General features: G+C 36.6%; 8 protein-coding genes and 1 pseudogene across 16 annotated transcripts; 3 read left to right on the top strand and 6 right to left on the bottom strand.

Annotated features, from left to right (window-relative positions):
- Positions 1-892: 892 nt before the first annotated feature.
- On the bottom strand, positions 893-9441 carry c15h3orf52 (chromosome 15 C3orf52 homolog). Its single transcript, XM_026282794.1, has 8 exons — positions 9019-9441; positions 7442-7522; positions 7001-7075; positions 6738-6873; positions 4440-4582; positions 2002-2072; positions 1645-1814; positions 893-1418 (listed from the first exon to the last, which is right to left on the bottom strand). Exons 1-8 carry the CDS (start codon positions 9091-9093, stop codon positions 1411-1413), a joined length of 759 nt encoding a protein of 252 aa, XP_026138579.1. The 5' UTR covers positions 9094-9441; the 3' UTR covers positions 893-1410.
- Positions 9442-11501: 2060 nt separating this feature from the next.
- Positions 11502-29606, bottom strand: LOC113115314 (capZ-interacting protein). The gene is made up of 6 exons (XM_026282795.1): positions 29256-29606; positions 21684-21767; positions 21313-21381; positions 21112-21180; positions 16881-17075; positions 11502-13039 (listed from the first exon to the last, which is right to left on the bottom strand). The coding sequence occupies exons 1-6, from the start codon at positions 29259-29261 to the stop codon at positions 12611-12613; spliced, it is 852 nt and encodes a 283-aa protein (XP_026138580.1). The 5' UTR covers positions 29262-29606; the 3' UTR covers positions 11502-12610.
- Positions 29607-37751: 8145 nt separating this feature from the next.
- On the bottom strand, positions 37752-41438 carry LOC113115568 (growth hormone secretagogue receptor type 1-like). Its single transcript, XM_026283143.1, has 2 exons — positions 40675-41438; positions 37752-38289 (listed from the first exon to the last, which is right to left on the bottom strand). Exons 1-2 carry the CDS (start codon positions 41402-41404, stop codon positions 38009-38011), a joined length of 1011 nt encoding a protein of 336 aa, XP_026138928.1. The 5' UTR covers positions 41405-41438; the 3' UTR covers positions 37752-38008.
- A 1713-nt stretch (positions 41439-43151) lies between these two features.
- LOC113115315 (fibronectin type-III domain-containing protein 3a-like) lies at positions 43152-124283 on the bottom strand. 4 transcript variants are annotated; one of them, XM_026282797.1, is made up of 26 exons: positions 123915-124283; positions 100879-101041; positions 86547-86622; positions 70293-70369; positions 69682-69934; positions 68221-68523; positions 66207-66265; positions 61363-61532; positions 61039-61098; positions 60107-60245; positions 59494-59547; positions 59259-59383; positions 58834-59008; positions 58336-58422; positions 57035-57173; positions 56530-56598; positions 56331-56449; positions 55176-55281; positions 51985-52160; positions 51761-51874; positions 51153-51302; positions 50100-50449; positions 49704-49916; positions 48652-48818; positions 48096-48217; positions 43152-45458 (listed from the first exon to the last, which is right to left on the bottom strand). In XM_026282797.1, the coding sequence occupies exons 2-26, from the start codon at positions 100999-101001 to the stop codon at positions 45144-45146; spliced, it is 3741 nt and encodes a 1246-aa protein (XP_026138582.1). In that variant the 5' UTR covers positions 101002-101041; positions 123915-124283; the 3' UTR covers positions 43152-45143. The 4 variants fall into 4 exon arrangements, with proteins under 4 accessions (XP_026138582.1, XP_026138584.1, XP_026138585.1 ...); XM_026282799.1 differs by lacking the exons at positions 100879-101041; positions 123915-124283 and adding an exon at positions 91268-91664; XM_026282798.1 differs by lacking the exons at positions 100879-101041; positions 123915-124283 and adding an exon at positions 90721-90953 and having other exon boundaries at positions 45144-45458.
- Positions 124284-132095: 7812 nt separating this feature from the next.
- Positions 132096-137390, bottom strand: LOC113115317 (cysteinyl leukotriene receptor 2-like; annotated as a pseudogene).
- A 368-nt stretch (positions 137391-137758) lies between these two features.
- Positions 137759-178895, top strand: LOC113115316 (RCC1 and BTB domain-containing protein 2-like). 3 transcript variants are annotated; one of them, XM_026282802.1, is made up of 13 exons: positions 137759-138162; positions 138847-138929; positions 139832-139963; positions 140947-141097; positions 147446-147612; positions 151019-151177; positions 151710-151817; positions 152748-152890; positions 154479-154669; positions 167194-167320; positions 171351-171490; positions 173331-173461; positions 177146-177286. In XM_026282802.1, the coding sequence occupies exons 3-13, from the start codon at positions 139838-139840 to the stop codon at positions 177284-177286; spliced, it is 1584 nt and encodes a 527-aa protein (XP_026138587.1). In that variant the 5' UTR covers positions 137759-138162; positions 138847-138929; positions 139832-139837. The 3 variants fall into 3 exon arrangements, with proteins under 3 accessions (XP_026138587.1, XP_026138588.1, XP_026138586.1); XM_026282803.1 differs by lacking the exon at positions 137759-138162 and having other exon boundaries at positions 138702-138929; positions 177094-177288; XM_026282801.1 differs by lacking the exon at positions 137759-138162 and having other exon boundaries at positions 138704-138929; positions 177146-178895.
- Positions 178896-179552: 657 nt separating this feature from the next.
- LOC113115318 (microtubule-associated tumor suppressor candidate 2) lies at positions 179553-220826 on the top strand. Its single transcript, XM_026282804.1, has 15 exons — positions 179553-179955; positions 187848-189955; positions 190129-190339; positions 192001-192204; positions 194767-194913; positions 196300-196398; positions 198365-198564; positions 210723-210789; positions 211489-211703; positions 213180-213285; positions 213545-213618; positions 213717-213815; positions 217870-217989; positions 218567-218664; positions 219010-220826. Exons 2-15 carry the CDS (start codon positions 188072-188074, stop codon positions 219215-219217), a joined length of 3732 nt encoding a protein of 1243 aa, XP_026138589.1. The 5' UTR covers positions 179553-179955; positions 187848-188071; the 3' UTR covers positions 219218-220826.
- A 4483-nt stretch (positions 220827-225309) lies between these two features.
- Positions 225310-233423, bottom strand: slc25a15a (solute carrier family 25 member 15a). 2 transcript variants are annotated; one of them, XM_026282810.1, is made up of 7 exons: positions 232979-233423; positions 232387-232470; positions 231909-232167; positions 228077-228217; positions 227262-227437; positions 226919-227077; positions 225310-225648 (listed from the first exon to the last, which is right to left on the bottom strand). In XM_026282810.1, exons 2-7 carry the CDS (start codon positions 232439-232441, stop codon positions 225527-225529), a joined length of 912 nt encoding a protein of 303 aa, XP_026138595.1. In that variant the 5' UTR covers positions 232442-232470; positions 232979-233423; the 3' UTR covers positions 225310-225526. The 2 variants fall into 2 exon arrangements, with proteins under 2 accessions (XP_026138595.1, XP_026138594.1); XM_026282809.1 differs by having other exon boundaries at positions 232858-233421.
- A 527-nt stretch (positions 233424-233950) lies between these two features.
- foxo1a (forkhead box O1 a) lies at positions 233951-270544 on the top strand. 3 transcript variants are annotated; one of them, XM_026282807.1, is made up of 4 exons: positions 233951-234799; positions 265368-265559; positions 265673-266889; positions 267067-270544. In XM_026282807.1, coding segments are annotated over exons 1-4 (1962 nt in total). In that variant the 5' UTR covers positions 233951-234247; the 3' UTR covers positions 267068-270544. The 3 variants fall into 3 exon arrangements, with proteins under 3 accessions (XP_026138592.1, XP_026138593.1, XP_026138591.1); XM_026282806.1 differs by having other exon boundaries at positions 233953-234799; positions 265673-266886; positions 267065-270544; XM_026282808.1 differs by lacking the exon at positions 267067-270544 and having other exon boundaries at positions 265673-266890.
- The last annotated feature ends 17814 nt before the right edge of the window (positions 270545-288358 follow it).

Consider the following 288358-nt stretch of genomic DNA (forward strand, 5'->3'; position numbering starts at 1 on the left):
CATAATTTTAAAGATTAAAAAAGATAACCCCATACTCATTCTGGTTTATTACCTTTCTCTCATAAATATATAAAAAATATATATATATTTTGCCTTTGCTTTTTTATTTTTTATATAATCATTTTTATTAGCATATATGTTTAGCTCCTCAGTTGTTTTACATTTATGGGGACATAGAATTATATAAATTAACTAGCATGGTTTTAAAAGTGTAATGTCCCTTATCCAGAGATAGACACAATCCAAGTGTACTTGAAGTGTAAATGTACTTGATAGATTTGAACTCTTAACCAATTTTAAATAAAAAGATTCCATGATTAATTATGTGAGCTGTTGTCCACATTCATGTTTATACACTACCAGTCAAAAGTTTTTGAACAATAAGACATTGTGACATTTTAGCATAAGTGACATTTTAAAAATATATTCAAATAGAAAGCAGTTATTTTAAATCGTAAAATATTTCACAATATTACAGCTTTTGCTTTTAGGAGCCACCAGTTTTTATAATTCATTAAACAACAAATGTTTGGTAATGGAATTGATTGGCAAGTAGTTGCCTATTTCAGGTAGCAGTACTGCCACCTGAAGGTGGGGGAATAGGAGTACAATTGGCATTCACAGTCATTTTATTTAATGTTTTTAAAACTGTTTTTAATGTCTATGTATCATCCAATAAATAGATCACATATTCAAAAAAATACTAAATAAAATCAATTAATAATAAAAAAAAACAAAAAAGGTACAAAAGCTGTAACTAAGGTGGTGCCCTCTAAAAAGGTTAACTTTGTACCTTATTTATCGGGGGGGGAAAGTTCAGATCATCTGGATTACAATACAAATTATTTATATTTTTAATGCAGAAATACAGTAAATACTTCCATTATAGCACTTTTTTTAAAGTAAAATTTTTTATTTAAAAAAAGCATAAAAAAAAATCTCCACACACATACAAACAACTGCTCCACAGTGATTAAAAAAATGGTCCAATGGTCATGGTTCAAGCAATGGAAATTCATAAATGTAAAGTACACATATAGTATTATTATAGAAATTCATCCTGGAGCCATAGGCTCCATCTATCTATTCTAAAATATTATTATTATTAATGCAAATTATTTTTTTTATGTGTTTTGAACCTGTTAAATATCTGAAGTTATTTTTATATAAAGTGTGTAAAACATACTGTATGAACACTGAATGATGAACACATTTTTTTTAAGTGAACCCAAAAAGACTTATTATTATTATCATCATCATCATCATTATTCTTCTTAATATTTAGAGATCTATTAAAGAGCACAGAAGGCAGTTAAATGAAATAATGTGATGTTTGGAATGTTTTGTTTTCTGATGAAGGGACCAGTCGTTCAATTTAGAAAATCCATCTTGTAATTCAAGGTTGCTTATTTATCCAGCTAAGAAAAAAAAGCAAACAAAAAAACAAGAAAATCATAATCAGTTCTATTAGTAAAACAAAAACAAATGTTTTTATATTTGGCTGTTCTGCATGCAAATTGTACAGTATGTACCATTTCATATATTATTTCCATACTTGTACTTTTTATTATTATCAATATTTTTTTTGTGAGTGTATTATTTATAATTTATTATTCTTTTTTTGTTTTAAAAGTATCTCCTCACCTTCCATGTGGAGTGATGTTGGTATGATATAGAAAGGGTCTCCAGTGTCTCGATCATACAAGTGTTGGAGCAGCACATGTTTAACCATCTTTAGACTCAAAGTGTAGAGTATCAACTTGTCGTGTTCTAAAGGCATCATGAACTGGAGCTTAAACTGGCCTGTAGTGTTCCTGTATGGAAAAACAGCATTAAAAGATAATTTTAGTCAACTTTAACTTGATATAAATGAGATGTATTTTTCTGGGTTGCACCAAAAATGTGTGTAAAAGGCATAAAAGGCACAAATTATGGTATGCACAAGCAAATAAACTGAAAAGAAGGCGTGAAATATGACAGTGGAGTGTGAAATTGACTCACTGGAGATTGTTTATGGTGACACTGTGGAAGTACCGCTCCAATGCAGGAGAAGAATTGTAGACTCCTGTCAGCTGAGGGTTCATCATGGTGTATGGAAGAGACAGACAGAGATTGACTAATTCATTAAACATGGAACTAGCAAACAAAACAAAACAAAACAAAAAACAAAAAAACTTCCATTCTGCTCCTAGATGTCTAGTTTGTCTAACACACCTATTTGAGTCAGCCTACGGGGCTCTGTTAAATCTCTGATAAACAAAACATCTCAAATATGCGGTCCTGTGAGAGAGAGGGAGAGAGAGAGAGAGAGAGAGAGAGAGCACTACCACTGGGAAAGCAGAAGTGCAAGTTGTGGCACATCCCACTTAGGCGGTTTAGTTCACCCACACAATGAACATTTTTTTCATTATTTACTCATCTTTACCAAGAAGTACCAAACCTTTCTGACTTACTTTATTCTGTGAATCAAAAAAAAATTTCTTCTTTTTTTTTACAGAAACTTTTTCTTTTTTGAACTTGATTTATCCAATAGCTCTAAACAATGATGATCTCCAGTGAAAGCAAGTTGTTAGTTGTTATTAGTTCTAACAGTCTGTTGTGCAATAAAAAAAATATAATTTCAAACAGATACAATTTTCAAACGATACAGTTCATTAAAATCCACATCAGGTTCACTGTATGCTTCCTAGGACTAGATATTAAAATCCCTTGATAATCAGCATAATTCATGTCATTATTTTCACAGTAATGTATGCACTTTCAACAAAAGTCTAGGGGCAAGTCATTTCATGTTTAAATGTGAACCATTCAGAAATACAGCAAAAACGAAATCTTTGTCTGAAAAACATGCTTAGCCCAGCCTGTATAAAGTTACCAGACAGTACAATGTTTATTTTAATAGGATCTTATTGCTTTTCTAAGGACTGCAATATATATATATATATATATATATATATATATATATATATATATATATATATATATATATATATATATATATATATATTATTTTTTTTACTCCTTCAACATTCTGGTTTGGCTGTAGGGAGGCAAAGTTATAGTGCCACCAACTGTCAGCAGGAAGCGTGTCATTTTCAAAAAACTTTAAAGGGAACCTATTATGGTGTTTTATAAGGCATCACCCACTCATTTTCTTTTATTTATTTATTTTTTATAATCCCAATAAATTGTCTCTCCAAATAACTGTAATCATTTTAGGAAAAAAGTTTGTACGTCACATTTGTGACGTTCTCTGCACTATTTAAATAAATAGCATAAACACAGCCCTGAGTGAAAAGTAGTGATGGGAGAAGCTATCCTTTACAAAGCTTCGAATCAATTGAACTAATGAACCTGTTTGCCAAAACTGTGTAAATGCAACAAAAAGTTGGGCTAAAGCGTGCATTAAACGGTGCAATGCAAATTCTTTCTTAAAGTACAATATATTGAATGCAATCAAAATAATGAAATACCAAAATGGTTTTAAGTCAGTTATTTCTATCTTTTGGTGTAGCGACCTACCTGCAAAGCTGCCTGAAAAACTATGCACAAAGGCACAGAGGGACTGCTTCAAACGCAAAGGATGGTCACACCAAATGTTGATTTAACTTAGTTAATAGAAGTAATTTGATGAAGAAAATCTATTTGATTATTTTTTGACAGCATCCTCATTTTAGAGCATTTTACACAAGTGCCTAAAACTTTTAACAGTACTGTAGCTTTGCAGGCAGGTCTCTTGAAGCATCTTGAAGACATGTATTTAGTACTGACATACTGGATTTAGTATGTCTCAGTTTATTCTGTTTCTTCATGTCATTCCAGACAGACTGATGATGATGATGATGAGATCAGAACTCTGTGTCAGACTTCTTGTGCAAAAATATCACTGAATTATTACAGTTGAAGGCAAAATAAATGTTTGGAAAAGTAAACTAATATTTCCTACTGAAAAACTACTACAAAAAAATAGAAACAACTGTTTTAAAACCATTTTTTAGCCGGAGAAATAATAGTGTTCTAATAATTTTGACCACCATTGTGTGTGTGTATACACACACACATACACACACACACACGCACACACACACATACATATATATATATATATATATATATATATATATATATATATATATATATATATATACACACACATGTTGTAGGAGTCTAGTTTGTACTAAATGTGGAACATTCATTTAGTTTCAGATTCAGGACTAGTCAGTGAAATCATGTGATACAATTGAAAAAAGAAAAAAAAAACATGGTGGATATTTATTCTTTAAATCACTAGACATCTTAATTTGAAAATAAATTAATGTCTCGGACTTCTTCGAACTTCGGAGTATGATATGTGTGTGGTTATGTGAAGATTATCAATGGGTTTCTCAAACCTACTTCACAGGTATCTTGAATAACAGTCAAATCATTCTTGTTATTACCTGCTCTTTCAGCTCTATCATAGTGTCTTCCTCCTTAGTTTCTGAATCGAAACTTTCAGCGTCCAGAGTGAAATTCCCTCTGAAGAAGCGCGGCACCACAAATGATGATTTGTCATATTTTTCATCCTCATCATCATCAACAACTTTAAAAGAAAAGGGTAGCAAAGCAACAATAAAAGACAATCAGTATCTTACACAAGAATTACTAAAGAAACATATGTTGTGGTTTAGTCATCTTGGAAACAGCTGACTTTTTGGGGATGTATAGAGGAACGCTTCCCTGATCTCATAACTTAAAACATCAGTGTCAGAAGAGAGACCAAGACAGATATAGACTTGTGTCAGCTAAGAATTCAGGAACCACTTAAATAAATGTTATTTAATAATCAATTAATCAAATGTTTTTAATAAATCAACACTCACAACAAAATGTGACTAAAATGTGTTTTTAATGTGTAAAATAAAAATGTATATTTTGTGATTAAATTGACAGAATGTGAAAGTTTAGACTTTGTTTCCTATTCACCTTGCATAAAAACAGCAGAATATTAGGGGTTTGCATGGATAGTCGAACATTCTTTCCGCTCTACTTATTCGATAAATAAAAATGATATTCGAATTTCGCAAAAAAAAAAAAAAAAAGTTCACAATAAAACCTAATTGGTCACTTTCTTTGATTCTCTACGGCATATTTGAAGATGTATGCAAGCAAAAAATAATTAATTAATGAATAAGGGGCCGTTCACATATCCTGCCTAAAAACGCGTGGAAAACGCTAGGCGCGCCGCTTTCTCTTTCAAAGCGCTCGGGCAGAAGCGCTCCTGAGGCGTCTGCCGTTGCTAAAGCAACAATGACGCGCTCTCTCCATGCAGACGCGGAAAGGATAAAAGGATAAATGGATTTGCAGCACAAAAGATCGCTTTCAGTAGCTCTGCTACTAAATTTATTTCAAAATGGCAATCCATATACAGCTATGATCAGCTGTTCCTTCATCTTGGCTGAGTTTTCAACGTTGTTATAGAAATGATGAACCTGAATGTTTAGTTCTTGTCACATGACCCGCGGTGCGCTTGTGTCATTCTGAAAAGTTTAGATGTTTTTAACTCGATGCGGTGCGGACGTGCCTGGAAAAAACTGGTGCATCGCTTCCAATATGAGCGCTCATACCACGTGCCTACACTGGAAATAAAGAACTTGAGCACGCAAAAGACGCGATATGTGAACTGTGAATATGTGAACTAAGAACTGTGGTCTTCTACAGTACTTCAAATATGCCGTGGAGAATCACAGAATGTGACCGGATTCAAGAACATTGTTGCGGCATCTCTCAAGCAACGAATAAACACCGCTAACTTGGAGAATGCAGTGAAAACTCCTCTTCTCGCGTCTGCCCTAGACCCTCGGCACAAACATCTCAGGTTTCTCGATGAAAACATGAGACAAGTAAGAATAAAAACTATTTTGAACATTATCAGAACATTTTCCTTTATGCGAGTGGTGCGGATGCAGCCGCCGTCACCAACGATGAAGAGGATGCAATGCCCACTTGTCGGAAAAGGCTGAGACAGTTCTTCAGCGATGATTACAGAGAGTCCAGCCGAGACGGGTGGGAACAGTTATTGCTGGAGCCATGTATTCCACCAGATGAGGATCCCATTCAGTGGTGAAACGAAAACACAAAGCACTTCTCAAAACTTATTCGCTTAGCACACCATTATTTGTGAGTTCCGCCAACGTCTGTGCCGTCAGAGCGCGTTTTCTCCGCGGCCGGCCTTATTGTTAACAGACTAAGGAGCCGACTTTCCCCCGAACCTGTTTATATGCCCGTATTTTTTAACAAGAACATGTAAAACAATAAAAAAAAAGCAAACAAGATTTGCTAACAGTTTCAAAGTTAAGTGTAGGCTACATTCTACAATAGCCTAATTGCTGCAGGCTGCTTGACGTTTTTTCTGTTCCCTTTTTTTTTTTTTTTTTGCTTTTAATCTGTACTTTTATTTGATTGCACACATTGTTAAAAGTGTTCAGCTACAAAACACGATGTGTAATGTTCAAGCTTATTGTGTGTAAGCTTGTTCAAAATGACGGAAACAATAAATGTTGCTGAAAAATAACATCCGTCTCATTAAACTTAATTTAAATAAACGAATATTCGAATATTTGTTTTTTGTGAGCTCAAATATTCGAATGTGATATTTGCAGAAAACGCCCATCCCTACAGAATATATAGCAAATTGCAATAGTAACATTATCAATAGCATTCACACAAGACAAAGAATCTGAATGGGGCATTGGTACCTGCGCACACAATGATTGAGATCCCAATAACCAGAGCAATGGCAGTAAAGACGATAAGTATCAATGTCCATAGTTTGAGTTTCCACACCACCACTTCATTCAGTTCTTTCTTTACCCTCCGCAGCTCCCTCTGCAACTGCAAACAAACAGAGGAACAAGGCTTTCTTACTCTACTTTAGTAATATTCAAAGCCAAGTCTGGATACTGAGAGATGTAACTATTAAAGTAAACATCTTTGTTGGACTGTTGCTTTTCAGATTTACATTGTGTTGACTTAGAGAGTCAGTATCGACGCCTTCATCCACATGGATGTGCTGTTCCCTGTTGTTCTCAGTGTCCTGAAAACACACAAATCAAGACTGACTGGTCAAACTAAACTAAAGGATCAGTTTGCTGCTTAAAATTCTACACAAAGTACAAGGTGTCAGGGCACACATATAAAGTGAAGCTTACTTGAATAACAATGAGTGAAAACAAAGTATTTTATGTCGGTTATTTAAACCGTTTCTGTATTTCTCAACTAGGTTTGTATATTTATTATTTGAGTCATTACATATCAGGTTTCAGAGTAAGACAAAATGGAAGGAGCAGCTTATGTAGTTGAATGTGTCAAAATGGTTTTGCTTCGGCTCCAAACCATCATAGTTTCATTCAATAAGTTAATTTCTTCCACCAATCAAAAGTTAGGAGTAAGGCATATATACCTGTGTTGTTGATAGCAAAGGGGACACTTCATTTCTCTCTGAACTGTCGTGGCCTGAGTAAGCACCATTCCCCGGAACCTCCTTTATGACAATTTATGCAATACACATAAACATTACAAGAAAAACATTGATCTGTACAGTAGCTTTATGGAAAGTATATTTTTAGACAATCAGCCACTAACTACAGTAAAAACATTGCAGTGGTACTGGACAGGGGCAATGGAGAGGGCCCATAATAAAGTAGAGAGTAAATCTTTGAAACGTGCCAAGAGTGTATTTAAAAGTACTTAAGGTACCATTTTTGTCTTGTTTTGAAAAACATGGTTTAACCATTATGTAAAAAAAATATGTTAATACACACACACACACACACACACACACACACATTAATGCTCACTAGTTTACACACCCCATTCAGAATGTGCAAAATGTTATTAATAGAAACATAAGAGGGATCATGAACATTTTTTATTTAGTACTGTCCTGAATAAGCTATTTCACATAAAAGATGTTTACATATACTCCACAAGACAGTGACGACTGAATTTATAAAAAAAAAATTACCCCATTCAAAAGTTTACATACCTTTTATGAATCTTAATACTGTGTGTAATTTCCTGGATGACACACAACGTTTTTCTATTTTGTGATAGTTGTTCATGAGTCCCTTTTATATCCTGAGCAGTTCAAGACCGAACTGCCTGCTGTTCTTCAGGAAACTCCTTCAGCTTCTGCACATTCTTTGGTTTTCTAGCCCTTTCTGCATATTTTAACCCCTTCACACATTGTATGATTTTGAAATCTATCTTTTGACTTTGTGGACAATTGAGGGACTGAAGGTGAAAGGTGAAAACATGTAGGCTACTGATGCTCAAGGCGGCAACACAATCCACTAAGAGACAGGGGGTGTAAACTTTTTTAATTGGATAATCAGGGTAAGTTTTAATTATTTTGTCTTCTGGGAAACATGTAAGTATTTATGTAGCTTCTGAAGTCCAGTACTAAATGAAAAAAAATATTGCTAAATAAAATTAAGATAATTAAATGAAGAGTACACACACACATGCACACACACAACTTCATCAATAAATAAATAAAAATATTATTATAATAATTATTATTATTATATAAACAAACACATCTCAAACCAGCCTAAGATAGTTTCATAGTCATTTGGTCTCAAAACCTGCAGGTGTGCGTCCATCGTTAGCTAACTAGGAATTTCAAAAGAAGCACTTAAATGAAGTACAGGGTTAAAAAAAAAAAAAAAAAAAAAAAAAAACACTTGGTCTGTACAGTTGCCGTGTAGCCTAGAAAGCATATTTGTATGGCATTTAAGCATTAAGGTAGCCTACCACCACAGCACCTATTGTAGAGTTTAAAAGGTAAAAATAACAAATGTTTTTCCATAGATCTTACGATCAGACCGAAGCAACAACTTTAAGTGCCTGAGGGCAAAACAGTATTGTTCTCTTAGTAGAGCTTGACACTTGGCGTTTGAGTACTTGCACAAACATCACGAGTAACCAAACCTGTTAATGACCCGAAGACTAGATTGGAATGAATTGAAAACTTACCACAGTCGTTTGCTCTGTCGAGTTATTGTTGTCACGGACAACTTGTATGGTTTTCAACTCCAGCTCTTCGCTCATACTTCCATAGTCTCTTTCCCAACCTTGAAAAAAGACCCGGAACTGCGACGTGTTTTGAAAAGGTCTCACCGTGGTTTTTTTGTTGTGGTGAGATAACAATGCTTTGTTCCCAACTGTTACGTTTAGTAAGTAAAGGATAAATAAGTTGATTCCAGGTTTTTTCTCAATGTGGATGCGGCTGATAAGGTCTACAGGTGAAATGCAAGTGTTAAAAAGCGTCTCGTATTTCTGTGAGGAGGAGTGTACATCAAAGCGAAACTGAAGTCAAGCTGACAGGAACTGCGAGTTACTTGCTGTCTGAAATCCAATAAAATGAAGAGGCAGTCTATATCAGTGTAATCCAGTGTAGTGGTTTCAGGGGATTTGGGAAGACGTGCTTTTACTGTGAGGTGGAGGTCGTACATTAAAAGGTCTTTCACTGTTGTAGTTCATATTGATTTGAAATGCGTTGGCAGTAATTAACAGTGATTCCAAATAAACACAGGTTGCTTCCAGTAAGAATTGCACATTTTCTCCACATTTTATCTTACAGCCTTATTCCAAAATTAATTATTTTCCTCAAAATTCTACAAACAATAGCCCATTTATGACAACGGTATAGAAGATGTCTGAAATCTTTGCAAATTTATCATAAAATAAAAAACGAAGAAAAAAAAAACATTTATTATTTGCTCAATGTTTTATTGAAGCATCTTTGGCACCAGTTACAGCCTCAAATCTTTTGGGGCATGATGCAATAAGCTTTGGTCATCATCATTTGGCAATATCTGCCATTCTTCTCCTCGCCTTTTTCACCTCTCAAGCTCTGACTGGTTGGATGGGGGGCAAATGCACATCTTCAGGATTCTCCAGAAATATTTGATTGGGTTCAGGTTCTGGCTTGGCCACTCAAGAACATCCACAGAGTTGTCTATAATTCAGAGTTCTCTTTAATTTTGGAATAGGGCTGGAACATTGATTGAAGCGCTGTGAATAATTTCCAGATGCACTGTGAAAGCACCGACTTTTCTCTGCAATTGAGTGTTGTTATATGACTAATACTGAGGCTTCGAGGATTGTGTCAAGAATATCAGGTACTTTCAAGGAGCTTGTATCATTTTAGTAAAGTGACATCAGTGAAGTCCAAAGCTTCGTTCAAGGATTAAATAAATATTGTTTTAAGATCCTGTTTAGGTTACATTAATAATTTTAACCCTCTTTTATCCAGTGTAAATAACAGGATAATTTTCCTCTTTTGAACAAAAGCAGTTACACAATTATGAAACCTCATGAAACAACCAACTAGCATAAAAACTTGAAATAATTTATTTATTTTACGTGTGTTTACTATCCACCTGATTCTTCAACATGGACGCAAACCGTTTTGCACTGAAACCCAGACACATTAAATTTACAAATGGCTGCGACCACTCTTACAGGAAAAATAATGTGTATACAGAATGTTACATTTATCAAGCCTCTTTTAACCACGTAGCACACATTTTGGCGCACTACTATTAGTCTTTTCTGCACACTAATAGGATGGACCAGCAGGTGTCCAAATAGCATGCATTCAAAGCCTCGAGAAATTTACCACTTTTCAGCACCTCTAGCTGTGGAAAGCGTCAAAGCTTCATAAAGCTTCATCTTGGCACCTCTAATGAAAATTTATTCACCTTGTCACCACGTGTCTGGATGAAATCCATATTTTTAGCCACTTAACACAAAAGGGGAGGTTTTACATTTTCAGAGTGCATTGACAGCCCTGGTTCGCATTACAAAGAGAATGAGGACTGAGCCTGTCAAGCTCCATATGTGTTAAGAAGAAGAAGAAAAGACTGATATTTAAGTAAAAAATAAATTGACAGTAACCAATAACTCTGTCTCTTCCATTGCTTTCAAACTTCATTCGAACTAATTCAAACAAGTTACAGCAAGGCAGCACATTGTGCCGAAGACTTACATTACTGGGGCAGCAATGGGGGTTTCCAGATCAGTGGGCGAGGCCAGACCAGAGGGGATTTCCAACTGTTACCTGGTTTGCTCACATTACTGTGATGGATGTGTTTATGGGTCTGGTCAGTCAGTGAGGTCTCGCCATTGTGTTTTTACATGATCACGTGATCAATCATAATTGACATTCTGATAGGATAGATAATAACATTTTAATGGAAACTCAATTCATAATTAGGGGTTTGCATATTTTCACTTTCATTTTCAGCAGCTTTAGCATTCTGCAGAATAACTCTTTCTGAGTACCAGAGAGGAAAAGACAGCTGGTTGAGTAAATGATGATTTTCCTTTTCGACTTATCTATCCTATTAATGTTGATCAAAGAAAACTATGAGAAAAGGCCAGATATCATTGTTCAAGGTTAACCATTAAAAAGGCTTAACCCTTAATTACTGTAATAAAGGAAAGCATCTGGTAAGTGTAAATAAAGCTGTTTATTCAGTCTTATATGGGAAGTAAAAGGTCATTGATGCAGTACAGTAGCTTTGCAGTCACAGTGATACATTCCAGGCATTTCAAAGTATCTTTGCATAGCAGCAGTGGAAGAGACTGCTGGCGAATTTGGCTTTTGCAATATCTGCCACTAGTTCTTTGTATTATTTATCTTGTTATTTATCATTTTTCTGCAAGATGTCAAAAACAAACCTGTGCATTTCATTACCCATCAGTGATAAAGTGCAGTTAGTGACTCATGATTTTACAACCACACAACCTCTCCACAAGACTCTCAACTAACTTAATGTCAGAAAACCTAAACACTCATAATGAATGAAAGATAAAGCATTTCTGAAGTGTTTACGGATCATTTCTAGCCAACTTTTGCAGTTAACAGAGCCTAGGACAGTCACAGAGGCATGTCAGATATTTTTTAATTAACTGACAGTCAATAAACATATCACCTATTTTCAGTGATATTTGTCATTTTGTAAATTGAATCAAATAAAATATTCAGATCGAGTGAAGGTTGGAACTTTTAAGATAGAGAATGCTCTCCAAAGGTGACAGCTTTCTCACTCTCTGAGCAGCATATAAGAATTCAACATACGTTTATTTAAAAGCAAAAGCAAGCAAAATAGAGGCATATGAATTACTCAGACATACCCTAAAGAGTTTGAATAGAAACTCAGGGTTTGATTTAATGGTTTCTAAACTTAACCAGCAGTGGTGTGCAAGGAGAGTGTACAAAAACATACCAATTAGATTGTACAAATTCACCACCAAATCTCCAAAACATAAAAGAGTTACAAATGAGTGTGTTGATAACATATAACCCTTTGTGTAATATTTGCTCTAGCAATATTAAGTCCATAAATCCACAGTTTTAAAAGAGGTTCAATTCTGGCTTTCAGACATTGTCCCTCTTTATCTATAATGGAGTCTGTTTTCAATTAGTTGACCTGAACGTTTGTTAGAAACTCCAATAATTCAACTGTTGTCTGCAATAATCTTCTCACTATTCTAGGTTGCTAAATCAATGCTTATTGGCAAAAAAACAAAACATTTGATGACCATTACCCTTTTACTTCTATTCTGGGTTGTTCTCTGCTTCCAGCACTTCCTTGTCCTCTTTCACTTCTGTCCTGTCCTCTTCTGTCTCCTCCTTCCCTTCTTTTTGGGCCTGTTTACAGTCAGAAGGTTCATTTCCTCCTTCAGTTCCTTCATCTTTATTTTCTATATGGACTACTTGGGCCGGCTCATTTTCTTGGGTTACATCTCTGTGCTCTGTCCTGTCTTTATCCTGTTGTGGGCCATTGGTGGGTTGAGCAGAGTCTATTTTATCTTCTGTATCCTTCTGCGAAGGCCCACCAATCAATTCCCCTTCCTCTCCATTCTGCTGTTGACTATCTGGTTCACACGGAGATTCGTTTCCATCATTCCATTTTGTCTCCTCACATGCTGACTTCCTGTGTTGTCGTGTGGGCAGCCGTCTCTTAAAAGACAGCCTAGCTCGACTCTGTGAAGTGAATGCACAAAATGGTGGAGTTTGTACAAGGTGAATTCATACATTGATAAGCTACAGTAAGACTACAAATGACATATTTACTTTTTTTCAAAACTTACTTAGCTGCAATGCTACATAAACAACATGTTAACTTGTCAGAATCTCATAAATAAAACACTCTATATTAGCTGTAACGCCACACGCCAGACAAATAGCCCTCGTCATATTTACCACACAGAACATTCAACTCAAAGCTGATTCCAGCAGAGTTTGGCATTAGCATGTTGCTAAGCTAACAACACAATACTAATTTATTGAATGATTCATTTTAAAAAACAAAAAACAGTAATCTTCAATTAAGGTGGTGATGCTGGCTGTTTCTGTCAATATGGTAATATGGCATTTTAATTATTGTTAATTACATTATATTGCTACTTTTTAGTACTAAGTGAAAAAAAAGCAAAATTTTAAACAACATTCTTCTTGACTACTCAACCTGAGTTTGTCACAGTTCAATCTATGACTGGTTCCTGCAGTGGATATTTCCTTCCTGTGATGGTTTTTGCCTAGTTTTTTTTTTTAATATAGCCATATAATGATGCCCTAAAATGATGTTTAGGTGGAAAGATAACCATCAACAACCCACAGCTATTTACAAAATGCAATATTAGTGTAATGCCGACAGCAGTATAGGATCTAGTCTTTCATCTTGACTTCATCTTGAAAAAAAAAAACATGTGCAATATGTTGAAAAAGTTTTTCAACAATAAGATTTTTTATGTTTTTTAAAGAAGTCTCTCCTGCTCACCAAGCCTGTATTTATTTGATCCAAAATACAGCCAAGCCACAAAAAAATTTTCCAATAAAAATAAATATGTTAAAATGTAATTTATTCCTGTGATTTACCAATTAGATTTTTCTATTTATCAAAGCATCCTGAAAAAAAATGTACTCAACTGTTTTAAATACTGATAATAATAATAATAATAATAATAGTAATAATAAATGTTTCTTGAACAGCAAATCAGCCTGTTAGAATGATGGAATAAAGGATGGTGTGACGCTGAAGACTGGAGTAATGGATACAATGATACAGCATAATCGTGGTTTATCCACTTAACACAAAAGGCGAGGTTTTACATTTTCACAGTGCATCGACAGCCCTGGTTTGCATTAGAAAGAGAATGAGGACTGAGGCTGTCAAGCTCCATATGTGTTATGAAGAAGAAAAAGACTGATATTTAAGTACAAATTAATTGTGGGGTTCCTCAAGGGTCCATTCTGGGGCCATTATTTATTTAAGTGTACATGCTTCCACTTAGTAATATAATTAGGAAATATAAAATCTCTTTTAATTACTATGTTTCTGAGTTATATGTTCCATTAAAATCCAAATATTCTCTGCAGCCTCTTATGGACTGTCTGAAGGACATTAAAATCTGTATGGTGAACAATTCCTCCAGCTAAATAATGAAAAACAATTTTTTTTTTTTGGGTCCCTTTAAAAACAGAAACTCTATAGTTAGTTAAACAATCTCATTCCATATGTTGTCACAAGCAAAAAATGTAGGTGTTATTTTTTACCCTGAGCTTTGCCTTGAAAAGCTAATTATCTCAGTTGTTAAAAATAGCTGTTATCAATTGAGAATAATTTCTAGACATAAATCAACACTTTCCTTTCAAGACTTGTAAAAAGTTATTCATGCATTTATCACATTACGATTGGACTACTGTAATTCCTTATACCTAGGTCTTCCCCAATATTGACTGGCTCATTTGCTGAGGGTCCAGAATGCAGTAGCCACATTTGTTAACTGGTGCAAAAAAAAACGTGATCATATCAATTTTAGCATCGCTCCACTGGCTTCCTGTCTCCTTTAGATTCAATTCAAAATTTAGTTGATTGTTTTTAAAGCACTTAATCATTCATTCATTTCTGATCGTATCTCATTTAATTCTGCTCCTAAGTGCCTCAGATCTTTTATTAAAACTCTTGTATTCATCCCTGGGTCACAAGTTTAAAGGTGACAGATCCGTTGCAGTAGCTGCTCCACAGTTATGGAATCAGTTGCCACCCGACATTAAGACTGCTCTTTCTATTTCGGTTTTTAAGTCTACATTTTAAATGCATTTTTATTCTGTGGCCTTTCCTGGTTTTTAATTTATGGATTAGTATTGTTATCTTGGCTTTTTATTTGTATTTTATTGTACTGTATTTTATACTTTACTGTATTTTATGATTGTTTTGTACAGCACATTGGTCAGTGTTAGCTTAAATGTGCTCTATAAATAAAATGTACTTACTAATGATGGTTAAAATTTAGCTTTGATCAAAGGAATAAATTACATTTTAAAAAAACATTCAAATAGAAAACAGTTATTTTAAGTAGTAAAACTATTTCAGAATATTACGTTTTTTTTTTTTTTGTTTGTTTGTTTGTTTTTTATGATCAAATAAATGGTGGTCTTGGTGAGCAGAAGAGAGTTCTTCAAAAAACATTAAAACAACTTACTGTCCAAAAACTGGTGGTGTATATTTATAGAAATGGTCTTAGCAGTACATAATCAAGTTGCGTCTTTGCTGATAAATAATAAAATACTAGTTTTGTTTCTACAGTGAATTAAACATCTCATCTAAACATCTCATTATTTTGTTTCCTGTCTCATAAAACATCCCGTTATTATTTCTGTTTAAGAAATCACAAAAAAAAAAATGATTCAGTTAGTGAGTGAACCTTACAAATTAATCAAACCGAACTGCAAACAGATTCAGACCTTTTTGTGAATCCATTTATCAGACTATATAAAAAACAGTGATTTATTTGCAAATTTCACAACATAAATTTTAATTCTAAAAAGCAGCAATGTAGTGCATTCGACCCAGCACTAAATACTGCCTATTTACTTAATGCTATAACATATATTTAAGAATGTTTTATGTAAGAGAAAATTTAACATTTACAGCTGGTATTACTACCAATTCATTCTTCAAAATGAAACTGTAAGGTTGAGTTGAGACAAATGCATTGTGGCATATACATTCAATGTATATACATGCTCTGTATGTACAGTATACTGCATAATTTGTCAAATGTACAGTAGTAGATTATATTTGCTTTCTAGATTTAAAGGACATAGTTCAGCAGCTACATGCGAAAAATAAACAATCATGTGTTATGGCTGCATTCTCTTGTGAATGCTATTTGAAAAGGTGCATAGGCTGTGATGCAGAAGTGGCCTGATTGGATTAGAGTTTGCAAACCCTGTTATTATGTCCTCAGGCAGTGCATGGACAGTCTCTATAGGCTTACACAGAGCTTAAGCCAACAATACTGGCTGCACGCAAAGAGATGTGCACCTAGATGCTGATATCATTCTGCACACATCAGGTTCTCTGAGAAACAGCAAGCCTGTAAAAGGTTACTGCTAAAATTAGAGATCCTGTTTTGCTCTTCACATTGGTCTACAACAAAAATCCCCAAAGTAATTTTATGCCATTTTTAATGCAGATTTTATATTTATATTTTTATATACATTCAAAACACATTAAGACAATGTAATGAAAATAATTATGAAATGGGGAGAAAAATCTTATTTCTCTTGCTAAATTTATTGCATTACCTAGAGCAATCTACTATTTACACTCTTTCACACACACAATATTTGCAAGCTGTTGAATAAATAAGGCTTGAAAAAAGGCAATTTTTTACCCTCTAGATTTGTTTTACCATTATCATGTCCCAGACATCTCCACTCTTCTGAAGTACAGGATTTTGTGTCAGCCCAGTTTATTTAGTGTATTTTGGAAAGTGAGATCCTTTGTATTGCTATTGATATTGACAGACTAACTGACCTTGTTGATGCTGAGCAGTGGAGTGCCCTCGACCGGCTGCTCGAAGCTAACTGGCGCCTCATCTTCACAGGACAGCTGAGGGGGCTGCAGGGAGGAGCTGCAGGGGCTGATGGGACTGAAGGCAGTGGGCGGCTGTTTGGACTCTGGACTTTTGGGTGGGGAGAGCAGGACAGTTGGAGAGAGGGCAAGATTGGCCTTAATGAGAGGAGGAAAGAATCTGTTATGTTCTTGAATGAAGACAAAACTAGTGTTCAAACGAAATTTTTTCATGAAAAGTGGACGGAAGAATGCACATTACCATAATGCATCTCACTGATGATGAAAAACTTATAAGAGTTAAATAAACAATTATTTTACCTTTTATAAAATATGAATTTAGTGGCACACAGGGCTGTTCATTGTTCAAGATATATAACTGTTGCACTCAATGCTGGGTAAACTGAATATATATATATATATATATATATATATATATATATATATATATATACACACACACACACACACACACACACACACATATATATATATATATATATATATATATATATACACACACACACACACACACACACATATATATATATATATATATACACACACACACACACACACACACACACACACACACACACACATATATATATATATATATATATATATATACACACACACACACACACACATATATATATATATATATATATATATATATATATATATATATATATATATATATATATATATATATATATATATATATATATATATATATATATATATATATATTAAATATATACACACACACACACACACACACACACATATATACCTTGTATATATCAGCTAGTTTATTTGGTTTAAGTTATTCTAAAATAACTTTAAAATTAACTAAAATTAATAAATCAAAAATGAACAAATGCTAATTAAAAAATTTACAAACTAACAAAAATTATTTTGCCATATATAAGACTAAAGTAAAAACATAAAAACTAAAATGTAATTTAGAATAACAAAATCTATAATAGTATATCAATGATAATAAAATAAACCAGTTTGGCCTGGGTCATGTCTTTTTCTCTCCCTCCTCTTTCCTGTCAAAATCACCACTTTCTATTTACTAAAGGCAAAAAGCCAATTAATAAAATAATAATAAGTAATGAATCAAACTTATTTGACAAAATTATGAAAAGAAACATAATATTTTAATATGGAAAAATAAAATATAATGGTATGCATGCAAATATTATTTAAAAAAGTAAATACAATTAAAAAACATAAACAATTATTACATTTAATAAACTTATAACATAATGGCAAGCTAATATTTTTGTAAAAATAGAAAATGCAATATATTTAATACATTTTGAAATATTTTAATGAATAAAAATACATTAATTAGTTAAAATTCTAATTTAAAATAATAAAAAGAAAATGATAAGTGATTCATATTTGTAGAACGCTGTCAGAATAAAAAATAAATAAAAATAAAACGTAAAAAAAAAAATGCAAATTAAAAGACATGTTGGTAACACTTTAGAATAAGGTTCCATTAGTTAATGTTACTTAATGTATTAATTAACATGAACAAACAATGAATAATACATTTATTACTGTATTTATTCATCTTCGTTCATGTTAGTTAATGAAAATACAGTTATTCATTGTTAGTTCATGGTAATTCACAGTGCATTAACTAATGTTAACAAGCACAACTTTTGATTTAAATAATGCATTAGTAAATGTTGAAATTAACATGAACTAAGACTTATAAATGCTGTAGAAGGATTGTTCTTGCTTAGTTCATGTTAATGAAAGTAGTTAACTAACATTAACTAATGGAACCTTATTCTAAAGTGTTACCGACATGTTTGTCAAACCAATCACAGAAATATCTTTGTTCTTAAAATTCTCTTTACCTTGGCTACCTGTGTGTTACCCATGGTTAACCTCTGGCATTGGCTGTTGGACATAGATCAGGCTTAGTTTATATCCCACTGGTTCTGGCTAAGATGAATCTCAACAAACTAAAAAGGCAGCAAATCATCTAAATCTCATAAGCAGATATTACGATCAGTATGACAGAAATGTATGAAAGGTATATATACCTTTAAGAAATAAACAGCATGTTAGAACAAATAAAAATGTATTAAGTTCCTCTTGATTAATATCTCCTACCTGTACAGGAGAGAACAAGAGGAGAGAGAAACGGCAACCCTTTTGTCCCATGACTGCCGGATAGCTGCTAAGTTGAGTCTAGTACAGCTCAGCACTCAGCTACTGTGGCTAAGCCATTATCTCATTAGAGTCCTTGCCTGAACCAATCGGAGGAGACAGTGCTGTCCTTTTTATAAGGAGACATATCCCACAGACCAATGACAGTTCAAACTTAACTAGACACCTTCTCATGAGAGATGCCATGTGGGGTTTAGTTGCAGGTTTTGGCTTTGCAGTAGTACCACTTACACTCTAGGTGGCAGAAAAGTTGCATACAAACAAACAAACAAACAAAAAAGCATTGCTTTGTTTGCAGATGAATATTGTTTACTGCAAACTGCATGTAACACATTTTGTCAGTTTGATAAAATAATGACTAAAAGTGATAAAATGAAAATGATAAAAAAAAAAATCTTGGTGGATATTATTATATTGAATTCATTGGTTAAAAAAGAAGAACTGCATTTACTACTGTATGTAAACCATACATTCTGTATAAACAATCACATAAATACTAAGACTATCGCCGTGGCATGCCATTCTGAACATCTTAAGCCAGTGGTTCTCAAACCTCTCCATGAAGTACCCCAGCACTGCACATTTTGTATGCCTCCTTATAGCACATATACACACCTCTTGCAGTCTCCACTAATGAGCTGATGAGTTGAATCAGGTGTGATAGATGAGTGAGACATACAAAATGTTCAGGACTTGGGGAACTCCAAGGACAGGTTTGAAAACCACTGTCTTTAAGGCATCGGGTCTTGTTTTTGATATGCCCTTGCAGTAGCACATTTTTAACACTAGGTGACAGGAGTGTCTTATAAAAGTAGCAGCAGGTACAACAGGTATACTGGCAAAATTCTGTAATATGACTAATATTTTAATGTTCAAAAGAAACAATAAGTTGGCCTTTACAAAAAATAAAAAAGAGGGGATTCCTATTAATGCTGCAAGAAGCGTACGCGTTTAAAATATATTTGAAAACTCAAACAATTCGCTGGATGTTACTAGCCGAGTTTCCATCCAAAGCTGCGAATTTAACTTATGCGCCAAATTGGAATATCACACAAAACATTTTCAAACAAGCACTGTTTCCATCCAAGAGAACAAAATCGTCACTTCCTGATAAGCTGGCACTATACATCATCGAGAAAAGTAGGAGAAGCTACTGAATATAATAATTTGCCTATATAATAAACTACTTGCACCTCAGAACGAGCAGACGAAACACAATGAATGTGGTTATTGCTTTTTTTGCACAATTCTCCAAACGAATTAATCAGTGCCTTACACTAACCCCTCACGTGTGCAAACACTCATTGCTTTGGTTGATGTGTTCGCTTTATTTTGTGCTGTGTAATAGTGTATTCACAACCACAAATGCTTACAGTAAGAAAAGTTTGGTTTCAATCTTGCTTTCGTGTTTACCGTGAATTTTTTAACATCTCTCTGACAATTACTTTCTACAGAAATGTGCATAGGAGCTCATCAAAGAAGAGCTTTAGGTTTTGAATAACTAACTGTTTGTAAATGAAATATCCCAAAATATAATATTATGGCAAAGGTGTTTACAACATAAGACAAATGTTTGCTTTTGAAATGTGTTTGTGATCTTTTGAACGCAGTTTAAAAAATGTAAGCAGTTTTTAAAAACTGTAATTAACTCATTAGTGCCCTTTGTTTATTTGCTTCATGCAGTATTGAATGTTACCACACCTTGGTTGTAAACTCTTTTTAATTTAATTAAAGTTTATTTGGACTCATCATTGTCTTCTTCATGTTTAGCAATGTGTCAGTTACAGTACATGCAAGTTACTTCTTAATTACATATTTCAGCAAATAGTTTGACGAGGCAACTTTTCCCTTTTTCCTGAATAAAAGTTCACTTCGGAAATGACACGTGAACTTGATAAGCAACCGAACAAACCAGCGAGGTCAGCATCTTTCATCGGTGAAAACAGCTGGCTGAAACTAAGATCTCGTGTGAACCAGATAATCAAGGAAATCTCACCTGTAGTTTTTCAATGAGGGGTGAACTCTTTATCTTCATCTTAGGAGGATGAGGACAGACAGACGACTTCTGCAACAGAAAAAAATAAGTTTCTGCAAAGACATTTAAGATGAGACCATTTTACATGGATTCATGAAGGTGTTTTAACATTAATCACCTATTGATATCTAGAACTCAATGTGTCAATGATAGCATCCTCACCTCGTCATGTTCTTCATCTTTTTGGTCATTTATCACGATTGAACATGGGGGTCTTCTCATAGATATCACCTGCAATTCAGAACCGTACTGTAAGCTAAAATACATGAACACAAGTGGGTCTGAAAACAGAAAATGTTCATTATTCACTAACAAGATTGTCAGTAGACTTTGTGAATGACTCTAGGTGGGATCCCCACTTTTTTAACTCCTAAGTTCATTTGCAGACCTACATTGACACACATTGCTTCAGAACCATTCCTCAAGGATTTTTTAAACCGTATGTAATCAATATACTGTATGAATAAAAGCAAATGCAATTTTAAATAGGAACAACCAAGAGACGAACAGAAAGACGTCAGACGTTCCACTACCTCCATGTTTCCTGGCATTGGCAGCGCATAACCTTTGAGTTTTCCAGCCAGCTGAGCTACTGACGACTTGACTGGCGCTTCCTCCTGCAAACAGAGAAACAGAAACTGTTTGTTTCACTCAAACTGTTGGATATTCTTTGCTGGTGGACCACAGTATCCTGATCTCACTTTATTGACACAGAGGGGCCTGTAGTGAAGCTCAGACCACTAAACACAAGCGAGGAAGCTTGCAGGGAAAAGTATACACCCTACTGCTCATTTTACACATGGGCGTCTTTTTCGGGCCCATTACATAAGACAAGCATGATGTAATAATGGAATCAAAATTCAGCATGTGCTTGTTTTTACTAGACATGTTTTCTTACTTAAGAAAAACTGGAAAATGAAAGGCCTTTCAAAACTAAGAAATGGTGACATCAGAACCACAGAGAGGCTGGAAGAGCTCATTACCGCTCTATATTTGCAGTACGCATACTGTGTGTATCTGAAAGTACAATTAGCTGTGATTTCTATAACGTCATCTGATATTTACATGTTTTAATCAGACTGGCAAGAGACCAGAGTTTGAATACAGCATTTCATTTAGATTTCCATTTCCACCCTTCCTCTCTCCTCCTGCTCCTTCCTTTGAGTTCTCCTATGTATGACATAATCAAATATATGTGTCAGTTTTACATAAATGAAATTTTATTGGCATATATAATTTTTTATCAGTTTTCTATCATTCATCAACTACACTGCTCTCTGGTATTGAAGCTCAAAAAAATAAAAAAGAAGATTGTGACAAATTTCACAAATTAATTTGCATTAAAAAATTGTTTGTTATCAACTGTTGATAACGAATTCATATTTATGAGAATAAAGTTGCAATTGTGAGATATGAAGTCACTATTTTGATATATATAGTTGTGAATGAGTGATATAACTTTGCATTTATGAGAAAAAAGGTTGAATTTGAGAGATATTCATTTGTTTTTGAAAGTTATAAAGTCACAAATGTGCACCATAAAACCATAATTATATGAAAGAAGTTGCAATTGTGTTGAATTTGTGATATATACATTTGTTATTGAAAGTCAGAGTGTTGCAAATGCGAGAAGAAAAAATGCAATTGCTAAATATACTTTTAGAATTATTAAATATTGAATTCAAATCTAAATTATAATATTTGTGATTGAGAAAATGACTTTGTAACTGAGAGATATAAAGTCACAGTTATTTAAAAGAAATTGTTGTCAGATATGTCCGATTTGTCAGAATGTGTTAATAAGAAATAAAACATCACAATTGTGAGAGAAACTTTGTAGCATGCAGCCCACTGGTTTTACATTCTGGACACAGCAGCTGTTTTCCATTGAAGAACAAACATGGGTGTGTTTGAGTTTATCATCAACACAGCTGACCAGCATCACACTTACTGCCTCCGGGGAGTCTATCTCTCGCTCATCACCAGGAATGTATCAGTGTTTCACATTTTATAGATGCATTTGCCACGGCTGAATCTGTGCTGAACATTATCCTAAAGTATATTTGAACGCCTCAAATGCAAGAGTAAGCACTTGTTCTTGGCAAGAACTTATCTTACACTTGCCTTTTTCTCTCTATGTGGCTCTGCCAGACTTAGCAAACTGAAATACATCTCTCCAAAAACATTCTTCGCAAATCTCCCAAATATACACACTTTCCACACTTTATTTAACTAGATTTCCACACACATGTTGACCCCACTCGCCTTGCTTCCTCCAGCCACAAAAGCACAGACTCTCACTAAATAATATCACACACTTTCTGAATAGCGCTGCACACATTTGTGCTTACAAGCACAGAAAGAAGACGCGTTTCCCCCAATCCACTTCCCTCCATTTCCTGCTGTTCCTTTGCTTCACCCATGATAAGCAGAATTCCCCTGAGACCACCCAACCCTTGACTCATTATTTTGGCGCCCATGATTGTTAACTCTTTCCTGTCCCTCAAAAAAACCCAAACCCCCTTAAACAGGGTAAACTTCACAACAAGGACAATAGGGTCAGGAATTTGTCTAATGTTTCTTTAAACCGACCCTTGTAGATATTTTTGGGAAAGAAGACTTGAGAATGAATCCCTAAAACAAAACAAAAAAGCATCACAATGGAGATCTTTGGAATATGTCCCTACATCAGTAAGCCAGAGATCGTTTTAACCCTATGTTTGGATGAATCTGTAAGGCGGGTGGGAATTACGGGCTCGCTTTGGGAGTGGGAGTACAGAAAGCTCTATTTAAGGGTGCTGTGGCCTGAGAAATAAACCACAGACCGGCCCGTGAGGGTCTGGGTCAGCTATAGTTGAGCAAAACCATGTCAGAGGAGAAAGCTCATTTGCAGTTTGTGGTACAGTATGAGAAACACTGGTTCAAATGATGTTGAAGTGTATACAAAAACTGCAAAATGGAATTTCTAATGGAAACATATTCACTTTTGAGACTGTTTCACAACAGCAGGTTTAATGTTGTGTTTCCACGCTGACAGGTTTTCAGCTGAGTAACAAAACTCAAAGAAAATAAAGTGATTTCTTTTGGGGTGAACGATTTCAGTACAACGTTAATGTAATTTCTATTGAAACTTAATGTATTTAAATATATTTGTAATAATTACAATATTTGTAACGATGAATTTGCAATTTAGTACATAACTTAAAATGTAACATTGACTGGTTTAAATTATAATCAAGCACTTCACATGTGCTTTAGTGTGTTAGTCAATTCATCAAAATAAGTAAAAAAGAAAAAAGAATTAAAATGTATTTTAAAGTTAAACTTCTAATCGCAACGTGGCCTTATATAAATATGTTAAGAAAAATTGTCATGATATTGTTTTCTGTTCAAGTGCACTTAAGTGGCCTTTTATTTCCTCAGTACTGTATTTTCTGCATGTATAGGTTTTTAACCTTTAAGATTTGTAGTAAACAACAAGGGCAGATTTAAAGCACCGGTACATATATGGTTTACTAAAGAACCAGCAAAGTTCTTAATGAAGGTATCAGACTGTAAATCCATTTTTAGTTCTAACCAGACCTTTATTTCTGAGGGAAAACCACAAAGTTTCCCACAGGGCTGTCTTGAGCAGATGGTTCTCTGACTGGCAAAACTAGCAACTAAATTACAGTCACGAGAGGATCCAACAGCAAAACTGTTCCAGATACAGCTGAATTTATGGCTCCAGAGCACCAGACACAACATGTGTCATATTTCAGATTATCTCCTTCCTTTGGAAGGGCGTAAATTAGTGCGAGAGGATAGCACAGAAAAAACAAAATTGCCTATGTTTTTGTCAAATCTGCAGACAGTGTATTACAGTTTATACTGTAAGCAGTGAATTATCATGACAGCATGACTCCAGTCATCACAATGATTTTACCACTGTTTAGCTAAGGGTTTTGCTTATTAGCATGTTCTATGCCCTATAACCGAGTAACTTCCACTGATATAAATGGAAATGCTAATGGACTTTTTCTCCAGTTATTATAAACCAGTTTTAAAAGTCTTATTGTAATTCTTTGACAAATCTAATACTACCATACTCATCATCGCACACCACTGTACCACCACCATAGTACTTTTTGTTGCACTTCTAATCCTTGGTACATCTTTGATGCTTCTCTTAAAGAGCCTTTGTCATAGAAGTGAACACTATCAGTAGACACATGATGCACATGATGCAATGTACATGAATTCATGCTTTCTGGACACTCACCTCTGAGAGATCAGCCAAAGATATTTGGGGTCAAGAGGATATACACTATATATAAGGTAAAAGGAAAAATATTGAACATAAAAAAAAGAAGAAAAAAAAAAGAAGAGATAATGGTGATGTGGACATATTCTTTCTAGATGAAGCAAAGAAATAATATGGTCATTCCACATCTCGTTAATATGAGAACAGGAGAGTAAGCCAGTCCAGGAAAACATGATGTGTTTGAATTTTACATCATCAGAAGATCACACTTTTCCACTGCCTTCACCGGCCTTTCAGACACACAGCTTGTGTTTTTACAAAGGTTCTCTGTGTGCTGCATCACTCAAAGCAATGGGAGAAACAGCTACCATGTCATGAGGCCTGACAGGAGGGAACATGACATAGACTCGGTGTGCACAGGGAATTAATACCAATGTTTGACAGTAAAGCAAAATGCAGTAAGACAAGCTGTATAATAAAAAAGATAAGCTCGGCAGGATGTTTATTCTTTATTTCTTACATATCTACAGCTTCAAAAAGGATTTTATACAACGTTTTTTGATTTAAGGTTAGTGTTAAAGACTAACCTTAGTGCATGTGTGTTGTCCTAACATATATTGACATATATAAAAAGGCAGTTCAATGCATTAGTTCCGTTTCAAATCCTAGCCACAAATCTGTTTCCTTCCTTTAGGTGTGTGCGGTGACATTAACGACATTTCAAAAAATGTTTAATGAATGAAGCACCGCTTGTGCAAAAGTCACCATCAAACCAACGATGCAACAAATTCACAAGACCAACTTGACAAGGAGCAAAACTGTGTCTTGAACTTTTTTTTTCACCCTCACTCAAAACTCACAATCGTGTAGATTCCTATAACTGACTTGATTTCGCCCACAAAATTTTGCAGAAAAAGTATGCATGAATGCAGCTGTAGGCAGCAGTCCAACTGTCATGGAACCTCAAAGGTGATTAGTGGTGAACTCTCTAAAAATAGCAGATTTGATTTGCAGCTGATTTTAGTGTTTGATATTAGCATGTAGTTAAGCTAAGGCACAATACTCTATTTTTAAGTTTTGTACTTTTATGCTTGTTAAATATGTGAATATCACTGACATTTTTTTAAAGGTACAATTTTTAATAAAGATCTAAATTGTAATTTAAAAACAGCTGTCCAATTTTTCATATTATTCACAATTTTGGTCTGAGCTAGTGCACTTGAGATCGGTCTTAGATCATTTTTTGAAGGCTGACGTTACCTTAATAATGCAAACTTGTTATTGTAACATATAGACATATAGAAGGTTGCTCATGGTCCTTATGCCATCCCCTTGTCACCGTATAAATCATTTTCTAGATATGTCCCTTGATGTAAGAGCTAGGACACATTATATTTTCAACAAAATTACAACTTCAATTTCAGTTCATGTCTCTAACAAAGATATTGTAAAACATTAAAAGACTCTAAAGTAAAGGGCATCATACACTTCCATCAAAAGAGCAGCATCAACATTCTTCGAAACATCTGCTTTTGTGTTCCACCGAAGAAAGAAATATACATGGGTTTAGAATGACATGAGGGCGAAGGAGAATAAATATTTCCAAATTTAAAATTTTTGGATAAACTGTTCCTTTAAACTTCTATGTTTTTTAATTAAACTAGGAAATCTAGTAATAATTGCATTTGTGGCAGTGTACACTACTTACTGTGACAGCATCCAATAGCACTTGAAATATTGTTGGCTTACTACAATATTACATAAAATTTGTGGCCCAAATATTTGGCAAGTCCAGTTATAATGTGTTCTCTTTCCTTTTTCCACAACATGCTCAAGCAGAGGGGACTCCCAGTTTTCTAAGTGTGATGGTATGTGGGATCTTCCTTATGACTTTCTCACATGGTGTTGCTTTCTGCAGTGATGTGCCTTTAAGGAGTTCTTCTTTTCTCTTTACATTATTACTAGGTTGAAGTCATGCCACAAAGAAGAGCTTTCTCTCATGAGAATGACCCTCCCTGTGTTTCCTCTTTCAGTCATCCTCCACTCTCTCTCTTCCTCTCACTCATCTATGTAAACTTTCCATTAAAAATGAACACACTGGTGCTTTCCATGTACTGCACACTGTTACAAATCAAAAGTTTGGAAACACCTTCTCATTCTTTTTGACTATTTTCTACATAACAGGAACAATGGAAGCACATATAGAAGTATAGGAATTCTGTAACCGGACATACTGTACATCTATACTATTAAAATTAAAGGTTCATAATTGCCATTGACGGATCCACGAAGACCCTATAACATCATTTAACATGTCTCTCGTGTGACAGTGTCACACACTGAATGTTTCCACTCCACAAAAGGTCTTTTATAGTAGAAAAAAAGGTATCATTAGATTATTAAAATGTTCTTTACACTAAGAATATAATCTGTTCACTGAAAGGTTCTTTGGTGAACCAAAAATGCATCAGTGTGGAAATCTTTATTTTGGAAACTTTATTATTTTTAGGAGTGTATGATGCATGACTACAGAGGACAGATGTAGGCTATTGTGTTGTATGCATTTTTTTTAATGCCTAATTCACACTTGCTTAATTTTTCTGTCCAGTAACTGTTATAAAAAGTGAAGGTTCTGGGGTGAGATGAGTTCTACACACAAGAGCATTTTAAGGACAAAAACGATGTCTTGAAATAAAACATCTGAACAATATCTTGAGGAGTGTTAACCATGGTATAATCAGAATAATTTACTTTAATCTCTCGGATTATTGAAAAATAATGCACAATGGCCTTTCATTAATTATTCCTTTACATATATGTAATTTTCACACATAGAGGTTTTATATATATATATATATATATACTTTACACCGGTGGTAATGTACAGTGCATTGTACATTCTGACATGTAGATCCTGTGGAAAAGCATACCTCCTGCTTTCACATCCCTTTTAATGACCTTAAGATGAACACCAAGGAAAGAGTTGAATGCTCTTTGATTACACTTGCAGAAGTAACAACCCAACCGCCACACGCCACGTGAGGAACTTTATGCTTGTGGTTAAGAGAAAAAAAAATCAATGCTCTTACTTTTCGAACAGAGGAAGATATTCTGCAGACGGCCCTTCCTGCCTCATTTTGTGGTGATTTGGGGTTAAAACAGTCTGAGTAGTGTTTCTGCAGCAGCTCACTTCAGCCACCATGGACTGACTCAAATTTATGGTAACGGATATATTGCCAGATATATGGGTCACAATTTAATGATTATGCTAACGAGCTAACCAAAAACTTTAATTACTCTCCTATTTAAAAAAATAAAAATCTTTAATTTACTAACAAGCTTTCTAATTTTAAATACCAGAGGGTGTCATCAGAAGAAGTCTCATATGTTTCTCAAAAAGCAACAACCCTTACATTTTCCATAACTAAAGAGCAAAGGTGAGACTGTATAAAAAACAAAAACTAAAAACTAAATGACAAATATTGAAACAAGACTTTACAGGTCATTAGTTTAAAGTGTCATAGCCTAATAATAAATGTTACATTCAAGCTACTACTCTTCTCCAAACATTTACATTGTTGTTATTAATACTATTCATAAAAGTCTAGTCATTTGTGTTACTAAGTTGTTATAAACTAGTATCTTAATGTCAATATAAACACATGTAAGTCAGTGGATTCCAGTTTACATTTACATTTAGTCATTTAGCAGACGCTTTTATCCAAAGCGACTCACAAGTGACTTTTCTCACTGTTAACAAGTCCACAAGTGTCCCACATACCGTGATTCATTTAGGTATTTTTTATTTTTTATTGCAGGGCATAGAGGCAAAAAGTAATAGATACATAAACAGAGATCATACCTCCATCCTCAAACAGGTTTATCCGCGTTGATCTTCTGTATCCAAGCGCAGCTCCGAGATGCGTCTCTCTGCTCTCAGTCTGACAGCAGTCTTACTCCACTCTCGGTTTGTTTAGTCAGCAACACCCAGATCTGCGAACACTTCAAAACCCAGACGACGAAGGAAGAGAAACTGTGTGGTGTGGAGAAGACAAGTGAGCTGCGCAAGACACTGTGTCCATCTGCGTCTGATCCCGATCACCTCCTCTCAGTAAACTCGAAGCCCGGACAGTTAAGAGCCATAAACAATTATGACAATTATGACAAACAGACTGGCTGTGTCACAAAACCTAGCATACTGCCTCGTTTGACCAGTGGGCTAGCCTACTATGCCCCATTTGAACTTTCGGTTTGAAAATTGATGCCAATCATGTGAGTATCAGATGCAAGCGTTTTATGCGTCATATTATCGCATCACAAAGGACTAGAATGAAGATGCACGTCTAGTACAAATACTGCATGTGGTCTTGTTTCATTAATACAGTGCACATGTTTTTCTTTATTACCTGGAGAGTATGCAAGTGAAAAGTGACAACATACCCCACAGAGAGGGGCACGTGGTAACATGACCGTAACAGCTTAAAATGCTGATTTAACACACACAAGCACACACGCAATCGATATGAAACGCAAGTTCGATTCTCTGTATGTATGTACTGTACATGTGGAAGAATTGACAATAAAGCAGACTTGAACTTGAACACACACACACACACACACACACACACACACACACACACACACACACATACAGTATATATACTGTACTGAAATGTATATTTGAATAATTAAAAATAAACAAATTCTGGAGTTTGAAAATGAACAAGCAAAGCCTTATAAAACATGTACACATATACATGTACATAGAAAACACATAACACATGTTCAGGTTTGACTGTAATATTATCACATAATTGCAAAAAAAAAAAAAAAAAGTTTACTTCAGTTAAAAAAACTAAACTTTCAATTGATAAAATAATGGCTTAGTGATGTCTAAACATAAATCTAATGGCAAATGAGCCATTAAATAATCCTCTACTGCCATCTAGTGGCTGTAGTTCAAGTTTCATGTTATTTTCATTTTAAAAGTGTTTGTTTTACAGTAGATGGCAGCATGTCTTCATGTATTACCGTCACTGAAATTGGAAAATGTAGATCTTCCTTAAAATAGATTTTTATATAAATATAAACATTTCATTTATTACATATTGAAAATTATATTTTAAAAATACCGTAAATCCCACAATACTGCACAATTTTTGTGATGTTAGGAAAAAATACAAAATAATTATCCTTATATCATAACCACACAACATTAAGTTGTGGCCTTGAGATAATAGGCTTGTTCAAGAAGAATCTGTTCTTTGATGTCATATGCCGATCGGTTTATGCCGCACCGATGTATCTCAAACAAGCTTATTATGTTAAGAGAACCATAGATAGCCTACGTAGATGCCACATTGGATTCCTCAAAACTTGTCAACACATCTGCCATCTTGAAATGTCGTTGTGTCGACAGTCAAAGTTTTTTAAGATTGCATAACATTGTGTAAAAGGCGGTGTGTTTTGGGGTGTGTTCAGTGTTAGACTAGATTATTATTTCTGCAGCATAGTGAAGGTGCGTTTTATTTCCTTGTTCCCAAACACCGTAGCTTGCTTTCTTACCACCTTCTATTCTGACATTCAGTCAACACTATAACCTGCCTGCTTTAAAATGTGGGATAGCTATAACTGTCAAGATGGAACAAGGAACTTTAGATTTAAGATGATGGCTTACATCATGATATTTCCTGCACAATACTTCATCAGATGGAGGAAGCATTTCACATAACACAATGAGCAAAAAACATACACCCTGAATGCAGTTTATGTGACAGAGGAATATGAAGAGCTGCGTTTACAAGAGAGAGAACCAACAAAGCAAAGCATGAAATAGAAAATTGCAGATAAATAATCTACTTGACTTGTAGTGACAGTCTTTTGCATGAAACGATTAAATGAATATTATTATTATTAATTAATTAATTAATTAATGCAACTTTAACCTTTGAGATGTTTATTCCAGATGACAGGCTTGTAGACTAGTTTACTGTACTTAGGGCATTCTGTGGAGTTTGGCCTGAGCTTATTTGCTTTTGTTTTTGACCTATTGTATAAGACCTGAGGTCTTGTTGAACAAAATGTTTAAAACTTGTAAAACAATAAACAGTATTTTAATTTAATCGTTATAAATAACTTGTATGCATGTGTACCAAAAAATTAAATAAAAAAGTAAAAAAAACGAAATTCATGTTTCAAATGTTGGAAATGCTGTTTGTTGCCTTTAAAATAGTTATTTAAAAATAAATAAATGAATACGTGACTTTTGGCTAAAAAAGTTGATTGAAAAATAAAATATATTTATATATTTTTTAAAGTTTTATTTAAAAGATATTATTCAAAAATATATTTTTTGACATTTTTAATGTCAAATTTGAATGTTATTTATAAATTTATTTCTACATTTACTATGAACTGACTTCTCAACCATTTGGTAAAGGTAAAAAAAATGTGAATAAATAAATAAAAAGTAAGTGAGATCTGCTGACAAAACTTTTTTTTTTTTTTTTCAATTCCCCTAACTAAATAAAATAATAAAAAAATAAATGAAAAAGAAAATATTTTTTTCCATTTATTTTCCTTTTGGTAAGTATATTAAAAGGCTAAGGAAAGAACAGCAGAAGATTGACGTTTAGGATTTTTTTTTAAAAATATAAATACTATATATAAAATCTATGTCCAGTACAAATGCAAAAAGTACCCGGATGACCTACTGCTTCTGCCTGGATTCCACGGTTGATGCACTTTACAATCCCATGAGGCCAAGGGAGTGAAGCAATGCAAAACTGATGCTAGTAAGTCACATGATAATAACATCATGGCAGATGGAGTACTGCTGAACAATATTCATACTATCCATATTTATAGTATATAGAACATGCTTTTTTAACAATCATGAAGTTACTCCGACAGTACGCAATTTCAGACTCACTGCTCGTCTTTGTCTGGTTTTGTCCTTTATTGGATGTTAGGTGTGATTTACTTAGTCATGTTTGAAATCTCCTTTTTGTAACGGATTTACTTTTGTTGTTTTATTTAAATAAACAAATCACTGCATTTGGATGCTTCACCATGTCATTTTCATTTTATCAGAATCAGAAAGAGCTTTATTGCCAAGTATGCTTACGCATACAAGGAATTTGTTTTAGTGACATAAGCTTCCAGTACACAGAGACAACAACACACAGAAAAAAACAACAAAAAAAGAGATTTACGAATTGACAAATAAATAAGTGTATAAACAATTGTGCTATAAATGATAATGGAATAGGATTGAGTGAGATGCGGGAATGTTCTAGGATGGAGGATTAACAAATAAATATAAGGATATTGCACGTTTATAAGCATAAGTAGGGAACATTTAACTGTTCATGAGGTAGATTGCCTGGGGGAAGAAACTGTTCTTGTGCCTTGCTGTTCTGGTGTTTGCGGCTCTGAGGCGCCGGCCAGATGGCAAAAGGTCAAAGATGGGGTGACTTGGATGTGAGGGATCCAGAGTGATTTTCTGAGCCCTTTTCCTCACTCTGGATGTATACAGTTCTTGAAGGGTGGGCAGGGGAGCACCAATAATCCTTTCAGCAGTCCGAACAGTTCTCTGTAGTCTTCTGATGTCTGATTTTGTAGCTGAACCAAACCAGACAGTTATTGAAGTACAGAGGACAGACTCAATGACGGCCGAGTAGAACTGTTTTTGCAGCTCCTGTGGCAGGTTAAACTTTCTCAGCTGGCGAAGGAAATACAACCTTTGCTGGGCCTTTTTTACAATGGAGTCAATGTGATTGTCCCACTTCAGGTCCTGAGAGATGGTGGTTCCCAGGAATCTGAATGACTCCACTGCAGTCACAGTGCTGTTCATGATGGTGAGTGGGGGGAGTGCAGGTGGGTTTCTCCTAAAGTCCACGATCATCTCCACTGTTTTGAGCGTGTTCAGCTCCAGGTTGTTAAGACTGCACCAGACAGCCAGCTGCTCAACCTCTTGTCTGTAAGCAGACTCATCACCGTCCTGGATGAGGCCGATGACTGTAGTGTCGTCTGCAAACTTTAGGAGCTTGACAGAGGGGTCTTTAGAGGTGCAGTCGTTGGTGTACAGGGAGAAGAGCAGAGGGGAGAGAACACATCCCTGAGGGGCACCAGTGTTGGTGGAGCAGCTGTTTGATGTGAATTTCCCCAGTCTCACTAACTGTTGCCTATCTGTCAGAAAGCTGGTGATCCACTGACAGATAGATCTAGGAACAGAGAGCTGGGTCAGTTTGGTCTGAAGGGCTGTTGGGATGATGGTGTTGAATGCAGAACTAAAGTCCACAAATAGGATCCTCACATAAGTCCCTGTTTTGTCCAGATGTTGCAGGATGAAGTGCAATCCCATGTTGATTGCATCATCCACGGACCTGTTTGCTCGGTAAGCAAACTGGAGGGGGTCCAGTAAGGGTCCAGTGATGTCCTTCAGATAAGCCAGAACCAGTTTTTCAAATGACTTCATGACGACAGACGTTAGAGCCACAGGTCTGTAGTCGTTAAGTTCTGCTATTTTGGGTTTCTTTGGGATGGGGATGATGGTGGAGCGTTTGAAGCAGGAAGGCACTTCACACAACTCCAGGGATCTGTTGAATATCTGTGAAAAGATGGGGGCCAGCTGGTTAGCACAGGTTTTCAGACAGGCTGGTGTAACACCATCTGGGCCTGGTGCTTTTCTTGTTTTGTTCTTCTTGAAGACCTGGCGCACATCATCTTCACAGATTTGAAGAGCAGGAGGTGTGGAGGGTGGGAATGCAGGATGTGTTAATGGTTGTGTAGGGAGATGGTCAGAATGGGTGATGGGGGTTTCAAATCTGCAATAAAACTCATTCAGGTCGTTAGCAAGTCGTTGATTAGCCTCAGTGCAAGGGGATGGTGTCTTGTAGTTTGTGATGGCTCTTAGACCTCTCCACACTAAAGTTGAGTCGTTGGAAGTAAACTGGTCTTCCAACTTTTTAGCGTAGGTATTTTTAGCCGCTTTGATCTCTTTGTTCAGTGTGTTCCTGGCCTGATTGTACAAGACCCTGTCCCCATTTCTGTAGGCATCCTCTTTGGCCTGACGAAGATGTCTGAGTTTTACTGTAAACCATGGCTTATCATTGTTGAATGTTAAATAAGTCCTGGTAGGAATGCATATATCCTCACAGAAACTAATATAGGATGTTACGGTCTCTGTGAGTTCGTCCAGATCGGTGGTAGCAGCTTCAAAAACACTCCAATCAGTGAGGTCAAAACAAGATTGTAAATCCTGCTCTGTTTCGCTGGTCCATCTCTTCACAGTCCTTACTACAGGTTTAGCAGATTTAAGTTTTTGCTTGTAGGACGGTATAAGATTAACCAGACACTGATCAGAACGTCCCAAAGCTGCTCGTGGAACAGAGTGATATGCATCCTTTATTGTGGTGTAACAGTGATCCAATATATTACTGTCTCTGGTGGGACAAGTAACATGCTGTCTGTATTTTGGCAGTTCACGGGAGAGATTGGCTTTGTTAAAGTCCCCAAGAATGATTAAAACAGAGTCCGGGTGTTGTTGTTCTGTGTCTGTGATCTAATCAGCAAGTTTCTGTAAAGCTGAGCTCACATGCGCTTGCGGAGGGATATAAACACTGAACAGAATGAACGAATGAAACTCCCGCGGCGAATAGAACGGCTTGCAGTTGACAAACTGCATTTCTAAATCAGGACATTAAACTATTCTAAAATAGTTTAATGGTTTTACACACACACACACACACACACAACTGTATCACAATAAATTGTATTTTATGTCAAAAAAGAATGTAAATATGAGCAAATGTATAAACTACACTGCTCAAAATAGTTTTGACTAATTTTAATATTTATATTTAACCTTTATATCAAAGTGAAGTTTAATATGTAATATGTAACACATGTAAACAAATATATTAATTGGACTACAACTGGAAAACAGATGTAAAAAAAAATCTGAAATCAGATTGAAGGAAAACTGGTGCATGTAAAAAAAATGAAAAAATAAAACTTATGTGAAAGCACTCCTCAGTACTAAGACAATATGTCAACAAGCTGTGGTTTACAGTGATTATATATATATATATATATATATATATATATATATATATATATATATATAATTATTTTACAAATATAGATTTTTATATATATAATTTTATTGTATTTATTTTTTATTATTTTTTTATTATTTTTTTATTTCATTTTATAATATTATTATTTTGTATTATTATTATTTATTACTATTTAAAATAGTTGTTGGACATGACATTAAACAGAGATCAATAACAGCTTCAGACGCTGCTCAATCAATCATAATCAAAGACCGGAATGTGAACAAGTAGTCCATTCTAGAATCTGTTCTTCAAGAATTGCAATGAATGGACTGTTCAATTACAAGGTGACCCAGATCCCGATTCCTTTTCTTTTGAGGCTATGATGTGATTAAGACCCCTTCCTCCTCTTTCTATAAACATGGCCACAGCTGAGTGAGCTCATGTCCTGTGGCGTTTGAGATTAGCTCAGAGCAAACAATCTCTCTGTCAAGAGGCTGGCCGAAGGGGAACACATCAGGCCGAGTCCTTATAATAGTGCTTTGAAGGTCTTTGGAAGGAAGCCACGAGGAACGTTCCAAACATGTGGCTGTCTGACGGAGGAAATAATGTCTCAATGCTTTCTGTGACCCTTCCTGACACTTCACCAGATAGTTCAGTCATGTGGGAACAAACCTGTATTAATCATCTCACACCACTTTACACAAAATACATGCATTCAGTAAAACAGCTGGATTATTTAAACACTGTTCTCCCAGAATATATCACAGTTAGATATATTAATGATAAATAGATATACACTGTTAAATATATTGAACAATGTTTAAATACTGATCAATTCTAGAAACAACAATATAAATAAAGGTATCACAGAAAAACTAAACTACAATTAAGGGTTCAGAGTTACTGGGATTTTAATGTGTAATAAAAATTTGTAAATCATCATATTGTATACTAACTTCAAGCAGATCTTGTCTGGTATGTATGTCTTTTTAATTTAATTAATAAGCTGATAATAAGCTGACAATAAAACATTTTTTATTAAATATATTTGATTGAATGTTTTATTTATTCAGATGTATTCAATTCGATATTTGTTATTCTATGAATAAAAAATATTTTTTCACCTCCCAAAAGTTGTATACTGTAGTTATGCTGTATAAATGTATTAGTCAAGCATATAATGATATGTAAAAACTGATAGCCTGAATGCACTGTAAGTCGCTTTGGATAAAAGCATCTGCTAAATGCATAAATTTAATTTAATATAAGACAGCGGTTCCCCCTATTGGAAATGGACTGCTATTGTAGAGTAGGTTATGCACTTTATACAAAAACAACTTCAAGTCATCTTTTGAATACTAACTTTACATTTCTGAATGAAAATGAAATGTGATGTTTTGTGGGGCTTAATACAGCAAAGGGTATGTGGCTCTAACTTTTTGAGCAACACTTCATATGAAAATTGTTAAATTAAGGGTAAATTAGATTTTTTTTAAAAAAAGATATTATATATTCACATATAACTTTTTTTAATAATATCTAACTTTTTTTGTATTTTGATTACTGCTGAACAAACATCATTTAGTCTCTTAAGTTTAAATGTTGTTTCAAAAGCCACAGAAAATAAATTACTTTCCATCTATAAAAAAATAATGTAAATGATTACAATAAACGAAGTTATAATATAATACAGTATATTGTAATCATTAAATAACATTCTTATGATTTGTCATGATTTCATTATATATAAACACACACACACACACACACACACACACACACACACAGAGAGAGAGAGAGAGAATTTTATAATGATTAAAATATTATTATAATAATATTGTAAAGTTTTTAAAATGATTCCAATACAACATACATATTAATACTATAATAGATATGAATATGTGCAAAGGACATTTACTCCAACAGAGTAAAATAGAATAATTTATGGACACAAACACATTAAAATAGAAATAACACATCACTGCAACAAGACAATGCTTGGTCAATTAGAAGATTAAATTAGGAAAGAAGCACACAAAGGCTCTCTAAAGCATGACACATCAAATGTTTTGAGCTCAGGTGTAGCATTCATTTAAAGAGAGAAACATCGAGCTGATTTCCACACCGCATTAATGTGTCTGCAATGGTTTACAGTTTCTTCCACCACAACTGGTTTGGCAACAACAAAATATGCTCTTGCAAGTCACAATATTTACATTAATCAAGTAGTTCTATACAAAACCTATTTTACATTATTGATCTAGACTACATGATTGCTATCAGTGTGTAATAACTGTGATATTATGCATTTGTGTGAAACCCTTCATTTATGAGTCATTTCCCCCGAGCACAGTCACTGACACAAGCTTTTTCCACTCATTGTGAATCAGTTCCAAACTCATTTTTGATTTCCATCACACCAATTATTTCAGCTCTTATCCAAGAAGCTCACACTTTCTTTACTTCTCCCAGGTGCCTACGCTCCTCTTCAGCCGGGTTGATGTTCCCGTAAGCCTTCCTCTGTCTCCTTCACTGCATTGCATGTCTCTGTTCACATGGAGAAGTCATCACGGGTCGAGGTATGCCTCTGGTTGGGCCCGTGATGGCGCCTGTGGGGCAACAGGAAGAGGCGTTTGACAGCGGAGCGGTACTTGTTGGACATAAGGTTGTAGAGGACGGGGTTAATTGAGGCGCTCAGATAGAAGAGCACCATGGAAGCCACATTGAAGTCCTGACTGAGCCGGGCAGAGTGGTAGTCATCCACGTGTGTGAAGAGGAACCGACCGATGTGGTAAGGAAGCCAGCAGATGGCAAAGACCGACACAACAACAGCTAGGAGAAGAGAGGGGTAGGGTTAGTAGAAAAATGAGATTTGTCCATGTTCTGGGTGGTTGCATACTAATTTATGAAGACAAAACATCTGCTAATCAGACATAAATGTACATAAATTGACAAGATACGTAAGTTACATATTTGCAATCTGTTAGACATTTTCTCACTCAAGTTGACATCATTCCATTACATTGGAAAGACTTTGCTACTGCTAATTAAGACTAGGCAATACTCATGTCTCACCCAAGTCACTTTAAATGGAGAAGAATGGAGAATCTTGTAATAAATGAATTTACAAACATCCACAACCTCCTGATAGATAGAAAGTGGTTGGTCTACACTAGGCACTGTATTACTGTATCAAATTTTTATGTTGCGAAAATTGTTGAAGCTTTTATCATGGTGTACAATATTATTACGATTTTGAACAAAAAAATGCAGCAGAGTTGTGCGTTTTAACCAGATAATGGGATATTCTAAAAATGCATTCTAAAATCTGAATAATAAATAATTTTTTCACAATATTTTGAAAGGCCCTTGATAAGAATATAATAATAATTTTATTGTGATGTTCTGTTATTGTATATCGGCACATCTAGTCTTCAACTATAAAGAATTTAAAGAGATCCAAACTTTTTTTTGTGGAAATTAAAATCAAGATTGATTTAATCTATTTTATTTTATGCCTTTATTCAATAGTCAAAGTGTTACATAGTGATAATAGCTCACATTGGTAGTGTTGGTAAATCATAATATGACACTCTTTATACTTAAAATTATTTTGGTCAAGTTAGGACAAAGTTGTACATTTCAAAACAACTTTAATTTGCAACATATGGACATTGTAAAATATCAATGTTTGAGATGAACAGTGCAAATATTCACAGATTTACAAACATTTAAAGTGGTACGACTACAGGCCTACCCTTGCTGGCCACCGTGAGGCTAGGATGAAGTGTTGGACATTGTATCTCACCTATCTCGAATCCAAGACCATATTTACATATCTTTCTGTGCCGATTGACGAAATCTGATCTGCTCTGTGCTTTTCCGTCTCTAGACTGAACACACTGGTGTGCACTGGTCTGCAGAGTTTTAAGTGAGTATGACAAAAACTAGCCTTCATTCGTGCCAAAGGAAAGAATAGTCATACTTTAAAAATGATATAGACCTTCTTCTGGTCTTGGTCTTAACTCAGACTCAACAAACTCAGGTCTTGACTGCTAAGGTTTCTGAGTACTACACAAGGGGTTTTGGGATGGTCACTTAATGACAAAAGTCAAGAGTCTAACTAACTCTATGTCTTATGACATTCTGATCTCTAAATATGGCTCCTTCAGTTTTCGTGTGACCATTTACACTACAAGATTTGATACTTGTTATTGTCCAGGTCCCTAAAACTGTAAGAATGAACTATGGCAAACGTAAATATCCATGACTGTTACCTTAAAGTTGGAATACACTGCGCGACTTTTGCTTAGATTTTTTATGCTGATTTTCATTTTGAGTCAAGGATTTCAAACATGTCTGATATTTTGAGCTTATTTTAGAAGACTGAATCGGTGGATTCTGGAAACTTCTGTGAGCGTAGGTCACAAAGGTCATTAGGGCCTCTCATCTACTGTACATGACCATTTTATACGTTTTTAAAGCATTTGCAGGTGCATCCCAAATTAGAATATCATGGAAAAGTTCATTTATTTCAGTAATTCAACTCAAATGGTGAAACCTGTGTATTAAATAAATTTAGTTTAGATGTTTAAGCCTTTGGTTCTTTTAATTGTGATGATTTTGTCTCTCATTTAACAAAAACCCACCAATTCACTATCTCGACAAATTGGAGCAACACATTAGGCGTGAACTCTAATCGCTTGTCACCTAAATAACCTTCGGAGATGTGCTGTGAACCGATCTGTTAAGATTTTGCATGTTTTTCTAAGATTTAACCAATTAGAATTATTTAAACCTAAATGAATGTCTTATTTAGTGACTTCTGTTAGAGTATGATTATACACTCCCCACACAAATTGAAGCTAACTACTGCTATTGAAACTTTCAACGGTTTACTTCAGTAAATTGTTCTTCAATTGTTTGCATCTCTGACTCCTGATCTTGTCTTCATTTACGTACCTGATCCTTGGGAATTAACCGTAAATCCCCTACGCCACTGTGTTTTCATTTGTCATCCATTCTCTGGCATGAGTTTGAGGAGTTTAGAATGATTTGAAATTCCAACGTGATAATTCTAATGGAATAATCCTCAGTCGTGCCCAGATTTCCTCTGTAACCATTGCAAATGAATGATGCGTATTGTTTCTAAACCTGTTCAGATGTTTCAAGTCGTGTAGTGTATTCCAGCCTCAACACTTCCCAAGACCCACTCACCCAGAATCTTGACGGTCTGCCTGTTGACCTTCTGTCTGGCTGCCGCATTGGGGCCATGAAGCTCATGACGACTCTTCCACAACTTTCGACCGATGGATCCATACAGAAAGAGCAAGCAAAACATAGGGCAGAAGAAGTAGGCGGTCGACACCCAAATGGTGGTGTGCAGCAGCCCTGATTCAATGGCATAGCGTGTGTGCTTGCACTGCCGCGTGTCCGGGTCAGGTATCGTCTCGTTCTCGTACTCCACCCCCATCAGGAAGAACACTGGAGCAGCAGAAAGCAAGGCAAAACCCCACAGAGCCAGAATAACATACTTGACCTTCCTCTTGGTGATGGCAGCTTTGGCTTTGAAAGGGAAACAGATGGCCAGGTATCGCTCCATGCTGAGCACTGTGATGTGGAGGATGGTGGCGTTGGTGCATCCTTCATTGATGTAGTGTGATAGACGGCACACCAGCTCCCCAAAGACCCAGGGTACGTACTTCCAGAGGCGGTAGAGGTCGAAGGGGAGGCTAAGGAAGATGACCAGATCTGAGATGGCCATGCTGGAGAGATACAGGTTGGTGGTGGTCTTCATGTCCTTGAAGCGCTGGATAATGAGGATGGTCATGGTGTTGCCAGTTATGCCGACGGCGAAGAGCAGGATGCAAATGGTGGTGACAGGGATTAGGGTGGAGGTTGGGAAGAGAGAGTCTCCACAGTGGTGGTCCTCCATGAACTCATCCATGTTGATGCAAATCTGCAGATGCCCCTTGATTCGATCTAAGAGATCATGGTAAATGTACAAAAGAACTTTAAAAGAGGTTGAGCATGAAGAACTCTGATGAGACTTCTTCACTGAAAGTCTGTTTCAGCATCAGGGAAGGAGGAACCAAAGAGGTGGCGAGTTTTAACAGGAGATGAGACGAGACTTGTAGGGTGTAGTATCTGGTGCTCTGCTACAGGAGATGAGAGCGTCACCTCTCCTCTCCTGTGTGCGTGCAGAATATCACTTAGTCCAGTATTTAATTAAATAGTGACATCACAAGAGGTGGAGACAGCAGACAGATAGGGATGGAGGTGAGAGGTGGGGCTTTGGCTTTCAAAATATGTTTAAATGAACAGCTCTTGATGCATGTATAAGTCAGTGTTGCCAGGTTTACAGAAGAAAACCCACCGCCCAGTCGTTAATCAAATCTAGGCCAGTAGCATTTCAAGGGGATTTCCAGTTAAAAATCGCATTCCGGGAGAGTAAAATAAAAACTTTTTTTGGTGGGTTCCCCTGCTAAAATTCACATTCCAGGGGATAAATATCATGTTATCAGAGTCTCTACATTGGAGTCGGACATGAAAAACGACCTGCGGGAACAGTGTTAAATTAGCCCACTTCCGCGGGAAGACTGGGACTTGGCAACACTGATATAAGTGCAAACTCTCTACTAATATGGTCTTCATGGTCTTGAAGCGCTGGGTAATGATAATTATTTGCATATCAGTATTTATCAAGTTTTATCCAATTAAACAATTTGGAAAATTTTGGACTTGTAATCTTTACATCAACATTTTTTGGCGATATCTTCTTAAAATTACAATTTAGTGAGCATAAAAGAGGGTTATTATATTTAACAAAAAAAAAAAAAAAAAAAAAAAAATCTAGCCACTGTTGCTTGCAATAAAGAAAAATATTAGAACACTTAAACCTATTTCAGCTAGCTTATATATATATATATATATATATATATATATATATATATATATATATATATATATATATATATATATATATATATATATATATATATATTAGTTGAAAAGATGTACTGAATTAGAAATATGAACAGTTAATTAGTATTAACACTGGCAATGTCTAACACAATCTTTATTCATGTTGATGCACAAACAAGCTCCTGGTGTGCCAGGTGGTGCATTGTGTTCACTTCAAATCTGTTTTGAAACATTACAGAAAAATACATTTAGATAATCTTAATGGCTTTATAATATGCTTTAACACTTTATCCAGGTGCTGAAGAATAATCTTATTTAACAGACAATCTGTCTGGAGTGAACACACCAACCCAATGAACCTGGTGGCTCTTACTTTGTGGACAAAATGTAACCATATGCAGGAAGAATGAACTTTCTTTGTACACAGTCTGGTCAGAAAGTCTAAGACTAAACACAAAATCTGAAAACATATATTTACCAGTTTCCCAGAAAAATTAAGATGCAAAATATTATATATACTACTCATAATTAATATAGTAAAAGTCATTACTATAATAGTGTTTAATAGAAGTGTTCATATTTAGATTATGTAGATGCAATTGTGAAATTAGATTTATTAAAATGTGTGATGCATGAAATCTGAAATTTTGAAAACGTAATGTTGAATAAATACAATTAAATCAAATAAAGCAAACATTTTTTTAGATACAAAAACATTATCATAGTGATATGAATCTACATATATGGCAACATGCAGTAAAAGAAGACAATTAAGAATTATAAATCTTTTATTGTGCATGGATCGGTCTGTAGATATCATGACTTTACAGACACACTTTAGTTACACACACACATATATACACATATGTGTATATATATATGATTATACATTTTCTATCTGATAACGAACATTTTAAAGTGATATGTCTGGTAGTATGTATACTATAACAAATCTTTGTTTTGGAATGTACGGTGTATGAGGTAACTGCAAACATTAAAATTACATAAAAATGGTCTCATTTTTTTGTGCATATTTTATTGATTTTTTTATGTTTTTCTGTCTCCCAAGACCCAAATGCCTACCATGGTGGGGAGATGTTAAAATGGCACAATTACATTTTATCACTATCAAAAATAGGAGTTTGAGTTTTTGTTTCTTTTCATTGAATGACAAACAGAAGAAATCTGCAGAATATCTATAAGACCAAATCATGTAATTAATTTTCATCCAAGGCTTCTTTTGCAAGGTACCTTCAGTTGTTAACAGTTGTTGACAGCACTCATATGCCCATAACTAAAGCACGACACATAACCATACGACCGGACCATCATGCTGCTGTGACACAGCGTTGACAGTCACAAGACTTTAACACACAGAGAAAAAGGCAAAAATTATCGATTCACAGGAAGTACAAGTAGGATTAACACAATTCATCACAGCGGTTTGCATTTAATTTCTTGCGCTTTTCGCTTTTCTTAATTTCTCTGCTGGACAGAATAAACGTAATGGTTTTATTTCCATATAAAAATAAAGTTCAAATGCGTGATAAGAAAAAAGATATCTGAAAATTAATATCTAGTCCTATATTCAATACTCTTGAGATTACATCAAAAAGTAATATTGCTAAAAGTAGAGTATAACACAACGCGATAATCTGGTTTCTAAAACTAAAAAAAAAAAAAAAAAAATCAACAATAGAGAAATTAAGAAAATACTATATGTCTTTCCAAATCATGATTTCTGGCTGAATAAACCATTTCAAGAATTTTTTGTGGTACTACATTTTTAAAAACAGCCAAAACACATTGAGGGCTTGCGCAACTGGAGAACATGTTCTATAAAACGCATCACAAGATCAAGATGCATTCGATAAGTATTTTTTTCTCTTCTCACTAAGGTGCAAAGGTAACGACTTAAGGAAAGGTTTCCGAGAAGCATACATTGTTTGTGCTGACCCACAATATTCTGAAGCAAAGCAGCTGCTTGATTGTGAAAACAAGCTACAGTATACGTACATGATAGTAAAAATAACTATAAAGCTGAGTTAGTTTGGTATTCATAGTCATAGTCTTACTCCCCATGCTAAGCCAGAATCTCAGGTCCTCGTATCATACTGTACAAAAATATACTTACATTTCTCTAGTTATTTTTGCATCCTTTACACATTCTGAACATCAAAAAAGTTCTGAGCAAAGTGCTAAATCAACGTTCGCTAATTTGAGCGGTATCGGTCTTGGATCCCCCTTTTTAAATCGTAGACCTGTAGACTTCGCTCTGGACCCCCGGTGGGCCTTCTGTTCGCCTGTACCCCCTCGCCGACAGCGTATTCACTGGCCCTCGAGTCCCAGGCCCAAGATAGCAAACCGGTGAGTGGCGCGACCACCGAGCTAGCTGTGGGACACTGAACGAAACTGACACTAAACATTTTACAATTGAAATTATACGTATAAATAACTTAAAGACTACAGCTACACAAATAAATGAAGTTGTACGATGATATGCTATGAGCGGTGAGCTTCACTGCTGATCCTTCATTAATTCGCCCTCCGAGTCCCACGGAGGGAACGGCGTTCTTTCGACAGCATGCGCAGAAGGGACAGAGGAAAGATAGATCAAACGATTGGGTGAAGTGATTCTGCAACTTCCTTTTCTCAATCCTTCACGCGGCTCCTCGATGCTGGTGGCGGAACGAAAAATAACGAAAGAAAAACAAAACATCAACAAACAAACTCGTTTTGACGATGTAACGCAGGGCCGAGTCTCATTCGATCACGAAGTACTGGATGGCGACCGCGATGAGGATGGATGTCACGGCCAAGAGGGCAATGATGAGGAAGGAAAACTGTTCGTCCGTCATGCTGCGTTTTGGCTTCTGGGCCTCGGCTGCTTTGGATCCTGTGGTGCCGGAGCCCCCGGGGCTGTCGACGCGAGGTGGGAGCAGGATGACGGTGGAGCTGTAGGGCCCGATGATTTCGGGGGCGTCTTGGCATTGCCGGATGGCACAGACGCGAAATCGGTACTCCGTGGACGAGCTCAGGTTAGGGAGCTGGTAGAAAGTGGCTGAGCCCTTGTAGATCTGAAAGAATTCAAGACAACCATTAAATATTTGATTAAAAACTAAACAAATATATTATGAAATACTGCATAAAGTATTATTATTATAAATACAATATAAACAGTAATCTTGGAATTTAAAAGAAGTGTTATTATTTTAATATACTTTAAAACATATCCAAAGTGAAATTCCACTCCAGTCTTCAGTGTCACATGATCCTTCAGAAATCTTTCTAATATGCTGATTTGGTGCATTTATTCTTATTATCAATGTTGAAAACAGTTGTGCCATTTAATGATTTTGTGGAAACCATGAAACCTTTTTTTTTTTAAGATTGTCCGATAAATATAACGTTAAAAAAGAACAGCATTTACTTAAAATAGTCTTTTAACATCATAAAATATCTATTTCACTGTTATACCGTTACTTTATCAATTTAATAGTGTATATTATAATGTAGTGAATTATAATAGAAGACCAAAAATGTACTCATTTTTGAATATATCAGTAATCAGTTTAATTTATACAGAACAATATTCAGCATTTCATTAATTTAATTATTTTTCACAACAAAAAGTAAAGAGCTGATCAAGTCTATTTTAAGGATGCAGATGTGTAGGCAGAAAAATAATATTCTCAAAGAACATGAGAATATGAAGATGAAGTTGTGCACGTGTGTGTGGGCTGCATCAACACAAACACAAGCCTCCCATCATGCCTACAGTCTCCTACAGTGTCTCTCAGCAGGGGGTGGTGAGTCAGAGCCAGTGAGGCTGCTTTACCCTTCCATTACCCTCAATCTTCAGTCACTCAGAGGCAGCCCGCACAGGTGCTCACGGTAGAGTGGTTTTAAGTTAAATCAAACGTTCTATTAGGAATTAAACACCGCAACTACAGACAACTGGGTGATGTTTTTACCCGACTCTCCAGGGGGCCCCTTAGGACCCACGTTTAAAGGGACATGTACAAGGAGTTTGTATACTTTGTGAGAAAAATTAAAGGGTTAGTTCACCCAAAATTGAAAAGTATGTCTCTAATTACTCACCCTCATGTCATTCCAAACCTATAAGACCTCTGTTCATCTTCGGAAAACAAATGAAGATATTTTTGATGAATTCCGAGAGCTCTCTGACCCTCCTATAGACAGCAATGTAATTAACATGACCAATGTCCAGAAACATATCAAGGAGATCACTAAAATAATCCTTGTGACATCAGGGGTTCAACCGCAATTTTATGAAGCTACGAGAATACTTTTTAGACACAAAGAAGCTAATTACATTGCTGTCTATGGAGGGGTCAGAGAGCTCTCAGATTCCATCAAAAATATCTTCATTTGAGTTCCAAAGATGAACACAGGTCTTACGTGTTTGGAACGACATGAGGGCTAGTAATTAATGACAGAATTAAATTTTTTGGGTGAACTAACCCTTTAAGTCATCAAATCACATCTGTTTTTTGTAATTTAAATATGGTGCCACAAGTTTGGGTTAGACTTTAGTTTAAGGTAACCTTGTTACAGTATAGTTACACAATTAAAGCTGCAGTAGGTAACTTTTGTAAAAATATATTTTTTACATATTTGTTAAACCTGTCATTATGTCCTGACAGTTTAATATGAGAAAGATAATCTGTGGAAAAAAAATCAAGCTCCTCTGGCTCCTCCCAGTGGTCCTATTGCCATTTGCAGTTACGGTCCCGGTAAGAAACAACCAATCAGAGCTGGGGTCCGTAATTTTGTTTGTGTTCAAAATTTAGAAAAATGTATATAATAAGGGAATACACCATGAATCCATTTTCCAAACCGTGTTTTTGGCTTGTCCTGAATCACTAGGGTGCACCTATAATAAGTGTTTATATTCGGACTATTTTAGATTGCTTCGGGGATACCGCGGCGGAGTAACCCAGTACCTTTGTGATTCTTCATAGACATAAACAGAGAGAAGTAGTTCCGGCTACGATGTTCTTCCGCAAGATGCAAGCAGTTCTGTTTATTAACTGCTAGAGCGTCAAAAGTTCCCTACCGCTGCTTTAAGTACTAAGTAGTATTAATTTACTACATACACTTACTACAGGGTTAGGAATAGGTTTTGGTCTAGGGTTAGTTGCATATAACTATGCATTATTTACTGTACATACAGTCATTATAGTTTGGAACAACACAAAGGTATGAATATATAATGAGCTTTTGAGTTTTTCATTTTAACCATCAACACTTCTATATTTTGTACTTTGTTGCATCTTAACATTTATGGAGTCCTTGCCAAAGAAAGGTAATGAAAGCCATAGTCACACCATGATGTCAGAATAAAGAGCATGCACAATAACGTAACAAATGTGTGTGGATAGATTTGATTTAGATATAACATTAAGTGCAATAACTGTCACTAAGCCATGAGCATTAGATCGTCATTATGCTTTAATAATTATCCAAACTGCTGAACCCAACACCTGCTGTCTGCTGAGCGCACCTGCTGAGTGCCCTGACCTCTGTGCTTACTAGTGCGAACCTACATTTGAGACACTGCTGCCTCACAGTGAATCAAAATATTTAATTGAGATGCTTCATTGAGGTTAAAATGGATAGTTTTTAAGTGTTCGATGAGCTGTTTTCTACTGAAACACGTACATTCACCTGATATAGTGTGATATAGGTACCTGTTTGAACTCCGAATTTCCCTGCATGCTTTGCAAACAGTAGATGACTGGATCTCCCTTCATAGGTGGCAGTGTCTCCCAGCTCACCTCACACGACTCGTCCACACGCTCCACACGAGGAGCTGAAGTCAGACACAGACAGATGTAGAGATGATGAGAACAAACCAAACTTGCATGCAAAAATACTTCAGGTCAAACCGCAGAACATTAATTATGTTTTAGGATGTTGTTGTCAAAGTGCATCAATTTAAAATAATTAATTTGAGTGAGAGACTGATCATTTTAAATATAACACTGGCTGCAACATGCCAATAAACAAAGCTGTGCAATTATTGTTATTTATGCACATAAATTAGCTCCCGTATGAGAAGCCAGGCATAATATTCGGTGTAAAATACAAGTGAAGCTTTATTGAACACATCTATATTTAAAATAAATAAATACCACAAAATATTTTCATAATTGATACTAATAAGAAGAAAAGTTTCTTCAGAAGCAAATCATGAAAATGAAGTTTTGTAATCAGTAAATGAAATTCTGGCAGCAGATTCTGTACCTTTTAGGGGTGCAGGTGGGGAGCGGGGGGTGGTGAAGGTGTAAACAGTGGAGAAGGGCCCCTCGCCCGCCTCGTTAAAGGCCTGGATGCGGAACGCGTAAGAGGTAGACTCATTTAGCCTCTGCACTTTGTGAGTGTGACAGGGTCCTTTATACAAGGATATAAACCTTTAGGAAGAGACAAAAACAGAGATAGAGGAAACGTTATAGAGTTAACCTCTATAAAGTCAGAAAATACACAATATTTTAAAATTATAACAAACCTGAAGGAAGACCCACACAAAATATGAGTTCTGAATGAATTAATAATAACAAATAAATACATGTAATAATAACTAATGATTTATGAATTGAATGATTTATAAGGTGGAACACATCCCTTCCATATCGCATGTTTGTACTATACAACCTTTCAAAAGTTTGCAGTTGTTAAATTTATTAAATGGTTTTGAAAAAAGTATCTTATGCTCACCAAGACTGAATTTAATGAAAACATAAATAAATAAAAATAACACGGTAATTTTATTACAATTTTAAATAATAACATTTCTGTTTTAATGCATTTAAAATGTAATTTATTCCAATTATTACAAAACTTCTCAGCAGAAAAAAAGCTAATAATAGCTAATCAAAAGCTATTACAGTCTTCAGTGTCACATGATCTTTCAGAAATCATTCCAATATGCTGCTCAAAAAACATTCATCATTATTATAAATGTTTAAAATAGTTGTGATGCTTACAATTTTTCTAGTAACCAAGATTGAGCTTTCTTTAAGTAAATAAAAAATACTACATTTAATTAAAATATAAATCTTTCTTAATATCATAAAAAAACAACTTTACTTAAGTCACTTCTGGTCAAACTAATGTATCCTTGCAAGATATAAGTATTAATTTCTTAAAAAAAAACAAAACAACAACAACAACTCTGACTGCATATTTAGCTAATCTTAGTATTTGGCTTTCAGGGAAATTTACTTGAAACTTTTCTTGTGTCTGGTCAGGACACATTGTAAAATATATTGTAATGAACCAACAGTGCATCTACTAACCTTCCACTTTTATCCTCCATTTGGAGATGGTACTGTAGGGAATCAGTGGGTTGGGCCTTGGCCGGGCCCTCGCCCCACTTGAGCCTGAGGGTCTGGTGACTGGAAGCGGTGCACTCCAGACGAGGAGGGAGGGGTGGCAGTGGCTTGGTCTTCAGTTTAAAGGTGTGGCTACAGGGTCCTGCTCCCAGACTATTCAGAGCCTGGATCCTTATCCTTCAAACACACAAGCACATGCCTCAATTTTCATTCATATACATTCATGAATTCATTCCGATTCATGTTCATTTTTGGAAAGGCTGTGGAGTTTAATTTATAAGATTCATAAGGTCCTACATTCATGAAATGGACAACACCGGTTTATTTTGCTACTGTTTAATAACAAAGATTTCATTGTACCTGTAGGTGGTGTCTGGCTGCAGGTTCTGGATGATGTATTTGGTTACGGGCCCAGTAAGGATGGGTTGTCTTTCTCCCAGATCGATCAGGTATGACGTGATCTCTGATCCGTGATCACACGGCGCATCCCAGCATAGCCCCAGGCAGGTGGATGGGGAGTAAAGGACAGGTCTGGCCTCTTCGTCCTCCTCGTCCTCCTCATCCTCGCCCGTCTCTGTGGCCCTGCTGCCCTCCGCTCTCATCTCTGACTCGCAGAGAGCGTGGATGTTGCCGACTGGCGCTGGCACAGAGCAGGGCGTCTGGCAGAGCAAGCCATCACTAAAGGGCCCCACACCAGCTACATTCACTGCCTGAGGCACGAAAAACACACAGTCAGTGAGCGACTAAAATGTTATACAGACCTGACATTAACAACAAATACAACTTTAATCTTTGACTTGTTTTTAGTTGAGCAGGCTGAGAAATCATCAAGATGAGCAATAACAACTACACGACCAACTATGATGATAGTTTAAAAAACACTGCACAATGAAAGATTTAAAGCATCTATTACAGAATTAACCGTTACAACATTAGCTTATTTTAGTTCAAATGCAACTCCTAAGAAAATTGATATTTAACTGTTTTTGCTTTTGTAAATCTGCTAACTGTCCCAGTAGAAACATTTAGGGAATGAGCATATTTTGTAATATAATTACAAATGGTTGCAAAATAATTTAATTTAACAAAACTTCAGCCGATAATCAATATACAGAATAACCGTCCCCAATTTAGTAATAAACCACATTATTAAAAAGCACACAGGACAAGAAAAAAACAACAACAACTTTATCCGTCTCTCATCCACTGGGTGGCACTGAGAATGTAAAGTTGGCACCAGCCCCATCATCTTATTTGTATGAATCAAGCGAATTTATTTGCCATCACAGGAAATAAAAGTATAACCTGTCATCAAGACTGCTACTTCCTGTTTAGTTTCGCATGCCCGATCACATCTCACCAATAGCTTCAACACTGAGATGAAATAAGTGTGAGAATGATAGCGTTTCTCACTTGTACTCTGCAGAAGTAGTTGGTGGCAGGCAGTAGACCCCTCATCTCATGGGACAGTGCAGCACCGGTGTAACACAACTGCATACTGCCCTCTGCCGCCCCCCACTCCAGACGATACTCTGACACTGCTGCTCCATTACAGGGAGGGGTCTGTATGGGGGCAAAACACAGCCAATGTGTTAGACAAAACAAATACAAAAGAGGAAAACAAAGCAAAAACAAAAAACTACAAATATGATAAATAAAAACTTAAAAAATAAATCAAATCAAATCAAACAAAACAGAAACAAGCTTTTTGTTTTTTTTCTGATTATGTTTTTAGGTAAAAACAATCATAAAAACATGCAAAACATTACATTGTTATGTCCTTTTATTTTAGATAAAGCTTTTGTAATTTTTCTTTAGTTTCTTTAGTTTTGAGGGTTTTTTATGTTTATTTCTTTGTTTCTAAGTTGTTTTTTATAAATATTTATTTTTTATACAGTTAATAATAATGATAATAATAATAACCCTGATTCAGTCACAATGAAGTAATTGACTAAAATAATCCTACCCTCAAAGCTACTTGCTTGACACAAAGAATACTTTGCATCATGGGATATTCTCACCTCCCAGCTGATCACAGCACATGTCGGTGATTTACAGATGACATGAGGGGGCCGACACGCCTCAGGGGCCCCTGGACCTGTCGTGACCTCAGACCGCTCAGAAAAAGGGCCATACTGTTGAATACCAATAAAATATTCTTATTAGCTGAAGCTAAACTATATGTGGCACATTGTATAAAACGCAAACTATTAGCAACTATAAAAACAAGTAATATCTTGCTCACTCCAGCTTTGTTGGCAGCTCTGAGCCGGAAGCTGTAGGTCCTGCCGGGCAGTAAACTTCCCACTGTGCAGTCCACTTCAGAGCCCTGGTACACTTCCCTGCCCTCGTCCATCTGGGGAGCGAACATCTCCACGCTGTACGAAGACACTGCACTACCTCCATCCACCAGAGGGGGCGCTAACAGATGCAATGAGAGAAAATATTCAGATTTCGTAAAAAAAAAAAGTTATTCAGCAAGGACTAATTTAAATTAATCAAAAGTAACAGTTAATAATTCAACATCTACAAAAAATAAAATAAAATAAACGCTGCTTTTTAAACTTTCAAAAAAATAACTATATTGATAAATAATGTGTTACAGGTATCATAAATGGGTTCTTGTTTCGCACCGGATTTAGCAATATTAACGATGGGATTTTTAGAGGAAGGTCTGTGTTTAATAAATTCCTTCTCCTAAAAACTTACATTTTTTGGAGATGTATCGAAGACATTTTTATACTTTTTAAGGGCGCAGGAATTACAGTCTTTTTTATGAATATATGAATGGCTTTTATGATTAGATAACATTTAATATGGAAATGTATTGAGCAAGAGCTTCCATTTCTAGAAACTAAAGTTTGAAAGTGGATTAAACCTTATCTACAATGGTATACTGTAAACCGTTGGCATTGTTAAGAAGAAGACTGTTAGACAGACTTTGAGTATAACAAGTCAAGAAAACTGTATGATACATTTTTAGTACAGTACAATGATCAGTCCCTCCGGGATTTCACAATTATTTTTTGAGATTTTTGCGATCGAAATGACAGATTTTGTTGCGTTTTTTTTTTGTTTTACTTGGATGAAATTTGCTATATTTTTTATTTATTGTTTTGCAGTGAAAATATACCACAGCCAACATTCTTCGAACACTGTTATGACTTTTCTTACTTCGAAAACCACTGTAGGTCTCTAGATTCACGTTCGACATAGGGCTGCACGATGTGCCGTTTAAGAAACGATATCGCGATGTACGAATCTATCCAGCTGCCAGCTGCTCTCCAGCCATGTGATTCGCGGATTAATTGCACAGCTTAACCATCATAGAGTGAAAGTTTATCATTTGCATGTGTTTTTAAGTCCTGTCATTTTAACAGGGCACATATAAGAACGATATTACACAACACGTCTGATTCGTGAACTAATGATTCCTTTGAACCGATTCAATTTAATGAATGGTTTAAACAACTGACCTGTCCAACACTGAACTCACGAGACGTCTGAATTGGTATATTAAAAAAATCTGTAACACTTTACAATAATGTTCTATTAATTAAACTATTTAACTACATTATTTAACATTTACTATTACTAAACTGCACTTCTACAACATTGTTAATTTCAACATTTAGGCTATAGCCTTTATTATTGAAATCAAAAGTTGTACAGTATTTGTTAACATAGTTAATGCACTGTGAAGTAACAATGAACAGCTGTGCTTTCTATAAACTAAGATAAACAAAGATTAATACATATAGTAACAAAAGTATTGCTCGTGGTAAGTTCATGTTAGTTAATATGTTAACAATTCAAACCATATCCTAAAGTTACTAACAAATCATTTACTCTAATTTAAATAATACTCTGATGTTTAAATCATTTAAAATGAGAATGTACGTGTGCTCACCGCATTTTTGTTTGTAAGAAAAAATTTGATAAGATTTAATATCGCAATATATATCGCAGAAAAATAAAATATCGCAATGTATTTTTTCCCAATATCGTGCAGCCCTAGTTTGACGCCACCAGCACTGGTGCCATTAAGTTCTACAAAAGGTGGCACCAGCACCTTAGAGTAAAACACTCACACTAATCTCGTTTAGTCTGACGTTTATCAGAGTACACAGCAGATGATTCCCAGATCTTTAGCAGATGTCTTACAGAGGTAATAAATATATTACATCTGATAAAATTTACTTTTATTACTGTTATTCATAATGTCTAAATCTAATTTAATGAATACAAAAATATATAGGCTATATTAGTGGCGTTTGTTCTGATGTCAGCTTTAACAGAATTCTTCGCTGAATATGAATGCTTCTCACAAGATTTCACAGAGATGTTATTGATTCTGGGGTGAATTCAACTACTTTCTTCACTGTATCTCCCAGCGCTGTGTCACATGATCCAGATCAGCGTGCGGCTCGAGCAGATAAACGTTCTGCGCAGATTTGTTTCGCTTTGTTTATCTAATGTAGCTCTTGTAAATTGGTCCTGATGAGAACACAAGGACTTTCTTTGACTTGAATGCGCATTGCGGTGACGTCACGGGATGCTTCTAAGCCCAAATTATGTGGAAAATGTGTGGCAATTACGAAAATTTGGGCTCTTTTGCGAAAATTTCAGAGTTTGCTTGTTTTTGCGATAAATTCAGCGATCGCAAAATCCTGGGGGAAATGAATGATATAAAAGACAATGGCTGGATTTGGCCTTAAAAAAATAAATTTAGATGACCTGATTACTCAATTGACAATGAAGTAATTGATTGACTGGATACATGCTCTTGATATGTGAGGAATTGAATATGAAATTGAACCATTTCAATAGAATGTGAACACTAAGGAAAGTCCTGCATGTCTGAAACATTTGTTGATATTAATATAATATAATTTAATATAATATGCACTGAGCACTTTTTTTTTTTGCACTTTCTAAGAATAAAGAAGACTTCTAGTATCTCCTCATGTAATCCTTTCATTTGCATACATAACATAGCAAATGCATTTCTTTTTATTTCTTTTTTCAAAGTTTTTTTTTGCTCTGGTGGATTCTATTATAGACTTGAAATCGTGTTACATGTGAATGGAACCAAATGCAAGATCCTTCTCTTTTCTTCATATACAAATTAAGCAGCAAATCCATTTGATAAACTGATTAAATAAAGACATCTTAAAAAAAAAAGAATAGAAAATTCAGCATATTACAATGGCTTTGCCATCACAGGAATAAATTACATTTTAAAATATATTAAAATGGAATACAGTTATTTCAAGCTATAATAATATTGAATGAATGACCCCAAACTTTTAAAAGACTGTGTATATACACCTCTCAACCCCCAATTAACCCTAAATACATACTAAATATAGCATGATTTTAAGAAACACTTAATTTGTTATACACAATAAGCACAGACACAAAGTCAAAGCTTACCCCAGCGTAGTTGCACCTCTCTTGCTTTGGGTTTGCCTACGACCCTGGGCGGATGACAAGGACCAGGAGGAACAGGTGGTGTTTGGACCTGCAAGGCCTCCGTCAACTAAAAACAACAAGGATGAGAAATGAAAAAAAAAAACCCTACAAAATCTTGATACACTTTAATCACGCACACCACGTTCCACCTTCTCAATGAGAATAGTGTGCAGGCACCGGCTGAAACAGTGACAGCAGACCACAGCTATGTGAGCATTCTCTCACATTCACGGCTGTGAAAACCAGCGCCAAAATGAGTCATAGCTGCGTCCTGGCAAGTCCTGAATGCAGATATGCATCTGCGATGTGCCAACAATGCCTTTACAGCTGGGATCAGGAGACGGAAGAGAGAAATTATTACCAGCCGCTTGCCAAAAGTGCTCCATTGATAAAAGCGTGTTACGATTTTGAAGGGCGTGGAGATGATGGAAGAGAGGTAAAATGTAAGCGATTCATGTGGAAACAAACCGATAAAAAGGGGGATGAATTGGTGGTCTCACTTCTTTTTTTTTTCTTTTTTTTACTTTACCACCAAAGAGAGAATAGTGAAGATTGTTAGTAGTTTTACATTGTTTGTTGAAAAAACATCCATTTATGATCCAGAAACTCTTTTTCTAACATGAATTCTTGAAGATGCATTGTGACAGTCTATTGTATATAACAAAAATATATATATATTGTATTGAAATTACATTTATAGTGTAATTCGAATCCAAATACTATACTTGCAGATAATAGAATTTTAATGAAAAGGCCACTGAAGTGTATTTAAAGAAAGTGCAGTTTCTTAACCCACTTAAATTCACTTTTAAAATGTGTGCTTTGTAATGATGTAATTTTCACATCTTTAAATCGTAGTTCAAATTATCTTTAAAAAATCTGAATAATTGCTCAAATCTCAAAATTGCTAATAATCTGTTCTTAAAAAAAGCACTTATTTAGATTTAAAAAATAAAATAAAATAATATATAAATAAATAAATAAATAAATATATATATATATATTTTTTTTTATACAGCAAAATGAGCATCAATATTTACAATAAAAGATTATCTTGGCCCTACAGCAATAAAGTATAAAGTAATAAATAAAGTGCATAATTTTTGTGTGACATACTGGGCTCTCGCCTCCCGCACTGATGCAGTGGACTCTAGCCTGGTATGAACATCCTGGGCTCAGACCATCACAAACACACTCCACAGCCGAACCAGTGTACACCTGATTCCAAGAACAACCTGAAACACACACACAAGCATTCAATGAATAATCAAAATGAGCATGAGTAGATACACCAGAAAACCTAATTGGAACGTACCACTTGAGCCTTCAGACAGCTCCGCAACATACTGTGTCACTTCTGATCCGCCGTTGTCTTTGGGAGGATCTGAGGTGATGAAAAAAAAAAAACAACAACAAAAAAACACTTACTATTTGTGTCCAGTTCAAATGCTATTTTAGTATCATTGAGATACAGTTATAATATTTTACATTTGATTTTATTTTTACACTTTCTGTTCTGACTTTAGTTTTGTTTTTTAATTATTTTGAGGTGTTTTGTTTCTACATTTCTATTCTAATTTTAATATCATCAACCAAAATATCACTCCATTTTGGATAGACATTTCTTACTGTGAAAAATTAAAAATGTGTACACAAAAATAATTAATTCTTAAAAACCTTTCTTGGAACGGTAGCTCACCAAGTTCCATGACTGGGCCATAAAAAGTATATGAGGACTAAATCAAAGGTGATTTCTGTTTAGTTTTAGTTGTATTGAGTAAAAGCTCAATCTTCATGTGTTTTTAACATGCTGAACTGACCCCAGGTCAGACGGAAACTGGTCGGGTGAGGTTTTCCCTTCACTGTGAGTCTGCAGGGGCAGCCCGGTCTGTCAGGGGCCGTGGTGAACTCAGACACACCGCTGGGGTTACTTTTCCCTTCTGCATTATAGGCGACAACCTGCAATGATTTAAAATATATATATAATAATAATAATTATTATTATAATAATAGTCAGTATGTTATTCATTATAGTAATGAGAGTGTGTGTGTGTGGGGGGGGGGGGTGGATGTGGTTGTGAATGATTCAAAATGACAATGCAAAAAAAATGGATTGGTCCTTAAAATAGCCTTCATTATGACTCAGCTATGCACTGGGTGCAGAAGCAATGCAAATCTCTAGTGCCTTTCAAAACCCTTAATATTTACCACCAAATGTTTCTCACCGAGAAACAGTTTGCCCTGATAAAAGCACAGGATGAGGAAGCGTTTCACGGTTCAGAAATAAACTGTGGTGTAGTGATGTCATCTGTCATAGCAATTGGCAGTAATTGGGGATGGGAGCTCTCGGCAGGTAATCAGCTCCTCTCATCAGGATACTTGCAGCCGTTCTGATCGCATTAATACACTTGTGTTTTTGGAAACATGATTATGATCAACCCGCCCCAACCACACCAGAGAACAGTGACGGATCGCATCACTACACCACCTTCATTCCTCACAGCCGCTGACAACAGGTGAGTCTCAATCAGGCCCGGGATGGGGTGAGGAGGGTAAACAAAAAAAAGAGGAACAAAGAATGGACTTGTTGGAAATGAACAAATGAAAGAGAAGAACAATTTAAACAACAAACAAACAAACAAAATTATTAAATAAAGGAATTAAAAAAGCACAAACAAAAAGAAAGAAACAAAAGAAGCTGATAACGGTAGAAAGAGAACAAAAAAGAGAAAATAAGAGAATATATACTAAATAAAGGGAATGGCGAAGAATGAACAAAGGCAAAAAAAAATGAATGAAACAAAAAAATGGACAGATTCAGAAAAATCTAATTCAAAAATAAGAAAAGACTAAGATGAAAAATAAATGATAGAAACAAAAGGAATGACAACATTGAAAAAACAACAAAAACAGATAGCATTGAAATAACATTAGACATGGCAATATGAATTAACAAAATGTACAAACGGAAAAGCAACAAAAAAAAAAAAAAGTAAAAAAAAACTTAAACAAATAGACAAACAACCTAAACTAACAAAAGGAAATAAAGAAACGGAGACAAACACAAGAAGTGGCAAACATACATCCCTCTCTGTGTATGTGTGTGTGTGTGTGTTCTCACCCTGAACCTGTACGTGGTGCTCCTGTGGAGGTTTCTGACAGTGTGTGACAGATCTTCACCATCATAACTGGCCTGGAACCCATAACCCTGTGAAACACATCACATATTCATGTAAACACACACTCAAAACCTGGCCTACTTCAGGAAAAACAGAATCTTTATGGCCCAGTTTACATCAAAATTAACATTTGCCTTAAGCCATTCACAAGTATGAGACAGATCACGGTTTACTACACACTTAAAGTCTGAATAAATCACTGTGACATGTAACATGTAACATTCTCAACCTCAGTCCAGGATGCAACAGGACAAATTAATGTTTACTCTGAAAAAAATGTCTAACTTATCTCTGACTAACTATAAAATCAGAGATAGATCTTCATAACAGATATATGCAGGCCTTACATGTCATTTATTTGTCAGATTTATCAGAAGTGTTCGATGCATTTCTGTGAAAGTGTGTGTGTGTGTGTGTGTGTGCGTGCGTCTCCCACTCACTGAGCCCTCCTCTTCCATCTCCAGCACGTAGCTGATTTCGTCTTCTTTGGGCGAGCCGGCTGGCCTGTACCATCGCACACAGAGCCATGTGACCCCGGACTGAATCAGCTCGGGGCTTAAGGGGGGTGCAGGCACACTGCATGATGTCATGATGTGGACCACTTCACTGAACTCACTACGGAAACAGGAAATGATCGTAGGACAATATATATACACTGTCATTTGTCACAAATTTGATTCAAAACCATAATGCACACACAACATGCCTTTCAACGGCCAAAATTTTTTTAATAATAAATGCTACTATGTTTATACTGTTTATGATGTTAGTAAGCATTTCATTCATCGATGTGTTACATTATTTCTGAATGTTTTAGTTTCTTTAGGAGCTGGATTTAGGAACATTTTGACACATTGGTACATACCTCACCCCCAGGTCATTTTTGGCTGCCAGCCGAAAAGAATATCTGGAAGCTGTGGAGAGTTTGGTGAGCCTGTACTGCTTCTGAGGGCCGTAGTAGCACTGTTCGAACGCAGACGTCCCCTTCCCCTGTTCACAGATCACAGCCAGGATTAGCACTACATGCTGAAACATTCACTTCTCAGAACCGAGGTTTACTTTTTGAGAAATATAAAAACAGCAATAACAAAATGACGCACCTCATCCCATTGAAGGATATAGTTTTGGATTTTGGAACCGTTGTCACATGGAGCCTAGGCAAAAAAGTATTTTTGTTGTTGTTATGCACTTAAATGTGTCAGTTTAAATATGCAATATAACATTTATGTCAAGTCAAGTCACCTTTATTTATATAGTGCTTTAAACAAAATGCATTGCGTCAGAGCAACTGAACAACATTCATTAGGAAAACAGTGTCTCAATAGTGCAAAATGATAGTTAAGGCAGTTCATCATTGAATTCAGTGATGTCATCTCAGTTCAGTTTAAATAGTGTCTGTACAATCATTTGCAATCAAGTCAATGATATCGCTGCAGATGAAGTGACCCCAACTAAGCAAGCCAGAGGTGACAGCGGCAAGGAACCGAAACTCCATCGGTGACAGAATGGAGAAAAAAACCTCGGGAGAAACCAGGCTCAGTTGGGGGCCAGTTCTCCTCTGACCAGACAAAAAACCAGCAGTTCAATTCCAGGCTGCAGCAAAGTCCGATTGTGCAGAAGAATCATCCGTTTCCTGTGGTCATGTCTTGGTGGTCGTCTGAGACGAGTTATGTGGGACAGTTGATGTGCCAGTGTGTTAAGGTGTGCACATACCTTCCATTGCAGGACAAGGCTGCTCTTGGTGACGCCGGTTTTGCGTGGCGGGCTGGGCCTGTCTGGCTCACAGCTCAGGGTGGTGAAGCTCACAGGCTCTGAAGGGACGCCTTGTAAACAGTTACACATGGCCTGGACCCTAAATACACACAAACACACACTTGTATTAGCATATAGAAACAATACCAACAGTAAAGAAAGGAACAGTTTTAGATCTTAGAAATAGTTTTTATAAACAATGATTATTTTTGTAATATGACTAAATGTATTATTCTTATTATACATGGATACCATGGTGAGGAAATTTAATCCAGAACACGGCAGCAAAATAAATTTTTAATGAGCCGATGAGAATACACGTCACTGGCTACCAATAGATGCTCGCATAAAATTCACTAATATATATTAAAATCAATATAATAATAATAATAAAAAAAACATTTACTATGTTAAGCTAACTGATACTTGTTATAGCATTTGTATATCATTGTTCTTTTGTTGTTTTTGATTGCTTCCATTGTCCTTATTTGTAAATCGCTTTGGATAAAAGCATCTGCAAAATTACTAAATGTAAATGACAATGTAATCTTCACATCTTTCCCTTTCTTTGAACAAAACAAATGCTTAAAAATTAAAGATTCATTATTACTCTTATTGAAAAACAATAAAACAGTACAATGGACATACATTAAACACATAAAAATAACTTATTAACAAAATTGAGAAAAGCATAACAATAGTATAAAAAAAAAAAATTGCAATTAAAAGTATTAAACAGAAATATTGCTAAATAGGCACTATCGCTGATTACTGTGGCAAGCCTCTTAATATATCAATATATTTCTAAACAATTTTATTCATAAAGGAGTGTTATTATTAACGGAGCTATGCTATAAAATCTAGTGCATTTAAAAGTCAAAACAGACACAAACCTGACATGGTAGTCGGTTGCTGGTCTCAAGTCTTGTAAGGTTGCACTTAGTTCAACACCACTGACAAAAGCAAAAGAAAGAGAATATTAGTAACATTTTTCACAAAAAGTAAACAACAACTCTTCAGTATTCATCTACTATTGTGAACTTGCATGTCAATTGCTACTTGTCAATTGAACTGCTGTTGAACTTCAGCCATCAGTTACTTTAGAAAACCCACAGCAAACCACAAAAAAAATAAGAGCGAGTTCCTCAACTGCACCCACACCTTCTCCACATCCTGCCCAGACCTCCTCCACATTGGGACAAGGAGCGTGATCTCACCTGTAGGCGCTCTTGTACTTCTCATCCTTGCCACTGTATGAGACGGAGACCTCATATGTGAAGCTGGGCTCCGCAGGGCCTTCATCTCCCTCTTTGGGCTCATCTTCGCCTTCTGTTCTTGATGGGGGCAACCAACTCAAACTGACCCCTTTGGCCTGGATGTCTGTCACCTGATGATGCAAGATGATAGAACAGTTTTTACATGAAGCACTAAATCTAGTACAAATCTTTTATTGGGGGAAAAAATAATATTATACTGAGCTAGTTTAAAATTAAACTTCTACTGGATCCAGAGTTGTCAGAGATTTTAAATGATCAGTTGATTAGAAAAACGACTCGCACAACAAGTTTAGGGGTACACCGATAATAAAATTCCTGCTGATACTATTTGTATCATTTTATATAGAACTCAATAACATTATCTGGATTTGAGGTTACAATTAAATTAGGAAATTTCTAGTGTTTTAAAGATAAGATTTTCTATTGCAAATTTAAACACAGTGAATCTAAATGTAAAAAACAGAGGAAACATTTGAAGTCCGACACTGACCCATAACTTAAATTGTTTGAAAATCTCTAATATCATCCAAAAAATAATATAGCAACATTTACTGTGCCTCACTTAAGCAATGCCTGAATCCTATTTTAGGCACATTTGTAAACGCAAATGCCCGAAGTTTTTATCGCAAAGGAAACATCGGTAGAATTCTTTACATTTGTATCGGCAAACTTGCATAGAGTTTTGTTCAATTTGATTTGTAGTGCTAATGATTTGTGAATACTTCATGGACTACAGATTTTTTAAGTTAAACAACAAATATCAGAAAAGACGGAATATCTATTTTTCCACATTTATCAAATTTGGTTCACCAGTCTCATAATCTGTCATTTAAAGTTATTGGCAGGATTTTTGGTGTACGTCACCATTACACTTAAATTCAAGAGGTGGATAAAAGATGGAAGTTAGGATCCATCTTAGCGAATTAAAGAAAATATCAGTAGCATTTCCTGCAAATGTGTCTGCAAACTTGCATAGATTGGCTTTCTGGTCTCGTCTTGTAAATAGAGCAATAAGGAATAGCAAAACAACAATTATTTTCTCAATTGAGTTGTCAATGGATTGTCTGTCTTCTCAAAGAAGACCTTTATAATTCGGCTGATTTCAGGTCATGTTCCCAGACAGACTGAGGAAAATCTGTGTTTGTATATTGAGTGAATGTGATGCACAAGGACAGCTAAGGGACTTTTTATGCAGACGAAAAAGGAAAGGTTTTACATTAGTGAAAACTGATGTAACAAGATGCATGAATGATTCAAACTCAATTTGTCTGATTCAGTGAAATCCATTTTCTTGTGTTCAACTACTTTCAGAGGTTAATTGTTCCCAGGGGCTAATTGGCTATATATTTAGCTACATGCACATGTTTGGGAAATACAAAGTCTGCTTGTTTTGCCTGGAAACAGTCACTTTAGTTTATTTTAATCACATGCGGCACTACCCCTCCAGAAAAAAGAGAACTCGTGTTACGCAAGAAGGAATATTTTTAGCTTTATTCCAGTCGAGAAACAAGTGTCTCCTTAAGTTATGGATGCATGACTATGTACCTTTCAGGTTTTCAGAATAGCTCAAGATTGCGCAGATTACTAGGCCAAAACTGACTTAAAAAGAACCTATATGTGGCTATATGTGGGGGATGATTCTCTCCCTCTAAACTTTTCACAACAACTTTTCTCACTGCTTGAGTTGTGGAAATAATCTTTCAGTTACTGATGCAACCGAACTACATAAATCTGACCAATAAGTTTGACATCATTCTGAGCAGGCAAATTATGTGACAATAAATATAGTAGGTTATGTTTTTTTGAGCTGCAAGGTCAGCTTCCTTTGCAAAAATTAACATGAAATGCATTTGCTTAATAATAAATTCAGGAAAAAATGGCCATTATGCAAAACAAACTCTTGTAGACCTTTTAAATGGATTTGTGGTGGCCTTGATTTATTAATTCTTCACAGAGTTACACTTTTTCCACTTTTACTCCCCCTCATTTTATTTCATATCCACCTAATTTGTCTTATAATCTTCAGACTAAGCTTAACTAAAGTTATTGGCTAGATTGGCTAGATATTTGGTTTTTGCCATTGTTTCTCCCAAAAGACGTCAACAGAATGATTGATGGAAGTCGTAAAACTTTATGCACCAAAGTCAAAAGACATTAATTTTACAATTTCAGTCAGACTGTTTTTCTATTTTTTATTTTATTATTTTAAATAATAATAATAAAAATCAGGCTACTAAAATATATATTTATATATATAGGGTTGGGCGATATATCTAACGATATGATCATGCGCATCTAATCAGTAAAGCCGCTTCCGTGATTACCGCTAAATCGCCATCATCTGCTTATAATTGGAGTGGCATTTAATAAACAGAGCCGTAGATCGCTGACAAGATACGCAATATCGCGTTCATTATCCCAGATGATGAAGGTGTAATATGTGCACATTAACAGCATAAACATGAATTGACCATGCAACCATATAACTTGATTCAATCGAGATAGAGGGGGTGGAGTTATGACGTTTTACAGACAGTTTGAGCAGATCCAACAAGATTTTAGTTTCATTCATAAAAAAATATTTGTAAAACAGACAGATGTAAAGGGTGATTAATACCATTGATTTATTTAGAGAGAAAAAATAAATACCCCAAAATACCCCACAAAAAAGGGATACAGTGATCTGTATTTCACAAAAAGTGTGAAAAACACACATTATTGCAATATATTGTTTGTAGCTATAAAACTGACAGATTTTGAAAGATGAGATTTAGGAATATCTCCCGGTGCTCCCAATCCGGGCCATTTGCAAATGCAAAAGGCCACTATATACTCTCAAAATATATTAACTTTAATCTTTATTCTCGTAATATTTTGACTTTATTCTTTTAATATTTTGATTTTATTCTCATAATGGTTTGACTTTATTCTCGTTAATTTTACATTATTCTTGTAATATTATGACTTTTTAATGTTGTAATCTAGGATTCTTTTATTTAACATGGCACTAAAAAGAAAACGTACATGTCCACAATAAATCTTTTTTAAATAATTACCCTTCAATAAATATTAATGTATTTATTTTCCCATTTAAATAAAACAGATGAAATTAAATTAAATAAAATGAAATTAAATAAATCTCTTTTCTATATTCTTGCATGCCAATGGTGGTAAAGAGCTTGCATACTGTGCAGTATTTTGCTATAATTATTTAGAATAGCATGCTTAACTGGCCTTTTTAAAACTTATTTGTAGTACCCCTATAATTTATTCATATCTCATGGACCACTGAAAAAAAAAAAAAAATTCAAAAAAGGTTAGAATGTGTAATGAAAAAGAATCAGTAATCATTATTATAGTGAAATGGACAGGGCTGTTTCGCCAAAGCTGAAGTCACTGTTTCATGAAAACACCAATAAACCAGATCCCAGCACGCCAGAAAAGACAGCCATTTAGCTTCCTCCATGAATCAAATCAAATGCAGCATTAATGACCCATTACGGAGAGCCATTTCTGTCTTCTTGTGGGGACTGTAATCATGCATGGATGTAGAGTTTCTAAGACCGTGGAAATGACTGTCATTAAGAAAACTGTTGACGCAGCAAGAAGTCATACAGTTCTTCAGAAGGTGGTTTCTCAGAGAGAGGAGTATCAAATGTAGCATAAAGGCCTCCCAAATAGCCCACTAAGAAGAACAGTATGCCATATAAGTACGATTATGCCAGTGATAGACTAATGCATTATCCAGGCAGGCTGATTAATATACTGATATTTGGCCAGTGTGAGATTGTCCACCCTTTCAAAATGTCAAGCTTCGACAATGGATCCAATTTCAAACATTTTGAGGGAATGGTTTTGAATAAATAGTGTAAAATAAGTGCTCCCAATAAACAAAAATGTGTATTTTGCTTTTCCACCACAAAGTTTGCAAGTCAAGCAATTAGCCATTACCTCTTTCAAACTTATCTCAAGCCATGATTAGACTATAAGCAAGCAGAAAAATGCATTTAAATGTCATCAGGCTTAAAAGGTAACGTGGTCTGGTTCATCTCTGGATAAATCTGTCAATCGTCTGTGGTTCGCCTGCTCATCAAAGATTTTTTCTGAACATCTGGTTCATGTTGCAGTCAGAACATTCACTGAATGGATAATACTTTTCTTTAATGTAGGAATAATGCTACTATGGCACAGATTACTATATTCCAAAAATATAGTTCCTAATATTTAACACAGGTAAGAATCCTTTTATTTCATAAAAAATAAAAATCGTAGTACTATGAAATATTATTGAAATGTGTTCATTTATAATGAGATCTCCTGTTTTAATATTTAGAATAAATTGTAGAGTAAATAAACCATTGATAATTGTAATTTACACCTTTGATGGCAAATGTGAATTTTCAGTATCATTACTCCAGTCTTTAGTGTCACATGATTCTCACATGATGCTCAAGAAGCACCTCTTACTATCATGAAAGTTAAAAACAAGTCTGTTTTCGAAATATTTAAACTGTAATCGATTTTTTGGAGGACCTTTAATGAAGTAAACTGACACAAAGCATTGGTTTGAAACAGAAATATTGAAATTAAACATGCCTTTACGGTCACTTTTAATCCTTTTAACTCTTCCTTTCTGAATAAGAGTAAATTACCTAAATTCTTAAAATACTAGGCAACTGCTAAACATGCTTAAGAAAACTACAAGTTAATATTAAAGGAAAATCAAAAGACAAAATATGCACATCAATATTAATAAAGGAACATTAAAATAAAGTTCTACTTACCACTGGCTTGCAGATGGAGTTCAATCGTTCCTGAAGAGCTTTCGCTTCTTCATCCAGTTCTACATAAAATAAAACAAATATATATCTAGATAAGATGACTTTTTTTATCAACTGTTTCATAAAAAGGACAAGGCTTCACACTCAACCTCTTTAATCACATAAAAGGCATTTATTTTCCATGAATGGATTAATAGATACATCAGCTAAGTTTAGCCGGCATACAGTTGCTGCAGGCTGGAGTTAGTTAGAACTGATAAATGACTGAGTCAGTGCAGGGGTAATTACAGCTAATGTTATCTGCACCAGCCTAAAGCTGAAGGAGCTAATGAGACCAGAGACGAGCTGCTCGGGCCTGTTTACAGCGGGGCCGGAGAGAGGGCCCATCCCTGGAGCCCCGTTAAAACTTCCAGTGGGCTCCTGGATGGACTTCTACCTGGAACCTGAGATATAATCATCCTAGGAAAAAGAAGACTTAATGGGACATTGATGTCTGTTAATACTACTAGCTATTTCCTAATATATCACCATTAGCGACTGCATGTGAAAGATTATTTGTTTTTAATTAACTTTGGTTGAATGTATTTGGAATCAACTGTAGGCAACTGTACTCTGTTCACAATAGTGTGAAACAACTGGCCCATATAATCAGCCTCTTAGGTCAACATCAGGTCAATGAATGGGCTCTCCATGGGAGATCCTTTCAAGTCATCAAAAGGTTTCACTATCATTGTCTCTCCATGGGGTGTTATGGTATTGTTTATAGCACATTTGTTAACAGGTATAAAGGTCTGTTCTCACAGACAGTACTTTGGGTTAAGACTGTTTGAAGGATGACATGCTAAAATCACTGCTGAAGAACTGCTACACTGCTACCTTCAATAAATTCTTCTCCCCACAAGAACTTTGGTCAAGCTTACTTATTTTATGTATTAGAGAAATCTAGTACATTGGCGAGCCACCCAAACTACTGCTCAGCCAAATACGGCAAAATCTAACATGCATAACTCTGGTTGGTAATTAATTGAGAGAGAGATAAATAGTAAAAAAAAAAAGCAAGTTTATCTTTTAATTAGATCTGTTAGAAGATTATCATTAATCTAATTTGTAAAGCTGTTTTCATGCTAAAATGTGATACTGCTTGATACTAAATAGCTGATTTATGCAAACCTATTAACGCAACCAGACTATACATCTATAAATTATACCTCACAAACAGTCTAATAGACTGTAGTGGGTTTGAAAGTTATGAGACTTAAAAACTTCTTCATTTAATTCCTAAAATACAGTAGTCTTGGATTTAAACCGATAAAAAAGTAAAAGAAAGTAGCAGGATTTGATTAGTATTATCTAATAAAATTCAAGCAAATAAGTGGACAACGATTATCACAACTTTCATTATGTCATTGTTTTTATGCAAATTATTTTATTGATTATATCATTTCTAACAAAAAGGTAAAATAAAACATGTAAAGTAAAAATAAAAAAATAAACGAAAAAATAAATGAAACGAAAAACATTTACATCATGCTGTCAAAAGATTAATCGCGATTAATCGCATGCAAATAAACAATTTTGTTTGCATATATGTATATATAAATACACACAAATTCAGTATATATTTTGAAAATATTTACATGTACTTACATGTCTATATATTAATTTATATTTAATATTTTTCTGAAATATATACATGCATGTGTGTGTATTTATATATACATAATATACCCAGCAGACATACATATATTATGTAAACAAAAACATTTTGTAAGCGATTAATCGTGATTAGCACTTAAAACAAAACAAAACTCTTATTAGATTATGTAAATGTAATTATTTATTTACCACTGGTCTCATATTGCTGATTCTACTATTCTAAAAAAGCATAAGACACATGAGGCAGCGTGTTACATCTTCGCACTCTGCTTCTTAACTGTGGTAAAAACACTAACACAGCATCCTGTGGCTTAATACTTAACTCTAATGGTTCTAGGAACCCTAATGTATTCTACTGTACCTCCAGATTCTGTCTCTTTCCCTCTCCCTGGACTTTTGCCCAGGGCGGTGACAGCAGTGCAGGGCTGTGCTTGCTCCTCTGCACCCTTACCCCCCAGCCCGTTCTGGAGATCTCCTGACGGCGGCGTCCCGCGACTCTTCTGTGGGGATGGAGGGGGACTGTCTTTGGAGAGGGCCAGGCCTCCACCTCCCCCTCCCCCCACCCCATGCCTCTCCTTCAATTTCTTCTGCAGGCGCTCATAGGTTTTGCTAGCCCTTTCATCTCTGTGAGAAAATGCCGCACGTCCATGTGGAGGGTGAGTATCTGAAATTGGAAATTGGAAAACCGAGAAAATGCAAGGAATAATGTGAAACGGGTAGTTTAATTAATGAAAATGTATATATATATATATATATATATATATATACATACATATACATATATACATATACATATATACATATATACATATACATATATACATATATATATATATATACACATATACATATACATACTGTAGATAGTATAATTAAGTAAAAATTATAGCCATTTATGATTATTGTGTTGTTATTTATACGCTGTTGTAGCATTTATAATTCTTTTTATTTAATTTTATTTTTACATTTTTAGCAAATGTAAAAAATAAAAAATAAAGTTAATTTTGTGCTTTTGCCTTTTTAAATTATTTTCATATTTTATTTATTGTTATTTACCTTTCATTTATTTTTATTTCAGTTTAGGTTTTAATAATTTTAGTGCTTGAAAATTATTTAGTTTACAAGGGAACTAATTTTAGTTTTTCATCTAATATTTAAATATCATTTCAGCTATAGTAGTTTTAGTTTCAATCAACACTAACACCACCAATTATGCCATTAATATTAATAAAAACAATATTTTCATTGTTCTTATTTTTATTTTCCCTTTATTATGTATTATTTATGTGAAAGCTTATTAAATACATAATAATAATAATATTAGTTAAATAGTTAATATTTAACTCAAAAACTTAATTTCAATATTGAATAAAAACAAACTATATGCCATTGACTTAATTATGTATTCATATTAACATGAACAGTATTATTAATATTCATACACCAATTAAATAACTGATATTAACTTCTAATATTAAATAAATTACTGTTGATAATCCAATTTAAACATGAATTACTATATATTTATTAGTTAATCTTTAAGTAAAATTTGTGTTTTTAATAACACTTTGCATAACATCAAAATATTATTTAAGTGAGTCATGCCAATGTAAAAGTGTTCCCTACAGGAATTTGTTCTTGTTGTGTTCAGTATTTACTGGCAACATATTTCACAGCTTTCAGTCTTTCTCTCTCTGACAGTCCATGAATCAGCTAAAATATAGGCCTATATCTTTTCCTTGAAGAGTCAGCTGGGCCGCAGCATGCCACCCTCACTCTTAATGAGGCAGAAGTGTGTGTGTGTGTGTGTGTGTAAACTGACCCTGCTCTGGGTAGATGGTCGTGTGAGCCGGATGGTACTGGGAGATGTACTGTGGGTTCATATCTCCGGTTCCTCCAGCCATGCCTGAGTACATGTGAGGGTGAGGGTGCATGATGTGTGGGTGGGGGATGAAGGCCTGCAGGTGGGCGTGGGGTGGCGGAGGGGGCGGGTGGTGAAGCGGGGAATGGCCCCCCGGATGAAACTCCGTCTGAGGTAAGACCAACACCCGCCTTACACCGTTCTCCTCAATGATCTATAGGACAAGATAGAGAGTTATTACACCATACCATTCCTTTTGCCTGATTTGAGTTAAAGATTTTGATATCTTGTTGAAATGTACAGCATGTTGGAAATTATATTGTTTGATCTGTTCCAGTTCTAGCTCTTTTAAAGGCAGGAATGTGTCCTAAGGCAGCATCATTTTGCAGACTAATATCAGCACAGCTTTCACTTTGACAGTGCCTATGATCCCAGAAAACGCTGCTAGATGCTTAAATGGTTTGGAAAGGGACCACAGAGACATAAATTAGACTGAAAATTGCATCCTTTTCACCAAACCAAAATAACAACCCCCATGAAAACAATATAAAACTAGTTCCATAATGCCTCACCTGTTGAACGTATCCAGGAGGCACATAGATTTGAGGCACTGAACCGTTTGGGGACATCATGGGAACCTGAGCAGGACCTGTAGAGGAAACATTATGAACAATAAATATAAAAAAGTCAAACACACACCATGTCATGATGCATTTATTTGTATTGTGTAACGCACTATACAAATAAATGCATCATGACATGGTGATTGAAAGCATCACACGTGATCTAAAGTACATTGCTCCCATTATGTTTTTAGTTTCGTAATGTGATGCATTTTCAGAATGAAACAGAACTTGTTTTATGTACATACATTATACATTTTATATATAGTTGGACTGGAGTTGGATTAACTGATTCATTCAGAAAATCCTACTCAAAAGATTGATTATTTCACTAAGATCATAAAAAGATTCACTCATCTTAAAGAGCAGGGAGAAAAAAATAATTTGAAATTATTATTATTAAAATAAGCAAAGCAGCATAGAAAAAATAACTTTTGGTGAAATCAGGTCATGGAGTGTGACATTTTTTCCACTTCCAAAAAAATAATTAATTTTTTCATAAAATGTTTTTTTTTTTTTTTTTTTTTTATATTATACATGTACACTCTTGTAATCAGAGTATAAGGAAAATGTTAGCAGTTTAAACAAAAAATGTCATGTGGTATAACCTTCATGTGAACACTGAAAATGTGATTTTTCAAAACTAGACTGAACCAACATTAATACAAAGGTTGTATTTCTGAAAGAAAAAAAAAAAAAAAGAAGTTTCTTTTCATTTTCTTGGACACTCATTGACCAGCGTGAGTAAATAACAGTGATGATGAAAGAAAATGTTTGAGTGAACTTATTTTTGGGTCATATTTACTGCTGTGTGCAGTTCACGTTTACATCAAAGGAGTTTTAGTTTTTGCCCCAACATTGATAAGCATATTTAGCACGTCAGTGCGAATAATTCCTGACATTTACTTAGCTGTGTAAAGAAACACTGAGCTGAATGTGTCTGCATAGCAGTTGATAAGACGCCAGAGTCTGTGGAAGTTTTAGTACTGGAGTGTCTGTACAGGAAAAAACTGCGATTTAGCAAAGCCTGTTACAGATCAGCTCTTTCATGCATTGCTTTGCAATCTGACACTTTCGCTTTCAGAAAAAAACTTGCAGAACTTGTTAGAGCTGGATGATGCAAAAGGACAGCAAACACACACACAAACGCAAAAGGACACAAGTAAACACAGACCTCCGTCCTGCTGTGCAGGTGTAGTCCCTTCACTCATGATAAAAGGGCAAAGCAACAGAGAAAATAACAGTCCTTCATGAAGAATAGGAATGTGTGTGTGGGCTTTTATTTGTTTGTCGTCCTCTTCCCTCTCTTTAGTGCAAAGGTTTCTAGCTCCACCTTTCCAAACTAGATCCTCCAGTCAAAGGTAAAAGGTAAAAGTCCTCCGCAGTACAACTACAGAATAAGGTTTGGCTGACATGATCAAGTTAACTATTGCTAATTTATAAACCATAACTACACTGTTCTGTGAGCGAAAAATACATTAACAATTAATAAATAAAAGTATTATTATTTATTTAAAATAAACAAAATTAATAATTGTACATTTTTTTAATAATACAAATATAGAACTTTAGACATTTTACAGGTTTGAAACAAGTGAAGCGTGAGCAAATGACAGAATTAAAATAATAATATAAAATAATGTATCTATTATCAGTGGATAAATAATCTGACATGGCCAATATATTACAAAAAATAAAATAAAAAAAATAAAAAGTAAACACTGACATTTGTCAACAACCAAAATGCCATTGATATACTGATGACAATGTTTTACTTATTTTAAATAAATAAAATATCCATAATATTTAAAACATTTTTGACATGTCAAGTCACCTTTATTCATATAGCGCTTTTAACAATACAGACTGTCAAAGCAGCTTTACAGTATTCAGTAGAAAAAAAAAAAGTGTAATAATGCACAAACAGTAAACACTGAAGTTTCAGTAAAAAAAAATAAAAAAAATGTATACTTTATTATAACAAAGACAACAATGCGTTTTATTTAGTGGGATATTATGTTCTCTGCTATTTTTTTTTAAATATGTGTTAACTGATCATGGCAAAGTCATGGATTTGTATTTGTTAATGTAAGGGTTTTACAAATTTATAATATAGTATTTTTCCCTCTGTGTTTTTTGACAGTCAGCGGCAGCAGATTTACAAATGACCATTCTGTCTCCTAACCATCCTAAATGTAACATTTAGATCACTGTTCAAGTCACATTTTCCACAAATTTCTCTCAAGTTGTCTTTCAAGTAAAATTGCAGCACTATTATTTGTACAAGCTATGCCAGAGAAACAATGAAAAGATAATATTGGGCCTTAGCACCTGGATGTAGCATAATGAGGGAACACACTGACCTGCTCAACCTGACCATAAACAAACCTTATTAATCTAGCCAGGGCCAGGAGAGTCCTGTCCCAAAATTTCCAATCAGATTATTTTTAAACATCATATCTCCAACATACAGCAAGGATGTCAGATAAACATACAAACATTGGGTGGTTTAGTGATTCTTGTTTTGACATCATGTGTCACTCTTTTTAGCTCTCAGTTCACATCTTCCTCGACTTGATCGCGGCTGTTTTCATTCCATGAACAGACTAACTCACATAATCAGCAAGTGCTTGCTGGAAGTAATTACCACACGCGCGAGCCGTCGCTGCACTATAATCAGCATCAAAGTGGGTCTCTGACAGTGTGTATGTGGTTAGTGACAGGTTCAAAACAGAAATGTCTGATCTTTTGATTGGAGTAACTTTTGAATTTTATACTGGACATTGGGCGTTATGCAAATCAGTTCCATATAGGAATTTTATTGGGTTTTGGAAATAAGAGTTTAATGCAACGTAGCAATAAGCTAACTTTAAGGTAACGCCAACACAATGACATGCACAACAAAAAGGGACAGAAATCATAAAATGTAATTATTATATGCAATGGAACTGACAGCAATTCTTTCAGTATTTTAAGGTAAATATTTGTAATAAATTACACTGCCAAAAAAATGAGAATTTTGATAAACTAAAATTATTGCAAACCAAGTCTTTGCTCACACCTTTTTAATTATTTTTTTTTTAAAGTCTTTAAGAGGCGGTATGAATGGAAATAAATTAATAGACCCTTTACACAGACTATGATGATGCATTTCCACAGTTAACATACTGCAGTAAATATAGTCTCGATGTAGATAAGAGAGAACCGGTCCTGGCCAAACCTCCACAGACAGCACGCATCCCAAGCGAGATCGAATTCATGGAACAAAAGTGTGTGTATAAACTTTGATATATCAACCAGTAATTTAATTTAATTTAATTTAATTTAATTTCCAGTAAGGGATGATAGAAAGTTAAGCAATGAATGGTATATGACTTATGACAGAATACAGTCCCACAACTGATAGCTTATTTTTCCCTTGCGGTTTCTCGCCATTGGTAACAATTCAAAAGGGACGCATTTCAAGTGACATGGGAAGAAGACACGGTTTGCAAAATTATGGTTAAAAATGAAAGGGCATCAACTGACAAACGGCCATCGCCATTCAAGTCAGCAGCAAGAGTCAAAGCTCCACAGTTTACTAAGGCCCCGTCCACACGGAGACGCGTTTCTGTGAATACGCACAAATTTTTTATCGGATAGGCGTTTCGTACACACGCATCCGGCGTTTTCGTAAGGTGAACCCGCTATTTTTTGAAACCGGGTCCCAGGGTGGATAAATTTGAAAACGCTGTCTTTGCGTTTTCGTCTGGACGGCTAATCCGTATATTTTCAGAAACGTTGACGTCATCAGCCCACGTCTCCCCCCTAGTCAGACACCTCTATGTCACGTAACAGCAACAAAAACATGAACAAACACTGAACGATTGTCTTTTTATTAACTAACATTAACACAGATTAATACATGTATTGTTCCATGTTCGTTTGTGTACCACGCGCAAGGTTTATGAGCATAGTCCAAGTCTTCTTCTCTGTTTTTAGTGTATCTCTGTGTCAGAATTACAGCACCACAAACTGGTCTGGCATGTATACTACATCATTTTGCAGTTTCGTGTGGACGCAGATATTTCTTGAGACAAGGAAAAAAAAGAACGGATTGGGGTAAGCTCCGTCTCCGTGTGGACGGGGCCTAAATGGTGGCAACACACACATATATTGAAGGGTCAATTGGGAACTCATTTATATTTGTTGTTGTTGCTGCTCACCACTATTGAAGTTTACCCAACTATGACAATTGGGCCTTTCACACCAGAACTAAATTAGTTCCAGAACTAAATGTACAGTACTAAAGTACTGGTACGATTTTGCACAAACTATTTCCCAGTACCACTTAAAGGGTTGCATTCAAACTGACCATGACGTGACGTAGGCCGGTCGACAGCGATGTCATTTGTGTGCAGCGTTCAACAATGTTAACAAAGAAGAATAACATTAACAACAGGAGGATGGAGGACGCTGTGATCGGATCTGGGTTTTTGTCATGCGTTTGTCTTAATTTGGTTCTCGGAAAAGGCAGTCTGGTCCTAAAATCGCACCAAGTTCCTGCTGTGCGAAAACACCCAAAAGTGGGTAGTTCCACAATTAGTTCTGGTACTATGATAAGGTTCCTGCGTAGCGAAAGGCCCTAATGTCTGCATTTGTAAACACCACAAATTTGAAAAGGGTCTATGTACCTTAACTGTATGCTTAACTCTGTACAATAAATCCAGGATGTGGAGACACTATCAAGCGTGCGTCACTGGTTGGGCTATACAAACACCCTGCTCTCTAGATACTGGCATCAGCTTTTAAAACACCATTTCACTCAACCACTAATGCTAATATATATATATATATATATATATAAAAAGAATAAAAAAAATATACAACATTAATCAATAATGCATCCTATTAAAATCATTAGCCCTACTTAAAATAAGCCTTGTAGTACTACAAAGAGCATAGAGGACTATTAGTTCTTCACTTTGATGTGGAGTGCTGTGCTGGCTTTGAACCCCGTTTTAGGAGACGACTCAAGTGGACTAATTGATGACTAATGACTCAGACTAACGGCTCTGCGTCAGGTCACCTCAGAGCCAAAATACCCAGAGCGTGGGAGGAAACTGATCCAATTCTACATGAGAGAACCTCCTGAGTAAGACGATCGATTCCTGATTTACGATATGGTTTGGCGGGGCGTGGAAAGATGCTAATGTCGCATTCGTTTGTGGCTGCATTTTCTACCAAGGGTGATACAGAGTCGTAGATCCAATGATTCCAGCCATGTGCATGACAGGGTTTCCCAGTCACACACACACACACATTTTTTTGTGTAATCCACCCTCTCTCTCTCACACACATTATATATAATGTAAAAACACAAACAACTGAAAGAAGGAATGAATCAATGGATGAATCAATGAATGAAGTGCAAAAATATAAAAGACAGCTAGGAAGGTAAAAGGGTGTATCGGCTACGAAGGAAAATGAAGGACGGGCTAGATGTGGAAAAAAGTGGGATGGGCTTGAAAAAAAAAAAAAAAATGACACCCACACTTTTACATCAGACTGACGCACAAGCACAGACAGAGATCAGACACAAAAGGCCACATCCCCCTCCCTCTTTTGGTTTCTTTCGCTCTCATTTCAGACCGCCCCACCAGAAGAGCATGAGTGGTCTGCTGTTCTGCTGACGTGGACCCTCAGTGCCAGCCTTCCAGAGGAAACATCAACAAACACGTAGAGGACAAGAAAAACACACACGCACTGAGCCAACAATAACTCCAAACAGGCAGTTCTGTTCTGAGAATAAACAGCTGTTAAATCTTTTGTATCTCTCTCAGACACAAACAAATCTGAGAACCGACAAGTCTAAACATAAAGTATCACTCAGCAACTCTGAACCACATTTTGAGGACTGGCTAGGAAAGCCAACATCATTGAGATCTGCTCACTAGAGCTGACGGCAAACACAAACTTGATGAACCTTTGCAGCTCTCTCTCAACCTTCAGGATGTTCAGTAAATGCTCCAAATGCTCTAGTGAAATCCAATAAGATGAAAAGGAAAACTAGGCTACAGCCTGACGGAAGTCACTTGAGATCTTCAACATCTCGACAATCTCATCCTCAGCTCATATTCTGACTGAAAGTGCCACTTCTGGTCTTCATTTCTCAGTTGTAGTTTCTTAATAGATCATATGTAGAATGCAGACAAGTTAGTGGTCTTCCATCTTTAACGGTAATTAAAGAGTACATTCCTCCTTGTTATCTTCCGGTAAAGGTGTTCCAGGCATGTCCAACTGGGAAGAGAGCCCTGTGGAAGACCCAGGACACGCTGGAGGGGTTATATCTCTTGGCTTAGGATCCCACAGGATCAGAGATGTATAGTAACGAAGTAGAACTACTTCACTACTGTACTTAAGTACTAAAAGGCGGTATCTGTACTTTACTAGAGTATTATTTTTTTCTCCTACTTCCACTTTTACTTCGGTACATATTTTCGCTGAGTTTAATACTTTTACTCCGATATTTTTTTTTTATGTAAGCAGCTTTAAGTGCTCAGATAAACAGGTAGTCCTGGCCCCAACTTATGCCACTGGTGATGTTAAAAGATGGATAGTCAAACAAACTTTGTTGATTGTAGTTCCAGTTTGTGCCACTAGTGTTGCACAAATTGCGTTTATTCCATGATGTAATTCCTAGATGACAATTTGGGATGTTCTTCCGACACGGAATTGTGAATTTCTTTGGCAACACTATAAAAAAGCCAAAATGAATGTAATTTAAGTAATCAAAAGACAAAACACAATACAACAAGTAACATTTGTTAAGCAAATACCTTATTAATAAGCTTACTGTTTATTTAGCAGAACATTTTATTAAACTCCGTGTTAGCTACATTAAACTATTGTATATCTATAATTATGTTACTTTATTATTGCATTATTAAGACATTAGCAATAGTCATTTATTTAAAAAAAATAATTTTAAATATTTCTACATGACATTGCAGTGGTCAAGCAGTACAAGTTAGAGCTCTCAAAAGATTGAGTTTACTAGATGTAATGAGTTCTAGTAGGAAATGTAGCAATGATGTTATTGTGGTTATGGCAGTACACACTGGATATTTAAGCATCAATACCTGATTATATTGTGATTTTGTGACTTTGTAAAGCATTATTTAACATTGGAAATTTGCATCAAACTTTGACTGCCTTCCTGGATCCAGTCTGGGTCTTGGCCCTTCGTTTCAGGTAATCCAACCTAAAACACTGGGAATGTGTCCACATTGTCTGGGTCTAATTACAACAACCTCAGAAATAATCAAATCAAACACAATTCCACCAACACCTCGTCTATGCTTATTGCTAATTACAAGACATTAACCCACCTCTAAACTGCAATTACTGATAATCTATTGTCGGATTAGTTTTAACTACTTTCTTCTTCTCTCTAGGTGTAATGGAGGCACTATTCTCTTAACACTTGCCACTGCTTGAGAGGGTCCTACAATGTTCCATTAGACTAGTGGATTAGAGAGTTGCCAACAGATTTAAAGGCAGGTGAGACACAGTTCAGGTAAATGGATAGAAGGATTACCAAATCACTGGTTATGATAAGACAATACTAATTTAATTCTCCTTTGCAGTATGGAGCAATACAACAAAGGGCCTTTTCCTTTTTTTGGATGCTAAATATTTTATTTGCATCCTTCACATGGTATTACAAGCTCTCCTTCATGCCCCGATGAACTGAGTGACGTCCTCTATATGCACGGAAGGAGAAAAAGACAACAGCGATGTTTATGGAACACAAGAAACTAAATTTGGCGAACATCCCACTGTCTCCTCTCATGATGCTTCAAAGAATAACACGAAGTCAAGCTTACTGGAATTGCATGCTTTTCTTCCTCATTCCTTGGAATATATTCAATGGTGTATGAAAATTCCCTTGTCTAATTTCAATAGCCCACACAGATTTATAAGTACACACTGCCCCAAGATTTGCAAAAGGACAACATGGCATGCAGAGGTGTACATGCACGAAGCACACAACATAAGCGTACTGATTAATCCTGTTGAACCCTGCAACCATCTAATTGTTGAAGGATTATCATCTCTCAAACAAAAATGCTCTTGGATCTTTCTCCAAACAATCTCTCATCTTATTTCTCTCTCTCCACTCATCCCTAAAGGCTTCAGCAAAGTGGGATGAGTCATCGACTCATTCATTGCGAAAGCTATGGACTGCAGATGCAGTGAATGAAGCGTGTGCGGGAGAAACTGAGAGTGAATTCATAAACAAATATTACAATATCTTTCTGCAGAGACCCCAAACAGAATCATCAGGTTCATTCATAAACCCAGAACAGAATAATATTTCTTTTTTTTTTTCAGAAAACCATTGTTACATTAATTGTCAAGTTCAATCTACTAAATTAATGATTTTACGAACATATTGCGCAAATTTCTTGCTTTTCATGAATGAGGAGCACTGAAAACCTTAGTTTAGTCTAGTGTTGTCAAAAGACCCGGTACTTTGGTACCAAGTCGGTACAAAAAAAATGAAAATGTCACGGTACCAGGTTTCTTTAAGTACTGGTGGTACCGAGGACCCGGTCAACCTGGTTCTTGACGCATACAGCGCTATGATTTCCGCGAAGCAGAAAACGCGGACGGAATCTCAAAATCCAGTCATGAAAATTAAACTTACATTTTAATATGGACAGTCACGGAATTTGTCAAAGTTAGCATAAATTAATCAAATCAAATCTCCATATGTAGCAGTATCTGTAAATGTTAAGCCACAAAAGTTGGTTGAAATATGAATCCTGCATGTTCTGCGCGTCTCTGTGAATTAATAAATGGCAGAGACGTGCGGGTTTGTTTACTACAATAGACTGAAGCGCGTGACGCTTGCAGTAATTTCAGCAACTGCCGTCTCAATGAGGACATAAATACATAAACATCACCAGAACTGTTCTGAGTCACTTCACAAGCATTTTACCGTTTTGAGTAAAACCAGTGTCAAAATAAAAGTAGCCCATCAAAATAAACGTTCATTCTTACATTAAGGCATTGTGCTAGATATATTACTATTATTTAGTAGAATGTATGTGATACTGCTAGTACTGTTGAAAATTTATAAAACAAAATTTTTTAAAGAAATAAATCATACAATATTTCTTCCATGTTTTAATTTTAAGAGCAAATCCCCTTCATTTACCAAAAAAATTTAATGTGTTTAAATTTGATTAATTAAAAGACAAATTAAATTAGGGTGAAACTTGTTTACTTGTTTTTCATAATTATATTACTCTTAGAAAAACGTTAAACACAATTGTAAATAAGTATAAAGAAAGGCATTGGTTTTATTTTTTGTGATAAAAAGTTTTTTTTTTTTTTAGCATATTTTTGTGTTTTGCTTTAGTACCGAAATTGGTACAGAGATCCATGGATTTTCACTGGTATCGGTACCGAATACTGAAATTTTGGTACCATGACAACACTAGTTTTGTCTCGTTTTTTTCTTCAGTAAATCTGAAGTTTTGGTCTGTCGCTACTTTGGTTCATCACACTTTTAATGACATGATTTAGTTAGTTCTATTAGCCTGATATTGGAAGCAGGGTACATGAATATTTTGCTGTCTGATTTAAGTCTGACATGTAGTGTATCACATGTCTAAAGCACGTGAAACACTATATTACAGCGTCCATTGCAAACAACCATAGTCAGCTCTCTGAGATACTTCATTCTGACTGGTCAATTTCAACCTCCTCTGCGGTCAAATATTTATATATAATGGCCATTTAACTATAATTGGCTGCCATTCTAGGCTCCTCATTTTCTGCTGTGGTAGATTCAGGTGTTATATCACTCCAAGGTCCTTTTTATTTCATAAAATATTCAACTCAAATGAATTCAATTTCAGTCAATTTACATTTGGGTGCATCCCTAGTGCATCACTGTGTCTGTGCTCAGACTGTCATGCTCTTTAATATCAACCCGAAGGTAAACTATAATTTAGTCTCAAATGAGCGTAAAACAAAGACTAATGTTTTTGATGTTAACCTATAGGCAAACAATAGTTTGGTTTAGTCTCAAATGAGTAATTTTTCCTTTTTATGCTTTGTGGGAGAGAGAAGAGCTCTACACACAGTTCAATGCTGATGGAATAAAGCCGCACTGTGTATCTGAGCATGGTGACATTAATAAGGGCTTCTCTGGATGGATGAATAGATCGGGTCAAAGTACTCAAAGCTCACCACTGGCTTCAGTCGCAATCCAAGTTGCCCTGAGTAACTCCTTATAAATACGCCCACACATAAATGCACTACAATGCCTTCTAAAAAACATAACACAGTGGATGTCTGTGCCAACGCACACATTAAACAGCAGACACAACCATAAACACAACTTCTCTACCATATAGTCAGTTCGAAGTATTTCATTTTGAGTTGCTAAAAATATCGTCCTACTTGCCTCAAAACCCTTACATAAATACTGCAGCTGTACCATGGTACACTATTGAAGCCTATTTATGCTACATTATGCTTTGGTAAATCATTATTGTGTCATAAAAATTCATAATTCTGAAGTTAATTATGAGATAAAAATAATCACAATCATAATTATGAAATAAAAAAGTCATTATTGCAACATTACAATTACACAAAAGTCAGTTATGACCAGTTAAATTACAAGTTACTAGTCATAATTATGAGGCAAGTCATAATTATGACATACAAAAATCCCAATGACAAAATTTTCTATTTTTACAAGTTTTACGAGTTTTAAGTCAAAACTGACATAAGTTGAAATTTACAAAAATTTGACAACTCAAAATATGAGACAAAATCAAATGCTAAAAAATAATAATAAATCATAATTATGCTTTTTTTTACCCACATAATTTGGTCTTTTGTCAAATTCACCTTTTTATCTTTATAACGTCGAAATTTTGTCTCATGTCATGAATATCATTTACCAACGCATGACTGGGATGACTGGACTGATGATACCTGATGGTAATATCATGTTAATCTATATTGGTTAATAGTACAATTAGCACTATACCACTCATACTTGATTATTAAAGTTCCATCTGAAATATATACTTCAATCAGACGCTACTTTACTGTTTAAGAAGTGCTGCAGGCTGCCCACATTTGATGCTTAGAAAACATTAATAAAAAGAAAAGTGGTTGTGAAGAACTAAGATTTATTATAAGACTGTTGTCTGTAAGTCCAGTTAGTCAGACAGTGAAGGAACGTCTGTAACTGGAAACTCATTGCTAACATCCTACATGAGTAATCAAGAGACAAAAACATAAGTGCGCACAAACTAGTGGGATGGCATTCACAGGCTGAACAACCAATATCCATATCTAGGGTGGCCAACGTTGAAGGAAACGTTAAGTCTGGGATGTTAAAGGGCTGTGTTAATAAGGTTCAGCCCTTATTCTCAACCACAGCCCACTCCCGGCAATCTGGGATATCTTAAATTAAGTTCACTCTTAACACTGCTTCTTCATATTAAACAGAAAGTTCTGAAGGTCTGTAGTGTGTGTGAGCGTGTATGTGTGTGTGTGAGTCTGTGGCGTTTATGTACTTCCAGCTACTGAAAACACATTAATAAATTCAGAAATAGAACAAAGACCCATCTGGACTGAAACAGAAATCAGGAATACAGGGACAAACCTGTTCCCTCTGGTTTATCCTGCGGATTTTAACATTACCTCCGGCTCACTCTAAGGTTAGGGGTTAAACACACACACACACAAACACACACTCTTCCCTCAGATCCCGCAACGGTGAGTCATCACTCCATTCACATCACTGACAGACAGCTTCCAGTGATAGACCAGTGCAGAGCAGCCCCACTTGCTCTAACGCTACTCTTCCTCATCAACTCCTTCCTCTCAGACAGTGATGAAGCTTGCATCTAAATTTAGTGACTCCGGCCCTTTTTCTGAAAGGGAATGGCTTCTTTGTCCCACAGAGACCTTGGCATATGTCAACAGGAAGCACATTCAAAATGGCATATAATGGCTGCGATAGCTTTTCAATTACATTTGATAAGCACATTTTCAAAAACATGTTTAGTTCTATAAACCAAAAAGACTGTGCATTACAGTGACAACATTTAGTGATTCACTCACAGATAAAATATAAAATGTAAAAATATTTTTCACACCTTTCTGTGCCATTACACTGAATGAGAACACAAATATAAAGCAATTTCCTTATTCAGGAACAAGATCAGTCTGATTCAATGATGAATCATTCAGTATGGTTCAATAAATAAAAATAAAAAAATAAAATAAAAAGAGACACATCTGGCTCATAAGAATATTTTGTTAATGAACTGGATATAGGCGATGCCTCAGTGCCAATTCACAGTAATTTCTTGGAAAAAAAAGTGATCAGTACATTCTTCTTTTGCGTTCAACAACAACAACAAAAATTCGCAATAACATGAGTTTGAGTAAATGATGACAGAACTATTCCTACTGCCGCCATGTAATCATAAAATCATGCATTTTATAGATCGTAACATGAGCGATTCTTACAAGTATAGATTTTTATTATTTATCAAAATGTCATATATTAAAAAAATGAAAAATACAGGCATCTCACTGGTGATGTAGTGTGGCAGACTTCATTTAGTCTGCTAAAACCCCAACCTCCAAAATTGACTGCAAACTCACAATAATTTTTGGTGCACTGCACTTACACTCCCCAACAGGGATCAAGATCCACCCTTCATAGATTCCCCAAATCCTGTGGTGTGTAGTGCGGCACGTCTATTTTAACCTTAATACAGCATTTGGATGGATGATCACCTGAGTGTCACTCATTGATAAGAGACAAGCAAACAAAGTGCTAGTCATAAATGCAAAATAAATTATGCCCTTAGGTTTTCAGAGCAAATTGACTACCATTTCCACTTGGGTTTTCAGTTAAATGCTAAAGCATCGATCTCATTTCAATGCCGCCGACTGCTTACTTTGACAAGTTCAAATACTTGCCAAACTAATCAGGCCAGATAGGAGCAAAACAATCTGGCTTACCGCATACAATGCGCTGGATGCTATTGTTTTTCAAATCAATAGCTTCCCAAGGCACAGTAATCTTTCAATTACAGTCACACTCCACTTCTTCCTATTGCAGCAACCGCCAATCAGGGAGGTTGGCAGTTCGTAGAGAGTTTCACACCGTCCCACACAATGGCTGCAGACAAAAAGTGCTCTTCGCAAGCTGAGAGGGGGTGTAAGACATCTCATTGCAACCCTGCCGAGACCCACAAAACACTAGCTGACTGTTGTGACGGAGCTTCCAGCACATATGGCAATTAGACCCAACACTGGAGGGCTATCTTAGAAAATGAGGATGTGCTGATTCAGACTGGGGGATCTGCTAGGAGTCATGATGTAGTCATGTGAAGTAAGTTCAGAATCAGAATGAGATTTATTGCCAAGTATGCTTCTGCAGGATGAAGTGCAATCCCATGTTGATTGCATCATCCACAGACCTGTTTGCTCTGTTAACAAACTGCAGGAGGTTCAGTAAGGGTCCAGTGATGTCCTTCGGATAAGCCAGAACCAGTTTTTCAAATGACTTCATGATGACAGATGTTAGAGCCACGGGTCTGTAGTCATTAAGTCCTGTTATCTTGGGTTTCTTTGGAACAGGGATGTTGGTGGAGCATTTGAAGCAGGAAGGCGCTTCACACAACTCCAGAGATCTATTGAAGATCTGTGAAAAGATGTGGGGCAGCTGGTCAGCACAGGTTTTTTTCAGACAGGCTGGCTTTTGTTCTTCCTGAAGACCTGGCACACATCATCCTCACAGATTTGAAGTGCAGGGTTGGGGGGATTGCAGGAGATGTTAAGGGTTGTGTAGGGAGATGGTCAGAATGGGTGCGGGGGTTTCAAATCTATAATAAAACTCTTTCAGGTCATTGATTTTCCTCAGTGTAGGAGGATGGTGTCTTGTAGTTTGTGATGGCTCTCAGCCCTTTCCACACTGAAGTTGAGTCATTGGAAGTAAACTGGTCTTCCAACATTTTAGCGTAGGTCCTTTTAACCACTCTAATCTCTTTGTTCAGCGTGTTCCTGGCCTTATTGTACAAGACTCCGTCCCCATGTCTGTAGGCATCCTCTTTGGCCTGACGAAGATGTCTAAGTTTTACTGTAAACCATGGCTTATCACTGTTGAATGTTAAATATCGGTCTCTGGTGGGACATGAAACATGCTGTCTGTATTTTGGCAGTTCAAGGGAGGGATTGGCTTTATTAAAGTCTCCAAGAATGATTAAAACCGAGTTCGGGTGTTGTTGTTCTGTCTCTGTGATCTGATCAGTGAGTTTCTGTAAAACCAGGCTCACGTGCGTTTGTGAAGGAATGTAAACCCTCATCAGAATAAACGAGTGAAACTCACGTGGCAAATAAAACGGCTTGCAGTTAACAAAGAGCACTTCTAGATCTGAACAGCACATCTTCTTTAACACGGTTACATCTGTACACTACCGTTAATTGATGTAAAAGCAAGTCGCGATCTGCTCTAAACATCTGAATGTCCGGCAATTGTAATTGTAGTTTAAATTAATGATTAATTAATCGATTCATCGTTAATCATAATGCTGCAAAATGCATCTATTGCAGGCAGCAGTCACTGGCATGACAGGATGCGCAAAAGCCACACAGACACACAAAACGCTTTCTCACTTGAATTAATGGGGTTTTAGTCTGAATAAAATGCTAGTAGCCAGATTATAAAATGAATAGATGTGATTTAGATTTGCCACAATAGACAGTGTTGACAGTGATACCGGTTTTAAGGCAACACTGCCTTCCCACCGTGACACTGTACCCACCGTCATTTTGATTTCTAAAAATTATTCGTTTTTTTTCTTAAATATTTATTTGAATTACGTTAAATAATTATAAATAAATTCAGTTTAAAAGAAAGCATACACCATAATTAAAAACTGAACGCAGCTACAATGCTGTGTGCCAAGAGAGTCACATAACATATCAGCAGAATCGCGTCATCCCTTCTCCCTGTGCTGCGTCTCATTGAAGACGACACACATTAGCCCCATCGGAAGAGGACGGACAACTGACAGCCAACCTGAAAAAACTCTGCAAGCACTGCACTGTAAAAAATTATATTTTAGTTAACTGGACAATTAAATACAAAAATGTTGGCTGAACTAGTGAAAAGACGTTGGTTCAACAATCGTTGGACCAACCTAGTATTAATTGTAAATTCGATTTGTAAATGCAAGTTAACAAGCATACAAGTTGGGTTGGAGGTTGGAGCATGCGCACTGTAATGACCATGAAATTGGCGCATGTGCAATGAAGCGCGCCAACACCGAACAGACAAAGGAGCCTCACCTGTGGTGGATACGGTGACTAAGCTAAAGCCCCAAAAAGTCAGCGTTTATTTAACTTTAACTCGATCAATCTCTTATCGACAATTAACCGATAATCAATTCATTGTTTGCATCCCTAAATGGCTACAATAAAAAAATACATTAACTACAATAAAAAAACATATATAATAATAAAAATGACAATACGGCACTTTGTTATTTATCTAGTTCGTGGCTAACAAATTGTTATTTTCACACATTTTACAGAAAATAGCTTACTTCCGCATTGAAAAACAAGGTCGATAGAGCAGTGTATCATCACTGGTTGCAATCAGTGTCATTGTGCTTGTGAATAAAATTAAACTCAGCCTCGTTACATTTGTCTCGGTCACTCATGTTGCCTCAAATAAACAAATCCTACTGAAAATGAAGGACTTCTAGATGTTTGGATGCTCCAAATCACTCTTACTCTTTTTATAAGGGCACACCCATTTTTACTTTACCAAAATCTTTTAATTATAGTTGTATTTCATGAAAATCTAAATACTAGCTTAAAGATAACAACAGGATAGCCTACATTTTAGAGAAGGCATTTATGGACAGTGGGTGTTATGAAAAGAAAAAAAAAATGTTACCCTGAAGTATCGGGGGAACAAAGAGACTCAAATCTCTCTAATCAACAGCTAGAATTTACAGGTATTAATCAGCAATTTAACTCCAGTCAATTACGGGGTTAGTCTCACTCTGAGAGTTACATCATCTGAACTTGTGATTTGGCAAAATGAAATGCACTTGTTCGTAGACTAACGTAATTATGGGTTAAATTACAAGAGGAACGTACCTGTGATACACTGAAACTGACCATCATCTCGCTGTATCGTGAAGGACTCTCCTGGGTTTACTTGCACCAAGATTACCTGAAGAGAGCAAGAAAGATGTTGTTAGAGGAAACCAGCCTATTCAGATCACCTCAAAACTCTTAGCTCAACACATTCCCTTATTTCATAAAAAATGCATAAACTGCTTTGATGAAAGGTAACACTGCAATGAATAAAGATAAACTGTCATGATTTGAATAGCCCAACCTGTAAGGGCTCCATGAATAAAGTCTAACAGGACTAAACTTCCTTCTGCCCTTATCTTGACCTCATCTAATGTCAGCACAGTGCTCCACGTGGCTCAATTTTATTCCAGGCTAATATATCTAGTGTAAAAGCAGCCATCATTCAGCCAGGCACAAACATGCTTCTATTACCCTCATTTTCTCATGGCTATACATAACCGACACAGATGAAAACACATGCACTTCTGAGGGCAGCACAAAATGGAAACATTGTTTACTGCTATGATGAAAATTCTCTGATTCCAAGAAAAAGAAAGGGAAAATAAGGAATATACAGAACACACATACATACCAGCCATGGGATGGCGACAATGTGCTGCATATTCAAAGTTTTCTTTTCTTTTTTAAGCAAGAACAAAAAAGGATGTTTGTGTTTCTTTTGAGATCTGAGAATCAGTATAAATGTCATCAAAACGGATTTGTTATTGCCTTTGTGGCACTATAAACTCCTCCAGTTTTCTGATCAATGACTGCGGCTCAGGGGAATCACGTGTGAATCTTACACGGCTGAATCGTGAAACAGCACAACCTATTTCAGTCATAGTTTTAGCAATATCATCCTTTCATAAAAGGCGCAAAAGAAAAGTAAAGATGTAAATAACACACAAAAACTAATTCACAATCTTTTGAACTCTCCCGTAACACTGTATAAATGACAGTAAAATAATAAAAACAGGAATAGCAAGACCTGAGCTCTTTGCACTTAAGCAACTAGACTGTTCCCTCAAATATCCTTACATTTAACCAACACACCAGCAACCACTTAGAACACCTTAAAGTGTGTTTAAACCATATACCAGGGGTAGGCAACGTTGGTCCTGGAGTGCTGCTGTCTTGCAGAGTTTAGCTCTAACCCTAATCAAACACACCTGAACAAGCTAATTAAGGTCTTCAGGATTACTAAGGCTACAGACAAGTGAGGTTTTTTTCAGGGTTGGAGCCTGCCATAGACTGTATGAAAACATGGATGTAGTGTCCGTGACGTCACCCTCAGGTTTCCGAAGAGCGTTTTTGAAGACAAAAGTGGGCGGAGGCTTCACCGCATGTCACTCCCGGATAATTGAAAATGGGAAAGCAAGTGAAACCACGCCCACCTAGTTCAACGGCTGTGACAGCAGTGGCAATCCACCTGTCACTCAAGTGGCTGCGCCCTTAATAATGCAGAACTTTAAGGCTTAATATAATTTAAACGTATGAGTTTTAACATGGGGAGTCTATGGGATTGACTCCCTTTTGCAGACAGTCCCTATCGGCTAGTTGATGAATTACAGTTTAAATCACTTCCATATGGGCTTCATGAGAGACAGCGGGAGGCTGCCGCTTGGTTTATTCACACAGCGTCTTTATTGTTTGTTGTCGCTAGTCTCTGTACTGTGAGCATCACTCATTACCAGTGCCGAGCTTATAGTGTTATTGGTAGACGACACGTCTGGATATAACTTTAGATGATGAGATCACACATGATATAATTTACTGGTAAAAGATACTGACCTAATTTGCTAGGAATTAGCTTTCACCAACAACAAAAATTTTGCGGTTGAAGAGTGTTGTCACTACTTGCTCATTAAAACATTAACCACATGATCTCCCAATCTACAAAAATAAACTCACACAAACTGGCAAAAATTTCTAAAACCTCAATTCGAGTTTGATAATCAGTCTTCTTGTCCCTCATATTGAACATGCATATTTCTAAAATATATTTAATAGTAGCTTGTCAATGGTGATGGTCAAATTGATGTACATATGGCAGAAATGTATTGTACAATTCAGTTAATGGCATAATCAAACAGACGATGAACGCTTCGAACAGTAGGGCTGGGTAAAAAAAAAAAAAAAAAAAATCGATATCTCAACATTATTCTCTTTTTTTACAGAACGATATAGATTCTTAAATCCCAAGAATCATTTAGTCTAGCCTGTTTTCATTTAATTGACAGAACATTGAAGGGCACTTCCCATCCAGTATATTGCAATAAGCATTGTGCTTTGGTGCTTTAAATATGAAACAAAGTCTCAAGTTTCAATTTATGTCCATTGTACTGCAGTATTCAAACAATAAATGCCGTTTTGGCACTGTTTAATGTGGTGACAGGTCGCTGTAGCACCTCAATTCAACAGATGCCGCAGCACGAGGTGCAAATGAACTTGTCATCCACATTGATACCAGTTTCAACACAAAATAATCATGATTAAACATCCGAAGGTAAATTAAAACAGAGTACAACTTTACAATCTGTAAGTCTCATCTTAGCGCTCAATCAGTGTTTCAGCCGCGCAAAGACGTTAATATAAAATAAACTGTAGTGAGGGACATTTTGCTAAATAATGCACCAAATAACACATTCGTTTGTTTGAATAAATCCATTAATTTTTATGACAGCCACCATTTAAATTTTTATATTTAAAAAAATACAAATTGAAGTAGAAATAGTGTGTAATCGTAATTTTATTATCTAAAAAAAAAATGTGTAATTTTTACAGTTGTATGCTATAGCTTATAAATCAGTTATTTTTAACCTTCAGCGTTATAGTAATGTATTACCAAATGACCCATGTATCTTTTACAGCATCAAAAAAAATGTCCTTGAAAAATTTGGCAAGTACTGTACCTGCTATATATCCAAAAATAAATAATACTGAATTGAATTGCTAATCGAATCAAAAGCTTGTGAATGAGAATCGAATCGTGAAATTTGTGTCAAAACCCAGCCCTAATTAACAGCAATGGTTATATGTTGCAATCAATCTTTTGCACAAAAATGCGCTATTTATACACCACCAAAATCATTCTCTAAATGATAAACATCTACAAATTCAAAAAACAAAGAAGGGAAATGGAGGACTCCACCGTTCAATAGACAGATGCAAATCTCTGACATTAGATTACAAGGATGAATGATGATGAAGTGGAGGGGACAACATCATTGGATGTGACGTCCAAACCCACGTCACTCGCATGGGTCTGAAATGAGATAGAGAAGCAGGTTCAGCACTCATCAGAGTACCACTTGTTCCATGAAATCACTCTGAGTCAGTCTTCCATTGAGCTTTTGTTAAGGCACTATTGATGACACATCTGTCTCGGAGCCGAGCGGGAGCGCTGATCTATTTCAGTAGAGCAGGGGTCTTGATCTGAAAGCCTCCAGCAGGAAATCATCTGACTGGCTGATTTTAAAACATATGCCACCTCTTTCAGCTCTCTCTAGTCTTTGGCTAAAGGTCTCAATGTTTGGGCCTTCCTCATAAGAGGATATGGAATGGGGTGAGTCACATTAAATGCGTCCATGACAAATGTCATACCGAGACTGAGAAATGCACTCTGATATCAGTCAACAGGTATAGAATAAACAAGGAAAGTGTAGAGTCCTAAAAAATGTCACAGTCAAATATTCAAAAACAGTCAAAAACAAAGAAAGATATCCCTTTCGATAAAATCAGGTAATCTAGCATACAGATTATTAAAAAGTTTCAGCATTTTTTTTTAACCCGTGTCTTTTTTAAGCCATGAAAATGTGTTCTCAAAAGATTTCAACTCATAAAAACTTGGAGCCAAAATAGCACAAATAACATGGCATGCCAAGAACAACAGGAAAGCGTGGCTCTCGCTTCATCTGAGGGTTAAAAACTGACAGTCCTTCCGGAGGTTAAAAACAACTGAATGAAAGGACCTCAACCCCAGCCACAAATCAACAGGGACCAGCTTTCGTACATCTCATTCTCATCTAAAAGCCAACAGCAGCAGTCTTCAAAACAATGATAAGTCTATCAGAAAAGAATATTTCTCTTCTCAATAGAGACAAACACAAATTAATTTCAGCCACTAAGCCGAACCTAAAAAATAATAAGCACAGTGTGCATGTCAAAGAAAATAAATTTGCTATTTATTTACCTCGGACTTGTGGTTGAAGTCACAATTATAGCGCCTGAACTGCCACGGCTTGGGGCTCCAACTGCGGGTCTCCCCTAACACAGCCATCCTCAGTACTTCCGTCTCACTCTCTGTTCCCATTCATGAGTGCCACTGAGACACAGCAGCTATCCCTTGACCGCAGCACACACAAACACACGCACTCATACGAGTGTGTTCTCGCTTGGTTACAAGCGCAGCGGCAAAGAGCGAAGCATGAGCAACAGCAAACGCAACGATGGGGGTGGCTGAGGGAGGTCTTATTGGATTAGGTTCAAGCAGCTACATGCTGTTGCATTCACGTGTGTGTGTGTGTCTCGCAATTACTCGTTCTGCTCTGCCTTGCTCACTCCTTTGTTCTGCAACACAGCTGGTTATCCTCGTTCCCCTCTTTCTGATACAACTCTCATGTAGGTACTGCATTAGACACATTCTCCAGGTCCCTTTCCTATGCCAGCATGCAGATTTTAGACAAAGAAATGCGTTTACACACGTATGTGTGTGGAAAAAATACTGAATCTTCACTTACTGTAGCACGCATCTCCCTCTCATCCAGCCACAGCTGCTTCAACAGGCTGGCCGATATTTTAAGGTATCTGGTATCTGGTACCCTCCCTGTGCTCCGGGGGTCCGAGCCACCCTTCTCCGGCTTCACCCGGTGCTCATGAGATTGGAAGGGCTGTGCGGCGTGTTCGACACATGCGGGCCTGTGTGAACTCTTCACCCTCCTGAGCAAAGCCCTGGCGAGAGGAAGGGATAGAGGTCTCGCCTAAGTGCACTAGCTGGAAGCCGTTCACAAGATAACAGGAGCGAAGCCCATGTTTGTGCTCTCCCTTTCTCTTTTTTAAATCTCTCCTCCTGCTCTCTCTGCAGTACATGGACAACTCTCTCTCCCTCTTCTCTCTCTTTCTGGCTCCAACTCTGCCTCACCACCACCGCCAGTCTCCACGGCAACCCCTTCAACAAATAAGCCCTGGCGATGTCCGCAGCATGCCACCAATGAGGAGGACAGCTAATCGCCCGTGTTCTGCTCACAGGGGGAGGAGGAGAACGAAAAGGAGTGAGGGAGGAAGGCCACGGACGAGTGGATGCAATTGCTCTTTCCTTCGAGGGTTTGTAAGTCTCACCTCACCCTCTGTGCCACACTGGCATTGACTCGTGACTGTTCTGTGGCGAGCGTATGTGTGTAAAAGCGAGTGCATATGGATGGCGTCCAGACTTTGCAACACCTTCAGGTAGCGCCAAGTACTGGATTGGCATGGATTCAGCAATTAAAAACATGGATAGGGGTCTCAAGTTATCCTCGACTCCTTTGTTCTACATTTTGCTTTGGTGACGACAATAGTGAGGGGGCACAGAGTGACACACGATCATTCACTGACAGACACACACACACACACATCCTCCCTCCCCCTCAAGAAAGAATCAGTCGTCCTTTCTATTCTCCATTCACAGAGAGCCGCTGCTTCTATTAATACCATGATCGATGTACAAGGAGATGAAGTTGGGGTAGTGCAACAGCTTCTTTGGTGTGGAGGAGCGCCTCACCTCTATTAAAAGCACTGTGTTTTGGTCTTCCCACTAGAGAAGACAACATTGTAAGAGAGGTGTGAAACAGACAGATGAATAGGGGTGATATCCCTGGATAATATGAAAAAGATCAATTAAGTTTGTCCTTCATAATATTAAAAACAAAACGGAGGTAAAAGGCGGCTTAAATTTCTTTGACATTTCTCAAACTGCAAAAAAAAGTGCTTCTTATACTATAAACAGTCATTCATCCTGATTTATCCTAATACAATACCTTTTAAGTTTTTCCATCTATTTAGTTTGTATCTGAACATATTCTGAAAGCCATTTTTTATATATATATATATGTGCAGACTATAAATTGGGGCAGTAAAATGTCAGAGATAAGAGATTTAGTATCCAGGTGGTAGAGTGACAATGATTTGCACGAGCAAAGATTAGCAATGGGAACATTGTTTCTTTAATGCGTCATGGCCAGGCTGAACTTGGCAGGTTTAGGCACAAGGCCATCAGGAGGTGGGGGGGGGGGGGGGGGGTTGCGAGATTGATTAGCAAACACAGCTACAGTGGTTAGCGCTGGCTTTATTACCCTGGAGATGGTCCAGTGGTGCCTTTTGCGTTCACGGCTGTTAGCAACTGACGTCTGTGCTACTCCGATGAGTCAGGGCTCAGGTTCCTCACTATCTGTTCATCTTTAATTGTTTATCATGTGGCAACGTGGCACTGCAGCGGAGCTGACACGAAACAGAAATATGTGACGTTGAAGAGGAGCCTCCGGATGTCAGAGCCATGCAGAAAAGAGCAAGAACCATAAAGACATGGTCTCAAACAGCCTCAGGTATATGACTTCATGGTGGAGGCATAATCTAAAATCTCTATTGCTACTGAATTCAACTCTTCTCTGGTTCAGATGGCACAGATTATCAGCCTAAAACTACTTTATTTCCTCTAGCATCAGCTAATGCCATACTAACTGAATTGTCAAGCACAGACATACCCAGGCCTCTGGCACTTTGTGTGCATCTGGCTACTATTGAAAAGCAAGAGACCTCTGCAAGCTCTGGCAGAAGAGCCTTACAGTGACACTATACTGTAGGAAGTATTGATTTACATAGCAAAGAACTTCAAAACACTGATTTGACTGATGGTTACTGAGGATGACGGTTCTCTTGACAGTGCCTTTGGTAAGAGTGGGTGATGCTGTTGGTCCTTATAAGGCCTTTTGACAAATGACAAATAAGGCCTTTTGCAATTAGTCATTTCCTTCTTCCTTGATTTGCTCTCGTAAAGCCTTATGTGGTAAACCGAGGCTCCCACTAAACATTGTCAGCTTGAACAAAGGTGTCAGTGAGGAATTTGATGGTAACCAGCTTAATTTGTTATTCAGTGCATTTGACAAGTAATTACAGGTGATTATCTATAGAAAAAGCTATTCGAAGAGAAAGCTTTATAAATATAAGATTTGGATGCTAAAACAATTAATGTAAATGTACAGCAGGGAAGCTCTCATAAAAGAAGCTCTTTTGAGTAGTAAACGATCAATGTAAAACTCTTAACCCCTTTTCACACTGCACATCGGACCCGGCATATTGCCGGAACATTGCCGGGTCGCCTTTTGTGTGAAAGCAACCACGTCCCGGGATTGATTCCGGCATTGAACCCAGGTCTGGGACCTGGTAACATTGCCGGGTTTGACCCGGGACGAGCAGTGTGTGAACAAAAGTCAGATCTAATGCCGTGTCGAAGTGATGATGCGCGTTATTGTGCGACTATTTTACCGGCTGTTTTGAAGAAAAATCAACGTTCACGACAAAAAAATGTGCAAACCGTAATGAAGCAGAGATCAGTTAGTTCCTCACTTTCCGCGCTGACGCCGAGATCGTTTGCTTGCTTCAGTGGAAGTATAACGTGCCTAACGATTTCGACTCGTACATTACACGTCACGCCCTGATGTCACGTGTCGTTACGGGATCTTTATGGGTTGTGTGTGAAAGCAAGCACATATTCCGGGTCATCACTGGCAGTGTGAAAGTGGAAAATCTAGCAACCCGGGAACAATTGCCGGAACACTATACCCGTGTATTTGCCGGAATGCCAGTGTGAAAGGGGCTTTAGAAGCAACTGTTCTCTGACGGTCAACTTTCTGCAAGGTATGACCTTAACCTTTGAAGGACTACATAGAATATATTTCCCCCAAACCAAAACCTGCTTGCATCAAAGCTGGACTGCTATCTGCAATTTGTATTTCATGTCACTCAGTACAGGTAAAGCTGAACTAAAGGTGAATGGGAGAGAAGCAGCATTGTACGAAGTCATTGTGTGAAAGCAACCACACTCTATTGATCAAACTCCTTTAACATGATGGTGCTGACAAGAGTGAGAATTCTGCTCCACAACAGTGAATGGGAGATGGTTATGTGAGATGACTTTGTCAGCTCTACAAAGAATTGTCCATTTTTTTTTCTCCTATTAGGTGATAAGTGAGACACCCACTAGAGAGAGGGAAAGAGAAAGACAGAAACTCATTGCTATGGAAACATTGCTTAGTTCACCAATGAGCACAGGGAGGAGTAACGTGGGGACAAAGGGAAAGATTAATGTTTGGTTCAGCCATTTTATGGTTTCAGAGGGCATGGCTCGATGAATGTCCGTAATTCAGACTCTGTGTGGTATCACGGCCACTACACATGAATCCACCCACAGCTCTGGCCTTAGGCCCAGCTACGTGTCTTCTGTCCACCTCCTCACGGCAGGATGGCGTTAAGTGAAGCGGTGGGGGTTATTCACTTTCATATCACCCCACTGACGCACTCAATATAAAAGAGTCTCATTATCCACATCACAGTGGGGGTCATTTCTTTGTGTGCTAAAAAGCCATTTAATTAGGCAGACTAATGAAAAAAAAAAAAATTACAGTTGGAACTATGATACACATTGTGATGCACAGTGATTTTGTAATTGGATCAAGAATAAAACTGTGAAGAAAGGCCCAGAGTTTCAGTGAAAAAAAAGACTGAACTGTTATAATCAGTTTCGTATAATCAGTATAATCAGTTTCATGATTCATTTTTGTCCAGAATGGTGATTCGTACAATTAACGCTTACTGGGAAATGTCAGTTTCAGAGATTTCCCCTTCTTTATTTCTTTACAAACTGAACTGGAGAGTAAATGATAGAAATGTACGATGTGTGAGAACAAATAACATACTTAACCAATTGTATTGGAACAGCACTAACTGCATTTATGAATCAATAAAAGTAAACGTTTTGTCAACTTTATGCAAAACAAGCTTTCGCTTCACCTTCTTGGTTAGTTTTCCTCTGCGGCAAGTACCATGTTTACCAAGGAAGAGTGTACAAGATCAAAAGGAAAGTGAATCACAAACACATCAGTGCTTTCTGGTCGATTTAAAGCCATTCATACAAGGGGCTTTTTGGCACAACTAACACAACTCCGTTCTTATCCAGAACAGACTTCCTGCAGAGTGGTCTATTCTACCCTGCTTAGTGTCTTTGCTCTTAAGGTAAGCCTGACTGCTGCTTCAAAAAGCCTTGTGCACATAAAACCAAAGGTTTGAAGACCACATAAAAACCTGAAATGACCTGAAGCATAGGAAGGAAAAGGCAAATAAATAAAAGCGTAAAAGGCCAGACGTCAGTGTTAGACAGCTGCAAGGAGGACGAGGAAGTAGGGTTCCACCAAATCTTTACAATAAAGAGAACAGCTGGGCACCTGGGCTATTAGTAAGTATATTGATTAACAACAGCCTGATTCATCTTGCCCTGGTTCTAGCACAGACAAACAAGCAGGCAGGACTGCAGGGAGTAGATACGAGAGACATAGGTGGTGTAGTCTGAGCGGCGAGGCAGGAGGGAGAAATTAATAGGAACTGTGAATAATTGTGCACATACTCCACTTTACTTTCATGAAGGAGCAGCAACGGTGTTGCCAGGAGGATGCCACACTGATATTTAGCTTACCTCATTTCAACTGCGATTGTCAAATGCACAAGTGCTACGGGGCACAGAGAAGAGGGAGGAGGGAACCCGGTTGCTGAGTGAAAGGTCAAGTCAGAGGCATAAGTCAACATGGCACATTGTCACTACTGTTTTCGCCAGGATGTGTCACGGACACTCAGGACTCAGAGAGAAAACTCCTGCCATTGGTTTCGTATCCTCACGTTTACCCAGTCTCACTTACACTAGCACTTTTCCTCTGACACGCAGACCAGCTAACACCAGGAGTCACTTAGTTAGACTTACTTTACCTTGAGCCCTCCCTGTTGCGAACATCAAACGCACACCTGGAGAGGCGCCACGGTCGTGATTAGTTGTAGGCGTAAAAGGCCACATATTAAGAAAAATGCCAAGGGCACAAACAAACACGAAGACGGGCAGACGCTTGCGTGGTAATTAACACTGAGCTAGTGCTAGTCCTGGCTTTTCGCACCAATAAAGATTCATTTGTATTCTGGCACTGCAGTAGAGGCGTGACATGAAACCCATCATGCTATCACTTGCATATCTTGATCTTGACAGACGACATCTATCGGTTCCCTCATGGAAGAAAGCGTCTGCATCCTAATCTTGCTTTCCTCAGCCTACAAAACTAAGAAAAGTAGGATAAGGCTTAAAAAAAAAGCAAAAGGCATCATACAGATTCCACACTCTATGGAAGCCATTTCTACAAATGAGTTTGCTTGGCAATGCACTTCCATAACCTGTGGTTTCATGAATGAGGCGAGCAAGAGGTGATAAAAATGAACGGGAATGAAAAGGGTCATAGGAATGGAAGATTGGAGCAGGGGACGGTGCGTATGCATTTTCTGCCTCTTTAAGTGCTCAGCCGACCATAAGGATGATTGGAAAGGGCTTGTCAGGTGATCGCCGCAGGGAGTTGAAAAGTCAATAACACACTAATAACAACACGGCCTTGCCGAGCCTGAACAGATTTCCAGTACGTACAGTGGATGAGTAAAACCTCCTTATCTTCCAGGATTCTTCAGACTTGATGGTTTATACCTTTAAGATATCGGAAACAGTGGTTTACACTCATGAGTGCACTATAATTTGCCAAACCACAAGTGTAAATAAGAGTGCAATTACTCATTGCAATTTAATGGTAATTACCAATAAGACAGACTGAAATTCAGCTTCTAAAAACAAAACAAAAAAAATATATGGCATTCGAACAAAGTGAAAATGCATCACTTTCTTGGGAATGACAGTGACGGTCACTTAAAAGAAATCAGCCTGACGTCCATGAAAGTGACAGCAGTGGCACCCAGCCTAGTCACGGCCAATAACTCTCACCATGACAGCCTTAGGGAGCAGCGACGGATGGACAGCTCCTCTCCATGGCCTTTACTCCCACTATCACACGTCTCTGTGCTGGGGCAGGGTCAGTGACGTAAGGACTGGCCAGAGCCACAAGAGCTGAGACCGACCCTTTGGAAGCTATGCCACTCCTCATGTACGATGGCAGTATAGTAACACTTTAAGCATGCTAATATCACAAGAACAATTGCACTGCAGCAACTGAAAAAAAAGCCAAACAATCCATATCGAAGATATTTTTTATTTATTTTTTAAAAAGAAAATGGGCACCGTCATGAATAACACAATTATCTTAAATGCATTTTTCTATTGCCCTCTTGTTTCACACACCATCCATGACGTAGATACAACATCAATTTTGCCACCCTATTTATTTATTTATTTGAATTTTTAAGGTTTTTAGGCTGGACCCCAATGGTGAATAACTTTCCGGATTTAATTTTAAGATTTTCACTAAATACTCTGCAGTTCCCTCTAACTATATGGTGTTATTAGTTTTGTTTTTTTATTCTTTTGCCATTTTTGTTATTATTATTATTAGTAATAGTAGTAGTAACATTTTTAATTTTGTTATCTAGTGCTGGGCAAAGATAAATAATATTTTTCTCTTGTACATAGTATATATGTGTGCGTGTGTCTATATATATATATATATATATATATATATATATATATATATATATATATATATATATATATATATATATATATATATATATATATATATTTATTTATTAGGGGTGTAACGGTTCACAAAATTCACGGTTCGGTTCGATACGATACACTGATGTCACGGTTCGGTTCGGTACGTATTAGATACAGCAAAATGTAAAAACATCTCAACTTTTCAGAATGCCGCAAGCGCACCGCGGGTCATGTGACAAGAACTAACCAATCAGCTTCATCCTTTCCCATAACAACGTTGAAAGCTCAGCCAAGATGAAGGAACAGCTGATCATAGTTGTATATGGATTGCAATTTTGAAGTAAATTTAGTAGCAGAGCTACTGCAAGCGATTTTTAGAGCTGCAAATCTATTTATCCTTTGCTGAAATTTCCGCGTCTCATGGAGAGAGTATGTCATTGTTGCTTAGCAAAGACAGACGCCTCAGGGGTGCTTCTGCCCGAGCGCTTCGGAAAGGAGGAGAAAGCGGCGTGACTAGCGTTTTCCACGCGTTTTTAGGCACGATATGTGAATGGCCCCTAAGGCGCTCGCTCACTCAGCATGCGCTGAAGGCTCGTTGCAAAATGTCTAATGCATTTAACAGACCAGAAATAGAAGATCCTCCAATAACCAACAGGTCTGGTGTTTGGGTGCACTTTGGATTCCCTGTAAGCTATAATGGTGTACCGGTGTCTAAATACTGCGAGGATAGTTTGTTGTGTGCATGTTTCTCCTTTTTTTCGTCTTTTCCCAGATACTGACACAATAAGGTGATGTCAGCGTAAATGAGTTGACGTTTCAAGTATTCCTGCTGGTGTTTTTTTTTTTTTTTGTATTCCCGCTGGTGTACCCTGTTGTCATGAAGCAGATGCGACATACCGTTGTTTTTTTATCCACCACTCTCTTGCCATCACCATTATAGCTTAAAGGGAATCCAAAGTGCCCCCAAACACCAGACCTGTTGGTTATTGGAGGATCTTCTATTTCTGGTCTGTTAAATGCATTGGCTATTTTGCAACTAGCCTTCAGCCCGTACTGAGTGAGCGAGCGCCTGACTGAGTAGCCTAACATAAACATATAACTATAAGTTGGTGTTTTTTTCTTCTTCGGGGGTGTCAGGGGCGTTGCCTGTTACGTCGTTTGGGTTATTGGGCTACCTTGTTGAACACATATCAATATATTTCTCTTTTTTTTTTTTTTCAAATATAATTAATTAGTCCAACGAACCGTTCGGTACATAATGCGTACCGTGTTCCGAACCGAAAGCCTCGTACCGAACGGTTCAATACGAATACGCGTATCGTTATACCCCTAATATATATGATAGACACATGCATGCTTTACATATATAAAAATATGCGTTTAAAAATATATATGTATCTGTCTGTGTGTGTGTGAAAAATATATTATATATGTTAAATATATTTATATAATATAAAAATTAAATGAATATAAATATATATATATATATACACACACGTGAATATTTTCTAAATATATATACTGTATGTGTGTTTCTTTAAATACACACATATAAATACATACATTACACAGTACACTCACATATATTATATATATAAAAACTTAATTCGGATGTGATTAATCACAATCAATAGTTTCCCAGCACCATTTTATTCATGAATTGATCATAAAAATTAAAAAATGCATATATAGATATCTTATTTAAATTACATTCCTTGCCTTTTTATTTTGTTGGATGTTGGTTATATTACTTATTAGCTGATAATTTTAGGAAATAATAGATCATAATGAGAAGAACACATGTAATATTAGGTAACAGCAGAAGCTAATGACAGGAGAACTGATAAGAGTGTAGAAAAAGCAAGGTTGTATTAAACTGATGCTGTGCTGTTTGGTCGGGAGTCGTTTAATAAATCTCTTTGAATTACACTCCACCTTGTAATCTGCTTTATTATTATTTGACTCCCATCCACTGGAGACTAAAATGCTGTGGATACCAAAAATAATATTTTCATTATTTGTCTCTCAAGTCTTTCTGAACTGCCAAATCTATTTTTCCCGATACTGGTCTATTTATTTAGAAATTAATTTTGATTAAAACTGTATTTGAATAATAAATAAGTTTCTTGACTCTTAAAGATTAAGCTACTGCAAAAGTAACTCTGTGGTTTTAAAAGTATTTTTATGTATCTGTTGCCATCAAAATGTGACCACCGATCAAGCCATTGGACGTGATTGACTGGACATCCCTAGAGAAAGTGTTTCTGAGCTCTGCAGCATATAAGGCAAATAAAGCTGAAAAGTTTTTTTAGAGTAAATTGTGGAAGTGTCACAGCTCCATAGTTATCAGGGCACAAAGTACAAGCATGCCATTTTATGCATTTTTTTATGTTTTACTACAAAGTCTAAAATAGATTAATTTAGAAACACACTCTTTCTCGTATATTATCATTATTATCAACAGGCAGACCTATCTCAGCTTGCTCTCCTGGGTTCAACAGAACCATATAAGTGAAATTATTTCAGCAGTCTGCTGGGTAGAAAATTGCTTTTTCTGCGGAACATAGCTTAAGGACTTAATAGAGAACACACAAGTGAGCATGAAGAAACGATGTGGATTTATCTTACCTGTTGTGGTCCATCTCCGTTGACGATGTTGGGGGGGTGCTGCGGTGGAGGCGGGGAGGTGAGCATTGGGATGTCTGGGCTGAGCAACTGGTCGGACTCCAGTGGGGGGGTGTGGTCAGCCATGACTCCCTCATCCACACTTCAGGAGAGGCACTGCTTGCTCCTGCAACCACAAAGGATACTGTCTTGATTCAATTCCTCTATTAACAAGCACGTGTTCAGAATAGTGTTGGGCGATATGGTTATTTTTCAAATCGTCATATCGTCAGACCTTGAGATCGAAGATACACAATATTATCGTGCCCGGGTGGAGCAAAAGAGAGACTCTTTTGTTCCTATCATAGCATAACTATTTGGTGTTTTAAACCTCGCAGGTGCACGAGAGAGAGCCTATGGAATCATCAATAATAAAAATAAAATACTTTCAAACATACTGATAAACTAACATTAAATATAAAAATACTGTATTTAAAACAGCTAGTTCATATATAGTCGGACGCAACTGTCATATCACGCGTCCTGTGACAAATTTGTCGCATCTGCGCACGGAAGTTATCAGTCTAAATGTTCTGTAAAGAGGTCTGATGCTGTGTTTCGAGATTAAAAATACAATCTATTTGATTAAAAAGACCGTAAAAACACTAATATTGTAAAATATTATTATACTTTAACTGTTTTCTATTTTAATATATTTTAAAATGTAATTTATTTCTGGCAAAGCTTAATTTTGATGGCAAGCTTAATTTTAACATCCATTACTTCAGAAAACATTCTAATGTGCTGATTATTATGTTGAAAAGAGTTGTGCTGTTTAATGTTTTTGTGGAAACCATGATACAAGTTTATGGTTTCTTTGATTAGAATGTATATTAAAAAATGTAAAAACAAAAATTGCATTTATTTGAAAATCTTTACTCTCACCTTTTATCAATTTTTAACAATCCTAAAGTGTTGGTAAAGTAATTCTAAAGTCTTAACATCTTTCAGAAATTAAATCTTACCGAACCCAAACATTTGAACAGCAGTGTTTCCTATAAACAACTCTGTAAAAAAAAAGTGAAATATAAAAGTGCTATATAAAGTTCATTGTGGAGATAATATATAATCTAAATTATGTTTCCAAACATGATCCTCTCATTAGCCTGTGAGAATCATTTTTTCCTTTGCTCATGAGGTCATTTTTAACCTTACAAACACAGTGGTATGGACACCCTTTAGGCTTGACTTTTAATTTCACTATTGAGTTTACACATAAGTTTATGGGGGAAGAACAATAAAAATACAGTGTTTCCATTGACTAATTTGTGCTCTATTTGGCTTTTATAGCCAGGAACTCCGCAAACTCAGGGTTAGTTGTGGTTTCAAGCATAGAGTGGGACGTCAAACGCAAGAGGGCAGAGAGGCTTTTCGTCACTTCTTTCTTATTTTAGAATTGTGCAAAAGAAAAAAACATAACTTATTTTAAGCTCCATTCATTGTATTAAGGGACTGTTTGACCTGTCTGGGTGCCATACAGCAGAGGAATGAAAATGTGCCATTTGTTCCCTGCCACGTCCACATAAATGCACTCTGAAATGAATTCAAATGAACTAATCAACTCATAGTATGGGGTACAGCCCATGTTAGCACTCTCTCTCTCTCTCTCTCTCTCTCTCTTCTATGCATCAGGCTTGCAATGAGTCACAAGCAGAAGGTAATAAGGAGGAAATGACACGTGTCCTTGAAGCTCATTAGTATCTAGCGCATGCGTTCTCACCGGCCGCAATGATCAGCCTAATCCATTAGATAGTCCCCTACTTAAACCCACACACAAAGTCAGGTTATATAGGTGATGCTCAGTAAGATGAATCCTGCTAAGACTTGACAAACCTCTTTTCAGCAGACACAGGCTTTATGAAAATGAGCAAATGCAGCACCTGCACTGTCAGTAAGGTATTAACAGCGTTACAGGTTTAATTCAGGTTGTTTACTCAACAACAATGTAGTCAGAAACGGAACAGGGTTTTCCTTGCGGTTTAAAAAAGTTTCACGTATACACTACAATGTTTTCAAAATGATTAGTGTTTACACATATCAACAAAAACTGCCAAAGACTGTGTATTGTGTATGCCAGGCCAGTAGTTGGCGCTGTCACGTTGTTAGTAAACAGTACCTGTAGGGTAGTGACGATTATATGTTGTATATATAATCGATTATATGTTGTATATATACATAATATATGATGCCCCTCCACTGTTGGTTGGAATATTGAAGTAAATCCACACTTTGCTGAAGAAGCATTAACAAAATCTTGAGCAGCAAAAACTATTATTGTGTATGTTTGTTTGTGCTTGCCTTTAAAATCGACACGTACTGTTCATGTCTACATACCTTACTCGAATTACGCATGCGCATGACGTCACCATTATCAAAGATTCCCGTTTTGGGAGTTTACACGGAAACGATAATATGGTATTTTCTAAATATATTTTCAAAAATACACATTTTCAGTCCCCAAAATATTTATTCAAATGACACTGTTGTGTAAGCGAACAGGGAAAACAAATTAAAAGTTTCCTTCTTTTGGCTAAAAACTTTGTTTTGTAAAAGGCCGTCAGTCAGACTTTTTGTACTTTCATTCAAAGTCAATATAAAATAAGGTATTGAAGCCATTTCACAAAATTTATATCCTCAAAATATCAGGAGACTACCATACTCTGTTGTTAATCGTAACCTTTAATACTACACTAATGTGCAAGTAACAGGGCTCCCTATATAGTTTATACCATTAGATTATAGATTTTTTTATTCTTAAGAAAATTTTAATTATATTTAACTTAAAGAGATCATATAATGCGATTAAAATTTTCCTTTCTCTTTGGAGTGTTACATGCTTTTCTTGCATAAAGAAGATCTGCAAAGTTGCAAAGACCAAAGAGATATTTTTATCAAAGTTAATACTCTGCCACACACCCCAAAAATTGTTATTAGTATAAGTATTTGCTATTTACTGTTCAAATGCCATTCGTCTCTCGACTCTGTTCCCCTTTCGGGCTTAAACTGATGGTAAAACTAAGGAAATAATTATTATTTTTATCATAATTATAATTTATTTAGAAAGATGGCCAATCACAATTCACTGGATCAGTTGGCCAATCAAAGGCCAAGGAGGGACTTTGTAGAAAACTACATGTTTGAGTGAGGTGGGGCATAGAGTACCTACAATAGTACAGTATTTGAAAAATGATGTGTTTTTTTTTTTTAACATTAAAGCATGTCAACATATTCTTTTACACTGAATACACAAAATAATGATCTTAAAAAAAGCATCATATAAACCCCTTTAAAGACAGGCAGAGTAAATACACACACACACACAGACAGTATACAGTATATGTTAGGCATGTAATAGTTAAAAAAAATTGGACGGCTTGGTACATACAATATTCAGTAAGTATGCAGGACGATTGAATTAAATTACACGCCCCTAAAATTGAAAACATGAGTTTTCAAACATTTGACATAGTTCAGTAATATCACACAAGCAAAAGTTTTCACACGAATATTTGCAATTGTGTTATTGATTTTATACAACAGTTCAATCAACAAGAAGTTCATGATGTTTTAGACAAAATGAGTATTGTCTGTGTTTGCTCAATTTCACCAATGAAAACAGTTTCAAACAAAGTCACAGCAGAACTGATTGGCCTTTCGTAGCAACACACACCAATGTTTCATTATTAAAGGGGGGGTGAAATGCTCGTTTTCACTCAATATCCTGTTAATCTTGAGTACCTATAGAGTAGTACTGCATCCTTCATAACTCTAAAAAGTCTTTAGTTTTATTATATTTATAAGACAAAGATAGTCTGTACCGAGCGCCTGGAGGTGTGACGTGTGGGCGGAGCTAAAGAATCACGAGCGCGAGTAGGCTTTAGCGTTGAGAGCGTTTGGAAGCTGTGACATTACCGTGAGGACAAAACCAACCAAAACAAACCATGGCTAACAGTCAGATTCAGCGTATATTTATGATCCAGAATCAGATCCAGAGGCTGAAATTTAACAAGAGCAGCATCAGCAACGACGTCTCTATGTGGTATGTATTGAAACTGTATATATTTGCTTAGCGGTTTTGGAAAATGACTAAGTTCCACTTTATGTCGTCTTTTTTTTTTTTTTTTAAGCTGTACATGTGGAAAGTGCAGTTTGATGAAAACATTGCATGTTGTTTACTTGATGTGCTTACGCGGCGATACCTAAGTTAACAACACAGAGATATTTGAAGCAGTTTTACTCACCGCCTGCGGCTCCAACACACGATCGTGGCCCTTTTTCGTTGGGACTGCATTATCCTTAAGAAATAAACGATACACAAATCCGGCGTCAAAATGGACCTTGTTTGTAAAACAAGCATCTGGTCCCTTAATGCTGTTTTTTTTTTTTTTGGTAATCTGTGCAGGGTTGTCTTGCCCTGGCAACCAAAACCACACTTCTTTTGTGACAATTCGGTCTCTCGCTCTGATCAGTGAATGTCTCTGCTCTGCTATACGGGAGCGCGCTCTGCTCTTTCACCATTTACCATTTTCACAGTACCAGTTTGAGTGATTGTGTGTGTGAATTAACGTAGACTAACCATGTTCCGTACAAAACGATGTTCCGTACAGGTGATGTTTTAGCGCCGATTGCAGAATAATTACAGTTCGTACATAAACTATATATCTGTGTCATCCTTATGTTTCTCTCTTTCACTCCCGATCTAAACAGAGCCCCATCCGCCGTTTGTTTCAGTAATATTTGAGTAAGTTTGCTCGTTGCGCCCACCGCGCTTGAAAATGGACAGTGGGGAAGATTTACTTCAAAACTTCAGCTTGGGAGGAAGACAACTAGAGCAGCGAAAATGTACATTTCTATTCCACTTATGTTTCTCAAAGTACTACAGCCTTTATTAAATGAATATTATGTTATCACAAATTGTTAAATATATTACTTTTTGTTGAATAAATGCTTTGAAATGAGTGTTTAAGCATCGATTGCGGGCGATAACCACTTAGCGTCACCCTCACCTGAGACTGGCGGCAGAGATCTCTTACTTTATGAAGTTTTCACACTGGTTAACCTTTTTTTTTTTTTTTTAATTAATCAGTGCCCTTCTCGTTTTCTGCATCTTCAGAAAGATAAGGAAATTATGTTCTCTAACCTTTCACATAGTTCATGCTTAACTCACATGTCATAATTAATATCACGACACAATCATGCCTAACTCGCATGCGGCCTTTATTAAAGCAGCCATTAACTTGTATTTTGATCAAATAAAAAGGTAATAATCTTTGATATTTATTGGAATTATGTTTTCTTGCAGTTAAAATAAATAAACAGCTCTCTTTTGATAAGTTAAATGTCCATTTTCGCCGATAAAATCAAGTAATAAGCGCTGTACGGAACATCATTATAAGCCTGTACGGAACACCGTTAACCCCATCATCTTCCGTACACTGGCGGAGGTGGTACTTTTCCCCAGTTTTCTCAAAAACTATTGGTCCTAAAGACATCAATCAAAGTGTAGACTGTGTAATAGGTATTCCCCCGGAGAATGAGCACACAAGCATGCTTGTATGTCTTTTTACAACGGAGGAGTGGTCACTGGCATGCGGTGAATAGCGAAAAGTGTACGGAACATGGTTAGTCTACGTTAGTCATACCGTCTCTATATTATTGTGAAGCTGTGGGTTGTATAATAATTGCTATAATAAGTTTTGAGATTCTAAGCTACTTTAGTGATAAATCACAGGACAGCGCTGACAACTGCGTTCCTCTGTGCGCGCGATCTTCACAGCTGTTTATATTAGTGTTCGTGCACAATGCAGTTGCGCGAACATGGGAGCTCGATATAATAATACACATCCGATCGTCTAATCGCTTGAATGTCCAAACCATAGAACAAATACAACTGACAAAGTTTAGCAAGGCTCACCGCTCACGCGCCATCACTATGTGTTGAACCGGCGTTCACCTCCATGTTTTGCTTTTATGCCACTGACTGGAAGGGGCAGAGTCATGTGGCTACACACGCGGTAGTATGTTTTTTAAGGGGGAAGTATTAACAGGATTAAAAAACCGACATGGGAAAATTAAGTCTGTTAAAGGCTCTGAATTTCGGTTTCGATTACTTTTCGATTAATCATCCAGCCCTACTTCATAGCCTTATTTATGCAATTATCTAATTGCAGTGTAAATGCATTCATGCCACCACTGAAAAGTTGGTGTAAATATACCTAAAAGCCACTTCAGATGCAGCTTCCGAAAACAATGTTACAGCCACATTGTTGCCTTTAAAATTTGTGTAAAATATTGAAAATGTCCAAAATTTTTCTGAAGCTACATTTCTGTACTGTATATGCTTTTCTCATTTAACCAAATAATTACTTTAAACTTTAAATTGGCCCAAACCGATACATCATGTAATTAATTCGATTAGAAACTAACTGCTTGACAGCCCTTATTATACTTTTAACATTGAAAACCGCATCTGCAATCTAGTGAAATTCTGTGACCTGCTACACTGCCACACTGATTTAACAGGCAGGTAATTCCAGTGCACAAGCATTGAGTAACGAAGAAAAGGAGAAACAACATACTATGTTGCTATTCAGTTGTAAACCTGCTATTTTGAAACTTGCAACACCATAAGAGGCAGTCTACAGCAGTGGGGTAAAAAAAAAAAAAAAAAACAGCAAGCAGGTAGAAGTTAGCGCTTACTCTCTCTGAGCACTACAGCTGAGTGCTTTCTGTGGTCTAATTCCTCCTCTCAGCAAGAGAGCGGATGACGCTAACAGTGGAGCGTGGCCTAAGGGTGCAAATCTGTTCTCGGAAGGGCAAAAGGTCAGACACTAGAGGTGACAGCTTCCCATGAAGAAGCGTAATGAGAAGGTGGGTGGGGGGGAGGGTGTTGCTAAATAACAGTCCTGCATTCAGTCAAACTGTAATTGTTTCAAGTGATTACGTGGCAAACTCCTCTAACCCATCTAAGAGCACAAGGGAGAGCTCTTACTGCAACTTGGTAGTAACCTGAAAATGGCGGTGAAAATTATGGCGTTTCATCAGCAGGAAGTGTGGGGGAGGAGTGGATGACTTCAGAGATTAGACTACAGCACTTGTTTTATTCAGACACCATTACATAAAAAAAATAAAAAACAAATTAAAAAAATAAAAAAGTTCTGCGCATGGCACTGTTTGTCATCGATGCCTACAGGGGAAACCGCTGGAAATTTCTAGGGGAAATAACAATGACAAACCAGATTTTTACATTTCCAAAGAAAATGTAAGTGCTGCTTATCTGCAAAAATTTCCACCTTGATGCTAGGGCCATTGCCTGAATGTTGCTATGTGAACTACAAGAAATATTAAAAGCTTAAATGCAATATGTATGTATTTGAACTGCATATAAAATTACCATTCATTTGGAATGCATGGTGACCAACTGTAGTGGGCTCCAAAGTTGAAAAAAAAAAGACATTCAGTTGCTTTAAAATGCATTCAGTTCATTAGTTCTAATAAAGAAATCTGACCTATTCATTTTTGTATGACTCAAATATGAGTCATATTGTATTACTATATATTAAAACTGTGTAAACGGATGGAAATTTAATATGTACTTAAAACACATAAACCTTATGCTTAATAAAAAGTAAGAGCTGTGTGTGTATGTTGGATGAGTTTCTTTAAAATGTTCAATAGGGTTATATGGGTTGTAAATTATTTCAGCTCAATTATGCTTATCACACTACTAATAATTTACTAATCAATATGTAAATATTATTTTTAACAGGCAAAAAACGTGGTTGTGAGGCTCAGAAGGGAAAATCCCATTTAGTCTATGAGAGAACAAGAAACTTTTAAAGTTTCTGTGGCCTTTCTGATTTAGCTTCAAACGAGAGTTGATGTTTCATGATGAGGGATAAAAAACCAAACTGCCTGCTAAGAATGCCATCATCAGAAATCTTTCTTATTAAATGCTTATTAAATCTTTCTTATTAAGTGGCATATAGTAAGTCAAAACTTCCATGACATTAGCTCTGTTTACACCCAAACATGAGAATTTAACTTATACACAAAACTTGAATATCACATAAAACATTTGTGAATAAATCACTGTTTTCATTCAACAAGTCAAAGAGAACACAATTATCAGGGATTACTGACTTTATATATTTGAATGTTTGATAGACGTGACGCCGTTACGTCATCGCCAATGATGTCATTACGTCGTTGGGTAAAAGAACCGCTATACTGTTTTTTTCAACCGGTTTATTGAATCAAACATCTGAAAGAACCGGTTCGTGGAAAAGAATCGAACTTCCCATCACTAACAGCGAGTGAGGAGGTGGGTTAATAACGAGATAAGCGATTATGATTGGCTAAGACAGAGTCATGTGTTTCATGGTAGCCAATCAGAGACTGGCAATCAGTGTTTTTACACACATGCCAGCACACGTGTCAGCAGTAGGGCTGGGATAAACGATTATTTTTTAAACGATTAATCTAACGATTAATTTTTTCAGACCGATTCGATTTCGATTATCTCAACATTAATTGACTACTAACAATTTATACATGTTGATTTACATATCTGAATGAAAAAAACATGAATTCCTTAACATTGCAATAGGTTTATTGCTCTTAAAATTACAAAATAAGAGACTGTGTAAAAATGCATTACTTTGCACTTGTATAGAGATAGCATTCAATAAAACCTTGAAGCCTTGAAAACACATAGCTTACTGAAACAAGCTTCCTGAACACATAGGGCCTAGCTTAGCTTACTGAAAAAAGTTCTCCTTTCTGATGAAAATAACAACTTGATGTCTAGCATTCAATAAAAAAGGTCACCCAAAATACTTGTTTAGAGCAATTGAAAGAATACAGTAACCAATGTAAACTTGAGGGCTTTAAGCTAATACAGAGAGTGCTTTTTTCAAAAATAAAAAATAAATAAAAATTAACAATGGGAGCCAGCAGCCTGTCAAAAAGCTCTGAATGCTCCACGTGAAACTTTGGCCTTCTGCCCTTTGTCTAATGATTTTGGTTAATATGCACGAGGGAGAGAGAGAGAGAGAGAGAGAGAGAGAGAGAGAGAGAGAGAGGGCAAGACAGCGATCGTGTAGATTAAAGATTGTGAGCGCGTGAGCGCGCGTGAAACTTTGGTGTTTCGCCCTTTTTCTATTGTGTTTAATGATTTTGATTAATATGCACAAGGGAGAGAGAGAGCAAGAAACGCTCGTGTTGTTTGAAGACTGTGAGTGTGCGCTCATTGGTTATATAACGTTGGACAGAATGTTGATCCGGCCATCGCGTATAATCAGCGCACATAAGGTAAACACTTTGCAAACGTTTTTTAGAGAAATAAAAACAGATCGACGGATCGATCTGCATATTTTGCGTCAACGTATTTTTTCCGTCGACGTCATCGATGACCTCGACGAGTTGTCCCAGCCCTAGTCAGCAGCGGCAAACACACACACACAAACGACGAAAAAAAAAAAAAAAAAAAACGCGCGCGACGCAACAGCTAAACAGAGATTCTCTGCAGCAGCAGAAATGGCGAGCGAGAAGCAATCCGATGAAAAGTTGGCATTTTCAAGATGGAGATATAAGCACTACTTCAAATTCATTGTGGTCAAAGACAAGAACGTGCATGTAATGTGTACATGTAATGTGTGACACACGCATCTACAAAGCTAGTGGCCAAAAACACTTTTCTTACAAAGATAATACTTTAAGTGCAGGATAAAACTCTTGCTGTCTGTTGACGGGCAATAAATATCAAAAGTTATGTACGAACACCTGTCTGTTCTACTCATTTCAACGGACTTGTGAAAACTACTCAAAAAAATTAATAAAATAAAAATACAAATTCTTTGACATAGCAACTTTTTTATAGTTTTTACAGTAACGCAAATAGTGTAACACCCTGGCAACGAGTTACTTTTATTATGGAGAAATTCAGTTACTAACTCAGTTACTTTTTGAACAAGTAGTGAGTAACTATAACTAATTACTTTTTTAAAGTAACGTTCCCAACAGTGGTTGTCAGAGCGTGCAGTGAGCAGGCGGCAAGGAAGTCGACCGGAAGTTGAAGTCGGGCGCGTGCCGCCATCTTGTAGCAGAACTTCACTTGCGTTAGCATTCCCATTGACTCCCATTCATTTTGGCGTCACTTTGACAGCGAATAACTTTACATCTGAGGCATTTAAAGACTCCGTTTGTCCATTATTTATTTCTAAAGATACACGACAATGTATAAAGGGCTCCATTACCTTCTATGTTACATTATGGCCCCGTAGAAACAGTTTTTGTAAAAAAAATAGGCTAATGATTGCGTCATAACCACTCAACTCTCTGTCACATTACCGTACAGACAGGAGGAGAAGCTCACAGGCAATTAACTTAATATGGCATACTGGCGTTACATTTTAAAATACTATACAAAATAATTAATCAGAATACTTACTCCTGCTCACTCACGCCAAAGAACTCCCCGCTAAAGCTCGCTGTCTCTGCAAGATTAACGATGGCAGTTTGCACGCACAGCTACTAAAAGATTTACATCTGTCAGACAGGTTGCTGACTCTTTATTCAACCAAATTGTAGTAACGCGACACTTTACATTCTCAGTAAAGATAACGGCGTTGCAACGATGGGAAAAGTAATTAATTAGATTACTCCGTTACTAAAAATTTAACTCCGTTAGTAACGCCATTATACTTAAACGCGGTTACTCCCAACACTGACAGTGAAAAGAGTTTTTGGATGTACATGGTAGAATTTATTTGGTAAATGTGTTTCCATTATAGTTTATATACTGTTGTTCTTACCAGATGAAAAAAAAACCGCATTCCAGGTATGAATTTTGTTTGGCAGGGATTCTCAGCTAAAATTTGCATTCCAAGGGTATAAATTTCATGTTACTGGGGTCACTTCAACCCACGGACATGAAAACAACCCATGGCAACAATGTTAAAGTAGCTGAATTCCACAGGAAAACCACGGACTTCTAGCTACACACTTAAATTCATGAAATATCATTATATTACATATAGTCTTTTCAAAATGCAGATCACAAAATGTCCTGATGTTTTATGCACCAATCTTTTTTCTTTTGTGCCAACTAACATTTTGAAATGCAAACATTTTCTTGAATCCGGAAATTTATATCAGAACGGATGTAAGAATGATTTATCATTCTACCCATGTTTCACGAATGAGGCACATGGACCATAATGTAAAAAGTGAAAAAGTGAAAGTGACGTGACATTCAGCCAAGTATGGTGACCCATACTCAGAATTCGTGCTCTGCATTTACAAATCAGAAGTGCACACACACAGAGCAGTGAACACACACACACTGTGAACACACGACCGGAGCAGTGGGCAGCCATTTATGCTGCGCCGCCCGGGGAGCAGTTAGGGGTTCGATGCCTTGCTCAAGGGCACCTAAGTCATGGTATTGAAGGGCATGTTAGGGCATTATATGTTAGCTCCCACCGGGCTGGTGGGAGCTACTAAGGTTTACAATCTCAGTAGAGCGCAGTCTCGGAAGTACCCCGACCTTGCAAGGGGCGATGGGGGTATGTGAAGAGTGCGGTGGGGCTGAGAGACGTGGGAACAAAAGCGAGGGCGGTGGAGTGATTGGGAAATGAGCGATCCACTGGTCTCGAGTCCCACGGAGGAGATGGAAGGATATAAACCCAGAGCGACAAAAGTGACGGACGAGAGAGGACCAGGCCTGGACTTTATTTTGTGTTTGCTTTTTATTTGTGTGCGTCAGTCGTCTGCGAAGGGCTGACGCGCTGATTTGTGTTTATTTTGTCATTAAAGAGCCACACAGATGGGAAATCAAAAATTACCTGTATTACAGTGTATGATGTAGCTGTCCATCAGTATAAACAATGTGCAAAGTAATTAAACCAAAAAGTACACGATTTATAAAGCTATTGACTTCTAAAGTAAGGAGTCTACTCGGAATCGCTGAAACGAGTCGTTATAGATTTCAAATCTTTTGCCCATCTCGTACGTCACTAGGAACAGTTTGCATAATAATCTCCGCCTACCGTCTTGGGAGTAACGGAACTCTGAACTGCCCCACCCCCCACACAGACGCTCTGGTTGGTGTGAGAGCATCATGTCGAGGAGACAGTGTGTTTTTAATTGTAAAGGCAAGTTTGTTTTATTTTCACTGCCAAAAAATGAAGATCAGAAGAACCAATGGGTAAAATTCATTTTTACCACAATACCAGAGCAGTACAACAAATCCCTTTTGTTGTGTTCACAACATTTCACTGATGACTGCTTTTCTAATCAGGCGGGATTTTCAAAGCGTTTGGCCATAAAACATGGTGTTAGCTTTCACTGTTATGCTGATGATACTAAGCTCTATATTTCCTCGCAGCCCGGTGAAACACACCAATTTGAAAAACTAATGGAATGCATAGTCGATATAAAAAATTGGATGACGAGTAATTTCTTACTGCTAAATTCAGAAAAAACAGAGGTGTTAATCATAGGGCCTAAAAACTCTGCTTGTAATAACCTAGAACACTGTCTAAAACTTGATGGTTGCTCTGTCAGTTCTTCGTCATCAGTTAGGAACCTAGGTGTGCTACTTGATCGCAATCTTTCCTTAGAAAGCCACGTTTCTAGCATTTGTAAAACTGCATTTTTCCATCTCAAAAATATATCTAAATTACGGCCTATGCTCTCAATGTCAAATGCAGAAATGTTAATCCATGCATTTATGACTTCAAGGTTAGACTATTGTAATGCTTTATTGGGTGGTTGTTCTGCATGTTTAGTAAACAAACTACAGCTAGTCCAAAATGCAGCAGCAAGAGTTCTTACTAGAACCAGGAAGTATGACCATATTAGCCCGGTCCTGTCCACACTGCACTGGCTCCCTATCAAACATCGTATAGATTTTAAAATATTGCTTACTACTTCCAAAGCCCTGAATGGTTTAGCACCTCAGTATTTGAATGAGCTCCTTTTACATTATACTCCTCTACATCCGCTACGTTCTCAAAACTCAGGCAATTTGATAATACCTAGAATATCAAAATCAACTGCGGGCGGCAGATCCTTTTCCTATTTGGCGCCTAAACTCTGGAATAACCTACCTAACATTGTTTGGGAGGCAGACACACTCTTGCAGTTTAAATCTAGATTAAAGACCCATCTCTTTAACCTGGCATACACATAACATACTAATATGCTTTTAATATCCAAATCCGTTAAAGGATTTTTAGGCTGCAGTAATTAGGTAAACTGGAACCGGAACTTCACATAACACCATACTTTCTACATCATTAGAAGAATGGCATCTACGCTAATATTTGTCTGTTTCTCTCTTGTTCCGAGGTCACCGTAGCCACCAGATCCAGTCTGTGTCCAGATCAGAGGGTCACTGCAGTCCCCGGATCCAGTACGTATCCAGACCAGATGGTGGATCAGCACCTAGAAAGGACCTCTACATCCCTGAAAGACAGCGGAGACCAGGACAACTAGAGCCCCAGATACAGATCCTCTGTAAAGACCTTGTCTCAGAGGAGCACCAGGACAAGACCACAGGAAACAGATGATTCTTCTGCACAATCTGACTTTGCTGCAGCCTGGAATTAAACTACTGGTTTCGTCTGGTCAGAGGAGAACTGGCCCTCCAACTGAGCCTGGTTTCTCCCAAGGTTTTTTTTCTCCATTCTGTCACCGATGGAGTTTCGGTTCCTTGCCGCTGTTGCCTCTGGCTTGCTTAGTTGGGGTCACTTCATCTACAGCGATATCATTGACTTGATTGCAAATAAATGCACAGACACTATTTAAACTGAACAGAGATGACATAACTGAATTCAATGATGAACTGCCTTTAACTATCATTTTGAATTATTGAGACACTGTTTTCCAAATGAATGTTTTTCAGTGCTTTGACGCAATGTATTTTGTTTAAAGCACTATATAAATAATGGTGATTGATTGATTGATAAAAGAGGGTTCATTGCCAACTTTATTTAGACCAACAAGCATCTCCGAATCACAACGCGAAGTATGATTATGAAGTTATGTATTTGTTTTCTCCCGAGCATCTTATCAGTATGTGTGCTGTCTGCAGCCTTTGTTTGCGCTGATCTTCATTTACAAACACGTCATTAAAATGAAGTGTAACAAGTGCTGCTAAAAGATATTCTGTGATAAAGTAATCCATATGAAAACAACGCGATGTCCGTTTTTCACGTCTCCCTTCATTATATCTAATGTGACCACGCCCCTGTGCTGAACGCACTATTCAGATTCAAACTGAAGCGCGCGGCTTGAATACAACCACACAGAAGTAAAAGCAGCGAGACTGTTCGAGATTTTTATTTTACTGTTTGCTTCGCGGTGAGAGGAATAAGACATGATTCACCCCAAAAAGATGCTAACGCATTGTTTACCGTGAAGTTGTGTGCGGAACAACCAATCAAAACTGAAAATGTCAGTTGACCAATCAAAACACAGTATGCTATCGAAAGGTGGAGTTTAAGGAAACTGAATCTTTTGAACAGCTTTGCGCGAACCGTTTGAGGATCTCTGAGAATTGAGGTAATTTTAAAATGATATTTTGACAAGATGACAATGTTTTTTAACCTTGGATGGATTTAAACCTATTGTACAGGACTTATAAACAGTGATAGGAAGCTTAGAATTTTCATCTTACTGGCTCTTTAAAGTTTCATTTGGTTGTCCGCTGATTCCCGCCTCCTCCTTCCCGATGATTATGAAGGTTTAATCCGTTACGAGCGCTATATAAATAAAGGTGATTTGACTTAGCTGGTTTACAAGGAGACATACTATATATCCCATAGTTCTCTAAAAAAAAAAAAAGGTTCACAGGAATGATAAAAGACAGATTAAGTATCATTTACACACCTAATATGAACCATTTGCACTTTTTTGTGTCTTAGTGCAAAAATGTTTCCTGTTTTAGTTGGGAAGTGAAAAAAAGCGAAAATAGAATATTGTTTAGCATGTCTGTTTTTTATGGGCCTAAATCACTTAATGTCATAGTTATGATTTTTGATCATGTAAGCAAGAATATGAGAATAAACAAAGAAGAAGCACTCAGAAAGTGTACCATATTTATCTTCAGATGCATACATACTGTAGCTATTGAAATCCTCAAACCAATATTATGACTAAACGTGAAACAAAAAAAAGAAAAAATCAGAGGCTAAGAGAGAAGCATCAAGGATGACATCTGCAGTAAAAAATAAAATAAAAAATAAATAAATAAAAATCTTCTGGGGTGTGACCAGAAAGTCCCTAATGCAGATGCCAAAATGAAATGTAAATGATCCTACCACAAATAAATACACACACACACACACACACACACAGATACATTTATATATATAAATAAAATAAAAATACAGTAGGATGACAAAACATCCCAGTCAGGGAGGCAAAAGAGGTGATAGACTTAAAAAATTTAGTAGTAATAAAATGTCTTATTTTACAATTAATTTAATAAAATTAATAGTAATAAAAAATGAAAGAAATCCTTTTAGCTCGTTTTTTTTGTTTTTGTTTCTTTGTTTCTTTACAATACAAAATAGAATTTATATTTTAAAAAATATATAATTATTTCAAAATATGATTTTTAGCCTTCTAAAAGAACATCCTCAGGTAAAAATGCAACAATGCAAATAGTTTTCAAAAAAAGACACTTTCCAATATATCAGCCTATCAGATGTTTTTGTAAACGAACTTTCTGATTGTGAGTCAGCGTTTCCGTTTCAGTGGTAAGAACATGAGTTTTTAGATTGTCCAAACTGTGTGGTTTCAGTCGCAGTTTAGCCTGCGCAGCTGTTGAGCTGCAGCAGATCATTTTTTTGGTTCATTTTTCCACCTCAAACCACTATGCAAACACTGACCAGGTCAATTACAAACTTCTGATTAAATGGAATATAAACTGTTTAGAGTCATTGAGAGTCTCCATAGACATTTTCATAAGTTAACAGTTTCATAAGCTTGTGCAACTAACTATAGTGTACAGTGGTGATGTAACCAAAACTCTCATCACAATCTAAATTAACTGTATTCCCTTGAATACTGATTTTCTACACAAGTTTGCTCCACATTGTGATGGATCACAAATCAATATCAAAGCACTGATGCATGATATATGCTGTGAATGACAGCTGAAAAAGAAGAATGTGTGCCCTAAAGCGGATTGGAATTATATGAATAACATGATTTTAAAGTTGAAAATAAATGAGATTCCGCTACAAAGTCAAACATGTTCCTAATAAATAAACAACAACATTTGGAACAGATATGTAATGAAATAACCATGCTGTTGTACATAAAGAGGCTATAATATTATAGAGAAAAGTGCACACTTATTCACAGGAAAACAGATAGGTGTCTGAGATTCAAAACAAGATGAGTAAATGTAGCACAGCATGAAGATCTAAAACAAGCAATGATGTTTGCATAGTTATTAGCCATGGCTCTATTAATAAATAACCAAATGTCCTGCAGCGCAGTGATGGAAAACTCTAGCAGTAAAACAGCCTCAGTTTTAGACAGTTATTTTGAGAAAAGAAAACAGAAAAAATCTAATCATTATCATTCACTAAATGAAAACTGCAAGTAAAGAAAAAAAAAAAGAATAAAAACTTGTGTCAAATCCATTTGTCTCTTCGATATTAAAATATCATGAACTTATTCATTAAGATCAAAGGGTCATGAGAAATTATGTTTTGCTTTTCATTTTGATATTTAACAGATATTCGTATCATTAATGGAACAGTTGTAAATTTGTAAAATGTAAATTTACTTACAATACACATTTTATTAGGATAGGAAAGGAAAGAAAGTAACGTGACCAAGTAAGGTGTCCCATACCTGGAATTTGTGTTCTGCATTTCACCCATCCAAGTGTGCACGCACACACACAGCAGTAACAAACACTTACACACACTGTGTGTGAACACACAACCAGAGCAGTGGGCAACCATTTTTACTGTGGTGCCTTGCTCAAGCGTCTCACCTCAGTCGTGGTAAGAGAGCGCTCTTCATTCATTCCTCCATTTACAATCCCTGTTGGTACCCGCAACTCAAACCTTTGGTTCCTCAACCTTTGGGTTACAAGTCTAACTCTACGGTAGTTTACAACGACGCAAAGAATTCTGGGTTATCTGCAGCAGCAAAGGACGAATGTCACATTCGGAGTGTCCTACTTGCTATTCTGAAATGAGACAGCCTCGATTACATATGCAGCCTTCAAATGCAACCTCCATAGAGTGCAGCCTTCTAAATGAGACACAGCATATTAAATATTCTGTACCTTATTCTGTGTAAAAAGCCACGTCATCTTACAGAGGGATTTATTTTGAACATTAGAATGATGTTATGAAGTGAGTTTGGCGTAAAAACATGTTATTATTGCTGCATTCCAGGCAGGTTTTTAAGCCTGTAAGTCACAACTTCAAACCACGACTCACGACTTTGTATCATTCCAGGAAAGTCACGCCAAACTGCCTGACACAAGGAATTGTGGTAGCTAGATTATTAATTTGATTGCAACCTTATATTGTCCTAAAGTCTATTTCTCACCCTGTACCACTTGCATAAAGCATCCTGTCACGGGAGGAGCACAAGACAGACACAGTGGGCGTGGTGTCAGGCCTCGGAGAAGCTTTTATTAACACAAAATCAAATAAAACAGGGGATAAAGGTGGCAAAAGGGGGAGAGTGTCAAAATAAACAGGGGATTTGGTGTCCTCATCGTGCTGCAGGGTTCGTGTGGGTCGGGCAGTGTTCATGGAGGAAGGGTCCAGGTAAGGGGCGGAGGCCGCATCTCTCTCGTTGGCCGCGGCGCTGGTAGGGGATGGACGGCCCGGCATCCTGGCCCATCGGCCATGTAAACGGGTGCGGTTCTCCTCCGGATCGCGGGTCCGGCAGCTCACGTCTCTTGTGGCGCAGGAGTCCCTCAACGCACCCTTCCTGGACCCACGAGGACACCAGTGTGCATGCACGGGGAAGAGACCGGTCTCTCGAGGAGAGGCGCGTTGGGCTTTTAAACAGCAGCGGTGATGAGGCTCGATTTCCTTCAGGTGTGCCCCATCACACGCCGCCAGCCCTGACTCATCCAGCGCCCCTCCTCTCACACACCCACTACAGTCGGGAGCCTGGTGAAGGGCGGCGATTTAGGACGGGGTGCCGGTGACAATCAGGGAGGAGGCAGCTGACTCGTCACAATCCGTAGGGGCTGCCATTGTTGTTTCCCGGGCTGTGTGATGTCAGAGCGCGGAACTGGGAGTACATTGATCTAGTACAAGTTCACGGGTGAGAAGTCACGGGGTTCTAGCCATTCCAGTGCCCTTTCATGGGTAGAAGGTTGGAAAAACATTGTTTACAGGTTGACTGGAACGCGAATAGAGGTAAATCTCAATAGATTGGAATGTCATGGAAAAGTTCATATATTTCTCTAATTCAACTCAAATTGTGAAACTTGTGTATTAAATAAATTTAATGCACACAGACTGAAGTAGTTTAAGTCTTTGGTTATATTAATTGTGATGATTTTGGCTCACATTTAACAAAACCCACCAATTAGAATATGGTGATATGCCAATCAGCTAATCGACTCAAAACAAAGGTTTCCTAAGCCTTTAAAATTGTCCCTTAGTTTGGTTCACTAGGCAACTCAATCATGGGGAAGACTGCTGATCTGACAGTTGTCCAGAAGACAATCATTGACATCCTTCATAAGGAGGTTAAGACACAAACATTAATTGCCAAAGAAGCTGGCTGTTCACAGAGTGCTGTATCCAAGCATGTTAACAGAAAGTTGAGTGGAAGGAAAAACTGTGAAAGAAAAAGATGCAAAACCAACCGAGAGAACCGTAGCTTTATGAGGATTGTCAAGCAAAATCGATTCAAGAATTTGAGTGAACTTCACAAGGAATGGACTGAGGCTGGGGTCAAGGCATACAGATGTGTCAAGGAATTTGGCTACAGTTGTTGTATTCCTCTTGTTAAGCCACTCCTGAACAACAGACAACATCAGAGGCATCTTACCTGGGCTAAGGAGAAGAACTGGTCTGTTGCCCAGTGGTTTAAAGTCCTCTTTTCAGATGAGAGCTAGTTTTGTATTTCATTTGGAAACCAAGGTCCTAGAGTCTGGAGGAAGGATGGAGAAGCTCATCGTCCAAGTTGCTTGAAATCCAGTGTTAAGTTTCCACAGTCTGTGATGATTTGGGGTGCCATGTTATCTGCTGGTTATGGTCCATTGTGTTTTTTGAAAACTGCCAATTTTGGAGCACTTCATGCTTGCTTCTGCTGATCAGCTTTTTGAAGATGCTGATTTAATATTCAATCAGGATTTGGCACCTGCCTACACTGCCAAAAGCACCAAAAGTTGTTTAAATGACCATGGTGTTGGTGTGCTTGACTGGCCAGCAAACTCACCAGACCTGAACCCCACAGAGAATCTATGAGGTATTGTCAAGAGGAAAATGAGAAACAAGAGACCAAAAAAGAAACCTGGGCTTTCATACCACCTCAGCAGTGCCACAAACTAGGGCTGTGCAAAAAATCGAATGCGATTTTCATGCACATCTCATCAGTAAAGACGCTCCTGTAATTAGAAGTATATCTCCAGCACGTGTGTTCAGATCAGGGTTGCCAGGTTTCCACAACAAATCCTGAGCAGTTGCTTCTCAAAACTAGTCCAAAACTAGCCCAATCGCGTTTCCAGGAGGTTCCCCGATAAAAAAAATTCCTTTCCGGGATTAAAATTTAAGTTTTATGGCATGGGTGCCTGGTAAAGTTCGCATTTTAGGGGCTAAATATCACGTTATTTGTATTGGGGTTGCTTCGACCCGCGGACCTGAAAAACAACCACAGACTTGGCAACACCGGTTGGCATTTACTACACAGAGCCGTAATTCACTGACTATCTACACAAAATCGATGTTAAAATCGCAGGCGATTCTTTGTCGATTTTGAAAGCGATTTTGTGTTAGTTGTCAGTAGACTATGGCTCTGTGTAGTAACTGCCGCTCCACCTGAACCAGTGTTGCCAAGTCTGCGATTGTTTTTCATGTCCGCGGTTTGAAGCAATCCCAATACCAATAACGTGATATTTAGCCCCTAAAATGCAAATTTTACCAAGACAACCATGCCAAAAAACAAAACGTATATTTTAACCAGGGAAGCATTTTTTTTTTTTTATCTGGGAACCTCCTGGAATCGCGATTAGTTTTGGACTAGTTTTGAGAAGCAACAGGGCAGGATTTGTTGTGAAAACCTGGCAACCCTGATCTGAACACACGTGCTGGAGATAATACTTCCAATTAAAGGAGCGTCTTTACTGATGAGATGTGCATGAAAATCGCATTCGATTTTTTGCACAGCCCTACCACAAACTGATCACCTCAATGCCACACTGAAATGAGGCAGTAATTAAAGCAAAAGGAGCCCCTACCAAGTATTGAGTACATGTACAGTAAATTAACATACTTTCCAGAAGGCCAACAAGTCACACTTTTTTTTAATAGGTCTTACGAAGTATTCTAATTTGTTGAGATAATGAATTGGCAGGTTTTTGTTAAATGTGAGACAAAATCATCACAATTAAAAGTAAACTAAAAACTTCAACTACTTCAGTCTGTCTGCATTGAATTTAATACATGAGTTTCAAAATTTGAGTTGAATTACTGAAATGAATTAACTTTACCACGACATTCTAATTTATTGAGATGCACCTGTAAATGTCATATTTTCACATGCTTTCAGATTGAGCAGCATTTACTATACAGAGCTTTAGTTCACTGACAAGCTACGCAAACAGCTTCATAATCAGAATGATCTCTTTGATTTCATAATCACATGATTGAATCATATGCGATTTTTAACGCAAGTTTGCGTAGCTTGTCAATGAACTAGGGCTCTCTCTGCATTCCATTTGAAAAGGCTCATCCCTATGCCATAATCCCGTCAAAGGGTTTACCCTCCGGAGTGAAAGCTTCAATAGGTGTAGTGGACCAAACAACTGTTTCTTGAAATGCCCTTCTGCATCATCCTCCCATGCCCATATAGATGCGCTGTCACCATGCAAAGAATCTGCGCAAAGGAACATGGGGGCCCGAAAGTGTCCATCAGTTGTATCCTTCATTCCAAAGGGCCCTTTAAAGTGGCTAGTTTTGTAACGACCTTTCAATATAGCAGCCATGATTGTTTTCACTCCAAAGAACCCTTCGGAGGCTGATATATCCCGTATGGAACGCACCGTCTATGTAGTAAATGCGGCACCATCTAAAAGCATGTAATGGAGATATGCGCGAGAGATGATGCGCAAGACTATCGCATTCGATGAATCGTCCAGCACTAATAGTAATAATAATGTGTTAACTCTGCAATTTCATTTAGTGACACTAGAAGTCCAAAAATTACACACTTAAGCTTTAATATGAGAATCTGAATCTACACATAAAACACATAAGCAGAAGCCACTGCCAGTAGTAGACAAAACTAATGAACAAGCGGATATTCCATTGGCTATTGCTCACCTATTATGAACAGTTTGAGAAAACGCAAGTTAGTAGGGATGGGCGATATATTGCATGCGATCGTCACACGCATTTCGTCAGTAAAGCCGGTTCCCCAATTAGCGGTAAATCGTCATCACCTGCTTTCAAATGGAGCGCCATTTAATAGACAGAGCCGTAGATCACTGACAAACTACGCAACATCGCGTTCATTATCAAAGGCGATTCATCGAGTGACAATTGCATGCGATATATCGCCCATCCCTACAAGTTAGGTTGCATATTTTAACTTTAATGCTGCATTGGTTACAAAGTAAGAAAATTGAATATTGGAGCAGAAATACTACTACCAATTTCCTTGAGTTTCAGTTCATCACACCACAAGATTGCGCCATGACTCAACAAAAACATTTTATGTTCTGCTAATTATGGCAAAAACATGAAATAAAGTAATTTATTTGGCTCTCCCAAAATCTGTTTATAGGCATTTGTTATTAAAAACTTATAAACTGTCTAATGTCAGATATAATGCCATGAAGTTCTAGTGGAACTTGGAGCAGTTTATATATATATATATATATATATATATATATATATATATATATATATATATATATATATATATAAAAGTATAAGTGAGAGGTGGAAAAAAGTTCCAAGTTAAGTTGTCTGGAACATGGCTTATTTAATAAAGCTTCTATCAGATCCACTAACATTTTGTTAAAAGTGTAGTTGCTTTAACTGTGTTGATAAGCTTTCTGATCATATCACAGGATATCTTTAAAACAAGCTGTGGCATTTTACAAATGTAAGCTGACTTATTTGGAATGTGTGGGCATGTGTCTGTGTATAGACAAGACAGATCAAAGAAACCACAAAAGAAGCATGCCAACATTTAAATCGCACCTTTCTTTCATTACAGAAGTCTCTGAAGTTTTGAACATTTTTGAGATATCAGAGGTGCTAAGTGAACCTTTATGATTTGCCATCACAGGCGCCCTCCAATGTTCGCATCGAACACTTGTGTACGTCAAGCTTTTGAACGTTCGAATTTAACAGTATCAATGCATGCATCTAAACGCCGGAATCAAACTTTTATTTTTTTATTTTTATTTTTTTAGAACGCTACTATGAAGACCAAAGCTGCTGCACGCGCCTATGATGCCCCCAAAATGCAGCCTAGCTAGAAAGCTCAGTAGATTTTGAGCCACAGCCAGAGAGAGTATAGTGATTGCAGCAGTATTTAATCTGCAGCTCTGTGATCAGATGACGTTGACGTGTGCACTTCAGGCCCTACTCTTATTTCTTTTAAACTATATACCGATTATGCCTATCATTGCACACAAAGTGACTAAAAAGAGCAACTAACCAAACACGTCTACATGCAGAGAGAAAATAAACGCACATTCACTTACGTATGCAGAGCAAATGCATATTTAGTAAGTCGAAATATTTTGCAAACGTGTATCCACTCACCAACAGCTCGTTCCGCTTTTTAGATCTTATTTTCTCGCTCACTTCTCTTCTTCAGGTTGATGTGTATGTCTGTGGAGGCTTTAAAAGAACTAGGCCAGTGTGTGTGTGATCTGGATCTCTAGCTACGTGGCTCTTTCACACTTGAATATTAACGTTACACCAGTTTACAGTCTCAACCTTTATCCACTATCTTTTTTTTCTACGTCAGAAAAGGTCCGGGGCCGAGACAGGTCGCGATCGTCCAAAGCAAACAACTTTTCCCCGCGAGTGTTGTTAGTTTACACGGCCACCTCCATCCATAGCGAGCACAGGCTCTTCAAGCGTCTGGATAATCGCCATCATTTTCCGCTCAAGAATGTACACACTCGTCACTGCGCATGCGTAGCCGTCGCGTCAACTTTCATTCCTCTCTACTCTTCAGTCTGTTGTGCAGCAGCATTTGTTTTGCATACCTGTTGTTGACAGGGACAATAGTGCAAACGAAGAAAAAAACTGTACGAAAAGCTGCCGTGTTTAAAATGGATATCTGATTATATTAAGTAGAATATCCTGTTACAGGCCTAAATCTAAAAATATATAGCCTATATATTTTTTAAATATATAGGCTATAAAAAATATATAGCCTATATATTTTTTACATGGCATTAGAAAATGACTCGAAATTCAATTTTCTAGCGTCCGACTACCTGGAAATGTCTGAAGTGTTGGAGGTTTCGGTGTTCCTCATTGGTTCCGACAGATGGCGCCACAAGTCTTGTAGTCCCCTGTATAAAAGGTCCCTCCAACAGGGAGGATCACAAGGTCATGGTTTGTAAACAAGTTGCCAATCCACATATTTCTGCTTGCCATTAGAAATGAACTCTGGATGTGAGCTAAATTTTGAGTTTGCTTTCAAGAATAACAGTTGTATAAGAGAAGTCGCGGTCACTTTTGCCACCTAAAAGTTTCGTTTTATTTTAGGGTATCATCTATTCATTCACAAGAGAGAGAAATGATACTGTACAAACGAATAAGATTTCATATGTAACAAAGAAAAGCAAACACACGCACGCACGCACACAAAGGCAAAGCAAATTAGCAAAATAAACAAATGCATAAACTAAAGTAAATGAAAGTAATATATATATAGAGAGAGAGAGAGAGAGAGAGAGAGAGAGTTATAAATGTGATTTCAAAATAATAATACAAATAAAAACAAGGAGAGAACGTTCAATTAGTATTTTTTGTCATTACAGTTTTGCTTTAATTTGGATAAAATGTTTTAAAAGTCTAGTGTTTTATTGTTTTTGTTTTTTCTTTTTGTTGTTTTTCTTGTTGTTGTTGTTGTTGTTGCCTTTACATCGCCCTCCAATGTTCGAATTATACCACACATGCCTTGAACGTTCGAAATCAGACGAAAGGATAAACACACAAAAATGGCAAACAGCGAAATAAACAAATAAATTTAATAAATAAAAGTAAAATAAGTATAAGTAATAAACAAATATATAAAAACAAAATTAAAACATTGACAAGAAGGGGAAAGCAAACTAAACCTCATCAATTGAATTGTCAAAAAAACTCTCGTTGTTTCTACTGAATTGGAACATCTTTAAATATCTTTAAATAGCCTATTAAATTGCTTTACAATTTGCTGCAATTGTCACTGTTATGTAGTGAGTGAAATGGCAATGTGACGTTTTTATTGTTGTTGTTATATAAAAAATTATTAACTACAGCACATTTATAGCTTTACCGGCAGAGGGCGTAATGTCGTTATGAAAACTCGTCACTAACTAACCCAATGCCCACACTTGTGGTCTTAAATGTACAAAAATAAAGCTTTATATAAACTTTACTTACATTTTTACAACACTTGTAGTACGTGTTCCATTGTATAATCAAAAGTTCAACACATACTTGCAGTCTTCATGCCCACTTGAACATTTTGGCCAAATACAGGAAATAGGTCATGTAAGTAAACAAGTGCAAGACTGTGTGGGTAATGAGACAGGCCCTGAATATTTCACTGAGACTATGACCTGAAACTGCTCTCCCGAAACATCTGCATTTTGGTTGTTATTGTTCGGATATTTGACTTACTGAAACACTACAGAAATAGAGCAGTTTTCTTGCGAGGGTTTATTATTATTATTATTATTATTATTATTATTATTATTATTATTATTATTATTATTATTATTATTATTATTATTATTATTATAGCATTTTATAGATAGACACACATACACACACACTTTTTTATATACGGAAGGGGTCCACAGTGATGATTAAAAAAAAACAAGACCGGCAGGTGGCGCTGCAGCCAATATTTTGGGAATTCAAGCTTTGCTAGGTGGCAAGATGGTACAAGGTGAAAAGGTAGCTTAGAAATTTCTGGAAAAGTATCTTAGTGATATTGTGAAATATTACAATTTAAATTACTCCGGCTTCAGTGTCACATCATCTTCAGAAATAATTCTAATATGCTTATTTGCTGTTCAGTCATTTTCAATTATTATTGGTGCTAAGTAATTAATAGTGTTCTTTTATTATGTCGCTGCTTAATATTCTTATAGGAGCCATACATTTTATTCAATTCAATTCAGTTAAAGTTTATTTGTTTAGCGCTTTTCACAATAAAAAATAACCCCTAAGCAACTTTACAGAAAATTAAGTTTCTACAATATTTAGTAATAGCTTATAATTGAGTATCAGTTTATTTTCAGAAAAATGTACGTAGACAACCAGATGATGAACACTATTAACAGCAATCATTATATGATGCAATGACACTTGTAGCAATATTTGTTCTGTATGTTAGCATCAGGGTTAGCATCATCTGAGGTCTTCTGAGGGGTCAGCATCATCTCTTCTCATGTTTTCTGTTTTCTGGATCCAGACTGGAGCTTGTGTAAATCCTAGTTACAACAGAGAAACAAATAGAGACATAATTAGCGTAGCTGCTGTTCCAACAAAGGAAAATGAATTAGTTTAACCCAAGCTAAAGAATAAGAATGCACATTTGATCACATACAACTGCAGTCAAAAATTATGAGAAGCATTATTTGAATGCTTGGCAAAAGAAATGTGTTTTTAATCTAGATTTAAACAGAGAGAGTTTCTTGGGAAACCAGAACATTATCAGGAAGGCTTTTCCAGAGAAATTGGGAGTTTAATCTCTTTTAGTGGACTTTGCTATCCTGGGAACTACCAAAAGTTTTTATAAGTTCATAACATTTATTTGAAATGGAAATATTTTCTTATAAATGCTTTTACTGTTATATATGTATATATTAGAGATGCACGATATTATCAGACCAATATCTGAATCGGCCGATAATGGCTTTAAATGTAAATATCAGCATCATCGTGATATGAAAAATTATGCCGATATGTCTTACCGATAAGACGAATATATTAACTCACATGTGCTCAGGGTGTGCTAGCAATTCGATTATGTCAGCATTTGTTGTTTCACCTGCGGCGGAGCCGGTGAAGTACCTCAAGCTTAGCCAAGACCGAGGCAAGGTAAACTGGTTTGCTGCCTCCTTAGTTACTGGATTAAAACTTTAAATGCAGGCATTGACTCATTGAACTTACTTGAATACTGTAATCATACATTTGAAAAGCAATGAAATACACACACAGCAGTTCAAAGGCTGACTGATATCTTACAAAGGTGCAATTTTATATACTTTATTGTCTTGACCATGGTGATCATATGTAGGCAGGTTTGCAAAAATAAAACTTATTTAAAAAAAATGCATTGTACAGCTCAGTCTTCAGTGGCAGCTGTCACAGTTGAACAGTGCTCTGTTTGACCGGTCCGAGTCCTTTGCAGCCTTTGATATACTGTAGTTAGCAAAAATTTGTTAATATTCTGACATAAATGTTGTTAATTACATTTTCAAAATAATCAGTAGTGGACTATAAGGAAGTAAACTCATTAAGTATTCTTGTACAAATGTAAAGTACTGAGTTTTCTTTTTTTCCTCACAGGACAGCAACATTACAAATCTGTGACCCTGGACCACAAAACCAGTCTCAAGTCGCTGGGGTATATTTTTAGCAATAGCCAAAAAAAACATTGTAGGGGTCAACATTTGAATTTTTCTTTAATGCCACAAATCATTAGAATATTGAGTAAAGATCATGTTCCATGAAGATATTTTGTAAATTTTTCTACCATAAATATATCAAAACTTTTTTTATTTGTAACACTGTATGTATTACTATGAACTTCGTTTGGAAAAATTTAAAGGCAGTTTTCTCAATATTTTGATTCTTTGCACCATCAGATTCCAGATTTTCAAATAGTTGTGTATCTAGATGTGTATCTTGGCCAAATATTCTCCGATCCTAACAAACCATACATCAATTGAAAGCTTATTTCAGCTTCCAGATGATATACAAAACTCAGTTTTGAAAAATGTACACTTTTGTGGTCCAGTGTCACAAATATTTTATTTTACAGCATGATGCATTGCTGTAGATTAAACTACCCAGCTTTATATAAAGTAGGCAACTTTACATTTAATAACCTTGAACATATTCAGAAGTAAAATGCTAAATAAACAGTAGTGCAGCAGTAATATTAATGTAAAACCACTCTGACAAATTATTTTTCAGAACAATACTGTACATACCTTTACTTTTAATACCTTAAGTATATTAGAGTATGCAAGATAGTTTTACTTAAAAAATAGTTCAGCCAAAAATGAAATTGAGTATCCCTCAAGTTGCTCCAGATTTCGAATTTTCATTTTTGGAAGAACTATCCTTTTAGCTAGGGCTATAAATATGACTAGTGGTTTTTCCCCAATGTGTATTAAAAGTAGTTTACTAAAGTATCTCAGTATTTCTTCTACTGATTACTTCATCATAGTTCTAAACTGTTTCTCTTTTCCTTCTTTCCCTAAATCAGACCAGACCCCTGCACTGCAGGATCAAGCTGAATGTGCCAGTTCTGTACAGGTATTTTAATGGTTTTCAGCTGAGCAGGGAGGCCCTGACAGTGCTGCTGGATCTTTTGAGAAGTGAACAACAACCGTGATGCTGTGCCACAATCCAGACCCTGGCGTTTCTCTTCTGTCTGGCAGTGGTACATCATACAGAGTGTTTGACACATGCCTCATTCCACTGTCCACCGCATTCATTGTCCTCCGAGTCGCTGAGGACATGCCAAGAGTATTACCTCCCGAAGAGCCCAGAACACATGGAGGCAGGACTGGGCACAAAACTGATGCTGTTTTTCTGATGTTAAACCTAAGCTTTGTTGTAAACAGTTGTAAAAAGTAAAGTAACACTTTAGAATAAGGTTCCATTAGTTAATGTTAGTTAACTAGTTAACATGAACTAAGCAAGAACAGCATTAATTAATCTTAGTTAATGTTAATTTCAACATTTACTAATGCATTGTTCAAATCAAAAGTCGTGCTTGTTAACATTAGTTGATGCACTGAACTAGCATGAACTAACAATGAATAACTGCATTTTCATTAACTAACATTAACAAATATGAATAAATACATTAATAAATGTATTGTTCATTGTTTGCTCATGAGCTGCATTAAAAGATAGCAATGTAAACAAATACTTCTCTTTTATTTACATATGTGAATATCCAAAACAAAAATACAAAATGTACAGAAAGTACTCAGGTTCAATTACAAATAAATGATACTTTAAAATGAATAATGTATAAAACTTATTCATTTCATTTTTAACTTATATCACAAAAAATAAACATAAAAAACAGGTTGTTTCACTGAAAATATGACATTTAAAAAAAAGATATTGAAAAACTGTAATGTACCCATTTTTTCTACCGCTTTGTCTAGAATGGCTAATACATTATGTGTTTGTAAAGCATTCTCTCAAAAAGAGAAATCAGTCTCTCCATTCTCCCCCTGCTCTTCTCTCTTCTGTCTCTCTCTCTGGAGTTTGATGTCCTCCCTGAGCAGCTCCACCAGCTTCCACTCACCCCCTCAGATGTCCCGGGACACTTGCAGTCCTGAGGCAGTGCAAATAAAACATGCCTGGTAGCAACAACAGCACAATGAATTTCAGCAAAAATGTGAGTTTTAACTTACTTGCTTTGTATTTTTTAATTTCTTTCACCAGCAGGCTCATTTTCTCCATAGTACTAAGGAATAGTACTAAAACAAGAGTAAATGGAAACACTTATGGAAGATATAAAGACCTGCATACAAAATACTGAAGTGCTAAAGTTTGTTTGAAACATTTATCTTGCGGGGCAGCACTACAAAAACACAACAAAGGCAAAGACTTATATAGCGGTTGTCTTATTCTGTGCTTTGTGTGTAAAAAAAAAAAAAACTGTATTTTAACACTTTCATTTTAACTTATGTATTTGAGTAAATGAAAACCCAATACTAACATTTGAACTTGAATTCCCCCACAGAACTTTCACCCATGATGCATTCTTTGAATATAAACACTGTCGTTATCTGCACGCATGGTAGGGTGCAAAGTGTCCATCAGATGTGACACTTCCGGAGAGAGGAAGTAGAACACAATTTGGGTTCGGACGTGCCTTGATGCCTTCCTGCCTCCCAATGCAGTATTTTAGAACTTTCGGATGCAACATTCCAAGGAAGGAAAGCATCAAGGCACGTCCGAACCCAAATTCTGTTTTACTTCCTATCTCCAGAAGTACCTTCTTTTGATGGAATTTTGAAGGCAGCTAAATTGTATCCTAAGCTGACTTTGATCTCCCACAATCCTGTGCGTTCCATTCAATGACTGTTGAGCTAAAAAATAAAGATGGTGTCTGAAAGTTGCTTTTGGTGGTCAGTTTGTTTGTCAATGTATATTTCTGACTTTTTGCACTTTTGACGTTATTTCTAGCAAGAAATCAGTATTATAGTATTTAAATATTTGTTTAGTATCACCAAAACTCTATTTTTTATTTTTCTATTTGGTTGTAGATCATTAAGTGTTATGCTGCTTCAGAAGCCTGTCCGAAATCACTTTCATGAAGTGCCTTCGTGCAAACATACTGCCTGTAAAGTCATTGCCTCATAAGGCAGCAAGTCAGCTGCCTAAGCTTTTGGACACATTCTTCATTTTCCTGGGAAAAAAGAGGGCGCATCTGATGTCGTTTTGGAATTACGTCAGTCTTCGTCGCGCCGCGGTGATGCAATCAGCCTTGGGATACGACCTTTGGAGGGTGCACATTTCAGTCTTGGACAGCCTTCGTCGGGCAATGGCAATTTAAATGCACACTCCGGAGTCCACGCACTTCAGTTTGGGACACAGCTAGAGTAAACACAGCTAGGCTCATCCCTATGCCCTAATCCCTTCAAAGGGATTACCCTTCAGAGTGAGGTTCGAAGGGTTGAAGGGTGTAGCAGAGTTATATTAATATATAGTTTATTTAAAGTTATTTTCAAATCTTCAATGTATGTTCATTATAAAATAACTTTATTATTTTTTATTTCATTCTAACAAATAAGTTCTTGTTAAAAAATGAACCAAAAAGAAAAATAATCATATATCGGTATCACCAGTGGCTATCGGCCAAAATGAGATTAAAATTATCGACATTTCGGATATCGGCAAAAATCCAATATTGTGAATCCTTAATGTATATATATATATATATATATATATATATATATATATATATATATATATATATATATATAGAATAATAATAATTATATATAGAATTGAATGCATTCTTGATAAACAAAAGTTGTTTTCTTGATGATCATCATGTGACAGTAAATACTGAAGTAATGTGATGAAAATTCAGCTTTGCTATCACAGGAAGCAATGTAATTTGAAAATATATAAAATACAATTAAAAACATTTATTTTAAATTGTAATAATATTTCACAATATTTTTATCTTTACTGTATTTTTGATCCAATAAATGCAGCCTTAGTAAGAATAAGAAATTTCTTTCAAACATAAATGTATAAATATACAGAATTTAACAATGAATAATTAGAAATAAGTAATAAAGAAATCCATAGATAGATTATCAGGTCAGTTTTGGCAGTTCTGTATTATTTACAATTATGGTAAATTGGAGACAGAGGGACAGACAGACAGACAGACAGACAGACAGACAGACAGAAGATGGATGGATGGATGGATGGATGGATAGACAGACAGACAGACAGATAGATAGATAGATAGATAGATAGATAGATAGATAGATAGATAGATAGATAGATAGATAGATAGATAGATAGATAGATAGATAGATAGATAGATAGATAGATAGATAGATAGATAGATAGATAGATAGATGCTTATGTATAATACTCTAACAAAAAAATGAAATCATTTACAACATTACATCATGAACAAAAACTTCAAACTTGGTGAAATCAGTTGTATAATCTTAAAACAAGTTTAAAATATATCATTAACACTAATGTACTTGTACTTCAAAAGAATCCTTTTGAACTGCACACATGTAAGCACTTACTGCCATGTAGGTCCTTACAAAAAATACATAATAAACATATGTTTCCAATCAAGGCAGATAATTATTATCTGATAAGAAGGCATGCACATAAACTAAACTGGAAACATGTGTACCAAATAAATTCCTCTATGCACAACATGAAATCTCAAGTAACTTTGATTCCACAGATGGACCAATTGACCAACATCATAGCATACCATCATGTTGTTTTAGTAAAAGTGAAATGCGTGCACAAAAGACTTAATATAATGATCTGTTTTGTTCTCCTGAACAAATGGGATGGAAACAGTGCTTTCCTGCTGGAGGTTAATCGAGTTCTTCCTGCATGGGACAACAGATCCACCAGATATAAATGATGGTCTTTTTCAGGAATTTCCTCCTCAAGTCCCAACAGCTCCCAAGCACTCTAAACTAGTCTTAAACGCTTATCTAAATCATTGTTGTTAATCTTCTCTAACACTTTCACATTCTGCTCAATTATGCAACTCTGTCTTCTCGGTGTGTGTTGTCGCCAAAAGCTAATGAAGTTTTCCCCAACGAAAAAGAAAAGCAGTGGATCCAGACAACTGTTTCCCGAGGCCAGGCAGTGTGTGATGACCGCTGCCTTTCTCACAGTTTCAATATAATGGCAGGACTCGTCATAACCTTTGTTATGAATGTCCATCTCAGCCTCCAAAAACAGAGTTCGGACGACATGATATGGCATAAAGCATGCAAGAAAAATCAGCAGAACAATAATGACGAGAGAGCAGGACTTCTTGTGGTTGACCTGAGATCTTCGATTCTGCCTGGTCTTCCTTAGCTTTAGCAAATAGAAGGCTGCAAAAATGTAACACACTGAGATGACCACGAAGGGCATAACGAAGCCTATAAACAAAACCCCTCGATTCAACATGATGATGGTCCCCACCTGGGTCGGCCTCAGATCCAGGCATTTGGTCTGATTAGACTCCACATAAGTTCCTGCTTTCAGAAGCGGGAGGGACGCCACAGACACGATCAGCCAGATGACTATGCATAACACCCAGGCTCTCCTAGAGTTTTGCCAGCGCACATATGTGAAGGGCTTTACAATGGCCACGAAGCGAACCATGCTCAGAACCGCCAGGAAGTAGATGCCTCCATACATGTTGATGTAAAAGACGTAGGACATGATCCGGCAGGTGATGTCTCCGAAGGCCCAGTAGTCCATGAGATAGTAGGCGGCTCGAAACGGCAGCGAGCATACCATCATCAGATCAGATAGAAGGAGATTTAGCATGAGGATGTTGACTGGAGAAAAAGAGGCTTTTCTTCTGAACGATGAGGAAATGAAGAAGAACAGAGATACGAGGTTGCCAACAAGCCCAAGGGAAAAGATGAAGAGATAGGCAATTGGGTAGACAGTGCGCTTGAAATCACTGATGGAGCACTTCGTGAAATTCGATGAATAATGATCCATTGTTGGGTTGGGGAATTCTGGGAACAAAATCAAAGAGATGGCATTTAAAATTAATAAGGAATCAAATTAGACAGCTTCATATATATATGGGTGTTTCAAGCACTTTTATTTCCCAAGGGTTGATTTTGGTAAAAGGGGTCATATGATGCGATTTCAATTTTTCCTGTCTATTCCGAGTGTTACAAGCTCTTGGTGCATAAAGAAGATCTCTAGAGTTGCGAAGAGTAAAGTCTCAAATCCAAAGAGATATTCTTTATAAAAGTTAAGAGTCAACCATGCCTACCTAAAACGGATCATTCTAACACACCTATTAACATGTCTATGTCATGATGTGGGAAGATTTGCAAGGTGTAACTTTTATTTTCGCTGTTCCCGGCGCCATGTTGTGGAGACACTGTGTTTTGCTGTGAAAGAGAAACTACCTTTTTGGCCTTCCAAAAGAGGACACAACTAGAAGTGGTTAAGTTTAATTTACAACACTGTTCTGAAACAATTAAGCCCAAATATTCGGATGTGTGTAGCGTATTTTGCGGAGGATGAGGACTGTTTCCTGTGAGAGTAGCTTACAGTGCCGGTGTCTTTTTCTATAATCTGGGGCAATTATAACTTTGCAAGGACAGTCTGGCACTTCTGACGCACAGACTGTAAGTAGGTTTTCATATGTAAAGGATTTGCTGCTGATGATTCAAATGCAAGTTTTAAGCAGTGTAGAGTAGCGATTCATTGTTTGCCGTTTCTCTGATCACAAATGCAGACAAGGTTTTATGCGATACGCAACGTAGAAAAAGATACTATGTAATTATAATCAGTATATTTGTTCCCACCGGATGCAACACATGCCTTGTTGGTAATGGGTTATATTGTTTTTGTCTTGTCGTGCCGGGACACATGGCATCACGGTATGGTAACGGGCGTTACATTTCTGTCACATGCTTGAGGTATTCGGCCAATCACAACACAGTGGATAGCTGGCCAATCAGAGCATATCTCGCTTTTCAGAAAGATGTGCTTTGTAAAAATATACATGTTTCAGATAGGCAGAGAATCAATAATGTACAGTATGTGAAAAAAAAAAAAAATATATATATATATATATATATATATATAAAATTTTCTAAAAATACAAATACAAATACTCACCCATAGGCCATTCAAGATGTAGTTGAGTTTGTTTCTTCATCAGAACAGATTTGGAGAAATTTAGCATTACGTCACTTGCTCACCAACTGATCCTATGCAGTGAATGGGTGCCATTAGAATGAGAGTCCAACCATCTCATAAAACATCACAATAATCACAATTAAGTAATCCACAAAACTCCAGTTCCTTCACTTAAAGGCAGGACAGGCGATTTGGTTCAAAAACATTTTTATTTTCTTATTTTTCTGTTGGCTGAAAGTCCAGACTTGGTCCAAGGACTATGATAGGCTGTCCTACCTGCCTGTCAATGTATGTATTTGCATACCTCTGTGCACCCTGTTAGCGCAGACATATTCATCATCAACTCGTTCCATTATGCTATTGCAAACTGAGAATAGATGTTACTGTAATATTGAACGCTTTGTATTGTTGTGCTTTGTACTACAGCCTTTTCAAATCTGCTACCCTTTGACATCTCAAGTGAAAAGCTGCATGTTTATCAAATCTATCATTACGATAAGTTTAACTTGAAACTGTTGCTTCTGTTCAAAATAACAAGTGAATAAACCATAATATCTCTACATTCAGTCAATAATTTCTTCCCTTGTTGACATCTCACATCGAAATCCACCAGTTTATTTGATTAGAGCTGTTCTGGATTATTTTTGCTCGTAAACTGTTCTTGATCTCTGCATATTTCATTCCCCTTATTCAGATGAAATGATTTTTCACTGGAGAAGCAGTTTTATTAAAACTCGAAGCTATGGTTTGAATTTAAAATGCCTTGATGGATTTGTTTGTACAATCACATAGCTTTTTTGCTTAACAAGTAATTTATCGATGAACTGGAGTTGTGTCGAAATTTTTTAATTCTGTAGTAATTCTGTCACATCTGGGCAGATTGGTGCTCTGGATGTTTTAAACCGCGCTTAGGTTTACTGCATGCTGCTTTAACGGCGCGCGCTCCGGAGTCTCCGTCGCTATGGAAAAAAGACGCCAAATTACAATCACTCGCAAATGAGCTCCACTAATACTTTACATTAAATTGTTTTCATTATAATTGTTATTAGTATTATAAACAGTGAGAAATACTTATTTGTTGATTCAACTTTGTGCTGGCCTCTGTAAAATGCGGGACAAATCGCGTCCCGTCTGCCTATGCTTAGGCTAACTGCCAAAGGCAAAAGCAGGTTTGAGTGTGAATATCATCTTTCAGCACAACAGCCTAAAGCAGTCAACCTTGACTGATCATAAACTGTATGGGCCTTTACTGACATATAAGAAAAATGAGAAAAATGAGCAAATTTATGCAAGCATAGTAAAGTTTTAATAGCTCAGATACGTTTTTTTCCCTCTCTTTTTTTCAGTTATAGCTGCTGCTGTTATTGATAACATAAATCTTGTAACAGACTGTACAATTAGTCCTGATTATCTAAATGCTGCATTAAAACAAAACAAAAGAAAAAATTGGAACATGCATGTTGTTGAGCAATTATATATATATATATATATATATATATATATATATATATATATATATATATATATATATATATATATATATATATATATATATATATGGACTGGTCTGTTTGTCTCTGGAAAGAGATAAATCCATATTATCTTACATTTGTAGAAACTGAAGCATTAATACAATCTGCAAATATATATTTTTAACACCATTATCATTAGAATAAACTTATTTTTCAGAGTGTATGGTAAAGTTATATATACAGTACCTTACTATCAATAGTCCATTTAAACAATATCTATTTTCTTCAACTAAAAAATCTAATGCACTTACTTGTGAAAAAGCAGCCAAAACTCTAAATCCAAAATGTCCAAAATAGTCCAGTCCCCACAAATGTAAGCTAAATCCTTTGCAACAGTGAGAGTGGTGCGAGGAAGCCGTATAAAGACATGACTCTCCACAACTGTTGCTCTGGAGAAATGACTCAATTTATCAGCCCAAAGACACACCCAGCCATCTCTGATCTTCTGTTGGAGGTATCAGAAGCGGTATATGCATACAAGCATATCCATATTAGACTATGTGAACTAAAACCTAATAATACGTTGGTTCAAATTATTTTGTATTTACATAGTCTGATCCAAGATAAACTCAGTCTAGGTTTGCTCTGAGTTTTCCTTGTTGTTGATGCATGCCGTTCCCAAAATGAAGTGTGGATTTAATGAGGAGGTAAGGATTTAATGAGGAGGTTTTATATATATTTATATAAATTTAATGCATTTAGAATTAATGACACTCAACATAAAATTTAACTCTAGTTACTAGTAACTGGGTAATTGTCCATTACCCAGTTACTGGTTAGTTAAATTTTATGTTTGGTGTAGTTTCCTAGTGGTAGCACCAAACCTTCAAAATTTGTATATGCCAGGCCTTAGAAATTTACAGTTGTAATTTCTAAGAAAATACATAACACATATTTTGTTTTAAAGGATAAATGTGTATTGTCATTAATTGTTTGTTGTTCTTTTACTTCTTTTATAAATGCATGTTACTGAAATTTTCATATGAAATATGACCTAGGCACTATGATTAATTTAAATATTCCTTACAGAAATGTATTGTGCTGGTACTACGGTATAATAGCATGGGGATAGATGTCTTTTTTTTTTTTTTTTTACTCCAGTAAGTACAGTATTTCTCAGTGTTTATTAAGGTCAGTTTCTTTATAGACACAAAGTCTTGGCTACAATAAAACAAATAACTGCTATTTCCCAGAAAAAAAGATACTGTTCATATTTGCTTGATACATGTTGATGCATGTTGTGGTAATGCAGTTGTTCCACAGGGCAATAGCTCTGGGAGAAAGTTGGTGACGATTCTAGGGGCCGTTGGATGTTGATGGGGCCACAAGAAATGGATTTCAACTGAGGCAGAACAGGGATCACAGCTTCAACCTGCACAGTTTTTGCTTACCATTGCACTTTTTTAATACTTTTTATGTCACTAATGATGCCTATAATTTATGACTGTTTTTAATGCTACTGTGTATATCATTAATATGTGACGTGACATTCAGCCAAGTATGGTGACCCATACTCAGAACCCATCCAAAGTGCACACACAGAGAGCAGTGAGCACATACCCAGAGCAGTGGGCAGCCATTCATGCTTCGGTGCCCGGGCGATGCCTTGCTTAAGGACACATAAGCCATGTTATTGCCAGCCCAGGATTCGAACCCACAACCCTAGGGTTTGGAGTTATTATGGTTTTTCACTAGTGCCTATATTTGTAGTAAATGTAGGATTTCACTGTATTTGCCATTGTAATTTGGTTGTAAGGGAAGTTTGGCTTAAAGGGATAGCTCACCCCAAAATTCTAATTTGATGTTCATCTGCTTGCTCCCAGGACATCCAAGCTGTAGGTTACTTTTGTTAGTTTGATATGACAGTACACATTAATGTTCTTCAGTACATATTAATGTATTGTCGTTTTATAGTGTTCCTGTAGCTCAAGTGGTAGAGTATTGCGATTCGATTCCCCGGGAATACTTGATAGGTAAAAATTGATAGCCTGAATGCACTGTAAGTTGCTTGAATAAAAGCGTCTGCTAAACAAGCTGCAAGGTTTAATTTGGTTTTGTTTGTTTATGTTATGTTTATGACTCGTTTAGATTCCTATTTACTTACATTATATGACTGAGAGACTGCAACAGTTTGAGTTAAAAAAAAATAATTTGTGTTCTACCGAAGTAACAAAGTCACCTACAAATAGGATGCCCTTGGGGCTAAGCAGATAAACATAACATTTTATTTTTTTATTATTGGGTGAACTGTCCCTTTAAATTCTGTGTGGGTTAAATCCACCACCCATCTATGACACACTGCCAGCTGAGAAGACTGATCACATTAACACCTCTGCTCTTCTCACTCGTAGTCAGGCAAAACTATCCGCTTTACCATATCTGCACCATTCTCTGAAACCAGGAATGAAGACTTGGGAGTTTAAGTTAACACAAGGTAAACATTCAGAGAGTTTATTTTGTAAAACATCGCACAGAGTTTGGATTGACACTTCTCCATGACGTAAATCTATGCAGCCGGCTAACATCAGCTAGCAGCTTTACTCATTCAAACACCTTTAGATATGTTATGACGGCTGCTATTTGGCGGTGCACCGTGTAATTGAACATCTTAGCTAGAGGCTTATGCAGACTTGTGGACTGTTTTTATTTCTATAAACACATGAGGAGTTATGAATATATAGGATAGTTAGCTTGTTAGCTAACTAACAGCAGCTGAGTAACAACAAGCCCGTTTGTTTACATAAACATTCATCTATAAATTATTACCCTGACTACATGTTTATCATCATCATCATCATCATCATCATCATTATTTTTATTATTATTATTATTATTATCATTATTATTATTATAAAGGTTATTGTTTGGCCACATTGTTATCACTATTATTATTTTGTAAGGATTCCCTTTATTTACGTCAATTTAACTAAAAAGTGTCTGACAGCTAGCAATGTGTTACATGTTTTAACTAAACTATCAATGTTACTTTAGAATTTCAGTTCAAAATGTAAATATTTCATTCATATTCAAATGTCATGGTATTTCCTTGACAATAAAGTACTTGTGTGGTACCACAGTAACTTACTTATTTCCAAGAACAGCATGGTTCCACGGTGATACAAGTTCATGAACATAGAAGTAAATGGTACTTAATGGTGAAGCTACTATTTGTATAAAATGATATGGTACTTCATTGCAATATAGGGAATTCTATCTATCTATCTATCTATCTATCTATCTATCTATCTATCTATCTATCTATCTATTTAGCCAATAATCTGAACAATGTTTCAAGATGTGCTAATGCTTTCCTAATTTATATGCGTTGTATTACAGAGTAGTATGCTGGAAGTGGGAAAGTGGCCGGTGTTTGCCCTCCTCCCCCCTGAGGAACTGCGGCTCATCCGCCAAGCCTGTGTGTTCGGTAGCGCTGCGAATGAAGCTATCTACGTTACCGTCAATGATGAGGTACAGACATGCTGAAAGCTTTTAGTGGATAGATGAACCACAAATGATTACTCATCTTTGCTGGAAAATCATTTTTTTAGGTTTGCCGGAGTTCCTGCTCTCTTACACTCTCACCCATGTTTCAGTAATAATAAGTTCATAATTACAAACAACTATTAGTAGTTCAATTTAAAGTTAAAATTGAAGGTAAATTTGGTGTAAATTATTTTGGTTTAAATTTAAACTTGTTTTGCTGTGTTCATTTTGATCAAATAAAGGCAGCTAAATGTGGTCAGGGAAAGTAAAAAAATAATCTAAGCTACAGTAGAAAAAAATGTTTTGTTCAGCTCTGCATACATATATACTGATAGAAAAGAGACAGGGACAAAGTCAGAGTGATCTTGGGCTGGTGATAAGCAGATAGAATAAAGCTATATTTAGGCTCGTAATACTAACACAAGCCTTGTTTGCTTCCTGAGAAGTGCTCCGGTACACGTCCTGAGCCTGGCCACTTCCTTTTTTAGCTCTGATTTCATGTGGACAGTACTTAAGGTACCATTTATCTTTTCAACAAAAACTTTCTCCTTAAATTGACTCTATAATCTCATGTACATACTGTAAATAAATGCTAAACTGATAGCACAAAGTGCCTTTAAGAATGTGGTGTAAACGGATTTGTTTTATGTTAGAAGAAGCAGTCAGAGTTGACCCTTCAGAGGCTAATTTTCTCTCATCCATTCAGATTTTAATAACCAGAACTATCTGTTCTGTAAATATACAGTACACACATGGTCTTGACTGTTCTCTGAATATTGAGTGAGTGTCAGTGGCATAATAAACTATAAGTAGGGCTGTCAAAATGAACATGTTAATTGTGCGATACATTTTTTTTTTTTTTTTTTACATGCTAAAAATATTTAATGTATTAAACATAGCATCCATTTTGCCGCTGGTATCCCTTTGCCTATTAGACTAACTCATGTGTTTGTGTGTGTCACCCACAGGTGTTTGCACTGGGGACGAACTGCAGTGGCTGCCTGGGGCTCGGGGACACCCAAAGCACCATTGAGCCCAGACGGATAGACATCTTGTGTGGGAAAAAAATTGTGTCTTTGAGCTACGGCACAGGGCCACATGTGGTCATTGCCACTGCAGGTTGGACAGATTTTTTTGACATGAAACAATAGTGATGATTTGGTATTTGCCTGTACCAAATAATTTTGGTTGCAGGATGGCAAATTATAAATCTATCTATGCTGAAAACTCATGGTAATTCTTATTTTTATCTATATGATATAATTATTATTTATTATTGTGCAGCCCTAATATGGGGGGTCATATGTTAAAATATACAGGCAGGAAATTCCCCGGCCCCATACATTTCGAATGATATTTATACTAGTTTATCAAGACTGTAAATCACCTTTATTTATATAGCACTTTTAACAATACAGATTGTGTCAAAGCAGCTTTACAGTATCAAAATAGGAAAATAATGTGTAAATGCAAAAGGACAAAAGTTAAACACTCAATTTTCAGTTAAAGGCAATTCATAATAGAATTCAGTGATGTCATCATCCAGCTCAGTTCAGTTTAAATAGTATCTGTGCAATCATTTTAACAATATCGGTGGAAATGAAGTGTCCCCAACTAAGCAAGCCAGAGGTGACTGTGGCATGGAACCAAAACTCCATCATTGACAGAATGGAGAAAAAAACTTGGAAGAAACCAGGCTCAGTCGGGAGGCCGGTTCTCCTCCGGAGACGAAACCAGCAGGTTGATCCATGCTTCAGCAAAGTTAGATTGTGCAGAGGGCTGGTTCTGTGATATAAATGTATATAAACAGACTTTACGGAAGTGGGTGTGTTCTGAATTTAAAATCATCATAAGCAAATTGTAAAAACATGGTGAGCTGCAGTATCAATACGGCTGTAATTCTAGAGTCCGGTCTTGGACTCGAGTCTGGACTTGAGACATTTTTCTATTGTCTCGGACTTGTCTCGGACTCGTTGGTGTTTGCACACGGACTTGGTCATTGGACTCACCAAAAGGTCCTGTTGGTCTCGACCAAGTCCAGCAAAATTATTTTTTCTCCTTCAAAACAAAACCACATTTGCATGTCTGGACTGAAAATGTGTGGAAAATGCTAGGCACCGTTTTCTCCTTTTTTCTTCCTTTATTTATTTTTATTTATATATATATATATATATATATATATATATATATGTGTATATGTAAACAAAATATATTGGGTCAATGCAACTGAACAACATTCATTAGGAAAACAGTGTGTCGATAATGCAGCATGACAGTCAAAGGCAGTTCATCATTGAATTCAGGGATGTCATCTCTGTTCAGTTTAAATGGTGTCTGTGCATTCATTTGCAATCAAGTCAACGATATCGCTGTAAATGTAACCCCAACTAAGCAAGCCAGAGAGAAATCTAATCTAATTTTTTCTTAGAAACAAAAATGGGGTTAGCACACTTACATTCTCATTTTAAATGATGTAAACATCTATACCATCATGTCAATTGAGTAATATGCGCGAGGGAGAGAAAGCAAGACAGTGCTCGTGTTGTCTGAAGACGGTGTGCGGCTGGGGCTCTCTCTCTCTCTCTCTCTCTCTCTCTCTCTGCCCTGTTAAACTGACAGAACTTAAAAACACATGCAAATGATAAACTTTCACTCTATTATGGTTAAGCTGTGCAATTAATCCGCGAATCACATTCGTCAAGGGCCGGGGAGCAGCTGGCCCATACAGTTAATGAATAACGGATCAACTACGACAGCCTACATAGCACATCCTGCGATGTGACTATCGTGGATTCGTGCATTGCGATATCGATGCTTAAACGACACATCGTGCAGCCCTACTCCATACTGAACTTGTGATTGATATGATACCTCTTCATTCACTGCTATGAATTGATGGCAGTCATATAAGTACGATTTAAATCATGCTAATGCACTTCCATTAATGCCAACAAAGTGTTCTTTGATGTCTTTGCAAAAGAATGTTGTGGTCAATAGTGTCGAACGCAGCACTAAGATCCAATAGCACTGGAGCAACTAGGGGTTAAGTGTCTTGCTCAGGGACACATTGATGTCTCATGGCGGATCGGGTCTCTTACACCAAAGGCATGTGTCTTATCCACTGCACCAAGAGAGAATGAGTGGAACTGTTCCTCAGGGGGTCTATAGTGCACTGTCTGATGTTATACTGTAGCTGACGGCTAAAAGGTTAGAATTTTATCTCTAATAGTATCGATTTTAGAAGTAAAGTAGTTCATAAAGTCATTACTGCTGTGATGTTGGGAAATGTCAACACTTGTTGAGGCTTTATTTTTCGTTAATTTAGCCACTGTATTGACTAAATACCTGGGGTTATGTTTGTTTTTTTTCTAAAAGAGAAGAAAAGTAATCGGATCTAGCAGTTTTTAATGTTTTTCTGTAGGATAGGTTCCTTTCCCACCAAGCAATACAAAATACCTATAGTTTTGTTTTCCTCCAGCTGCGCTCCATTTTCCGGGGTGCTCTCTTTAGGGTGCGAGTGTGCTCATTATACTGTGGTGTCAGACTGTTTTCCTTAACCTTCCTTAAGCGTAAAGGAGTAACTGTTTTTAAAATGGTAGAAAAGAGAGAGTATATAGGAATTCGGATACATCAGGAAGATTACTTACAAAGCAGTCTTTTGTGGTAGAAGTGATGGTTCTACCATACTTGTAACAAGAAGTAGAATTTACAATTTTGGCTATAAGAAGTTTGCACTAAATTAAATAATGATCGGAGATATCATCACTTGGCTGCATAATTTCAACACCATCAACATCAATTCCATGTGACAGTATTACATTTAGAGTGTGATTTCGATAACATTTTGATAACATTAAATACTAATTAATGTTGTACAGTATAGGGATTGCAAGACTACTAGTCGATTTTTCGTACTAGTAATACTCCGTTACTCGACTACTCGTGGTTCATGCTATTGTAAATGAAAGCACATTAAATATTTTTTTTTTAAACGCTTATTAATTCATAGCTTTATGCAACAATAACATAAGTAAATTGTCAAAACTTTATAATTAATACATTACATATTTACATTTTCATGGGGGTTGGGGGAGCGGATAGCGTGTTTCATTTGTCTCGCCACCATGCTAGTGGATCTGTCTGCCGTAGAGTCAATTGGTTTTTCTGATCGGTAAAGGGGCAGAGATTTCAGACCCCCATTTATTAAGGAGATCTGTCACAAAACTCATCATCCGCGCCAAAGTTTTTTGAGCAAATTTCAAAGCCGCACCCGCCCGCCATCCGCAAAAAAAAAAAGCCATTGTCTGTTCTAGAAAGGATACAGCAAAGATATTTAATGCTAATGTATGAGGCATAGGCCTACGCTGAGTTTCATTTACGATGAGATGCGCTCTAGTTCACAGTGCAGTGCAAGTGAACGCGGCGCGCTGGTGCTTCCATGTCACGGTTATCATTGTCTGCTATATTTGCTTTTTATTTATTAAAATACATGCAATTGGTTGATGAAACATTTATTAAAATTAAGATAAAATTTGTTCAAAATGAAATTCGTTTTTAAGAAAGGTTTTCTACAAAGCAAAATTTAATGAAGTGTTTAATATAATGTCAGACGATTTACAAAACTTCATTAAGTGGTAAAACCATGTCTCCCGATATATTGCGCATCTTATGATCCTATCTAAAAAATGAAAATAATTTTTGATAAAAAATGTTTGTAAAAAATATTTTAATGACACGGTTTTGGCGGCTATAGAGTTCTAATGACGGTGTTCAACTATAACCGCCGGTCTCACGGTTATATACTAACCGTCACACCCCTAGTAACAGCCAGTATTTGTATCTGCATTTGTATCTGTAACAATCCCCAGAAATTCTGTGTCTGCATTCGGATACAACATATATACAGTGAGGCTCAAAAGTTTGGGCACCCCTTGCAGAATCTGTGAAAATATGAGTAATTTTCAAAAAATAAGAGACTCATACTAAATGCATGTTATTTTTTTATTTAGTACTCTCCTGAGTAAGATATTGTACATAAAAGATATTAACATTTAGTCCACAAGACAAAAAAATTGCTGAAATTATTCAAATAACACCCTCAAAAGTTTGGGAACCCTTGGTTCTTAAATACTGTGTTCTGTTACCTGATGATCCTCGGCTGTCTTTCTGTTTTGTGATGGTTGTGCATAAGTCCCTTGTTTGTTCTGATCAGTTAAACTGAGCAGCGTTCTTCAGAAAAATCTTTAAGGTCCTGCAGATTCTTCAGTTTTCCAGCATCTTTGCATATTTGAACCCTTTCCAGCAGTGACTTTATGATTTTGAGATGCATCTTTTCAGACTGAGGACATTTGAGGGACTCAAACACAACTATTTAAAAAGATTCAAACATTCACTGATGCTCCAGAAGGAAACTAGATGCATTAAGAACTGGGGGGTGAAAACTTTTGGAATTTGAAGATCAAGGTAAATTGTTCTTAATTTGTGTACCTGGAAACATACAAGTATCTTCTGTTGCTTACGAAGGGCAGAACTAAATGGAAAAAAAAATCTATTTCAACAAAATAAGACAAATTTGGCCATCTTCATCGTGTTCAAAAGTTTTCACCCTCCAGCTCTTAATGCATCTTTTTTCCTTCTGGAGAATCAGTGAATGTTTTTTTTTTTTTTTAAATAGTTGTGTTTGAGTCCCTCAAATGTCCTCAGTGTGATAAGATGTATTTCAAAATCATAAAGTCACTGCTGGAAAGGGTTCAAATATGCAAAGATGCTGGAAAACTGAAGAATCTGCAAGACCTTAAAGATTTTTCTGAAGAACAGTTCTCAGTTTAACTGTTCAGAACAAACAAGGGACTCATGCACAACCATCACAAACCAGAAAAACAGTCTAGGATCATCAGGTGACCACACACAGTACTAAGAACCAAGGGTTCCCAAACTTTTCAGTGGGGTTATTTTAATAATTTCAGCATTTTTTTTGTCTTGTGGACTGAATGTTAATATCTTTTTATGTACAATATCTTACTCAGGACAGTACTAAATAAAATATAACATGCATTTAGTATGATCGCTCTTATTTTTTGAAAATTACTCGCATTTTCACAGATTCTGCAAAGGGTGCCAAAACTTTTGAGCTCCACTGTATGTATATGTGTGTGTGTGTATATATATATATATATATAATTATTACTTTTACATCAGGGATTGTGTTAAAGGTTGTGGTAGCACATCATCACACTGAAGTTTAATCTTCAATCTAGTGTTTATTGGTTTTGAGATTACATCAGAGAATTTCATGGGAGATGTATTCCACCTTCAGACATGATTTGGCTGACTATGCTTCATATAAGGCCTGTGTAAGTGTGGGGTCTGAGGTAGTGTACCAAGAGTTGTCATCTGTTTAATATAATGTCATTAGCAATGCTCGATCTTGAAGACATCCACAATCTACAGAACTTTAAGTGAATCTTTTATGTCCGCATAATGAACATTGACTAGATGGCTGTGTTGACTGGTCAAATTGTATCACATTTATATAATGTGTTTTTTTCATGAGTGTTTACATCAATGTGAGCCAGCTAGTCTGTGCTATTAATCAAATGTATGTTTTGATTGACTTCAAATGATAATGAAAATGCCTTAATCAGTGCCGCTCTTTTCCTTTACACTTTTGTCCCTCTTTATAAGCAGATTCATGTATTAGATCCATACAATTGGTCTTAAATCAAACAACAAAAGACAAAGAGATAACCATTCGCTACTCCTAACAGAATAACATTTAGTAGATTTAAAAATCTGTTTATATTTAATTCACACAGTGAAGACTATGTAGTGTTTTAACCAATTCTTTAATGCAGTATTGAGTTTTAATTTTTTTTTATATAAGTCCACTGGCTTGTTCCACTCTGCATATTCTAGATATCACATTTCAAAATGTGGAATCCAATTTTGGATTCAGATTGTGTGTTATGAGATCAAGATAAGATTTTTTCCCACCAACTTCTTCTTTAAATGGTTTCGTTTTGTGGTAAAACCTTTTAGGAGGCCTTTTAAAAACATCTATGAGGATTAATTAAACATCTATGAAGTCTGATGACAAATGGCAAAAAACAAAACATGATCAAACCATGAGAGTTTATAGTTTGAAAATATGAGAAATATTTTATGTGTTGCAACACGAGTTTTGGAAAGCAAGACATTGTCATACCTGATAAACATGAAATGATTCAGTTTCCACTGAGGTAAAAGCTGAGTAACAGCAGATGTTCAGATGGTCAACATCAACTGAGCGCCTGTGTCTTTGATTAAATCACATATGTCAGCTGTTCAGTTTTATTCTCACCAAAGCCAATTAGATTTTTGTTTGGCACTGTTCATTTAGGCCTTGTAGATTGTAGATTTCCTTTTCCAGTATGTCTGAGCCAAAGTTTTGTCGTCCTCAGATCTGTATCGTGTCTTCTGTGTCTGTAGATGGAGAAGTTTATGCCTGGGGTCACAACGGCTACAGTCAGCTGGGTAATGGCACCACCAACCACGGCCTGACTCCTGCCTTGGTTTCCACCAACCTCATCAGCAAGAGGGTGACAGAGGTGGCCTGTGGCTCTCATCACACCATAGCCCTCACCACAGAGGGAGAGGTAAAAAATGTGCTGATTATATGATGTGCTGATTATGATTTTATCAAACAAAAATGAGGAAATGGAAAATGGAAAATATTTTTTTTCTGGATTTTTCCCCACATTTCTGAGTTTACATCTCGCAGAACAAAACAATCACACAACATAACAAACTACAGAAAATAAAATGTAATTTAGACTTTTCATTCCACAATTTCAGTGTTTTTTTCCTTCTTCTGACTTTATTTTCTCACAAAAGTTTTGTTTTGTTATCCTATAGTTTCCATATAATACTGCTGTCTTACTATTATTATACTGAATGTATATGTACATTATATAATTATTCATTTATACAACTGTTTCTTATGTCTTTATATCATTATACATTATATATTTATAACAGTTTTTGTCCTTTAATCAAATTTTTTTATTTCAAAGAGCCTTAAATACTATATTCCCCTTGTGAAGTACCCCTTCCTAAAATATGAAGGCAGCTGTTTTATATTTTAATAGCCTTAATCGTAGAGAACCACTATTCTGTCTAGTTGTTTTCACTTTACCTAGTAAAAAAGTTATAAGTTTAAAATGCTTTTATTTCATCCTAAGAATAGTTCTTATCCATTTATATATCTACTGACATATTGCTTACTGTTATAAAACTTGTGTAACTTTATTTGGATTACTACTTGTCCTCAATGCACATTTCTCAATATTAAGCCTAAAATGTGTTTTAATCTCACTATTGATGAGGATTGTATGATCTTTGAATAATATTGGGTTTAAATGCAATATATTTAAAGTGTACCTAAAGTAAACTTCCTATAGTTCCACTTCAGCACAATCAAACATATTTCAGTATATCTTTAGTATAAAATTTTGTTCCAATTTAGTAGGGATGCTCCAAACTGATATTCGTATCGGCTCCGATACTGTCTTTTTTTTTTTTTTCGGATTGGGTATCGGTCAGAGAGGGCTGATCCAAATCCGAGATTGTGCATATTATTCTGTGTTACTTCTGAAGCCATACAATAGCTTAATGTGTTTGAATATTTAAGTCTTTACATTAAAGTACACACAAACTATTTTCTCCTCTGTGGCTGTCAGTCATTCTTTCAGCCTTTAAACCCTGGTCACGTTCGGTTACGACAGTCAGCTTTGTAACAATAAAGGACTTTATCATCTTCCCAGAGTTTAATGTTGTTTTATTATGTGAATAGTAACAGAAATGTAAAACTGTTAAAAGAAAGGCTCAATAATAAACTACACATCAATTTCTCTTGCCTTTGTGCTTTGTACTTTTTAATGCAAAGCGATGCGTGCAAACAAAACCCACCCAATTGCATTGTGAGGGGGTTCTGTGGGGATCCACCAGTAAAATTCACATTCCAGGAGCTAAATATCAGGATATTGGGGTCGCTTTAACCCGCGGACATGAAAAGTAATCCATGGTAATAGTGTTAAAGTAACCCAATTCCATGGGAAAACCGTGAACTTGGCACCAACATCTGGCACGATTACAGCAAAATAAATAAATAAAATAAATAAATCAACCAAAAGTTACTTAAAAATTATATATAAAACCAAACTTTTGCATTTATTTATACTTAGATACTGAAATTTAACAAGTATAAAGGTTTAATTTGTTAACATTATCTACCTACCTAACATGACCTAACATCGCAAATACTTAATATTAACCATAGTTAACTGTAGTTAATATATTAACCTAGTTAATTTCAACATTTACTTTTTTAATGGATCAGAGATAACATGAACTAAAAAAAGTACAGTTTTTTTATTTTTACAGTATCAAAGATTGATGCATATTGTAACAAATGTATTGCTTATTGTTATTTAATGTTAATTTCAACTTTTACTAATTTTGACTAATGATACCTTATTGTAAAGAGACACCAAAACTTATTGTTTCCTATTTAACCCATCCAAAGTGAACCCACTCGCCAGGGAGCAGTTGGGGGTTCAGTGCCTTGCTGCCTCAGTTGTGGTATTACTGGCCCAAGACTCGAACCCACAACCTTAGGGTTAGGGATCAAACTCTCTAACCATTAGGCCACAATTTCCCCCACGACTTAACAGTGCGTTGAAGTAAATTAATAAACACTTTTCACCAGTCATGGTTTGCTGAATTTTGCACTGATTTTTCTACAATACATTTTTCTGCCAGATTATTAACTTACCTAGTTTGTGATACATTTTTGTCATTGATTATGAATATACATATTCCTATATTTTACATATTTATTATTAAATTATTTTTTCTTTATAATTTAGTAGTCTGCATCTAGTAGATTTTGAAAGATTGAGTTTCACACACAGACATATAAATACTAAATTTATTTAAATAGGGGGGAAACGCTGGTATCGGATCGGTATTGAAAAAGGCGGATGGGTGCATACCTACAATTTAGCAGACTTTAAGGATAAGAGTTTAGTATACTAAAAGTACAGTTGCTGGGTACATTTAGGAAGTTCATACATATGTAAATAGTCTGCTTAGCATAAATAAATGTATTTCAATTACATTTTTGTATATTTATTTTTCACTAGGGTTACTACTTTAGTTTTTTAATGAAATGTAAAAAATAGAAAAACGTAATTACAAAAAATATTATTAACTTAGTAAGTTAATAACTTAGTAAGTTAATAATAAAAGATTAATTGCACAAATATTTACATGGACATGGACAACTCAAATGACCTTACTAGACATGTTCAGCATAATAAATGTTAAAGTCTTAGAGAAGAAAGAGATCCCTGTGTACATGCAGAAATTTTTTTCTTAGGTTCCAGAAAATGACTAGCTGGAATGTACTGAAGGTACTGAAACATGAGTGAAGTCAATGAGATCAGCTGTGTATCACAGTTGGCTGACCTTCAAAACTGAGTGTTCTTGTAAAAAGCCACAGTTGGGAACGCTTAAGGCATTATTGAAGGAGTGGCAGACCATGGGATAAAACTGTTGGAGAAGATGGTAACAAACAAAGTGAAGAAGCTTCATAAAAGAAAAATGTATTCATAAAAAAAAAAAAAATGTTATCAATATATATCACAAAAATATATACAAATATGCATGCATCACAAACATTTTTAACATTTGGTAATTATTAGAAATGTGTCTTGGACACCAAATCTAAATGATTTATGAAGGATCATGTGACATTGAAGACTGACACCAAAACAGCAAAAAAGCTTGTAAACCGAGCAAGTAAACTGATGCCTCATTTTATTTATGATGTACAGGCATCATAAGCAAAATCATTTCAACTGATTTTTCACATTCTGTGTAAATAACTTTGCATTCAGATTATTTCATGCTTTTTTTTAAAAAAAAGGAACTTGAACAGTGTACAGTTACCTATTACCATTTTTTTTTTAAATTCTGTTTCCTGTCCTCTCTTGTTCTTAGGTTTATGCTTGGGGATACAACAACTCCGGTCAGGTGGGTTCTGGATCCACAGCCAACCAGCCCACCCCACGCAGGGTCAGCAGCTGTCTGCAGAATAAGGTGGTGGTCAACATCGCCTGTGGACAGCTCTGCTCTATGGCCGTTATGGACAATGGAGAGGTGAGTTTAAATAACAAGAATAGTTTAATCAAGAATTACAGATGACAGTCAAATAAAAATATAATCCAATAAATTAGATTTAATGTAATCACAAGGATTAGCCATCAAAAAAAAAAAAAATCAATTCTTTATTATGGAATGTATGCATGTGTCAGGGGGCATGATTAGTTGTTTTTGATTTATTGAGTGTTTTAAATGATCATTTGCTCTAAATTCATGGGTTAAAAACCTACTATTGATGAACATGCTGTAAGGAAATGTTGACATGCTGTCATGATATGATATTTTGTTCTGTTATTTAGTCTTTTGATATGCGACAGTTGTTGATTGTGACTGTCTCAACTGTCAGCTGTGAATTTCGTTGTGCTTTATTATGCCTTCAACACTTCTCATTGATACTTTTCTCACACCTAATACTGACAGTGTTTCCTTTCATGTTTTCAAAATGAAATAATTAATTTTTTTGTGTGTAATTACTGTAACTGTACATTACAATTATCACTTGGTTTATCTCAAGGCTTTGTGTTGACAGACTTATGGCTGGGGTTATAACTGCAATGGGCAGCTTGGTTTGGGTAACAACGGCAACCAGCAAACCCCTTGCCGAATCGCCGCCTTACAGGGAATCAATGTTGTACAGGTGAAAGACAAAGACCTCTGGGTATTAATCAGTGGAGTATGGTGGTCTTCTGAAATGAGGTGGCTTCTGTAAGAAAGCCTTAGGTGATAGATTTTTCTTTGCAGCAGGCAATATATTTTACATGAAATTAAAATATAGTATATTCTATGTTCATAGAACACATTTATTAAAGCCAAGTCACATCAAAGTATCAGTTTTATGCATATTTTTTTTTTCACATTGATAAAAAAAAGTGTATTAATATAGTAAAACAATGTTATTTTAGTATTGTTTATATGCTGTTGCAGTATATATTAATGTTTTGAATTCGCTATTATTATTATTTATTTTATTTATTTATTTATTTTTTTATAAAAATGGTGATTCCGTTATATGCTTTTGTCAGTTTTTTTTTGTAAATGCATATTTAACTAATTTTATATTTATTTTGGTTTTACTTTTATTATTTTAGGACTTCAGCTTATTTTATTCATATAGTTTCCGAGGCAACATTGCTTATTGTATGTTTTAAATGTAAATTACATAAATCTAATATTTATATTTCCAATTCTTTAAGCCCTATTTCACATAACATTTTTTTTCTTTTTTTATGTTATAATAATGACAGATTTATACATTTGTTTCTATATGTTCTGTCAGTTATTTTATAATCCTTTTTTTTTTCGGAGCTGGCACCATCTCTTAAGTAAAATCATCCCTTCTATTAGGTCAAATTATTCATATATATATATATATAAACAGCGGTCTAAAAACAGCTTAAACAGCCCAAGGATGCCCTGTCAAAACCACACGTCTAGCCAAATAATACTGACATTTATCTCAATTACCCCACATTGTAAATATTCAGTTACAAAATAAATGATTCATAAATGGCAGATATGCCAGCAAATAATGTGTTTCTATAAACCCTGAACTCTCTTGATTTTACAGGTGGCATGTGGATATGCACACACACTGGCTCTTACAGACGAAGGATTTGTTTACTCTTGGGGTGCAAACTCATACGGGCAGCTGGGTACTGGCAACAAAAGCAACCAGGCTGTGCCCACCCTCATCAACATGGACAAGGAAAGGTAAGATTCAAAGCGCATCCTCCCACCCGACAGATTTAACAGTTGATATGGTGGAAATAATTTGACTGTCATTTCATCAGATTTGCTGTGCATTTGAACACATCTGGGGGACATTTTATGCATACTGGAATCCATACATTTAGTTCCTGTCATGCATTTCCTTAAGCTTTAACAAAGACATTTTAAAAAAGTAGGTCAAGTGTAGTATGTTGTCTACAGTTGATATAGCTGTTAAGGAAGCTTTAGGAAGTCACTTCACCAGAAATTGTCTTCATACGTAGGCGTTTGCTCAATTATCGTGGGAAACTGAGAGACCTCTTCACAGACAGTTGGATTTTTAGAAAAAAAGTATTTTTGCTTAGTTGTAACCATCTGAACTCTGCTTTAAACACTAAATATAATCAATATATATTTGCATATCTGTCACTTTTTAATTCTCAAGTTTCTTACGTTTTACTGAGTCATTTGAAAATATTCACATTTACATTTTTACATTTATCCGAAATGATATATATGATCAAAATGTATATTATACTACTATATATAACATTCTAGACCTAAACCGCAATCAAATTTATGTTGATAATGATGACAGACTATGGACATTTTTACTAGATATGGATTAATCTAACAGCCTATCACACAGTCAAATCAAGTCAAGTCACCTTTATTTATATAGCACTTTAAACAAAAAAGATTGCGTCAAAGCAGCTGAACAACATTAATTAGGAAAACAGTGTCTCAATAATGCAAAATGACAGTTAAAGGAAGTTCATCATTGAATTCAGTGATGTCATCTCAGTTCAGTTTAAATAGTGTCATTTGCAATCAAGTCAATGATATCGTTGTAGATGAAGTGACCCCAACTAAACAAGCCAGAGGCGACAGCGGCAAGGAACCGAAACTCCATCAGTGACAGAATGGAGAAAAAAAAAACCTTGGGAGAAACCAGGCTCAGTTGTAGACCAGACAGTAGAAATAAAGGTGACAACAGGCAGTCAGTGCATGTTGCTAACAAGTCTGTATGTTCTGCTTGTCTCTTTGTGAATTAATGGTGGAGTTTGGTTTACTACACAGACTCAAACACTCTATATATATATATATATATATATATATATATATATATATATATATATATATATATATATATATATATATATATATAACAATATATGAAGACATGAACACGTGAACTTCATCTCCAGAGCTGCTCTTAGACATTTTTACAAACTTTGAATGCTTTTCACCATTTGATTTGAGGAAAACTACCACCAAATACACAATGAATCTCACAGAAATCTCACAGAAATATAGCACTATAAAAATATTTATAAAATATTTTTTACATTTTTATTTTTAAAAACTAAAAATGCAATGTTTTGTTGTAAATTTGATACAAATTTATAAACAATGAAAAAGTGTATATAGTGGGTTGTTCATTGTCATTTCCTGTCAGTTTACATGTTTATCAAAAAAATATGCAATTTATCTTCTATATCAAACACATAAAAAGCTTTTTAAAATGTTAAAAAGCTTTTTAAATCATCATTTAACAGAAGCATCTGTGTCACTCATTTGTCTCCTGCAGATTAGTTGAGGTTGCTGCTTGTCACACCAGTCACACATCAGCGGCGAAAACACAGAGCGGTCAGGTTCTGATGTGGGGTCAGTGTCGGGGTCAGGCCGTGGCCTACCCTCACCTCACACACTTCACCAGCACTGACGATGTCTTCGCCTGCTTTGCCACACCGGCAGTCACCTGGCATCTTCTGTCTGTGGGTAAGATCTTTATTCCACAAGTATTTTCCAGCCACTGTTTCCATCAGCCTTGCAAACAGTGAAAAAAACAAGACTTTATAGACACTGAATTAAAACAATTGGGCAACTTTGTACAATGGGCTACCATTTGCTGAAAAAAAAGGAAAGAATTAATTTAAAAAAAGGAAAGCAATAAAAGTATATATACATGTGTGTGTGTGTGTGTGTGTATAAGCAACTTTTTTCAGTTGCTTTTAAACATCTAAATGGTAAAGACTAATCTCACTGTAATCAGCACAAACTGGGCTATAATAATATGTGAAATGCATGTATGTACATGATTGTGTTTTTGAGAAAACAATGTTATGAGTGGTTAGTGAAAAACTAAAAAAAATTTAATCACTTGAAATGAGGCCATAAAACACATACAGAACATTGGTTTCTGGGACTTTTGAGAACTGGAGCTTGTAGCCTAGATTTTTTCTTTTTAAATTATGTGAAAATCATCCTGTTTACTCATTCACAGAAAAAAATATTAATGTTGAAAAGAGCTGAGAATATTTTTTAAGGTTTTTTGGGGATAAATTGAAAGAACAGCATTAGCTGCGTTTACATGGACCCTACTAATCCGATCGTAATAGGACAAGAAGCACAATCAGAATAAAAAACTCACATGTAAACACGTCAATCAGATTGAATTGGCCAGATCCAACAAACATTTTGATCACGTTGTAAGAGGTGGTTTATTCCTTTTGTAATCCGAGTACGAGTACATGTAAACATTTGATTGGACTGAAAACCAAAACAGGAAAGTACTGCGCATGCGCAGTGACTTAGAGATGGCGTAATGACGTCTGACGCGAGGAACGAGGTGTTCTTCCAGGCAAATAAAATGTCATAAATAAGTGTCCTGTCATTATAAAACTCCCCTTTCTCTCAGCGTATGTGAAGTGGAACAGGACCACGTCCCAACAGTCCTTGTTTAAGACTCTCATCTACAGGCGACTAGTTTTTGGTGCGGGAAGGGGCACTTTTACACCCTTTTTTATTTTCCAAGTAACGTTAAGCAGCACAACAGTTCATGTGCTGGTCGTCGCCTAATTAGGACACTAAGTAGATAAATATCACATGTGCTTTTTTAAACAGCATGCGACAGCAGCGGGAAACTCATGTATATTCATGCATTGTGCTCATGTCAAAAGAGTAAATCCGATCAGAAGCATGTGACACATAAAGCCTATCACTTTATTCAGCGTTCATGTAAACATTACGTTCGGATTCGTCAATCAGAATGGATTCAATCCGATGGAAGCAAAAAGTGTCTATGTAAACGCACCTATTGTTTGTTACATATGTACACAGTACATTTACATTTATTTGTTACATTGTTATTATTTACATCAAGCTTTTCAATGGTATGCAAAGTGCATATTGTTATTTTTAACTTCATAACGTTTCACTTGATTATACACTTAGTCAATCAATCACCTTTATTTATATAGTGCTTTAAACAAAATACATTGCGCCAAAGCACTGAACAACATTCATTTGGAAAACAGTGTCTCAATAATGCAAAATGATAGTTAAAGGCAGTTCATCATTGAATTAATTGATGTCATCTCTGTTCAGTTGAAATAGTGTCTGTTTTAATTTGCAATCAAGTCAACGATATCGCTGTAGATGAAGTGACCCCAACTAAGCAAGCCAGAGGCGACAGCGGCAAGGAACCGAAACTCCATCGGTGACAGAATGGAGAAAAAAACCTTGGGAGAAACCAGGCTCAGTTGGGGGGGCCAGTTCTCCTCTGACCAGACGAAACCAGTAGTTCAATTCCAGGCTGCAGCAAAGTCAGATTGTGCAGAAGAATCATCTGTTTCCTGTGGTCTTGTCCTGGTGCTCCTCTGAGACAAGGTCTTTACAGGGGATCTGTATCTGGGGCTCTAGTTGTCCTGGTCTCCGCTGTCTTTCAGGGCAGTAGAGGTCCTTTCTAGGTGCTGATCCACCATCTGGTCTGGATACGTACTGGATCCGGGTGACTGCAGTGACCCTCTGATCTGGACACAGACTGGATCTGGTGGCCACGGTGACCTCGGAACAAGAGAGAAACAGACAAATATTAGCGTAGATGCCATTCTTCTAATGATGTAGAAAGTACGGTGTTATGTGAAGTGTTCCGGTTCCAGTTTACCTAATTAATGCAGCCTAAAAATCCTTTAACGGATTTGGATATTAAAAGCATATTAGTATGTTATGTGTATGCCAGGTTAAAGAGATGGGTCTTTAATCTAGATTTAAACTGCAAGAGTGTGTCTGCCTCCCGAACAATATTAGGTAGGTTATTCCAGAGTTTAGGCGCGAAATAGGAAAAGGATCTGCCGCCCGCAGTTGATTTTGATATTCTAGGTATTATCAAATTGCCTGAGTTTTGAGAACGTAGCGGACGTAGAGGAGTATAATGTAAAAGGAGCTCATTCAAATACTGAGGTGCTAAACCATTCAGGGCTTTATAAGTAATAAGCAATATTTTAAAATCTATACGATGTTTGATAGGGAGCCAGTGCAGTGTGGACAGGACCGGGCTAATATGGTCATACTTCCTGGTTCTAGTAAGAACTCTTGCTGCTGCATTTTGGACTAGCTGTAGTTTGTTTACCAAGCGTGCAGAACAACCACCCAATAAAGCATTACAGTAGTCTAACCTTGAAGTCATAAATGCATGGATTAACATTTCTGCATTTGACATTGAGAGCATAGGCCGTAATTTAGATATATTTTTGAGATGGAAAAATGCAGTTTTACAAATGCTAGAAACGTGGCTTTCTAAGGAAAGATTGCGATCAAGTAGCACACCTAGGTTCCTAACTGATGACGAAAAATTGACAGAGCAACCATCAAGTCTTAGACAGTGTTCTAGGTTATTACAAGTAGAGTTTTTAGGCCCTATGATTAACACCTCTGTTTTTTCTGAATTTAGCAGTAAGAAATTACTCGTCATCCAACTTTTTATATCGACTATGCATTCCATTAGTTTTTCAAATTGGTGTGTTTCACCGGGCTGCGAGGAAATATAGAGCTGCGTATCATCAGCATAACAGTGAAAGCTAACACCATGTTTCCTGATGATATCTCCCAAGGGTAACATATAAAGCGTGAAGAGTAGCGGCCCTAGAACTGAGCCTTGAGGTACTCCATACTGCACTTGTGATCGATATGATACATCTTCATTCACTGCTACGAACTGATGGCGGTCATATAAGTACGATTTAAACCATGCTAATGCACTTCCACTGATGCCAACAAAGTGTTCAAGTCTATGCAAAAGAATGTTGTGGTCAATTGTGTCAAACGCAGCACTAAGATCCAATAAAACTAATAGAGAGATACACCCACGATCAGATGATAAGAGCAGATCATTTGTAACTCTAAGGAGAGCAGTTTCAGTACTATGATACGGTCTAAATCCTGACTGGAAATCCTCACATATACCATTTTTCTCTAAGAAGGAATATAATTGTGAGGATACCACCTTTTCTAGTATCTTGGACAGAAAAGGGAGATTCGAGATTGGTCTATAATTAACTAGTTCTCTGGGGTCAAGTTGTGGCTTTTTTATGAGAGGCTTAATAACAGCCAGTTTGAAGGTTTTGGGGACATGTCCTAATAACAATGAGGAATTAATAATAGTCAGAAGAGGACCTATGACTTCTGGAAGCACCTCTTTTAAGAGCTTAGATGGTATAGGGTCTAACATACATGTTGTAAGTTTAGATGATTTAACAAGTTTATACAATTCTTCCTCTCCTATAGTAGAGAATGAGTGGAACTGTTCCTCAGGGGGTCTATAGTGCACTGTCTGATGCGAAACTGTAGCTGACGGCTGAATGGTTGCAATTTTATCTCTAATAGTATCGATTTTAGAAGTAAAGTAGTTCATAAAGTCATTACTGCTGTGGTGTTGGGAAATGTCAACACTTGTTGAGGCTTTATTTTTCGTTAATTTAGCCACTGTATTGAATAAATACCTGGGGTTATGTTTGTTTTCTTCTAAAAGAGAAGAAAAGTAATCAGATCTAGCAGTTTTTAATGCTTTTCGGTAGGATATGCTACTTTCCCGCCAAGCAATACGAAATACCTCTAGTTTTGTTTTCCTCCAGCTGCGCTCCATTTTTCGGGCTGCTCTCTTTAGGGTGCGAGTATGCTCATTATACCATGGTGTCAAACTGTTTTCCTTAACCTTTCTTAAGCGTAAAGGAGCAACTGTATTTAAAGTGCTAGAAAAGAGAGAGTCCATAGTTTCTGTTACATCATCAAGTTGTTCTGAGGTTTTGGATATGCTAAGGAATTCGGATACATCAGGAAGATAACTTAAAAAGCTGTCTTTTGTGGTAGAAGTGATGGTTCTTCGATACTTGTAACAAGAAGTAGAATTTACAATTTTGGCTATATGAAGTTTACACAGAACTAAATAATGATCTGAGATATCATCACTTGGCTGAATAATTTCAACACTATCAACATCAATTCCATGTGACAGTATTAAATCCAGAGTATGATTTCGACAATGAGTAGGTCCTGAAACGTGTTGTCTAACACCAATAGAGTTCAGAATGTCTATAAATGCTGATCCCAATACATCTTTTTCATTATCGACATGGATATTAAAATCACCAACTATTAAGACTTTATCTGCAGCCAGAACTAACTCGGATGTAAAATCACCAAACTCTTTAATAAAGTCTGTATGGTGCCCTGGTGGCCTGTATACAGTAGCCAGTACAAACATAACAGGGGATTTATCATTAACATTGGTTTCTCTGGATAATGTTATATGAAGCACCATTACTTCAAACGAGTTATACTTGAAGCCTGCCCTCTGAGAAATCCTGAAAACGTTATTATAAATTGAAGCAACACCTCCCCCTTTGCCTTTTAGACGCGGCTCGTGTTTATAACAATAATCTTGGGGGGTGGACTCATTTAAAATAATGTAATCATCAGGTTTTAGCCAGGTTTCTGTCAAGCAGAGCACATCTATATTATGATCAGTTATCATATTATTTACAAAAAGTGTTTTCGTAGAAATGGATCTGATATTCAATAAGCCAATCTTTATCATTTGTTTATCCATATTGCATTTGTCTTTTATTTGTTGAACCTCAATTAAATTGTTAACCTTAACTTGGTTTGGACGTTTTTTGTATTTTCTAGTTCGTGGAACAGACACAGTCTCTATAGTGTGATATCTAGGTGAAAGAGTCTCTATGTGCTGAGAATTAACTGACCTCTGTGACGGGAGGCAGCTAGCAGACGGTCGGTTTAGCCAGTCTGTCTGCTTCCTGACCTGGGCCCCAGTTAGTCAAGTATAAACACTAAGACTATTTGCCATATTTCTAGACAGAAGAGTGGCGCCATCCCAGGAGGGATGAAGACCATCTCTTTTAAACAGGTCAGGTCTGCCCCAAAAGCTCGTCCAATTGTCTATATAACCTATGTTATTCTGTGGGCACCACTTAGACATCCAGCCATTGAGTGATGACAATCTGCTATGCATCTCATCACCACGGTAAGCAGGGAGGGGACCAGAGCATATTACAGTGTCTGACATCGTGCTTGCAAGTTCACACACCTCTTTAAAGTTATTTTTAGTGATCTCCGACTGGCGAAGTCGAACATCATTAGCGCCGGCATGAATAACAATCTTACTGTATTTACGTTTAGCATTAGCCAGCACTTTTAAATTTGCCAAGATGTCAGGCGCTCTGGCTCCCGGTAAACATTTGACTATGGTGGCTGGTGTCTCTATATTCACGTTCCGTACAATAGAATCGCCAATAACTAGAGCACTTTCATCAGGTTTCTCAGTGGGTGCATCACTGAGTGGGGAGAACCTGTTTAATGTTTTGATCGGAACAGAAGAGCGGTGTTTTGACCCACGACTACGCTGCCTCACCGTCACCCAGTTGCCCTGCTGCAGGGGCTCTGCTGGAACCGGACAATGTACAGGAATCCCTGAGCTAGACGCATCCAAAGCCATATCTAGAACCCTAACATTCTTACTGTCCTCAATTAAAGTTTGGATGCGTGTCTCTAATTCTGAAATCTTCTCTGTCAGCCTAACTGTTTCCCTGCATTTATCACATGTGAATCCCTCATCAGCGACAGAGATAGATAAACTGTACATGTGGCAAGAGGTGCAAATAACAATTGTAGGAGAAGCCATTACTCACCGTGCTTGATGAAATATTCTTACTGCGGTTGTTTGATGAACTTGTGGAAAACTGCAGCGTGAGAGAGGACTTAGTCAGGAATTATAGTTGTGAAACTACAAGTATATAGTTATATATTATAAATAAAAAAGATTTACACATGTTTATGATCTCTGCTGAATAAAGCACTTCATTCTTTATTTCTGAGGAAATCCAAAAAGCAAATCCTGAGGTAATCCTCATCACATCTTCTTGGGGTAAATTATGTCTTATTCCTCTCAGCGGGAAGCAAACAGTAAAATAAAAAACCTGAAGAACAGTCTCGCTGCTTAGTTTTCTGTTGTATGGGCGTATTCAAGCCGCACGCTTCAGTGAAACATTATAATGTTAAAAGCGTGTTCAGTTCGGGGGCGTGGTCGCATTAGATATAATGAAGGGAGACGGACATTGCGTTGTTTTCATATGGATTACTTTATCACAGAATATTTGTTTTCAGTAGCACTTGTTTAGTTTAAAAGTAGACATGTCAGGCTTTCTATAGATATATCTCTCATGTCTCTTCGTTGAGTATTCACGGAGTTACAGTTCATTTTAATGATGTGTTTTTAAATGAAGATCAGCGCAGACCAAGGCTGCAGACGGCACACCTTATTTGTTATCTTTATTTTATAAATGCACAGTTTTGTTGTTATTATGTCTGTATACAAGGCTGCAATGGATAAAGGGCTATACGAAATCCATTTTATTTTTTCCTAAATTAATAATATATAATTTATAATATATAATTTTTTCAGTTTTAATTTAAGTTTTAACTTCTTTTTTAATAGTTTAATTTTATTAATTAAAAAGTATGTTAGATTTTAATTAATTAAAATCATGAAACCTTATACTTTTCACATCATTTTACTAAAAGTTTAACAAAAATTACATGTTTAGGGTTCTATGAAATGTTGTATTTTTTCTCACTATATTATGTATATTTTTCGTTTTTACCAAATTCTGTTTTAGCATGTCTAATTATTTGAATGTATAAACAACTTAGTTGATCAATATATATATTTTTTTTCTTAAAGTAGCCTTATGATTTTTTTTTTTTTGCCTCAGAAATTCTGTTTTGTGTATTTATATTTTTCTGGTTATCAAATGAAGACATAAAACATTAATTTCATTTATCATTTATTTGACTTTTACTTTGAGGGGTTGCCGCTAATACCTTTACAGTTCTGTGTATATGATATTATGCTAGTTTTACTCAAATCAAACGGTAAAATGTTCATGAAGTGATTCACAGAGCAGTTTTGGAAATGTTGTTCAGATTTAGTAAAATGTAGTAAATGTTCCTGGTTACAAATGTAATGAAGATTAATGAGATTAAAGTTTCAGTTCAGGAGAAAAAATTACTTTTTCCTCTAATGGGTTTGAGCACCTTATGGCCAAACTCCTGCTCAGAGTGGTACTGCGTAAGCAGGTGTGTGCCAGTTATCCAGAAAGAACCCTAAACTGCAAGGCAGGGACGTCCAGGTTATAAAACTTAGCAAATGTGGACAGCAAGGCCCAACCGCCCCCGCAAAATAATTCTGCAATGGACATGCCTCTAAACCATGCCCAAGAAGAGGTGATGCCTCTAGTTGAATGGGCTTGTACTCCAATGGGGCATTGCAGGCCCAAGGAAGAGTAGGCAAGCATAATAGTGTCAACTATCCACTAAGAAAGTCTCTGCTTCGTGACCTGATGCCCTTTAGTGCAGCCACCAAAGCAAACAAAGAGCTGTTCAGACTGCCTAAATGGGGCAGAAGGCTCAATGTAAACTTTCAGCGGCACAGTAAATTCAATTATTGGTTCTCTTCTGTTGGAGGAAGCGCAGAGAGTGTAATGGCCTGTGTCCTTAATGGACTAGAGAGCACCTTAGGTATATAACCATGTCTCGGTTTTAGGACAAACTTAGTCCCATTCGAGACAGACGACACTCATAATGGAAAAAACAGTGTGAAATTATTCTTCAGGCAGCAGAGATCAGCGTAGAATGTCATTGTCGCTTGAGGAGAAGTCGTCTGAATCCTATGGCTGCAGAGCCATTAGTTCATTTTTAAAGTTTACTCCAAAACTTTGGGAAACTGTTTTTAAACCGTTCACAGTAAGCAGGTGAATTGGTTAAAGGGATATCCTTCTTGGGTATAAAAGGAGCATCTTCTCTTTGTACTCATTTGTTCTCTTTGTAAAAACAAATATTTGTTTTAGTCAATTAAATACACTTTAAAGAAAATGAACAAATAGCATTACTCATTCTATGGCATTTCACAAAACTTCCTAACATTTCTTGAATTGGGGTTGTATTCAGGGTTCATATATACTATGTATAAATATATATTTATATATATATAAAATTATTATTATTATATATTTTTTTCCAATTCATTTTACATGTCTAGTTCAAATATGTGTCTTGTTTTATTAATAAACTTGTTTGAAAATAAACACCATAAAACACAGCTATAAAGCATAGATAAAAGCATTGTGGGCAAATTGATGAAGAAACATTTAGATATTCAGAAGAACAGAAATGGAATACGTCACACCCCTCCCTCCGAACGTCACAGAAGACAAATGGACAAGCCAGCACGAATGCTTCATATATCTTAAAATAATAAATTCTGAACTTTCAGGTTCTTCCTCTGTCTTTCTTCACCTGTTTCTGATGGTTTCTCAATAGCATTCTACCTTCATAGAATAACAGTTCTAATAGCGATGCATGTTTTAACAGTGTTACAATGTGCCCCACCACAACTGACATTTAAATTTTATTTAAATTAAATCTAAACTTCTGAAGGGTTGTACATTTAAACAATAGGATGTTTGTGTCATTTCAGATTAACACTCAAATTAGGATGTTACATTTAAATTTACTTTAGCTACAATTAAATGTTCAGTGATTATCTTTCAAAGATTAGTGCATTTTTCTCTATATAATGTTGATATGGTAACCAGTAAATACATGGTTTTTATTTTTCTAGCTTCTGTGAATTTTTTTTTAACAATTTGTGTTACACCTAGCCCTGCATTAGGTTGTACACTGCTCTCCCCTATTTCTTTATTAAGGTGTTTTTACCACCATTAGCTTTTAATACAGCTTCTAACTTTCTTAGAATTGATTCATATAAATATTTAAAACGTCTCCAGTGGAAAAACGTCAAACGTCTTCAGATATAGACTGTTGTTCTTAAAACGCCAAACATTTAGGCTGTTAAGAAAGATTAGACACTCCTGATAAATTGGCTTCCTTGATTTCCCTATTTTAAAAGTCTGGCAAGTCACCTGTTTCAGAAAGCACTCGTACTACCCACTGCTGAGCACAAATTGTAATGCATTGAAATACTTCCTGGAGAATACAGACAACAACTTGATTAGATAAATAAGTTTTAACATTTGTTTGGATGTATGTATTTGTTTTATATCTAGGATTGTGATGCTTATTTTCACCAGCTCATTCAGCACTCCAGGTAGACCAACAGGACACTTAACTGAGGGCAGCTGCCAAAAACTGTCTGCTAAGGATTTCATATAGTAAAGGGGCCAAATGTTTTAGCTTGTTTTGGGCTCTGCTGTTACATTTCAAAAATGAAAGTTCTGTCATTAATTACCAACCCTCATGTAGTTCCAAACCCGTAAGACCTTCTTTCATCTTCGGAAAACAAATTAAGATCGAATTAAGCTTTATATATCCATAGACCATAGACAGCAAGGATATTACCACAATCAAGATACAGAAACAATAGTAAGGACATCGGTAAAATAGTCCATGTGACATCAGGGGTTCAACTAGGGTTGGGACGATAGACGATGACAGATATCACGATGTTGAGCAGGTGTTCTGACAAATAATGCTATCTAACCAGCATCATGACACCACCCCCCACATCCCCCACCACACCACCTGTCCCAATACCGTGCTCTGAAAGAAAATGTGTACTACAGAACCCCTAAAGGGAATAAATATGAGATGGGAGGAAAATATTTATTTCAGTATTTTATCTCTCAGTTCTATCATTGAGTAATTGTACTGTATATAAATTGCGGACATCATGGAGCTGCTATTATCCCTGGCATTGAAACTGTTTTTGAATGCAGTCTCTTTTTAGTTTCACTTTCGAGATTTGCGTTTGCACGTACTCTGTTTATACTATGGAGCTGCAGTACTTACCAGACAGTTTATAAGATGAGATGTTTGTCAGTTTGTCATGACTTGCCATCATTCTCCGTCATCTCTTCTAACTCTGTTTATGCGTAAGTTAAACTTTAAGAACTTTAATGTAACAGGCAACTGTTAGCAAATGTTATTTGTTTTCCATTCCTTTCTTAATATGGATTCTCGCTTTATGCACACACCCTAAACCAGAATGAATCAGCACATACAGTGTTGTTTACATACAGCATGCTTGTGCATTCGTGGTGCAATGGATCACAAAACTCAAAGTTTTGTTATCACATTATGGATTTAGAGTCACGGATCGGATAATTTTTCAGATCAGCAAAAAACATTTATTGAAAGCTTACTTTAAGTACTTCTATACCACAGCAAAAACTACTAGCTTAAAGGGTTAGTTCACCCACAAATGAAGATTATGTCATTAATGACTCCACAACTAATGTCGTTCCAAACCCGTAAGACCTCCGTTTATCTTCGGAACACAGTTTAAGATATTAAGAGAGCTCTCTGTCCCTCCATTGAAGCTGTGTGTACGGTATCCTGTCCATGTCCAGAAAGGTAATAAAAACATATTCAAAGTAGTCCATGTGACATCAGAGGGTCAGTTAGAATTTGTTGAAGCATCGAATAAAAAATAAATTATGACTTTATTCAGCATTGTCTTCTCTTCCGGGACTGAGTGCCGCACCGTGAGGCCTGGTCTGTACGGATCATGGGTCATTTACGATCAGTTGCACCCCTGGCGTGCATATGGACTATTTTACTGATCTCCTTGCTGCGATTGCTACTGTGCTTTGATAGTGATCATATACTTGCTTTCTATGGAGGATCAGTGAGCTCTCAGATTTAATCAAAAATATTTTAATTGTGTTAAGAAGATGAATGAAGGTCTTACAGGTTCGGAACGACATGAGGGTGAGTAGTTAATCACTGAATTTTCATTTTTGGGTGAACTACTCCTTTAAAGTTAAGCAGGTGCAGGTCGCTATATTTTGATATGTTGCTTATTTCTAAGATAACGGAAATAACCCTTTCTTACTACAAAGATTTGGCAACACTGAGTCAAAACATATCCTTTCTTTTCTTTCTCGATTTATTGCACCGCACATACAGAAGAAACAACTTTAAGGTCTTGCAGATTCTTCAGTTTTCCAGCATCTTTGCATATTTGAAACCTTTCCAGCAGTGACTTTATGATTTTGAGATGCATCTTTTCAGACTGAGGACATTTGAGGGACTCAAACACAACTATTTAAAAAGATTCAAACATTCACTGGTGCTCCAGAAGGAAACAAGATGCATTAAGAGCTGGGGTTGAAAACCAGAAGATCAAAGTAAATTGTACTTAATTTGTGTACCGGGAAACGTACTAGTATCTTCTGTTGCTTACGAAGAGCAGAACTAAATGGAAAAACAATTATATTTCAACAAAATAAGACAAATTTGGCCATCTTCATCATGTTCAAAAGTTTAATGCATCTTGTTTCCTTCTGGAGCATCAGTGAATGTTTGAATCTTTAATAGTTGTGTTTGAGTCCCTCAAATGTCCTCAGTGTGATAAGATGTATCTCAAAATCATAAAGTCACTGCTGGAAAGGGTTCAAATATGCAAAGATGCTGGAAAACTGAAGAATCTGCAAGACCTTAAAGATTTTTCTGAAGAACGCTGCTCCGTTTAACTGTTCAGAACAAACAAGGGACTCATGCACAACCATCACAAAACAGAAAGACAGTCGAGGATCATCAGGTGACCACACAGAGTATTAAGAACCAAGGGTTCCCAAACTTTTGAGTGGGGTTATTTAAATGATTTTTTTTTTGTCTTGTGGACTAAATGCTAATATCTTTTATGTACAATATCTTACTCGGGACAGTACTAAATAAAAAATAACATGCATTTAGTATGATCTCTCTTATTTTTTGAAAATTACTCGCATTTTCACAGATTCTGCAAAGGGTGCCCAAACTTTCGAGCCCCACTGTATATGATTTAGACATGTAAATCATCAGCATTTTAATGACAAAACTTTAAATGTGTTTTTACATGAGGAAACCTACTGTAACTCTGGATGCTTCACTTTGTGAGAAAGTTGCTTTAAACAAATATTTTTTTTTTACTCTTTTCTGCTCACTAGATGGAGATGACTACTTGACTGTTGCCCAGTCGCTAAAGCGAGAGTTCGACAGCCCAGAAATCTCTGACCTGAAGTTCCTGGTTGATGGGAAGTGCATTCATGTGCACAAAGCCTTGCTTAAAATCAGGTAAATTAAAACCTGATTTTAAAACATCTCTTTAGCACTGTTTTTAGCCCTATTTTGTCCATAAGAAGTAAAAACGTTTTCCTCAGGTATTTAAACAGCATCTGAAAATAGTTTGTAAATTATCAACAACAAATTGGGGTTTTCCCCACCAGTGTCATTCCCATGTATTTATTCAAATCTTGGCAGCTGAACTCTTTTGACACGAACATGTGCAGACACATTCTTGATCGTGCATAAACAGACTATTGCATAAGTATACTCTTTGTGTGTCTAAATTTACTATGTTTATATTATGAAACATATTTTATGTTCCTTATTAGATCATATTTTCGACCTTTCCTTTTTTCCAAGAGGATTTAGGGTCGCAATGATTATTTTGCGTTAGTGTTTGTAAAATAGAGGCAATCAAGGAGACATTTACAAGCAAAATTATATTATTTATTAGAATACAAATAGTGCAAGTTTAATGTAATATGAAATTTATGTAATATTTATATATGAACACTTCAGATGTTAGAAGTCAATTCAAGTCAAGTCACCTTTATTTATATAGCGCTTTAAACAAAATACATTGTGTCAAAGCAACTGGACAACATTCATTAGGAAAACAGTGTGTCAATAATGCAAGATGTAGAAGTACATCTGAGATTTTTTTTTTTATCAGGCTTCCTATGGCTCTTTTATTCTCTGGTTTACGGATGAAATGTTAGCTACACTATTTCAAACAGGTCATGCCTTGTAACAGGTTTGAAATCATATGGACATTTTATTCACTTCAGTGATAATAAAGCAAGTCCAGACAACTATACTGACAGGCTTTATGAAGTCTGCCCTGTCTTAGATCATGTTGTGTCCAAATTCCATGAAATGTTTCAGCCTAACACAAACATTTGCACTGACATGGTATGCTTCTCTTGCATGGGCACCTAGCTTAGTGGGTGTAAAAAAAAATCTAATATGGCATGAAATCTTACTTGAAAGTGCTGAGAGACATGGTTGTCTTTTCCTGATCCAGTTATGGCTACAGATTGCTCAGATTTTACAATTCGCTACCACTGTCTGAGAGCCTACTTGATCTAAAAACGTACGCCCATGGTACAATTAGGAAAAACAGAGGTGAACCACCAGTCATCATAAAATGCTGGGCTTAGAATTGGGGAAAGAATTATTCGGCACACTGAAAATCTGATGGTCTTGACGTTGAAGGACAAACAAACTGTTACAAATTGCATCAGAACAATATGGAGCTCGAAAAAACCCTATTGCAACACACTCCTCTCATTCGTTCTGTTGTAAAATCATGGACCAGCCAATGCATGTGTTAAGCCTAGAGCACTAATGCAATTGTTGTAAAAGCCAAGAGCACTATTGCACTTGTTGTTGTAATCCTGTTGATTGCTAAAAAGAGACAACAACACAGAGACAATAAAAATAAGATTAGAATAAAAATACATGCATATGTAAATTTAGCTAGGAAAAAAATATAAAAAATTAAATAAAATAAATTGTATGTACATTTGTGCTATAGATGGTGGGAACATTTAACTTTTAATAAGGTAGATTGCCTGGGGGAGGAAACTGTTTTTGTGCCTGGCTGTCCTGGTATTTGTGGCTCTGAAGAGCCAGCCAAATGGCAAAAGTTCAAAAGGGGAAGGGTTGGATGCGAGTGCAACATGAAAATAAAAATGTAATTATATAATTTACATTTCCCATTTCCTACACTAGTTTTAATATGTAAATTAAAAATATATTTTAACGCTTTATAAGTTGCAAAATTTTAATTAAGTTGTATTACCCAAATTGATTAGATATGTTTAACATGTCCAAACAAAAACAGTAACAAAATTTTCATTTAAATGCCATTTTCCCTAAATCCATTTAGACCTTGGGGTAGGACACTTGGGGATTGCATGTTATTTGTGATAGTGTGTGATAACTGTAGCAAAATGCAGTGTGAATTTCAAAATGCATTCTGAGCCAGAAGTGCAGCAAAAGGGTAGCAAGATGGTAATTTTAAATGTCTTTTATTTCTCTTAAATACATTAATACTTACACTTTCATTAAATATCCCGCGATAATAAACTTTAAGACAATGTGGATTTGAAAATGCATTCTAAGCCGATCACGCTCCCAACCTGTCAGTTATTACATCAAGGTGGGGCACAGCAACAGGATGCACAATAGCTCAAAATACACCATTAACCAAACGCTTTTCACCAGCCTCAACATCTCTCACTGTTTACACTCTGATTTATGCACATAAGCAAACAATTCTACACCTTTCTTTTGACTATTTGCCACCATACTATATCTTCTTGTCCTATTATAAATCGCATGTCCCAGAGCACCTTCAATCTCATTGTCTGCACACTGACTGATGCACCCAAGTAAATTAATTAGAATTATTATTTAATTTTTAAAAAATGGCATTGTTTTCCGTCAAAGTATTAAAAAGCACCTAATGGAGTGTGAACTTCATATTAAATGGCTTCTGTTTCACACAAATGCCGGCACAGATGTGCATGTTTAGCTAGAATCGCCCTGAACTCATGCATCTCTGCATCATCAGAGCTTTAGAGATCAGACGACTCCTTGTGCTTTTGAATCGCTCTCACGGTACTTTGATGTCATACACCGATCGATCTGTGCAGCACCACTTCAAAGCCAACTATGGCCAATGGTTCAATGCCAAATTCGTTCACCAAATTCGTTCAAAGCGTTGATTAAGAAATGAAATGTCTTTGTGGGTTGCTCGGGGATGAACAGTTCTACTTTGTCTTTATATTTTGGTTGGCAAAAATTAGCAAAACAAACATTGTGTCTAAAAGAACACAATAACTTCTTAATGAACTGTTGTATAAGATGAGTATCACATCTGCACTAGTGTAATCTTGCACTTAGCCTACAGCTTGTGCAATATTTCTTAACTATGTGATGTAAATATGAGACTTGTTTAAAATGTAAAAAATTATATATATCTATATATATATATAAAATAAATAAAGCAGAGGCTCTGTTCTTTCTTTTGATATATTGTATATTCACATATCCATACAGCAAAACATTCTGTAGGCCACAAATTACAATTTTGCGAAAAACTGATGATCAAACTTCTTTAGAAAATTCAGTTTGATATTTATTAATATTTTACCGTTTTATGTGGATATATGCATTTAAATATATTTTATAGTTCTCACATATATATTTTTTACTGTTGATCCCAGCAGAGTTATTCTGCATTTGAAGTTCATGTTTGTTTTTACAGCTGTAGAAGAGAATGAGAGTCAAATATGCAAGTACAGACAGGACACTGAGAAGAAGGTTGTAAAGAATACATAGAGTGCAAATTGCACACTTAGTGTAGTTCCTCTTCACAGAGCAGTGTAATAATTATAGGGGAGTTTAAAATCAGCAGACTAACAGGGAAAAATTCTTGTGGGTCTGGAACTGATACCTTGTATTACACAATGAATCTTTTGAGGTTTTAGAAATGCAAAGTGTTTATAATAAATAGAGTGTGGAATAAGTCACCTTATATCCTTGAACAAGCTTTATACTGTGTCTTAACTGAATGCAACATAATACACTAAACAATGAAAGAGCTTTTGTACTTCTACGCTTAAGAAAAATCACTGCTTTTGACTGAATATCCTTTGTAGCTTTATTAAAGGAGCAGTCTATTTTTAATTTGTACGATGAACACTATGCAGTAGTTTCTTTTACATTATTTCAGTTCTGTATATGCTACTTCTTACCTAAATACTTCTTTTAGTAGACCTTACTGATAAACTTAAAACACTGTTCATTTAATTTGCATGTTTGTTCTAATGTATTTATTCATAAAATTTGCTTGTAATTTATTTCTTATTTTTTCTGTTTACTTGTCTTGGATGTTTGAGCTTTATATTAGGTGGGCTAGTATTAGTCAAATCAAATGAGAGATGTGAAATTTCACTGTTATTATGACATTTTAATTACAATTAATACAACTTTTTCAAAAATAATAATAATTTTGAGTTTGTATTGATAGGTGCGAGCATTTCCGAGCATTGCTGAATGAGACGGATGAAGAGACTATAGAGATTCATCAGTTTTCTTATCTGGTATATCGTGCATTCCTGGAGTACCTGTATACTGATACCATCAACCTCCCACCTGAGGATGCCATTGGTAAACTGCACCCATCCATGATCTGAATTAAGCCGCGTTTTAACGACTGGAACTTTACCAAGGAACTAGGGACTTTGGGCTGTTACTCCGTGTGTTTCCACATCATGAACCAGGATCTAAATAATGTTCTGAGTAAAGAAATTGCCCCTCAGAAAGTCCCTGGTCGTGAGGTAGTACTTTTTCAAAGTTCCTGAACTTTCGGGGGCGGGACTTGGGCGCTAAACATAATGATTGGTTAAATTCGTGCAGCATTGTTATTTCACCCACCATTTATTTGGAATATTTTCAAAATATTACTGTTATTGTGTTATGAAATGCAGTTTTAAAAGTATTTCAGGTGAGAATGTAGTCGTTTAAAACTCAAATATGTGGTTTATTTATAAAGACAACGCCTATTTAAAAATATGTTTCGCTGATTTCGGAGACGATCAGCGCGAGCTTAGTGCTTATGTGTCCATCGAGAGCAGTCTCACCTCGGCTAGCCGTTCTGACATTTTTCTCTTTAAAGTGGCTAAACATAAAATATAATTTGTTTTGGTAAATCTAATGGGTAATATTTGGTCTTCATTCAATTAATATATTAATTTGTTAAAATTAAAATAAAGAGTCAGTACTGTTTGATGTAATATTTAGTCTCATTGTAATGTAGGCTATACAGGTTTACACATTTCCCTGAACTACATTTCTGCGGCTATTAATGTTTAAATGAAAACGAAAGGAGGCAATGTTGTTTGATATCATATTTCATCTTATTGGAAATATAAAGTGAGGACAATAGCAGTAGCCAAGGCAAGCTGACTGATGTTATCAAGTAGACTGCTGTTTGCAGAATTACCAGACTTGTGTCATCCCGTCTGCGGGAGATCACACTTCTGAGTCGAACTCGGAAAGTCCAAACTACAGAGGACGCAAGTATAAAATTAGCTAATTTACTTTGTATTGAGAAATGCAGGCAGATCTACGTCACCAGACTATTTGCCTAATCTTCACGGTACTTTTGACCATGGTGGAAAAGCAGAAAGCAACAGGTCTGGGGGGAAAAAGTTCCTGGTACAATTGTTCTGGGTAATTTCGGTGGAAACGCGGCATTACACTGATTTATTTGTTTAAAACCACATATACATACCTGTTTGCCATGCTTTTAGATGGAGTCCAACATGACACAGTGAAAAACCTGTTAAAGGTTTAGTGTCATGTCATTCCAAACCCACAAGACCTTTGATCATCTTCTGTATGCAAATTTTGATCATTTTGATGAAATCAGAGAGCTCTCTGACTCTCCATAAACAGCAACGCAGCTACAATGTTCCCAGGCATAGAAACGCACTGTAGCAAAGACATCACTAGTCCATGTGACATCAGTGGTAATTTTATGAAGCTACAAGAATACTTTCTGTGTGAAAAGAAAACAATGATAACAATTGATTCAACAATTCTCCTCACCGATTACCATCTTCTGACATTTTGGAGAGACGTAATCAGCATTTATCTTCAAAAGTATTCTTGTGGCTTCGTAAAATTACGGATTTAACTCCACATCATGGACTTATAAACTGATGTTTTTGCTATGTTTCTGGATCTGAGAACATTGCAGTTGTGTTGCTATCTACGCAGGGTCAGAGAGCTCTCAGATTTCAATAAAAATTTCTTAATTTCTTTTCCGAAGATAAACAAAGGTCTTGTGGGTTTGGAATGACATGTGGGTGGGTAATTAGTGACAGAATTTTCATTTTGGGGTGAACTAACCCTATGACTACACATTATAGCAGCAATTGTATTTTTTTTCTGACATCTGACTAATGTTGGGTGTTTATGATCCTATAATCATTGCATTGTAAAGGTCTGCTCGATTTGGCCACGTACTACCGTGAGAGCCGTCTGAAAAGACTGTGTCAGGAGACAATCAAGAGAGGCATCTCAGAGGAGAACGCTATAACACTGCTCTCAGCTGCTGTCAAATATGAAGCTCGGGTGAGTGTGCACACTCACATCTTCAGTCATACACCCATACAGTCAAATACAGGTCCTGTTCCAAATGTTAGTGAGATAAACATTAACATGTTACTAAGCTAACAATGCCATGCTCAGAAAAGTCGACGTGAAAAACACAAGAGACTAAACAAACATTTTGCTAAGCTAACATCTTAATACACGAATAAAAAATACAAAGAACACATTAAAATTAATTCAAAATATTTTGTTGTTGGTGTACTGTTAAGCTAACAACAAATACTCTAAAAAGCACATTGTATTGCTACAGTACAATACAGTTTGATGTTAGCTAATAACTTCAAAATCTAAGGAGTGAAAAAAGCACAAATATTGTGCGAAATAGCTTAAATGATGCACACAGGAGACAACTAACATTCATAGTTGATCCAGTGGATTTTGATGTTAGCATATTGCTTAGTAAATGGCTTTATACACTGAAAAAAAAGCATGAAGAACGCAAATATTGTTTGAAAAAGCTAATTTACTAATGATTTTATACTCTAATAAGCAAAAAACAAACACAAATTTGGGTTAACCCTCTGAAGTCGATTAACGCATATATGGGTTATGAGGCATTTTCTCCTGATAACCCCAAAAAGAACTTCAATTACACTTTCAGTTTTAATCGTACAGATAAGAGCAATACATCAATCGAATCTGTAAAGGGTCTACTTTTTTGTATACAGACATGACATGACAAAACTTTGTGCACTTATAAAATAAAGATAACAAATAAGGTGTGCCGTCTGCAGCCTTTGTCTGCGCTGATCTTTTAGACACGCGTCATTAAAATGAACTGTAACTCTGTGAATACTCAACGAAGAGACATATGAGATATATCTATATAAAGCTTGACATGTCTACTTTAAAACTAACCAAGTGTCGCTGAAAACAGATATTCTGTGATTAAAGTAATCCATATGAAAACAATGCGATGTCTGCTTTTCACGTCTCTCTTCATTATCTTCTGATGTGACCACGCCCCCGCGCTGAACGCTCTATTCAGATTCTAATGTTTCACTGAAGCGTGCTGCTTGAATACACCACACAACAGCAGACAAAGCAGCGAGACTGTTCTTCAATTTCTTTTAGTTTACTGTTTGCTTTGCGATGAGAGGAATAAGATATAATTCAAATCCAAAAAGATGTGATGTGGTTGAGGATTTGAGATTGGATTGGATTTCCTCAGAAAAAAAAAAGAATGAAGCACTTTATTCAGCAGGGATCATAGAACACGAGTAAGTCTCTTTTTATTTATTTGTACTAGTTTTCACATAACGTGTAAACATGTTACTAGTCAGACTTTTTCCAAAGACTTTTTCCAAACTACAATTCCTGACTAAATGTATAATCAAGTGAAATATGATGAAGTTTCAATAACAATATACAATGCTATACCATTCAAAGCTTGATGTAAATAATATAAATGTAACAAATAGATAACTGTAACAGATGTAAAAACAATGCTGTTCTTTCAGTTTATTCCCCCTAAAAAACCTGAAAAATATTCTCAGCTCTTTTAAACATTAATAATAATAATAATAATAATGAGGATAGTGAGGATAATAATAACAATAAATGTTTTTTGTAGAAAATAAGTTAAAATGATTTCTGAAGGATTGTGTGACTGGAGTAATGATGCAAAAAAATCAGTTTCAAAGTCAGCTTTGATTATTCCTAATAAACTGTTTAATTGCACTCGCAAGTGGATATTAAATTATGTTTTGGGATAATTAAATATATTCTAAATAAACTACAAACATAAAATTATATAGATTTATTTTGTCCTCACATTCTTTCTTGTAACTCCTCCCTCACAGTGACACACAGCTGAATGAGAGGCTCATTATGCAGCTCATTATGCAGGGCTTTGTCTTCTCAGGTGTAAATCACAATGATATTCATGATAGTTGACGCCTACTCACATGACTTTTACAAACAAAAAGTGTCTTAGAAAATGTAAATTAATATATTGTTTTCTGTGAGTGAGTAAACAAGATGATTTTCCCATAATTTAGAAAGAAAAATTCCAGGTTACAAGCTCCAGTTCTCAAAAGTCCCGGGAACCATTGTTCTTTATGTGTTTTATGGCCTTATTCAAGTGATTTAAAGGGGGGGTGAAATGCTATTTCATGCATACTGAGTTTTTTACACTGTTAAAGAGTTGGATTCCCATGCTAAACATGGACAAAGTTTCAAAAATTAAGTTGTATGTTTGAAGGAGTATTTTTGTTCCAAAAAAACCTCTTCCGGTTTGTCACAAGTTTCGGAAAGTTTTTTTCGAGTATGGCTCTGTGTGACGTTAAATGGAACGGAATTTCCTTATATGGGTCCTAGGGCACGTCTGCCGGAAGAGCGCGCGCTCCCGTATAACAGAACACTGAGAGGCTGAGCACAGCCTGATCAGAGCGAGAGCGTCGCGAAAAGTCACAAAAGAAGTGTGTTTTTGGTTGCCAGGGCAAGACAACCCTGCACAGATTACCAAAAAAAAACAGCATTAAGGGACCAGTGGATGTAGTTTATTTTTACAGAGCATCAACGGAGTTGTGCAAATGTTTTTGTTTGTTCCCTGCATTTCGGATTGCACATCATTTATTTCTTAAGGATAAAGCAGTCCCAACGAAAAATGGTCACGATCGTGTGTTGGAACCGCATGCGGTGAGTAAAACTGCTTCAAATATCTCTGTGTTGTTAACTTAGCTATCAGCGCGTAAGCACATGCGATGTTGTCATCAAACTGCACTTTCCACATGTACAGCTTAAAAAAAAAAAAAAAAAAAAAAACGACATAAAGTGGAACTTAGTCATTTTCCAAAACCTCTAAGCAAATATATACAGTTGAAGTACATACCACATAGAGACGCCTTTGCTGATGCTGCTCTTGTTAAATTTCAGCCTCTGGATCTGTGTCACAACTTCCAGACGCTCTCAACGCAAAGCCTACTGGCGCTCGTGATTCTTTAGCTCCGCCCACACGTCACGCCTCTAGGCGCTCGTGTTTTTCCGGGAAAAATCGGTACAGACTATCTTTCTCTCATAAATATAATAAAAATAAAGACTTTTTGGAGTTATGAAGGATGCAGTACTACTCTATAGGTACTCAAGATTAACAGGATATTGAGTGAAAACGAGCATTTCACCCCCCCCTTTAACATTTTTAGTTTCTCACTAACAACACATAACATTTGTTTTCTCAAAAACACAATCATGTACATACATGCATTTCACATAATATTATTATTATTATTATTATTATTAATTTAGCCCAGTTTGTGCTGATTACAGTGAGATTAGACTTTACCCATTTAGATGTTTATAAGCAACTGAAAAAAGCACAAATGTCAGGGCATGACAGAACTTCTCCAGGCCCCAAAAATACCCTTAGACTCCAGAGGGTTAAAATAGCTGACTTCAAGATGAAATTACTAACATTCACAGTTTGACGTTAGCATATTCCTAAGCTATGACTAAGTACTCAGGGATTGTTTTCATACCAACTATGGGGCCAGATTCATGAAACATTCCTTAACCTGCTGTGTTTTGCTCACTAGGTTTTGGAACAGAGCCCTAAACATGTACATATATTTGCGGTTTCATATATTATTCTGTAGGTCTTTGGTGGTGGTTCTCTTTCTCGTTGAATCATCCGCTCTTCATGTGCAGGATCTGGAAGAGTTCTGTTTCAAGTTTTGCGTTAACCACCTGACGGCTGTCACTCAAACGCAGGCCTTCGCCGACATGGACCACGATCTGTTGAAGAACTTCATTAGCAAAGCCAGCCGCTACGGAGCATTCAAGAACTAACAGAAATATATCGGCTAAGGAGGAATTTTGCTTTGGCTCTGCTACATCTAGAGAAGTTATCTCTAATAGCTCCGATTTGGAAAGAGAGGAGACAAACTTATGTGGTTTGACTGTAAAGAAGTGGTAAAAGCCACAGCACTGGTTGTCTTCTGGGTCCCAGCGCCTTTAAATTACATCCCCATCTGAAGCCCTATGTAAATGGAAGAATTAAAGATTGGATTCAAAGGGACCAGACCAGTCTCAAAAGATTGTATTGAAATAGAGTAGCTAAACGAAAAGTGCTTCATGAGCAAGGGGTTCATCTGTGTGTAAGCAAAAGGGAAGATCATCTCATGTAGGAGATGGTTGATGGGAGAAAGAGTTGCTTTCTGTCACTGAATTGTTGTTTTGGATCAAGATCACAATAATTTGTAATATATTTCCAGTCATTAAATATTTAATGGATTGGAAAGTTACAGTCAGCCAAACAAGTTTTCCATCTCAAATCCATCTATCATTATCATGATGGCCTTTATAAAGCAGGCCAACAGTCGTACCTTCTGAGGGAGGTCACCTGTGTCATAGGATATCATGTTTTTTTCTTCCTGACATTAGAAGAAACTTAACACAATAATATGTCATTAGAGTAGTAAAGCATTATTTTTAAATGTAGCATTAAGTGGCTCCAATTTAATTTACTGATCCAACTAATGTAACTTGTTTTTGTTTAGTTTTTTTTTTACTGACAGTAATGTTACTTTTGATATGTTTGCACTGTTTCTGTGTAATTATTCTGGATATGTCAGAAGGGTCAACATCTGTGATTTTCTCAAGTCATCTTGAGCTCTAACACAAGTGTCAGGGTGAAATCTCTCAAAAACTGTGAAGAACTGTTCAGGCCATATTTCAGCCCCCCCAAAAAAGGAAATTATATTTTGCTTAAGAAAAGCCTGATTGTTGGATGTTTAAATTTTTATATCTATATAACACATCAAAATATAAATTTTATTTTAGCAAGGTGTTATTAATGTTTTTTTGTTTTGTTTTTTGGAATGAAGTATGAGCCAGATATTTCTTCATGACTTTTACAGGTTGTGCAGTTGGGAAATAGTGCTGTATGGTGGTGTTGCCCATATTACCCATAAACTAACCATGTGCCCATATTATGTCATTCATTAATTTTCAACCAACCAAACTAGTCTTGAAAAAGCACTTGAAACAGCAATCATATAAACGTATATAATTCAAGTGTTTACAGTAGGTTTAGAGGTGTTAAACAAACACAACCTGACACAATCAGAGAGAGCTTTCACTCTCTCTCACACGTCACAATGTCTTCTTGATTCTTGATGGTCAGTTGTTACAGTCTGTTTATACTTGTTTATACAGTCAGGGGTTTCTGTTGGGTTCATTCTTTTGTAACTCCATAAATGAGGGTCAGGACTGCGAAACCCTGCCCGATTGCCAAGTTAGGGTTGTTAATTATTCCCCAGTGGTCATGTAATTAATGGGGACATAAATAATTTGACACTTGAATAATCTGTTTTAAGATGATACCAAACTTACTGTTTTCATTTAAGCAAGTGTCATACGGGACTTTTAATATTAAAATAAATATCCTGTATTATAAGTTATTGTGTGTTGGAAAAGTTATTTTTACAAATATAACATTGCAATATACGGCACTTGTTTTTTTCCTGCCATACATTTTTTTCCTCATTTCTTTTAAGGTCATAAAGTATGTATTTGTTGTTATGCATCATAGTAGCCATTTATCATTTATTTTAATACATTTGATTTCGTTTTGTGAACTTTTCTACAGTCTATGGTGTAAACAGGCAGTAATAGTTGGGAATGTTGTCACATTATATATTTAAAATATTAAAAACCCTACTATTTAAAATACAAAATGGATATATACTGTATAGGTTAGGTGCCTTACATAAACTGTAAGGTCTTTGAAGCTTTGAAATATTTTTTATCTAGTTTCTGTCAGCTGAAACCTTTAAGAAAGTTAAGTCACAGTAATAATAATAATAATAATAAAACAAATCGGTATGTGTGTTAAATAATACAATTCATTACTTCTGCATTTATACGCCTCCACAGCCTCGTTTTCATTCTTGTCATAAAGAAACACCGACACGTTTGCCATCACCATTGATATAACTATTGTGTCTTAAAATTCTTCAAAATCTGTCCAATTTGCTGCTGTAAGATTGTTTTGTGTGCTCATCTTCCTTTGAGTGGCGCTCTATGCGCATTTAACCATAGACTGCATTTAAACACAGGTCGTGTTTTAAAACCTTGTCAGCCGCCTACCTAGACAGCATTTTGGGGACCACAAGCGCCTTTCAAACAACATCATTTTATTAATATCATAGATGTACCTAGCATTTATATAAAACGCTGCTGACCTGCAACGATAACTGAACGACATCAACGGAAGGATGCACTAAAATGTTGTCTAGCTAGGGAACTCGCTGTGTTTTTTCGAACACGGCCATATTTGGTCACTTCATTTCTCACCATTCATTCCTGCGATCAGCGTCCTGCAGTGCGCGTCTGGCTCTCTTCTCATCCTCTCCGCCTGATTTTTCACTCGTCTTGGAGGATGCTGTGCGGAATCAAACAATCATTCGTCTTCTGCATCAGTCGTGCAGCGTTTCATCACGGATGCTGAAGATCAGGTAAGACTGTGTCAGTGTGTGTGTGTGTGTGTGTGTGGATAATATGATGGCGCACTCAGAGCATCACATCCACCTGCTGTCGTGTGTATCTCTGCAGCAGAACTCAATGTGTGCTTATGTCACATGCAGTTATTTTTTTTCGCGGTCGAATCTGTCTGCCATGTATTTTCTTTCAGCACGCATTGACACTGAATTAATAGGCATAAATGAGTGAATGCACCAATATATTATTTATACATGTTGCTATGATGTTTAGTTTCTGCTGTCATTATCATTATTGTTTGGTGGTTGTTTGCACGTGTTTATAATAATAATGTGATTATTTATTATTTATATTTGTTTATTTAATATACTAGTCACATAATATTAAGTATATTTATATAAATATAGCCTTTATATTAAATGATCCCTGTACATGAATAACCTTGTATTTAATAGTAAATGTGTTAAAACTGGAGTATCATAAAAAAAAAAAAAATAATATTGATAATAATAATAATATAAATCTTAGGCGTTATGCAGTTATCAGTATGTTATAAATGTACAGAATAATTTACATAAAGTGCAACATGTAAATAAACATATGAATATTGTTACTGTAATGTAACAAACTATTTTATAAAGTATAAATCATATTATACAATTACATTCATTAAATATGTTTATGTGCTTGCATATTAATTTGAGCTTATGTTTTATAGTAATCAAAATAATTTTAATTGGAATATTTATTCATGTTATGAAATCATATCTATGCTAATGCATGATGCATATGTATAGCTTAATAATAATCAACCATAATAATCAATTATGTATTAATCTTAATTTTTAAGATAATTTAAGGTTTGTTGACAATATAAATACAAATGCTGCTTTTAAAGCATGTCTTCTCTGTTTACCTTTTGCAGTATGATTCCAATAAGGAAATATGTACAGTATGCATATGTTCCTGTTGTGGCTTAAAACCGTAATGGTGTGTTTTGGTTCATTTAAACGCTTTCTTTTCAAGTCTTTCCTTCTTTCTTTTCCTTTTTATTTTCTTTTACGAAATTAAAATTGGAAAGTATGAAAACTGATTGACAAAACGAAAACCTCCATTAACTATATTTTTTATATAAAAATAAAAAAATTCTATCAGTTCTGGGTCAGCTATTCTGATTCTGTGTTTGCTCAAGACAACACCAGGCAAAATACATTGACAGTATGCATCAAAACACACACACTCTCTCTCTCTCTCTCTTTCTCTCTCTCTCTTTCTCTCTCTCTCTCACACACACACACACACACACACACACAAAACAGGAACACAACACACTTTCTGTTTTAATTCACACTTTGTGTCAGGTTGTGAAACTGAACACTCAAAATGCTTTGAGTAAAGTAAAGAACATTTATATACAATAAAACCCCTCACACAAAGCTGATGAGAGATTTGCTTTTGAAAGGGAAAGGAGGCGGGGCCTCCGATTTCATTTTGATGTTAATATTTAATTAGCCCTGTAGATCTGAGAGTGGAAATCGCTGCTTCCATTTGGAGATGCTTCAGATAAGGGGCTAAAAAGACGCACACACATAAGGAAAGACAGATGTAACCTGTTTCTCTAATCCAGGTCCCTTCTAAGGTAGCTGGTTGATTAGTGAACAGGTGCAGTGGACATGCTCTGAATGCATCATGGGAAATGAGGGGAATTTCATGCATCTTAATGATTATGACAGCAATTTGCCTCTTGAACTTCCTGCTGCTGGCTGCATTACTGCCAGTAGCACTCTGAATGTGTTACAGTGTCATGAAAGAGGAAAAACAATGAGGTGGAAGTAACAAAGACAGTTTCTCATGGCCGTTGGCTGCAGGTTTCATGCTGACGCCTTGAGGAACACGCTGTGACATGCTGTTTTATTTATACTTCATGTCTGCGACAGAAACCGTATCAGTCAAGAGGAGAACTGTCTGTCTTTACTGTGTCAGCCATCTCTCTCTTTTCCTTTTGTTCACTCTAAAGGTACTTAGCATGTTAACACTAAACTGTAAACTGTAAAAACATATATATTATCACTGAATTGTGTAGATTAATTGCACAAATGCTTTAAGAGATTGATTAAATTACAATGAACTGAATGTACATTACGTAAAATAACGTGATACAAAAAAAGTTGAATTTCATTACAGTTCTAAAAAAATAAATGAATACACTCTTTTCTAACTTTTTCATGTTTTGGCAAATTTTTGGCTTTCTAAAAATGGTATGTTTTTGTAAAAATATAACTGCATGAATTCATATGAAATTGCCACCTCATAAAATAGGTACAAATATTCATGAGATTGATAGAAAGATGGACGGATGAACAGAAAAATACTGCCAATATAGTGCTGTATCATGAATGCATCTGGATGTATTTCTGGCATCAGGACAGCAGAATTACTGCAGGGCTGATGCTGCAGATAAGAAACTGCATGTTGGATCGCATGTATTGAGTGACTGATTTGTCCTACCCTGTCAGATGTTGCTACCTCCCACTAAAACAGTGGGTAGACAACGAAAAATTCTACTGTTAAGTTATGGCTTATTAACGTCTACACCTACCACAACGTCTACACCTACCACAATCTGTAATGAGCTAGGTTTCTGTCAAACAGAAAGTGCAAAAAGAAAATTTACAGAATGTATACGTTTAGAATGTATAGTTTTGTATTTAAATAGACATGCTAATATACATCCGAGTAAATACTAAGCTTGCAGTTACACCATTTTTTATGTTGCTGACAGCTATGTATTCTGTGTGAATGTGTGAAAAGCTTAAAACTTCTGTACTTGCATTTCAGCACATTAAAGGGGTCATATAATGCAATTTCAAATTTTCCTTTCTTTGGAGTGTTGCAACCTGTTGGTGCATAGATAAGGTCCCTAAAGTTGCAAAGACTAAAGTCTCAAACCCAAAGAGATATTTTTTATAAAAGTTAAAACTCATCCACGGCCTCCTGAAACGGCTCGTTTAAACACGCCCCACATGTCTACGTCACTGTGTGGGAAGATTTGCATAACACTGCCCAAATGTTCACACAAAGAAAGAAGGCGTAACCTTGATTCTCATTTTTGGTACCGCCGCTTCCATGTTGTGAAGATGCTGTGTTTTGTTGCAAAGGGAAACTACGTTGTTTGGCCTTCCAAAAGAGGACACAACTAGAAATCAGTTGTTAAGTTGGATTTACAACATTGTTCCAGAAAAGTTCAACCCAAATATTCAGATATGTGCAGCGCATTTTACTATAGTACTTTATAGTTTCTATAAAGTGATTTTTTTTCAGTAATTACTTTATAGTTTCTATAAAGTGGGGCAATTCCCTATTTGTAAGGACAGTCTGGCACATCTGACTCAAAGCCTGTAAGTATTTTTTGTATATTTAAAGGATTTGCCACTGATGATTCAAGCACAAGTTTTGAGCAGTATAGAGTAACGCTTCTTGTTTGTCGTTTCTCCAATCACAAATGCAGACATGGTTTTATGATTATTATGCGTAACACAACACGTAAAAACATAGTATAAGTCTTTATAATCAGTAATTATGTCCCCACTGGATGCAACAAATGCCTTATTTGTAATGGGTTTTAATAGTTTCTTCTCATTACGCCGGGACATACAGCATCACGGTATGGTAAGGGGCATAACATTTCTGTCACACGATTGAGGTATTTGGCCAATCACAACGCACTGGATAGCTGGCCAATCAGTGTACACCTCGCCTTTCAGAACGATGAACTTTGTAAAAAAAATCTATGTTTTAGAAAGGCAGGGCATAGAAGATCAACAATAATGTACATTATGTGGAAAATAATGTGTTATTTGAAACTTAAACTGCATAAAAACATTGCATTACACCAAATACTCAACATAATATTATTTTTAGCAACATCACATGACCCCTTTAAAGCAGGGGTCAAGTATATTTTTGTAAATACTTGTATATTTTCAAGTATATATTTAAAAAGTATTTATTGCAAGCACAATAATTAATTTAAGCCATAGTAAACGTAACATTTTCATTAATAAATATCCCAAAACAGCGACTGTGCTGTGTTCAATGACAATTTGTATAATTTTCACAAATGGCAAGTTTTGCGTTTGGCCTTTGTTAATCTCATCTAATATTTGTTTGTTTGCAGTTGTCTCCAAAACGTTATCGTCAAAGTCACTGCATTCAAATGACAGAGTTCTTATTATAATATATGCAACAGTTTCAAACGTGCTAGATAACAGTATTGGGACATTTCATTGTTTGTACTGTATCTCTCTGCTTATCTGTGTTTGCGCATTCAAACAAATCGTTTTTCCGAGCATTTGGTCTGTAGTTTTGGGTAATACATGTTAGGCCTGTAGGCGACAAGAGACTGTGTTTATGAGCGAGGCATTTTTACTATTCACTTTAAAAAAAATAAATGCTGATTCATTCATGAAATAAACAAGTCTTAATGAATGAGTCTTTGTATCATTTACTCAACCAAATTGTTTAGGTGTGTCTTCCTCTGTAGAAAAAGAGTAAAAAATAAATAAATATGAAACTTGTATTTTTGTTAAAGCACCTGAAAAGTGAATTCAATTACAAATCTGTAGTAAAGTATATTTATCCTCCCTCCCAAATGTAGCATGTATGCTGCAAGACACAATGTCATGGTCATAGTCTTCTGTCTGGTTAGAAAAATGGCATAACAACATATTCCTTGACTCGTTATACGTACTGTGTTGTTCAACAGCAGTAAGCTTGGCTTTGCCACACAGAAGTGCAGAGCAGGAATTCATCATGCATTCTCACTTGAACAAAGTCGAAACAAAGCCATCGCTGTGCTCTCTCATCTGTTCACTGTCAGCTCGGTATCCATCAGCCTGGAGGAAACCTCATCCCCGCTGACTGAGCCGTGTAGAGATCCCGCCAGTCAGTATAAGAGTATGATTTTACATGGGCTTTTTCAGTTCATCTGACTCCTGCTTTGTTCCCTCTAATAATGCACTAATCTGAAGTAGAAACCACAGAGCCTTTGTTTGATCATCTGTGAGAGTCACTGAATTGCTCGATTCCAGATGCTGTTAATGGCTTCTAATATACTTAAGCTTCATAGCAGCTTAGAACTGTTTCCTATAGCCTTCATTTACCTTCATTATGAGGCATGTCTTATGTATTACATTTGTCACTACCCTAATGTAAGTGAGAATGTCAGGTAAAGTTTGGGTTCCTAGGGTAACACTTCATAGTAATGTTCAGTTATAAGTGATTAGTTAATTATGAACTAATAATTAAAATAAGTTCATTTTTGGGTGGACTATCCGTTTAAAGTTCTACCCAGAGTCGTGCTGCGTGCCAGTTTGCCTATTATACTACACCATAAAAGTATGTACTCTTTGTGAAGAAAAAGAAGATACTTTTAAGTGTGTAGCAGAAGAGTAGCTTTGAGTAACGCATCATAAAAATGCATTCTGCATTCTGTCCTAATAAACAGCTTGTCATTCAAGATTTTATTGATCATTTATTATGACGTATTCCTAGATTTTGGTGGTAGAATTAAAATGTTTTAAAAAGGGAAGTTGAATAAATTGTGAATCAAAACATCAAACTCTGTAAACTGTAAAATAATTAGTATTCAAATGTATCTGTAAGCTCGAACCCTCCCTTTGAACATTTTAACTTGAGGACTTCTGAGCCTTTTCTGTGAAAGTAGGTCAAGTAGAAGGTTTGGTGAGTGTGTGTTTGGTATGAGAGAGTGTTTATATGGATGTGCAGAGGTGTACTTTGGGATGTCAAATCCATTTAATTGGTTTGGTTTGTGTAAATAATTAAATGATTCTGTGAAGCATTTATGTTGTGTTTAATTTTATAAAATAATTTAATATTTATTAAATTCCTGCTGTGCATAACTGTTTTAAAAAAAAGGTTCCAAACAGTGGCTTTGCAATAGAAGAACCATTTTGAGGCAGCAAGAAAAGAACCATATTCTTCTTATTGTGAAGGAAATTTTATTTAGAATAACCTCTTTTTCACTGAAGAATCTTTGTTTTTAAAATTGAGATTAGATTTTTTGTAAATTGTATATTTATAAAGTGTCAGTATAATTGGTGGATTTTTATTTTCTGTGTAACTGATAAAAACTGCTCTACGTGGTGCTCCTTTAAATTTTGAGTAGCTTGTTGCTTGACAAGCTGCATTTTCAAAGTCTATTACATGACACTGGTTGTTTTCATTCTCTATTTCTGTCTACCTTCCTATTGTAAATAATTGAGCTCCTGACCCTAAATGCTCATGAAGGGTATCTTTTGAGACATATTCCAAATCTCTTCATGCTGTCATAAAGTGTTACTGTGACCTACAGACGTGACTATGATGTGACTCGTCACATGTGACTGACAAACCGTCATATTAATAATCAGTCTGTGACAGTTAGTCATTGTCTCTGACAGCTCAACAGGAACTGCTTAATTTATTCCATAACATTTAGCCATGAGCATGTCATTTTTTGAATGGAGGTCAGTCAGTTTTATTTTCTGTTCTAATGTAACTTTCATCTTACTGAATAAATTTAATTTACACAATAAAATAGTTGACACAAAATAAAAAAGATCTTGACATATGCGGAAAGCAAGTATTTCATTGGTAAAAAAAATAATTATTACCGACATTTTTTAAGTATAGGAAGATGATGAAACATCATTATGATAGTAAGTGAACTGTAATGATTGACTACAGATGCACAAAACCATCAGATGCACAAAGTAGGTCAAGAAAGGGACCATGCCAAGTAGTATAAATGCACAAAATATATTTTGTTTACCTAGGTCTGACAGAAATGAAAACAGCATTTATTGGGGTTTATTTTGGTAAAATATATAATTTCTAATAGGGCAATATTTACATTATGCAATAGTATAAATAGTATAAATTGCCTTTTTGTTGAACAATAGTCTTTCTTCAGCATGGTATCTATTAAGATACATCATTTGTCATTTTAGATGCTTAGAATTTCATCTACTATTTATCTATTACAAAATCAGTTAATGCACCGGTTTTCCTAGAAAATATGTTCCTGTTATGAACATTTGTCTGCCATTACCTCAGGGAATGACCTCCTACTGTGGAAGTTCTGGAGTGTAGGAGCGGTTATTGTTGCTAGGGAGAACAGAGCATGAGTGTGCTTTCTCACTGCGTGGAGAATTATCTGTGTGTTTATAATTCTCTATGAAAGAATTTAATTACTGGATAAAATATTATTCCAAGTCCCATTCGACTGAAGCATTAGAATATGTATTATTCCATGGATTATTATATATATATATATATATATATATATTTTTTTTTTTTTTTTTTTAAACCTGGAAAATCCTTTTAAGAAAGTATGTTGTCATTTACATGGAGAAAAATGCCAGTGTTTGTGTTTACCAAGGAATTAACAAAGTAGCAATGATAAGGGATGTGTCATTTTTCACAGATCACAGAATTGTGCAAAGCAAATGTGAAAGAAGAGATGTATGATAAATAGAAATGAAAGTTCTTAATACTTCAGGAATAAAAAAAAAAGTGCTAAAAAAAAAAGGTTTTCCAAGAACCAAATTTGCACCTTACATAGCTTTATTAAGGATTATCTAATGTGAATATTTAAATTGGTTAATTAACAGGCAATTAGACTAATCAACCAAATGATTACACTCTATTCATTGACTATCAGATACCAAATTGCCCCTAATTATAGTACCGTTTCCCTTTAAGGTAAAAAAAAAATAATTCAAAAAGAGTATTTGTGGATCTCAAAACATACTACCATCAAATCTTTTTATGGTTATACAATTAGAATATTGCACATGAACGTGTCTGTTTATGTCTACATTATTTCTTATTTGTATTTCTCTAACAGGTTTAATGTCAAGACATTTCTAAATCTGTTGCTATTTACCCACTTTGACATGTTGAAGACAACTCCTGATGTCATCTTCTCAAAATCAGTATCTCATATAACAGTGTGAAAGATGCCAGTACTTACTTTAGATTTGAGTTTGAAAGCGACGAGAGCTCCAGACCTCAAGGGAGGTCAACAAGGATCTACATGAAAGCCTGAGAACACATAAACCTTCAGGAAACATGAGTGTGAATGATGAACACACCAGACCCTTCGGGACCAGCATTGAAGATGGCTGTGAGGAAATCAGGAACAACAACAGACATACTGAAGATTCCCTAAATGGTGATGCCAATGCTAATGAAATCCAAAGAGGAGATGAAGGAACAACTTTGGAGGCAACTGAAGCCCTGTCCTCTGTGGTATCTAAGACTGAGGAACATGTGAAGATGATTATCCAGGGCACAGATTCCCCATGTGATGACCCAGAGTTAGCTGAGTTTGAGATGCTGGAAAGTCAGGAACTAGAGGATGACAACGAACGTAGTATTCCTAAAGGAGATGTCAAGGGTGCTCTATCCACCAATATGATGCAGACTGAAGCAGTGTCTCCAAAGGTAGAAGGTAAAAGGTTCTCCCAGTTCGTTTCAAAGGAGCAGGAGTCTACTGTTTGTCCTCAGTCCACTGGGAAAGAAATGGTGACCAGCATAGCAAGGACTGAGTTTAGCTCTGAAAATGATGTTTTTGTCTCTTGCCTCTCCACAATGTCTAGTCTTGGAGGAAGTCTTGCTAGTGCCCTGGACAATGCAGGTCGAACCCAAAGCGCTGATTCGTGGCATGCTCCATCAGGGCCATACCGAACCCTCTCTGAGGATCTTACCCTTGCCTCACAATCCTGTTTTACTATTTCAGATAAAAGCCGGAGCTCTGTACATACTGATGGCATGCATCATCAAGCAGGAAAAAGTACAATGCACATCGACAGTGTTGATCACAATCTGAACTCTACCACATTGCCTGAGGAACCCCTTTTAGAAGCACAACAAAACCAACCAGCTAAAGACTTTGTAATAAATGAGAGCTCAGGTCAACTGACAAATGACATGAGTGATTGTAGCATTGCAAGGATCAAGAAGGTCCCTAATGAATCAGGAAGCACCAGTCAGGAAAATCTAGGAGTTCATGTAAAGGAGTACCATGAAACAGAAGACAAGGCTCCAAGTTTAAAAACAATATCAACTGAGAAGAAACCTTGCCAAGCTCTTGTCTCAGAAAACACACAGTCTGCTTCACAGAACAGAAGGTTCTCTCATGATTCCGCTACTGATATAAATAATAAGCTCAAATCCCAGGATGAGAAATCTCATAAAATTGCTCTTAAAACCTCAAAACTAACCTCAAAGGATACACATGTGCACTCTGGTGGTTCTGAACCCCAACCGTATAAGAAGCAAGCTTCTTTTGAAAAGACCCGAAGTTCTAGTGCATCAAGTTTGGAAAGGCGAAGACCTTGGGGCAGTCCATCTCGCCCTGAGACCCCTCCATCCCCGAAGACCACCTGTTCACCTCGGAAACAGCCACCTTCATCACCAGCCAAACCTACTAGCACAAGAGAAGCAAGTCAGGAACAAAGTGAAACCTTTCAGAGGGGAACAACTAGTTTGAGGCAACCAAGTAAAAGTTTTCTCAGTAGTAGTAGCAGTCTCCCAAAACCTGCTGTTCCTCAACAACCCACTAGAGCTGAGTTTGAATCTAAGAAGTCTTCTCCACCTCAGAAGCCCAAAAATGTTCGACCAAAAATCATAACATATGTCCGCAAAAGCCCTCAAGCGAAACCAATGTCTGAAGGTCCCTATGAAGTATCGACATTACCGCCAAGACTTACACCGTACAGTGGCTCACCAACCTCAAAAGATTTTAAGGCCGAGGGCTCCAGAGGTTCACCTGTGCTGAGCTCCTCTAATATCATTTATGACAAGTATCGTCAGGAAGTACAAAGGTCAGGGTACTACTCCCCTCCAGGACTGATGGCGTCTGGGATCAGGCCACCCAGCCACACTGTCCCCCATAAACTGCTGGGCAAATCAGAGAGTTTCCACGGGGAACTGCCAGATCAATATTTACAGGTAAAACTTGTGTATTAAGAGACTTTCAGCTGCTAACACAGCGCTACTGAACTCTAGTAGATGTGTTGTGCTTTGTGAAAACACGAGCAGCAAGCGTAATTTATTAATATTCTCAACTGCTTTATGAAATTTGTGATAACAAAGACATCAATGGATGCTTCTTATGATTTTAGGGTGGAAGAGCGATTCAGCTAAATACCCATGATGCTACTGCAGCCGTTTTCCGATTTCCGAGAGCCTTAAGGCCTCAGCTTGGCCTTGGAGCTGTCACCAGACAGCCTGCTACTAAGAACAGGATGGTATTACCAGGTCAAAGGTCAGCATCACCCCTCAGTTATATGGCTCCAGCTGTTCAGGCCCCAAGTAGTCACCAGGAACCTGCAGGTCAGTAGGCACTAAAACCTTCAAAGTCAAGTTCCCAGTTGTCAGTTCACTTTCTTCAAAATGTGCATTGTTTAATTAAGCAGTGTTGATTGTCTTGGATATTTTCTTACAATATAAGCTCATGAAGCTTGACAGGAATCTAAATGATTATCTACACAGCTCTATACTGCCATTTCCCAGAATCAGACTAATTTCTTAGCATAATGGCCAAGCACAGACATTACATGAGCTGAGGTTACGAACTGCAGTCATTTTGGTTCTAGAATTTTATTGATTCTTACTAATGCTCCATTTCTCTTTGAAATATAAAAATCCATGATGGTAAAAAGTCTGCAGTGATAACTTGTCACATACGTACAGCTTTTTAATGTGATTATTCAGAATACTTAATCTTGCAAAAGGATCACTAAAATTGTCTGAATTTTGAAATGAAGACGTCTACACCCTTAGAAACTATACTTTTTACTGGTTGTTGATGAGCTGTATACAAAACACATATATATCTATCCATATTGACAGGTATTTAAAAAAGTGCATACTCCTTTGCATACAACATAAATGGGCAAAGATTCACACAACTGAATTCTTTTGTGTCCGGTGTCCTGACATTTTATCCTACCCGTCAGAATTTCCTACCAAGGTTTACTGCGCATGCACACATCAATATTGCATCCTTTTTCTCATTCTGAACAACGTTTATCTGTCTGCAGTACTTTGTAGGGGTAGATTTATGGTTGGGGTAGGTGTAGACTGTAAAACACAATCTTATTGGTAGAAAAAAAACATTTAATGTTGGTTTCCTGTAGATGTATCCCTTCTAGCTACAACTGCGAATATAACACATACTGTATTTGCATTACTGTAAGGGTAGATTTTGGGTTGTGGTAGGTGTAGATGTAAACCATAACTTTACAGGTAGCAATAAATGCTAAGAATTTTTCATTGTCAAATTGTACAACCCACTGTTTTAATGGGGAGGTAGCAAAATCTGACTAGGGTAGAACAAATCGACAGAACACCGGAATTCAAGTTGCAAGAACTATTTACCATTTAAAAATTAGCATTTTAAAACAATTGTGTACAGTTTCCTTTTCTTCTCCTTATATGGTATGCTACATTGTGTTAATTCTGTCATGACAACTCTTGGAAAGTGTAGCATTGTAATATACATGGCAATTTTCATATATTTGGTCTTGGAGGAATAGATCTAGCAAGTACTGAGATTTGCTACTGCTAAAACATCTACAGGCATGCTGCTGATACACTGTAACGTACATAAAACTACCCCCACATCTATAGAAATACATGAAATTACCCCGTAGAGGATCTATACAGGTGGAGCTGGGGAGGGTGGAAGGTTTCTGAAGCACACTGCAAACTGCCTTATAGCCAACACTGGCTTAGTATTTTAATGTATAGCAGCACGCTCATTGGCTGATGATGTAAATCTAATCAATTGAGTGATTAAAGGTGTGATTATATCAGATTGAGCTAGAATTTAAAGTTCAAGTTTCATGACAGAATGTTGTGTTATCATGATTTGATGTATTGTTTTTATTTATTTGAATGGTTTGTAGAAAGTAATTTCAAGCCATGATATCTATAAATGAATTTATGAGATTTGTTTAAGGGAATATAATGATTTTTCTTCTGCTTTACAGTGGATCAGAAGAGACTAACATTGGGTGTGGCCCCCAAATTTATGCTCCCCAAACCGGGTCAGTCTGGACTGCGTCCTCCCGGCTTCTCCCATCTGCCTCCTGCTCGACTGGCCACCCTTGGCTTTGTCCGCAGTGCTAGCGTGTCTTCTGTGTCCAGCAACCAATCGAATGACAGCATACACAGTGACCCCTGCCGATCCAGCCGTGAGTGTTACAACTCTTTCAGTCCTAAAACTATTGTTAGCCACATGCAAAACACACAGATGTCAGACTGGGACACCTGAGTTTAACAGTTCTGGGTTCAGCAGATTTGTAGGCTTCTGCTAGTTGTGATATTTATTGTACTGTTTGTACCTTTAAGCTCTTGTAAGAATGAATTTCCTGTGAATTAATGTTTTTTGCGTGACTACATTCTCAAAAGTGTAGGAATTACCAAAGCGGCCCATTCTCAGACCACATGCTTAGTACTCGTATTGTGTCAGGATTAGTTTAGGCCTTTTGGATTATCCAACTCTTCCTGTCATAAGCCTTCTGTGTGGTGGATACAAAGTACAATCAATGTCTGCAAACACACTGCTGGTTGCTCTGTGTCTGTGCGAGATGAAGCATCTTAAACATAAGATAAATAGAGCAGTGTATGCCAATCTTTTAAAAATCCCAGTAAATCGGAAATATCATCCATGATTAACAACAGACATCATAATAGTCAGTTTAAAGTTCAGACCACCTGTCATAAGATGTTTTATTACTTATTGCAGAATTGCATTGAGTTTCAATGGGTTTTAAGTGTTTTTTTTTGCTTTTTTTATGAAGTTGGAGAAATATAGAGACTGTGCATGCTGTATTATAATTGTATTTGCCTGCGCTTTGGTAGGCTGAGATATCTGAAACGATAAACATAAACAGTGTTGCTGTTAAGAAGAAGTGTAAGTGAAACATAAAAAGAGCATTACTGCAGAAACCTGCCTCTGTCTGTGGTCTATGCACCTAATATATTCATAGGCAGGAAGCACTGATCTACAGATTTTTCTAGAAAACAAAAGTTGTTATGATTCTCCTGTTTTTTTTTTTCTGTTGTCATTTGACTAAAAATGAATAGATCTGATCCTCATAACCAGACATTATCTTCATTATCTGGCAAACTGTGAGAATGAGAAGTGCTCTTAACTGACTCTGTACAGTAAGTTTGTCCAGGAATTATAAGCCTCCTTAATATCTCTATCTCAGGAATTCAAGGCAGGGCATATAGTGAGGGCTCGTCCTTACATTCAAGGCTTGAGTGTCCTCTTATTCATTTATAGACTATTTCACTGCAGTCATTCCCTCAAGACTGCAGATAAATGCTGACTCTAGCAAACAGTGTCTCTAAACTGCTGAGTGTAATGTATCTGTTCTCACAGTACAGAGACTGGGATTGTCTCTCTCTCTTTCTCTCTCAGGTTTATAGTTGACTGTTCTTGTACTGTAAGTACAGTGTGTTAATAAACCACACCCTTGGTTAGCATCCCATTATGACATCAACAGACGTCCCGACATGTCCGATGCTATAGTGGGGACACATTTGTCTCTCAGCTCGGACAGCTGAGGGGTCAACAGTGGCGCCTTCACGTGCCAGTTTTATGTCCTCCCTTAAAAACCCAAAGACTACTGGCTTGTTATTTAAATCCAGAGACTTGTACATGCATGTGGCATTTTTGTTCGATGCCGAGCTTGGTAGATAAAATATAAAGGACAGCTGTCGACCCTACCCAAGCTGCAGTGTCCACAACTAGGCACCACTTTCACTCTTATTTCTTCTCTGGGAAAGTGGAGGAGTTGGGCTTCTACTGTTTTGCAAGGCTTTTAAGTTTAGTCTTCCCATAATACAGTATAATTCGGACTGGAGATTTGGAGCTTTTTTGGCAACTCTGTGGCGTTTTAATATCAGATTGACTTTATGAAAGCAGATGATGCTTGTTGTCATCTCAAGTCTGGATCCTGGATGTGTATTCTCTACTAACGGACAGATTGGCAATACAAATGTTTTCATTACTGGGGTATTTTTTACCACTTTTCACTTTCATTTTAAAAAGGGATATTGAAAAGCAAGACCTGCATCCATGTAAGTGTTGTCTGTGATTTATTAATGTCACATGCATTTTTAAAGATGGCCATCTGACTTAGTCGTGGGCCATTTGACTAATTGGAGAGAAATAAGCCACATTGTCAGTGATTATTAAAAGCTTTCATTAATATTTATTATTATTTATTTTTTAATATATTTAAAAATGTTGATCTTTAAGGTTGTTCCATGTCATGTTTAGCTCACTATAGATTTTTTTTTTTGAAATATGTAACTTAAGTTTTAATTTCCATGATTTTCTAGGTGTGTGAAAAAAAGATATATTTGCAGTTTAAGGATAAGTCTGCTAATCAGTGTCCCATAAAACATGATTTGAGACACATTTATCTCATCTTACATCCACTTTGCAATTACTTTTTTGGGCTGTAGTAGGATGTGTGAGCTTGAAGGAGGATGCGTCAGCATTTCCGAGATCTTTGTTGAAATATTGGGACACCCCTTTCCTTAGAACAGAGAAAGGCACTTCCAAAACTGTGGCAACAAAGATGGAAACATAATACATGTATTACAAATATTGCTACTTTGGAACAATTTAATTGTATAATAAGTTAAAATGTGTAATGAATTGTATCTATTTGTATAATAAAAGTATAATAGCATAGGACAGCAGAGAAAGGATTTTTTTCTGATTTGGCTCTCCACAGGTCCACACAGCAGCAGTGATGAAACGCTCCTCTCGCGCGCTCCTCTTCCTCCTGCTGAGAGCAGCAGTGGCAGGAGTCAGATCCGCAGCAGCCCCCCGCCCCCAGCCCGCCGATCTCTGCACGCGCCCCCCCGGGCCTCACCCGTGGGTGAGTGATGCCACCGCCAGCTGGTTTATTATGTGACCAGTGTTGTGTCTCGGTGAAGTCACATGACCCTGTCTGCAGAGGTGTGTCCGTGACAGAGCATGCTGCTGTCACCATGACAACAGCATTCATACTAATGAATATGAATGTTGAGCATGAAATACTGAATATGAAAATAACACACATGTACAATAAATGAACATCAGCAGCATTTTTGCAGAAATATAGATAATATTGTCTGTCTACTGGTATCTGTTTACTGTGGGATATCAGAATTGTAATTACGATTATATATCATCACAGTTACACTAAATAAACACACACACACACACACACACAAATTATAGTCTGTATATCACCTGTATATTATCACCTGTTGATAATTAAAGACATCATTAGAATAATAAAAGAGTAATATTCTGACTCTGTAGACTATTCTAGAAAATTAAACAAAACCTAGTAACAATTCCACAACTGAGACGAGACCCTTGAACAAGGCACCAAACCCACAACTGCGCCAAAGCATTTGCTGCCCACTGCCCCGGGTGTGTGTGTGTGTTTGTGTGTGTGTGTGTGTGTGTGTGTGTGTTCACTGCTGTGTGCATGCACTTGGATGGTTTAAATGCTGAGCAAAAATTAGATTCACTCTCTTTTTTTAATTATGGACAAAATCAATTCATATTTTATTCCCTCTAATGGAGAAAAAAACAAAACAAACAAAAAACAACAATGATTTTTATGTACTAATTAGGCTGAATGTTAAGCTGAATTAAATTTTCATTAATCAGAATGCAGTAAAAACAATGACATTGTGAAATTCTATTATAATTCAAATGAACTATTTTCTGTTTGGATATATTTTAAATTGTAATTTATTTCTGTGATGGCAAAGCTGAATTTTCAAGCAGCCATTACTCATCTTCAGTGTCACATGATCTTTCAAAAATGATTCTAATATGCTAATTTGCTGCTCAAGAAACATTTCTGAAGACAGTTGTGTAGTATAAACACTCTTCAGTGCTGATTTCGAGGAAAAAAAAAAAAAAAAAATATATATATATATATATATATATATTCTTAATGAGCTTTTTATTATATGATATCATATCATCATAGCTGTTCATGCTGACTTGACACTGCAGTCTCAGTGGAAGAAAGAGAACAACAGTGGGCCAAGGGCTCCAGCTAGTGGACACTTTAGGCACTTACCTCACCTTTATATAAAGCTGGTTTTGATTGCAGAATTTATCCGCAAGCTTTTGGATTAGAATAACTATTTGATTTGATGGTACTCAGTATTTTTCCATAAATGTATCATATGTACATACTGTTGGAACTGTAACTAGTTCTCATTTACAACAGTGACATATAAAAATCTGTCTCATTCAGTCTCTAGAAAGGAATTTCAAAGAGATGGAGAAATCACCCGACCCATTGTGTCATCCCCGAAGAGGTTTGCAGTGGTCTCTCCCAAGCCTCAGTCCCCTGGTGAGTGTGTGATGTCTTTTTATTCTGCTCCGCTGCTGCCGCTCCTCCCACTGTCATTTCACATCCCTTATTAACCGGCTACTAGTGGTTGTCATAGCAACACTGTGGAGACTAAAGACTTCCATTAGGGAGCTGGCAAGTCATTCTCTCGCTTATGCTTCTCTACTAATGGAAACTAAATTGACACCTTATAGGTCCTAAAATAAGAATAATAATTTAATTGAATCTGATATTTTGCTCATGTTTTGTTTCCTCGATAATTCAGTTGAAATAAATTGAAATACCAATATATAATATTAGTTTGTAAACATTAGGAGCATGCATATTTATAAAACGTTATTCTAAAGTCTTATTGGATGAACCAATTTTACTGTTCAAAAGTTTGTGTTCATTAAACATTTTTAATTATTTTCATTTGTCTCCAAGACTTAATTTATTTGATCAAAACTACAGTAAAACAGCAAAAATTTTCATGAGCAAATATTTCAGTGTCACACGATCCTTTGGAAATCATTCTGATTTGGTGCTCAAGGAATATTTATTATTATTATCAATGTTGAAATCAGTTTTTGCTGCTTAATATTTTTGTGGAAACCATGATAAATTTTCTTCAGAATTCTTTAATGAACTTGAATACAAACTTAATTGAACAGAAAATTCAAAAGAACAGCATTTATTTGAAATTAAACTCTCTTGCGATGTTATCATTGGTTACTTTTGATCATTCGTAAAAGTATTATAAAAAAATGTATATGAGTGTACATTTTAAATTCACATATAAAAAAAATCTAAATCAAATTCACATATAATGCCATTTTTTTAAATAAAATAATATTGTTTTAAAATTGAATAGTCTGTAAAATATGAGTATTTTCACTCAAGGGCTTCACTGTATTACCATATATATGTTACATATATTTATGGTTTAGGTCATCCTCACTCCACCCTCTCTGAGCTGACTCATCAGGGAACATTATGTGTGTTCTTGGAAGTCAGCGGTTACTGCTGAAAGTTTGACCTAAACATAGTCTTTATGATCACATTAACATATGGTCGTTATACAGCTGTAAATAGTAAACATTTAATTAAGCGATAATTTGCAGTAATTGACTTAAATGATATGTATGAAATTACATGAACTGCAGTCATATTTCAAGCATACTTATAGTTTAAAAATAAACTGAGAGAATCTTTCCAATTCTGTCACACTCAAAATTCAAAATTCACTAATTTGGTAATATTCAATTCAATTCAAGTTTATTTGTATAGCGCTTTCTTACCATACAAATCATTGCAAAAGCAACTTTGCAGAAAATTAAGTTTCTGCCATATTTAGTAGTAGTTTATAAGTGGTGACTGTCAGTTTATGTGCATATGACAGGAACATTCAGAAAAAAATTCAGAAAAATGTTTACAAGACAAGTCAACCAGACAACGAACACTATTAATAGGAATTATTGTATGATGCAATCACACTTGTAGCAATATTTGTTAGTTCTGTTTGTTGATTCAGGGTTAGCATCATCCTCTGAGGGGTTAGCATCATCTCTTCTCAGGTTTTCTGGATCCAGACTGGAGCTTGTGTAAATCCTAGTTACCACGGGATGTAAATCCTGTGACAAAACAGAGAAACAAATAGAGACATAATTAGCATAGCTGCAGTTCCATTCAAGTAAAATGAATTAGTTTAACCCAAGCTGAAGAATGATAATTCGCATTTGATCAGATACAACTGCAGTCACAAATTATGAGATGCATTATTTGAATGCTTGGCAAAAGAGATGTGTTTTTAATCTAGATTTAAACATTGCGAGTGTTTCTGAACCCAGAACATTATCAGGAAGGCTATTCCAGAGTTTGGGAGCCAAATGCAAAAAAGCTCTACCTCCTTTAATACTAATCGTATTGTCATACTAACACTTCATTTTCTTTATGCACTTTTTTACATATTTTGTTCATCCCACAGTCCGTCAGAAGTCATGTGTGGCCCGTCTGGGTGGGCGTGCAGAGGGCGTGGATGCCGAGCGCGAGCGGTTGATGGTACAGAGACTGAGAGAGAGATGTGAAGATCAGGCTCGGCAACTGATCGCCCTGCAGGACGAGCTCAGGAAGTCTTCACGATGCTTGGATGTGTTCACCGTAACCACACTACACTTCTGCCAGAAGGTAGCACACTGTCAAAGATGTACATGCTGGAGTGCTGGTAACTTAATAGTTAAGACCCAAAGACCAACAATGGTTGCAGGTTCAATCCTAAATAGGGATGACCCAGAATTCAGAGTTAAGGTTGTAAAAGGCATTTAAAAAAAAAAAAAAACAGCTGAACAATTGTTTAGAAAAACATACTGCTCCAAAGAATCAATTTGTGGAAAGGAGCCTGACGTCTCATCACTACTATAAAAGCAGAGCTTCTGATCCCCTGCATGATGTAATCATCTGATCATGTGATGCTGGTTGGAGGGTAACTCAGCCCGCTTCATGTCTGTCAGGTTCTTGGTAAGGGAGGAACTCAGGTGCAGACAGGGATTCTCAAACAAAGGGTTTATTAAATACAAAAAGGGAAAACAAAAACCCACGAGGGGGAAAACAAGGGCTAGGGTAAGGACTAAATAACCAAACAAGACAGGGCTGACCAGATAAAGACACTAAACACTAACTATAAACAAACACTCACGGTATACAGGATACAATCACAGTCACAAGTGTGGAACACATCTGAGAAACACGTAAGTAACACAATGAACCGACGCAAGACAGAGCACACTAGGAGATCTAAATAGGGGAACTAATCAAGACACGACAGGTGTTACAGATAGGACAATCACGACACGACTAGGTTAACAAGGGGGGCGGGGCAAGGGAACGAGACAACACAAGCACATGGCCCAAAGACAAGGCCATGCGCTTGTACACAAAACATGGGTCTGTCATGATCCTGCCTCAAGACTAGGAAAAATCAAGGACACGAGGGCAGAATCATGACAGAACCCCTCCCTTAAGGAGCGGCTTCCAGACGCTCCTCAAGGGAACATCAAACACGGGACACGACTGACATGACAGACTGGGACACAGACACAAACCAACAGGACATGACAAATAACAACAAAGGCAAACATGAGTACACAACGGCAGGGTTGGGGTGACAAATCAAAAAAAACAAACAGGGAAGGGGAGGGGGCGGGACCACAAAGTTCATGGGGGACAGACCAGGGCGGGTGGGAGGGGTAGTAATCCTAGGAGGACAGGACAAAGGCTGACGACGGGGGGTACGGGCAGGTCTGGGTGGTGAGGGACGGGGAGGGGTCTCGGGATAACTGACAGGGGACATGACAGGACCAGACAAGGGACGCGGGACAACACTTACGGGACGCGGGGAGACGACATCTACTGGACACGGGGGGACCACAGGACACGGGGCCACATCAACAGGACACGGGGAGACAACGGCTGGACACGGGGAGACAACATCTACTGGACACGGGGGGACAACATCTACTGGACACGGGGGGACAACATCTACTGGACACGGGGGGACAACATCTACTGGACACGGGGGGACCACAGGACACGGGGCCACATCAACGGGACACGGGGCCACATCAACAGGACACGGGGCCACATCAACAGGACACGGGGAGACAACGGCTGGACATTTGGGACTTCTGGGGACAGGGTCAGGGGACAAGACAGGACTGACGGGGATTTCTAAAATTTGGACAAGACGGGACAAATAATCAGAAAATGCTTTAGCAGCTAGGACAATTGGCATCTCCTTATGAGATGAAACCGACTGTACAAGAGTCTTTGCTGCAGAGTCAGCCGCGGCTCTCTCCTCCGCTCTCACGACTGCCGACTTGCATACAGCTTTCTTTCCCGGCTCGGGCACGCTAGCGCTCACCGCTGCTGACTCGGACACGCTCACTGCTGCTGGCTCGGGCACGCTCACTGCTGCTGGCTCGGGCACGCTCACCGCTGCTGGCTCGGGCACGCCAGCGCTCACCGCTGCTGGCACGGGCACGCCAGCGCTCTCCGCTGATGGCACGGGCACGCCCACCGCTGCTGGTACGGGCACGCCAGTGCTCTCCGCTGCAGGCACGGGCACGCCAGCGCTCTCCGCTGCTGGCACGGGAGGAAACGGGGTCACAGGACCGGCAGGCCCCCTCTTCCTCCTCTTCCTCCTTGGGCGCGGTGCAGAGACCACAGCTGGGTCAGAGGCGGGTTGGGGGAGTTCGGTCTCTGGCAGGGCTGACTCCGACGATTCCGAGGCAGACTCCCACGATAACCGTCTCCCTCGCTTCCCGGGGAGACCGACGGGTGTGGGAGGCACCTCAGGACTCGGTGAGGGATGTGCCTGATCCCCCAGAGTGGCCACGGCCAGGATACGACCCTCTGGAACCGTTGGCAGCTGGGTAGGTGGGGACCTCTGGGGCTCCTCCTCTCGCCCGCTCGCTCCGGAACGACCTCCCCTGGTCCCCCGGAACACCACAAGGCGAGAGCCCTCAAAACAATCTAGCTGGCTGGCTGATGCCATCCAGCATTGCCTCCTGTCTGCTGAGTTCCTCTTTGGTCGGTTCATTCTGTCAGGTTCTTGGTAAGGGAGGAACTCAGGTGCAGACAGGGATTCTCAAACAAAGGGTTTATTAAATACAAAAAGGGAAAACAAAAACCCACGAGGGGGAAAACAAGGGCTAGGGTAAGGACTAAATAACCAAACAAGACAGGGCTGACCAGATAAAGACACTAAACACTAACTATAAACAAACACTCACGGTATACAGGATACAATCACAGTCACAAGTGTGGAACACATCTGAGAAACACGTAAGTAACACAATGAACCGACGCAAGACAGAGCACACTAGGAGATCTAAATAGGGGAACTAATCAAGACACGACAGGTGTTACAGATAGGACAATCACGACACGACTAGGTTAACAAGGGGGGCGGGGCAAGGGAACGAGACAACACAAGCACATGGCCCAAAGACAAGGCCATGCGCTTGTACACAAAACATGGGTCTGTCATGATCCTGCCTCAAGACTAGGAAAAATCAAGGACACGAGGGCAGAATCATGACAATGTCACATTAGGGACAAGACAAAAATTCATTGTCATTTAAGCTTAAACATCTTGTCTACAATTTGAAGAACACCAATTTCAAAGAAGCCCAGTTTGGAGCAATGTGAAAAGGCAATTTCTCTGTTTTCATTTATTTAGGACTGACCTGAATAAATAAGATGTTTCACAAAAAGATGTTTACATGTTTACATAATGTCTAATTTAATAAAATACAAGTATTTATTTTAAAGTATATTTTAAAATACAGAAGCAAAATCATTTTAATAAGTAAAGATTCTGAAAGTATTGAAGGAAATCCAATAATAAAGGATGTTTCGGCTCTGAGTTCACCTTAGGGGGCGTGTCCTGGTGGGGCACCTCACTAAGGGGTTTTGGGTGGTTGATCTGGCATTGCTAAGGCATTGTGACTTATTTGCATGTCGCTGTGCGATTGCTAGGGTTTTCTGGATGGACATTACTCTAGGTTATTATGTTGTTGCTGTGAGTGATTGTTTGCATGATGCTTTGTAGTCTAGGGTGTTCTGGATGGTTGCTTGCGCTTTATATAGTTATTAAGGTGTTTTAAGTGCTTGTGCTTAAGTTTTAAAAACTGCTATGGTGTATTTATGACCTTTTTGGATCTTGACAGCCAAATTTCCATAAAAATAATAATGTTGCATTCACATGCTATCGAAATGATCATAAATATGACTTTCCCGGTCATGAACAACTTCTCAGGTCATATTTACAACTGGGAAATTCTTTACGATACCCAAGTTTCTGAGTTGGGTGGGCCATAAACTTTAAACATGGTAGAGGGCAGAGATACAGATGGAGTATGGATAAGTAAAAAAAATATTTTTATTTTTATTTATTTTTTGCATAGGACTGTTTTTAGAGAATCATTTATTTCAAGATTATCATAGGTTAAGTGTTGGCACTGTACTATATAACAAATTCAGCAGCACTCTATATGAAGCCTGTATTTATAAAACATTATAAGGGTATTTTTAAGGCTTTATAATGAATGCATAATGCATTATAAAATAAAAAAAACATAATAATAAAATGGTATATCAATTCATTAATAATCATAACAACAATTATAATACATCATAATACTAACATATTTGTGGTTATCCGTTTAAGAGTATGATCATTTAAAACACAACACCATATTAAATGTACTTCATTTACAGTATAATGGACTGTCTGTATCATATCTTGACATTGTTTAAGATCTGCACAGTATCTTTCTACAGCTTATGAGTGGTTAGATGTTGATTTGAGTGTTTCTGTGGAGCTAATGTTAATTAATTGATGTGAGCTTAATACTCCAGCTGAAAAAAATGCATTGTTTATAAGGTAACGTTTTATTTTGATGGTCCCTTTAATCAATCGACTATAAGCAGCTTTGCTACTACATGCCAACTAACCCTCATTAGAGTATTAATACTAATAGTTGACATACTTGCAAAGACACTTGTAGTTTATCTGTTGGCTGACTATCAAAGTGTTAGCTTATATTTACTGTAGCAGATATACTAATACTCTAATGACCGGTAATTGATATGTATTTGCAGTTACTTATCAACAGCTGTCTAAAGGGTACCATCAAAATAATCAAACTAATATTACAATAAAAATATGTCATACACATTCATCTGATCTGATATCTGATCTTATGACTATTTCATTAAAAAAAATATTATTATTATTACTTCTTATAAGTGTTTTTTGACCACTAGTAAAGTAGCATAAGAAAAATGCCTAGATATGAGACTTATAACACATTATAACTATGAGAAATATAATCCATTGTAAAAGTGGATGCAACATGTCCATTGTGTTATAAATCATCATACCCTTAAAAGCTATAACCACAAATAAGTAAATATTATAATATATTTAAAATGTTCTTATGAATATTCATGTTTTTCAAGTTATTTTTATAATGCATTAAGCATTCATTATAATGCCTTAAGTATATCATTTTAATCTATTAAAATATGGGCTTCATAGAAAGTGTTACCACAAATTCTTTATAATATGTCCTCTGGAATGCTTTCTTTCATCTGATTGGATAAAAATGTGTGTTCGTTCCCAGTAGACTAGTATCAGACAATGCACACATGTTATTGTGTTCCTTATTGATCCCATCCTCCTGTCCCTCTATCTCTCCATCATCTCACCCCTCCTCCTCCCAACATCCTTGAGTGTGTGTGCTTGTGAGAGAGAGAGAGAGAGAGAGAGAGAGAGGGCGAGAAGCTTGTGGGGGGTTGTCTGAAGAACATGTGTGGAATCGCAGACTCATGGTACTCATTGTTGCAGTAGTCAGGCTATGACGCTAAACACAGGATTAGGTAAGGCTGGTTGTTGGGCGATTTTTGTCTTTTTCTCTCACATTCTCCCTCACTCTGCCTGTCCATCTTTCCTCCACTCCCTCTCTCTCTTCATTTCTTTCCCTCTCGTGTGGGGTGCTTATGGTCTTCCCCCGACAGGTTTTATGAAGCTACATTCTGCTGTAGCATAAGCAATGTTGCTGTTATCTCTCTCTGTGTCTCCATCCTACTTGCTGTTTGGATACTAGGGTAAAACAATAGCAAGAATTGTGTGTGTGATGCTGCTTTCTTGCTCTGTGACTTGTTTGCTAAAGAAGAAATGTTTATTTCATTCTACTGTCATTTTTTATATAGTTTGTGATGATGGTAGTGTGTGTGTGTGTGTGTGTGTGTGTGTGTGTGTGTGTGTGTGTGTGCGTGTGCACGTGCGTGTGTGTGTGTGTGTGTGTGTGTGTGTGCTGTCAGTGAGAACAAACATGTGCTCTTTTAGTGACGGAAACACCCCACCCTGACTGCTGTCACTTGACGTTGGAGGTCTGATAGCATTATATTTTATTGCACTTTTGTTTTATATTGACCTATGAAATAAAAACATATTATGTATTTGATAGACAGTGTTTATATAAATATTGCTAATTGGATTAAAAAAAATTCTGAAGAAAGTGTTAAATTGCCCTTGCAAAACTAGAGTGGGATTCTATGTGGTTTCCACGGTTGTTGATGGTTGTTGTTGGCAAATTATTATGCTAAAGTGTTCTGGGTGGTTGTGAGGATGTTGATATGTGCTTTCTAAGGTGTTGTGGGTGTTTATTTATTATATATATATATATATATATATATATATATATATATATATATATATATATATATATATATATATATATATATATATATATATATATATATATATTATTTTTATTTTTTTTAAGGTTACGGAACGAAAGTTTCCTGGGTGGTTGTTACAGAGTAGCTATCTGGTTTCTAAGGTGTTGGTGGTTGTTTTTTGTGGGTTACTATGCTAACATGTTCTGGGTGGTTGTTAGGGTGTTGCTATGTGGTTTTGAAGGTGTTGTGGGATGTTTTTTGCAGGTTAATGAACTAAAGTGTACTGGGTGGTTGTTAGGGTGTTGCTATGTGGTTTCTGAGGTTGTTGTTTTTTTGAAGGTAACTAAACTAACATAAACTAAAGTGTTCTAGGTGGTTGTTTGTGTGTTGCTATGTGGTTTTGAAGGCCTAAGAGGTTTTTTTTGCATGCAGGTTACTACACTAAGGTGCTCTGGGTGGTTGGGTGTTGCTACAGTATGTGGTTTCTAAGGTGTTGTGGGTTGTTTTTGCAAGTAACTACCTGATTGCTTAAGTGTTCTGGGTGGTTGTTTGGATGTTGCTATGTGTTTTCTTAGGTGTTTTGGGTTGTTTTTTTTTGCATGTTTCTATTTGATCACTAAAGTGATCTGGGTGGTTGTTAGGCTGTTGATACAGTATGTGGTTTCTAGGGTCTTGTGGGTGTTTTTTTGCAGGTTATTATGCTAAAGGAGAAAGTCGTGGCCTAATGGTTAGAGGGTTGGACTCCCAATCGAAGGGTTGTGGGTTCTAGTCTCGGGCCGGAAGGAATTGTGGGTGGGGGTAGTGCATGAACAGCTCTCTCTCCACCTTCAATACCATGACTGAGGTGCCCTTGAGCAAGGCATCGAACCCCCAACTGCTCCCCGGGCGCCGCAGCATAAATGGCTGCCCACTGCTCCGGGTGTGTGCTCACGGTGTGTGTGTGTGCACTTTGGATAGATAAAATGCAGAGCACAAATTCTGAGTATGGGTCACCACACTTGGCTGAATGTAACTTCCCTTTCACTAAATTGTTCTTTGAGGTTGATAGGTGTGGTTTCTAAGATGTTATGGGGGTTGCTATGCTGAGATGTTCTGAATGGCTGCTAGGGTGTTGCTATGTGGTTCCTAAGATATTGTGCGTGGTTGATAGCCGGTTACCGTGTAGTCACTAAGCTGTTCATGGGGGTTTCCAGGATTATTCCATGTGGTCCCTAAGGTGTTGTGAGTGCTTGTTTGTTGTGAGTGGAATTAAGCAGGTTGCTATGCAGTCTCTATGGTGATTGCTATTCCTACTCAGCTCTCTACATAGTGAGTAAATCACTTACATATGTGACTAAATCTTCACTCTGGCGACTAAATGATGTCTAATATTAGCCAGTGGCTAATACATTCTCATATTTTACTCACCATTGAGTGAATTAAAGGCTAAGTATAGGGTAAGTTTAGGGCATCTATATACTTTCACTTCTTCTTCTTCTTCTTCTTTTATTCTTCTTCTTCTTATTATTATTATAATTATCATCTTATCAGTATTATAGTTTTTTCCCTTTTTTTACAGAAACGCTGAATAATCAACAAAGCACCACCACCAGTCCTAAATTCAGTTAAAATGCCAATACATTCATACATGGTTACCAAGCTTTAATAATAATTACTAAAGTTCTATCGTTAAATAATACTCGATTATCCAGATATATTATAATTCTTGACTGACTGTTAAGAGTGTACTTTCAGGTATTTAAAAAGCTGTGCCATTTAAAAAAACATATACATATATATCTATGTCAGTCTGGCGAGTAAACTAAAAAATGTACTATCCAATGGCGATTCGATTGCCAAGGTGTCCGTAGAGGGTTGCTACTGGACAAAGGCTGGTTTATTTATTGTAAATGTAGGGATTCCCTCTCCTTAACAAGCCATATGATTTAAAGTAAAAAAACATAAAACTTAGGGTTATTGTTTTTTAATCACTAATCCTCCAATTGAGCAGTGGTAATCACAATTCCTTGTACAAAACACACACATGTTTTAAACACGTTCAGTGTTGTAGGTGTGTTGGGGTGTAACAGTGTTACACCCTGGAGATTTATCTTTTGTTTTATAGGTGGGGACTGAGTCCTTGAGACCGCCTTGCTCTCCCTATTCTAGACCTTTCACAGCAGGAAACGAAAGTAGGTGAGGTAACCACGGTGAAGACAAGGCAGTCATATTTGTATTCATGGAAAGACTCTCCAGGGATCTGCGTGACATCTTGTGTGCCGGAGGAAAATATGATGGGTGAGATCTGAAGAAGGGACATTTCAGGGCATTCGTGGGTTCATAGGGTCTTGACCTTTTAGTTTACACACTGTATGAGAGGGTTATAAACTAAAAAGGCTAGCAGCATCTATTTAAGGCATGATATGCTACAAATTGTGTGTCTTTTGTATCTTTTTTGTTATTAAATCAACTTTTAAAAAAAGACTGCTTGACAACAGTAATTTTTCCAGTTGGTGAAATATTTGGTAATTTATATGTTTTTTTTTGTTTGTTTTTTTTTTTGTTTTTGCTAAGTATGATGCTACCATTTTGGACTTGATGGTGGTATGGTATTCTTGGGAGGTACCTTGTTAATACAATGGTGCATGGACTTCACTACCATTGAACTACTATGGTACTACCATAATACTTTTCACAATGGCAGTCACTTAAAACAGCAGATGCCGTGGGATCTCAGCTGGCATTTGGAACTGAATCAGTGTAAGATTCGGGACTGCTATTTTAAAATGCTGCCTCATGCGGTTTCATTTGCTGACACTGATTCTTATAAACAAGTATGGATCTTTAGCATCTAATTGTATTATGGCATTATCAATTAATAATCATTTCCAAGTATAGATGTGGTTGGTTACGTCACTGTGGAGTAAATTTGTGTTATTGACAAATACAGCTGTCGTATAGTGTAATTAGTGCAGATTAAGCTCTGTGACATGGTTATCTGGAGCACACTGATTTATTTTAATGCTAGAGGTGTTATGGTTATAATCTGTTTTGGTTTAGTGTTCTGTGATTCCCTTTCTCCTGACTTGTTTGTTTCTATGGTTTTTGATTAATTTGCTCGTTAGTCATTATTAGTTAACACTATCCACCTGTTTTTCACTCATCAACTGCCTTACTTAAAGTCTTCTTTCTGTTCAGTATTTTGTCAGATATTGTTTCACGTTATGAACGTTACGACTATCCTGAGTTATTTCCTTGCCTGTTCTCTTGTGGATTATTATATTAAAGACTTTTTCTTTGTGGATCATCTTCCTTGTCATAGCCTTCCTCCATGTAACCAATAACAGAATAAACGACCTTCAAAGTTTTTCTTTTCTTTTTGTTTTTCTCCTCCTCCTGGAATGGCTATCCCTGGCATGCAACTCCTTTGCCTGGAGCAACAGGACTGTTCACTGGAGTACCATACCAGGGACTTTTTAGATTAGGCGTGCCTTACACACTTACCTGACTGCTCACTCTGTGTATTCGTGCAAGCGGTGTAAGTCTTCCAGTGAAGGGTCCCAAGGAGGATTTCGTTGTTTTCGTGGAGTGGGTGCTGGAGAATAATGGATCACCATTCACCATCTGCCCCGCTGAGGAGGATATCCCCAGCTCCACTCCCGAACCAGAGACCAGCCAGCCGTCATCCTGCTGCACATAGCAAATGCCTGAGCCCGCCGCAGATGGAGAGCCTGAGCCTGCCGTGACATGTGAGCTAGCAAGTATTACCGCCACTGAGCCTATTGTCGCCCCGGAGCCCAAGCCTCAAGAACATTCTGACCAGGTGTGTGAGCCGACAACATCACCCATCCCCGGGGGAGTACTGGTGGAGATTGAGGGCTTAGAGGGTAGCCCCACCCACACTCCCGTCACTGAGGGTGAGCTTCAGCCACTTTCTGGGATGTTTTCAAAGAAACTTATGGATATCTTTAAAATGGATTTAATAGACTGGTTTGAAGAAGTATTACCTTGTGCCCCAGGATCTCCTGCGTTTTCACTGGTTCTACCCAGCCCTAAATCTCCTGCGACTCCACTGGTTCCACCCAGCCCTAAATCTCCTGTGTCTCTGCTGGTTCAACCCAGCTCATGTCTTTCTGTGTTCTCACCCAGCCACCCACTCCCTCCTCCTCTGTACCAGCGAGCCAGTCCATCAGCCTAGTCTGCTGCCTAAGGAAAGCCCAACAGCTTACCCTAAGCACGCCATGTCCGGTGGGTCAGTTGTGCTACAGGACTTCCCGTCAACAGCTACCTTGGGTCGGAGGATCCCCTGTCTCCGCCTCCAGCCTTCGAGACCCAGACTCCACCTTGGACCTCTGAACCATTGGCTCCACCTTGGCTCCTGGCTCCCTCGTCTCCACCATGGCTCGTCATCCCACCAGCTTCTTAGGTGTTTTGGCTCTGCCTTGGTCAGTCGTCGACTATCCACCGACTCGGGACTCCACTCCTCTTGCTTCACCTCATTACTCTGTTCTGTCAGGCTCCTCCTTACCTCCGGCTCCACCTCCACCCTCAGTCGCTTCCGTCTCTGCCACAGTCTTGAGGAGACCGGCATCTGTCTCGGTCGCCTGAGTCTTCAGCTTCACCTTGGCCCTCTGGATCCTCAGTGTCATCCTGGCTCTCCATCTGCTCTGCTCCATCCAGGGCTCCTCATCCATTGGCTGAGTCTCCGTCAGTCGTCCCCCTGGTGTTGTCAGCCCTTTCTCCACCATGGCTCCTCCCGCCGTCGTCTCCACTGTGGGCTGCTGTACTGGCTGGCCTCTGGAGTTCCATCTGGCTCGTCCTGCTCCGGGCTCTTCACTGGCTCCTTCATTCATCCACTCCACCCTGGCCCTATGGACTATGCTCCATTTCAGTTGCCTTCCCCTTGCCTGCCCCACGCCTGCCTCCTGAACTCCCACCCTCCCTCCTCTGGACTTTTTGTCGGCACGAGAGTGCGGTTCCAGGAGGCGGGGAACTGTTATGGTTATGATCTTTTTTGGGGTTTAGGTTTCTGTGATTCCCTTTCTCCTGCCTTGTTTGTTTCTATGGTTTTTGATTAATTTGCTCATTAGTCATTATTAATTAACTCCCTCCACCTGTTTTCTACTCATCAGCTGCCTTACTTAAAGTCTTTTTTCTGTTCGGTTATTGTTTCACGTTACAAATGTTACTACTATCCTGAGTTATTTCCTTGCCTGTTCTCCTGTGTATTATTATATTAAAAACTTTTTCTTTGGGTAATATCTTCATTGTCATCGCCTTCCTCCATGAGACCGTATCAAGAGGAACTTGCAGTTTTGTATTTAATTATGTGTCCAGAAGGTATATAACAGATGTGTGTAGTCATTTTAAGCAGTGAATGCTCTGCACTTCCAAACCATTGGAGAGAAGGAGTTTGGGAACTACCTAAATACTGTGATTACTATAAAATTCCACTGTGATTTGAAGTATATTATAAAAGTTACATAAGAAAATGTGGGAAATATGTAAAAGTAACTGTCTATAAATTATTATTTGCCAAACGTAATTTTCTGCAATCCTGTGCCAGTTAAGGGTGGATTCGGGGGAGTGGATCCACAACAGCTTTGGTGCCTGAAGTCTGTCCATGAGTTGTTTTTTCAGTGCTCAGTCTGCAAAATGTATACAGATTAAATATTGTTTCCCCATGCTTGTCAAATCGTGAATACATATATGTTTATCTAAGCATGTGTATGTCACTTTTAAAGGCATTACCATCTAATGGCTGTTCCTAGCAACAGCCCTACTTTTAAACTGACACCTGCCATGTTGTTTCTTATTTGTCAACTCTGATAAATTAATAAATAAATGAGATAGTAAAGAAGTCACTACTTGACACTGGTATACAGGGATCTTATTTAAAGTGGTATTTTGGTTGATTTGTTAAAATATTGATAATGAAAAATGTATCCATTACCAGGCATGCAAAAAGTTTTGCAGATTTCTGCAGATTCATCCCTCAAGTTAATTTAATGTATTACAAACAATTTAACAATGCTTTGAGCACATTTTACTATTTTTAAATCTATTCCTCTGCATAATTGTCTCTTACACTCATGCAAGCTTGTGTGTGTGTTTTGCAGAGTGAGAATGCTGCCCTGAAGGAGAGGGAGTTGTCCCTGCAGTTAGCCAGGATCAGGGATGAAGTGGGTAAGACTCTTCTGGATCAGAGAAAAAATAAAGAAAAGAACAATCGTACTTCACAGTGATCTCATTCTGACACATGTGCTACAGTATACTGACAAATGTTAGGATGACTTCAACCATAAAATAAGAAAGAAACTATAAAGACCTTCTCAGATTACATATCTGTAAACTGCATTTTTATCTTTCCATCCTCCTCATATTTAATTTGGAATGTGACTCATCTCACATCATGCAGACGTAAAGAAACACGTCATGATTTTCACCTAAAATACATATGATTTTATGATTTTCAAATATGCATTAAATATCTCATATAAAATAATACATCATAATTTTGATTCATATTTAGTTGAATTCAGTAAAAAAAATATTTTTTTTTCAACTTTAATGACCATAAACAATCTGTTCGTCTGTGTTATGGCATGATTCCCCCTTCTATTCTCTATGCTTTTAATCTGTTAGGATTAAAATTAAAATTAAATGTTCAGACTCATCTAAAATTTTGCTAAAAGGGTTGCAAAAATCACAAACCCGATATTTAATGAACAGAAAATAACACCTCATATATTATTTAATTTGTTCAGCGGAATAGGTACCAAGGTTGAAAGTAACAGGGTTGCACATTATCAACATTAAACATATATCATCAACATTTTCTAAAGGTTAAGCATGACCATAACAAACTATTTTCTGTCTCTCTAGTGGACAGCGTTCAGCAGTGGGAGCGTCTGCAGGGTGAGAAGGCCCTGCTGGAGCAGAGTTTTGAGCGGGAGCTGAAAGGACTACAAGAGGAGCAACAGCAGGAGCTCAAGGCCCTACAGGAGAGACTGGTTGAGGAGCACACCTCTGAGATACAGAGACTCCAACATCAGCAGAACAGCCATTTGGAGCAGCTGCGCTCCCAGCACCAGGAACAGGTAAGATGAGGAAGTAACAGAGTGTAAAGACTGAGATTATTATTGACACACCCTGAAGAGGCTTTTATTTTGGCATTGTACATATAGGAGTGCAGGGTGTGAAAGTTTATGAGTGTTAAGAAAGCCCGGAAAGGTAGTTTCATGACTATGTAGTCTGATGATGCAGTAATCATCTTCCCTTAAGCCCAAAATATACTTTAGTTTTGAAATTAATTGTTTGCGTACAAATATGTGTATAGCCAAACATAGTCTTTATCAAATTAGCTTCATGCACACTGTACACATACTCTAGTGTATGCATAAAAAGCATTTTGGTGCTATTGCACAAATACATTTTGCAAGCGAAATTTTAGCAAAAAGGGAATCTAAGAACTCTCTAATTTTGCCTGAACAGAAACAAAGCAACTGAACAGTATTAAATAGGAAAATAGAGTGTCAATAAAGCAAAATGGCAGTTCATCATTGAATTCAATGATGTCATCATCCAGCTCAGTTCAGTTTAAATACTGTAGTATCTGTGCAATCAAGTCAGCGAAGTGTTCCCAAACTAAGCAAGCCAGAGGGGACAGCAGCAAGGAACCGAAACTCCATCAGTGACAGAATGGAGAAAAAACCTTGGGCGAAATCAGTTTCACACCGGGGGCAGTTCTTCTCTGACCAGACGAAACCAGCAGTTCAATTCCAGGCTGCAGCAAAGTCAGACTGTGCAGAAGAATCATCTAGGAGACTTGACTGTGGATCTGTCTCTGGGGCTCATGTAGTTGTCCTGGTCTCCGCTGACATCAAGGCTGTACAGGTCCTCTCTAGGTGCTGATCCATCATCTGGGCTGGATACATACTGGATCTGGTGGCTATGGTGACCTAGGAATAAGAGAGAAACAGACTAATATCAGCGTAGATGCCATTCATCTAATGACGTAGCAAGTACATTGTGTTTTGGGAAGTGTAACTGGTTCTGTTTTCTTTCTTTTTTTCTAATTATTGTAGCCTAAAAATCCTTTAACATGTTTGAATATTATAAATGCATGAGTGTGTTGTGTAAGCCAGGTTAAAGAGGTGGGTATTTAAACTTTATTTAAACTGACAGAGTGTATCTGACAATGTTAGGTAGGTTATTCCAGAGTTTGGGAGACTAGGAAGTAGGGAAAGGAAATGCCGTCCGCAGTCGATTTTGATATGCGAGTAATTATCACATTGCCAGTTTTTGAGAACTTTAACACACAAATTTGCAATTCCAGCCAATAGAAAATTTAAGCTAAAAGTTCATATTGTCAACAAGTCTCAAAATGGCAAATAGAGCTGATCAAAATTGTGTTGGTATGAAAAAGAGAAAGACCAGAGTAAGACAAAATGAAAGTAACATGGCACTGTATGTTTCTATTGACAGCATTCAGATAAACACTTTAAAATCTTTCTGTTGACCAATATTCCAGTTCACCTGTTAAACCTGACAACCATTTTTGTTTTCTGTTTTAGATTGAGGAAATGAGTGAAAAACATGAGAGGGCAATGATTGAGATGGAAGCGACTCATGGTGCCACATTGGCCACTTTACAGGAAGAACACACCAGAACCATCAAGAGTGAGTCCTGCTGACAAACCCATTACACTCCCTGAAATCCAAGCAACTGTCTAAAAACCTAACTGTGTCTAAAAACCTAGTCTTACTTGGAGTGCATTATTAGGGCATTATAGCCTAGAAGCTACTGGTTTGGCCCACTATTAAAACTCCTGGTTGAAGTCCCTGCTTAACAACATTACTAAATACAAATGAATCAATGATTTCTGTTAATTATTCTTCATCAGTGGGTTACTAACATGAATTGGTTGTTTATTTTTAGACCTGAAGATGGCACATGAGCAGCAAAAGAAGTCAATGGAAGAGGAATTTGAGAAGCTCAGACTCTCACTGCAGGTACTGTATGTTCCTGCTTTTAATGCCAAAATGCATTGTACAGTACATTGTTTTTACCCTTTTCTTTATAATAACTTGTGTTTCTGTGCCGCATTTAGGATCAGGTGGACACCTTGACATTTCAGAACCGCGCTCTACGAGACCGGGCCAAGCGATTTGAAGAAGCACTGCGCAGAAGCACAGATGAGCAGATAGTGGTACTGTTCTTCATAGTCTTTTTATTGTATGTGTGTGGCCAGTGGTATTAAAACAAGAGTTCATCTCCAGATTCTTCAAAATTTGTCATCTGTGTTCCAGAAAATAAAGAACATTCATACATATCTGGAATGAGGCCAAGCAGATGGGTCACCTTTTTTTGTCTAATTTATAGCTCTGCAAATTCAGGACATCCTGGGATGCTTTTTAAACAGTAATGAAACATGCTGGACACTTTTTTATGCTTTGTGGTTAAAGGACTCGTGCCCTAACTCTTATAATTATGATAATTTACTCATCCCCATGTTATCCAAGATGTTCATGTCTTTCTTTAGTCGCAAATAAATTATGTTTTTGTGAGGAAAACATTCCAGGATTTTTCTTAATGTAGTCAAGTCAAGTCACCTTTATTTATAATAGTGCTTTTAACAATATAGATCTTAACAAAGCAACTGAACAGCATCAAATCTTTCAGGGCTGTAGAGGTCCTTTCTAGGTGCTGATCCACCATCTGGGCTGGATACGTACTGGATCCGGGTGACTGCAGTGACCCTCTGATCTGGACACAGACTGGCTCTGGTGGCTACGGTGACCTCTGAATAAGAGAGAAACAGACAAATATTAGCGTAGATGGCATTGTTTTAATAATGTAGCAAGTACAGCATGTGTTATGGGAAGTGTTCCCGGTTCCGGATTTTCCTAATTAATGCTTTAAAATCCTTTAATGCATTTGAAAATAAGAAATGTGTTACTGTGTTATGTGTAAGCCAGGTTAAAGAGATGGGACTTTAATCTAGATTTAAACTGAAAGAGTGTGCCTGCCTCCCGAACAGTGTTAGGTAGGTTATTCGAGTTTTGGGAGCTGAATAGGAAAAAGATCTGCCAACCTCTGTTGATTTTGATATTTGAGGATTTATCAAATTGCCAGAGTTTTGAGAACACTACGGACATGGAAGACTATTTTAAAATCTATATGATGTTTGATGGGAGCCATTCCAGAGTTGACAGAAATGGGCTAATATGGTCATACTTCCTGGTTGACAATGGTCCTGCAATTGACATTGAGAGCATTGGTCATAATTTAAATATATTTTTGAGATGGAAAAATGCAGTTTTACAAATGCTAGAAACGTGGCTTTCTAAGGAAAGATTGCTATCAAATACAGTAGCACACCTAGGTTCCTAACTGATGACGAAGAATTGACAGAGCAGCCATCATGTCTTAGTGTTCTAGGTTATTACATGCAGAGTTTTTAGGTCCTATAATTAACACCTCTGTTTTTTTCTGAATTTAGCAGTAAGAAATTTCTCCTCATCCAGGTCTTTATACCGACTATGCATTACATAAATTTTTCAAATTGGTATGTTTTTCCGGGCCCCGAAGAAACATACAGCTGACTATCATCAGCATACAGTGGCATGAGGAAGTTTAGGAACCCCTTGCAGAATCTATGAAAATGTGAATAATTTTCAAAAATAAGAGAGATCATAATAAATGCATGTTATTTTTTTATTTAGTACTGTCTTGAGTAAGATATTTTACATAAAAGATGTTTGCATATAGTCCACAAGACAAAAACAAATGCTGAAATTATTAAAATAACCCCATTCATTCCCTTCTTCCTTTCATTGCAAAAACACTTGAACGAGCTGTGTTCACCAAAATCTCTGCATTTCTCACACAGAACAACCTCCTTGACAGCAATCAATCTGGCTTCAGAAGTGGACATTCAACTGAGACTGCCTTGCTCTCAGTTGTTGAAACCCTAAGACTGGCAAGAGCGGATCCAAATCTTCAGTAATTATGCTGCTTGATCGGTCCGCTGCCTTTGACACGGTTAACCATCAGATCCTCCTGTCAACCCTACTGGCAAAGGGCATCTCAGGAACCACACTTCAGTGGTTTGAGTCTTACCTATCAGATGGGTCCTTCAAAGTATCTTGGAGAGGTGAGGTGTCCAAGTCACAACATCTAACTACTGGGGTGCCTCAGGGCTCAGTTCTTGGAACACTTCTCTTCTCTGTCTACATGGCATCATTAGGTTCTGTCATTCAGAAGCATGCCTTTTCATACCACTGCTATGCTGATGACACTCAACTCTACCTCTCGTTCAATCCTGATGACCCGATAGTAGCTATTCGCATCTCAGCTTGTCTAACAGACATTTCTTCCTGGATGATGGACCATCACCTTCAACTCAACCTTGCCAAAACAGAACTGCTTGTGGTTCCAGCAAACCCATCGTTTGATCACAATTTCACCATCAAGTTAGGCACATCAACCATAACTCCTTCAAAAACAGCTAGAAGCCTTGGAGTTATGATTGATGATCAGCTGACTTTCTCAGACCACATTGCTAAAACTGTCCGATCATGCAGATTTGCTTTATTCAACATCAAGAAGATCAAGCCCTTTCTTTCGGAACATGCTGCACAACTCCTTGTTCAAGCTTTTGTTCTGTCCAGGCTGGACTATTGCAATGCTCTCTTGTCAGGTCTTCCAGCCAGTTCTATCATACATTTACAATTAATCCAGAACGCGGCAGCAAGATACATTTTTAATGAGCTGAAAAGAATACACATCACACATCCGTTTGCACTGGCTACCAAAAGCTGCTTGCATAAAATTCAAGGCATTGATGTTTGCCTACAGAACCACCACTGGCTCTGCACCCATATACCTACATTTATTACCTCAGACTTATGTGCCCTCTAGAAGCTTGTGTTTTGCAAGTGAACATCGCTTGATTGTGCCATCCCAAAGAAGCACAAAGTCACTTTTATGCCGCACTTTTAAATGAAATGTTCCCTCCTGGTGGAATGACCTCCCCAACTCAATCCGAGCAGATTGAGTTATATATATATATATATATATATATATATATATATATATATATATATATATATATATATATATATATATATATTGTATAATAAATGAAAAGAAAAGAAAATACAAAAAGATTAGAAAGTTAGTTAGATTTTTAGAATTAGAATACAATAGAATTAGAATAGTGAGTGCTAAAGTTAGAGGGTCAAATAAAGATGGAAGAGATGGGTTTTAATCCAATTCTTGAAGATGGCTAAAGACTCAATCCGAGCAGACTCAATCTGCTCGGATTGAGTTGGGGAGGTCATTCCACCAGGAGGGAACATTTCATTTAAAAGTGCGTAAAAGTGACTTTGTGCTTCTTTGGGATGGCACAATCAAGCGATGTTCACTGCTGCAAAAGGTTCAAATATGTGAAAGAAGCTGGAAAACTGAAGCATCTGTAGGACCTGAAGGACTTTTCTGAAGAACAGTTACTAAAAATAAATTAAGACTGATATACTCTTCAGCCACAAATGCTCAAATTGCACTATAGCTGTGCAATACACATGTAGGACTTTATGTATTAAGTTATGAAGTTTGAAAAGTCAAGCTCGGTAAGTAGTGTAGGGTGAAAAAAAATTATCTCATTTTATCCTCCATCTTCAGATGTCCAACATCATTGTCCAACATCATTGTTTTAGCTTTTTTTGTAAAGGGCATTTGACTTTTGTAAACACTGGGTCAGTACTTCTGCCTATGTCACAAGTGACCTTTCCAATGAGACTACATAATGCGTGAGGTCGTGTTATTGCAAGACAAGCATTTGTAGTTAAAAGTATCTACATTTTAATTTTTTAAAGAAAAATGGCAGATTGTTTCCCTAAATAAGACCCTTAATTCCATGGCTGGGATTGTGTATAGCCCTTTGAAGCTGCATTGAAACACCAATGTGGACCTTCAACCCATTGGCCTCCACTGAAGTCTACTATAATGGATAAAAATCCTTGAATGTTTTCCTCAAAAACCTTAATTTCTTTTCGACTGTATAAAGAAAGAATGGCATAAACATCTTGCATGACATTGGGTTGAGTAAATAATCAGGAAAGTTTTATTCTGGAAGTGGACTAATCCTTGAATTAATATTTTATAATGTAATAATAATCAAATATTTAAGAATGAGTTATGGTTAGTTCTGGGGTGTAGAAATGTAGTAGTTTGCATCTGTTTTCTGTTTGTGTGTACAGGATGCCCTTGCTCCTTATCAGCATATTGAGGAAGACCTAAAGAGTCTTAAAGAAGTTCTGGAGATGAAGAACCAGCAGATTCATCAACAGGAGCTCAAAATTTCAGAGCTGGAAAAAATGGTAACAGACACTACAAACAATGTTACACATAGCTTTAAATATTAAAGACACTTCACTTTTTATCAGATACTGTATACACATTTAAAACGTCTGTGTGGGACAACTTTTTGATGACTACATTTTTGACAAATCAAATGATCTGTAGAGTGACAATGTCCCTCCCCCTGCAAAACAGCAAGTAAAGTTCATGGCATAACTAAAGCCTATTTAAAATTTAAAAAGACCAGTGCCTCCATACAGTATGTCTTACTCAAACTTGTTTTCAAAAGGGTCTACACGGGACAGATGTTATCAAGCAAAACCTAAAAAAATTCAGTTACTTCGGCCATTAGAAATTAAAAATGTCCTATATGCAAATGTATTTGTCAACCATAAAAGATGTCTAGTAACAATAGAAAGTTACCAAGATACATTTTGGCCCCTGTAGAATAAAACACTTCTGATATGACTGTATTCTCCTTGTTATTTGAACGTATATTAAGAGTATATTAAGAGTAATAAAGCTAAACGGCTTCATTTGAAATTAGAAATGTTGAGTTTTTCAGTCATTTAGAGTATTTGTTATGTTTTTACACAGGCTCAAAAGAATGTTCTGTTGGAGGAGCGTATTCAGGTGTTACAGCAGCAAAATGAAGACCTAAAAGACAGGATTGACCGCAACCTTGCTATGTCCAGGTCTTTATAAAACATTTCTAAGTTATACCATTAAAGGCATCTTAGTTTGAAAGTATTTCCATGGTATACTATTAAAAAAACGTATTTATTGGCATTAATGGTTCCATGAAGAACCTTTTACATTCGTGGTACCTTTCCATTGCATAAAAGGTTCTTCAGAGTGGAAAAAGTTTTAGATTTTTTTTTTTTATATTCTTCACACCAGATGTTCTTTGAATAACTGTTTACTGAAAGGTTGTTTGGCGCCAATGTGAAAACCACCTTGTAAAAGCTTTATTTTTAAGAGTGCATGACCCCTTTCAAGCTACGGATAGTGCTCAGTAGTTGTTTCCTCTATTCTACCAGGCAACTTTCAGAGGAAAATGCCAACCTGCAGGTGTATGTCGAGAAAGAGAGCACTGAGAAGAAACGACTGAGTCGCACCAATGAAGAGCTTCTGTGGCGTCTTCAAACAGGCGAGTTGAGCCCACGAATGTCTCCCACCCAGTCGCCCCTTCATCGACCAGCTTCTAGTCCCTCTTCACCCTCCCGGCAACAGCCCTTCCCTAGATGAATGTCCAATTCTTGCCTTTCTTAGTCTCTCGCACTCTTTTTTTCTGTAACTCATGTTTCTCATTTTGGATTCTGGTTGGATGGAACAGAGGAGGCTCTCACACTTCTCACACCATAAATGGTGGTCATAGCGCTTTCAGTTTCATCATGCCAGTGTCAATGTTATTAAATTAGTACAGTGATCAGGGTTTGAGTTTACTTTTTTTTGAACGACTGAACAAAATAGTTTAACGTGTGTATATGTAAATGGATAGTCCACCCCCCAAAAATGTATATATTGTCATAATGTACTTGTTCTGAACCTATATGACTGACTTACTAATGTGGAGCATAAATTAAGAAATTTGTAAAAAAAAAGATTGTTCTTCTTCACACAATTTTAATAATTAGGCTCTGAAGCTTTAAAAAGGTGCAGGAGAGTAAAATTTAAGTTCACTGATTTACTCCGACTACAGTTTAACCAGAGCCAGAGTTGATCTCGAGAACCAAACAGGACTGACTCATGAAGAATCGATAGGGGGTGCATTTTTCAAAAGCATTTCAAGCTAAAGTTGAAAGTTCCATTGTTACTAACACTTTTTTTGTTGTTACCAGTTAAACGTTCAATATTTTCATGAAAATACAGTTCCAAAAAATATTATCAAACAGCTTCACAAAGTTGTTTGGTGGGAACTACTGGCTTTAACCTGTGATTAGAAGTGAATTGTTAGTATGATGTGACATTCACATGAACATTGAATTCTACATCTTTTAGTTTTTGTTAAGTTGATGTAAAAATGAATCAAAAAAGCGAAGTTTTCTTCAGTTCACATGTTCCTTATATAAAGCAATAATCATACTTAATTAGCAGAAATTATTACTGCACCACCTGCATGATGTCACTAATGACAAAGTTAGAGTACAATGGTTTCAGATAACATTCATGACTAGCTAGTTAATTTCACTAGTGATGAACCATACTGTGGTAGTTAGCCAGCTTATTACTTTGGGAAATGCACCCCAGACCGCTCTATTAATTAAATTGATAGTTTAATAAAATAAAATAAAAACTAATTCATTCATTGTTAACGACCAATAGGATTTTCAAAGTCAGTTGATTAACAGACTTGCAATGTAGCACACAGTTGTATAGATCACATTTCCTACACTTTTATTGTGGTTTGAAAGCTTGAAAGCATCAGTCCCATAATTACATGGAAAATAAAAAAAAACAGCACATTCTTCAAAAGTTCTCCTATTGCGTTCCACCAAATAGTCAATCATACAAGTTTGGAACAACATGACATTGAGAAAATTTGAGAAATTTGAGCTTTTAATTGTTAAATAAACATACACTAGAGAGAACAAAAAGGAGAACATTATTCTCCATTTTTACTGTAAAACTATATCATGTGAGTCACAGTGTTGTGCATTATGATGTTTCACAGGCCATTTTGGAAATATATCCTTTTTTTGTACCTTCTACTCTAATGGATTTTTGGCTTGCGCTGAGGTTTTCCATTCGAACAGGACATCATGGTGCTTTTTCCCCAACCTTTGCCTGTTGTATCAAGATTTTCCAAAGACTGATCAGGATAACACATACACAATTTTACTAAGAATTTACCTTTTTTCAAAGGAAAACCAGCAACCCTCTGTGCATGCCCAGGCATTTCTGTACTCAATACACCAAACAGGAAAAGACAGGAATACATCTTTATAGGCAAGTTTAGGACGGACAGATGTCATTCAAATTAGGACAATACTTTGTCAAAACAGGATTGCAACTAATAATTATGTAGTTTAGGGGCTCAATAGAAATTAGTCTAAGATGTACTTAAATTTTTTAAGGTGGTTCATTCACATTTTGTGACTACTATACAAGGATGCTAATATTAGCATGGAATGAAAATGCAGTCGTGTAAACAACTTGCAAAACTTCATCCTGCGGTTTTTACCTTCATCTCATGTTTGTGAGGGTAAACAATTCTCATGCCTTCATCTCAACTGTCCATGTTTACAGAAATCTCCAGAATGCATTAAGCTGTAAGAACTATGAACTGACGCCACAGTTATCAGTCATGGCTGTTTTTGTCTTTCTTCTATGTAGAGTATGTATCATAAGTCTTCCGGTTGCTCTAAGATAATATGCTTAAACTGCTTTCATGTGGACACTATGAGGGCTTTTTACCTACTTCATACAGACTTTCCTGCATAATATTTAACAAAATGTTTTTTTTTTGGGGGGGGGGGGCATTGGGGTTTGGCGCAGAAGTAGGCTACTAAAAAGCACTAGCATTTTAAGTCTGCAACAGGTTATCATGAGTACCTCAGTTCATAAAAATGCAGGCTTCTACAGAGACTTTATTGTAATACATTCAGGGTCTACAGTGTCAAAGCCATGGTCTTAAAACAGGAAAGTCTTTAGTAGTGAATAATAACCAGAACGTATTTAAACTACACCTGCATTTATCTTCCCTGAAAGGCCTACAACAGCTATCCTGTATATTAAGTGGATCATCTGTATGTGTATATGCTCTTGTATTATTGCTGACGTTGTGGTAAAAATCTGGACTCGATCTTCGGGAACTTTAGAAACGAGTTAGGAAGTCATCTTGTTCATGAATGTTTTAATGTCCTGAGGGGACAATATACATGTTTTATTTTATGTCTAAGTGTACTTAGTAGTGCAGCTATTAGTGATTGCATATTTTAGGTTTAGCATAAATGACAACGAATTTTTTTTATAGGAACAAAAAATCATTCGTTAACATTCTTCAGCCTTAACATCTGTACTAACACAGAGAGCGCAAATGGCTGCTGCCGTTTACGAACACTTGAACTATAATGATGGCTGATTTTATACCATTTTACTGGTGAATTATGTTTATTTATTCCTGCTCATTCCGAGAGTACCACCTCCCATCTCAGTCAGTGATCCAGCTCAGGTTAGGAAGGTGCATTACAGTGTTATACATATTAAAACATCTTCATGCTGAATCTACAGAACGGAATGTAAACTACAGGTATACATTTGAGAGGTTGGCATCAATGTAATATCAGACTTGTATTTAAATGTATTTCACTCATATTGCAATTTAACTGGAAGCTCTGAATGAAATAATGAAATAGAAAAATCAACTTCCTGTCTGCAATTACTGTTCCTTAAGTGTCTGCTTGGATTATGCTCATCTCTGCATTTGAAATATAAATGAAAGGAAATCTTCAATCAGTCAGGTTGTGAAATGCACTGATTTTTTGTCTTGTGTCTTTTTTCCCCACTTTGTGTGTCCCATGGACATGATTATGAAGTTTCTGAATGCTTCTTCCATTCATAAAGGAACAGTTCAGACAAAAAAAATTACATTTTGTCACTATTTACTCAGTCTCATATCGCTTCAAACCTGTATGTTGTTGTTTTTTTTCCATGTAGCGCACTTCACGTTGTGCCATGCTAAAAACTATTTACCTAGTTTGATGTTCCGGACATTTAAGCTATATTATCGCCAAATATTGGATTATATAGCATCTTAGTCATCATAGTCTTTATGACTTGTACACTATGTTCCAGATCTATCCAGACTGTGAACTAGTGTTGTATTGAGTATACGTGTGAGAATGAGTAAATAATGACTGCATGTTATTAATATTTTTTGGTTTTTTTAAGAACTGGAATACAAACACAGCTGTCTGTCATTGGATATTTAAGGAAAGACTAAGGATTGTGTTAATGAAATGTCCTTTTTTTCCCTCTTCTCCTAATTTGTGTTGTACAGCTTGTATGAGCTTTATGTGTGATCTGTGTTACAACACGTTAATGGAAAAGCATGTCTCAAAGCTGTGATTTAATTTGTTTCGTTCGAACCTTGTTAGTGTATCTACTCACTGTTGTGATGCATTCAAAAACTCTTTTGATGATTATGTTGCACTTTATTTCCCCTTGGGTTTAAATATTAAAAAAATATTAAAAGAAAATGTAAAAGTATCCCATTTCTTAGAGCTGACTTTCAACTCCTTTAAAAAGAATTGATATATATATATATATATATATATATATATATATATATATATATATATATATATATATATATATATATATATATATATATATATACAGTACAGACCAAAAAAAAGACGTTTCTGCTTATCAAGCCTGCATTTATTTGATCAAAAATACAGAAAAAACTGTAATATTGTGAATTATTATTACAACTTAAAATTATAGTTTTCTATTTGAATATACTTTAAAACAATGTATTCCTCTGATGCAAAGCTGAATTTTCAGCATCATTACTCCAGCCTTCATTATCACATGTAACATCAGTCGATCACATGATCATTTAGAAATCATTCTAATATTCTGATTTATTATGAGTGTTGGAAACAGTTCTGCTGTCTAATATATTTGATGAATAAAAGGTTAAAAAGAACTGCATTTATTCAAAAAAAATTCTAATAATATATATTCTAATAATATATTTTATTTACTATCACTTTTTTATCAATTTAACACATCCTTGCTGAATAAAAGTATTGATTTTTATTTTAAAAAAAGAAGAAGAAAAAATACTGACCCCAAATTACTGACCAGTAGTGTATATTGTTATTACAAAATATTTATATTTTTAAAACATAGCTTCTTTTTTATTATTATTATTGTTAATATGAAAAAAATATTAAGCAGCAGAACTGTTTCCAACTTTGATAATGAATCATCATTTTGATATCACATATTTTGGTGAGCAATGCTAACTTTTGCTAAATACGTTATGATGAAGAAAGAAACCCACCTTGAATGACTTGAGGGTGAGTCAGTTTTCAGAATATTTTCATTTTTGGTTGAACTATTCCTTGCAAAGGCTGCATTATTTCCCTGAATCTGCTAATTATGCATTCTTTTTTGGATTCGAAATGCTGAATGATATCAATAGGCAAGGGGAAGATGATGGAGGAGTTTATTTCTACTGCGATGGTGTTTAGAGTCTGGAGGTATCATAGCCGCAGAGCTGATGGTGACTCAGCGATCAGCAGAGACGCTTCCTTCAGTTCCTGTGAGGCGTTCATCTCATCCTCAGCTGCAATCACCTACACCGAGATATAATAACACACTTGAGTTGCTTGTGTTGTATGTTCTTCCTGATGTGGATTTAAATATATTCCTTCATATTTGGCTCAGATATAATATTAAACTGTAGGGCTGTATTCACTGATTTTCTACAATTGATCCTTGTAGGCCTGTAGAGCATTACTTTTGGCATTCTCAGTCCAAACATTTGCTTGTGGGAAGCAATTTTTTTTACATAAAAAACCCATATAAAAATATTGCAGTTTATAAGGGGGATCAAAATGAACACAAGATGATTTAATATTTTAATAATGAAAATCGAATAATAATAATAATAATACAATTATTAAGACATATGGCATATTGGGTAACAGGTTTGCACATTTGCTGAATAGTGTGTAGGGGCAAACACATCATAATACTACAAAAACACAATACAAGTAGCATATTCTCATACTATAAAATAATTTTGGACAAGGACACACCAACAGTTTGACCATACCAAAATTACCAAATTTAAATGATTAGGTTCTTTAATTCATCTCACTGATTCAGTCATCCATTTGCAGAAGTTTGTGAACTCACCAGACGGGAGTGATTATGTTGTAAATATGGACATAATGACAGTTTATATTAAAGCAAATTCTATAACTTTTTAAATGTTTGTAATATGTTTTTGTCCCTTTGAAAGTTAATCAGTTTGGTCAGTGTGAACTGCCATTGTATGGAAAGGAGCTTTGTTCTATGGAGTTCCAAACTAAAAATAAATAACTAATAATAGAAAAATAAATAAAAACAAATACAATAATATAAATGAATAAATGTGTTCATAAACAAATATAAAAAATATTCTTAAATTAACATGGTAATAGTTGTAGTTCTTTCATTAATACAATATAAATATTAATTTAATATTGATAGTACTACTCTGTAAATAATTCCAAATATTTGATAAAACTCTTAATAAATTAATATTTAATTTCTAAATAAACTGTTTTAATTCTTTAATATTTGATCATGTTTAAATGAAAATGACAGTGCAGCTTAAGTGTTTGTAAAGTGGTTGTATTTGTGTAAAGTCCAAGAGGTTGCAACATAAGGAGTGCATTTTATAAAACACCAAAAAAATAAAATACAGTATTGTTTGTTCACACATCTGTCAAACACAGGCCTTTTTAGCCTTTAAAGTTGTTCAGATATGTGTATACCAAGACATCATTAAGGATGTTTTAAAAGCAACCAAATATGGCATTAAAAAGACTGGACTCAGTGTTCAAACTGTTGCATCATTATCTTGCGACTGACTTCATAGGCTAAAAAGAGAGCTCCATTTGCAGGAAATGTTCGGATCATAGTAGGGGTCAAACCGGAATACAGTGGTGCCACTCCTGCAAACAAGATGGCAGAATATAAACTGTCAGACAATGCAATAGATTTTGTACAAGAGGTTTTATAGCAAAGTGTTGATCATGTTGATAATTTAAAAGGTCTTAAATGATCAGCTTTGTCTGTTTCAGGCACAGTATGCTTTACTCTAATAAAGTCTACTGTGCCTGAACAATTTTCTGCTATATATATGTATGTATGTGTATATATATATATATATATATATATATATATATATATATATATATATATATATATATATATAATAAAAAATACATTTTACCTAATTATTTAACATGCATGGGCTTACATTCCCATTTAATTATTTAATTACTATTAACATTTAATTTTAACATTCAGATATCAAGTGTATCAGCATAGTACTACATGAGGACACCAAAATGATCAAACAAAATGATTAATTTTGTATTGCAGTGCTCTAAGAAAAAACCTTTTTTTCACGTTTTATTTTATGCAACTCTTTAAACTTACTAACAATATCTGTAAGATTAAAAACTTTGGCTTTCATTTGAAGTATATCATTAACCAAACACTACAGAAATTATTATTATTTAATTTATTTTTTTTTTTTTACAGAGAAATGCTGCATTATTTATAGAGTTTTTTTCTGTTTCGTATGTAAACATATGTAAAAAAATAAATAAATAAATAAAAAAATGGCGAAAGTAATTCATGAAATCACCACCAGATGGTGAAAATGAACAGATTTGCTTACACCATTAATCACACCTTAAAAAAGAAATCAATAATTTATATATATATATATATATATTATGAATTAAGCTTTATGTATTATATACAGGAGGATGGGTCATTTTCAGGAGAGATATATATATTATTTTCCTGTATTAATTTTAAACATGCAATGATCAAGGAACTCAATTGTCAAATGTAAAAATATTAATTGTTTGTCTTTTGAAAGTTGCATTCAAAGTCCTCAGAAACCTGAGGAGGCACATGCCCCTCGGTTTGTATGGGCATTAAGCCTCTGATTAAAAATGCATTTCATAATGTATTTTTCATTTGATACTTAAAAGATATTTGCAAAAAATTATTGTTTTCTCAATATTATTGTCCCCGTGCAGTTTTTGGCGTATCAAAGTATAATGTATTAGCCTAGGTAACAGTAAACTATATTTGAACAATAGGTTGAGTTTCCTGTGTTGAGAATTTATCAATCACCAAGACGGATAAAATATTACATACAGTGTTGCACAGGTTTTGAAACAAAGTTAAATCCTGAAATCTCACCCTCATTTCGTAAAATCCCCATAAGAGTCTTGAGGAAGCCTTCCTGTTTCCCTGCTAAAGACAGAACCTGGATGCGAGACTTCACACAGTCTATGGGGTACACAACCAACCACAGACAGGCACCGCCAAAACCACCACTGAACATCAAGGGCACAACACCTGTCAGAAACATGGATACAGAGGGGAATTTCCTGTTGGAAGAATCATCCAAGCTGTTCTGTACCACAGAAGAATGAAGTTAATGAAAAAGCAGCTTGGAAATTCGTCAAAAAACATAATTTGCAATGACATTAATATATTGTGCCAGAATTTAGGTTTTTAAGTGGCCTTCTCATGGACTGACCTATGTGCTCTTTGTCTCTTCCCATGTGTTGGGCAAACATTGAGCGGCTGAGTTCATATCCTCCAAAGAAACAGAAGTATCCAGGTATCTCACGGACTATAGTGGTGGTGAGACCCTGATAGAAACCCAGAGGTCCGTTTGTCCGTAACACATTTTTCACAACAGACCACACCGTGCTGAAAGAGACAAAGGAATTTCAGCAAGATCCAAACTACTGGAGGATTATGATTTCACACCGAACTCGTCCGAGTTCAATGGCATTATAGGCACTCTGAACTTAGGAACTGTAGATGGCTTCATCCAACATTAGCTCAGTTGAACTTGCCCAAAAATGAATATTCTGTCATAATTTACACACATTCATATAATTCCTCAACTGTATATGGAACAACAAACATCTAACTAAATAAAAAGTTTGAGAAAGGTTTCAGTGGGCTATTTTGTCTTCTGAATCCCACAGGAAAAAATGCAAACACATTTGGTAACCACATGAGGGTAAGTAAATGATGACGGGTAAAAACAGGTATTCAGGGAATTCTCAAGGCCTGTCAAAACCTGTGCATAAAAAAATGCTGGCATGAGAAAAATAAGTCTAATTTAAAAAGCAATTTGATCTTTTATTTTTTTAATTATGACATTATTTCAATTGTCTTGTTTATGTTACACAAATCAAAATGTGGTGCTTTAATTATATATATATATATATATATATATATATATATATATATATATATATATATATATATATATATATAACAAATATAACTTGAATAACAAATATATATATATAAAAAAACAAAAAAACATAACCATACCTTTTCTGTCCACTGGCGATCTTGCCGGATGCCTCCATTTCATGCATGGCCTGCAGCCGACATTTAACCAGTTCAGTGGGGCATAAAGCCAAAGAGGAGAAGATAGAAGCAACAGAGCCTGAGCAGGCCTTCTGAACATCACTGAAACACACAATACATCTAATAATCACACACACTGCTGAACTTCAGGAGAGTGCACACTGACACTGTTATTATAGTTCATGTATCATTTCACAATCAAATGTGATATGAATCACTGCATATGAATCAAGATATAACACCATTTCTGAGTCAATAGTAACACCAAACAAAAAACATTACTACATTTTTACATTTTCTGGGAATTTTTTTTTCATTTAACACTGATTTGTAAAATTAAGAGGATTAATAACTTAATTATGACCATTATAAATTAGTGGTCACACTTTTTTCACACATTTTTGTTCACAATAGAAGTACAGGAATTAAGTTCTTCAACAGAAATCAAAGTGGACATGACAGTATCCCCCTCACCAAACACCTGGAAGAGCCAGAGGAATGGAAATCCACAGTGGAGATTTAGGGATCGGTGACCATGAAAGAGCCGGGGAATTGGAAGCCCAAGGTGGAGGTGTCTGGGCCTGAGGGTTGGGTCTTTTCAGATTCCACAACTCAAAGACTGTGGTGGATCAGGAGACTGTGATTGTACTGGTGGAGCTAGCTGAGAAGAGCCGGAGAAGAAAGAGGACCATGGCAGAGTCAAAGAAGGATGACCAGTGGCCCAGGACAAAACCATCAAGGCTATGATGCAGGGCAGTGGAAAAAGAAGGGTCATAAAATTAATAAAAATGGACAGAACCGGTGAGTCAATAGAGCTGGGTGGGGCCAGCAGAGGAGGAAGTGCTTTAGGGGTGGGACTTAAACCCAGTAGGTCAATAAGCTCTGGCTCCTGGATAGATTGGGTGGCAGGTGCTGGCTCTGGGATGGACTGGGTGAAAGGCGCTGGCTCTAGAAACAGACTAAACTGAGGGCCCATGGTGGCCGTGGCCACAGGCTAGGGTCTGTGTAGGGCATGGTGTTGTCCTGGGGTCCATGGCAGGTGCGATTAATGGCTGGGAGGGGCTCAGGGAGAAAATCCAGTGTCTGGGGAGCCAGTGATTGTGATCCTCATCCACCTCATCAACAGTGAATGGAGATTCGTTTAACTGTTGAGACAAGGATTTAAAGGCACAATATGTAATTTTTTGCCACTAAAGAGCGCGTATTCAAAATAAACAAAGGTATAGTTTGATGACGCTGTGACTGAGTGTGGAATCATGGGAGTTGTCATCCCCACACCCGATACAATCCAACGGGACTCCTAAATCATATTCATGGATGAGCTAACGATTTATTAATGTAGTAGCGTTGTAGAAGCAGGGTGAGGCTGAAAGCCGTCGAAGTGAAACGAGGACGCTGAATGAGTGCGACACAAGGCTCGAAAGCAGCAGAGCTTTTATTATGCCACAGTTGACCGCCTCCGCTCCTTCCAGTCGTGTGTATGCAGGTGGAAAAAGCTGTTTTAGATACTAGATACATTTGAAAGTTCTGTTATAATACTACTCTGTGCGGTCGTCATTGGTCTATTAAAATGCACAAAATATTGAAGTGTATTTGGTGTTTCCATGTTTTCTGCAAAACAAAGCCAGAAATCGAGGCATTATGACGTCACTGACAGGTGACACAATGACACTATGGACACAGTCTGTGTCCCTAGTTAAAATTGCTTATGAGTCTCGATTTAAACATTCTTTGAAACATTTGCGATACTGTAAGTACACAAGTTAGCAAAATATATAACACTGAAATATCTTACATATTGTGCCTTTAAGTGCAGCTCTTTCTTTAAACAAGAAGGCAATTCAGGATGAGGAATAATCCAAAAGGTACACATCAGTGAAACAGCTTTGCAATAACACAAAGACAATGATTCACAATCACTTAGGGGTATAAATACACAGGATAACTCAAAAGGACATGAGAAGGTCATCAGAAACAATAGGAACAAACTTCAGTTCTCTGAACAGAAACCAAAACAGTCATGACCGACAAAAAGTTAACATATTTTTTTAAATACCTTTTATAAAATATCATGGTTCATAAATATCCCATGGTGAATGCCATGCTAGCTTTTTTAAAGTACCATAGTATTGCCATTTGATCTCATTATTGGGCTACATTAATATTATGTTTTACACAGTATTTTAAGATGTGACATGAAAGAAACTGTAACCCTTGTATTGACTATAAACATCTAATGTTTACCCAATAAAAAAAGGTGCTCTGAACACGCAGGCCGTGGGTCACATGACATAGCATCTGTCCTCGGGGATTGAATTGCATCATGCATATTGAGTGGACTAGTGAAACATAAGCACATCGGAATTACACACCAAATACAGTACATAATATTAACAGCCCATGTGTTTAAAGAGCATGATTCTGTGTCATACTGTATCTTTACAGTTTATCCAGCATGTGGACAAGCACTAAGAAATAAGGACCAAAATGTTTTTAGGATATGGTATTGTGTTAATATAATTTTGTTTTCCATTAATGTTAATGTACAATCATATCCCATGTAAATACAATGTTACATGAAAATGCTACTCAGTAATAGATGAGTCTCTTTAATGCCAAAACCTTTGTTCATGGTTTTGGAGTGTTTCTGTGGTCAGTTTTGTCTGTTCATCTAGCAGATCATTTGTGGGGTCAGGCTTTGATGTTGGATGAGAAGGCTGTCTAGCAATCTCTGTTCCAGTTCATTCCAAACATATTCAATGGGGTTGAGGTCAGGGTTTTACACTGAACTCATCTGACCATGACTTAATGGGCCTTACTTTGTGCACTGGGGCACAATCATGCTGTAAGAGAAAAGGGCCCTCCCCCAGCTATTCCCACAAATTTGAAAACACAGCATTCTCCAAAATGTCTTAGTAGAGTAAGGCATTAAGGTTACACTTGAAGTAAGGAGCCTAGCCCAAAAAAACAGTCACATACCACTCTCCATCCTTAATCAAACTTTCCAGTTGGCACAATGCAATCAGGTGACATTCTCCTGAATCCGGCAAACAGAGAAGCGTTATTGTCACAGAACATGTTTCCACTGCTCCCGAATCCAGTGGTAGCGTGTTACTCCAGGTGATGAGGCTTGCATGTAGCTGTTTGGCCATAGAGACTCAATCCATGAAAGCTCCCGCTGCACAGCCTGTGTGCTGATATTAATGCCAGTGGAGATTTGGACCTCTTCAGCTATGGAATCAGTAGAGCATTGCTGACCTTTATGCACCATTTGCCTCAGCACTCGGTAAACCCTGCTCTGTGACTTTACATGGTCTTCCGCTTCATGGCTAAGTTTCTGCTGTTCCTCTACACTTCCACTTTTAAAAAGTGGCATCCAATTCATACTATTCTTCAGAATTTTTTTTTTTCGCACAAGTTTGTTAATGCAGACTGTGTCTAGGTGCACACCAGTGGCAATGTGTTTTGAAACACTTTAATTCAATAGCTAATTACAAGGTGTGTCCCAATTATTTTGTCCATATAGTGTATATACAGTATACCACAGTTATTATATTTATATATAATTTATTTGTTATTTGATAAGGCAACATAACATTTTCAATTTGTACATTTTACTTATAATTTGGGGGCCTTTGAGTCCCAAAGGCTTAGCTGCTCTATACTTATGATGCTGTCTTCTTGGTAATTCATTTTTATGATAGATTTTCATAGTTTTTGTGCTTTCGAGTTTAATGTTCAATAGGACAATCGTATGTCTTATTTGTAGCACGTTACTGTAATGGTACCTCACCTGAGTTCTGCGGATTGGTCCAGTCCTGAGACAAAGCGGACAACATTCTGGCAGAAGCCGTAGCTCATGAAGAGCACAGCGTTTTCAGCAATGTTGGCAATGAGGGCAGGTGTGGTGCCCTGATAGAGCCCTCGCAGTCCAACCTGTTTATAGACTGAGACAAAGCAGTGGACAAAGCCTCTGTACAAGCTGGGGAAAGTCTGCATCTTCACCTTGGCTGTATCAAAGGGCTGCCCACTTAGCACACATGCAATCCCACCTTAAAAAGACAGAAGAGAGGAAACAGTGCCGAAAATGCCTGTATGTTTTTAAATAACCAATCTTTCTTGTTTCTTACTGTAACAAAATTCCCATCATAATGCAAAATGTGTGCAAATCAGGCAGGTGGAAAATAGAGTACATGGTGTTTAACCCCCCATATATTACAGTAGTTAACGTAGACAAAGGAAATTAATAATAGTCTGTAAAAGTCTGTTACCACATGCTCCAGCTGACAGATCAATAATGGCCTGAGTGACAGGATGTGGAGCCATAGTTAACTTCTTCAATATTGCATCACTTCCTGTAAAATAGAGGACAACAGATTTTACTCAGATTCACCCAGATTAAGAAGTACTGTCCTGATCACATCAAAAAATGCGTATCACAAAAAAAAAAAAAAAAAAAAAAAAAGTCCACAGAACATAAGTTTAGTCTGTAAGTAAGAACATGGTATTATTTATATCTGAAGTGTGAGCTCTTTATTTATAGCCTTAATCTTTAAATCAGATTTAGAGGGAATCCCCCATGAGGGTTAAAGAGACCCACTGAGCCCAACACTGACCGACTTAACCACCTCATGTGCCAACATTCACATGCCAAGAACAGAATGTCTTAGTAACTTTAAACTCATCTACTGCAATGTCATATGTTCTTCATGACCGCAGAGAGCAGGTATTCTCACACTCACCGTCCCTCCTTATGGATAACTGACTGCCTTCAGACTATATCCAATAATGTGCTTGGTTGAATAGCCTCGTTACAACCCGTCCTGTGTAAGAAGTACTCCTTAATACTGGCGAAAAACACACCTGAAGTACTAACACTCGCACTTCCTCGATCAGCTCCACAGGTGTGTACATGCCACACACGCAGGACACGGGTGTGTAAGGCTCGTCATGTGGGGTCTTCCTGGAACCATGTGCATTGGTAATAAGAGAAGGCGGTCGTGTTGCTGTCATATCCTGCAGAAGTTGTTGACTCAACATAAGGATTGACACACAAGGTCACTTCATCAAACGCGATATTCGAGCATAACAAATACCAGGGACACTTATGTATTTTAAGCACTAGATGGCAGAATAGCCTAGAGTATAGTAACAGTTATCTAAGCATCCAAAAGATGTACAGATAAGATATATATCTTATCTTTACTTATCATTTACTTTACTTATCATTACTTCAGACTAATGTGCCCTCTAGAAGCTTGCGTTCTGCAAGTGAATGTCGCTTTATTGTGCCATCCCAAAGATGCACAAAATCGCTTTCACAGACTTATAATTAAATGTTATCTCCTGGTGGAATGACCTCAATCCGAGTCCTGAGCAATCTTCAAGAAAAGCTAAAAAAAAAAAATCTGTTCCATCTTTATTTGATCCTTTAATTTTAGCACTAATTATATTCCTAAAAAAGGACCGATAATAATAAATAAAATAATTCGTTATAACCGCTGTGGTCAACGAAAACACCTTGGTTGGAAAGTTAAGCGTCGATGCTGTTTCTATTTCTCTCTATCTATCTCTCTCTCTTTCTCTCTCTCTCTTTCAGTTTAGTACCATTTTGTAACAACATAATTAAACAAACAGAACTATGTGCGTATGTGTATGAACAAGCAATACAATGAAGCTAGAAGCCATTCGGTCAAAATAGAGATGGTTTTCATAACATCCAAACTCCGTGAAAGTTTGTTTACTAGTTTTTAAAGGACAAAAAACGCTGCTTGTTTCGCTTTCAAACGCGCGCCTGTTATTGGCTCTCGGCACTTGTCAATCATGTAATTGGGCGGAGTCAGGTGACATATGATAGTGAGTTCCAGTAAGCGCACTTACAGTTTTGGTATACAGACATTGAACAAGCTACAGCAACAGGACTATCGCATATTACTGGACTGGACTGGATTACTAAACTTTAAAACAACACAAATCTGATGCCGCTCTAGCCACGTTTTGACGCTTCCAATGTAACCAAGTCAGTTTAAAGTAACTGCATTTTCTTTCCGTTTGTTCTTTCGCGTTTCGCGTCATATTTTATTTTGACTGTCATATGTGACATTTTAAGACACAAACAGTATTGCTGGTACCATGGCTGAAGCAGCCCAAAACCAGATGGTCGACATCGACCCGGACTTCGAGCCGCTCTCCAGACCCCGCTCCTGTACTTGGCCGCTGCCGCGTCCGGAGTTCCCCAACCCCGCCGCCGCCGACTCCAACACATCGTCCCCGGCTCCGTCCGTCAAGCAGGAGCCCTCCAGCAACACGGACTTTATCAACAACCTCAGTTTGCTGGAAGAGAATGAGGACTACCCTGATCAGAAGCCCCTCATGCTGTGCGGCGATTTTCAGTGCCAGGAGAACTGCATCCACCAGCAACAAATCCCGAGCCACCAGCAACAGGTGCCTGTGCTCTCCTCTCCGGTGGCAGCCGCCGCCGCAGCCGCGGCAGCCGCTCAGCGCAAGAGCAGCTCGTCCAGACGCAACGCCTGGGGAAATATGTCATACGCGGACCTGATTACCAAAGCCATCGAGAGCACCCCCGAAAAACGGCTCACCTTGTCTCAGATCTACGACTGGATGGTGAAAAGCGTCCCTTACTTTAAGGACAAGGGGGATAGTAACAGCTCCGCTGGTTGGAAGGTATGTTTTCAGTTTTGTTCTGTACTCGTGCGTCAGTCGGTTGCACCTCGTGTTTTTTGGGGTTTTTCGCCAAACAGTTCAACTTCTATAAACGCGTCTTGGTTACCATGGTTCCCCCTCAGATGCGCTCCCATCCAGCTGTTATGAAAACAAAAACATATGAACGCCCCCTCGTCATGCGAACTTTTGGGTTTTGCTTAGTTGGTATAGATTCTTGTTGTCCCGCGTGACCCAATTACTTAGTTTAGGGGCTGATTATTATGCATCCTTCACTTATTGTTTTAGGATTGTCATGGGATTGTCAATAGTCTGCATTCATTGTCGTGTAGGACCGATGATTGCCTCTCGTTACACGCAGGCCATGGGAAGGTGGTGCACTGCAGTCAATAGTTCAAGTGCTGACCCATGTCACATGACAGTTCCCGAGTAACAAGTGTTTTATAGGTGCCTGCTGACAGCAAAGACTTATAGGACCTTTCCACATTTCAAGGTGGAACCTGTTGGAGTTGAAGTTAGGACAAGACAAAAACCTGGAAAACCAGACCATTATGGGGTAAAAGACAGTTTGTCTATTGTCAATAATGTAGTGAAGCCTGAAGCACAGCTCAGGCAGATATCACTTTTATACCAAGCGCACAGTGAATTCATATGACTAGCATATGACACTGTATTTCACCTGCAACATTTGCATAACAATGGTAAATGTGACCACAGCTTGAGGTCAGGACTAAAACAAGAAACCCTAAACCAATACAAGACCTTCAAGGCCCAGATACAGACTTAGACTAGCACTGAGAAAAGGCTGCATTCATCCAACAAACCTCATCAAAATTCATAACATTTTAGCTATTTTTGGCAAATTGATGGCTATTATTAATTTTATGAAACCTCAGTAGTACTTTTTCATACAATCTGCCCACTTATGGTTAAATTCAGGTTTCTTTTTTTTTTTTTTTTTTACTACATTTTCTTACAAATCACATTGTACAAATTCATACAAAATCATCACCTCATAACTAAAATAGTTATTTTTTCAACGGACCCGGATGAATTTATCGCATCCTCCCTAATCAAGAGAATCAGGTTTTCACCTTATTTTCATTTTTCCAAAAAGAGAAATTCCGTTATAGGAAACAAATGTTATACTAATTGATTTAATTAACTGAATAAGCATAATAATAATAATAATAATAAAAAAAACGTTTATATGGGTTAAATAAAGTTTTGAGGTCATGAAAGACACCACACAGACTAGAGGTTGAGGTTTTTTGTATATTCAAAGAAGAGTTCAACATAAGTGTGACCCAGATCCATAAGACTGAGCTTTGGTCATGTTTATGTGTCATGAAGATCAAGACGTCAAACACTAGCACAAGATAAAGCAGTTCTGGTGACACGTTGTTGTACCACCGGTATGCCTGAACCACCCTGGCAACCGGAGAAACAGGAAAACAGTGATTTTATATCCATGGAAACCTCACTAAGTGGATCTAAAGTTGTGTTGTTAGGTGTAGTGCATCATCACACCGCACGCTATTAATATCCGCGGGATTAACTGTCAATACCCTTCTGATGTTTGCCAAGTATGCAAGCATGGCAGTTTACACATGTAAGGAAAGATCCGCTCCACCCTCTGATTTATTGTGTGTCTGTGTGCCAGCATTCCACAATTGTTATGCTTTTGTGCGTCCGTTGGAGAGCCGTATACGAACTGATGACTGAATGCATTTGGAAACGGGTGCATTTAACCTCTCTTACCTCTGATGACACATAATTCTTAGTAGCACGGGCAGCTCTCAGCGCCTTTCCCACTCTTATCGGAAGCACATCTGATAAACCCAATGTCAAATCATGTGTGTGTTTGTTTTGTGGTAGTAAAACTGATATGATCTGTGCTGTGATTGGTTGCTCAGTACGTGTGACTCATAATAGGGCAATGTTTTTGAGAACCACAGGAAATTTCCCGCAGGAACTGTTCAATTTTATTCTGATCTCATAAACAATGTGGCGCTGGTAATGATCAGTTAAAGGGTCCCTCGGGGGCACAGCTTCTGTCACTCCAAACCAATATGCTGAAAGGAAGGAGAGGCTAAGTTTGAAAATCATCAGTCTTTAATTGTTTTAACAACCAGACAAATATATAATTTAATTGCTTTGTTTGCAAAAGGCTATTATGTATATACGATATTATTATTGTTATTACTATTATTGTTATTATTGTCAGTCGTAATAGTATAATCTTTAAAAAAATTTAATAAATTATTATATTATAAAATATCTAAATGAAAATTTTTACATATAATAATAATACATTGACAATAAGACTTAATTTTTTTCATTAAATAAGAGACTGCATGGTTGATTTGTCGTATTGCATGACTGTGAAATCAAAAATATTTATTAAAATTTGTGGACAACTTTCTCTTTTACATCCATATGAATTTTTTATCCAAAATTTTGATGAAGAATGTAACTTGTAACTTAAACTGTAAGCTGTAACATGTTGGCAGGCATCTTTCTCCAGGCAGTCAGTTCTCTTGGGGAAGACACTTTTTGCCAGCTTTGTTTTCTCCAGAGAGCTGGTAGTCAGACAGAGAAAAAAGCAAGGATGAGAGGGGGAGAAATCTATCAGCGCTGCTCCTAGCACGCTCTGATCGTGACAAGAGAATTGAATCTTTGACAGCCCAAACACCCCCCAATCAACCTTCAGTGCTGAGTCATCTGGCTAAATTGTCAGTTTGTGAAGCAGAAAAGAGCTCTGTATTGCTGCAGTCTGGGCTTCAGTCCAGGCAGGGGATAAAGTAACTCTTTTTGACAAAGTAACACACAGTTTAATGTCACACCTTCAAAGGGTGAATTCTTGAAGCCAGGTTACCGTACACATTTTATCCCGTTCCCACAATCCACTGAAAACTAGTTACGCTAGCACACTGATTTTTGTAACAAGATGTCCACGAACTGTGAAATTTACATTCTAACAGATGTGCTAAAAGACTAACTGCGCATTAGTTGAATGGTGACGTTGGTTGTTTAGTGAAGGGAAACAGAAAACCGTTCAAAGGAAAAGTGAATACCAGATGCTAAATGCACATTCCTCAGTGATCAGTTGAGATAAAGCTTACATTTACTGACTCTTTAGCTTTGGTTAAATCAATGTTTTTAATTTATCATTTAACATTGATTGACATTTGATTTAATATTGTTTTTCTGGTTGTATTCTTGCCATAATATACTTTAATTTAATATATAATAATAAAAAAACTATTTATTCAGAGAATTATTTTATGATAAAAAGGAAGCATGACAGGTAGCTTATAATTATATGTGTGTGTTATAATATGATCTCTATTTTTCATTTTATATATATATATATATATATGCTGAAATGAATAAATAAAATCTAAATAATATACAACATTGTACATTTCATATATATAACAATAAGGATACATTATTTGTTTTTAAATAATAATGTATACAATATTTGTCATATGAATATGAATACATTCAATTTGTTAAATAATAATAAATACAATTAAATAAAATATTTGTCATCATACATACTTTTTATAATTCTGACTGTAATAACTGTTGTGATATCTACAGAGAACATTGTCGCATTTAGACGTATTGTTTAGAGAATTTTCCTTCTAGATTTTAGTGAATGGCAAATTACTAATAGGAAATGGAACCTGGTGAGTCAGCCATCTCTGAGCAACTTGACATGATATCTCATCTCTTCTCCGCAGAGAACGTCCATAGCACGTCATTTACCATCAAGGGACATTTGTTGAACACATTTCAACAGATTTTGAACCAGGTTATTGTTGTTTTATTTATTTATTTCATCTTTTTTACTCATCTGTTATGGATTACCATACACATAATCACTAATCCACAGGTTCAGTCTAGTTTGAGTTTACTCAAGCTATGACAAAGCATATGAGTCTGATGCTTTCTCCAGAGCGGCTCTTGTTTTGTGCCGTGAGAGTATAACTGTCTGAAGAGTGGTAAACTTTAGTTGCACTAACATGTGTTGGTTTCGAAAGTTAACACGTGATATGAGGTCTCTGAGTGTTTCTAAACAAACATGCTCAGACGGTTCGGTTTGATCTGTTCTGTGTTGTTCCTGCTCTTGCTATATCTATGAAACATACGTCACTCTCGCAGTGTAAATGTTTGATGCAGGTCTCTGTCGCCAATCACTTGAGCGCTCTTTGATGTCCGCAATCGATTTTCCTGTCCTGTGGTACGTCACACTTTGCCCCTGTGATAACCCATCCTCCAATCAACTGACACTTTTTGAAAACCGTTTTCAAAACATAGACCTTAGTTCAGGTACATTCACTTCAGCCATCTAGGAAAACAGTTTGTATTAGAACAGAGCACTCAGATCACTAGGATCAAGTAATACCAAGGGTTCACACAAAACAAGGGGAGTCCGCCTTTAGTTACTATGCCACCCGTAGTTGGAATCAGCTTCCAGAAGAGATCAGATGTGCTAAAACACTAGTCACATTTAAATCTAGACTCAAAACGCATCTTTTTAGCTGTGCATTTATTGAATGAGCACTGTGCAATGTCCGAACTGATTGCACTATATTCTCACTGTTTTATTTTATTTTATTTTATTTTATGTAAAATCATTTTCTAACTGTTTTTAAATGTTTTAATCATTTTAAAAGTTTTAAAATTGCTTGTTTTATTTTTGTTCATGATTATTTTACTTTCTTTTATGTAAAGCACTTTGAATTACCATTGTGCACGAAATGTGCTATAATATGTAAATGTCCTAGAAATATGTACAAGGTATTTTGTGGATGTCATGTCATGATAAGATTGGAATATGAATGTAATGCAGTTATGATATAAAAGTAACCATAATATAATAATAATAATAATAATAATAATACTTTATTAATTAATTAATATACATTTTATAATATTATACTTAGAATTTAAAAATATTGAAGGTTAAAAACTATTTCTAAACAAAAATGTGCATTGTATATTAAAACAATGTTTATTTAATAATCAATTAATATTTAGTGCATAAACACATAAATGAGTCATAAATAAATATTTACATTGCATATTATGCAATCACTTAAATATTGAATATTTATTTATTAATCCCATTTTAAAGATACTTTTTTCATTGAGGACACTAGTTGGGTTCTGAAAAACTGCTCCCTGTGATGCTCACATTGTGTTCTGCTCTATTACTGCGAGAAAGAGCAATTAATTCCTTGAAGAGCTGAGAACATTAGATGTAATATCATTCCAAGAACCACATATTTTGGCTGAAGGAAATCTGTGTTTTGCTTGTGAAGCTCCTGCTGGGACAGTGCAGTCAGCCCTTGTACTTTAGTATGAAGGATACTTGCATTCATCCAAAAGCCCTGACCTCCCCTCAGTTCTCACCCCTTCCCTCGTCTCGCATCCTGGCAACAGCCTCTCTTCCGGCTGTCGCTTGTGCTTACGCATGGGTCACTACACTTAATCAAATATGACTCTGCATAAACTGGGTCTATGGCTGTTATTTTTTAACCGTGAAAGCTGGGCTAGGCCAAAGCCAGTCAACCACTCAGGCTCTGGCTCCTTAACACGCGCTTTCGCCTGAGTTCAGATAAGGCGACACTCATTAAAGATTGCATAATGAAACGTTTACTGGAATCCGAGAGCTTCAGGCCAAAGTCTGGTGCCACTTGTTAGTCAGTGGAACTCCTTTAGTGGAGAGTGAGCGAGACAGGGTGGCTCTGCCTCTCTTGTGCACTAATGTGACCTGCATTTCTAAATGTAGAACCAAAAAAACTCACATAAAAGGGCCGGTGGACATGTAATTTCAGAGCACATTCCATCCCAGGCCTTTAGTCTTGCAATAAACCTCTTTTAACCTTTCTCTTCCTCCTGTCAGCTTGAAGTATATCACAATCCTTTCTTTTAGACTACACCTTGTTATGGTGAATGTGTTATGTTTTGTGCTGAATCACTATTCCTGGCATACGTGTGTGTGAAGGTGTTGTGTATGAAATACCAGTGTCATATGGTTGTGCTTTTTGAAGGAACGTTTAGTTTGAAAGGCTTGTTTGGTTTACTTCAGACTCTTTAAATCAGGGATATCCAATAACGCGGGGTCAATGTTCTTCAAAGTTTAACTCCATCCTGCCCCAACACAGGTTTGGAACAATGTGAGGGAATAAATAGAAATAAAAAGGAATAAAACATCCAATCTTGCTTCGAGGAAGATGTCCTATAGAGTTTAGGGCCAACTTTCTTTTAGTTTCTAGTAATCCTGAAGAATTGTTTAATTAGGATTTTGAACTATACTCTTCTGGATAGTGGATTGGATACCCCTGCACACACACACACACACACACACACACACAAAGGAAATAAAAAAAAAAAAATAGACTTGGCTTGGCACATATTATTAGCATAGAAATCTAGATAACCATCCTAATCCTAAATTTTTTCAATATATTCTTTACCTTTTTGACCTCAGAAAGTGCAGCAGAACCAGAGTCAAGAAGCAGAGAGTTATGTTGCGTCCTTCTCCAGACTAAACACACCACTGACAGAGAAAAAAAGTTAACAAGAGCAATGTTTGATATTTTTCAAGTACCGTGGGATCCAAGGGACACACTTTCAAGCATTGAAAATATGTACCGCCGATTTCTGCTCTCCCGCAAGTGTTTGGCAGTAGAGTGTCCAAGGAAATCAGACTCAAGCAATTCATTTGTCATTGCAGTATTTGTTCTGAATGGCTACATAATTTCCAAAGGGAGAGACCTTTGCGGGAAATTGTCCGATCCTGAACTGGGCTCAGAGTTTACCAACGGTTGTTCTTATTTTGTTTATCAACAATGAGCTTAGGTAAGGAGTGTATTTTGAGCCGCGTTACATAGCGATCCGAGGTCCCTCACCTATTATGTAAGAGTGCACTGTGGTAAAACCTTCCAAGTAGGACAGTTCCGGCAAGTCCGCAGCAGACCTTAAAAACCATCTGCTGCATTTAAACTGCGGATGAGGTGAAGGGGTGGGGGGCGTATTTTGGGGCTCGACAGAGCCAACGGGGGGTTAGCATGCCTCTCCCCACACCCTCCTGTGCCGATCTGCCTGTCTGGGCAGGGTGACAGGGTGGTGTAACCGGTCTCGCTGTGGTCAGAACATGCTGATATCTCGACGGACCGCTGGCCGCAGCCCAGGGACAGAACATCACATCCTCATGATTCAGTTTAACAGGGTTGGGGATTGAATGAGGGAAAAGGCCACAGAGCTGTATATTGGCAGGATTGCTGTTTGGGTTGCAACATGCTCCCCCAACCCCATAAGATATAAATACAAGGAGAAAGATGGCAAATATTTGGACATACATGTCGGACAGTTTCACCACTGATTATATGTTTCAGCAGTGATGTAGATGTTTGGAGCCTTGGGCTATTATAAGGTGAACAGATTTGTGAAATGAAAACTGGGGGTATTTCTAGTCTAGCGGTCAACATATATTTCTGATTTCCAATGTTATTATCTATGAATTGAAAGGTAAAAAAAGATTGTCTGACTCGGCTGTTACCACAAAAATAAGTTAAGATTTCCCAGTCAGTATTTAGGTACCAACTGCTCTTTTCTAAAGGGTTACAAAATGGTTGCTTGACTTCAAACACGTAATATTAACCCTTCAGGTCAGAGATATTCTGGAAATTTGGCACAGCAAAATCCAACTGAAGGAATTTGCACCAACTGGTTTGTTTTTCCTTCTCTTTGCAAGATTTAAGATCCCATCTGATGCTAAGGGTAGACATACTGGACCATTTAAAACCAAATAGTCATGGGGAGTGAGTCAGAGTGAGTCACAAAGTTGTTTGGTATGATGGCGGTAGGTGAACACGGCACCAGTGTAAGAAACTCATCTACTCTAATCTTCACTGTAAATCAGCGCTCTCATTAAAGAGTTCATCATGTGATGGAAAACAAGATTATCCTCGAGTTAGAAACAACATTCATAATGTTAGGCTTCCTCCCCAGTTCACCTGTGTCATTTATTGAAAATGTAATTCAAAAACCATATTCATTCAGTAATGCTGTGTGTTAGCCTTGTGAAAGGCAGAGCAGTTTTGACTTTGTTTGGAACTATTTTCGTCAGTGACATTGAGCAAAAACTGGTAATACTGACAATACAGTGTCCAAAATGATAAACAATATTAACTTACCGATTTTATACAATAGTTCAATAAACAAACAAGATCACATTTGTAATCATACAGATATTCAAGAAAAAAAAATGAATTTGCCATTTGCACTCTTGCATATATTATTATATAAGTTTGGATTGGAATCTAATATTGGCCACATTTAAAAAATAATGTCAACAGCCATACAAAAAAATTTACCCGAGCAATAAATCGCAATTGAGCACTAATGCTTGCAGTGATTACTTAACCTAAGATGACATACAGGTCCGAGCTGGAGCAAGTTGCAATAAACGCATAATTTTTTTTCTTCATAATTAATTGCATCAAATTAATGCATTAAATCGACAGCCATAATTTTTGTTGAAAAACGTATACTTTAACTGACGAAGAGACAATAAAGGCTTTTACACTATTACATAAAAATCCAAATTAAATGCTTTTCCTCCAAAATCCTGAAGAAATTTATTAGTTTCCACACAAAGCAAATTTAGCAGCACAGCTGTTTTAACATTGTTAGTATTAATAAACATGTTATTTCTTAGGTAGCAAATCAGTATATTAGAATGATTTCTGAAGGATCATGTGACACGGAAAACTGGGCACAATCTCTTATCGACCTTGTATACAGTCACTTTTATGTGTATGTAGGTCAGCACAATATTATGGAAATATAATTGGTGTATAGGTGTAGAGAGCCGAGTTGTGATGAAAAGAAAATCGCTTTGTGCACTTTGCCAGCAGAAATTATGTTTGTTATTAGGAAGAAGACTGAGCTGTCACGTCACATTTCCTGTTAAAAAGAAGAGGTTCATATACTGCTGAGTGACAAATGAGGGTCTCCGACCGATAAGAGCGATGGACAGGACCACCCAGACTGATCACAGGGCCCACCACTCAGCAAGCTACACTTTGCTCGTTTTTGAGTAATTTTCGTGCATGCAAGTGAAAGAAAGAGAGAAATATGCGCCTTCATGCCAGAATTTGTGTGCAAGTTTATTGTAGCCATCACTTTTATGAGCCCGCCGGCTGCTGAGGCCCCAGACCACAGGCATTACCCTCTCCACTGTTGTGCAACTCTTGCCCTAAAGCGATTATACGTGGTGCCTGTCAGACTGGCCCACTATTATGACACATAGACACAGAGTGACTGGCCCATGCTCACACAAACACACTCTCACACACATAGACATGCCTTTACACACCACATTCAAACATTGACCCACTTCCGTGTCAAAAGTACTTAATCTTGATTTTGTATCAAGATTAATAGAGAATATGGAGATGTTAACATTATAGTTTTATAAGGCAAACACTGTGGGATTTCATTTGACCTCATTTACATATCTACATTTGGGTATATCAGAATTCAGTCATGAAATGGAATTCATATTTTGGAATGGCATGAAATTTCATAATGAATAAAAAAAAGAGGTCTGTACAATCAATCAAATTGTGATATGGTCAACTGTATGTAAATAGTAAAGTGCAAAAAGACTACTATTTAAATGTGAAGTCTACCCATAAAAATGTGACAGAAATATAGGTTACACTTTATTTTAAGGTGTCCTTGTTACAGTTTAATTATACATTAACTACATGTTCTTACTATATGGTAAGGGTTAGGTTTAGGGTTTGGCTTAGGGTATAATTAATTGTTATTATAATAGTCAATATATTTAACATATGTAACAAGGACAGATTGTTTCCGAAATATATTACTATTGTACAGTAGAATGTACGTAGTAATATAATAATAATCATCGTCATATTTAGCTCTTTGCCAAAAAGAAAAACGGAATTATTACATTTTCATTCATTATCAACAGTTGTTAATGTTGTATGCCTTTATTTGTTTGTCACTAGTTTTGAGAATTATTTTGTAATAAATGATGAAACTAGAAAAATTTTAACATTTATTATTAATTAAACCATTATTAAAATATATCTAAACCATTCAAATGAAATCTAAAAAACAATGGGAAAATATGTGGGATATACATATATATATATATATATATATATATATATATATTCATTCATTCATTGGTCCCTAAAAATGTAAGTTTTAGTTTAAATAAGGTTGTTAAACTGTTTAATTATTATTATGTCAATTAATTACACATGCTTTTTGATTAAAATGGAAGCAGGAAATTAAAAAAAAAAATTATAAGAAAAGATTTGGGAAAAAATAAAACTGATTTGGGGAAAAAAAAATCATAGGCCCTACCCTGTGATTGTAACCTGTTTTCACTGGTTCCTTTGAGCTGTATGTGTGTAGCGGCTGTTTTTGTGATAGTGAATTCCTAGGTTGAGGCCGAGTCATTTGGGCAGATTAAACGTGTGCCCACATGTGTGCTCCGTTTTGTTTCAATGAATCATTCATGTTACTGGCCTGCCGACTCTCTGAGGCTGAACACAACACAGTAGAGTGAAAAAAACAAGTGGCGGGAGTTTTAAGCCTCTTCGCTCTGTTTTGTTTTGTTTCTGCTTGTTCGCTCCAAGTTGTTGATGTTTTGGTGACCAATATTTCCATGCGTCAGTCTCTTCCTGTCAAAGGCGCTGGGGTTTCTGTGACTCATACAAAACTTGGAGTGAAAAGCTGGATCGACCTCGCTGTGGAATGTGTGTCTGTAGTGTAGATGCTTACATTATAGTGACTGTAATTTGCACAGAATGCCGAATAAAATCCATAAACCTGTTCCAAAATTACAATTCAAAAACAAGTTCAATCTACTTATTGCTAATATGCTAAATATTTATGTACATATATATAAAAAAGTCTGTAATCAATCAAAAGAACATCAAAAACACAAAAGCCTGACACATGTAGTGAAAAAAATATAATTTGATAATATTATATTGTAATATTGTAAACATTTTAAGAATAATAATCATTTTATTATTATTATTATTATTATTATTAATTATTAAACTAATATTCTAGATATTATAATTTATAATATAATTTCAATAGTTATAATTTATCACCAAAGTTATACTGTAAAATAAAATAATAATATATTAATACTATAGTTGATGTAAAATATAATATATAATATAATACAATAGATTATAAAATAGTTATATAAAAATGTAAAGATAAAAAATTATACACTGTATCCACATTAGTCACAATATGACCATCAGTTTAAATTATCTTCTGTTTTGCAAAAAAAGTCAAGGTTATGTGGCAGTGCACTGGTGATGTCATCACTGAAGGTGAGTGCTGACTCTGACGCCATATGTGTGGCCTCTTCCTGTTTCTCCTGTTTCCTCTAAATCACCTCCCAAGCCTTCCTTTCATCTTTCCCTTTTTTAACCTTTCCTCTTCCACATTCCTCATCTCCCACAAGGAACCTTTGGAATGTTACAGCAGTTGAAGTGGAATCTGCATGATAGTGCTTTTGGCTGATGCCTCATGGAAGCCAAGAGGGATTTAATTCAACGTGCAATTAGATCTGGCCTCTGATCCAAACACGTCTACTTGATCTGAACCAGAACTGCTTGTGCTGTTTGTGTTACTACAAATCATTGTATTTAAACACTAAACCTTTTTATTCTCATTTATATAACTCATTAATAATTAACACTTATTTTCCCTGCTGTAATATATATATATATATATATATATATATATATATATATATATATATATATATATATATATATATATATTCATTTTTTTTTTTTTTTTTTTTTTTTTTTTTTTTTATTAAGGGTAACTTCACCCCAAAATGAAAATGTTGTCATTAATCACTTACCCCCATGTTATTCCAAACCGTAAAAGCTTTGTTCATCTTTGGAACACAACTTAAGATATTTTGGATGAAAACCGGGAGGCTTGTGACTGTCCCATTAACTGCCAAGTAAATTACACTATCAAGGTCCAGAAAAGTATGATAGACATAATCAGAGTAGTCCATCTGCCCTCAGTGGTTCAACCGTAACGTTATATAGCGTGCGTACACTATTCTGCTATTCTGTGTCAGCAGCGACACAAGGATATGTTTCTACCTGTATTTATGCTTTGATTTGAACGAAAACAATGCATCCATGCAGTGTGGCTGACAGAGAGGAGTGTAAGCTGCTTGTGTCCAGAGAACATTCTCCAAATAACTGGAGCTACAGTGATACGGAGAGACAATGTTTTATGGATTTGGAATGACATGGTCTTTAAGTCTATGTCATTTAAGTATCATTATATGCTATTAGTATATAACAATACTACTTGTATCTACTACTTTATAACAATACTACTAGCTTTTTATTTATTTATTTATTTTTGTTTTTGTTTTAGTGATATCTTTATCTTTATTTGATTTGTAGTTTTATTTTTTTTTAGTACTTCAACATTATTAAAGACAACATTTCTAATATACATTTTTTGTCTAATATAGTTATATTTAATTTAATCGATTTCAATTACAAAATAATTTTGAATAGCTTTAGTTTTAGTTAGTGGTCAGCCTATATCGTCAAAGCCGATATATTGACCAATATTTGGGATTTTTTCATTATCGACATTAGCAATCAGCTTTTCAGAAAAAAAAAAACAGTTGGTAACAATTTACTTAAAGCTTTTATGAATAATACATTTTAAAGGATTATTAAAAGGTTATAATGCATTACATTTATTCATAATGTGCAATTTAATACATTTTCATAAACATTTTCATATTTTCATAAACAATTATAATCAAATTTAAAATGCTATATTATATGCTATATAAAGTGTTATAACAATGAATCAGCTGTGGTTACAGTTTATATGATTATATGATGCATCATAAAGCATTATTAATGCACTAAAACTATTTTTATAATGCATTATATATAAAGGCTTTAAGTAAATTATTACCAAACAGATTTCTCAAGAAGGACGTTCATCTGATAAGCCAGTCTCCTACTACCTTCAGGTTTCAGACTAGAAGTCTTCCTTTTCCCACCTAATGATTTTGTGAAGTATCTCTATCAACATCCCACTGTTTACATCCACTTACGCCACAGGATAACTGGTCCCCCAGTTGAGTCTGGTTTCTCCCAAGGTTGTTTTTTCTTCAAATTTGATAGGTTGGCTTCCTTGGAATAAAATTAATCTTAATAGTATCATTGCTGCATACTGTAGACCTGTCTGTAAATGATTGATTAACCTTAAACTGTTATTGATCTGAACTGACTTGAGCTAAACAATGACACTATTGTCTTTTAGAGTTGTTGCAAAGCAGAATCTAAATTATCTCCATAGATGGGTTTCCTTAATTGATTCTGCTAATTTCTCTGTTTCTTTAACACAATCAGTGTTGTATAAAGTGCTATAGAAATAAATATGATTGCTATTGCAGGCCGAGCAAGAATAGAAGGCGTTGTTGTTGTAATAGTATGCACTTTGTACTGTAATGTTTTCTTACCAATAAATGAGGTAATCTAACAGCGTTGCATTAAACCCTCATCCAACACCATCGCTCATCATGTCATTGGTTAGTCTCTGGTCTGGCTGTGTATGTCCATGTGTTTTGGAGGAGGCTTGGCTATGGGAATTTGGAGGGAGGGTGGAATCTTAGGCTTTAAAAATTAGATTGCTATTGCTAGCCTTTCTGAAAATTGCCTACCCTATCTTTATACAAAGAAAGTAAAATACAAAAGAAAAAATCTGTTGTAGTATTTGCTGAAAAATGTGGGTGACCAAAGTTTCTGGTCCCCGTTTATTTCCATAGTATTTTTCTTTTTCATACTAATTCAGTGTGGACCAGCAACTGTTTGGGTACCCACTTTCTTCAAAATATATATATATATTTTTTCCATACGCTTCATAAACAGAATATAACTTTTTAATTAGTTTGATTTCAGGATAAAATACAACCCAAACAAGTCTGTGACATTTACAGGGCTTTTTTTGTGTTAATACACCTATGAATATTTCACTTACTTTTACTTTTTTCATAAAAAAAGTAATAATAAACGAAGAATTGCTACGGAGCCCCACACATGACATGCAGGAAAAAATATTAAGCTAAATCATCTGCACAATTTACTAATTCGTTCCCTAAATGTAAATGTAAAAAGTGCACACGATTACTATTGCGTTTCCTCAATTTACTATTTTGTACACTCGATTTATACATTGTGCAACTTGATTTCCTAATTTGTTCACTCAATTTGCTTAATCGTGCGCATGATTTAGCAAATCGCGGGAATGCAATGGTAAATCTAGGGAACGAATTAGTAAATCGTGCACATGATTTAGCCTAATATTTTTTCCTGCATGGCATGTGTGGGGCTCCGTAAATTGCACTTGCTAAACTTGCAAATAGATTGTCTGTAATCAAATTAACCTGTCTCCTTCATTTGACCACTTCCTGGTGTTTAAATGAAGCACTCTCTTCAAGTACGCTTTCTCTGCCCTCATTTCCACTTTGCTAAATATTTCGAATTCTTTCACCATAAAGTGCGTCATGACATTCATATATAACTGTCAGTTAGGATGTGGCCTGTAAACTCCACGCATACAAAAGGCATCTGGTATGAGTTCACAAAGCAGACGGACATATTCAATGCAAACCAAGCATTGAGTAATTAGGTAGAGTCTTTTTACCCTCTTACACATATAATGGCATGACAGACTTAAGCAACTCATCATTAGTCATTTATTTGCGCAACAACACATTCATTCTACCTATTATCATCATCTTTCTATTGTATAGTGCTGACTTACTTTATATCTCACCTCTAAAGAGACCTACATTGTTGGCATTTATTTATTTATTAATTTTAATTGAAATTAAAGATGATGGCAGTGTGAAAATGCAGCATTCGCCTCATATTTGTTGCATGAGTGGAATATCTAATAGAGCTCACAGTTAGAAATGTGCTTCATCTAAAACCCTGCAGGCCAACCACTCACTTGTATGACCTCAAATGAAGTTTAAGAATAGTTAACTTGCATTTAAAGTGAACGCATGTCAGAGATCATCACTCTTGATACCGTTAGCATTCGGCATGATCATAGTATGCAATTTCAGCAAGAATGAGCAGTGCTGCCAAAACAACCCTAAAGTGTCATATTTGGTGAATTAGCTGAACAGTTATTAACACGCTCATTCTAAACTGTAATAACCTTTCAGTCCAACCACCCACGGTTCAAGGTTGCGTGACTGTTAGCATCTACGGCACTCAAATAAGTTCTCTTGCGGCCTGGCTGCAATAACACCCTAGAGGCAGACATCTGTCAAGCTACACTCGTACACTGTACCATTAGCCTTGCTGTAGCTAACCCCTCGGACCCACCTATGGAACCCCACCTCACCACAAAGACATGAAGTAATGTGTCGTGACCACACAGAGTCTTTATCCGAGCACAGAAAAAGACACTTTCTCCAGAGCACACTCTAAAATGTCTCCCTTCATGACCGCCACAAACATGGCTTTGTCCATGCACAGTGCCATTCTGTGCCACCATTGCCTATATGGATACTAATACGATATGTGCAGCCCAGAGGATGCAATTAAACATAATCTAAAGTCACTTAAGTTGTTTTAAAGTTTGTTAATTGTGTAATTTGGGTGTAGAAGCAAGCAATACACATGGCAGTGTTAAGGCAGTGTTTTATTTTCTGTCAATGTCACTTCATCAATGCATGCAATACTATGAATTAATATGTTGCATGCACATCATCTCATAGAAGGATTTTATTTCAAACACGTTATGAAGTTGAGTTTGGAATAAAAGCATGATATTAAATTTTGTCATTTTGGGTCATAAATACTTCTCATGTTTGGAAAGATGTTTGACGTGTGTTGGTTTTTCAAATGTATAAGCGACTCACACTCACAATTTACTACTGATCTATGCTTCACTGACAGGCTGCACATAACAGCCAACGCGAATTCATTATCACACTAAACCAAATGATTCACTTGTGATTTTGATTTGAGCTTGATTCATTTGTACAGCCCTACTTGTAGCATGGTGTAGTTACAAGTAGGATAAATGTAAGATAATGTACATTTATTATAATCAAGAAATTGTAAAAAAAAAAAAAACTTACGCATAAATTGAATTAACCAATTATTTTTGCATACTAGCATTTAATACTGTTTCTGTAATTTTGAAGGGGTAGTTCACCCTAAAAAAATAAATCTCACCCCATGTCATTACAAACCCATAAGGGCTCTCCTGTAGCCAGACAAATGATAATGGTGTGGTATAATTGGTGATTGATATCATTCATAATATTACTTTCAGTTCTTTCTGCTAGAAAACTGGGATACAGCATATGAGAGGAGTTGAAGCTGGCCCTAGAGGTCTGTGCAGAAGATGTCTGGTTCTCACAGTCTTCGCTAAGTAGTTGTGAAGTATGAAGCACAGTGACTTGATTTCTCAGTCTTTCCATTTTAAAATGAGAAAGAATTACAAGGGCAAGTTGGTGCAGGGCTTTCACTGCAGAATCGCTACAGCAAACCGCCAACTAAAAGGTCACGTTGATGCACTTCCTGCCAACAAGGAAGCATCCACAACCTGCAAAATGTGTGAGAAAATAAGTGTGAGAGGTGCTATATCTATTTCCTTCTGAGACCGCCCACCCTGGCTCTGGCAGCTCTCTTGGTTTGATTCATCACCTCCATTTGCTGACGTAGACCTGATTCACCAGGTTGCCTAGCTTGCTTGACACCCTGTGTCCAAAATCACACTTTTCCACCAGTTAACTGCAAACATAAATAAATATTTGAAGAGCTTGTTTACAAAAACAACAGAACTTTTTTTATGATCAAAAATCATGTCATTTTTTAAAATCCTGCATTCCAATTAAAATCAAACTGCAGTTGAGTTAAATTCTTAGTTTAACTTATACAGAATTTCTTCCTTTCATAAAGAGGTTGTGTTGTTTGTATGCTCCTAAGAAAGGTCACTTAGATTAGCGATTTAATCTTCTCCATTGACATTAAGGAGACCAAAACAGGACCTGTATTTATAACATTAGCGTGTTTTCTGATGGAACAGCTGTACAATTGCTCAAAGGAAATGACTTTCAGAATGAGGCTCTTAAAATATGGTGTGTTTTACAGTCATGGAAGTTCATTGTTAGCAATGCTGTTTTTATCTCAATGTATGCCTTTGGTAATCATTGTCGTTTGTTAGAATTACCCTGTGGTTATTTCCTCCCTTTCTCCCGTCGTTTCTGCTATCGAGCGGGTATGTTTTGATAAGGAAGCATTCGTTCTCAAACCCGTCGTCTTCGGGGCAACGTGTGCTACTTGCCCTTGTAAGGTCGACTGTGGCTCCGGTGTTTTTGCGCGGAACCGTGATATTAGCTGGATGCGTATCAGGGCTAGCCAGTACTTCCTGCTCTAATACAATGGAGAGGAAGTCTACTAATAGTGCTATACTCTACAACTTTGCTTTGCTTTTTGAAACCCTGTTAACCTTCCCTCCATCATTTTGTATGCCATGACAGGATCATTGTGGGTATAACATACACCCGTTTGAAACTCATTTGTATACAGTGTGGAGATATGCTTCTCTCTTGGCCAACAACTAACTATTTGATTAGTAAGGCTGATTAGTTTATTAGATTCAACACTTTGTTAGTACTCATTAGAAAATGTATTACAGTTTAAATTTATATTAAATCTTTATATAGCTTTATATAGTTATAATCAGCATGTGCGCAAAACTTCAGATTCCAACCCTGATATATTTGAAAATATTTAAACACAAAACACTATTGTATATATTTATACTATACATTTATACTTTATAGCAATTTCTTAGTAGTGTTGTGTGTTTAAATATATTAAAATCTATATTAAAAGTATAATCAAGTACTTTATATGTGCTTTTGTATGTTAGCCAACACATCAAAATCCTTGTTCCAACCCTGATAAAGAATCCAGATATATTTAAGACTCTACCTGCCGTGGCTATTTTGTTTTTGCAAACTATGCTGTAAAACCTAGAGAATTAAGAAGATTTATTGAAAAACAAATTAGTTACTAGTTTGCATAAAACTAAAGGACTGCCTTAGGAAACCACTGTGGTGTATCCTAGTGGGAGTTTACTCTCAAATACTGAAGAACTGCCCTTTGGCAAGCACATAAAGTGCTTGGCTAATGCTCAGCTAAGCTAGCTGACTTTTTCTGGGTTGTGTGTACCCAGAATCTTTTTGCAGATGTTAGGAAAGAAAATTGCCAGCAACCTTTCAGTCATGACAGTCTTTTCACACAACACATCAAAACTCTTTAAACTCTAAAATTACTTATACAAGAGTACAGTACATTATCAAGCTAAATGCTACACTCAGGGAAGGGACTCAGACGATCTAATCTTATGCTTTTCATATTATATAAAGTATGAAACTACATGGAAGTGTTCCTGTAGCTCAAGTGGTAGAGCAAGGTTGTGGGTTCGATTCCCCGGGAACATTAAATTGGTAAAAATTGATAGCCTGAATGCACTTTAAGTCGCTTTGGATAAAAGCATCTGCAAAATGCATACATCAAATTTATTTACATGGTTTGGGATGTAGAGATGGAGTTCTAAAGGGAAAAAATATATAAGTGTCCTCAAATCAGGTAAAAGAAAAATGGGAATATCTTTCGTTTTAATCAGTCACATCATTCATATCAGACTGAGGGGCAGTCATATTTTTCAGTTGTCATAAAAGCCAAAGTTATCATCAATTTACTCACTCTCTATGTTAATTTTTTTTTAGTAGAAGTAGAAAGAGGGGTATTTCGTGGATATCAGTAAAAAATAGGTTTCTTCTAAGAAAAATGAAGCACAGCAGTGAGGAGCCCCCTCACATAAGAGAAAATTGGATTGAGGAGTTGCACACTGGGAGCTCTGTCTACTAGCTTCTCCTTGCCCATAATTCAATTAGTAGGAGCTGACATCATCGCGAGACACAAGTTTTCTTTTGTGATGGCCGACCATGGCAGCACGAGTGTGTGATCAGCTGGCCCATGAGCCGATGTTGTGCCAGAGTGGCGTGTTTCTAGATGACACTGAGAGAAAAGGTGGTCAAAACAGAGGACTCAGAAAATAAAAAACAGTCATGTCTAAATGGTAACTGTCAAAAAATGCATTCCAGTGTCAATAATTGAAATTATTGCAAGGTTGTCTGCAAAATTATTATTATTAGTAGTAGTTGTTGTAGTAGTAGTATTAAATACTTGTTAGAGTAATGTATTATATTATTTATAATAATTATATTATATTTCTTAGTTCTTTAGTTATTTGTTTAATTATAATTTAAATAATAATGAAAGGTAAAATATGATTTTATCATATTAAAAAGGGGGGAAAGAGATTTTCCTTTTATTTATGTCTTTAGCTTAACACATGCCTCAAATTTTTATTGTTTTAAGGAGTCATCTGATGTGATTTCAAGTTTTCCTTTCTCTTCAGAGTGTTACAAGGTGTTCGTGAATAAATAACATGCCTAAAGTTGTAAAGATTAAAGTCTCAAACCGAAAGAGTTATTCTTTATAAAAGTTAAGACTCGTCCACGCCCTCCTAAAACACCTTGTTTAAACATGCCCCCCACATGTCTACGTCACGATGTGGGTAGATTTGCATAACACCGCCCAAATGTTCATGCAAAGAAAGAAAACGTAACTTTTTGATTTTCGCTGTTGCTGCTGGCGCCATGTTGTGGAGACGCTGTTTCATTGTGAAAATGCTGGCTGTTCTGACTCACAGTCTGCAAGTACGTTTACATATTTTTAAAGGATTTGCCACTGATGATTCAAACGCATCAAAGTTTGGCAAGGGAAATAACATTTCCGTCACACGCCTAAGGCGTTCGGCCAATCACAATGCACTGGAGAGCTGTCCAATCAGAGCACACCTCACTTTTTAGGCGATGAGCTTTGTAAAAATCTATGCGTTTCAGAAAGGCATGGCATAGAGGAAACAATAATGTACATTATGTGGAAAATGTGGCTTTTTTTTACTTTAAAATTCATAAACACATATCATTACACCAAATACACAAAATAATGTTATTTTTAGCAACATCATATGAATCATTTAATAGAACATTAGACCCAACTGCCCAAACCACAAAATCAGGCTGGTTCATTTTTACACCACTTTCTTCATAGGTTCCACCTTCTGTTCAGGGATTTCCTCTTGAACTGTCACATTTCCTTAGCTGCCTTTCCTTGGCAACACATTGCGGTTGCCCGGTATGTGAGGATTGTAATGACAATTGTCATTTCCACCTCTGTGGATGGTTTTTAATGAAAGCAGTAATGTAAATACAACAGGACGCCAGGTGCATTACATTTCCGCATCCGCTCTCCATTGCAGGTTGGTTAAGAGCTCCTCTATTGACTTTCAAAAGTAGGCCAGCGCATATTACCATGATTGTGCCCTGTTGGCTAAGATAGCTTATCAAAGTGCAAACACAAGCTCGGAAATCAACGCATGCTTGAGGAGACACCACTGTCAAATGTGCACATAAATGCTGGAATAGTTATTAAGATTTTCTTTGCATGCTTTTCCTTATGAGCAGCTCAGGAATTGACTACATCACTAGGCCAAAGTGTAGCAGCAACAGGTGTCAATGTGTTTAAGTTCAGAATGCCTTGAAGGCCTATCTATTCAGGGATAGTTTGTATTTATAAGCACACTAAAAAAGATTAGAGCAACCTGGAGGAAATCAGATGCTAAATCGGTTCTCTTACACCAGCATGATCGAGGATTACAGAGCGTGATCTTTATTTGGAAGGAAAATGAGCCCACACTGAAGTCTTGTGTTCCGCTATTGACTGGATGTATTGAGTTCAGCTGGAGTCCAATATTTCATTTCCCCAGAGTGGAATCCGAAACAGAGAGACAAGAGGCCTGGCGAGACCTTGGTTGGAGCTGGTTCTGATTTGGGAAACATTCTGATCCCGTGAGTCAGGCGGCCCCACAGACACACATTCAGGCCAGAGTCAGTCACGAAGGACTTGGCAACTATCACTCCAAGCTGATTTAGTGTCCTATTCTGAAATGCTTTGAACATTTCTCCCCTTTCTGAAAAAGCTATCTTCAGTAATCTTTAGTGGAATACAGCTTAACTTAAAAGGACAGTTCCATTTTTTACTATTCAAATATATATATTTTATTGTAGTAGTAATAATAGTGCTTAAGTTAAAAAAAAGTAAAAATACTTCAGATCATTTTTGGACTTTGGTGGTTTCCATAAGTAATGAACTTCCTGTTTTACTATGTCATAAAACTGTACTGTAGAAGTTGCATCGAGTAGGGATTTTTGTTGCCAAAGACCCCCATAAATTACAAATTCTGCTTGCCAAGGAAATATATAATAAATAAATGTGTAATATATGTTACTCTGGATCACAATTTTTTTTTTCGAAATTGAGATGTATACATCATCTGATAGCTGAATAAATAAATAATAAACAGACAATATTTGGCCGAGATACAACTATTTGAAAATCTGGCATCTGAGGGTGCAAAAAAATCTAAATACTGAGAAAATCGCCTTTGAAGTTGTCCAAATGAATTCTTAGCAATGCATATTACTTAGCAAAAATGAAGCTTTGATATATTTACAGTAGGAGATTTACAAAATATCTTCATGGAAAATCATTTTTACTTAATGATTTTTGGCATAACAGAAAAATCCCAATGACCCAATACAATGTTTTTTGGCTATTGCTAAAATATACCCCAGTGACTTAAGACTGGTTTTGTGCTGCAGGACCACATATATCTAGTATATGGAAATAAAGTTTTAAAAAATCGGGTAAAATATAAGTAGTTTAGAAATTGTGTTTTGCACAATACATACTGATCCAAAGCCAATTTTTAGATTAATACTTTTTTTTTATCCTAAGAAATTTTCACGGATTCCCCCCAGAGCTTATTTTTAACATTTCTGTTTTAGCATGTCAGTAATAGAAAACAAATACATGTAGTTACTGCATTTTTACCATTCTGATTTGAAAGAAAACCATTGCAGTCTAGTATGTAGGTTCTGTTTGGATATTGTTGCTTTGATGCCAAGTGGATTTGGAATTCCTTTGGTAATGCATTGATAAATTACCATTGATAATCTTCATTTTGTTTTATTTAAATGTACAGTCATACCATATTTCAGGAAGCTGGCAATATGCAGCCCAATTGCTCAAGATTTTGATTATCAGGTGTGAATTTCAATTTCAATGATTTATTCTTCTTCAGCTTCAGTATGCTATACTGACAGAATTTACAGGAAGTGCGCAACAGGAAGTGGCGAGCACAGTATGTCTGCATAGTGCAAATCTAAGAGAAGATTGTTTCCTTGTTAGTGCTTGAACACCTGACACTCATACTGACCTGACTTGGCAAGTCAGAAAACATTTGCACCTGCGTTTCTGTGTTTAAGGATAAAGAAAGAAAAAAAATTACTGGAATTTCTGCTCTTCTGAATCTCTCTATGTGTATGTATGCATGACAGGAAGAAAGAGTTTGTGTGCTCACTTTTATGTGGCAATAAATCAATGTCTCCTTCTCTGCTGAGTACAGAGATATATTTGTGTGGGTGTCTTATCTGTCCCGGTCTCTTTATAATCTCAGTGCGACTGCATATTCACGTTGTTCAAAGGCAAACCCTGTGCCCCGTTTCAACCGATAATATGAACCACTGGCATTGACTGCTTTGCAGGTTTGTCTGGGGAGAGCTAAATAAAAAGCCAAACAGCTGACCGATAATTTTAAAACGGACAGAACTTGGCACGGACATTGTTTTTGAGTTTCCAGTCTTGTTGCCAGCCCAGGGAATTCCCTGATGTGCAGCCTAATGGTTGCATAAGAAGCAAAAACTGTCAATCAATTGAAAAATGTAATCATATAGTGTTTAAATGATACGGTGAGTAATTAAACGAATGAATCACAATTAATCAATTATATCAATATTTGCTTTAAAAAAACTTAAATGTATACATACACTACACTACACTGTAAAAGTACATTTTAATTTGTGTGTCAAATTAAATCTCCCTTGACTAAAGTTTATTTTTACAAATTGTTTTTTATTACAAATCAGCACAGTGTGGTGATGCACACTGAACAAATGAACAATAAAACAAAAACAGTCATTGAATAGTGTCATGTCTAGTTGGGGATGTAGAACAACAACAATTGAACATGAAAGTTGTACAGTATGTCACCACAAAGTTAAATCTTGACATATCATATTAGCATATTAGTGGTCATGGTAGACATGACACCTGAAAGGCATGAGTTAATTTTTGTAATGACTGTTATTATTATTTTTTTTCAAGTCAAAGGAGATTACCTTCTGTTTTTAAAGTATTTGATATGGAATTCCCCATAAAAGTAAATGTATTTATTATGATGTAGCAATACGTGATACTGTCATTTTATAATTTTGATCATAATGCTAAACGTTTTTCTTCAGGGCTAATGCTTTGGAGCATTTGGGTTTGTTTCCACCTGACTGCTTGTGTTATACTTAGTACGTGTGAGACCTGCTGAGCTAGTGATGAGCTAATGACAGGTCTGGGCGCTCTCTCTGTCTCCTGCTAACCACACTCACACATTCTTGACATCTGTCAGCAGAAAGCAGCACTGTCTACACCAGACATGAACCAACACGAGGCCAATGCTCAAAATGAATGTATAATTAGACCCTAGTTTTTGCTGGACTTTTGGGACGTTGTGAGGAGCACTTAATATGTTATAACCTTTTTTTTTTCAAAACTGCTTTGAAATCCTGCAGGAAGTTATGGCATCACACATTTGTGTTATTTGTTTTTTAGTCTTTTTGACGTCTGATTATCTAGAGCAGGCTGGAAAAAGTCTTTTGTGTATTTCAACCAGAAGAGAAGCTCTCACGTGTGTCTACATCTGAGTCATAGCAGCCGTCTTTTTGCTGTCTTTTCCTGGGGAGTTTTCCATTTTAAAGCACAGAGGACGATTATAGTGGCATTTTAGTTCTGCTTTGAAAGTTGTTCGTTGCTTCTGCAGGCCTACAGGTTCTGTCATCACACTGAAATCAGACTGCAAACTCACAAATCAGCTAAAACGCAAATTATTTTAAAATTATGCTGATTCACCAACTTTAGTTTATTGCTCCACCATGTTAATAATTTAGTTGAACCAGTGTTCTTTTTAGAATTTATTTAGATTATTTATTTTATCTCAGTCATTTTTTATATAATTTTTTTGTTTTTGTTTTTTTTTAGTTAAAATCATTTATATGGTTTATATATGTGTTTCAAAATTGTGGTGTCAAGTGTGGTGAACTCTGTGAAGACGTGTGACCAGTAGAAAATCCTGGTCATGGTGTGACCTCTAAATAAAAAGAACATAAACACCACTATCTAAACTATCTAAATGCCACTTAAGAAACATCAACTGTATACCTCAAACTAGCCCAATTATAAGAGACTTTCATTCATTCAATTCATTCAGACAACCCACCTTCTAAACAGTTCTAAAATGCCGTTGTTTTAATGTTGTTTTCACATCCGTAGTTCTGATAAAGAACTGAATCTTGATTCCCAATGCTGATTCCTTCAGTAAATCTTGGATGCTTAGAGATGGAATGAGAGAAGGAAGGAGGGGTCGCAGTCACAGAACAGTGTGGCCTTTCAGACTCCTTGGAGGAAGGGATGGAAGTAAGGAGGGAGAGAAATAGAAATGGAACTCTGTGTCCTTGGCTTGTGGACTGCCCTGAACACATGACCTCCATCTGCTTGTGCAGCTTACAGTGACACGCACACTCACTCAAATACACACATTAGCATATGTTAGTGTGTCACGTAAAATCTCTAACATTTTAATGTATACTCAAATAGACATATACGACCACGCACCTAATCCAGACCTGAAATATACTTCATGCAAGTATGCAGACACGAATGTTTGGTCAGCGTATTGCAAGCATGCGTACATAGCGGAATCCAACTTCAGTACTCAAGGGGGTGATAGAGTTACTCTGAAATACCTGTGCCATATTATTCAGTTGGCTACTTATAAACTTGTCAACAGTTTAACTGACTTGATCCATGCTGCTTTATAAAGGCGAAATGAAGTAACTACACTTATGGACCAAAATTGTCCATAAGAAAAAAAAAGTGATATCAAGTCAAAGTTTAATCAAAATATTCCTTTATTGGTTTAGTTGTTACAATGACAATTAACACCATACACATTAAACACATAAAAGCGAAGTTCAAAATCCATTTGTACTGTACTGTCAAAAGTAGGGCAAGCCATACGGATTTCATAAAATGTTGAATATGGCACCAGATATGGCACCAGTTTGCTGTTAGCGTCTCATTGTGCTGTCAGTAATTTTAATGGTTTAGTTTTGCCTCGTCGCACCATTCACATCCGATGTAGACGCAGTGTAGGAGTTTTCAAAGTTAAGAAAATTTGAAATTATGTACTTGTCCTTTCATTAGTAATTTCATCATTATTTAAAACATAATTGAATAAAATGAAAGTGAAATATAACTTTTCAAGGTAATAATTTCTGGGTTTGTGTTAATCATTGAAGAAGTGTATATATGAAGTTATTGTATATATGAATTACATTTTTAAGGTATTTCTGAATAAATTAATTGCTCAGGACAAAACACAAAACAAAACAAACAAAAACAGAAACATTGAAAAACATGTAATGTCATTAAACCAGTTGGGAAGGAGAAAAAAAGACGATGTTTTTCAAGCTAATGCCCACAATATTACCCCTTGTTGCAACACTGAGAATGCAAGCATACTTGCACTGCATTATACATTAAGATGAAGTATATTTCTAAATGTAAAGTCATAAGTCATAAAAAAATCAAAGAATTTGAGTTCATATACTTGGGTAGAGTATGCATACTTACGTATCCTATATTTAAGTTATTTCGCCATAATGTATCAGATGCAGATACAGTACATGTGAAGTACTTTTGTTATAAATAACCTTGAATATTCCTTTAAAGCTGTTGTATTCCTTTAAAGCTTTATGCTCTCTGTAAGATTTTTAATCAGGGGCCTTGTTTAACAGAGACATTTTAAGGCATATTTAATGTCTAGATATCCATTATTTAAGGGGGCAGTGGAGTGAGCACTGCTTTGGCTGTAGTTGAGCTCTTGGGTTTGTATCTGTGGTCTGTAGGGCTTTGTTTATTCTCTCTGGAGTGAGAATGACTGCGACTGGATCTGGTGCCAAACAGAAGTCTGCCAGAGAAGGAGTGCAGTAGGGCAGCGCTCTCTCCACCCCCAGCTTGGCTCTGTGGCCTGGCATTCCAGTCCGTTCCACACGCACACACAAACTCAGAGACTCAAATACACAACCATTGCTTCCTGAAAGACAGGAAGTGAGGCCGGCTTCCTGTGACAGTCCTCTTTCATGTGGTCACTTCCTGGTGTTTGGCTCTTGCTGTTGACTTTCTTCATTGTTCCTGCAACAGGGGCTTAAAATCGTGTGTATGTCTAAATAACTCTTTGAGTATGCAATAGCTGTACATACGACATATGTTGACACATTTGTCAGGGTTTGCACGATTATGGACGACATGGAATTATCAGGGAATTTAAAATGTTTGATGTTCTTGATTTTTTTTAAACACAGTAAACAATCTTCTCTTCTTTGTTAATAATTATTTAATGCATATGCAAAATAAATATTGGGATTTTATTTTTTATTGATTTAAGTCACTGATACAAAATAATATAATTTGAATGGAATACAGAATAATAGCAAGTTACTACAATTTTATTAATAGTATAACTGTAACAACTGTGGTATTGTGGACACCATACAATAATGTATTCCAGATTAATTTAATTAATTAATTAGATTATTTTTAAATGTATAACTCGGTTACAGTTACTGTTATAAATGTATATTGGTTAAATAACCATATGAAATGACTGAAATGTGGACAATTTTTAGCACAGCACATTAAATCACATTTTCACTATAGGTCAATTTAAAGACATGATTCAGTCGCATAGATGACACATTGTGTTCTTACATTCTAGAAATTATATAATACCATCTCATTGTGTGTACTGTTGTGGTATTTGTGGATCAGTATTGTTGCGAACCCAAGATTATAGGATCTTCACACAACAAGAATGATGGTTGGGGTTTAGAATCCCCAGACAGGAATGTGGATTGGGACACTGTAGTTCCAGAAGAGATAGGGTATTAGAAGGCTAGCTCTGATTACGTTTGAACTTTGAACAAAGTGATTAGTTGGAATGTCGAAGTTCCTGTGTTCTGCCACTAATACATCAACTATTGTCAAAATGTGTCAATTAGGAAGGAAGCTGCAGACCTGAACACAGGATGAACATGCTTTGATAACATTTGGGCTCTCTTTGTCGCTTTCTGGCCATTTGTTCTCATACTTTTAGGTACAGATTCAACTGCGATTTGGAGGAACTCAGTTGGCTTGTGCTATTTAGAGGACACAAACATACAGTGCAGCAGTCAAACAGGATAAAATGGACTCTCTCATAGCTCCAGTTTGTCATCATTCCTATGTAGCACCAGAGAGGGAACTCCTGTTTCAATAGTTCACCGCTAGTGCATGAACACTTTGATAACACTCAACAGGAAGTGGAAAAGTTTTGAGACATCTAACCATAATGCTCTTTCAGACTGTTCCCACTCAGAATGCCGAGTCCTGTCCTGGTATTCCCCAGACCCCCAGGGCTCCAAATCTCCCAAACCTCTCCATATATCCATCAGTGAATCCTCTTCTAATGTGGTTGTGGTTAAATTTGTCTTGCTACACATATTTGCAGACTGGCCAAGAGATATTTCACATGACATGCAAAGTTGTGATGCTGTTTTCAGTTCTGCAGTTTTCTGTTCAAAATTTGAGCCAGATAAACAGTTTTAGTTAGCAGAGCGAAATTACTTCAGTTGGTATTGTTCTGCTTTGGATTCATGCGTGCATACCTCTGAATTGTTGTGATTTGATTTTTATTTTTTTCTTCGCTCTGTAAATGCTAACGCACATAATGTACGTCATCATAGGATGTTATTTGTAGTTATTCTGATAATTTCCCCTTTCTGTGCCATGTGATGCATACTTCCCACAAGAATGGTGAGAGGTGTTTCCAATTGGCTGGCTTTATTTCAATTTCAAATTAAGTTTTTGTTGTTGTTGTTTTAAAAATGAAAAGTGGTTAATCCATGCGTTAAAAAGTATTTGAATGTGAAGTAAAAAGTAGTTGAAAATCTAGCTTGACGTTTTCAAAAAAACATCAAATGTGTGTGTTTTCTATTCCCAAGGTTACTCCAGTTGACTATTTAAACAAAAAAAAAGGTCAAAATATGTAATAGTTTTAAAAATGGACTGACATAGTCAAAAGTGTGTGTGAGGTTTCTTTCTGTGATACAATTTCCTTTCTTGTCAGTGGACAAGAAAATGACTTTCTGCATGTTGGTTACACCACACTGACTTGGGTGTTTCTTAATGTAAAGGCTGCTTCCTAGTAAGGTTGTATATCTAGGCTGACACATCAAGCCCCATTGAACATCATGTCAATCTGAAAAATCGCAGCCTCCTTTTTATGTCCTTTGTTATTTGTATTTTAAAGGATGCGTCAAGTGTATCCTTTGCATCCTCCAGTCACCCATTATCCTCCACTATACATTCCAGATCATTAAAAAATGAATCAGCACTGAACTTGTCTAATATAATTATCAAATGCAAAAAAAATATAGATATATTGGAGATGAAAGTATTATGTTTGTTGTTGTTAATTGATTGCATAATGCTAAACTGCTTATGATGTAAACCACTGGAAAACCACAGATAGTTGTCATTTTTATTGCATTAATAGAAAGTAAATTTTTATGGCTGTAGTTTATATTCCTTTTTATTTAAATTTCATTTATTTGACTAAGACATCGAGACATGAGACTATTATAAAATCAATTTTCAATTTTTACAAGTTTTTTTATTGACTGATTATTATTTTTGCGCTGTGACCACGAAGGTGGAAACTTTAATGACTCCGCAAGAAGACTCTCTCATTTTATTTTTTTAAGTTTAATGTTGAGGAGGACTCTCAGAAAGACAGGACTAAGACATGCAACCTCACTAGGATTACGGCTGATTTAATTTGATTAAAATATTTTTATTTCAGAGTAAGAAAGAACACATAGGTTATTGTTTATATGAATTGCATTCGAGCTTTCAAGATCTGTTTCTTTTGAGGCTGTAGGATTTATGGGCTAGATTTTCCAAAAATAAATAAATAAATGAATAAATAAATAAATGAATAAATGTGTCTCTACATGTGCTTCATAAAGCCTTTTAGTTCACAAACAACTGCAAAGACCATCTTAAGCTGCCATCACATCCTGTAACTATCCATTAACAACTCTAAATTAGACACAGGAGGCATTAGGCCAGCATTTCAAAAATCCCCCATTTTCCACCTCTCTAGGGAAAATGGTCCTAATGATTGAGATCACCATGACAACATAGGTAATGCGTCTATGCCAGACTGAATGTTTACCTGTGTTTGCCAGACATTATGGGGTGTGAGCTCATCAGACTGAAAGAAAGTACATCATTTTTACTACACTATATGTGCCCTAGTGCAGCAACTATTCATTGGCAAGAATAGAATAACAAGCATAGAAATGGCTGTATTGGTTTTCATTAAGAAAGGTTGCTATTTAAGTGATATGTTGCTAATTATGTAAGACCATATGGTAGGGCATTTTTAATAGTTATAATTTTTGGGCCCCTATAAAGTAACACGTGTCATTGGTTGAGAGCAGAAGCTGAAAGGCCAAGCCAAAGCAATGTTCTGAAAAAGTCACAGTGTTTAAGTTTTTTTGGTAAATCAACTTACGAATGGCTTACTCATAGTTGCATCTACACTTAAAACTATCAGGACACATGTCATCTTTAAAACCTTCAAATAAATCAGTTCATCCACTTTTGAAGGAAGAGTTTCATCAAGATGTATCATTGATAATAGTCAGAGCTCTGAACTTGAGGATTAGGAATGTCCTTTATCACTAAATATAGAATTATGTTTTCTTGATTCACAGCAAAACACTGAAGGCACTCTCTCGTTCTGTTTGGATAGACCACTGAGCGCAATATGTAAATATTTGCAAGAATATGTTTATAAGAATGGCCAGTGTTCAAGGAAAACTGTCCTTAAGTCTCCTTTGAATGACAGAAAATTATGCATATAGGTGAAGGAAATGGTGAGTGGATGAAAGCGGAGGTGAAGAGAAAAAAGGCTTTAATAGAAAACAGCTGCTGTGAGGATTTGCACTCTGCTGATTTACCGTCAGTGGGGAATTTACGGGAACAAGGCAAACTAAGAACATAACGCTCACACTTCTTTCTCCTTGCTGTCTCTCTCACTCCCACAGAACTCAATCAGACACAACCTGTCCCTACATAGCAGGTTTATCCGAGTGCAGAATGAGGGGACAGGTAAGAGCTCCTGGTGGATGCTCAACCCTGATGGCGGCAAAAGTGGCAAGTCGCCTCGACGCCGGGCCGCCTCTATGGACAACAACAGCAAGTTTGCCAAGAGCAGAGGACGAGCAGCAAAGAAAAAGGTAAGAGCTCCAACTAGACCTGCTGCATTCTCTTCCATAAACACTACACACTATACATTTGTACATACAGTTATTTTTCTTACAAGTTGTTTTGTTCATCTCTAACTTTATAGCTGGCTCTTCAGGGTGGTCCCGACGGGGGCGCAGATAGCCCAGGCTCTCAGTATGGCAAGTGGCCAGGCAGTCCGAACTCCCACAGCAATGATGACTTTGACGCCTGGACGGCTTTCCGTCCACGCACCAGCTCCAATGCCAGCACAGTGAGCGGCCGTCTCTCGCCTTTTATTGATGACGAACTTGGCGACTCCGATGTCCACATGGTCTACCCAGGCCCTGGGTCAGGTGCCAAAATGACCTCCACTCTCCCCAGCCTGTCTGAAATGGCTGGTTCTCTAGGTCGCAGTGGCTCTGAGAATGTGATGGAGAACCTTCTGGATAACCTCAAATTGCTCTCACCTAAGAACCAATCGGTGGGGTCCACAGGAGGGCCTGGGTCAGGATCCAACCAGTCCTCACCTTCTTCACTCATGCAGGCCAGCCCTGGTTACTCCCCCTACAGTTCCCCAGGTATGGCTGTGGTCAACCAGCAGACCCAACAAGACTATCCTAAGTTTCTTTATGGCCAGGCAGGAATGAGCAGCATGTCCCCCATGCCGATGCAGCATTTGCCAGAAAGCAAGCCCAGTTTTGTTTCTGGCCCAGGAACTATGGGCCAGTTTAACTGCACAGCTGGGCTGCTGAAGGAGCTTCTTACATCTGATGGAGAGCCTGGAGAGCTCATGCCCTCAGTGGACACTGTCGTCTCCCAGTCAGCTGGAGGCAGTGGATGTATGTTGCCACCCTACAATAGTGGGCGGAATGAACTTATGGGAGGTGCAGCATCCCACAGCCATGCCCTCTCTCATCCACACAATATGCATGGACAAGCCACATCTTTGGCATTGAATGGGCGATCGATGCACCCACTGACCGGGATTGGTCACAGCAGTGCTGGTGGATGCTTGGGAAGCGTCAAGTCAGCCATGCAGATGCAGTATGGAGGCACCAGTCATCTTGGAGGTGGGCTTCCTCCTTACTGCAGTGTCAACAGCAACGGATATGGCCGCAGCCCAGGGATGATGCCCCACCTGCAACAGCAACACCTGGAGAAGCTGCCCAGTGATCTGGACGGGATGCCTGTGGAGAGATTTGAATGTGATGTTGAGTCCATCTTGCATGATACACTCATGGACGGAGAATCGCTGGACTTCAACTTTGACCCCATGGCGACCCAGCAGGGGTTCCCAACTCACAGTGTAAAGACCACCACCCACAGCTGGGTGTCTGGGTAGGAGCTATTTTTATTAAAAGTATAATATTTTAACAACCCAACAATATCTGAAGTCCAGTAACTGTTCATAATTCCTTTTTCAGTATTGGTTTAAAATATATGTTTAAACACTTTGACTTTGTGTAGATGATATGTGTCTTCTGTGACGTTTTTGTTTTTATTTGTATTTTTACAGGTAAAAAAACTCACAACTGGAAAACAGCAGCATGGAGCGGCTCTCCACACACATCCAAACCCTTTGTCAGGGAACGTAGCCCCCATTATTCATTTACTTTCTTCAGCTGAGATACGACCTCGCGCTACAAGCACACTGGCTCAGTACAGAGCTAAATTGCAAGGATGTTTTCCTCAGACATTGGGACTCACATTCAAACTAAGTGCCAAACCAGGTGCCTGTGCTCCATAGCCAAATTGACAAGCTTTATTATGCTGCCTTCTTCTTGCTGTAGATAATCAGTCGTCAAATCAGGGCAACGAAAACCTGAGGCCCTTACATCTGCTGCAACAAACTTACCAATGTCCAAACCAATTTTCAGTAATGATTTTACAGCTGCATTTCCATTAAGGAAAAACTGTGATAAGGTATAACCATCAAATCCAACACCAGGCAGCACACCTCAAGTTCATTCGACACACCTCAGAAAAGTAACTCCCAAGGTAATAGCTCATTCCTTGTTGTGTTGTCAGTTCAAAACCCTACTCTGCAATTTTTGCTGAGAGTAACACATTCATGCTGTGTTTCATGGGGACTCCATGATTGGCCTTATTGGGATGAAGAACTGGAACAGCGGTAGGCAGGAATGACTGTAAATAGATTTATTTAGAAATAGTCCTGCACAAAACATGACCTTGGAAATGTTAGGGAAATTGGTGCGGACTAGTTGAACTGCGTCACATACAGAACATCATTACACTTTCATTTCTGTCTTGTAACACTTTTCATTCTGTCTCAGCATTTGACGTAGGCAAGATGTACTACATTTCTAAACAGTGTGTAACTATTAACTGGTGTACAGAGAGGTTACACAATGATATCAACAATCAGGGCAACCGATTTAATGTTGTTTTGTAAATCTGAGAGAACTGGACTTGACATTTTACATTTTGGCAGGCTTACATGGAATAGTGTTTCTCATCTGAATTATATACATCTTTCCACATTTTTTGTAAATACATGAAATATATTTCAAAAACATATAAAGTAGAAATATAAGAAGGTTATTATACATAGAAGTTTTCTTTTTCCTTTTGTATTATCACAGTTATTCTTATTGTTGTTTATTATTGGCTTCAGTTTGAGATATTTTTATTATTATTATTTAAAGAAATAGTTCACCCAATAATGAAAAGCTTATAATTTACTAAAAGTATACAGTAACTTATTTTTTCTCCAAATCAATGTATTTATTCTGTGAAACACAAAAAGTGACATTTTGAACAATATCATGGCTGCTTCTTCCCATGCAATGAAAATTAATAGAGTCTGTCAAGTCTTTTGAACTACAAAAATATTTCATCTTTGACATTTGATGGCAAACACCATTGTTTTTTGTGTGTCTCAACGCCATGTTTGTTTAGGAAGATTTTTGTGAAAAATGACAAATTTCGATTGACCCAATACTTTCATTTTTTCGTTGTATGGGAAAAGGCAGCCAGGACATTATTAAACAAAATTAATTTGTGTGTCATGGAAGAAAGTAAGTCACACAGGTTTGGAATGACATGCAGGCAAATAAATGCTCCCAGAATTTGAATTATTTGATACATTACTTCTTTTATAGTGCATTTTTTCCCTTAGATTTTGGGTTTTTAAAATCCAGAACTTTTTTAAGGGTAAGGGTAAGACACCTCCTCAAAATTAAAATAAATAGACAAACTGTTGTATTTGCTCTTCATAATTTATCATGGGGCCGTACACCACCAAAGCCTTTAACAGTGGTTAATGTAGTTTAAAGCTACAGCGCTAGGTGACCACTGTATTGAATCTGTTGCTGTAGTAAAGCTACAGTTCTCTGCCTTTAAGAAAGTGTAGACACATTGACAACATTATTTGGCTGAAGGAAAAGTGCTGTGGTTGTATCATGTCACAGTATATTATTTACACTTGTATTATATTTCTATCTTAATTCACATCTCTCTCGAACTGCAGGCACTGTGATGTATATGTTTTACAAGTTTGTGGTGATTTTCAATGTCTGTGGTGCCTCAACTTTTGTTTTTCATTTCAGTTTGATGTTCCCTTTACCAAGAATTTCAACAGTTTATGTTTCTTGCACCAATGTGCACTACTAGACTTAAAAAGTTTTCAAATTGGCCAGCAGAAATTACTGATATCTCAGACAAAACTCAAAATGGTTTCTTGAGTACTGTTATAATACAAAAATGCTGAAATGTTTTGTAGAAAACTAAAATATATTAAGTTCTCAATTTTTTAAATATTAAATGCTTAATGTTATTAGAGGTGTTCTTGAAGAACATTAACACTGTTTTCTAACCAGGCGGAATATGACAGGGCAACAAGCCACAAGTTACTTGTTGGTGCTTTGGTTTCTGTTCCTGTGTAGCCCCACCCATTGCAAAATCCCATTGGTCCAAAATCCCGCTCTATATAACTATATGTAACACAAAATATGATTGGCTGTGCCATAATTGTAACTTTTTAGTATGGACTGACAAATTTCTTGTAACGCCTGGTTCGGACACAGTGAGGTTTAGTCATGAGAAGAATGCCAGACGTTTGTTTACTAAAACAAACTCACGTCATTAAATTGTTATTATTAACCTCTGACCCATACTGTTTCACTCAGCACAAGAAGAAACCAGATTACATTGTGCCCAATTATCATAAACATGCATTTGCTTTGTGAATTTAGCAGGTGACCCCACCTATGCACATCCATGTACTTTAATGATTATTAAGATTATTGTCATCTCCAATATGTTTTTACGATGACAAGATATTTGATATTTCATGTTTGATAGAGCTGTGGAGTCATGTTAATGTCACAGATGTTAGTTCATAGTTCTGAAGAATATGAAGTATATTTAGAGTAGAAGATAATTTACACGCACAGCTTTTTGTACATTGTACACTGTTATTCTTGTATTTAGCAGCAGTTTGTAAAAAGAAAAAAGAAAAAAAAACATTTGAAAAAAAAAACTAATAATGATCATTGAAACAAATCTGGAAGAAAATTAAACTGTTTTTCTACAGATTGTGGAGTTTGGACCAATTTTTAATGAAAAAAAAATCAATTAAAATATTGCACTTTTCTGTAAATGTAATGCATTCTCCTAGAGAGATGAAGAAAGTCAAGATTGTCTATTTTGAAAGAAACTGTTAAATTTCTTAACTTATGTGCAGAAAAGATTTGATTCACAATCAAAAAAGTATAACTAAAGGTGCAATTTGTTTATGTAGTTGAGAAAGTAATAATCTATAAGAGAGAAATTATATTGTTAAGCTGACATACCAATACTGACATATGTATATTATATCTTTATTCTTTAAGTTCATCAGCAAACATTTTGTGAAATGTGAGGCCATAGCGCTCTGATTTTGTTCTTTATGCCGATGTTGTGCTTGTATTCATGTACAAGAAACATGCTGCCGCTGTAAAAAGCCATGTGTATATAAATTATGTTATATAAAGAAGAATGTGGCTGTCTCTTTATTCAATCACAAGGAAGCTTTGATGGCTTGTGTTAAATGTTAAAACCAATGTCTAAAAGGTACAGTAAAGGTATGTAACAAACCTTGTTGAAAAATGTCAAACATACATATTTAAGTGTATTATTATCAGAGATATCCACTCATTTTAGCAGATTTATTGAGTGTAAGTCAGTAGCAATGAAAGAGTAATGCCAAGCTGTCATATATATCTTCTGTCATATAAGGTCAGTTGCACTTTTAAATAATTATTTCAATCTCATTTTGTTTTTCATAACTCAGCCAGAGGATGAGTACCTAAACACTGAATCAAACTGCATATAGCTAGTCTTTAATAACATGAATATAGAACCATCATATATTAACATCACTTTTTCTCTTTGCTGATTTTGCCATCATTTGGAATTCGCTTTGGATAAAAGTGTCTACTAAATGACTAAATGTAAATATTTATTTACCATTATTAATGTCCAAATTCATATTAAAAAATGTACAATTATAATTTTACATTCAACTTCTGCTTTTATACTTACTTTTTCAATTTTACTTTTAACTTTTAATTTAAATGTTAACGCAAGAAGAAAAAAATAATAATTAAAAAATTTACTTTAGTTCCAGTTCCAAACATAACTCCTTTTTTTCAACACATCTTTCATATCTTGGTTCAGGGATTGGTCATAGAATGTTCTTGACTATTATCAGTGGTCTTGAAGATTTTGTGTTATAAAATACAGGTGAATCTCAAGAAAGTAGAATGTAATGAAAAAGTTTATTTATTTCAGTAATTCAACTCAGATTGTAAAACTTGTGTATTAAATATATTCAATGCACACAGACTGAACTAGTTTAAGTCTTTGGTTCTTTAAATTGTGATGATTTGGCTCACATTTAACAAAAACATACCAATTCACTAACAAATTAGAATATGGTGACATGCCAATCAGCTAATCAACTCAAAACACCTGCAAAGGTTTCCTGAGCCTTCAAAATGGTCTCTCAGTTTGGTTCACTAGGCTACACAATCGTAGGGAAGACTACTGATCTGATAGTTGTCCAGAAGGCATTCATTGACTCCCTTAACAAGGAGGATAAGCCACAAACATTCATTGCCAAAGAAGCTGGCTGTTCACAGAGTGCTGTATCCAAGCATGTTAACAGAAAGTTGAGTGGAAGGAAAAAGTGTGGAGAAAAAAAAAAGATGCACAACCAACTGAGAGAACTGCAGCCTTATGAGGATTGTCAAGCGATATTGATTCAAGAATTTTAACGAACTTCACAAGGAATGGACTGAAGCTGGAGTCAAGGCATCAAGAGCCACCACACACAGACATGTCAAGAAATTTGGATACAGTTGTCATATTCCTCTTGTTAAGCCACTCCTGAGGTGTCTTACATGGGCTAAGGAGAAGAAGAACTGGACTGCTGCCCAGTGGTCCAAAGTCCTCTTTTCAGATGAGAGCAAGTTTTGTATTTCATTTGGAAACCAAGGTCCTAGAGTCTGGAGGAAGGGTGGAGAAGCTCATCGTCCAAGTTGCTTGAACTCCAGTGTTAAGTTTCCACAGTCTGTGATGATTTGGGGTGTAATGTCATCGGCTGGTGTTGTTCCATTGTGTTTTTTGGAAACCAAAGTCTCTGCACCCGTTTACCAAGAAATTTTGGAGCACTTCATGCTTCATTCTGCCGACAAGCTTTTTGAAGATGCTGATTTCATTTTCCAGCAGGATTTGGCACCTGCCCACACTGCCAAAAGCACCAAAAGTTGGTTAAATGACCATGGTGTTGGTGTGCTTAATGACCAGCAAACCAAAGACTTAAACTACTTCAGTCTGTTTGCATTGAATTTATTTAATACACGAGTTTCATAATTTGAGTTGAATTTCAGAAATACATGAACTTTTTCACGACAATCGAATTCATTGAGATGCACCTGTACATATTTCTTAATGTTCAACAAATGGTTGTTGAAATACCTAGAAAGAGATGCTCAGAGGGAACACAAGGAAAGAGGCAACATGTTTTGTATGTTACAAAGAATAAAAGAGTTTCTTCAATTTTCTTTTGGTGGGTTGAATAATTGTGTACATGAATGTTTAGAGCCTGTTAGATCTTTTTTTAATTTTTCATCAACAATATATATTTTAGAATAACTCTAATTTAATTGCTTGATTTAATTGTTTTCATAACATAGTCTTGCAGGTCAAGGGGTTTGAAACATTGTAATTGCAACTATATATATACTGTATGTGTGTGTGTGTGTGTGCAAGTTTCTGTGACATATCAGGACACAAATTTGTATAATGACATGGGTATGACACAGGTATTACAAGGAGAGGGTGACTTATGAGGACATAACCCATGTCCCCATTTTTCAAAACGCTTATAAACCATACTACAGAATGAGATTTTTTGAGAAAGTAAAAATACACAAAAGTTTCCTGTGAGGGTTAGGGTTAGGTGTAGGGCCATAGAATATACAGTTTGTACAGTATAAAAACCATTACGTCTATGTCCACACTTTTCACAAAAACAAACGTTTGTGTCTCTGTGTGAATGCTTTTTTACATTTTAATAAATCATAAAATTATGTACAGTGTTCAATAAATAAGATTAAAAACAACAATGAAAATAAGGGACTGGAAAGCTACTATGACTGGCGAGACTATATATGTTTTAAAGAGCTTTTGAAAATAATCTCTTATGCTCACCAAGGATGCATTTATTTAATCAGAAATACACTAAAAGAAGCAATATTGTTAAATTTTATTACAATTCAAAATAGTTGAATGCAAAATGTAATTTAAGTATGTGATGGCAACGCTGAATTTTCAGCAAAAATGATTTTGTAAAAATCTTAATCTGTCTCTAAAGTATGTTATTTGTTAAGGAGTAAATTGTTACAATGCAAAACCTGACTTGGTGTGACTTTAAAGGAGATACTGGAGAATTTTCACTAATAAATTCTTATACAATTTTGTAAAAAGTGGAGCGCATTCACTGTTCTCCCTGAAATAGCCCTCTGCTTTTAGTCAGAATGAACTCAGTCACCCCATTTCAGGGTTTGGGTTCTTTCTGGCTCCTCCTCAGCACTGAGATGTGATCAGCTTGGGGGTTTCTGGAGCCAGATGGTCCTGTGGAAAGCAATCGTGTGAAAAGCAGTGGGGATCTTTGTCCTGGCTTTGATAGTAAAGGACGCCAGGAAAAAAATTGCTTAACTGGCACTTTTTTCTCTTTGCACTTCTCTCCAGGTCTGGGTGTTGGATTTCTATTATGGTTCGGGCTTCCAGCTGGTCTGCGTCACTAGAACGATCTTGACATTGTGCCCTGATCTCTCTTCTTTTGGACAACACCCACCCAACAGAGTTATATGGATCCAATATATGGGTTATCCAATATATATTTCTTAAGATCCAACAAATAATTGTTGAAATGCCCAGAAGTGGGTCACCCAAGGACTTGAGTTGGGTTCTGGGAGACAGACAGGTGGTAAAGCTCAAAGCGATATTAGAACGGACATTTACAGTACTATTTTTTTCTCAGTCATTCCTGAGTTTTTGCCTTGCTCTCCATCTCAGTCTTTAGTGTCGTAGTGTGGTCCAGTGTTCTCTTTAAACTGTGTGTTGACAGAGAGAAGGAGGAAGTGTGGGGAGGAGGGGCGCCACCCCGCTGAAGGCCCCTTATGAGCAGCTCCTGTGGAATGCAGTGCGTGTGAGTTTTCCGCGTATGTGCGTAAGATTGGTGTGGATGGCAGCCAACTGCATATATGGCCCTTACATTACAAAGGGCACGAAGCAAGACAAGTTATGTGAGGACACGTGTGACGCTGGTACAGTCTGGAGTCTTTTAAAGTGGTTTTTCAGGTTCTTTTCAACAAACTCCTGCATCATTGAGCAAAAAGCTCAAGAACAAAATATAAATGCAATGTGTGTAATTTTTTATTACTATGTTTACTATGCAGACAGCTGACGCATTTGGAGGTTGAATCCCCTGGAAAAATGAAACTAATGTGTCTCTGTGGCAGTTTCAAAACATTTGAACTTTCCAACCATCCCTACATAGCAACATTTGCTCGACCAATGGCATTAGTTTTGGTGTGTTTGGCAAACCTGTTTGAAAACATTAGCATTTTCATGCTGCTAGTAGTGCAGAAATAATACACTTTACCTTTAAAGAGCAACCCAGAGTTCGTTTTTGTAATTTATAACTCTTTAACCCTGCATTCAGAATAAAGTAAAAGAGACTACAGTGCATGAGTGTTCACATAGTGATGGCAGCTTTTCAACACTGCTTCATGAAGCTTTGAAACCGAATCACTGTCATACTATCATAGGACCATCATACATCATACTGCATACCACCATATCATTTCAGTAAACAAGGCTTCATTACATCATAACTGTTTTGAAATGCTTTGAGATATCAGTGGTTCACTGGTGGTGGGGGTACAGGTATAAATTATACCTACGACATTTAACATTATATGACACATTATACCTAGATTTAACATTTAATGGTATAAAATGATTAGAATTACATTTGAAAGATTATATTTTGAATAAAACATTTTGCAATTTTGTTTTGGACATTACATTTTCAATCTGTTCCTGTTTCCTGTATTATGTTCACCTTGTTATTGCATGATTGTTTTCACCTGTTTCTTGCTAGTCTATTACCCTGTGTGTATTTAAGCCTTTGCTTTCAGCATTCTTCATCAGGTCTTGACCATTGTTGGATGTAAACTTTGCATGCTTAATTTGGTTCTTTATGGTCCTTTCTAAATAATTTGTTTTTTTTTGTTTCAGATTTTGTTTTTGTTTCTAATAAATCAGCACAGTTGGCACCTACTCTACTTTGTCTCTACAACCTGCATTACAATAATAGTAATTAACTCATTAAAACTGTAAAATATTTTATAAATATATAGCTCTACCATGAAAAAACAACAACAACAACAGCAACAACAACTAAAGACTAAACCTAAAAGTGTAAATAATGATGTTTCATGTCAAGCCTTGATAAAACTGTTGGGATTTAACAACTGCCATCTTTCGTGCACTGCACATCCAATTTGGAGTTGCAGTAAAAGATCAACCATGTGATTCAGAATACAGTCTCAATACTGGCAGAAATAGATGTTTTTTTTATTTATTTTTTTATGTACACAAAAATTATAAAATGCCTCTACATACAAGATTTCGCAAAACAGGGACTTTGTACAATATTAAGTCATCATATGGTTTGCGTTGCACTCCAAGCAGCAGCCTGGTCTCGTGTGGTATACTGTAAATATGAATGCAGTCCTTGCATGGAATTCATTCTGCTGGCTGGAGACGCAACACTGAAGTGTCTCACCTTGCTTCTCCATATGGAACCAGTTACTTACTCTGAAAAAGCATTCAGCCCCTGAATTGCACAAGATCTGCCAAAGAGCAAACGTAACTAGCACATTCATCAACCCACTTGGAGAAAGGAAAGGATGAGAAAAAAGAGAAGCAGATGTAGCAGACGGTTTTGTGAAGAGAGATGAGGCATCTCAGACTGCTGTCCTCAGCTGACTTCACTGTGTGATGATCACTGGACTGGTTGGGAAAAAATCTTGCAAAATTACAAGTGATGTTACAATTGCCATTAAGTCTAAGATTTCATTGACTCATGGATATTGACCTTTTCTATGCTGAAAAATACATATTTTGTCATCATTTTTTATTTCATGACGTTACAAAACAGTATAACATCTGAAACACAAATAAGTTCTTTTTGCAGAATGTCCGAACATCTTTTTTGCATACAACTTAAGTGAGTGGTTATTTATATACGTAGTTAAGCAACAAAAAAAAGACAACCTACGTATAATAAAAAATAGTCCAAACAAGTCATGAACAATATTGCATGTCTTGTAAAACTTTTGTTAAATTTTGTTGAAAATCTTTTTCTCTGCTGTAGCTCTCAGATTTCTTGCAATGGGACTCTGCAAATATTCAGAAGCATGTCAAAACTCATGCAACATGCAATAACTAATGATGTTTGATAATTGCAATCACCTGAACATTTTTCACACAACCCCACTTACCATTCTCCTTCTCTGCATGGAAAAGTGCAGCTTAGACATTCTGCAAAACATCCACTTAATGAAAAATAAAAGTCGTATATGTTTGGAATGACATAATCTAAATGATGAGTAAATTATAGCAGAATTAGCATATTTAGGTAAACAGTCACTTTAAAACAGCAAACATGCTCCTTAAATTTAAAAAGTCATTGTAGAAAGATTCTTTCTGCATATTCGTTTTTTATTCAGCCAGTTATAAAATTTTCACTTAGTGGGTGATGAAACAGGTGAAAATGTTTCATAGACTTATTGAAGGAGGAACCTGGGTCCTAACTAGAGTATCAGGTCATAAAAACTTGGCTGAGCTTTTTTTTTTTTTTTGATCTGGGCAAACCACCAAGAACATCTTAGTGATCACATAATAACGCCCAGGCAACCACAATTCTGGAGCAGAATTTGAATATACTTGTATACATATTGGTGCTAAAGAGGACACACTTTTTTAATAATAGGTTATTGTCACAAATAAGCCTTTAACATATATAGTATATTTTGTTAAATTAATATTATTTATATCATTATATGTTTTTTTTATCCCTCTATTATAGGTATTCTAATATTTCTCAGTACTTTTTACATACTTTTTACTCCTTCTTTAATCATCTTTTAAAGTACATACAAAAATATCATTTCAGAAGAGCATCAAAACCAAATATTTGTATTTAAATGTATAATATAAATAAATAAAAATATAACACAAAACTATACAAACACATATTAAGTGGAAGGTTCTAGGGTGTAAATTTATCTTTTGCACGGGAGATTTTTTTCACACTGTTTGGAAAAGCTCTTCCATCTACCTGACTCTTTCAGTCCATGTGTTGGTCATTGTGTGGCATGAGTCTTCAGTTCTTTTACGGGAAGTGCATGAGACCGTGCAGACAGAGTCTCATGGTTGATCATAACATGGTATTTTGGAAGTACCACAGCACTATAACTTAATCTGTTTCCTCTTTTGAAGACTGTGTGGTTAGGAGACTCCTATTGAATTTCCAGTCAGCACCTCATGTTACATATACAAAACAACAAAACTAACAACAGCAAAGGCTTTTTATTTTTTATTTTGTAAACCAATAAAACAAAATAAAATATGTGACTATTTTTTTTTTTTTTTTTTTTTTGGGGAACCTAAGCATGCGGGAATCACACTGCAGTATGTGCCAGTTATATTTCATCACTTTGAAATGATGCAGCATTTCTGCATTATCTAAGAAAGACCAGTTCCAAAGAAGGTCATGGAGTTTACACTGGGGAAGTGAAAGATATCTGGCCACATGCTAATAACCAATGTAATTTCACAAAAAAGGCACAGGTTCATCTGTATGACTGTAGCTGAGAATTATTTCACCTCAGGGCCATCAGTTTTAGAAAATATTGGTTGTAATATATTTATATATGACACACACACACACACAAAATGATGTATATATATTTGCCACGATGATACATGATTGTGGTGGTCAAATGGTCAAAACAATTAGTGTTAATTCAATAGTGTGATTAATTAATTAAATACGCAGCAAAATGTATTAACCATGCCCCTTGATATGTTTAAAAATTTTGTTATAACGGATTTTCCATTCGTTAAGATAATTCAAACCTCATAATTCAAGTTTATTTTTTACCATTTTTATTTTGCTATAACAAGTCTCAGTTAGCTTAACCCATTACACATAGCAAGGGTTTTTATTATTGTATAATAAATTGAAAGAAGAGATGGAATAGAAAAAGAATAGAGAAAGCTAGTGTTAGAAGCCTTTTTTTTGGCTTTCATTAATTACATAATAAATAAAAAGAAAACAGAGAATGCAAAAACATTAGAAAAGCTAGTGTTATTCTTTTTATTTTTTAAGAAAACAAGCAATAAATTAATAGAGTGCAAGGACATCATTTTTAAGAATAGAATTAGAATAGAGAGTGCTAGAGTTAGAGGGTCAAATAAAGATTGAAGAGAAGTGTTTTAGGCAATTCTTGAAGATGGTTAAGGACATTTATTTGAAAGACTGTAAAAATGATTTCGTGCATCTTTGGGCACAATAAAGCGATGTTAGAGTTGATGATGGATGAGGACGAGAGCATGCGAGAGTTAACAAATGGATAATTTTGTTATGACAGTATGTCCTTTTAGCAGTGGAGACATTAGCAGAGATGGAAGATTTTTTTTTTTACAAATATGTTCAGTAGTGTACAAATTTTCTTTGTGAATATTAATATTAATAACCATAATTTATAACCATAATTAATATATAAATTATATATATATTAGTATCATACATAAATGTATAGTATATGTATTTTTAAATATATAAATAATTTACATTTATTTCAAATAAAACTATATGTACACACACACACATACTATAAAAACCAAAATGTCGAAGGGACCAAAATATCTGAAACTCACTCAAATAGCTGTTCCTGACTCACACAGGCAGTAATTGTCACACCAGGATTACATTTTAATATGACAGCAAGCTGCACACAATTAGGAGGTAGAGGAGGAAGTGTGTTCTGCACGGGTGCAGCAGACTGATGATTACACAAGGCAAAAATGGGACTCATGTGTGGTGCTGTGCTGATACCCAACACCAGTCTCATGACTCTCTTCCCTGTATTTTGAGGGGGCTTAACCCTAGAAATGTCTCAGTTATGAATGCAACCCTCGTTCCCTGAAGGAGAGAACGGAGACATCACATTGTGACCGACAAATTGGGATATTGCTTTGAGAGACCAATCTACTTTGAGTGTAACCTAAACAATCCAAGGGGAGGGTTTAGTCTCCTCGCACCCCTCAGGAACCTGAAGATCAGGTTGTGCTTTCCCAAAGACTCATTGTCAACAGGATCGTGATGTGTGGCAATTGTGGCAACATACACTTTTATGGCGGAAGGAGACAGCCTTCATTCCAACTCCTCCTGGAGGAAGAAAAGCACAGCCCTAAACGGCATCTACAGGGGTTTTCCTGGTGAGAAGAGCACCGTTCAACCAACAGGTTACACTTCAAGGTATAGGCATGCCTCGTAGAGGGTGCTCTTGCCAAATTTATGCTGTCTACCACCGCCTGGGTTAGCTCACTTAGGACCTCTATGTCTAGTCTTAGGGACCACATGTGGAGGTTCCACAGATCTGGACGCATGTGCCAAAGGGTGCCCTATCTTTGAGAAAGTAGATTTTACCTCAGAGGAATGCACAAGGAAGGGGCTGTCGCAAGGTGCATCAGTTCTGGAACCAGGTCTGGTTGGGCCAGTAAGGTGCAACTTGCAGGACATGCTCCTCATCCTCCCTGATTTTGCACAGTGTCTGTGCAAGTAGGCTCACTGGGGAAAACGTATGCTTGTGTAGGCCCCGGGCTGTGTGCCAGTGAATCCATGCTGAGGGTCCCCCGGGTCAGCTGGGTCCCCCCGGTCCCCCAGGTCAGCTGGCAATGGGATGTGTCTGGAGAGGTAAACAGGTCTACCTGTGTGGCTCCAAAGTATCTCCATATCAGCTGGATCACCCTGGTGTATGGACCAGTATGTGCTTGCCTCGTAGCAGCATTTTGAAGTGCTCCAGCACAAGATGTACTATAACTAACTCAAGGCAATTGGTGTGCAAATGCAGATGGGGGCCCATCCACAACCCTGCTGCTTCATGCCTATTGTATGTGGCACCCCATCCTGTGGTGGAGGTATCTGTGAACACAACAGTGTGCATGGACACCTGTACTAGGTCCCGTGGGATCCCGTGGGATCAGAGAGGCTAAGAGGCAGTACTCCAGGAGGATAGCCCATCAATTCAGCGACTGCAGAGACAGTTGGAGCCTGTGGCAGGGGATACAGACCATTACGGACTACAAGCCCCCAACGCGGACCTGTGACAGCAACATCTCTCTGCTGAACGAGGAGAACGCCTTCTTCGCTTGCTTTGAGAAACAAAACAGCACCACCACACAGAAAATTCCACCTCCTCCCGGTGACCAGGTGATGAGGCTGACCCCACACAGTGTGAGGAGATCCTTCAGCAGGATCAATGCATGCAAAGCTCCGGGTCCTGACAACATTCCTGGGCGTGTACTGAGATACAACCCCCCCCCCCCCACCCGGACCCCTTCCAGTTTGCATATTGGTCATACCACTCAACCGATAACGCAATCGCAACTTCCCTCCACTCAGCACTCACACATATAGACAAAAAGGACTCATACGTCAGAATGCTGTTCATAGACTTCAGTTCAGAATTCAACACAATCATCCCTCAACAGCTCAATCACAAACTGGACCAGCTGGGGTTCAACACTTCGCTGTGCAACTGGCTGTTGGACTTTCTGACTGGAAGACCTCAGGCAGTACAGGTTGGCAGTAACACATCCAGCACCATCACACTAAACACTGGGGACCCCAAGAATGTGTGCTGAGACCCCTCCTCTTCACTCTGCTGACCCACGACTGCACACTGTCACACAACTCCAACCTCTATATTAAGTTTGCAATCTCTCTCTGAACATGGAGAAGATGAAGGAGATTGTTGTAGACTTCAGGAGACCAACACACTCAGGACGTTCCTCTGACCATCAATGGTGCATGACTGTGGAGAGAGTGAGCAGCACCAAGTTCCTGGGTGTGCACATAACAGAGGACATCTCCTGGACTGAAAACACAGCAGCACTTGCCAGAAAATCATAGCAGCGTCTCTACTCCTCCGCAAACTGAGAAGAGCCAGAGCCCCACCCCCCATCATGTACACCTTCTACAGAGGCACCATGGACAGCATCCTGACTCTTCACTGTGTGGTGATACAGCTCGTCACCCACGTGGCCCCCCCAGATCCACATCCCCAGGTCCTTCCACTCCCCCCTCCCACTAACATGTGATGACATGCACCAGTCACTTTGTGCAGCATTGGTCTGCTCACTACCTCATTCAATTACTCCTTCAGTCAATTTAAACAAAATAACTGTTCTTTGAGCCCTTTGTCACTTTAATAAGACTGAATAAGCTTTTTATATGTACTGGTTGTTTCTCTTCACTGGTTTGCACTTTATTTTCCATGTGCCTTGTGGTCCTTTATTTAAGTTTTATTTTAATTTTATCATTTTTTACATGCCCTTATTGTATAGTGTATTGTATAGTTGTATTTTATGTTATATTTTTTATATATAAAAAAAAGTACTATTTTAATTATATTTATTTTTGTAATTTCCATACAAGCCATAATATTGTGAAATTATGCAAAAAGTGTGAAAATATGATTTTAATTATGAGTATTTAGGAAACATAAAATGCTAGATGTGAATTTAGTTTTAGCAAGATAAATGAGTCTGCCATTTTAACTCAAGCAACACATTTCATTTTTTTCAGTTTGCATCTTTCCATCCTTTCAGTTTTCATGCATTTCCTGGGAATTAAACACATGACCTTGGCATTGCTAGTGCCATGTTCTACTGTTTGAGCTATGCTGTTCCTTTGATCACCATTTACAACAAAAAAATAAACAAAATACTTAACAGTTGACTATAAACATTTATTATTTATTAGCCAAAAATATATATCAGTCTCTAATTTGTATTATGTATTACCCACCCTGCTCTCTAGATATCGGCATCTGCCAATTGGAAAGGAGAAAAACAAACAAGAGCACATAGGAAAATTAATAGGGAAGTTAAATGTTAAAATCAAATATATTGTATTTAATAAACACAGTAGTACTTGTTAATTAAACAACCAACACTGATGCCACAAACATTAATTTCCCATCTGGAGAGTTTAACCGGCACAGTGTTCTCAATGGCAGGACCCATGGTTACACAGTATCAGCCCATGAGGCCAGTCAAAAGTCATGTAGATATTAATGAGTGTAATGGTGTCTGTTCTGCCTGTTGACCTCCAGTGTTTGTTTTTGTATTAATCGGGAACACATGGCGTTACCTGAACCCTCTCCTCACACTCCAACATGCCACGTGGGTGGCAAAGGATTGAAAACAACACCTCGTAGAGCAGCAAAAACAACCGTGCGTGTGTGAGCGTGTTTCCTTCCCCTGCTTTGTTACTTTACTCCAGCACGCTTCATTCAGTGAGGCTTTCAGGCCACGTCTCAAAATGCAATAACAACACTGACCAATAACAAGAATGTTTGTTAATAACAAATGTATTTGGCGCATTGTAAAGGATATAACTTTCACCACGCCACTCTGCTCTCACGAAAACCTTTGTCGACAGCCAAACATGTTATTTTGAGTTGTGTGTTAATGCTAAATATTTGCATTCGAAGCCAAGGAACAAACTTTGAAAACTACCACAAAGTTAAACAACTGATTTTAATTAGTGTTACACAATAGTCCGAGTTTTTTTTTTTTTTTTTTTTTTTTTTTGCATCTTGAAGCATCTTAATAAATCAGTGCTAGGTCTTTGTGTTCAACATGAACACTAAGATATGTCTTTATTTTGTATGTTATTTGCTATTTAGCAATTTGGTAATTAGAGGACAATCATATTTTTCAGTTTTTGTTCTTCAGTCTTTAGTAAAGTAGTTGCCCTTACACTGGGAAAAAAGAAAAAAAAAATAGAAACGAAAAGAAAATAAAGAATGCACTCTACAAAAACACTAAACTATGCTTAAAAAACATAATTTAGATACATGGCTGGCTGACAGGCAGCATCAGTTAATAATTTTGGCAGTGAATTCCAAATCAATTTTGTTAATCACTCGTTTGGACGGCTCATTTAAATGGTTTATTTGAGTCATTGCACAAAAGTGTTCCCAGAAGTCCTTGTATGGCATTTTTATTTTTATTTTTATTTGTGTAGTATACTTATTTCATTAAATACTGCTGTTTACGACCATGCTTTCAATTAAACTACATGGGTTTCTCAAAAGTTGCAACGTTTGTGATTCCAGCATGTCACACATTATTTAATGTAATGTGTTTTACATTAAAGTTTTTTTTTTTCATTTGTACATTTGAAGGTAATATATTACATATAATAAAATGCAACTTCATAATAATAGCTGTTAAATAAAACAGAAAAAATAGCTTACATAACATACAAGTTTAATAAAAATGACATTAAAGTGTATTTTAAATACTTGTCAGTACATTCAGCAGTACACATTAACCATGTATCAAATAAAATTCTAAAATAATTCTAAAATTACATATGAAATTGACCTTAAGTCCTACTTATATGGTCAAAAACACTCCATTCAATGAATGGTCAATGAATTTAACTATAATGTGTTTTAGGTTAATTGCAAATAATTTGCAATTAAGTGTCCAGGCATTACATTCAGTACCTTATCTGTTTGTACTTTACTCTGTATTATATTAAATATGCTGAAATGTACAACAGGGGTGTGCTAGAGACATGCCACTATGAACATTTATGTATTATTTGTAATCCAAAAAGAAATAAAGAGTACAGGTTTTAAATAACAATTATTACTAGAATTTAAATTTCTTGGTGAAATGTTCTTTTAACACTGCAGGTTCGGGTGAAGTCAAGCTGTTTTAATACAGACAAGGGAGGTATGAACTACTACTGTAGCTGATCACCAATGAGAATCTAATGATGTCTAATGCACAAGAAAGAGAGAAAGACAGAGCACAGGGCCAAACAATTAATCCTGGAGAAATATGTTATGTTGGCTCCATCTCAGCCCATCTGCTCTGAGTCTCTGCCTCCTCAGCAGATTTCTGGAGTGAAGGGAAATAAGCTCTGAATCTTCATGAGTCGCCAACTGCTGAGACACACACAGGTGCTTCAAGACCAGAGCTTGAGAAACTGTACCAACACTCCAAACCAAACCTGATCCATCATTTACAGCACTAGAATTACTCAAACAAATCTATTACGGAAGCACAGGCCATGACCCCAGCCTGTTACTGCATCTGAAGATCTGTTGAACGTGATATTAAAGACACAAGCCTATCAGATACTTTAATTTTGCTTAAATAGAAATGTAAAAAAAAAAAAAATATAGGCATGTTACATAACACTTTGTGATGGTGTTAAAAAAAATTTAAGTAAATATATAGGAAGAAACTCTACACACCCTATATTTTGATGTCAGCATATTGGGGTTGCCACAGCAGCAGTATCCACATAGCCATTTGCCCCTGGTTTTATGCAGAATGCCTTTCCTGACACAACCCAGTACGACTGTGCAAACCCAGTACTGCACCACACAACATGTTGCTAAGCTAATGGTATAAATACTATAACAGAGAATAAAGACACATACAAAAACAAAAACTAATAACAACAATAACAACAATAAATACTGAGTAAAGTATTCCACCTTTAGTTAAAATTATGTTTTAATATTTTTAATAATGAAAGCATTTAAATCAACATTTCAAACAACTCCTCCCACCCCCCTCCCATGAATGAAGATGAGGATGAAAAATTGTTAATTTGTTATTTGTTTATCAGAGTTATTGTCCTAAACAGCCTTGATGCAGATCAGAGCTTCTATTTTAGAAACAGTTTCTATTTCTGTGACATTACAGCTGGACAACAGCATACAAACTATGACAATGATAATCTCATTTAATGTTCAAAGTGTGTAATGTGAGTTTGAATATCATTTTGCGTGACCTCAGTTATACTGTTCTGCTTTAGTTTTCTTTTTTTTAAGTCATCTAGTGTAAGTGTGTTATACAATAAAGACTGTCAAAGCAGCTTCACAGCATTAAACAGGAAACTAGTTTGTCGATAATGCAAGAGAATAACAGTAGACTCAAAATTTTCTAGTTGAAGTCAGTTCATTGATGATTCATACAATTCAGAGTTCACTTCTGAAAGCAACAATGTATCATTTAGCTCAGATCTTAAAAAGTTTAGTGGCTCCACAGGTTGGTCTAACCTAAGATGTGAGGTTCCAGTGGGAACAGCCATCACGGAATGGAGATTACCGCCATACAGGAACAAATGTTTAAAAATCTCTAATATATTCTCTTATATTTAATAATTGGACATTTTTCCAAGCAAAAGAGGCATTTGCCAAAATCAAGTGAACTGATTTTATTTGTCCCCAAATATTAGTAACGTCTTCAAAACTTTAAACCTCGCCTATAGGTAAAACTGCCGTGATGTGAATTACCCATTTTGCCTCAACTGCCACATGGTTATTTCAAAGGTGTTTACCACAGGTTGTGTCTCATTGATCTCATGTGGTCTGCATGCTAGTTCCCCGAGCTGCAGTCTCTCTGTGTGAGCGCCGCAGGGCCGGGCCAAGCGGGATGCACAGCGGGAAGCGTTGAGCTGTAATTCAGGGGACAGATGAAGGCCTGCTGCTGCTGAATTAGAGATCCAGACTGCTGGAGACACTCTAATTTGCCCTGCCATGTGCAAAGGCATGCGTGGCTCGGAGCACTGGCCTGATCGCATGATTAGCGGGTTTGGCTTGGTTTTAAAGAGGAGGATGAGTCTATTAGAAAACATATGAAGGGGGATTTGAAAATGGTTTAGCCGAAAAAACAGCATATTGGTTGGCAGTAAAGGGAAGCTGTGAAAATACAGAGAAAATGATTAATAGACTTTAACACAAAACATATTCTCACCATACACTCCAGTATTGCCAAATATGACCTGTATTATATTTTCTGGTAAATTTGCTTCACATTAATGAGTGGAAATTACAGTTCCCTGAAATGTAAACCACACTACTGTTACATGAATTTATGAGTGAGTATGTTAAATATAATTATAAAGTCATCATATCATCCCAACTATATTGATGTACTATACTATACTATGATGATGGCAACTTCTGTCTGAAAATAAAGTTTAAAATGCTTCTGAATTTAACTGCTGGTGCATCGAGAAAAAAACAAAAGCAGATTAAGCGCAGAAAAGAGCAGAGAACAAACCCTTCTTAAAGAAAGTTACGTATTTAATCAGAGCACGATAATTAATCTTAAATTGTGGGCCTCTTGAAAGATTTTGATTATTTCTTCTAAATCGTATCAATTTAAATTAAATTAAATATATACATTTAAATTTACCAAGCGTCTCTTCATGAAAGAGATAATTTAGTCATTTTATAATGCTATATAGTTGAATATCTGTGAGTTTTTATAATACCAGGGCTTCAGTTTTCCTTAATAACAGATTATGCTTAGAACAAATAAACTTATCTGAAGACCCATGATCAACAACTTCAGGTTCCTGATGAGAAAAAGTTTTTTTCCTTCAACCTAATGTGTTAAAGCCCATTCATATCAAGAAAGGTAACAATAATTATGATAACTATAATGATATATTGATGCCCACACTAAGCGACAATAATATTCTGTTTATTATAGGTGGAGCATCGGTTTTGTCGCCTGATGATTTAAGTCCTCAAGCTCTTTAAAGTGGAAAATTCTGTTAGTCTGAGAAACAGGAAAAAATGTAGGTGATTATTTGCTTTCAATTCAAATCAAATCAATCAGTTCCTGTATGCAGAGCTCAAATCAAATATGGTGACTTGCCAAATCATCAAACCTTATGGTGCTTATCTCATGATGTCATTATGTTAAGAAACTTGACCCTTAAGAATCAATGAGGTCTGAAGCACTGCCATATCTGACATGTGAATTAAATTAAAAATAAAACCACTGTGGATAACTTTTATGTTACCAACTCAATCTCTTGAGAAAACACAGCTATTTTACAAAGTGGCAATTTTGTATGCATTTGTACAGTGTGATTTCTCTATATCTAAGCATGAAGGTCAGACCCTAGTGTGGTGTGCAAATGAGTTCATCAATTTGCCAACATATAAAATACAGCTACTGTATACAGTAATGAAATGCAATCCAGGCTTCGCTTTGGAGTTTAAAACCCTTTGGATCCCCATAGATCTGCTCTGTATGGGTGAAAACAGCTTAAACTATTTTTCAGTCATGTTCTTTTGTGTTAAAATTAATCACATTAATTTAAACAAACACAAGGTTGAGTAAATGATGACAGAAGTTACATTTTTACATGAGCTAACCTTTAAGCTTTGGCATGTACAGTGACTCTTCCCGCACATTTGTGCCATAGACATAAATGTCTCTTAAGCAGTTTTAAAGAATGGAACCATAGTAAATGCATTCTGTGACTCAAAAATCTATTTATAGCCTACTTCAAACAGTGAAAGTAGTTGTTCCTCCACTGTAGAGGCTGGTTAAGCCAGACTTCAGTTTCTAGAGTGAATGGAGCTGGGAATACAATCTTAACACTATAGTGGCATATATTCCCAAGACATCTAGAGCAAAGCACAGTTGACAGCCCTCCTCAGAGATCCACAGCTGAAACCATTAGATCATCCTATATCTAACAACTACACAGACAATTATACATGTCAGACTGTGACATTTGAAATTGAAAGCATGCTTTCACGAATTGAAGTTGTATTTACCAGCAGTACATTGGGAAATGTGGCTGTGTATTGTTTGAGGAATGCAAAAGATGAGTAATGAGAGGTGTGCTGGCCTCTGGGCAATCCAAGTCTGGTTTCCGTGGTGAGAAGCGTCCACAGTGAACCCCACACCTGGGAAAAAGTGAATTGGGAAAGACCTGAAGCTCTAATTAGCAAACGAGGGAGATGCTTAAGTTTGGAGGTGATGGATTGCCAAAGGGGACTCGTTAGTTTGAGCATTACTAAAGAAAGCACACTGTTTAAAGCATTTAAAATGTACTTTGTGTAGTAACATCTAAATTAACAGGTCTAATGTGTTATTACTATAT

The sequence above is a fragment of the Carassius auratus genome, chromosome 15 (assembly GCF_003368295.1).
Source record: "Carassius auratus strain Wakin chromosome 15, ASM336829v1, whole genome shotgun sequence".
Taxonomy (NCBI): domain Eukaryota; kingdom Metazoa; phylum Chordata; class Actinopteri; order Cypriniformes; family Cyprinidae; genus Carassius; species Carassius auratus.

Bases quoted from the DNA above. Each gene is read 5' to 3' on its own strand.
- LOC113115318 (XM_026282804.1), top strand. From the start codon at position 188,072: ATGAGTGTGAATGATGAACACACCAGACCCTTCGGGACCAGCATTGAA. The intron at 198,565-210,722 runs GTAGCACACTGT...TGTGTTTTGCAG, and splicing joins CACTACACTTCTGCCAGAAG to AGTGAGAATGCTGCCCTGAA. The intron at 218,665-219,009 runs GTCTTTATAAAA...CTATTCTACCAG, and splicing joins CGCAACCTTGCTATGTCCAG to GCAACTTTCAGAGGAAAATG.
- LOC113115316 (XM_026282802.1), top strand. From the start codon at position 139,838: ATGCTGGAAGTGGGAAAGTGGCCGGTGTTTGCCCTCCTCCCCCCTGAG. The intron at 151,178-151,709 runs GTGAGTTTAAAT...TTGTGTTGACAG, and splicing joins CCGTTATGGACAATGGAGAG to ACTTATGGCTGGGGTTATAA. The intron at 167,321-171,350 runs GTAAATTAAAAC...TTGTATTGATAG, and splicing joins AAAGCCTTGCTTAAAATCAG to GTGCGAGCATTTCCGAGCAT.
- slc25a15a (XM_026282810.1), bottom strand. From the start codon at position 232,441: ATGGCTCCACATCCTGTCACTCAGGCCATTATTGATCTGTCAGCTGGA. The intron at 227,078-227,261 runs GTCAGTCCATGA...TGTTTCTGACAG, and splicing joins AAGAGACAAAGAGCACATAG to GTGTTGTGCCCTTGATGTTC. The intron at 225,649-226,918 runs GTGAGATTTCAG...TCTTGTTTGCAG, and splicing joins GGGGATTTTACGAAATGAGG to GAGTGGCACCACTGTATTCC.
- foxo1a (XM_026282807.1), top strand. From the start codon at position 234,248: ATGGCTGAAGCAGCCCAAAACCAGATGGTCGACATCGACCCGGACTTC. The intron at 234,800-265,367 runs GTATGTTTTCAG...TCACTCCCACAG, and splicing joins ACAGCTCCGCTGGTTGGAAG to AACTCAATCAGACACAACCT. The intron at 265,560-265,672 runs GTAAGAGCTCCA...CTAACTTTATAG, and splicing joins GACGAGCAGCAAAGAAAAAG to CTGGCTCTTCAGGGTGGTCC.
- c15h3orf52 (XM_026282794.1), bottom strand. From the start codon at position 9,093: ATGAGCGAAGAGCTGGAGTTGAAAACCATACAAGTTGTCCGTGACAAC. The intron at 4,583-6,737 runs GTACCAATGCCC...TTTCTTTTAAAG, and splicing joins CTCAATCATTGTGTGCGCAG to TTGTTGATGATGATGAGGAT. The intron at 1,815-2,001 runs GTGAGTCAATTT...TTTTCCATACAG, and splicing joins GTCACCATAAACAATCTCCA to GAACACTACAGGCCAGTTTA.
- LOC113115315 (XM_026282797.1), bottom strand. From the start codon at position 101,001: ATGGCTGACCACACCCCCCCACTGGAGTCCGACCAGTTGCTCAGCCCA. The intron at 51,875-51,984 runs GTGAGCAAGATA...GGTATTCAACAG, and splicing joins GAGCTGCCAACAAAGCTGGA to TATGGCCCTTTTTCTGAGCG. The intron at 50,450-51,152 runs GTGAGAAACGCT...TTCGTGCCTCAG, and splicing joins ACTACTTCTGCAGAGTACAA to GCAGTGAATGTAGCTGGTGT.
- LOC113115568 (XM_026283143.1), bottom strand. From the start codon at position 41,404: ATGGATGAGTTCATGGAGGACCACCACTGTGGAGACTCTCTCTTCCCA. The intron at 38,290-40,674 runs GTGAGTGGGTCT...CTCTTCTCCTAG, and splicing joins GCAGACCGTCAAGATTCTGG to CTGTTGTTGTGTCGGTCTTT.
- LOC113115314 (XM_026282795.1), bottom strand. The intron at 21,382-21,683 runs GTAGTGGAACGT...TCTGAATTGCAG, and splicing joins CAATGCCAGGAAACATGGAG to GTGATATCTATGAGAAGACC. The intron at 17,076-21,111 runs GTGAGATTTCCT...CCTCTCATTAAG, and splicing joins CCCTCATTGAAAAACTACAG to GCCAATCTTGCCCTCTCTCC.